The 288,358-nt window shown below is 37.1% G+C and overlaps 1 protein-coding gene and 1 long non-coding RNA gene across 6 annotated transcripts; both read right to left on the bottom strand.

Moving 5' to 3' along the window:
• Positions 1-2,915: 2,915 nt before the first annotated feature.
• On the bottom strand, positions 2,916-63,791 carry DMRTA1 (DMRT like family A1). Its single transcript, XM_061132340.1, has 3 exons — positions 63,149-63,791; positions 59,715-59,963; positions 2,916-2,958 (listed from the first exon to the last, which is right to left on the bottom strand). Exons 1-3 carry the CDS (start codon positions 63,789-63,791, stop codon positions 2,924-2,926), a joined length of 927 nt encoding a protein of 308 aa, XP_060988323.1. The 3' UTR covers positions 2,916-2,923.
• Positions 63,792-117,325: 53,534 nt separating this feature from the next.
• LOC133048719 (uncharacterized) lies at positions 117,326-225,994 on the bottom strand. Of its 5 annotated transcripts, none has more exons than XR_009691115.1 (5): positions 225,842-225,994; positions 205,731-205,819; positions 205,397-205,594; positions 184,064-184,171; positions 117,326-118,191 (listed from the first exon to the last, which is right to left on the bottom strand). It is a non-coding gene; the product is annotated as an uncharacterized LOC133048719 (long non-coding RNA). The 5 variants fall into 5 exon arrangements; XR_009691113.1 differs by lacking the exon at positions 117,326-118,191 and adding an exon at positions 148,134-151,029; XR_009691112.1 differs by lacking the exon at positions 184,064-184,171.
• Positions 225,995-288,358: the final 62,364 nt, after the last annotated feature.

Below are 288,358 nucleotides of genomic sequence, written 5' to 3' on the forward strand. Positions count from 1 at the left end.
CTTTCACCTAGGTAACTCCTGCTGATACTTCAAAACTCACTTTCAGAATTGCCTTCTCCAAGAAATTTTGCCCATACCTAGAGAATATATATATTTATATTCATTTGACCACAATATTTATCATCTGCCACTGTCCTTGTTGATTCACTTGAGTGAGAGTCTTTCAGTAGACTACAATTTCCTTAAAGGCAGGGATCCTCATTTATACAGTTTTGTTAACTCCTATAATTAACATAGTTCAAGAGACTTAATAGGTGCTCAATTCATATTGCTTGAAAAAATGTATAATTCCAAGAGTTAGAGCCAGAATGTAATCCTCTCAGTGGCTTTTGAGATAAGTACAATTAAGGTATTCTGAGAATGAAAGTATCATTTATGGAAATCTACAACCAAAGAACTCAGCTAGAGAAGCAACCAAACCACAGAACATCTGTGACTTTGAAAATTCCCTGACCCACTCAAATTCTGGATTCATTCTATACCTTTGACAGTCTGCTCCAAGTTTAATCCTATTTTTTTTTTTGTCTTTTAGATTTGGTTTGGTTGGTTTGGTTTATTCAAACAACAATGCATTTGCATTCTGAGAGTTATTTTTTAGGGATAATTCATTTGAAGTCTTCCCTTTTGACTTATGCAAAAAACTGCAGAAATCTCCAAGTTTCTACCGACAGTTCCACCAACTTAATACCAACCTTAGTGTGTGAGGGATAACATTAGATATAATGATATAACAATATCCACAGATTTAAAATTCTGTGGGCTTTCCCAAAGTCACTTGTATACTTGTATAGGAAAGCGTCTCAAAGACCTAGTTGTTTTCTTATTGGATAGTCAAGAATAATACAAACCCACTGGAAACCTAAGGCTGTTTGACTGTTTAATTATACAGTGCTTATCTTTGGTTGCATTATGGGACAAAACACAAGGGTAGCATGTACTAGGAACTCAAAAACTCTTTCTGCTGCATTATCTATACTTATAGCTTCCTAGTTGGCCAAAAGAACTTGATATCATTTATCAAGAGACCTCTTTTACCACAGGAGAATTTCAAAGAGAAATAAAAAGTCATGTCACTATTTTCTTAACCAAAATACTAATAATGTAACATGTGTGTAATATGTAAGAATTAATATTCTGAGGAATATCAGCCATACAAAGATCCAGATTCCAAACTTATTATACCAAATATTATCTATGTGATTGCTACCATTTGCCTTTTATAATTTCTTCATCTCTAAAATTTAAAAGTTGCAATAAATGACCTCTAAGACTTCCCACTATCAAAGATCTGCAATGCAATGACAAGTAATAGCCATAACCAATTACCATGGATTATAAATTGGAAATACATAGTATCATTGTGCTATACTTTATCAGCTAAAATTAGTTTGGCATCTTTGTGGCTCCAATTTTTGTCTCTCTTTTTTGTTAACTGGAAAAATATGACCATCCAGTAAGTATTTTTCATCAAATTCTTTTGATTATGAATTTATTTGTATCAATTAATTGGAAGTATCAAGGGTTCAGTGGAATATTTTATATCTGGCAACATAATGACAAATAGTCAATTAACTATATGCGATGTTAAGATTATATATACATGTCAAACACATATTTTAAGAATTCAAGCAATATCAAATGATACCCAGAAACTGCAAATAAACAAACAAAAGAGCAGAAAATCACCTTTATAAAGTCGAAATCCTTTTGGAGAATGACAGTCTAAAAAAGATTAGGCCAGAATAACAAATAAAGTACTTCTTTGGAAGAACTAGCATATTTATTTAAACAGAGACAATTTGACAGATTCTACAGGTTAGTCATGATAGAAATAATTCTCATGATTTAGCTGACAAGTCCTGTAATATTTTCATTGTAAATAAAGTGGAATGGAGAGATATATTACACTGCCTAGCATGCTCTCAGTCTGATTTTATTCTATAGCTTCAGTTTCCTCTCTAGTTTTTTTCCCTTCTCATTTGATTTTGTTCCCATTGGAAATGAACAATAAATCACCTGGTGTGCTTCCCAAAAGGCCAGGATAGGATTGAAGTAAGATTCATATTAATTTCCCTTGATCTGTGACTGAGAAAGCACTGAAGCTAGAGAGCACTCTGTCTTTATGCAAGATTCAAACAGATTCTACGATTTCTGTGGTGAGAGTCACACCAACAGCTCATGGAGTCATCTCTGTCACTAGCTATGTGACCTTAGGCAATATACTTAACTTCACTGAGCTTTATTATCCTAATGTGAGAACTGAGGATAAAAATTGTACTTTTCATAAATTTTTATTGAAACTTAAGAATGGTAAGCAAAAACTTACTTTTAACCTACTTAAAAAGACATGCCTAGAGGAAAAAGCTATGATGATGATGGGGTTTTTTCTAGATCTCTTTGTTAAAAGAGATTAGTTCTGGATTAGTTCTGATCTGAAAGCAAAAGCAGATTTGCTGTTCCATAATTAATATTTATTCATTTAACAGATTTTTAAAAGTATATCAAGCTATTAGAGAAACAAGCACAAGTTTAAATCTAGTAAGAGACAAAACTGGTGTGTAAGAATCAAAGTGTACAATAAATGCCACATTGATAACACAAAGTACTGAAGACAAAAGCTATATAATAGTGTATACTAAAAATAAGCCTTATGATAGCTTTAGTCTCTATGACTCTAATCTAAATTTGAAGCCTAGTACTGAACCTTCCCTCTCACACAATGTGACATCATAAATCAAATCAGTTCTTCCAAATGGAATTCCCAAAGAGCAAATAGAATGCCGCAGAACTGCCATTCTTGGAAGCTGCTGGTGTTCAGACATTTTATGACTTTCCTTTTTAAACTGATTGTGAAGCCTCCATTTCAGTGAATTTCTTTGGTTCTGCTCCTCTTTCTTTGTAACAAAAGGATAGTTATTTTGAGTCAATCCCTTGACGCCAAGTGAAAAGAGAACAATCCTGTAGAGGAGAATTAGACACATTTAGAAGCTAAATATGGCACCTCTGTTAAGCAGTCTTGGAAAATTTCAAGGCAAAGGGATTCATAAGGAAATTGCAGTTGAGAAGAGGATAACAAGCATCTGAAAATTAGAGAATAGGATAAGAGGAATAGTTATAAGTGCAAGTATAGAATTAGATAATTGAGGGAAAATGTGTACAGTGCCTTGAGCTCTTTAGAAGAAAGTACCACAACATAGAGAAGTATTATTAGCTAACGACGAACTTTCCCAGTATAATCAGCAGCTGAAGAAAAGTACAAGAGATCACAATGTAGAAAAAATCCATCTAAACTTCAGGGCATAAAATTGTTTAGAAAAAGCATTCAAAATAGTTTAGGTGAGAAATGGGTAGTTATACAAGCTACTTGCTCCCACTCACAAGTAAACTGTGACCACAGACAAGGCCATCTGAGAGCAGTTTGTTTCGCCTATACCCAAAGACATGACACCTATACTCCACTACAGGTAGAGTATACTCCACCTATGTACTCCACTAGTGTATAGGCACCACATTGGTGGAAAGGTACATCTCAAATCACAAGTAGCTAGAGAATATAAATTAAACCATATACAAATAGAATATATGACATTCCTCCATAACACATTTCTAAGTAATAAATTGAGAGTTAAAGTTCTATGAAGTACTTCCATAAATAAATCCATGTTAGCTGTGTCAGAGTCCATGCTATTCCTAAAGATACAATCCCATTTCTCATTCAAGGGCTTCCTTGGTGCCTCAAACAGTAAAGAAAGTGAAAGTGAAGTTGCTCAGTTGTGTCCAATTCTGCAACTCCATGGACTGTAGCCTACCAGGCTCCTCTGTCCATGGGATTTTCTAGGCAAGAGTACTGGAGTGGGTTGCCATTTCCTTCTCCAGGGAATCTTCCCGACCCAGGGATCAAACCCAGGTTTTGCACATTGTAGGCAGACGCTTTACTGACTGAGCCACCAGGGAAGTTCAAATAGTAAAGAATCTGCCTGCAATATGGGAGACCTGGATTCTCTACAAAACCATCCTATGCCCCTGTCCTATCTAAATTAATTAATAAATCCATATATTCTACTCTCTAAACATTTTAATGTGTCTATATCTGTAATGAAAATGAGAGTAAATACTTATATAGCATTTACTCTGTGACAAGCCCTGTCCTAAGAACTTTACATATATTAACTCATTTAATCCTGTCAGTAACCCAATGAGCAAGTACTGTTGTTACTACTCCTATTTTACTAGAGAAGACATGAAGGCAGAATGAAAGAAATTAGATAATTTGCCCAAGGTAGCCTAACTGATCTGGTAGAAACCAGGATTTGAAGCTAAATAATCTGGTTTCAGGTTCCAGGTGGAATATACATACTTAATATGTTGATTCTCAGAAGTATAATTGAAGACTCTTCCACAACAAGTATGTACTTTCAGTCTATCTATATTTTATCAGTTCAATAATATTACTCTTTTTAAAAAAAAATAACCTTAATAATTGATGTTACAATACCCCTTCTTTTTGTTTCCAACTCACTGACCTCAACTATGTTTCATTTTTAGGGATCCAAAATTTCATTATAATCTTTCACCCCCTCCAGACAAGTAGTTTTAGTCCTTTAAAATTGTAATGTCTTATTATTCCTTACTACATGTCATCTGAATTTTATCTTCTTCATGTGTCTTTCCCAACATACCTAATTAGAAGAATTTACCTTTTTTGTCAGTGTTACTGAACATTCTCACAAAAGAAAAGAAAAACCGGAATGCAAAATAATTTTATTTCTCTCTTTCCTTGATATTATAAACTAAGTAGTTTCAGGTTTGAGATATTAGCATAACACAGTGACGTAGAATGAAGAGGAACAATAAGAGACCACAAATGGGAGGGGAGAAAAAATTCCTATTTAGAATGGAATATGATCTTTTAAAGGGAGAATGACAATAGGATACAAAAAAGAAAAGTGTATAAACAGCTCTAAATACTGGCTCCATTTTTTGTTTCATGAATTCCACATCTCTGTTCAAAGGCCAACTCGAATATAACTTCTCTGAAATTACTAACATGACAGCATCTCAAGAATACCCTCTGCCTCATCTGCCTCCTAAAGCATTTTATGCACTTTGCACCTAACTTTTCATTACAGTATGTTACATTACATGCGATGATCACTTGCCTGATCCAACTGGACTTATCAGCTTCTTCTCCCCTAGTGCCCAGAGCAGTGTTGCAGAGTGCAAAGCATGTGGACTTTGAGAAAGAACTAAGATTAAATTACAGTTTAGTCACTGTAGAAGATGCAAGATCTTCTTTCAATAGCTTCAGCTGTACAGTGGAGGTTACAATAACCCTCAGGATTATAGGGGAAATTTGATGAGATAGCTTGTATAAAGTTTCTGATATATTGTAGACATTCTGTAAAAGGAAGCTATTCGTTTTTTCATTGAAGATATACTGTGGATTCTATCAAGAAGAGAAGGAAGGAAGGAAGAATTGAAGGTATGTTTCAGCTTCAGTCACTATTCAGTGTAGGGCTCCATTCTTTGATGAGGTTGAGCTCAGAGAAAAGATGGGTACTAGATAGGAAGAGGGACCAAGATGTAAACCTCATTCTGCATCATAAGTCCAAGACTTTACTGGGATAAGTGGGAGAAATGGAATACCGAAAATGAGGAGTCACTATCCAATGTTTGTTGGTGGTGAAAGAAATTGAGAAGAGTAAAACAGAAGCCTGGCTTGCAGACTGCCTTCGGTATTCAAAATAAATGAATTAATTCCAAGGTGGTGGGGTGTAGTAAAGCTATAAATATGTATATCCAGATAGGCTTGGAAACCAAGGTGTTTTCAAGCCTATATCTGGGAGCAGTGTAATGTAACTGCAACATGAATCTGGGGAAATCAGGCACAGGAGAAATAAGATCAAGACTTAGAGCTGAAGTATCTGTGCCAGAATCAAGCACTATAAATTCCAAGAATTCCTGAGATGGAATCAGAGTTTAGAAAAGAATTCCATTTTTATTCATTTTAGATAATGAAACCCTTTAAATGCTTTTGGTGACTTCTGAAACCTCGGAGAGTGCCAGAGATCTGACTTCCCAGCCTACAGACTGGGAATCCACTTAAATACCAAAGAGCTTTCTATGTTCACCATATCAAACTAGAATCCAACAGGGTTGCCATAAATGCCCCAAACTTTCCCAAATCAGCCTAAGATTAAACCAATAGACACTTCCATATAGTATACAGACCAGATTATAAGGAGCACTAAACCTCTCTGTGGCCCTAACAATTGCTGGCACAGCCTCAGGACAAGTTCTTGCTACTTCTCCCAAGAGAAGTTGAATAATTATGTTAAACATCACAAGTGGGAAGAACTTTGGAAGGGAAATGATAGCAAACAGTTGAAGGGAAAGTACTGATGAAATGGTTGAAAAGAGAAGAGATAAATAAAAGCAGTGAAAAGTAATTTCAAGATGAAATTGTAATTCTTATAAATTTTCTATGGCAATTGGCATAAAATATTTTAATATCTTTGAAGTAGAATACTTAATTTGAGGTCATGAAATGAAATTAACCAGCTACCCCAAAGTGAAATTGAATATGTGATCAACAGCTCATTTGCCCTGTGGCTGGAGGAAGGCAAATGAAAATGCCAAGGCATGATTAACCCAAACTGAATTGGGTAGGAAGAAGACACTTGCCCATTTAATTTGATTTGTGGGCTTAGCCACTGCATGGGGACCTTAGCACTGCTATTCTATTTTAAAGGAACTTCTAGAGAACAACTCTCACAGCTGTGTTGACGCTTTTTTTACTAAAGGGAAATATCGGAAGACTGTCTCTTTAGCACTATTTTAATTTTGCTCAGTTTGAAAGTACTGTACAAATGTGAATCTCATGATCATGATCTTAATTAGGATCATATTTAGATCAGACTTAAACTGGAGTAGATAATCATTTCCATTACCTTGTATCAAATATAAGGAATCAAGGTCTCAAGCACTATACAAATACAGGGTCTTATTAGTGTTTTGTTCTATCTCTGCCCGTTTTTTTCTCCTTTCTGAAACCCGTTATTATGAACGTTTAGGAAGCATCAAGAACACATATACCAGTAATTTTTTGTTTTTTGAGGGGTGGACAAGAGGAATAAAGACAACAGTTTCAAAACATATTTCTAGTTTGACTGTTCTCTAATGAAAGTTGCATTCTCTTTCACATGGTGGTTGCCACCAATGAGTTGCTCTGTTGCACAAGTCCTATTTGGCCCAGCATTCTATTGAAATCAGTCATAGGTTTCCTTGAAATATTGAAGTATTTTACATAATGAAATTTGATATGGCTAGAAAAATATAATCACTTCTGTCTTGATAAAATGTAAAGAATCATTCTGCCTGTAATAATCTACTCAAGAAAATATTTCTCGAGCTTAAAAAGTACATGTAACTTGTGAGTGGGATCTACCTCTGAGGGTTTTTATTGGTGTATTAATACATTGTTTTCCTTTTAAAGGTAATGAAGAATGAGTTCTAGGGGATTATTTTCTTGCTATAGAGAGGATTGATACAAAAGAGAAGTCCAGTAATGCCCCTCTGTGGCAAAAGCATAGCATAGCAAGTTCCTTTCACAGTGAGAAGAAGCAAAGCCATTTCAAGCTCACCGGGTCTCTCCATTTATGAATTAGATGTTTGGAAAAGGAATAGCTAAAATAGAAGCAATCTGCATTAAGCTCAGGGACATAAATGATTAATAAGAATATATTATGTTTAAATAAATCCAACCACTGCAAAAAACTTATGTATATATTCAGAAAATGCTAACAGCAGAATTTTAGAAACATTTCTTTTTAATATAACAGCAAAGTCAATTTAGAGAAATCAATGTTCTTGATCATGAAGAAGTCTTTAAAGGGTTACTGATAATGTATACAGTGAGAAATATAAATATATTCCTTCTTTATTTTTTAGAAACTTAAATATTAAATATGTAACCAAAAAAAGTTAACTCATTAATCCTTCTTTACAAATGTACTAGACTGTACATCTCTGTCAGTGGTAGTCCTGATTTAGCACTTTGACTGAGAGGAACAAATTATCTTCTGGAGGCTGCATCTTCTTGGTACAGCTCTTGTGAAAAAGTTCTTCCTTACATTGAGATGCTATCTTTCTGTCTGAGACCTCTTCTCATTGGTCTGACTCCCTCACCACACCTGTTCATGCCAAAATTTCTAAACAATAATAATTTAAATATTTTTAGATGATGCCGTTGGTACATCCTATTCTTGTCCCTAGGTCACACAGAATCTATTCCCTGAAGTTCAGGGTGTGAACTTTCTTCATTAAAGAGTTTCAAGTGTCTTTATATTCAGTCTTTTTTAATGTGTTTCAGTTCATCTAATTATCTCAAATCATTATCACTGCAAAAATCTAAGCATTCTTTAAAAAAGTAGGCCTATCCCCATCTTAATCCTACAATCTACTTATTCAATTAATGTATCCCTTAAGTCTATATTAGCTTCAGGGACATCTACATCATGTTGTTGATTTCTAGAAATATAATTGTCATCTAATACCTCTAAGCATTTTCACACATTCTACTCAGAAGCTGCAACTTCTCCATCCTCTGCAAATATAGCTATAGTTCTGGTTTCTGACCCAAGAACAGGACCTCACATTTACCCCTGTTAAATTTTATTATTTTTTCAGCTGACAATGTTTCAGCCTGTCAAGATCTTTTGGGATCCCAATTCGGCCATCCAACACATTCTTTATCCCTCCAAGCCCTGTCATCTACAAATTTGATGAGACTTCTCTCTACAGTTTCATCCAAGTCACTAACTCTAAAATGAGTGAATCCGACAAGACCATAGACACAGCCTGGAGGTGATCAACAGAAATTTCTCTCCAGATGGATGTTTATCTATAAATCAGGTCATTTTGTTAATATTATGTCAATTTTTAGTTCACCTAATTGTAAGGACATTCTCTTCATATGTCCTTCTGTCCATGAGAATATATGATATGATTTGATAAATGAATTATTGAAGTACAGTTTAGTAGCTCGGTTACAGAAAGAGGTGAAGTAAATCTGTTTCATTTATTTAGTGACCACATGGTGATCCATAGTGACTATTACTTGCTAGGATTCTAAAATTAAGGAATTCTTCCAGTTAAATTATTGTCTCATGAAAAAAGTATATGAGCTGAAAGGAGATAGGACAGTCAGTAATCTTAAATCTTTTTTAAAGATAAATCTTAATCTATTTTAAAACAGTGAAACCTATTCTTCAAGTAAAGATATATTTTCATACATGTATATGCATAAAAATATACATATACCCTTGTTTTATAAAGGGTAGAACTTTTCTGATTAAAACTGGTATTGGGGATAAAGTACCAAGAGCCTCATTGATTTGAAGCTCCAGACTCCTCCAGCTATTTATCAGGTTTCCCTGAAAAATCCCTAGAAAGTCTCAGAATACAGTTTTAAAAGCACTGCTTTAAGCCATTTTTAGCCACTTTATCAATATGAATTAATTTTAAAGTCAGCTTTCAGAAAAAACAGGTAGTTGTAAGAAGTATCTTAAAACAAAACTACATTTTGATGAAACAGAGGAAAGGGAATACAGGATAGAATCTAAAAACAGGGATCATGCCTAAACTATCCAGCTCTTAAGGATTGGTAAGGTAAGATTCCTCTGAATTCTCTCACCGACCACATAAAGTTACCAGTCTAGCATATCGCTTCACATTTTAGGCACAGACTTGATTCACAGATGAAGGGAAAGCATTTATAAAACTACAAGGCAAACATGTAATGCAAATCTTCGCATTTTCACTAAAACAGGAGCAGGAGCTTCTATTAAGACTATAAATGAATTGGAACCATTTGCCACTAACAGTATAGAATATTTAAAAATAATTATATACTTTTTGGAATTCAAAGACAATCTTTTGCAACATTCACATAACTCTCTCATTTAATAAACATTTATTGAGCATCTACTACATGTCAGGCATCTAATTAAGTACTTTTGAAAATTGTAGCATCATTCAGCATCACAGAAGCAGTGAGACATGTGAGGATACTGAGATTCCAAGTAGCTAAGTTTCTTGCCCAAATTCACAAATGAGTAAGAAGTGCTAGGATTTAAACCAAAAAAAGATCTTCTCCCAGCTCTCAAGAAGTTCCCTGTATAATCAAAGAGATGTTACATAAATAAATAATTACATAGATTATTGCATTTATAGATTCATACTGACAGCTCTCCTGTTTTTACAAGGGCTTTCTTCACCATGCTTGAGAGAAGCATGAAAACGGAAGACAGAGCAGGAAATCTGTTCCCACACTTAAGAGAGACAGATGTCAGTTGCTATCCTATAGAGAAAACAGAAAGTACACTTCCTTCACATTCTATGTGTTTAAAGGACTATCACCTAATAGTCAGCTGTACTGAAGTTCACTCACAACATATGCTTTTAAAATGGCTTGCCAGAGAACTACTTTCGAGATTCCACTCTTACACATCTCCAAGGCTTCTGCTAATTCTGTGGTTCTGAAAATGCTAAAGAGACTTTAAATCATGTGAATGTCGATGGCAGCTCTTAAGGCCTTGGTTAATTTTTTTTTCATGGCAGCAGAGAAAAAGAAACAGGACCTGCATTTGGCACCAATACATTCCTGGCTTCCTCACTGTGCCAAAAAGCCTGACTTGCAGCATTTGTAGTGGTTTTCAGCTGCTGCAGACCACTTCTCTGCAGCTTAGCAGATGGTTAGAGCAGTAGCTAAAGCAACAGAGGCCATTTTAAGCTCCAAGAAATGTAGCAGGTGCTGCAGGTTTAAAAGGAAAATTATTCCTCACTTTGTATTTCATCATTCTCTTTTATCTTCATGTGTGAGAGATTTTTTTTTTCCCTCTCCTGCTTCTGTTTACACCTAACATAGTAGTAGAGTATGAACTTAAGAAAAGGTGACAAATGTGCAAGAATAACTGCATATCAATGAAGGGTAATACTTCTGGGTATCTTAAGCAGAATGCTGCATGTTAAGATATTTTCTACTTGTGGCTTATGGTATTTCCTCCTATGAATGCATAATTTCACCTTAACATGTATCCAAAATTTGACGTGGGAGGAATCTCATAGTATTTGAGATCAGAAGTATTTTAATTAATAAGTACAGGATAATTTGGGAAAATAATTTTAAAGAAATTAGATATAGAATTAAGCTCATGTAACTAGTATTAGGACCCCTGAATTGCCACCTGTTTTGTGCCTTCTATTCTCAACTAAAAGAAACTGTCCTGGTACTACTCTCTCCTGGTTTTCCTCCTTCCTTTTAGGCCACTCCTCCCCTGGGTCCTCATTTTCCTGCCCCTCATCAATTTTAATTTTACACAGGGTTCCATCCTGGTGGCTCAAATGGTAAAGAATCTGCCTGCAATGCGGGAGACCAGGGTTTGATCCCTGGGTTGGGAACTTCTCCTGGAGAAGGGAATGGCAACCCACTCCAGTATTCTTGCCTGGAGAATCCCATGGACAGAGGAGCCTGGTGGGTTACAGTCCCTGGAGTCGCAGAGTCAGACACATCTGAGTGACTAACACACACACTTGGGTTTCAGTGCTTGGTGTTCTGTGAGTTTTCCATGGGTGACTTCATCTACATTCCTGGCTTCAACTATTACCCATATGCTGATGATGGCTGGGATAGTCTTTGTTTCAGATCTACATAATCAGCCCACTCAGATCAGTGAATCAGAAGCTTAACCAACGCTTTCTTCTCTCCCTGTGCCAAATCCGATTCCAGATCACTGTGTAAATGAGGTGCATCAGCTTCTACCTGGTCCTGCAAGCCAGAAACCTGGAAGTTAGACCATAGTTCTCCCTCCCTTCACTCCGAACCAAACACATCACCAAGGCTTGTCACTTCTACTACTGAACTATCCCAGGAAAAGTTTTTCTTGTACTTTTCATGTCTACTGCCTTTCCTCAGGCCCTTACCACTTGTTGATTGGATTATGCTACTAGCCTCTGAACATGACTCCCCTGTTAGCAATTTACTCACTTTATATTGTATCTAAAATCCTATCCAAACATGTTACTCTCCTATTTTCTTTCCCAGTTTCTCCTACCCGTCATGATTCAGGCCTAGTCAACCTTCCCTCCTTCCTTTTCTAACATTCATGATCTATATACTTAAGCTACACTGAACTGCTTATAGTTCCCTTAAATTCTATTTTAATATATACTCACACACTACTTCTCCTGTCTAGAACTAAGTATCTCTCTTCTAGGTAGCCTCACCACTAGGGAGTCCTTCCATGACAGTGGTTAACTGTACATACTGGTAGAACGCCGAATCACAAACTGGTAAGCCACATGGGTTCTGGGGACAGACAGATCCTAATTTAATATTAACTGTGCCTCATACTAGTTGTGTGATACTGGGCAAGTGTCCTCACCTTCTCCATGCCTTTGTATTTGTATTTCTCATAGTTTCTACAGTTTGGAGTTATTGTACAGCTGAAATGATATGACACATGTGAAATATCTGAAGCAAATCCTGCCATAGTCAAAGCTCACAGTAGGATTTCGGTGGTGGTCCAGTTATTAAGAATCCACCTGCAAATGCAGTCATCATGAGTTCAATCCTTGGTCCAGGAAGAGTCCACATGGTGCAGTGCAACTAAGCCTGTGTGCCATAACTACTGAAGCTCACTTACCCTGGAGCCCATGCTCTGCAACAAGAGAGGCCACTGCAATGAGAAGCCTGTGCACCTCAGCTAGAGAGTAGCCCCCACTCACTGCAACTAGAGAAAGCCTGAGTGTAGCAACAAAGACCCAGTGTAGCCAAAATAATTTTTTTTAAATTTTATATATAGTAAGCCATTGTTATTATAATGATTGGTTTACTTTTTGTGAGTTCCTTGAAGGACAGATGAATGATCTACACCTCCATATCACCATGCCAGATGCAGGGTGACTGCTCAACAGATGTTTCCATGAACGGGTTAAGATTGTTCTTCACTAAGTGTGAATCATCAAGGATACTCAAGCCTCTTTTATAAGAAATATTGTTAGCTTCTTCTGTTTACCACTAATTTTATGGTAGATCTAAAACATCTTGTTTTTATAATTTTTCAAAAAAGATGTTGTCTCAGTAAAATTGGATTGAAAAAAACTGTCTGGATATCTCTTGAGCCCTCATTAATTATTTTTACTCTGCCTAGCAACAACTTAACCCAAATTCCTAGAGTTGATATATTATGCCTCATTTCATCATTTAGCTCATAATTTATTTTTTAAGCATGTATCATGTATTCTGTTTACTAAATACCTCATTATGGAAAATATTCTTCCCTTCTAACCATAGTGTTTATGATATTATATAAATTAGATATTGCATAAGAGGATGTGGTGAAGAATGGTATTTGAGGGTGATAAACTCACTCTGAAAAGGAAGATGACCACACTCAGGTCCCAAAAACATAATGTGAGACTGCATAATATAAAAACATCAATGCCCTAATGATAATATACAGTAAAATAAAAAAAAACAATAAAAGTAATAGTAAGTGCCTTGCACACAATCAACTGTACAGCAGTATCTGTAAACAACTCAGATGCAGAACCCTTGCCATCTCAAGTGATTTGTGAAAAGTCTATATCCAAATCCATAGTAGTAATAGTGATCATACATTGCATGTACACCATTTTTCATTAAAGAGTTTATTTCAGTTGCTGAAATCCACTCAACCGAAGGTAGTCAACAGAACAACAATTTGTCTAATATTAGCCTTCATTGTATGTAATTAAGGTGTTGATGTTGAACTGCTGGTGTTTATCACATTAGCTGGAAAGGAAATAAACCTTTCCATTAGAATGTTAGATTGGATTAATCATTGATATAAGGAGCATCATAAACTAACACCCTGTTCAAAAGCAATCTATTGACTAAAACATTCATTTATTGAGCAAACGCAGAGGTTCTGTTATGCTCCATGCCAGTCTAATTAAATATAAACTATGTAAGCTAATTAAGATAGCTAAAAAATACATATTTCAGATTTAGTCAAAGAAAATTTTGACAATATTTTAATGGACATCTTAATATGAATTCCTCCTCTACACCTGACCAAGAAAATACTAATTTTCAGGATCATCAGTATCCTCATTTACTCACTATCTATGCAGAGCTTCATCCTCAAGAAAATAACCTTATAGCACTATAATTAGAATGATGATAGTGGTTCAGAACATTCAGAACAGTTGACCAATCATTTCATAGTTGCCACAGTTCTTCATATTTTAATGTCTCTATTGCCTTTTCCTGAAAGACCAACTGGAAAACTTCTAATCTTACTTCAGTGTTCAGTTCAACTCTCATCTCATGTGAAACTTCATTTGGGTAAAGCTAAGTTAGTATCTTTCCTTTTTTTCACTCTTTTTTCTTTATCTGAGTTAGAGACTGCTGAGGCATCTTGCTTCTATTTAAATTGTAGGATAGGACTTACATATTTTACTATTTGTGTCCAAATTAAACCATTTACTTATCTTTGTTTACCACATACGCAACAGAATGCCAAACACACAAAGGACATGAAATCAATAGTTTTGAATAAATAATCAATGATTATGCTTTCTGTTAATAACAAAGTTTATGTTTCAGTGTAGTCTTAGGTTCACAAAAAGTGGAAAGAACAGAGAGTGCCCGTGAACTCCATAGTCTAACACATATACAACCTCCCATGTTATCAACATTTTATACCACAGTGGTATGTATTACAATCAATGAACCTACATTAACACATCATTGGGCTTCCCTGTTGAGTGTGTGTTCAGTCACTTCAGTAGTGTTCGACTCAAAATCTGGCAAGAATACAGGAGTGGGTTGCTATGCCCTCCTCCAGGGGATCATCCCAACCCAGGAATTAAACCTGTCTCTTACATCTCCTGCATTGGCATGGGGATTCTTTGCCACTAGCGCCATCTGGGAAGCCTGGGCTTCCTTAGCGGCTCAGTGGTAAAAAAAAAAAAAAAAAAAAAAAAATCTGCCTGTCAAGCAGGAGACATACAATACACAGTCTTGTCCTTTTGGCTTCTTCTACTTAATAATACACATTTAAGATTTTTCCATGTCTTTCCATGCCCTGATAGAAATGAATAATAATCCATTGTTTGGAAGTACTGCAGTTTATTTATCAATTCAACTACTGAAGAATATCTTGGTTCTTTCAAGTTTTGACAATTATAAATAAAGCTTCTATAAACCGCCTTGTGCTGTTTTTGTGTGGATTTACGTTTTCAATTCATTTGAGTAAATACCAAGGAGTGTAGTTTCTTGATCATATAGTATGAATGTGTCTAGTTTTATAAGAAACAAACTGTTTTCCAAAATGACTGCATTCCCACCAGCAATAGATGAGAGTTCCTGTAACTCCACATACTTGCTGCCATTCGTGTCGCCAGTGTTTTGGATTTTGGCCATATTCTAACAGTTATGCAGCGGTATTATCTCATCTTAATTTGCAAGTACCTAATGACATAAAATGTGGAGCCATCTTTTTAAATACTTTTTGACATCTATATGACTTCTTTCGTGAGGTGTCTGGTTAGGTCTTTTGCCCATTTTTAATTGGGTTGTTCATTTTGTTATTGTTTAATTTCATGAGTTCTTTTATATTTTGGATAACAGTTCTTTATCAGATGTGTCTTTTACCAATATTTTCTCTCAGTCTGTGGTTTATCTACCCATTCTAAGCCACTAAGTTTTTATTTAATTCTATAGGACTTATTTTGCATATTTCCTGGAATATAGCCTCATAATTAAGGAGTCTGGGACTGTGCTATTCTAACGTTTCATGGATCTATCATCACATAATTATTCCATAACTAAATAGTTCTCAATAATTATAATTTGCATCTTTTATTAACTTCATAATTTGAAGAGTCATTTCATGTATATATAATCTTGCTCCCATCTAACCTATTGATCAAAAGAAATGGGGAAAAAAAAGAAAAATAGCCATAGGACTGCCCTGGTGGTCCAGTCATTAAGACCACATTTCAATGTAGGGGGTGCAGCTTTGATGCCTGGTTGAGGAACTACGATCCTACATGCCTCATAGCCAAAGAACTAAAGCATAAAACAAGCAATATTGTAACAAATTCAATAAAAAGATTTTCATAAATAAAACAAAATAAACAGCCACAACCTTAACTGGTTATGCAGCTAAGCATCAACAAGCCTACTAGGTTCCCTTCCATTCAGAAGTGGCCAGGTTTTAGCTTGTTAGTTATGTATTTGGCGATGCTATTCCTTCCTCTGATGATTTCTTTCTACTCAAATTAATCAAGCATAACAAATGGGATGTAATTAAAATGCATCTTTACTTTTTACTCCCACTGCCCCTTTAAAATTTATTTAGTAGAAAGTCTCTTTTTCCCTGACCCTAAATTAAAAATCTCTAGGCCCCATGACTTTCTACAGTTATACAAACAGTTTAAATCCAAAGTATAGTCTAAATTCAAAAATTAGAACACCCTGTCCCATATAATCAATACACTGAACTTAATTTAGAATAGAATTGTTTCCTGCAGCCAGAGCTGACAAGACTTGGAGAAGGGGAATAGTGGGTTTCTTCTCACTTTTTCTAATTCTTTTCCCACAGTGTGTTAACCTTGACAGTAGGCCTCTGTATTCTTGTAACACAGAGAGAAAGAAGGGAAAACAGGTTAAGAAAAGCTAGAACTGGCACTCTCACAACTGAGTCTTGTGGCATCTGGATCTGTGGGATGTTTAAAGCTGACTTCATCACGGGACATGTTTGTTTACTGAGAAATTCTACTTAATCTTCACAAGGAGATATGACAAAATCATTCATCATGAGGCATAGTTCTAGGAGTATCTAAGTAAAGCAAAGGATGATGAAATAATGCTGTAAAAGACCTGTATATGTCTAGTACCTCCTTTACTAAGACTTTCTTTGGCACATTTTTAATTCTATATGCTTATCTAAAGTATACTCTGCTCAGAAAAAAAATGATCTTTGATATGTGCAATTTATGAGATTTTTCAAAAAATAAAAGAGCCTCTGACCGAGTCATTTTGAATGACTGCAAATCTGAATTGTATGTGCAAAAAATTGTGTACTTTTTTTACACTAAATTATACTTCTATAGGAAAAAGTTTATTTCAAAACTCATCACAGTTTCAATTCAATTTTATTACAGGTTATTGCCATTAAAGGGAAAACAATTTTCCCAATCCAAATCAACAAATATAGACCTTGATTATTGGTCAAAAATGAGACAAATGATCCCTTCCCCCAAGGATACATTGGACAAAGATTCCTCAAAAAAACCTGGTTTAGTATTTTAATATAAAAATTCAGTGGCAAATGTCTGAAGGCATTAATTCCCATAATGCCTCACTGGATAAGAAAGGCACTCCAGTATCCCTAACCAAATAGTTACTGTGTAACACACACCAGATACTAAATTCAATTTTCTGCTTGGGTAAAATGGAATAATAGTTGGGCTCCTGTTTCTATGTATGGCTAAGACTACTGATGACACTCAAATAGAAATTTTAAAATTTCAAAACAGAGATATTATTGATAATAGAGTAAACATCATTTAAGAGATCCATAAATTTCAGATATCTTCAAGTAACTAGTCCTCAATCAAAAATCATAGCTGATAATGACTTTTGAATTCCAGGCATTCAAAAGCATTCTATAGCAGGCCAATTCAACCATCTCCCCCTCCTCTATTAGCTTTCAAAATGTTTAGGACTTTGCCTGTGAATTATAAACAAAGCAAAACATAATTTAAAAAAAACACCTATTATCCTGGTCAGAAGAAATGTATCAGTCATATGAATAAAACTCAGAAATCTGCATATGCCAGCTATAAAATCTCAGAGACATTGTGTTAATTATTGCTCAGGTCTGAAAGTGTTAATCGCTTAGTCCTGTCTGACTCTTTGCAACCCCATGGACTGTAGCCCACTAGGCTCCTCTGTATGAAATTTTCCTGGCAAGAATACTGGAGTGGGCTGCCATTTACTTCTCCAGGGGATCTTCCTGACCCATGGATCTAACCTGGGTCTCCTGCACTGCAGGAGGATTCTTTACCTTCTGAGCCACTAGGGAAGCCCCATTGCTCAGGTCTAGGTACATGCTGATTATATTCAAGTTTAATTTGGAGTTCAGGAAGTGATAGATACTGCTTCTTATAAACTTACTTTTTAAAAAATCAATATAGCACTTTTATTACTGGAGTATAAAAAAAGAGTACAAGAGTCATAGCTATCTTTGCCTCCATACACTCTAATCTTGTTATAGAGTTTGCCTATAGCCAAAATGCAGCTGTACAGCTAATTTCAGACCTACCAGCCTTGACAACATTCTCTTTCCTAAGCATCTGGTGATTAACCATTTGAAAAAGTGTGATTGAATTCCAGATGGAGTTGACTTCATATAGCTCCAGACTAGTCAGTTTAGGAGCAGATATCTTTAGTGCTACTGACTACTGAGTCACCTATTTATTTAAAATTATAAGGTGCTGGAGGTTTTCGGTTTTTTGTTTGTTTGCTTATTTATCTCTGGCTGCACTGGGTCTTCCTGAGGTACACAAGGCTCTTTGTTGCTACAGGTGGGCTTTTCCTAGCTGCAGTGAACAAGGATTTCGCTTTAGTTGCAGTGCGCAGTCTTCTCACTTCCGTGGCTCCATTGTTGTGGAGCATGGGCTCTAGGGCACATGGGCTTCAGTAGATGCAGCCTGAAGGATCTAGTTGAGGCATATGGGCTTAGTCTCCTAGAGGCAAATAGGATCTTCCCAGACAAGGGATCGAACCCATGTCCTCTGCATTGCCAGGTGGATTCTTAACCACTAGATCACCAGGGAAGTCCTGGAGGTTTTTAATGTGTTAAAAGAGAAAAGTAAAAAAATCTAGTCTATTGTTCTCTTCTGTAACTACAGTAGTAGTCTAGGAGTAGTTTAGGAGTAACTATAACAAAGACAATATAGTGTTGGGTAGCACTCTCCAGCACTGACTTTACGTAGTCGTATATTTACACACATGTTCAGAGAGAGAATTCCTAATAACATAATAAATGTTCCACTATTTTCTTACTATATTGAGAAGATGGGTTTACGACCAGAAAAATTTCAAAAGATGTCACTAATAAAATAAAAATTGTTGATTTGATCAAAATAATTAAATGCTTTTCCCTCTGGGGAACTAAGCATATACTGCTCAAGATGAATGCTTTCCTAAATAGTCTGTTTCTTCCAAACATTTGCAAAATGGCAAAGGCAATGAAATAGCAAAAGAAAAGTAAGGCATTAAAATAACTTTTTTCCTCCTAGAATAAAATAATCAACTTACTACACTTAAAACTGTTAGATTTGTAACCTTACAACTGGAGAGATCTTGTTCCTACTTTAGAACTTATGCAATATTTTCTGAATAAAATTTTACATTTCAAGTAAATCTCAAAAATACCCACAAAGTCACAGAATTCTGAATTTATAAAAATTTTTTGACTTATCTATGTTCATCATCTCTGATGTAAAGACTGTGCATATTTTAGAGTAAACAGAACACTTCAATTTCCAGCCATATCTTCATACTATAACACACACAATACCTATAAGAGAATGTTTTTTCACTATAATTTTTAATTTGAAATTAAAGTGATCTTAAAATTGAAGTGGATTTTCTTTAACTTTCGTCTTTTATTTAAGAAACCAGTACGAAAAACGTGTATTAAAATGAATCCACCATAGGTCAAAGCTCAAAAATTAAAGTCAAATGCACTTTATATAAAAGGTCGATACAATATATGTCATATTTCATTTCTTTATTAAATCTATCATGAAGAAGAACTAAACAGCCTCTTGATGAAAATGAAAGAGGAGAGTGAAAAAGTTGGCTTAAAGCTCAACATTCATAAAACTAAGGTCATGGCATCTGAACCCATCATTTCATGGCAAATAGATGGGGAAACAGTGGAAACAGTGGCTGACTTTACTTTTCTGGGCTCCAAAATCACTGTCGATGGTGATTGCAGCCATGATATTAAAAGATGCTTACTCCTTGGAAAGAAAGTTATGACCAACCTGCTGCTGCTGCTGCTAAGTCACATCAGTCATGTCCGACTCTGTGTGACCCCATAGATGGCAGCCCACCAGGCTCCCGTCCCTGGGATTCTCCAGGCAAGAATACTGGAGTGGGTTGCCATTTCCTTCTCCAGTGCATGAAAGTGAAAAGTGAAAGTGAAGTCGCTCAGTTGTGTCCGACTCTGCGCGACCCCATGGACTGTAGCCCACCTGGCTTCTCCGTCCATGGGATTTCCCAAGCAAGAGTACTGGAGTGGGTTGCCATTGCCTTCTCTGATGACCAACTTAGACAGCATATTAAAAAGCAGAGACATTACTATGCCAACAAAGGTCCATTTAGTCAAGGCTATGGTTTTTCCAGTGGTCATGTATGGATGTGAGAGTTGAACTATAAAGAAAGCTAAGCACTGAAGAATTGATGCTTTTGAACTGTGGTGTTGGAGAAGACTCTTGAGAGTCCCTTGGACTGCAAGGAGAGCCAACCAGGCCATCCTAAGGGAGATCAGTCCTGGGTGTTCATTGGTAGGACTGATGTTGAAGCTGCAACTCGAATACGTTGGCCACCTGATGCGAAGAGCTGACTCATTTGAAAAGACCCTGATGATTGAGGGCAGGAGGAGAAGGGGATGAGATGGTTGGATGGCATCACCAACTCAATGGACATGGGTTTGTGTGGACTCCGGGAGTTCGTGATGGTCAGGGAGGTCTGGCATACTGTGGTTCATGGGGTTGCAGAGAGTCGGACACGACTGAGAGACTGAACTGCACTGAACATGAGCAATAACTTTCTTTAAAGTACTTTTTTCTAGATTCTAAGTCTGTGTACTAAGTAGATAATATTCTCTTGCTACTTTACCATCTTATTTAGAATGTGGTTAGCAGACTTATCACACACAATCTGGTAAACACACTTGGTACAACTGACCTCCTATCATCCAAAATGCAACCATAAAGTACACATAGCTAAGAAAAAACAAAACATGCAATTCACATCAGCAAGGGTTTCAATGATTAGGGACTGAACTGCCTTTCAGATGGAAACAGAATCAGTCATTTTTCATACAACTAATTTACCACATGTAGAAATACTTAATAAAATCCATTTGTCATATATGAATAATTATGTGATCCTATCTTAGAAAGACACATGTAAATCAAACATTTCTAAATAACTGTGTGAGAAACCTACATGCAAAAAAAAAGAAAAAAGAAACCTACATGCAGGTCAGGAAGCAACAGTTAGAACTGGACATGGAACAACAGACTGGTTCCAAATAGGAAAAGGAGTACGTCAAGGCTGTATATTGTCACCCTGCTTATTTAACTTATATGCAGAGTACATCATGAAAAATGCTGAGCTGGAAGAAGCACAAGCTGGAATCAAGATTGCCGGGAGAAATGTCAATAACTTCAGACAAGCAGATGACACCACCCTTATGGCAGAAAGTGAAGAGGAACTAAAAAGCCTCTTGATGAAAGTGAAAGAGGAGAGTGAAAAAGTTGGCTTAAAGCTCAACATTCAGAAAACTAAGATCATGGCATCTGGTCCCATCACCTCATGGGAAATAGATGGGGAAATAATGGAAACAGTGGCTGACTTTATTTTTCTGGGCTCCCAAATCACTGCAGATGGTGACTGCAGCCATGAAATTAAAAGACACTTACTCCTTGGAAGGAAAGTTATGACCAACCTAGACAGCATATTAAAAAGCAGCGACATCACTTTGTCAACAAACGTCTGTCTAGTCAAGGCTATGGTTTTTCCAGTGGTCATGTATGGATATGAGAGTTAGACTATAAAGAAAGCTGAGCGCCAAAGAATTGATGCTTTTGAACTGTGGTGTTGAAGAAGACTCTTGAGAGTCCCTTGGACTGAAAGGAGATCCAACCAGTCCATCCTAAAGGAGATCAGTCCTGGGTGTTCATTGGTAGGACTGATGTTGAAGCTGTAACTCCAATACTTTGGAGACTCACTTAATAATTAGGGAAAAGACCCTGATGCTGGGAAAGATTAAAGGCAGAAGGGGAAGGGGACGACAGAGGATGAGATGGTTGTATGGCATCACCAACTCAATGGACATGGGTTTGTGTGGACTCCGGGAGTTGGTGATGGACAGGGAGGCCTGGTGTGCTGTGGTTCATGGGGTCACAAAGAGTCGGACATGACTGAGTGACTGAACTGAACTGATACACTGAAATAAACATTAACAACATACAATAAAATACAATAATGCCTCATTAAATCCTGACCCACAATAATATGAGACAATAAATATTACAATTAAGTCTCTCCAGTCATTAAATTAATTTATCCCCATATAAATAAAAAAGCACACAAAAGATTACATTGCTGATAGTCTAGGCTCCCTCACAAAGACAAAAATGACCTGAAGGAACCACTTTTAATAACACTCCTGGGAATCCAAAGTGCTCACTCTGTATCATTCTAACTACTACTTCTGTACTTTTCACCTCTTCATTCTCCCACCCTAAAATATCTCCTTCCAATGTCAACAAATCTTTTAAGCACCACGTCTTCTATGAAACTTTATTCATAGAGTTCAATTTCCAGCCAGAATTGAACTCATATTCAATTCCCAGAAAACAGGCACTGAAGAATTTGAATATGTTGAGATAATAATAATATTTAAATTTTATTGAACATTTTGTTTACAAGAACTCAAAAGCTTTATCTACGTAATTTTATTTTATTCTTATATCAGCCATATAAGTTACATGCTGTTAATATTCCCATCTTACACTCTAGGAAACTGAATCTTAGAGAAATTAAGAAACATGCAGCATCACATAACTAGTGATTGACAAAGTCAGAATACTAATAACCCAGACAATCATTTGATTTACACTATCTTAAACTGCAAACTGATAGTTTTTGTCTAACCATCATATCTGCTTAAAGCATTAACTTTGGACCTTTACATCCCTCACAGCATGCAGGACATTGATTATCCACACATTTTGTTGTTGTATAGTTGCTAAGTTGTGTCTGACTACTTTGCAATCCCATGGACTGTAGCCCACCAGGCTCCTCTGTCCATGGGATTCTTCAGGCAAGAATACTGGAGTGGGTTGCTATTTCCTTCTCCAGGGGATCTTCTCAACCCAGGCATTGAACCCATGTCTCCTGTATTGACAGGTGAATTCTTTACCATTGAACCACCAAATAAGTCGCTATTGACAAAAAGTATATAGTTAAGAAATACTTCTGGTGTCCTATTAAATTTAGGAAAGAAAGATGAAAAAATATGTTCTTACTTCTCTAAGCCCTAAAATGCCCTTCTCCTTGCTCATTCCAGCTGTAAACTTCTTAGCATTTCAAATTATCTTCCTTGTTCTATACCTTTTAATTTGATTATGAAGTAAAGTGAGTTAAAGTGCACTGTCAACTGAAACCATTTCATGCCCAAGAGAGAAACAGAAAGTATCTGTTTTTACAAGATATAAAATTGTCCTAAAATAAGTATAGTCTAATCTGTGCCTGGCTTTGGGTCAAGACTTTGGTACATACAAACAGGAAACAAGTTACCATAGAAGTTAAGAAAACATTCTCTGGTATCAAAGAGTCTGCTTTCAAATCCCAACTCTACACTAGGTAGTTATATAATCATGGAAAAATTATTTACCTCTCTAACCTGCAAAAATCAAAACAAAAATAGCTCCTGTTTTACATCTCAAGATTCAATTATTCCACATAAAAGTTATATCATACAGTATTTGTCTTTCTCTATCTGACTTATTTCACTAAGCATAATACTCTCTAGGTTTATCCACATTGCTGCAAAGAGGACAAGATTGAGACGCAAACTACTGAGAATAAAACAGATGGCAACAGGGATATATTGCACAGCACAGGAAATTACAACCTTTATCTTGTAATAACTTTTAGTGTAGTATAAAATGTAAAAATACTGAATCACTATGCCATACACTTGAAATTAATATAATATTGTAAATAAACTATACTTCAGTGAAAAATAAGGTTAACTGAAGCAAAAGAAAAGATTCAATGAGATGATTTATGTATAGCATCCATCACAAAGTAATCTCTCAATCACTATTACCATCAGTATTTTAGCACATGTATATAAAAATGTAGTAGAATATGGGCTTCCCTGGTAACTCAGTGGTAAAGAATCTGCCTTCCAATGCAGGAGACATGGATTTGATCCCTGGGTCAAGAAGATGCCCTAAAGAAGGAAATGGCAACCCACTCTAGTATTCTTGCCTGGGAAATCTCACAGTCAGAGGAGCCTGGCAGGCTACAGTACATGGGGTCACAGAAAGAATCAGACACAACTTAGTGACTAAACAACAACATAACGATGCTATTTGCTGAAATGAGCACCTTATGAATGAGCCACCTTGAATCCTCCAGTACCCAGCTGATCTGTCCCAACTGATACTAAATAGAACAAAAAAATTTGTTCTATTTCTACTGTATTTGTTTTATTTGTATTTGTATTTCAATTTATATGAATATACCACAATTTGTTTATACATTCTGTTTCTAATGGATATTTCAGTTCAGCCGCTCAGTCATGTCTGACTCTTTGCGACCCCATGGACTGCAGCACACCAGGCTTCCCTGTCCATCACCAACTCCCAAAGCTTGCTCAAACTCATGTCCATTGAATCGGTGATGCCATCCAACCATCTCATCCTCTGTCGTCCCCTCCTCCTCCTGCCGTCAATCTTTCCCAGCATCAGGGTATTTTCCAATGAGTCAATTCTTCGCATCAGATAGCCAAAGTATTGGAGCTTCAGCTTCAGCATCAGTCTTTCTGATGAATATCCAGGACTGATCTCCTTTAGATTGAACCTAGTTTGATCTCTTTGCAGTGCAAGGGACTCTGAAGAGTCTTCTCCAACACCACAGCTCAAAAGCATCAATTCTTTGGTACTCAGCTGTTGGACATAGCTCATGCTACTAATGGATATTTCAGTAGTTTCCAATTATTGAGTATTACAAATATTACTGTGGTGAACATTCATATACAAGTTCTTTGGTTAACACATGCTTCCATTTAGAGCTGGAATTTAGAGCTGTATCAATTTGATTACTTTTTCTTCCATTTTCCATTGTCTATGATACCAGTAGTTTTACCTTTTTTTTTTTTTTTTTTGCTTTTCAGTTTTATTGAAAGATAATTCATATTACATATCTATTTCTCAATCTTTTCTCAAAATTTTCCTTACTAAATTTCTAATTTCAAATGACATTTGAAATTATGCCATTCCTCCAATCCAATTTTTATAGTAATCTCTATAGTTTACAAGTAGACACAAATAAAAAAGGACTCTTTTAAAGTGATATTTTACTAACAACTTCAAAATATATATGCTCACTTTATTCACATAGGGCAAAGCTAGTGGTTTAGAGATACAGCTGGAAACTTAGCTTATCTATTATTTATTTTGGTCTCCTTATTTCATTTTGTCTTATTTTTATTTTTGTTTTGCAAAATAGCATTTAACTTCAATTTCTTTGACCATTTAATCACATGTATCCCCAAAAGAAAATATTCATACAAACTACTAAATAAATTTCATTTATAAGCTTTTGTACTTTTAATTATCAGTAGGCAAAAATAGCATGCTTTCAATGCTATAGATTTTGGCATATTTTTCCAGTGAACATATTAATGTTGCCTAATTTAGACAATATATTGAATTGGCCCACTCTAACTTAATAACTTTATTACCAGAGCTTATCACCATATATGGTCACATTCTGAGTACTGGTTGTTACTGCTTCAGCATGTGAGTTTTGTAGAGGAAAAAATTCAGCCTATAACACTCTGCATAGATATCCGATAGACATCTCTCCAAAGACACACAGATTGCCATGAAATAATGGCACATGAAATAATGCTCAACACCACTAATCATTAAGGAAATGCAAATCAAAACAATGAGATGCTAATTAATATCATTAGAATAATCATTAGAAAAACCAAAAACCAAAACAAAAATGACAAATGTTTATGAGGATGTGGAGGACAGGAATTCTAATGCACTGCTAGTGGGAATGTAAAGTGGTACAACCACTGTGGAAAATAGTATAACAGTTCCTCAAAAAATAAAAATAGAACTACCATATGAGCCATCAATTTCACTTCTGGGTATATACCCAAAAGAATTGAAATTAGAGAGTTGAAGAGCTATATCTACACCCATACTCACAGCAGCATTAGTCACAAAAGTCAAAAGGTGAAAGCAACCCAAGTGCTCACTGATAGACGAATGAATAAACAAAATGTGTGTGTATGTACACACACAATGGAATAATATTCAGGTTTTAAAGGAAGGCAAATATGGTCCATGTTACAACATGGATGACTCAAGACGTTATGCTAAATGAAATAAGCCAGGCACAAACGGACAAATACTATATGATTTCACTTACATGTATGCATGCTTAGTCACTCAGTCATGTTGACTCTTTGCAACCCTGTGGACTGTAACCCACTAGGTTCCTGTAACCTGCCAGGTCCATGGGATTTCCCAGGCAAGAATACTGGAGTGGGTTGCCATTGCCTTCTCCATCACTTATATGAGGTACCTAAAACAGTTAAATTCATAGAGATATAAACAAAATGGTAGTTGTCAGAGGCAATAAGTTGTTTAATGCATCAGCTTCAGTTTTGCATGAAAAGAGTTCTGAAGATAGATGGTGATGATGGTTGCATAACATTGTGAATGTATTTAACGCCACTGAACTTATGCATAAATTTTATGTTTATAAAATGTACAATTTTAAATTATGAAATGTATAATTTTATGTTTTTTACCATAGTTAAAAAACATTTAATCTATACAGCAAATATAAAAGCCACTCAGCAAATAAATATTCATACTTGGATTTTTCAATGTAACAGAAGTTCAACAAGGTAAAGTTGATATACTTAGCAAGTAAAAGAAGCAGGTTTCAAACGCGGGTTATATCTCACTCTAGAGACTTGCATGCTCAAATACACCACACTGACCATGTGTTCTCAACATGGATCAAATATTTGTTGGAGAAAGCACTGAAAAATAATGACACTTTGCAATATAAAGGAGTCAATTAAGAAAGTGCAATATATCAGTGTTTTACTGATCAAAAGTGTTCATTTGAGCTCTTTCTGTAATGACTTCTTCTGGACAGCAATAATACACCTAACCTGCACTAGACAGTTTATCATTTCATAGAACTAGCATAAAGTTTTATATGTCAGTATTATATTATATTTTATTATATTTTATATGCATTATATTTTATATGTCAGTATTAAGGAGAAAAATATACCCCACTGTTCCTAATTTTCCTTTAGAAATCAGTAAGAGAGGAGTCACTGAACTGCTTAAGAACCTGAATTGCAAAAGATCCCATGCTTTGCTCCAGTTTGTTGAAAAATTAGTGTTAATGCTTATATAAGGTATCTGGAATGTCAAGCTTTGTGCTTCATTTTCACACTAATAATCCAGACTTCTCTAAGGCTCCAAGGTTAGACTCCCAAGAGACATTGTTTCCTTAGCCAATTTCTGCTTGACATTATAGTTTATAAAACACCATCTGAGATACAAAGAAAATAAAATTAATAAAACACAGAGCTAGAGCCTCCTATCAGTGTGTTGAGGATTTATGCACATAAACTGCCAAGTACAGGTTTTGAAACAGACCCTATAGACTTCCAGTTGCCATAGTAACTGCACATTTTTATTTAATGTGAAAGTGTAAACAGATGAGCACAGCTCAGGTAAATCATCAGTGATGCCACTGTTGGCCTCTGAGTGGCAGAAATAAGAAGAAAATGCTGTCACTTTCTAAAATAAAATAATCATAATCATAATTTATACCCCTGATTTCTTGGTGTGTGAACATCCCCTTAGAAACTTCTTTCAGTACTGCTTGACTAATTACTCATGAAGAGAAAGTTCTAATGAATTATTAATAATTTTGTTATTGAAACATTGGAGAATTATACAACAAATCGGGTAAATATGGCAATTTTATCAAACATTTGCACTTTGCTACCTCATTTTCTTGATCCTAATCTGTTCTTTCATTTACCCACGAAAGAGTAAGGGTAGGACAGCAACTAAAACAACTTTTATAAACATAAACCTTCCTCTGAGATGGTTACAGGTTATTTTCAGGAAAAAAATAAAAAGAAAAGAAAAAGGCTTTCAATTGGAATAATTGAAGGAAATGATGAAGACAGATGCTAAAGCTATCATCATTAAAATACTTGAACACAAAACTGATGTCCCTACAGTGGTTCTTTCTTTTTTATTTTATTTTATCTGACAGTGCAGAGGGCATGGCATGAAGGATCTTAGTTCCCCAACCAAGGATCGAATCCACACACCCTGCAGTGGAAGCAAGACGTCCCAAGCACTGGACCACCATGGAAGTACTCTCAAATACTTATTCTTAATGGTATGAAGTTGTTAGAGAAGGCTATGTTTGTTTGATCATATAGCTGAGAATTAGAAATTTCCTAATTGTTCTGTTTCCTACATAAGCAGGAAAATATTGCTAAAATAGCAGTACATAGTTTATGAATGCATATGATAACAACAGAAATAGGCACTAGAATATACTAATTTTTTTTTACCAGGCCTACAAATGTTATGCAAAGACATTCTTTATGTTAACAAAACTGCTGTCACTTACTGAATACTTAATATGAGCTGAGCATTTTGTTAAATGCTCACATACTCTAAAGTTCACTGATTAAGAGTATAAATTCGGAAGTTGATGTTGGGTCTAAATTCTTATTCCACTGTTTGTGAGTTATATAATCTTAGGCAAATTACTTAACCTCCAAATCTTGGTTTCTTTGTTTCCAGAATGAAGATAATAATAGCCCTTACTTCTTCAGTGTTCTTCAGAGTGTTTTCATAAAGGACCAAATGAAAATACTCATGTAAAATATTTATTTACAGTATTAGCAGTGCACAAATGTTAGTAAGTTTATATTATTATCTCATTAAATATTCACAACAGCAAAAGGTAGATAGGATTATCTGTATTTCACAAATAAGAAAATTGAGGCTTAAAGGATTTAACTAACTTGGTCTTGTAAGTAGTAGATATAAAACATTGATATTCACCTTGTTCTTAAATCTATACATATTGAATCAATGTGGGAACTAATATTTTGAGATCTGGTTGCACTTCGTATCCTTTCTCTATCCTCTTGAAGATGTCCTTCGGTCAATCCATAAGTATTTATTAAGCGTCCACAATGTTCTAATGCTTTTCTACTCATCAAAGTGATACAAAAGAAAAACAATTCATGACATCATGGAGTTTACAATTTATCTGAGAAGAAAATGTGAAAAAATTTAATAAAGGATTAAACTGAACGATGTCATATCTAAGATTCAGGATTTAGTTGCAGAAAGCAGAGGTTTAGGTATATGGGCATCATCAGAGAAGAATTCATAGGATTAAACTGAGTTTTAGAAGATGAATATAGATAGATAGATAGATAGCTATTCTTAGAGAAAAAAGGAGGACATTTTGAATGTAAGAAATAGAATAAAGAAAGACATCAAAGTACTTATCGAAAAATAATTTGGAAATGGATTTTGAAGCCGTAAATTATGGAGCTGGAAACGAAATTAAACGATTAAATGCAAAGATATAATTGGGACTTCCCTGGCCATCCAGTGGTTAAGATTTTGTGCTTCCACTGTAGGGGGCATGGGTTTGATCCCTGGTCATGGAATTAAGATCCTGCATGTCATGCTACACAGCCCACTCCCTCAAAAAAAGATGTAATTAATAGGAAAAATATAAAGTTAGAAAAAGATTTGATAAAGAAGGTGAATAAAAGAAAATATACAAAAATTGGTTTGGAATAGTCTCACTTGGACCATGAGAAGAATTTCATGTACCAGAGAGAAGAGTAGAGAAACTAAAAATGAAAGCACTTCTACTGGGGGTTTTTCAGTTGGAAACTTATTGTATAAAGCTTCTTGAATATTGCTGACTTAATATGAAGATGGTTGTAAAATAAAGAGCAACAGCACAAGTGATGGCCAATACCTACAAAAAATGTAATTATATGCATACAATGATAATTAAAGACATAATATAGTTTCTGTTACTTTGCATAAAGATTAAATAATCTTGGGAAGATATACTGGGTTGGTAGAGATATTGAAAATAAGAGCAGTCAAAATCTAAGGTAAGCAAATCACAGGCAGATAAGAGGAAGATAAGAAAAGTACAGATTATAGAAGCCAAAGAAACGCTAGTAGGGTGTCAAGGATGATTTAGATAGAGATTTATCAAGACATTTCTCTTGTAATATCTGTATTCCCCATTTATGAATCTGAGAACAAATGCTTAGAATAACTTCATACACTTTGAGTACAAGGGTTCAGGTTTCAAAATTTATTGATAGTATTTCTGTTACTGTCTTCTGCAACCTTGGTTAAATCTACATCTCTGATACAGGAACAAATTTTATTCCTTCATTTGGAGATCAGAGAAAATCATACAGTCCTCTGATAATCATACAGTCCTCTGAAAAAGTCACAGCAAGCTACCTGGACAATAGTAGGTATTCAACAAATTGTAGTAGTATTCATTTCTGCTTTTATTTAAACAAAAAGAGTTGACTGAGGTGGTTATTCAGGGAATAGATACAAATAAGATATACACATCTGTTTCTGCCTAAAAGATTTTCAATTTTCTATGTCTAAATTTGGGCTGGTGAAATCTCAGCAGATATTTTATATACCAAAAACAATTCCCACTGCAACCTTAAAGGACATTTATATGTCACATAAAGTGCTAAAATATTATCTCATATGTATCCTTGATCATCCATATGCAGAATTAACTGTAATGCCCTTTCCATGTGTGTGCCCTCAAAAGTCCTCCTCATTCTTAAAGATTAATCTTTAACACTCCTGATAAGTCTTCCTAGAGAAGTCTTCCTAGCCAAGGTGGAGGTTCAACCATTTTGTCCATGAGAGCTTCTCACCCAATCTAAGCAGTATTCTTGTTCTCCGTTTTGGTATTGCTTAGCATAGACAGCAATTTTAGCCCTGACCTTATATTTAACATACAGTTAATTCACAGCATACATAATATCAACATGTGTGTGTGCATGTATAACAAGTTTCATAGAATAGTACATTCCCATAAACTTTATTTTCCATAAAAATGCTGAATTTACCAGATATTGTGAGGGTCAAGAAAATGTCCCTGTGAGGTACAAATTTCCACCAAACCCCTCTCTGTCACAGAACTGCTTCAGCTAGGCAAATAATAATTTTCTGTGTCATAAAAGGGTTTTAAGATATATACTCATTCAGTCCTCTAAAGATCAGAGTATGTCAGAACTATTTTCATCTAAGTATCTTATTGCTTGTGCAATGTACTTAGATTTCTGGTCAAACAGAACACTTGAGCTTTTCTCCTTAGAGTACATACTGAATTCTAAAACTGTGCTCCTCTTTATACCAATGACGTTCTGAATAGTTTTAATTATGAAAATAAGGATGCTTTTCTAAGTGGCCATAATTTATTTCACTTAGTAAGTAGCCTTATCATGACCAATTACAGTAGAACGATCAACTTTCACAAGACCATCCATTTAGCAACAAAATCAATACTCTTTATATAAATGATTTTTCATATCTTCTGTTTTTTTTAAATTCCAAAGAATAGCCTTCAGAAATTTGGGTATATTCCCTTTGACACTTGAGTTCAAGTTAATATATATGACTTGAGGCCAAATAAGGTCAATTAGAAGTATTAACATTTACTGACTTGATGGACTTGGGTTTGGGTAGACTCCGGGAGTTGGTGATGGACAGGGAGGCCTGGCAGGCTGCAATTCCTGGGGTTGCAAGGAGTCAGACATGACTGAGCAACTGAACTGAACTGAACTGAATATTTGGACATGTATGGTAGAACTTCTTAGCATAGCCCACTACATGTACCAGTGCTCAAAAAAATCTTTGAGAGAAGAGAAAGTGTTTTTCTTATATATGCAGATTAAAGTGTTATATAATAAATGATTTTAGAAATGAATCCTTTTGGAACATTGGTTTAATTTTTGGCTTTTATTATGTTTTCTTCATAAAATGTGCAAGTACCAAGATGTTAAATAGAATAGGTTTTACAGAAAAATTCACTTGAGTTATCTATACATATTCCCTCTCCCAAATAGACGAGATAGAATTTATGTATTTTGATTTCTGGGACTACTTTAAGACCAGTTAAAAGAGAAATAAAACAGTTCTAATTACCACTAAGGCTGAATCCCAATAGTTTGCAGATGAAGATTTTCTGAGCATTAAAGAATTGAATTCGGGTGCATATCTGTGCTTTCAAAGCCCCAGAGAGAATCAATTTAAGAGACAAATCTGAAGATAACATTCTCTCCTAGTTCTTAACATAGGGCTAGAAAATACATCAGTATGTATGTGTGTGTGTGTGTGTGCATATATACACAAATATATATGGGCGTCACTGGTGGCTCAGATGGTAAAGAATCTGCCTACAATGCAGGAAGGGATTCCCAGGTGGCTGTAGTGGTAAAGAACTCACCAGCCAAAGCAGAAGACATCAGAAACACCAGTTTGATCCCTGAGTCAGGAAGATCCCCTGGAGGAGGGAATGGTAACCCACTCCAGTATTCTTGCAGGAGAATCCCATGGACAGAGGAGCCTGGTGGGCTAGAGTCCATAGGGTCCTAAAGAGTAGGACATGACTGAGGAACTAACACTTTTACTTCATACATACATACATATGTATGTATGTATGTATATCAGTATGTATATATTCAATTTTATCAAAAATTTCTTAAAATTTAGAAAACTCTGATTCTTTTTTTTTTAGAATTTCTACAGTAAATTTTTTTTATTTTAATTGGAGGCTAATTACTTTACAATGTTTTAGTGGTTTTTGCCATTCATTGACATGAATCAGCCATGGGTGTATATGTGTCCCCCATCCTGAACCCCCTCCCACCTCCCCCCCCCATCTCATCCCTCACGGTCATCCCCAACCACACACCGGTTTTGAGTGCCCTGTTTCATGCATCAGACTTGAACTGGTGATCTATTTCACATATGGTAATATACATGTTTCAACGCTATTCTCTCAAATCATCCCACCCTCACCTTCTCCCACAGAGTCCAAAAGTCTGTTCTTTATATCTGTGTCTCTTTTGCTGTCTCACAGATAGGGTCATCATTACTATCTTTCTAAATTCCATATACATGCATTAATATACTGTATTGTTGAAAACTCTGATTCTTATTTTATTTCAAATGTCTCTTTAGCCCCCTTTTCTCCCATCTACATCCTAAGAAATGATAAAATTCTAGCCTTTCTCTAGAAAGGGAAGTATTTTGTCACCAAAAAGAAAGGTGATCAAATCTTGGAAATGTAATAAATTCTTGGATACAGAAATATTTGAAATTAAGAAGTAATGTAAAAAATTTAGCATAATGCCTTTTATATCATTTACAACATTTTCCTTCTCATCAGTCTTTTAAAGATATGTTACAATAAAACATGAAGCTAGAATTTTGTATCTGTGTGTAAGAGATAAGTTTTGAGGAAATCAGCAAAATGTTAAAACCTTCCAAAGATGTCTTAGAAAATGTAAATCATATTTTTGCATATCTCAAAGCATTTGCTAGAATCACTCTTTAACCTCTTAATGCCAAAAGAGCATTATTTTATTGGGAATAAGGAGAACAGATGAATGGGAAAAGATATCACTAACGGTACAACTGAGTACAAATGTGTAGACAGTGATTGCCATAATGAATATTTGCCTAAGACAATCAGAAAAACACCAGCAATCTACAAATATGTGCTCTTCTGTCTCTAAACTGTTGGATGGAGGCTTTCAAATTTCCTATTATCTTTAAAATCATATGTTTATTATGCAGTCTTTTCTGCATAGCACTTGACAGGTACCCACCTAACTCCCTCAAGCCAAAGAACATTGCCTGACAGCAGAGAATTCTGAAACTCTAGTGTATATTTAGAAAATAAATGCTTAACCCACCAGTATGGAAAGAAAACTATGGGAACAACTTCCTCTATTATACATTCACACAAGTTTGGAGATATGACTTTATATCACATGGTAACAAAAATCACTCTGTTCTTCCCAAAGTAAATACAGCTGGAATTCTTAATCAGCATCTTTGAAAGCCTAAGCCTAGCTTATATATTTAAAGATGCAGGCATCCTAAAGTTACCACAAGCTAAACTGAATAAGGCTTGTCCAGAGACTCTTTAGCTTTTGCTACATGCAGAACCAATAAGGGTCTGCTGATGCTGTTATCAAATGCAGTCCCATCAGCACTACACACTTGGCTGGGCATTTTGATAGTAATATCTTAAAGGAAGTAGAAAAGATGGGTTTCTCCTTTATATGGTAATGAATAATAAAGAAGCAGCTTCTCTTACTGGGTTAGGAACTGAGAAAACAGATGAAGTTTGTGACATTAGAAACGTAAGAGATGGCATCCATGATAAATTCTAACACTGGGAAATAAATACTCTAACTAGCTGTTTCTAAATTTGGGCTATAATTCCAGTTTGGAGGGCTTTTCATCCTATGACTAGTTCACTAGTGGTATTTACAGGCCCTGCAATGCTAATACAAAAAGACTCCCCAGCAGTACATCCTACTTAAAATTTAGCTTATTCCAAAAAAGAAATTGTAAGGAAGCCTTATTCACAACTCACAGAATAAAATGGCAAAATTTCCCTCCCTCCCTCCCTCTGTCAGAAAAGGAGCTCTATGCAGATATGGTGGTAGAAATGGAACTAAAGGAGGAAGAAAATTGTGGCTATCTCTTGGCCACAGCAAACTTGTCTTCACACACCAGCCTGCTTTTCTGCATTTCGGTTAGGCCTTTCACTGTGCATTTCTAGCTGATGACTTTTGTTGCTTCTTGTTCAAATTTGAAAAGGAGGAAAAAGTACTGTCCACTGCTTTTTAAATCTTGCTCTCACTAAGATGCTTTAAAAAAAAGAAGAAGAAGAAGAAGAAAAGAAGCTAATCATTCATCAAGAGTTGGCAGAAGGAATTTTCTGCTTTTGCAACTACTATATCTCCCAGCAGTTTGGTGACTAGGTGTCCCAATAAGCACCATAACAGATCAGGAAACAAGTCCAGAGAGGCTAAAAGATTTATCCAGGACACATGAAAAGCACAAGATAAAGGCATGTTTCCATTCACCTTTTCTGAAATCATTCTATATCACTTCTTTCAAAAGAATGGTACTATACAAACAAGAATAGTAGATGTGGTTTTTGTAGTAACCAAAATTTCTAAAGAAACCAAAATTAGCAAAGCCACCCATGATTATTTTATCTAAAGTATCTCCCTTTTGTCCCCACTCTTCTGTCTGAAGGCTTTAACTCTTTCCTTGCCACTTACCACAATGTATTGTCATTTTTCTGGTTATTTGTTTGTCTATCTTATACACTAGATCATAATCTCTCTGAGGGTGGGACAGTGTCTTGCTCATTGCACTCACTCTGTTTAGCTTCTAGCACAATGCCTAGGACATAGTGGGGTTGTAATAAATATTTGTTAAGAGTGTGAATAGTTAAAATTCTTCCTAATTTACACAGAAAAAACAAGTAGAATTCCTTATGTTCTTTATGGTATCACTTAGAATCAAACCCTCCAGGTGTAAGAATTATTCAATATGATTAAACATCATGGATTTTAGAATTATAAACAGCTTTAGAAGACTTAATTTAACTATTTTGTGTAACTGATGAAGCACTGGATTTCAAAGAGATTACTCAGCTTACCCAGTCATACCCTGAGCCAGAGCTGGGACTAGAACTGAGTGAGTGTTTATCACCTTTATTCATTTACATGTACCTAGTCCAGGGGGTCGCTAAGAGTCGGACACGACTGAGCGACTTTACTTTCACTCTTCACTTTCATGCACTGGAGAAGGAAATGGCAACCCACTCCAGTATTCTTGCCTGGAGAATCCCAGGGACGGGAGCCTGGTGAGCTGCCGTCTATGGGGTCGCACAGAGTCGGACACAACTGACGTGACTTAGCAGCAGCAGCAGCATTACTGAAAAAGTCTGGGGAAATTGACTAACAATGTCCCAAAAAAGCAGAAGTTAGTACCCTGAAACAAATTTCAATAACAATTTTCCTTGTACCTGGAAACATTTGATTCAGTATCCAAATAATAGTAATTTACATAAGAAAGTAAGGTACATTGCTGATGAAAACAGACATTTTGCCTCATAACTTACTCCACTGTGTTTCAAGATAAAAGACATATTTTAACATTATTTAGTTCCTTCCTCACAAAAAAAAAAAACAAACAAACAGCATTTCTGAAATAAAATTATTTGGAAAAGTAGGACAGTGTAGCAAATAAAGCTATAGATAGGGTCTCTATGTACAACTTTCCAATTTCCACATCAATTCAGAGAAAATACCCTCTAAAACAAATGAAAATAAATAAATACATTTTTTAAAGTGTTTTCTGACTAAACTTCTAAATATAACATCTTGGGTATTTACAAATAACATCTTCATCTTGCAGTGCAAGCTGTTTATAAATGTATACCAAGGATTATTAATACTATTTTGACTTTATACTACTATATAACAAAAGGGAAAGAAAAAATGTCCAGACTGAAATCATCTGTAATTCACACCACAGCAAGTAGTTATACAGCCCATATGGAGTGAAGATTACCCACTGCTGAAAGTTCCATGAGAATGTTACAAGGTGATATACTGAAGTTAAGCGCAGTATGCTGGGTGGCGGCTCATTTCATAGGGGCTCAGAACTCACTATATGCAAAGGATGTACAGAAGCCACCATACCAACAGAGGTGAAAACTGAAGAATCAAACAAATGTTGCAGATTCCAAGTTGCTCTCCTACAATAACAACCAGCACCAAATGAGTTGCCGTGGTGGAGAGCAAGCTGTGCTTGGAGACTAATTGCTGCACTTGTTAGAGTGTGCAAGAAGGTGTTTATTTGTTTTACATGTGTTTGGTGCCAAGACACCCTGGGGATCTGGAGCTGAAGTGGAAACAGAATGACAGTGTTTAGAAAACTAAACACAAAAACAAAAGGGAAAGAGAATTTTTTTCTGAAAGTGACTTTAGCGTTAAGCATATGAAAAGCTTGAGGCTCTTATCCTGGGTGATTAATTCTTGAGTCTCCTTCAGATCAACCTGTGAGAGCCCACACTGGAATGAAGCATATTAAGTCTGGGATGCTTTAATGTTGTTACTTTTATTTAGATGGTGAATTATTCAAAGCAGGGAATATCAGTCTAAGAACTACCAAATAAAAAGAAATGAACTCAGGAAAAGGAAGGGAAGTGAAGCACAAAATGTGGTGTTCAAACAGTTCCACCTGAATGGCAAAGTTTAGAATATGTACTACTGGGAATTTGCCACACTGTATCTTTCCAGCTTCAGAAATAATAACTAGATTTTGACTGACATTTTTAAAGGTTTAATGATGGAAATACTTCTACTGAACAACCTTGTTTTTCTTCTTTTATACTTCATAGGCCTCTGGAGTCTTCCTTTGGACAGAAATTTGCTACTCCAAATCTAAGTCCAAAATATTTATGGGATATGATTTAAAAGTATGTTAATTCCTCCAAGCAGTGAACATGGTAAACATTAAAAGCAATTATTGTTAATCATTATTTTTCTTTTGATGTAGAGATATTTGAGCACTAATAAACTCCCCAAGGGCAAATTTAATACACATATTTTTCATATGATTAGCATATTATGTGGATTATTTGTTATTTAAAATTGAAGAATATGAATAATATTCATTATGCATCATATATAATTTTTGAAACACCTGTTTTACATGAACTGTATTATTAAAAAAATCAAGGTAATTCAATTAAGTTCCTTTTATTACCTCAAAAACGTATACAAAAAATTTTTGTTTGGTTTGATTCTCTCTTTTTCTATGTATCTCTCTTTCTTCCTTCTTCCTTCTCAGGAATTTGAAAACATCTCAAAAGGAAGGAAGTGGTAACTTTCATTTCTCACACAAGTTCAATAATGCAAATCTATACCCACCATAGATAAAAAATTCATTTTAATGTCATTTACTTTCTATTTTTTACTGCTTCCTGCCACATATAGTGTGATTGGTTCATTAATGTGGAGTGGAAAACATATGTCAAACTGAGATTCATGCATATCATCAATCCTACACAAAAAGTGAATTTCATATCTATGAAAATCTTACAACATGTCCAAGATTAAATATATTTAACTTTTAAATTATACTCATTTAATCTTTGAAAAAGATTTTTACTCTCTCTAAAAAAAGTTAATTTCATGTTTTTATCCAGTTTTCTATATAAATAACAGAATATGTATACAAAAGAGCCTTATGGCAAAGAAACATCAGTTTATTTACTGAGGGAATGAGGATTCATTTCTGATTTAGTGAAAAATACATCAAGTAAGTCAGCCACATACTTTTAGCACAACTATTACAGTTACATGGGAGATAGTCTGCCTCACCAAAGTTCCTAAACAAAAAAAACACTAGAAAACCCAACAAATGAACCAGTTTATGTAGGGATGTGTATGTGTGTGCTTATGATGTTTATCCTGATATTTTATAATTCTAATCCAGTATCACAGGGTTTACCACTTGCTTTCTATATTCTCTATTTTCATCTCTATGCTATCTTCACTCCCTCCACTAAGCACTCAACTCAAAGAGCAGAGGAGTCACTTAGAGGAATGCTTGCCACTGTCCCCACTGCGAGCTCCAGAGCTCTGACTCAGAGATTTTGCCTGTGGGAAGAACAGACTGTAAAACAGATGGCTCCTAATCTCTCCTATAGGAACTGGCTTCATTTGCAACTGAGCATGGAGAGCTTTAAACCAAAGGATGCTCTCAAGAATAGCAGAGGTTGGAATGGGAGAATATATTTGCAAATTATATATCCAATAAAAGGTAATATCCAAAATATATAAAGAACTCATACAACTCAACAAAAAAGCAAACACCCTGATTTTTTTTAATGAGCTGAGAAACTAAATAGATATTTTTCCAAATGACATAGAGTTGGCAAACAGGCACATGAAAAGATGCTCAAGATCACTAATTATTAGGGAAATACAAACCAAAACCACAATGGAATATTATCTCACATACTTTAGAATAGCTATTACCAGAAAAGCAAAAAATAACAAATGTTGGAGAAGATGTAGGGTAAAGAGAAATCTCATACACAGTTGGTGGTAGTGTAAATTGGTATAGCCACTATGGAAAACAGTATAAAGATCCCTCAAAAATTAAAAATAGAATTACCATATGATCTATCCACTCCACTTGGAATTTATCCAAAGATTATAAAAAGACATTAATTTGAAAAGATATATGCACTCATATTCATTGCAGCATTACTTACAATGGCCAAGATATGAAAAAAACCTAAGAATCCCACAACAGATGAATAAAGATGTGATATACAAATATACTTAATGTATTATAATACTGTTGTTGGTGTCATTTAGTCGCTCAGCTGTATCCAACTCTTTGCAACCCCATGGACTATAGCCTGCCAGGCTCCTCTGTCCATGGGATTTTCCAGGCAAGAATACTGGAGTGGGTATTCTTTCTGCAGGGGATCTTCTCAACCCAAGGGTTGAAGCCACATCTCCTGCATTGGCAAGTGGATTTTTTACCATTGAGCCAGCAGGAAAGCCCAATGTACTACTACTCAGTCATAAAAACAAATAAAGTCTTGCCACTTGCAACAACATTGGTGAACTTTGGGGGTATCTAAATGAAATAAGTCAGATAAAGAAAGCCAAACATGTATCACTCGTATATGGAATATAAATAAATAAATAACCTAATCAAGACAAAATAAACACATAGATACAGAGATCAAAGCTGTGGGCACTATAGGGGAAGGAGGGTGAAATGGGTTAAGGGGTCAACTATATAGAGATGGGTGAAAACTAAACTTTTGCTGATGAGCACACTGCAGTGCTTACAAAAGTCAAAATATATTGTATATATGAAACTTACATCGTGTTATAATCAATGTTACCCCAATAAATTTAATTTAAAAGAAAATAATGGAGATTATGGTGAAAGGAGATTCAAAAGTGAGGAAATTCATGTATCTAATGAAGATATAGCCTAGACCATAAACTACCTAGTCATAGGAGATAGCTGGCAATAAGACAACTTAGAAGAATCCTGCTTGGGTCAGAACAAGTATCAAACACTGACCTCAGAAACTATTTCATCCATTGAAAGAGACATAATTTGATTTGATTAGTTAGTAGAGAAATGTATGCCTATGTTATTTTTGAAAATGAAGTAATCAACTGGAAATCAGTAAAGTTTTATAGCTAGGTGTTGTCAGAAAAAGAATGGAGAGAGTTCTACCAGTACTATCATTATCCCAGGGTAACTGTAGTCATATCCAAATCTGTACTTCCCTGAACAGCAACACTAGAAGGCTAAAATTGGGAGGCTGGAGAGAAAAGACATCACTAAAATAATCACACCAATTACTAAACAATAAGCAAATAACAATAACACCCTTAAAGTGAAGAGAAGAAAACCTATACTTGCTCCAATTTATTATAAAATATATAATTACTATAGATTTTTGTATGTATATAATATAAATTATATATACTTATAAAATATGGAAATATAGAAAATATATTATTACTTGTTACAATATATTATAAAATTCCAAAAACAAATTAGGAGATATGCAAAGAAACAAGAAAATATGACCCATGCACTGTGGTGGAGGGGAGAAATCAGGCAACAGAAACTGCCTGTGAGACTAATGAGATGTTTTTAACAGAAAAAGATTCCAAAATAGCCATTTTAAATATGCTTACAGAATTATACTCATAGAATCAAAAGAAAACATGATTAAAGAAATAAAAGAAGATATGTCAACAATGTTGCATCAAATAAAGAAAACCAATATAGATACTGAAATCATAAAAAATGAAATTACCCAAAGGAAGTAACAGAGTTAAAAGTACAATAACTAAAATTTTAAAAATTCACTAGAGGAACTCAACAACAGATTTATAATGACAAAAAGAATTTAAAAACTTGAAAATAGATTAATAGGCATTATGAAAGCTTAAATAGCCAGAAAAAAAAGATAAATGGAGACAGAGAAATGTGAAACAACATTGAGCATCAAGGTACACATAGTGAGAACACCAGGAGAAGAGAAAAGGTAATGAGAAGAAAAAATATTCAAGAAAGTGTGGCCAATACAGCAGAGTAGGAAGATCCCATGGTCACTTCCTCTGACAGGGATATCAAAATTAGAACTATTCACAGAGCAGCTGTCTATGAGAGAGACCTGAATGCTAGCAAAATAGATTTACCACAACTACAGATGCACAGGACAAAGCATAAAGAGATGGGTGAATAAAGCTATAGTTATCAAGCAATGTAGTTTGGGTACCAAAAAAAGACACATAGATAAATGGAAAAGGATAGAGAGTCAAGAAATACACTCATGCTTCCATGTCCTGGCTATTATAAACAGTGCTGCGATGAACATTGGGGTGCACGTGTCTCTTTCAGATCTAGTTTCCTCGGTGTGTATGCCCAGAAGTGGTATTGCTGGGTCATATGGCAGTTCTATTTCCAGTTTTTTAAGAAATCTCCACACTGTTCTCCATAGTGGCTGTACTAGTTTGCATTCCCACCAACAGTGTAAGAGGGTTCCCTTTTCTCCACACCTTCTCCAGCATTTATTGCTTGTAGACTTTTGGATAGCAGCCATCCTGACTGGCGTGTAATGGTACCTCATTGTGGTTTTGATTTGCATTTCTCTGATAATGAGTGATGTTGAGCATCTTTTCATGTGTTTGTTAGCCATCTGTATGTCTTCTTTGGATAAGTGCCTAGATGCCCATTAGCAGACGAATGGATAAGGAAGCTGTGGTACATATACACCATGGAATATTACTCAGCCGTTAAAAAGAATTCATTTGAATCAGTTCTAATGAGATGGATGAAACTGGAGCCCATTATACAGAGTGAAGTAAGCCAGAAAGATAAAGAACATTACAGTATACTAACACATATATATAGAATTTAGAAAGATGGTAACGATAACCCTATATGCAAAACAGAAAAAGAGACACAGATGTACAGAACAGACTTTTGGACTCTGTGGGAGAAGGCGAGGGTGGGATGTTTCGAGAAAACAGCATGAACATTATCTATAGTGAAACAGATCACCAGCCCAGACTGGATGCATGAGACAAGTACCCGGGCCTGGTGCACTGGGAAGACACAGAGGAATCGGGTGGAGAGGGAGGTGGGAGGGGGGATCGGGATGGGGAATACATGTAACTCCATGGCCGATTCATGTCAATGTATAACAAAACCCACTGCAATGTTGTGAAATGGTTGGCCTCCAACTAATAAAAATAAATGAAAAAAAAAAAAAAAAGAAAGAAACTCATGGTTATACAGCTAATCAATCTACAACAATGGAGGCAAGAATATACAATGTGGAAAAAGACAGCCTCTTCGATAAACATTAAGGTCCTTAATTCCCACAGAATTTCTTCTTTATGTCTTTGTAATCCTTATTTTAGAATAAAATACACTTTGAATGCAATGATGGAAACTTTTTCAATCATGGTGACAAAGTCATCTCTAGCACAATGGGTGCTGGAGTTATACTTCCTGGGAGCAAATCATACTTCCATTATTCTGCTAGCTGAACAGTCAGGAAAGTTGTCTCAACATAAAATGAATATGACTATAATAATAATATAGTATAAGAATGTAATAACTACAATAATTTCTCCTTCATTAAGTTATTGATAGGATAAAATTATTGGCACATATTAAATGCTCAATAAATAATAACAATTGACATTTTCTCTAAATTATCATTTTCACTGTTAACATTATCCCCATTAGCCAAGTAATTTAGATATTCAGAATTTCTCCATATTCAAACATATTTTGTTCAGAGATATAAAAATATAAACCAAGTAAAAATGTTAAAAAGTATTTGGACCACATTTCTCTAGCATAATTTAGTCCTTAGTCAAGACCTCCTATACAATCTATATAGGGACCTTGAAAATCATAAATCAAAGTGTCAAACACCTTCATGTAGCAATCACAAACTATGCACAGATATTCCAGGTCTCATATTTGCAGGTCAAAGTTCTCATGTTTGCAGGTCAAATTTAGGATTGTATTACATATTCCCCTGCTTTTAAGTTATAGTATCAATAATAATTTGCTTATGCCAATGAAATATGAGTCAAAAGTGATGCCAATTTCATCCAAGCAGATACATCTACAAGCCAGAACATGATCCACCATAGTTTTTGGTGTTTATTAATATTTGCTATTAATAACTACATATTAATTTTATTTGTATTCTCATCAACCTTTTATTTATATATTTTAGCTTAATATCATTAATAGTTTACTTATTAATAATTAAAATTAAAATATTAAAAAACCACTAAAATAAAATTTGGTACAATTATTTTATTATTTAAAGGGCAGGCACTGTAGGTAAGGCCCTTCTAACTGTACTCAAAGCTCAGAAGCCACTGAAGAAAAGATCAATGTATTTTATTATGTAAAAACCATAATTAAAAATAAACACTCTGCAGAACAACAACAACAACAAAAAACACCCTGAGTCAAAAGTCCAAAGAACACATAAATCCCCAAAATAAAATTCTAACCTCCCTAATATGGAAAGAGTTCCTAATTAAGTTTTTAAGAAAAAGAATAGCAAACCAACAGAAACATGAATATACCAAATGTACAGATGGATCACAGAAAAAGAAATGAGGAAATACAAATGTGTTTTAAGCATTTAAGAGATGTTTAACTATTACAAAAGAAATGAAGACTAAAACTATATCAATATGCTTTTTATCCAAAAAACCCAAATATTTTTAATCTATTAAAGACCAAAATATTTTTGACACACTGTATTAATGATATTCATAAATTGCTGCTAAGACTACAAATTAGCTTAACCTATTGAGAGCAATTTGGCAAGATCTTTCAAAATTATAAATTAATCTAAATTCAATTTTACATAATTTATCCTCTATAGGATATCCTCTATATTGTACACAAACAAAACAACAAATATTCAGTCATCCAATGAAACACTATTTGCAATCACGTAAAATTATCAACACACAGATGGCCTTGAATGGGAATCATAGACTGGAATACTATGCAATTAGTTTTTTAAAGTGGCAGGGTAAAATGTCTCTTAAAGTGGCAGGGTGAAAAGCAGCCTCTTTGGGTTTGATACAAAAAATCTCCAGTATACACTGTTAATTGAAAGAAGTGAGATGTTACCTTTTGGATCATATAAAAGAAGGATGGGGATGAGAATAAAATTTCATTATTTTCATAATAAAATTTCATAGTTTTCTTATATTTGCATATAGAAACTGTGTAAGTATACCAAAGAAACTAATAACGGAGACTAAGAGAGCTATATATTTCATTGAGCTAAAATGGTTGTCATTGCCAAAAAGTCTTTACACTCCAAGCAATGTTTTGTATATTTATCTTTTGTTACACCTTCTGCTTGCAGTTTTCATAGAACTATACAACTCTATGGGAATTAAATATCATAATTTTCCATTTTGGTCTCCAGATTTTTAAACCAGTGTTTCTATCCCAGAGCCCCAGCAGTGATCAATGCAATCAACCCTACATGTCCTTTGAAGTATGTCCCGGTCTCAGCCAGGAAGGTAATCTTAAATGGCTCTATATTTGCAGAAGGGACAGGCAAAGCATTTCAAAAAAGTCCAGGATATGGTTTTATGTTTTTGACATCAGCCAACCAGGTTTGCCTGTCAGGCCTAATGTGTGCAAAAATGTTTTATCTATATCTGACATTTCTCAAAGTATTTCATCAGTAGTGCCTCTGGAGGGTCAAATGAAAGCTTGTTCAACTAGAACTTGAGGCAAAGACAGTAGCAAGCCTCAGGCAATCCCAGATCTTGGAATGTTAAAGGTCAGTGTTAAAATTTATAACATACTGTTATCTAACATTAACACTTCCGCTGATGTATTCTCAAAGAAACTTACATTTTGATGTGCCTGAATCAAAGTTAGTTTCATGATCTGGTTTCTTAAATGTGTCCCTTCATAGCAAGCATGAACACAGCAGTCAATTCAATTGGAATATTTATGCAGAAACATCCACAGGTTGTGAACTGGTTGGTCCTTTGGTTCTGAGCACAGGTTACATGCCAGACTTTGAAGAAAAGTTTATTTTTGCTGTGACTCTCATTGTCACTGATTTGGTATTCTTTGCCCTACTTGCTCACATATGGCATTTTATAAATAAGTGTATCAGGTGAAGGAAGCACAATTTCACATAATAGTAGCACTGTTCAGTACTATTTTTTTTTAATTTAAACTAGAGGAGAAGCAGAGTACATACAAACTCTCAAACTCTTGCTTGTATCACACAGGTAAGCTGTCCTTAGGTCATGCACAGTTATGTTGCACACAACATGGAAAAGTTCCAGAGATGGAATCTGACTCCACTAACCTCTTTATAGAGAAAAAGGAAATAAAACAGTACTGCAGGGAATGCATAGGCTCCCAAAAACCAACCTGGCTTCCTGGTGAGGGAAGAGGTCCTATTAGAAATGACTGGGGTAAGGGAGGGGTTCAGCCTCTATTATCACAGTTTTGTTCTCTTGAACCACTTAGACCTGCTGAATCAGCTTCTTGATGAACTACCAAAAGATGGGAAGAAATGTGTTTCTGTGCATATCTAGGACCATGGCATCAACTGGGCTACCTAGAGGAAATTTTATATATTTGCATACAAGTGAAATAATAATGCATACTATCCCTTTTGCTTTTATTTATATTGTGAAAGAGTAACTTTATATAAATTAGTAGCTTAGTCTGCTCAGAGAATTGATCCCTTATAAATACAAATAGTAATATAGTCTTTACCTAACTCAATCTTACAAGAAATGGGGGCAAAAACCTGATTTATTAAATGGGCCAGGGTGCTTTCCATTTAGTTAAAACAGCTCTTGGTTACAACAAAAATGTCTTATTTCTAGACAGTAATTTGGTATTTTATTCTGACTTGCTAATCTGATAAAACAGTTGGGCATGCTATCTCTGTTTTAGCACATTTACTGCATTATTCAGTAAGAAAACAGAACTTCCTCTACAGGCAAACAATTATATCTGTGTATTTTCTTCATCAAGATATTTAATTTGGAATCTGTTTTAAAATATAATCTAAATATAATTTTTAAAATATGATCTAAATATAACACATATTTGCCCATTAACTGTAAAATTACATTTATATTCTGTACATATACACATATACTTACATACACACATATTCATATACACACACACACACACACACACATATATATATAACATATATACCTTAGAAAGGCAGAAAACATGGAAGAATGTAAATTAGTTTTGTGGTTACACTATCTAGGCTGAAGTTTGAGTTTTATACCACACACTAGTTAGCATAACTTGGGAGTATTACTTAAGCTTTTTCAGGTTGTTTGCTCACTTATAAAATTGGGATAAATATTCTTCTCAATGTTTGAGATGATTAATGCAATGTAATGAAATGTCTAATGTAAAGTACTCAGCACAGGTAAAGACAGCATCTGCCTGGGGTACTAATCAGTAAGGACAGCTGTCACTGGAACACACTGGGAACATGGTACATGTTAAGTCAAGTTCTGGAAAAAGACTCCTTGTGTAACTGGATGTCTGTGGTATTTCACTTCCCACAGTAGTCAGCGCCCTCAAGTGGAAACTTTAAAAACAAGTCCTTACAGAGTTGACTCGTTCTGAGGCAGGTGTAAAGGGCACAGTGCAAGTATGAGAACTCCATGGATTGGAGAGTCCTACAAATACCCATTCCTCCACCAATAATTTCTACATAGTTGTTGCCTAGACCTAACATCATACAATTCTTTTAATTTTTTAAAAAAGTAGACATATAGTTGCTGATAATATTTATTGACATATTTTAACTTATTTTCCCTTTTTTCCAACTACTGAACAACTGAAAATATTTTAGTTATTATTGCATAATTTTCTACTCCTAGAACTCCCACAAGACATATTTTAGAGCCTCTCAATCTATTTCCTATCACTATTTTAAATAACCATTTAGTTTTTTCATCTCTTTCTCTTGGTGCTAGGTTCCAGATGAATTTTTAGTATAATTTTCCAATAAATTATCTTCTCAATACTTTTTATTCCAAATATTTTTTATTGGTTTTTACCATATCCAACTGTTCCATAGAAATACATATCAATCTGAATTTGTTTCATGAATTAATTTCTTTTTAACTAATCTACCTTTACATCTTTGGGGCCTTTAAGTCTATAAAGTCATCTACAAATTTTTATCTAAATCTATAAAGTCATCTACAAATATTTACCTAAATCTGTAAAATCATCTACAAATCTTTATCTTTGGGCTTCCCTAGTGGCTGAGAGGTTAAAGCGTCTGCCTGGAATGCAGGAGACCCAGGTTTGATCCCTGAGTCGGGAAGATCCCCTGGAGAAGAAAATGGCAACCTACTTCAGTATTCTTGCTTGGAGAATCCCATGGAGAGAGGAGCCTGGTAGGCTATACAGTCTATGGGGTCACAAAGAGTCGGACACGACTGAGCAACTTCACTTTCACAAATCTTTTATCCAAATATATAGTCATCTATAAATCTTCCTATTACTTGAATTTCATAGATACATACTCATATCTCTATTGTTTCTTGAAATGGCTATCTGTCTTGGAAGTAGATTTCTTCATGTGCATTAGGATTTTAATTTGTATGCTTATATTTGGGGGTAGTTCATTTTTCTTTCTTTTTTATTCTCATTTTTCTCTGTCTAGCAGTTTTGTGCTTGCCTGCACTTGCATTCTAGGGTCTCCAGACAAGAATCATGCATTACACTGGCACCTCAAGGATCCTGTTTCACATTAGTATTGGAGTTATATCAAAGGCCATAACAGAGCATGATCCAGATCCTAGTTACATGATTATTTTCTCTTTTCTATCAGCCCAACCAAGGTACAATTCTAGGAAAGCACAGCAGCCTTTCTCAGCCTGTTTTACTTGGCAGAGAATATAAGCCACATTTCCTAAGTCTCATTCATCTTCTTTTTTTTTTCTTCTACTACCCATGAACAGAAGGTAATGCTGGGACATTAGTCCAAAGCATTCAAATTTCCATTTTTGTCTTTAACAATTTTGGTTCTTGAAGACCAAGATAAAGGTATCATTAGCCCTCTATTTATTGTCAGATCCTGCTCTATTTCTTATCTCTTGAGATACCTTATCTTGTTTTTGAGAAAGGCTATGTCTTTTTAATTTCTAAATAAATGTATTTTAAATCTACCACTGCTATGTATATTCAACAAGAAGGGTAAAATGGTTTAAACTGTGAATTCATAGCTGCTTTTTGACAAGATGTTAAGACATACCATTTTTAAATCAAAGTAACCTTACTGTAATAAGACTCCCAGTGTGTTCCACCCATGGAAATAATCATAGGTTTCTACATTTATCTATAAAGACTACAAGGACTAAAATTTATAAGACTTAATTTATCCTTATATTTTTGAAAGTATTAAGAGTATGTTAGAAAGCAAATTTTCAAATCAAAGAGTAAAATGATAATATATGATATATGAACCAAAGTATCTGCTTTGGTTCTGAAAACCTGAAAATGACAAAAACTCAGCATTTCATCAGTCACCAAATTATATTATTCCTGATTATTTCATTTACTAATAGTAATATTTTCTACATGGAAGTAAAATTATATGTGTGGTGTATGTATGTTTTGCTAAAACAGTAAGAGGAAAGAACACAATTATGGTTGGCAATTTAACACCCCACTCTCAGCAATTCATGTCACTATCAGAATAATAATAAAGGAAGAATAAAGAAGAGCTAGATAACACAACCAACCAACAGTATCTAATTGACATATATAGAACACTCCACTAAACAACACAGAACACACATTTTTTTCAGGCACCCATGGATGAGTATGAATAAAGTAAAGTCATACTTTATTTGTATAAGTGGGAAAGCACTAACTCTGATGAAACTAAGTCTTTCTTGAATCACCATAATGGACACTCATGGCTCTTCAACAAATTCCTAGTCTTGAACCTGTTACGGAAACCTAGGATGATCCCCTTGAGTACTCTACTGTCTTCTAATAACTTAAACTATAAATCTTCCTCCTAGCTTAATCCAAGAGGACCTGAGCCAATTTACCAGGTGACTATACCCTGCGAAAAGATAAATAATAATTTTTTCAGTGTTTATTGGATAATGGCTATTCCCTTTGAAGCTAAACTGCTACTATGATCCACCAGGCTAGATAAGGTTTAAGGAAGAGGAATGAAGTCTAATCATTATTGACATTTTGGTTCAAATCAGTCTTACAGTGGGTCCAATATGTACCCAATTACCCAGTGTTTATTTCCTCAACTCTAGAAAGCACAATTGGTCAAGACATACTTAGCAACTCGGAGAATCCCCAAATTGGATCCCTGACCTACAACAATTAGGCTTCCTGTGTATTGAGGATGATTAAATAGGAAATGTCAAATGGAGATGTTTAGAACTTATACTCCCACTGAAGTAGTGAAACAAACATAATGGCACATCCTGGAGAGATTGCCAAGGTTTGTATCCTCATTAGAAGTTGAAAGGATTCTAGCACATCCCCTTTCAATTCATCTATTTGGCCTATAGATAAGGCAGATGGATCTTGAGGAATGAGAGTACACTTTTAGAAAATTAGGTGATAACTACAACTGCAGCTATATTTCCAGATGTGTTTGCTTTGTTGGAGAAAATCAATACTGCCCCTTTTCTCCAGTTTGAGCTATTGATCTCAAAAATACTTTTTCTCTGGACTTGTTAAAGTCACCAGAAATAGTAGTAAACTTTAGTATCTCTCCTTAGGGCTCTACCAACCCTCCAGCCATTTTCTATAGTTTAGTCCACTAGGAACTTGTTTGCTTCTCTACTCTACAGGACATCAAGCAAGCCAACAACATAAATAATATCATGCTGATTTGACCTGATGAGCAAAAGGTAGTATACACACTAAATATCTTGTTAAGGTATATGCATGCCAGAGAATGGAAGAATAAACACCACAGAAAATCAGAGATACATTATATATGTGAAGTTTCAAGGAATTAGTGGTCTGGCGCCTGTCAAAATTTCTCTTATCAAATGGTGAATGTGTTTCTGCATCTGATACCTGCTATCTCTGAGAAGTAGATCTCTAAATTTTGGTTGCAAAAAATAAATGATTTGGGCATCTTACTTCAACCTGTTTACCAAATTACCCAATAGGCTGTCAATTTGGGGTCCAAATCGAAAGGAGGTTCTACAACAGAACCAAGCTTCTATTCAATCTGTCTTGCCACTTGGTTCACATGACTCAGCATATCCAGTAGTGCTTGAAGTGCCTATGACAGTTGGGGATCCTAAAGGAACCTTAAGCGAACCTTATAGATGAAACATAGTATATCTTTTTGGGATTTTGGAGAAAAGTTATACTTTCTCAGCAGATTATTCTCAACTGAGAAATAGCTTCTGCCTCATTACTGGGTCCTGCCTGAGTGTAAACACTTACTGCTGTTGCTGCTGCTAAATCGCTTCAGTCGTGTCTGACCCTGTGCGACCCCATAGACAGCAGCCCACCAGGCTCCCCCGTCCCTGGGATTCTCCAGGCAAGAACACTGGAGTGGGTTGCCATTTCCTTCTGCAATGCATGAAAGTGAAAAGGGAAAATGAAGTTGCTCAGTCGTGTCCGACTCTTAGCGACCCCATGGACTGCAGCCTACCAGGCTCTTCTGTCCATGGGATTTTCCAGGCAAGAGTACTGGAGTGGGGTGCCATTGCCTTCTCCAGCAAACACTTACTACTGGTCATTAAATAATGATATGCCCTGAAACACTCTTAATGAATAGGATGTTGACTGCCCCCAAAGCTCACTGTAGCAGTATTCCATCAAGTGGAAGTAATAGTTAGGCTTTTCTCCACAAGTTTTGAAGTCATAAATAAGTTGCACAAAAAGTTGCTCAAACATCCATGGTTCGTGTACTCCTGCCGTACTGTCTCCTCTCTCTCTGTAATGTGAAGTTGTCTATGAAAACAGAAGGAGAAAGCACAATTTGGTCTTTATTCACAGACAATTCCCCACACTATCCTGACAGTAGCTGAAGTGGACAGTTGCACTACACATGTGGCCCTGAAAGACCCTGAAAGTGGTAAAAAAAAATCTTTTCAATGGGAAAAACTTCAAGCTTTCATACTGCCTGAAAGTAGAGGTGAACAGAGGTATACATCTAGAATGAGTCAAGAGCAGTGACTAACAGTTTGGCTGGATGGCCAGCAACTTGGAAGAAACATGAAGAAATATGATCTACAGAAGACGTATGTGGAAAGACCTCTCCAAATGGGTATAGATAAGAGAACATTTTTGTCCCACACAAATGTTCACCAAACAGCAACCTTAAAGGAAGAGGCCTTAATAAACATATGCACAAGGTAACTCATTCTTCTCCCATTCTTTTACTCCCATAATTGATCAATTGGCTCATGAAGACAATAATTATATAGAAATATGGAGCTTATGTATGGGCTTAGCAAAATGGATTTCTACTCATCAAGGCCAATTTGTCTAAAGTCATTGCTAAGTATCCAACCTGCCAAGAGCAAAGATTAACACTGAGCCCCTAAAATGGCCATACCCTGGGGAACTAGCCAGACACCTGGTAGCAGGTTTGTTACACTGAATCACTCCCATCACTGAAGGAGTAGCTCTTTGTTCTCACTGGAAAAGACATGGTTTTGCCTTTCCTACCCTAGTGTTTCTGCTTAAATCACCATCTGTGGGCTTACAGAATGCCATATTCATCTTCACAGTATTCCATACAACATTGCTTCTGACCAAAAAAAAAAAAAAAAACAATTTTGTAGCAAGTGAAGTGCAACACTGGTCTCAGTCTCATGCACTTGTCCAGTATCATTATGTTCCCCTCATCCTGAAACAGCTGGCCTAATAAAATTAGGAATGGCCTTTGGAAGACTCAGTTACGGCACCAGCTGGTGACAGCACTTTATGGGGCTGAAATAATGTCATCCAGGATGTAAGAAATGCTTTGAATAAGCTATAAATATGTAGTGATGTTTTTCCTATACTCAGAATTTAGGAGTTTAGGAACCACAGGACAGATATGGAAACAGCTCCTCTCACATTAACAATAATGATGCAAAAACAACACTTTCATTTCCTTTCCCTATAACTTTTTGGGGGTTTAGAAGTTGTACTTCCAAAAGAAGAAATGATTCTACCAAAGAACACAGCATTGTACTGGAACCTAAGACTACCATTGGCTACTCTGGGCACCTCAGAACACTGACACAAGAAGAAAGGGTGAGGAAGATATTTCCAGAATGCAGGAGATCCTCCAGAGTATCGCTTAGTCTTCCCATATTTTGTGGTAAAACTTAATGGAAAGCTAGAACAACCCAATAAAGACAGGACTATAACAACAGACAGGAATGAAGATTTGGGTCATCGCAACAAATAAGTAAACACAACTGACTTACACACTAGCAGAGTAGAGAGAACACGAAATGGGGAATGGGAAGCGTTATAAATATTACTGATTCCATGACTAGTTGAAAACATGAGGGCACTGATAGGAGCATTTATTTCTTCCTTGCTTCTAAGTGTCCCTCATTTCCTTACTGTAACATAAGATTTACTAATAGTGGTTATAACGGTACCTCAAGATGACAGGATATTCAAGGGGGGTTCTGACTCAGTCAGAAGAGGAATGAGCATCCCTCAAACATGGGTAAGTCACTTTGTATCCTCTCTTATGAAGGGACATATATGTTTTCATTGTACAAAGAATCAATTTTAGGTGAAATAATGAATTACGTTTTACCTTTATTGGGAAGTAAATACGGTTAGTATAAGTGAGTATGAATGCCATATTGACAAGGGGCGCACTGGACTGCTGGGCTTGCTGATCAGCTGTAGTTGCAGGTCTATCACCTGGTACCTGCTTGCAGACCCACAGTATTAGAAGCTGTGCAGAGGCATTAACTTCCTTTATACCTCCTTCACAACACCTTTCTTTGGAACCATTTGAGTGACTTGACATGCTAGATCTCACAGATTTCCTGAAAATTTCTACTTCTCTTGAAAGGACCACTTGTCTACCCATACCAACACTTGGCAGATTAGTTAGTAACTCTCTGATTTGCCTATTTCCCTTTACCAAACTTTATCTTCCCAGCTCCTTATGTATGCATTCAGTCGAATTTCTAAAATATCTCCCTAATTTATAAAATAACTTTATATTTTATAATATAACTCCCTAATGGTACTCTTTTCCTGGTTGAATACTGACTGATAAATGTAGCATAACCATAAATCTCATTTGCTGCTCATTTACTCCATATACCCCTCAAAAGAATTAAAAAAAAAAAAAACCCATGTACAATAATATATTATGAAATTATGGCTCACCTATGAAATGAGCAATCAAACAGCAACAAACAAACTGGACCTAACATTGTTTATTTCTCTAGTGATATCTGCCTTTGCAGTTCCAGGTTCACTAGAAGTGGATTAAATGCAATTACAGTATTCTTCTTTATGTTCCTCTAAATTCTCTATGTAACTTTTGCCTTCTATTCACCTTAGAGTCATTTTTGTTATATGCTAGTTCTTTAAACATTTTCATTTCTCCTACTTTTAAAACTATTTCTCATAGAACCCTATATTGCCACCATAGTCATTTAGTGTCTTATGCCTCTTTGCTTATATCCCAAGTTTTAGAATCACTCTTGGTATATGGCACTCAGAACTGAACACACCACTTAAGCTAATATCTGAAGAACTGATATTTCAGAGTACATGGCACCATCATCTCCCTCCTTTTACATACATCTTTCCTATTAATGTAACCTAAATATCAATTGAACTTTCAGAACAGCCATGTTACATGGTAATCTCACAGTACATTTACCAATAAATAACATTACTTTTTTTCTCAAAAACTTGTTGCAAACTCAGGTCTCTCTTTCTTCTTATCTATGTGTATAAAGTTGATTTTTTTAACCCTAAAGTCTTGAATGTTATATCAACTCACTGCAATAGGAGTTACAGTCTAAGAATCAATCAGTTAAAATTTGATTCTGTCAGCCAAAAAATTAGTTGCCATTCACAGATGAGTGTGGTCCATGCATAAGATAACAATGAATTGTGTATCTTTATTTCTTCATCTGACAGAAGTTTTATAAAAGGTCAAGAACAGGATTCTAAAGCACTTGCTGCTTGACTCGGATTTTTCTAGTCAACATTCTTTGGCACACTTGCTCAACTCTTTATATTTCCTGCTAATTATCAATATCTAGTCCATTTTTTATTGAACTTGTTGCCAGGATGGATTTTAACATTGGATATTTTTTAAAAACATTTTGACATAGATGTTTTGAAAAGACCACATTTGTGTACCTATTTTAAAACTATTAATGTTCTCATGAGACTACGTCACATGGTCATTTTGACTTGAGGATACTATGACACAGTCTTAAAAAATTAAAATGTTGCAATGGTGAATGGTATTGTTTCCTTAATTTCTCTTTCTGTTTTTTCATTGTTAGTATATAGGAATGCAAGGGATTTCTGTGTGTTAATTTTATATCCTGCAACTTTACTATATTCATTGATTAGCTCTAGTAATTTTCTGGTAGAGTCTTTACGGTTTTCTATGTAGAGGATCATGTCATCTGCAAACAGTGAGAGTTTCACTTCTTCTTTTCCTATCTGGATTCCTTTTACTTCTTTTTCTGCTCTGATTGCTGTGGCCAAAACTTCCAACACTATGTTGAATAGCAGTGGTGAGAGTGGGCACCCTTGTCTTGTTCCTGATTTCAGGGGAAATGCTCGGGCCTGGTGCACTGGGAAGACCCAGAGGAATCGGGTGGAGAGGGAGGTGGGAGGGGGGATCGGGATGGGGAATACGTGTAAATCTATGGCTGATTCATATCAATGTATGACAAAACCCACTGAAATGCTGTGAAGTAATTAGCCTCCAACTAATTAAAAAAAAAAATTAAAATGTCATTTTTTAAACTACCAGTTAGGCAAAAATGAGAAATAAGATATCTTCATAGTTCTCATACTTATCATCCTATTTTCTCCTGAACCCCTGATCATTAGCATGGAGTTCAGAAAGGGGAAATGACAATGAATTTTTCTCATTTGAGTAATATTTAGTAAGGGTATTTTTTTACTATTTACTAAAAAATACCCAACAAAGGGTATTTTTTTAATGTTGGGCACAGTTTCTCTGAAGTGTTACATCAAAACAGCTTCAATTTTACAGGACATGATGCCAAATAATTAAAGGTATAGTTTTGCAGTGCAGACATCAATAATGAGATTATTTGGAGATGTGTGGGGATGGGAAGAATAAATCTGAGTGAGAACCTTTCCCTAAAGGATGAGCATCTATGCTTAAGAGTCAGGCTGCCCTGAGTAGACCTTTGACTTTATGAAGCTGATGATGCTTCATCTCCTCTTGTGCTTGCCAGAATAATTCTATTTACACTGGTATATAAGCTTCTCTTATATTCTGAAAACTTCTTAATTTCAAAGACAAATAAATATCTATGGAACATGCATTTTAAAAAAGAGTTGAATGGATAGGCCATTTTGTAAATAATTTTTTTAGTTCCAAGTTCACAGATAGGAATCTCTAGAGGGGAAGGTCTTAAAATCCCCAGCATCTTTTTGTTTCAGCAGAAGAAGGGGAAAATAGCAGATTTTACTCACATGCTCTTCAGTTGTTCCCCTAACTCTAACCCATTTTCACAGAATAGCTAGATGACAGCTTACACAATGAGGCCTATGCATTGAATCAGAGGAATTCCAAATGATTTAACCCCAGGAATAGGATTGGGCGATAACTCTGATCCATAACCATGAGGAAACAAGGATCCATAACCATGATCTCCACACAAGACTCCACTCAAGCAAACAAAAGGTTCCTCTTTGCCCACATTTTTCACCATAGATCTTGGAGTTGTTTACCTCTCAGACAAATGGAATGGACTTGCCTAAACATACGACATGGAAATAGGTATTCTCCTTCTTCCTTCCCATTCTTAATTAGTGGTTTAGGAGTTCATACCTCAAGCTGCATGGATGAGCATAAACCTCAAGATTACACAGAACTCACTGATGTACCAACACTGTCAAATACTGCCACCACTGGTTGATGGGTTGGTTTTGTATACATGGGTAACAGTCTGTGAGCAACTTAAGGGCAGGTCTCATATCTTATTCACCTCTTTATCCTCTGGTCTAGCACAATGCCTGGCACAAAGTAGGTGCTTAATAAATAGTTGTTGAATAAACTAGCATTTTTATCTTTCATTTAATTCAGTCAGTGGAAAACTTGAGCACCTATTTATGTACCAGATACTCTAGGAAGCTGTGAGTGGACAAACAGGCATGAATCCTTCCTTAGACTTTACAGTCTAATTTAAACTGGTAAAGTAACTTCCACTCCTAACAACTGACAATAGTATTTTAACATAGGGATGGACAATACTACTGCCAAACCTCAATCTCCTCACATTCAAGTTAGTGGTTGGACAAAATGTTCTGTAAGATTGTTTGCGTTCTAAACTTATTGTAAAGGGTATGAAATGTATAAAGTACTATGTAAATTAACTAAAGTTTTAAAATTATAAAAGTTTTAAAAATTTGAAAACTGTCCCAAATGGACTTTCTCCCCAGTTCAAAAGGCAAATGGATACATGCACATCATCATATAAACCACATAAAGAATCCAGCAACTCTAGCACTGTTATGTTGTTGTATCAGATCTCTATTGTATAATGTAACTTCTTTGAGAGCACATTTTACATTTGATATCCTCTATAGGACCTAGCACTCTTAAAATAACAGTCAACAAATGAATTAATGTAGTGGAAATACCTTAAAAATCACCAAGTATTCTAACCTGAATGGCACTTAGTAGATTCAAGAATCCCAAGAAATTGTATTCAAAACTATGTCTGTAAACCACTTTGCAGAGTTCTTTGGTTTTATCAGTCTCAAAGAGATCTACCATCCAAAATGGTTCCTTCATTTAGTATATATTAATTGAATATCAACTACTTGCCAAGCATTATACTACGATTTAGGCTTGGAATCTAAAACTTTGTAAATAAATAATGAATATTAACTGTATCAAATCTTTATAAGATCTGCTTTCTCACATTCACACCATTAAAAATAATGCATACTCTATTACACATTTACATCCTAAATCAGCATCAGATTCTATGCAGTTATTTAATACGATATTTGCTGGTAAAATATACTTTAGAAATATATTCTTATCTGGCTCAATGGAAAAGTCTAAATGATGATAGAACCAACAGAGCTTAAGTGTATAATATATAGACAGATAAGATAGATACACACGTATATATAAACACACACATACATACACACATACACATAATTTAAGAAATCTTTAGTAAATAATGCTGTCAAATTCTTTTAACCGTCTCTAATTCATCAACTATTTTACACCACAGCTGGATTTCCATTTATTCCTATCAACAGAATAGAGCTCCAATCCTTTAAAAGATAAATGATGACATATAAAGAAAATTTCCTAAAATTGTTTTGTTCTCAGGGACTTCCCACTGACTAAAATAAATAACTCAAATTCTCTAGATGGAGAACAAAAGTACTTTTAAAATCTGAAGAAAACCTTTAAAATTTACTGACAATTTTTCCCCTTGGAAATCTTTTATCTCCTCAATGCATTAAGCATTATCTATCTAGAGTCAATTAATATTCATATGAACAACTATTTAAGTTTTCTGAATAAAATGATTTTTACCTTTGAGAATGGCTGCCATAGTCTTGCCACAAATATATGGAAAAGGTTATTTCCCCAGATAAAAGCATAAGCCTACTGAAAGATTTAAATCCTCATCCTTATTAGATGTTCATTTTATAATATAAAAATTCAATATAGCATGATCCAAAATAAGCATTTCCAAGAAATGGTTATATCATACTATTAGGAACCATTTGTATCTAATTTCTACATGCTACCAGAACTTAGCTGCAATTAGTGATAGTGGCCAGGAGATGGAGCATTCTCATTTCCTAAGATTTACTTCACAGACCTTTGTTTAACTCACAAAAAGTTTCCTTTAAACAGAAATGCTTTATTAATGGCACTTATCACCAATGGCAGATACGAATGAAAAACAAGGCATTCAGAAAAAAATAAGGACTTAAATTTCTCAAAAGTTTTACTAACTACTAATCATTTATATGTGAATAAAATACTTTAAAATACTTTGAATACTTTTCATCTCTCTTGTGTACATGAAACAGAAGGAGGAAAAAAAGTTTAGAATAATATTTAGAATTACCTCAATTTTTCAATTCTTACTTCCGGCTCATTTTATATAATGCTAGACTGCTTCATAATGTATGTTATAATTATATGCTCCATTTTTTCAATGAACTAAAAACAAGTATAGTTTTAAATTAGGAATTTACAACTGATATCTTAGGGAGAAAATTCATTAAAGTAAAAATATTTCCTGAAATGGTTTTATTCAAGGCACACATGATGTTTAAATGTTTCTTTCACTTAATAAATGCTAAAGAAGAGTCTTTAGATCTCAAATCTATTATATCGCTTGTAAAAAAAAATAGCATTTTTAAAGACTGATAATCCACTCCCATACATAGTAAACACATTAATAGATGTGGGTATGTGAGTTGTAGTGCATGCTTCTAGAAATACTCCAGAAAGGGAGGTAGGCAGATGCATTACAGGTTACTCTGATTTGGCCTGGAATACAGTCTGCTACCAGTTACTGAGTCTTTGATGGGAAGGTAAGAAGAATCCCTAATCATTCCTGAAAAAGCATAATCCAAAGCTGGCCTACAAGGCAATGCTGGTACCAACCCAGGAGTCAGATAGGGAGACATGAAACCAGACAGCCCTCTCCCTGGAGAGGAATATGCCAGCCGAAATGGACTGATACCTAGTCTAGGATTTAAGCTGTAGAGACTTGAATCACTTCCGTAAGAAGGAGAAGTAGTGTGAAGGGGAGAGAAAGCTGATTTATTTCCTAGAGTTCCAAAACCAATTCCAGCTAAACTAAAATTCGAAACTCTCGGAAAAGCTGTGTTTTCCAATGGTCCTGAATTTGCTAGGTCCCTGGTGTCTGGTTTGTGTTCTTTTCCATTTAGGATCTCTTCAATAGCTTGGACCACATCCCCTTTGCAGAACTGCAGAATGCCTTCTAGCCTGCTGCGTCTGTAACTTGGGAAAATCTTGGTAAGGATATCAAGAGGGTCTCTTGGTCTAGAGGACACAGTGGGATGGCTGGCTGTAGAATCAGTGAAGTCTTTGGCCCACTCACTTTCATTTCCTGATTCCAAATCAGAGGATGACAGGGACCTGGGACTCTCTTCCCCTCCTGACTGCTCCCCAGGATGAAGAGACTGAATGCTATCATCCTTGTTTGGGTTTTCTGAAATAGATGACCTGATGTTTTGTTTTCCAGCGACATCATTAGACTTAGGAGATGATCTCAGGGTAAACTGATGGGATTTAGACCCCAGTTCTTCTTGTCCACTCTGGCATGAGTCACATTTACTCTCCTTTTGTCCTGGGGAAGAGGAAAAAAAGGAATGAAATAAAGGGAAAACTTCCAAGAACAAAGTACTGCCCACTTATAATTAATGCTGGATAAAATAACTTGTTTACTCATAGTATATTAAAAATACTTACTATTCACTGTAAAAGATGTTAATGAACAAAAATTTTAAAATATCATTTGAAAATGCAGGTGTTGCAATAGTGGGAAAATGCAATTTATCATGTCATTTCAGGATCACAAAGTTCTATAATACATAAATGCTGTAGTTATTTAGGAATCAGAAGGTGAAATCTATTGTTACCCTCCAACAGTTAACACCAATATTTTACATTATTTGCCCCATTTAGGGATTCAAAATTTTCATAAATGTTACCCAAGTTTTGTTGTTATCCACATGAGGGCTTTTTTCCCACACTGACAATATGCAAACAGCACTAAATAAAACAATTGTTTAGATAAGATATCAGAAAAAAAGAACAATCTTACTATTAAAATGAATATTGTATTTAATCACTAATGCTAAATTTCAAAAACTGGTTTTTTACTCACATTTCAGGTTCCAACTAAGGTACCTGAATAATGTGAAAAAATAGCAGAATTTTTCATTTCCTTTCAAATCTAAACCAATAATGACAACTGCTATACCAATCTCAAATCATATCAGAGATTTATATTTCATTTTATGTGAGACACAATAGAGAGTTGATATTTTTCATAATCCTCTGTAAAATATGGACTTTCTCATTAAATCTCTAGAGAATATCAGTAAATGAGTTTATAATCAAATTGTTTCTAAAAGAAAATAATTTACAGCACTCTTTTCACTACTGGAATCTGTTTATTTTTCAAAGTATCTTGTAAAAAATATTAGTCATTTACCTTAACTAACAACTCCCTTTCAATATTAAGGGAAATGTTCCGAAAACAGTTTCACAGAAAAATCTGATTTTCTATCTCAATATGTTAAGCATATGAATATTAATAAAACAAGACTATCTTTAAATACTTTTTGCAAGGCTAATGCCAGGAGAACAATAATAAATAATTTTTATTTTTATTTACATTTACTCTTAATCTATAGATGGATTTTCTCTATTTCCATTAGAAAGAGTAAACTGTCAATGAGGTACTAGGTTTTATTGCCAACTTTCTCTTCAAACAAGATTTATGAATGTAACAAAACACATATGACCTATAGCAATGATTTGCAATGCTCCTATGTTTTCTCAAAGAGCAGTCCCAAATTCTAAGCAAATATCTACAATTTGCTTTATAAAATTAAATGTGTACAATTTAACACATTGAGAATGAAAATGCTGTCATTATGTCAAACATGACAAAGAAAAAAAGTGTTGCTTCTGCAAAATCACAAAGACTCTAGAATTTTCACCTTTAAACAAAACAATAAAAGTCATCTAATGATATAGAGATAGATCAACCTTGGTCTGCCACTCCATTTATAAATACAATTCACTACATATGGCCCCTTTAACATGTAAGGTATCACAATTTCATCTCTATAGTAATTTTCATCTCTATAGTAGTTTATGCATAAAACACAATATAATGTAATGAAATACTGATGGCATCAGACTGTCTAGAAAATAAGCTGTCTTTAAAATACTGCAATATCATTATGTCATCTCTTTTCTCTCAACTCCTATAGCTGGTTTTTATCATTGTATGCTATGTATTATACTGTAGTTTTAGGACACATATAGTTTTCCTTCTTTAGAATATAATATTCTTTTGTGTAGGAAAATCTTATTCACCTCTGAACCACTGTTTGTCTAATGAATAAATACTACAGTTCATGGATATTGTATAGGAGAAGGCAGTCCATTTAGAAGTATCTTTTCAAAAAAAAAGAGGTCAACTGAGGCAAACAATAAAATAAAATAAATGATCCTATAAAACCTCACCCCCTCAAAAAAATCACATAAGTCAACGCCTAGCAGAAGGTTGACAATCAGATCTCACTGTCAATTTAGTTTGCAGACTTTTAATTTATACTTCTTTTTATAGCAGTTTTGCTTAACAACTTTATTCTTCAGCCCTCCTTGATTTTTGATGAGAAATGTTTAAACTACATTTTGTCCACTGACACAAACTAGAACATGGACAAAAAGTGACATAGGTGAAAACAAAATAATATATGTCTTATTTAAGCAGAGAAAGAGTCTTTTTCAAAAGTAAATGCTGTGATCTGTTAAGAGCTGCAATTTTCACAATTCATGGAAGTTTTCTAATTAATAACAATACATCATTATATTTTAACTTCATATAATTCAACCCATCTTGTATTTATACAAAAACACCAAAATGACATTTTTGTGCAAGTATGACCTACTGTAGAATTATGAAATTTGCTAAAATACAGTAAGATTTGTTAGCATGAAAGGTTAATTTGGGATAACCCTAGTCAAAAAAAGAAATCTTTTTACCTGACATAGAGGGTGAAGGCAATTTGCAGTCAATAAATGAGAGAAAAAAATTAAAACTTCTTGGATAAAGAAATCTCAAAGGTTAAGATCCCCAAAGATAAGAAATTCTTGGACTTTGAAATTCATATCAATGGTTTTACAAACCTAAATTTAGAAAACCTAAATTTCCTTTCTATAAGAGGTATAACTTGAAATGTTAGAGTTTTCTACACTGTTGGAGGCTAAAAAGCAGCTGAAGAAAAGAGGTGGGACGCTTAAAAATTTTTAGAGTAAAAATATTTTGGTAGATTTCAGTCTCTTCCCCACTTCTAGTTGGTCTGTCCCACAGGTGAAGACTGTACTCCCAACCATACGTGAGTTTTCCATGCAAGATCACATTAACTCTGGTTTTACAGCTAAAAAGAATACAGAGCAAGCTCAAAATGCAGTTTCTTTCACTAAGTTTTTCACTATCTTTGCTCTAAGTTCGTCTCCTCTCGCAGAGAAACTTGGGCACAAACTGCAATCCTAGAATGAGTTCCTCAACTGATCACTGGTACTTCATTTGTTCATTTATCCTGTCACTTAAGGGACAGAAAGCCCTACGGAAGTGAATGTGATAGGTCTCTAAGCAGTTTCCCAGGACTTAAATGCTTCTTTTAAGTTCTTTCTTGCCCTCCTCCATGCCATGGCTGCTTATTTCAAAGATTTTTTTTTTTTCCTCCTCCAAAACAACCATTTTTCTTTTGCAAAGAGCAAAGATCTACTCACCGTGTTTTTCCTCTATATCATCTGGCTGGAAAATTTCGAAAACAGGGGTCGCCAGACCACTAGCCTTTCTCGAGGCACTCAGTCCCAGGGCAGTCACCGTCGCAGGGCCGCTCGAGGCCGTCTGGGAAGTCTCCGTTCTGCTGCTGCCTCCGGATGACCGAGCCCCTGGTCCTAAGGGTCCAGGGTACAGAAGCCGTTGCAGCCCCCGAGCCTCGCTCTCCTCTTGGGCCTGCTGTCTGCGCAGCGCCACCTGTGCGGCCATGACACGCTGGCGCTCTGCGATCAGGGTGCACTTGGCACACGCGCAGTCCCGCCAGCGGCAGAAGCGCTTGTGGCCCTTGAGGGCTGACACCACTCCGTGGTTGCGACAACGGGCGCACTTGGGTGTCCGTGGGTAGCCACCGGCCACAGCGCCCACCCCCCTTTCCAGTTCGGCAGGCGGCGGGCAACCTCCGCTTCCGGCGGTGGAGGCTGCCCTCAGAAAGAGGCTGGACGGGCGCAGGAAAGTTGGAGGAACGGGTATCCCCGGGGGTACCGGTAACGCTGGAGACGGGGGCGGAGGGGCCGCTACCACCAGTCCCGGGGCTAGGTGGGGTGGGCCGCTGCGGCTGCGGTCTCTACTGCCACACTGTGACTGCTCCATTTCCGAGAAGTGTCTGGTGAGGGAGGAGTTGCAACAGAAGAGTGCGCTGTCCGCAGCTAACCCTGCTGGGATGCAGGGGCCGAGAGGGCCAACCTTGGTCCTTCTGCCTACCACCCCCACACCGACAAAGTCTGACACAGTTCCCGCGATGAACTGGGGACAGCCGCTTCCCAGAGCTGGAGACTCCTAAGAGGCGCAGAAGTCTACTGAGCCTCTTGGAGTCCCAGGGCGCTAAGTTAATGCCTTGTTTTCCGCGCGCCTTCGCCTTCGGAAGCCAGAGGCAAGACTTGCAGAGGCCACCCCGCCCACTGGATCTACCGGCCGAGGGCTGAGACCGGGAGGGAGGGCCGCGGCGGGACCTGACCGTCTGGGAGGAGGGGCGGTGGGAGACACGAGAGACTGCCCCTTCACACACTCGCACAAAAGCCCTTTTCTCCCACTTGCTTCTCCATGAATTCCTCAATGTATGTTTTTTTGTAAGATAATCTTCTCTCCCTCCCCATGCCTCTTTGTCCTCCGTAAATTAAGCAAGATTTGGAGTTCTTTCCCCAGTTCCTAGCTCCTCCTACGAGAGTGTGAAGATTTGAACGTGGAGTTCTCCGTTTCTTTCCTTTTCCCAGATGAAGTGTTTAAGATGGTGTGTTTGTGCTCAGTCGCTCAGTCGTGACTGTTCGCGACCCCATGGATTGTATAGCCTGCCAGGCTCCCCTGCCCATTGGATTTTCCAGGCAAGAATACTGGAGTGGGTTGTCATTTCCTTCTCCAGTTTAGAATGGTAGCACGGTCAATATTAATGAGAAAGCACAAACAAGCTGCAAATATTACCCACACCTGAAAGATACCTTATTTTAGGGCCTTAGGGCTGCGTCAAAACAGTGGATAAGTATTTAAGGGGCCTGATTCACGTTCAGAATCTTCTCATGCATCTGTTTATTTAGAGATATAAATTTGGATTCTATATACCATATTTTGAAATATTATCATCCAAAGAAACCCTAATGAATTTCTTATCTAGAACTACTTATAGGTAGCAATTATGTTAAAACTTTCAAAAATACTTCACATTTCTATTGTAAAGTGTTGGGGAGGGTCATCTAGACCATTCTTTAAACATGCTATTATTAATTGCATACTTAAAATATGCACTTAATGCCTTTAATTGTAAGAAAATATCATATTGCTTTTAAACCAAAAGGCAATTTAAAGCAGGAAAGTAAAAAAAATAAATAAAAAATAAAGCAGGAAAGTCATGAGTGTGTTCCTTAATGGAAAGGACAGTCAAGGTTCTATCAGTTTCTCGAGGTAACAGCCAACTGCTTTGACAGGCAATTCATATTCTAGTACTAAGATAGTAAGTAATAATGAAATTTTTACCATTCCACCTATTGACATCCAGGGAAGACACTGCTAATCAGTCTGGGCTTTCTCTTACCCTCCCACTTCACACCAACACCACCATTACCATCCTCCCATATAGGCATCCTGATAGTCTATCATAGAACTTCCCCATCCTTCTTAAGTATTAGAACTACCTATGGAACTTACATAAATACTCTAAACAAAGTATTCTGATTCTTTTTACTCTGAGTCTTTTAAACTCTCAAGATGAATATTATATATAACCAAGGTTTAGAACTGCCACTCTGGGAATTCCTAACCTCTGTGGAATCTATAATACCCAATTTTCTCAGACTTCTATATCTTTGCTCAAGCCACTCCTGCCTAAAAGCTATTTATTCCCCTATTGTGGAACTCACATCAAATGTATGACTAATGAGTTTTCAGTGCTATATGGATCATTAAAGCACAGTGAATTACCTAGTGAGTAAAAAAAATATTCCTTTTTTCTATTATTTTTCAATGATCTTGACTACATAATGGAAAATGCTCAGCTTGGTGTAAATATGACTATCATATGCTAAACCTTATCAATTATGCTTTAAAAAAATTAAAAGCACCTCAACAAGTAACCCTGTTTACCTGGAATTTGACACTATTTTTCTGTATTTATTTTATTTTCAGTTATCTTCCCACTATGGCAAGTGTATTGATTTTCATCCAAATAAGTGAAAAAAATTCTTAAAGTAAATATATTTAAATAAAATGTGTCTATTGAAATGGAAAATGACAAAATGTGTGAAAAACTAAAAACAAACCTTGTTGATAAAAAAAATAAAGGAAATTGAAATAAATTGAGAGAGAGACCATTTCCATGGCTCAGAAGATTCAACATTCTTAAGATGGTTCTACCTAAACTGATCTATAGATCAATTCAACCTCAATCAAAATTCCAGCAGACTTTTTTAGTAGAAATTGTCAAACCTGCTCCAAAATTCATTTTGAAATGCCAAGGAAAGAACTAGAATAGCCAAAACATCTTTGAAGAAAAAAGGATAAATAAAGTTTCAAGGCTAACAGTATCTTACTTCAAGAATTATTATGAAGTTATAATAATAAAAACAGTGCATTAGTGGTAAAAAGATAGAAAAATCAACCAATATGGCAGAATAGACAGTTTTAGAAATAGACTCACCCAAAAATAGACAACTAATTTTAGACAAAGGTGTAAAGACAATTCAGTGGAGAAAGGACAGTTTTTTCCCAACAAATTCTGCCAAAAAAATTGAACATGTGTATGCAAAAAAAAATGTTTATCTTTGACCCATACCTCATAGTTATATACTCAAAATGGATCACAGACCTAAATATAAGTCATAAAATCATGTAACACAGGAGAATACCTTTGTGATCCTGGTTATGCAAAGTTTTCTTATCTATACCACCAAAAATATGATTCATAAAAAGAACAAATTAATATATTTTACTTCATCAAAATTAAATACATTTCTTCTTCAAGAGGCACTATTAAGAAACTGAGAGAAAATAGTTGTAATACCTATATCTGTTAAAGGACATGTATACAGAATGTGTAAAGAAATTTCAAAACTCAATAAGAAAAAAAATATTTTAAGTGATTTGAACAAACAAACAAACGTCACCAGGGAAGATATATGGATGGCAAATAAGCACAACAAAAGATGTTGGACACCATTAGTCACTAAGAAAATGCATATTAAACTTACCATGTACCACTACACATCTATTAGAATGGCTAAAATTTGAAAGATTGACCATATCAAGTATTGATGAGAATGTGAATAACAAGAACTTTCAAAAACTGCTTATGGAAATGTAAAATAATATAATCACTTTGCAGACCAGTTGATAATTTCTTAAAAAGTTAAACATGCTCATATCATATAATCCAGTTATTATATTCCACTCCTAGGTATCAATTCAAGAGAAATTAAGCAAATGTTCATTTTAAAAAATTCACATTAGCTTTATTCATATAGACGCAAATTGGAAAAACCCTAATGTTTATCAGTAGTTGATATACTCATATAATGGAACAAACTAAAGTACATTGATACATGCTATGACATGAATGAATCTAAAAATAATTATTCTGAGAGAAAGACAAAAATGAGTATATACTATATGATGTGATTTATATAAAATCTTTGATATTTATAGTCACATTAAGCACATCAGCAGTTCCTGGAAATGGGTGGTGGAGGGGCAGTGAAAAGAAAGATGGGCATTAGGGATTACAAAGGATCAAAAGAAAACTTTTGGAGATGATAAATATGTTAATTATTTCAATTGTGGTAATGACTTTACTTGTGTAAACATACATCAAAACTCACCATTTGTATATAATAAATATGTACAGCTTATTGTATATCAATTATACTCTTATAAAGCTGTTATAAAAAATAAAACTCCTTGTTACTTCTGGAAGAAGAATGGAATAAAATAGCATTCTGAGCAAAGACAATCCTCATCTTATCACCCAAAGCTAGAGCAATGATTTTAAAAGCTGTATTTCTTCTCAAATACACTGGAAAGCCTGAATCTCTTCTCCTCTCATAATAGTACTTTGTACTCTCTCTTAAATTATATATACGTTCCCCTCCCCTGCTTTTTCCTGCATCTAACAGCAACTTAATACTGTAACTATTCTTATAAATCATTAAGAAGATGTTAACAGCTGCAATTTAACAGTGGCAACAGTCTTCCCAAGTGAAAAGGCGATGAGAAAAAAAAAAAACTTTATTTTTAATTAATCTGTATACAAGTATCACAGATATGTCATTTATAAATTTATTCTAAATAAAGTAAAAGAAAAATGACTAATAGGAAACATAGTGGCATATCAGAAGGAAGGGAAGCTAATAAACAGAATTTCTCCCAAGCTAAAAAACATTTATGCATCTCCTTTTTTAGCTACTATTGATTTTTATTCCAATTCCTCATTCACTCTAAACTTTTTTTTTTCACTTTACAATGTTGTATTGGTTTTGCCATACATTGACATGAATCCGCCATGGGTGTACATGTGTTCCCCATCCTGAACCCCCGTCCCACCTCCCTCCCCATCCCATCCCTCTGGGTCATCCCAGTGCACCAGCCCTGAGCACCCTGTATCATGCATTGTTGAAACATGTAAATTATATGTGCAATGAATCGCCAGTCCAGATTCGATGCATGACACTCTAAACTCTTATAGTCAAATGCCATTTCTTGTTGGTTCACTATACCAACCACTCAGCACAGAGGAATGGAAGTGTGAATCAGCAACTGTAAAGCAGACCTGGCTCTGGTAGTAACTAAGTTATAAGACCTTAGTCAAGACACTAACCCGGTGAGCTTCACTTTTCCCATTAACAACTGAAAACACTGTCATATACAAGGATATTTTCAAGTCTATGGGTCACTTCATCTGTCAATTCCAGTCAAGTTATTTTTCATTAATGTTCTTAATCTCTGAGGAACCTCATTACTACCCCCACTAAGGCCTCAGTCAAAGCATCTCTTGTCTTTATTAAGTATCTTGTGCTAACTGGCAATAAAGGAAAGTTAAGGAGGATATGCTTAGTTTGGCTAGAAGGTTCTGTCAAGAAGACTACGGAGTTGGAAGGAAAGGCTTTTAAATTGCTTATTCTTTTGTGCATAAACATTTCCAATCACTCCACACTTGCAGATACATGTGCACACACAGTATACAGCCCAACTACTTACCCCAAGGCTTCCCAGAGCTGTGTGTGCCATGTGCTCAGCTGTGTCCAACTCTTTGCAATCCCATGGACTATAGCTTGCCAGGTTGCTCTGTTCATGGAATTTTCCAGGCAAGAATACTAGAGTGTGTGGTGCCATTTCCTGCTCCAGGAGATCTTCCTGACTCAGGGATTGAACCCATGTCTTTTGTGTCTCCAGCATTGGCGGGCAGGTTCTTTACCATTAGCGCCACCTGGGAAGCCCTCTGAGAGCCATGAAAGAAACTGAAAGTGAAGTCGCTCAGTCGTGTCCGTCTCTTTGCAACCCAATAGACTGTATCCTACCGGGTTCCTCCGTTCATGGGATTTTCCAGGCAAGAACACTGGAGTGGGTTACTATTTCCTTCTCCAGGAGATCTTCCCAACCCAGGGATTGAACCCGGGTCTCCCGCATTGTAGGCAGCCACTTTACCGTCTAAACCACCAGGGAAGTCCATATTGGTATGCTAATGTCATTTTTTGTTGGTTTTGAGGGGAAGTTTGAACTGCACTTCTCTTTCTCTGGGGTTTCTCAAAAGTCAATTGAGTGTTATCATGAATGAGAGGCTACAGTTTGTTAGAGTGACAAATTCCAGCCCTTGGACTATGGCCCATCAAATGGGTAGACATTCCAAGTCTGGAAAGAAACAGGCCTCTTCTCCGACTCAGTCTTGCATGGAGTATTGGAGAAAAGATGAACATATTTGGTGATACACATAATAGGTCAAAAATTGTCACTCCCCCCAAAACCAATATCTACCAGTAAATGCTCCATTCTGAGAGTAACCTAGAGCTGGATAGAGATCATTCATTACCCTAGAGCTGTAACCCGCCACAGCATTGTACAGCTTAGGAAATAGGACTTCCTTGGAGGATGTCAATAACCTCAGATATGCAGAAGACACCACCCTTATGGCAGAAAGTGAAGACAAACTAAAAAGCCTCTTGAGGAAAGTGAAAGAGGAGAGTGAAAAAGTTGGCTTAAAGCTCAACATTCAGAAAACTAAGATCATGGCATCTGGTCCCATCACCTCATGGGAAATAGATGGGGAGACAGTGGAAACAGTGGCAGATTTTATTTTTTCTGGGCTCCAAAATCACTGCGGATGGTGACTGCAGCCATGAAATTAAAAGACGCTTACTCCTTGGAAGGAAAGTTATGACCAACCTAGATAGCATATTAAAAAGCAGAGACATTACTTTGCCAACAAAGGTCCGTCTGGACAAGGCTATGGTTTTTCCAGTGGTCATGTATGGATGTGAGAGTTGGACTGTGAAGAAACCTGAGCACCGAAAAATTGATGCTTTTGAACTGTGGTGTTGGAGAAGACTCTTGAGAGTCCCTTGGACTGCAAGGAGATCCAACCAGTCCATCCTGAAGGAGGTAAGTCCTGGGTGTTCATTGGAAGGACTGATGCTGAAGCTGAAACTCCAACACTTTGGCCACCTCATGCGAAGAGTTGACTCACTGGAAAAGACCCTGATGCAGGGAGGGATCGGGGGCAGGAGGAGAAGGGGACGTCAGAGGATGAGATGGCTGGATGGCATCACCGACTCGATGGGCATGAGTTTGAGTAAACTCCGGGAGTTGGTGATGGACAGGGAGGCCTGGCGTGCTGCGATTCACGGGGTTGCAAAGAGTCGGACACGACTGAGCGACTGAACTGAACTGAACTGAACTGAACTGAACTGGAGGATGTCATCTCTGATCCCTTGCTCTAAGATAGCAGGAATTCAGTTGAAGATCATACACATTGTTCCCTCACTACCAAATGGACAAGGACTATAAAAGTGAGTAGAACATATTTTCTCTTATTGCTTTATGACCCTTTTCATACCAGTTGAGGATGCTTACGTGGAATCAAGAAATCAAGAAACTAACAAAGGCAGGGAACAGAGAAGTATCTATTTTTTTTTTCTATATCCATTTCTAAATCCCCCCAGCATAGTAAACATTCAATACATCTTGGAAAATAAATAAAGATTGGATGCCACAAGACTTATTTGGCTGAACAAGAACTAATATTACATTACTTTTCCTTCATATTCTGAAATTTTTGAGAACTATTTCCAGTGCACTAAATAGTAATCTTTTCTGGTTTTAGCTCCATGGTGTTTATATAAACTGGAGTGTGATTTCAAGTATCATTTACAGTTTACTGTGTTTTCGGTACTTTTAATATTAAATACTTTATGACTTTTTTCTTAAAGAAAAAGTCTTATGAAACTCTATAGTTATACTTTCATGCCCACTGTAACTGTATTCCAGCATTTTTTAAAATGTTTAGATCTAAGAACACATAATTGCTTATGAATGTGATGAATTAACATCAATTATAAGCATTTGCTTATAATCTTTTTTTAGATTAAAAAAGGTTATGATAATATTTACTGTACATATAACACTTTTAATTTAATATTGTGATACAACTTCCATAGCTTTGTGAGCTCCAGTCATCATAATTTCCATTATTTAGTCATACAATAATAACAATTCTTCTAATAAAGGATATTTATAATTTTTCACTTCTGCCCTGTTTTAAATAAGAAAGGTATGAGAAAGTGAACTTTATTTTTTTATGTGAACTTTAAAATGTTTTTTATATTATAAATTATCTTTAGAATAAATTCCAATAAATAAAAGTACAGAATTAAAGGTTGTAGATATTTTTTAAACTTTTGACTTATACTTTTTTCCTGAAGAATGAATTTGAATTCTAACATGAAGTTTATCTTATTATTATCCCATATATATTTTTTTCTCTTAAAGGGAGTGTTTTTTCAAACTAGGTAATTGATGCCACTTTCTCCTGTAATAACAATGATAACCCAGAGTTCCATCAGGAAAATAATTCTACAAGGTTTCCGTTCATAGAAAGATAATCACCATTTTGCAGATCTCTTGTTGAGTATGACTGAGGGGAACTGAAGCAAAACATGGCAAAAGTTCCAATCATTATAACATACCCTGATGGTTCTTTAAATAAATTACACAGCCTTTTGTGAACTAGCTGATTTAAGCAATTCTTTATAAAGGAGTGCTATTGACTTAAAGACTCTAAGTAGAAATCTTGGTGCCATTGTGGTTAATTGCGTAAGCAGGTGTTCAAAACTATGTTCTTTATTTAGTTTATTCTAATCAATCTAAGTCTACTGTGTAAATAGGGCTCAGAATTTATGAAACTCTTGTTTTGCTTTTTAACTCACAGGATATGTAAAGGAAATTCATGCTCAGGCACTGAGATCAGCTTTGTGACTTGTGTTATACTGAATAGAATCCACCTTTATAAATTAATGTATTTGGAAACATTTCATCAGAATTCCGTCTTTTAAACAGTTTAAAGACTGTTTCACTCAGAAAGCACGTGAAAGCCCTTTACATGGCTGCTAAAGATCATAACAGAATGAATAGCATATATTAAATGGTAAAGCATTTTAATAAGACGTTGAATTAAAAATTGCATCCTAGGTAAATTAATTAAACCAAGTCAGTAATCAATAAAATTCTTCATAAAATGCTATTACCTTAAAGGATCTTCAGTATATTAAGAACCTCTCTGTCCTACTCTTTCAGAGCTGGTTATTTTGTGTCATGTACTATAATAAACATAGGCTTTATACATATTATACTTATTGAGAATTTAATTCTCAACTTATTGAGGTCAATTATATTATCCTGGTTTTACAAATGAAAAAAATTTTATAGTTTTAAAAAGTATATGTCCTCAAAATGCTCTAATATTCAGATTCCTTTACGTTCATGCTTCTCCCCAGAAGTTAGGCAAATTCCCACTGTAACAGAGACTCACAAAGCAATCTATTAAGTACAGTTTTTCATGATATAGTTACTCAGAAGAGGTGCTTATTGGCTAAGACATGAGCAATCTTGAAACTATACCTATTCTTTCAGTTAATAACAGTTCCAGTTTAAAAAGAGGGTATGAAATTAAAAACAGAGAGAAATTCAAAATTCCGTAGTTTACAAATCTTCTTTTAGCAAAGTTTGATGATGGAATTTTTATCACTCTCCACTTTCTTTCTCACATCTTACCATGTAAATAACAATAAGACAGAAATCAAGAAAAAAATCTTGCTATTTATTTATACCACTAGAAATTTGAAACATGTTTTCCTTTCATTCTCAAGCACCACTAAAGTCAGATTAGATACTAAATTTTACTCCTGTCAAGACCTGATATTCAATTCAAAGGTCTTTTCCCCTTAAGGTAACTACTGTGAGACCTTACCATTCACTATTAAGAAAAAAAATTAAATGTTTCATAAAACAAAAATTGACAAAGAGAAGTTGATATATGCCCTTTTGGAAAGAAAAATAGTTAAAAAAAAGATGCATTTTAACATATTAGTTTCTACTATATCCCACTGATTAAACACAAATAAGAAATGTAAGTCATTTCCTCAAATATCCTTTTCTTCATGAGGAATTGCCACAGGATCTAGAAAATAGTTTTTTGTTCATTACTGTTATAAAATACGATGAAATTAACTTTGAAAGGTGTTATACATGTTGGCTTTTTTTTTTCCTATCTTTGCGTGCCAGAGTCTGTCTTCTGGAGCTTTTATTAGAAGTGTCCCAATTAAAAAGCTGTGTGAGTAAGAAAATGGTTTCCATTCACAGTAAGGATTCTAAATAAGAGGTAAATTCAGTAAATCAGTTCCTCCTTGGCTCCTAGCCATCCACATCTTTTAGTTTTGAAATTCATTTCTTTGTGAGCATAAGGTGGTTGTTATGAGGTGTTATCAGGCCTAATGACAGGGCTATTGTACATGGTAGGAGGTGGCAGTTTTTGATCAATGTCTTCAAAGTCAAAGCTTGGAAAATAATAGCTGCACATCAAAACCCACTGCCATAATGCAGTTAACATTGGGCTCTTTCAGGTGGCCTGAGGGAATGACCTAATTCTCATGTTGAGCTCTACTTTAATTAGTCATCTATAATGGTGTATTAAGATTTACGTGAAGACTTATAACTTGAGATTCATTATCAAATGAGATTCAAGAAAATCATTGTAAGAATAAAAATAAAGAAACCTACCTATTTATTCATGTTATCCTCCCATTTTCCTGAATCCCCCACTGATTGCGGTTCTGTTCTTAAGACATTTTTATTGGCCCACTATCTTTAAAAGAATGCCCATGTTCAAATAGGACATTAGTGCAATTATTTCAGGATATCCTGCCTAGTTGATCAAGTTACTGATTTAAATCTTTTTGTTGTACTTTTTTCTGTATTTTTGTTGCTTTTACAAAAAGTCTTAAGCATTCACAATTGCTTTAAAATAAGGGGTTTTATGTTGTTTTTAGGTTTTTTCTTCTAGAACATACAGTTACTGACAACATTTGGAAAGAAAAAGCTATTTCATTCATAAACTTATTTGAATAGCACAACTGGAATGTTTATATAATCATATATATATATTACATACACATATATATACACACACATGATTTCTTAAAGAATCTACAGAGTCACAGGTGGAAAAATACACAATTAAAAAGTCAAATAAATCCATAGTTAAGAGTTAAATGTGCCATATGTTTCTTTAATACTGAGTCACAATGGGGTGCACTAAGAAACTCATTAAGTCAATGGAAATAGCAGCTGGGCCCTATCAAGATGTCTATTCACTTCGGAAATAGAAAAAGAGAGAAAGAATGGACACAGTCCACTTCTCAGGTTGTGCTGATAACATTTACTTGATGTTAGTACAATGCAAAATGCCTTCCCTCTCAACATCTAATTTGATAAACTTCATTTTAATAGCCTTTCTTTATTTTTTCCAGTAAGGCAAAGATATCTCCCTTTACTTTTTGAACTTTTCTCATTAAAAAAATTAAAACTCTGCCAAAGCACCTAAATAGTACAGTAGAGTCATGCAACAGACACACTGAGCCTGACAAATGACTTTAAAACATTAAAAAACAAAAAAAAAAAAGTCTTAATATGTCTGGTTTGAGTTTATGGACTTCAGAATGAAATGAACATCAAAATACAAATTGCTCCCACCAAAGTTTTGTGTGATTTAGGGAAAGGTCTTTGTTCCCAAGGCACTGATTTTTCTCCTTTATAAAATGTAGTTTTAGATGCTTTTTTCCCCTGCAGTTACTTTAAGAATCAGGCAAAATCTATGAGAATCTAAACATATGCACATGTAAACACAATTTTAGATAGCATTTCAAGCCCCCTTTTAGACTGATCACCATAAAGGATGACTAATCTCTTACAAGTTTAAAATTCTATGGTTTTTTGGTGATATCAGTATAAAACCTCCTGATTCATAAAGCAAATCTACAAAACTAAAACCAAGTCTCTGAAGTCTCTAGAGTCTACTATAGGAGGAAATGAATGCAGAACTATAGAATCTTAAGAGTTCAAAGTGACTTTGATTGGTTTTCTCTATTAATAGATTATAATTCATAGTATCTATATTCATATTTTAACAAAAACAGTGCTCTGTAACAGGATGAGAAAGTAAGGCCAAAAAAAGTAATACCTACAAGCCATTTTGATTCAATAATGATAATTCATATTCATGAAATAATTTTCTTCTTACAGAATCTTCAAAATTTTCACTGAATTGAGAAATGTTTAACAACTAAGTGCACGCGTGCATGCTAAGTTACTTCAGCCGTGCCCTACTCTTTGCAACCCTGTGGACTATAGCCCTCTGTGCATGGGGTTCTTCAGGCAAGAAAATTGGAGTGGGTTGCCATGCCCTCCTCCAGGGGATCTTTATCCAGGGATTTAACCCACATCTCTTATGTCTCCTGCGTTGGCAGAAGGTTCTTTACCACCAGCACCACCTGGGAAGACCACTAACAACTATGTGGGGACAATACAAATATGTTTCCACTGCTCAGTCATGTCTGACTCTTTGCAACCCCATGGACTGTAGTCGGCCAGGCTTCTCTGTCCATGGGATTCTCCAGGCAAGAATACTGGAATGGGTTGCCATTTCCTCCTCCACCTCTCGGCAATATTCAGCATAGTTACATGTACTTAAAATTCCCTTCTCTTGACTTCCATAAAACCATAACTTTCTACTTTTCTCCTACTTCACTATTTCTTCTCATCTTATTTGCTCATTCCTCCACTCTTCCTTTTTCACATACAAGCCTGTTATAGTTCACTTGTTTGATTATAATTATCTGATCCCACTTCCCAAAAGAATGGGAAACAGGGTAGTTTTGTTTCCCTCTGTTGGTCTCAGTGCCTTAATCACAGAATAGATAATCAGTAAACATGTTAGTAAACATATTAGAGAAATAGAAAAGGCCTAAAAGGGACCAAGGTATGACAAGTCTCATGGGCAAATGAGATCATTTTAGGGGACTATCTAAAACACTTTATTTCACTACAAAAGTGACCATGATGTATGACACCTGCAAACAGAGAAGGGGAAGGAAGATCATAGGAAAAGCCTTAGACTGTAGTGTAAGTCTGAGAATGTTTCTGTTAGGCCAGTAGGGATCCCCATAGAAAAGCCTGCTGGTTATAGGAATCTTTCAATCAGAAATGGTCTGATAATAGTCATTGATTGGGAGAGGCCTGGGCAGAGTCTGACATCAGTATAAACACTTTGGGGGAACCATTCCTTGCAGAAAGTTATCTCATAAGGGGAGAGCTGACTGGTGTACTCTCAAGGATACAACAGTCTGAAGATGTTTTGTAAGTCACATCTAAATGTGTTAAGTGGGAAAGCTTGTAACACTGGTCTATGTGCAAGAGGTATAGTCTTAGAATTGATCCCATTATTGTTTGTCAAAATAATTTATAAAATTTTTCCACAATTAACAAACATATAATAGCTATTTTTTATAATGCAGCTGTTTTTCCTTTCTAACCCCTAAGAGTTTATTCAAGGGTTTGTATAACATCAATGTGCCAAAATTTGGACTAAGACTGAGGGATATAGGCAGAAGCTTTGCCCTCCCTGAGACTAGTTCTCAAATTGCTCTTTTTATACTCTAGATTAAATCAAGCTTTTTATCCTATGAGTTTGGCAATGCGTATTTCAAGCACTGTTTTTAAAGTCAAAATGTTTGATATTGTCTTTCTCAAACTGTTTATTTCTTTACATGCTCTTTAACTCTTCACTCTGCTTAAGATGGCTGCCTTAATTTTATATAAATTTCCATTAATTTATTTAATTTTTATTTTTGTGCCAATAACCATGCTAGGTAGTTTGGTTATAGCATCTCATTTAATCCCAATAACATTCCTGTGAGATAGTTGTCATGCCTGCTATTTTGAAATAACAGAACAAATGTAGAAAGTTGGTATCTAAATCCAGATTTGCCTTATACCAAAGTTCCTTCTCTTTCTACTATACCTGCTTGTTCATTCATGGAAGGAAGGCAACTTAAGGTGGCCCATGTATCAACAAATATGTAGTGAAATCATACTGATGCTAAAAAGGCACACTTTCTAGTTCACAGCTTAGGACAAAGTCTAGGACAAGAAAAATGTTCCTATTTTGAGTCTCTAGACTCTCAACCATCAGATTATAAGTATCAAAAGAATCTCCCTAAGCAATCTTCTGAATAAGACTCCTCAGAACTCATGGAGATTTCAACAAAGTGTGATAGATATTATGATAACAGAATTATGCTGGCTGCCTAAATCTTTTGCTTTAAAACAGTTATATTTAATTCTCATAAATTCAATAGGAATAGTAGTAATACCAGAATAAAACTAACAGCAGTAGCCTCTTTTAACTTAAAGCTCAACATTCAGAAAACTAAGATCATGGCATCCAGTCCTATCACTTCATGGGAAATAGATGGGGAAATAGTGGAAACAGTGGCAGACTTTATTTTTCTGGGCTCCAAAATCACTGCAGATGGTGACTGCAGCCATGAAATTAAAAGATACTTACTCCTTGGAAGGAAAGTTATGACCAACCCAGACAGCATATTAAAAAGCAAAGACATTACTTTGCCAACAAAGGTCTGTCTAGTCAAGGCTAGGTTTTTCCAGTAGTCATGTATGGATGTAAGAGTTGGACTATAAAGAAAGCTGAGGGCCGAAGAATTGATGCTTTTGAACTGTGATGTTGGAGAAGACTCTTGAGAGTCCCTTGGACTGAAAGGAGATCCAACCAGTCCATCCTAAAGGAGATCAGTCCTGGGTGTTCACTGGAAGGACTGATGTTGAAGCTGAAACTCCAATACTTTGGCCACCTGATGTGAAGGGCTGACTCATTTGAAAAGACCCTGATGCTGGGAAAAATTGAAGGCAGAAGGGGAAGGGGATGACAGAGGATGAGATGGTTGGATGGCATCACCAACTCAATGGACATGAGTTTGGGTAAATGCCGGGAGTTGGTGATGGACAGGGAGGTCTGGCATGCTGCGGTTCACGGGGTCGCAAAGTCTGACATGACTGAGCGACTGAACTGAACTGACTAACTCTTAACTATTACTATTTTGTAGATTTACTGATTGATTTTTTTTTACAATTACAATCTGTCTAATTCAAAATTACTTATGTTTGGTCTGGAAAAGTGCATCTGTCTAATATAAACCTACATTTATATACTGCCTCATAATAAAAATATATTTATCAAAATTTTCTAATATCTATTAATTTAATACATTATATTTTTAAACTTTAATTGAAATTGGTATATAATTTCTGAAAGACTGAAGATTGCATTCTCTTTCCAACTTTTCTTCTCAGTTCTTGCTAGTCTCCTCAGACTAAAACTATCTTTAGTCTATAATCTCTAGAAATCCACACTAGATATACGGAACAGAAGGAATATCAATTTAAAACAAAAATATACTAACTTATCCTTCAGTAATTAAGGATAATAAATAGAGGCAGAGTAGGTAGATTAGTTAGGGATGAATGACTATAGAATAATATTGATAGTTGTGTCTCAAGGTGCTCATTAATATCATAATTTCATAATTTTAGAGAAATATCATTAATATCATAATTTTAAAGAAATAATGTTTATTACTTTTTTGTAGTCTTATAATTCCTTATTCTAAAAATCATGAAAAGATGTTTGAATTTTGTGACAATCTTTTTTTTCTTTTCAGTATACTTAAATGTTGTCAGGATAATCCTTTTACCTCTGGAAACTCAAAGAAAACTGTGACTATTTTAACAAACAAAGAAAAAAGAAAGACTACTCAGATGAGAAGGATGATTATTATTTGAGAATACCATAAGTCAAAAAGACCAAGTTCATACCTGAGTGTCATCCACCAATAGAAAACTTAATAAAAAACAATAGCACAACTTCCCTCAATGGATGTCCTTCTCATGTAAAAATGGAGAGTTACATAGATATTAAATGAGAAAATAGATATATCAAAATACCTAGAGTCATGCCTGATAAATATAGGCATTCAGAAAATATAAGTTGGCTTAATTACACAAGCAGTGCTAGTCACGCTATTCCCTCTATATGGAACACAGGGAATTCTTTGTCATATTCTCTAAAATGAGAAAAGTCTAGTAAAACTAGAAATATCAGCACCATAGAAGGGCATTAAGTGTGAATAATCTACATTTAATTATGTAAACTTTTGGATGCTTCTAGATTCCATTCTATTAAAGAGGTTGGAGGTCATCATTCCATCCTAACAGATAAAAAACTGACCAAACTAAAAATCCAACAACTTTTCTTTTCTTTTTTTTTTTCCCAACAACTTTTCTTAGGTTCATTAGAGAAATGAGATCATGAGGTAAACTGCTTCCCCTCAAACTGAAGAGATAGATAGGTGGAATCGGAGAATCACAACTTACTGGAACAGAAACCCATGAAACAGAACCTTCCCTGGAAGAAGTACAGGGTCTAAAACCCTGAATTGTAACTGACAAACTATAGAGGCTCAACATGGATAAGTATTAGAGTTAAAAACACCAGAAGGGCCCAACACTTTAGTGAGTTCTACTGCCAGGAGCTCCAACGGGTTCTCAACAGCAACTACCAGGGGAAAATTCCCTAATGCTGCCAGCAGCGGGAGGGGGAAGTAACCATATTGAAATACATCAGAGGATTCTATGCTTAACAAGGTCTGAACAGCAAGAGAAATTGTTTTAGCAGAACCTAAACTATTAGGGTAACATCAGAGTGTAACCTGATATGAGACCTGATAAGAGAATATCAACCTAGGATAAGAGAAATATGCACTCCAGCATCATTTAGCCATCCTGTCTCACCTAAGTAGGGCAGGGAGGAAAAACACCTGTGAAGATCACAACACAAAGACAGAGACCTAATTTTATAGGACTATAAAACCTTTCCATTCTTCCCGCACATTACCACCAAATTACCTAAGGCCTATTTACTATAATTCTTCTTTCTAATGCATTATGTCTGACTTTCAAAAACAACACAAAATGACAAAGCATAGTAAAAGGCAAAAACACAGTTTGAAGAAATAGAGCAAGTATCAGAACCAGATGCACATATGGCAGGAACATTGGGATTATCAGATTAGGAATTGAAATCTTAATTTTAATTTAAGTTAGCTATAATTAACTATAATTAATATGCTAAGGACTCTGTAAATAGACAGCATGCAAGAACAGATAGGAAATATAAGGAGAGAAATGGAAATTGAAAGAGTAAAAAAGAAATGCAAGAGGTCAAAACCACTGTAACAGAAATGAAAAGTGTTTCTGATAGGTTTATTAGTAGACTGGACATGACTGAGGAAAGACTCTCTGAGTTTGAAATAGGTCAACAGACACTATAAATCAAAGAGAGTAAAAAAGACCCAAAAAAGGAACTGAATATCCAAAACTGGAAAAACAACTAAGGGTATAACATGTGTAAGGGGAATGTCAGAAAAAAAAAAGAGAGAGAAAGAAGAGAAGAAATATTTGAAACAGCTATCACTGAGAATTCCCCTAAATTAACATCAGAGACTAAACCGCAGAGCCCAAAGGGTTAGAAAACACCAAAAAGGACAAAAGCCAAAACAGCAAAAACATCAAAAATCTCCCCAAAAGAGCAAAAACAAAAACAATCCTACACTTACACATCATATTCAAACTGCAAAAAATCAAAGATGAAGAAAACATCTTGAAAAAAGTCAAAGGAAACAGACACCTTACATACAGAAGAGCAAAGATAAGGATTATACCCAAATTCTCAGGAAGCATGCAAGCAAGCAAGAAGAAAGCAGAGCGAAATATTTATAGTGTTGAAATTAAAACAAAAAACCTAGAACTCTTTATCTTACAAAATTATCTCTCAAAAAAGAAAGAGAACGACTTTCTCAAATAAATATTGAGGGAATGTTTATAATTTTTTCATATTTAATTAATCTAACAGGTTTTTTCAACAGGTTTTATTTGTTCAAAATAATAATAGCAGCAATGTATCTGACTATTAGAGCCTATATATAACTGAAATGAATGACAGCAACAATTCAAGGTTAATAAGAAGGAGGAATTAGGAATATTGTGTTATTAGAAGGTATCTGAAATATCCTGAAGTGGTATACTGTTACTTGAAATTGACTTGGATTAATTATAAATGTATATTGCAAACTATGGAAACCATCTTTTAAAGTTCTTTAAAAAGTTAAATGAGTATGCTTAGGAAGGAAGGAAAATGGAATCATAAAATATTTAATTAAAACCACAAAAGGCCAAAACTAGTACAAGATAAAACAGGAACAAAAAACAAGAGTAATACATAGAAAACAGTAACAATTATGGCAGATATGAATCCAACTACATCTGTAAATCACTTTAATGTCAATGGTCTAAATACACCCCACAAAAAGACAGATTATTATACTGGATCAAAACACAAGAGCCAATCATATATTCTCTACAAGAAATCCACCTTAGGGACTTCCCTGGTAGTACAGTGGTTAAAGACTCTGCGTTTCCACTGGAGGGGGCATAGGTTCAAATCCTAGTCAGGGAACTAAGATTGGAAGGAAAGTTATGACCAACCTAGATAGCATATTAAAAAGCAGAGACATTACTTTGCCAACAAAGGTACATCTGGTCAAGGCTATGGTTTTTCCAGTGGTCATGTATGGTTGTGAGAGTTGGACTGTGCAGAAAGCTGAGTGCCAAAGAACTGATGCTTTTGAACTGTGATGTTGGAGAAGACTCTTGAGAGTCCCTTGGACTACAAGGAGATCCAACCAGTCCATCCTGAAGGAGGTAAGTCTTGGGTGTTCATTGGAAGGACTGATGCTGAAGCTGAAGCTCCAATACTTAGAGTTGACTCACTGGAAAAGACCCTGATGCTGGGAGGGATTGGGGGCAGGAGGAGAAGGGGACGTCAGAGGATGAGATGGCTGGATGGCATCACCGACTCGATGGGCATGAGTTTGAGTAATCTCCGGGAGTTGGTGATGGACAGGGAGGCCTGGCGTGCTGCGATTCATGGGGACACAAAGAGTTGGACACGACTGAGTGACTCAACTGAACTGAACTGATTACCCTGCCCATAAGTTCTAGTATCATTAGGTTGAAGAAAAGGAAGAGAGAATTAACCATTTGTTGGGAGGTTGTGGAAACATTATGTTAAGATATTGATAGATTAGGATCTTAGCAATATGGTGACATCACATCTTGAATGCACCAAGTTTCTATCAGGAATCCAGAAGCAGCTAAACAATTCTGATTCTATAGTCACATAATTCCATATATTAAATAGAAAAATATGTTCTCATTTACAGGTTATCTTCCTGTAATTGGGAGAAACTTTAAGCTCTTTCAAAGTTCTTCTCTATTTAATTTTTAAATTATTTGTGCCTTGAAACACAGGTCCTAATATACAGTATATGCACACTGAACGTCCATTGAGTACATGAATAAATATGTGAGTAAATAAGTATTAAAAATATTAACTATGGTTCTCTATGTTTTATTGCTTGAAGTCTTGTAGACATATTGCTGTTGTTCAGGCACTATGTCCAACTATTATTTTTAATTTTATATATTTTTAATTTTTTAGATTTTGAAGATGGAGTTAAATATATTTATTTCCATTTTTTTCATTTTTACTGATACAGACTTTTAAGACTATAAATAATTCCTCATAGATTCAGATATGTAGTGATTTTTTAAAATTAATTTATCTATTTTAATTGGAGGCTAATTACAATATTATAGTGGTTTCTGCCATACATTGACATGAACTAGCCATGGGTGTGCATGTGTCTCCCATCCTGAACCACCCTCCCACCTCCCTCCCGATCCCATCCCTCAGGGAGGTCCCAGTGCACCAGCTTTGACTGCCCTGTTTCATGCATTGAACTTGGACTGGTCCTCTGTTTCACATATGATAATATACATGTTTCAATGCTATTCTCTCAAATCATCCCACCCTTGCTTCTCCCACAGAGTCCAAAAGTCTGTTCTTTACATCTGTGTCTCCTTTGCTGTCTCTCATATAGGGTCATCATTACTATCTTTCTAAATTTCATATATATGTGTTAATATACTGTATTGGTGTTTTTCTTTCTGACTTACTTCACTCTGTGTAATAGGCTTCAGTTTCATTCACCTCATAGAACTGATTCAAATGTGTCCTTTTTAATAGTTGACTAATATTCCTTTGTGTATATGTACCACAGCTTTCTTATCCATTTGTCTGCCAATGGACATCTAGGTTGCTTCTATGCCCTAGCTATTGTAAACAGTGCTGCAATGAATATTTGGGTACACGTGTCTCTTTCAATTCCGGTTTCCTCAGTGTGTAAGCCCTGCAGTGGGATTGCTGGATCATATGGCAGTTACTTCCAGGTTTTTAAGGAGTCTTCACCGTGTTCTCCATAGTGGCTGTACTAGTTTGCATTCCCACCAACAGTGTAATTCCTTGTAAGAGTACATTTCCTCTTTCAGTGTAAGAGGCTTCTTTTTCTCCACACCCTCTCTAGCATTTATTGCTTATACACCTTTTGATAGCAGCCATTCTGACCGGACTGAGATGGTACCTCATTGTGGTTTTGATTTGCATTTCTCTGATAATGAGTGATGTTGAGCATCTTTTCATGTGTTTGTTAGCCATCTGTATGTCTTCTTTGGAGAGATGTCTGTTCGCTTCTTTGGCCCATTTTTTGAATGGGTCATTATTTTTCTGGTATTGAGCTGCAGGAGCTGCTTGTATATTTTTGAGATTAATTCTTTGTCAGTTTCTTCATTTGCTATTATTTTCTCCCATTCAGAAGGCTGTCTTTTCACCTTGCTTATAGTTTGTTCATTGTGCAAAAGCTTTTAAGTTCAATTAGGTCAAATTTGTTTATTCTTGCTTTTATTTCCATTACTCTGGGAGGTGGGTCATAGAGGATCCTGCTATGATTTATGTCAGAGGGTGTTTTGCCTATGTTTTCCTCTAGGAGTGTTATACTTTCTGGTCTTACATTTAGATCTTTAATCCATTTTGAGTTTATTTTTATGTATGGTGTTAGAAACTGTTCTAGTTTCATTCTTTTACAAGTGGTTGACCAGTTTTCCCAGCACCACTTGTTAGACTGTCTTTTCTCCATTGTATAGTCTTGCCTCCTTTGTCAAAGATAAGGTGTTCATAGGTGTGTGGATTTATCCTAGGCTTTCTATTTCGTTCCCTTGAGCTATATTTCTGTCTTTGTGCCAGTACCATACTGTCTTGATGACTGTAGCTTTGTAGTATAGCCTGAAATCAGGCAGGTTGATTTCTCCAGTTCCATTTTTCTTTCTCAAGATTGTGTTGTTTATTCAAGGTTTTTTGTATTTCCATACAAATTGTGAAATTATTTGTTCTAGTTCTGTGAAAAATACCGTTGGTAGCTTGATGGGGATTGCATTGAATCTATAGATTGCTTTTGGTAGTATACTCATTTTCACTATATTGATTCTTCTGATCCATGAACATGGTAAATTTCTTCATCTATTTGTGTCATCTTTGATTTCTTTCATCAGTGTTTTATAGTTTTCTGTATATATAGGTCTTTTATTTCTTTAGGGAGATTTATTCCTAAGTATTTTATTCTTTTCATTGCAGTGGTGAATGTAATTATTTCCTTAATTTCTCTTTCTGTTTTCTCATTGTTAGTGTAGAGGAATCCAAGGGATTACTCTGTGTTAATTTTATATCCTGCACTTACTATATTCATTGATTAGCTCTAGTAATTTTCTGGTGGAGTCTTTAGAGTTTTCTATGTAGAGGATCATGTCATCTGCAAACAGTGAGAGTTTTACTTCTTCTTTTCCAATCTGGATTCCTTTCATTTCTTTTTCTGCTCTGGTTGCTATGGTTAAAACTTACAAAACTATATTGAATAGTAGTGGTGAGAGTGGGCACCCTGGTCTTATTCCTGACTTTAGGAGAAATGGTTTCAATTTTTCACCATTGAGGATGTTTGCTGCGGGTTTTATTATGTGGAGGAATGTTCCTTCTATGCCTGCTTTCTGGAGGGTTTTTTGTTTGTTTGTTTTTTAATCATAAATGGATGTTGCATTTGTCAAAGGCTTTCTGTGCATCTATTGAGATAATCATATGGTTTTTATCTTTCAATTTGTTAATGTGGTTTATCACATTTATTGATTTGTAGATATTAAAAAATCCTTGCATCCCTGGGATAAAGCCCACTTAGTCATGATGTATGACCTTTTTAATATGTTGATGGATTCTGTTTGCTAGAATTTTCTTGAGGATTTTTGCGTCTATGTTCATCAGTGATATTGGCCTGTAGTTATCTTTTTGTGTGTGGCATCTTTGTCTAGTTTTGGTGTTAGGGTGATGGTGGCCTCATACAATGAATTTGGCAGTTTACCTTACTCTGCAATTTTCTGGAAGAGTCTGAGTAGGATGGGTGTCACTCTTCTCTAAATTTTTGGTAGAATTCAGCTGTGAAGTCATCTGGTCCTGGACTTTTGTTTGTTGGAATATTTTTTATTACAGTTTTGATTTCTGTGCTTGTGATGGGTCTGTTAAGATTTTCTTTCTGGTTCAGTTTTGGAAGATTATATTTTTCTAAGAATTCCATTTCTTCCAAGTTGTCCATTTCATTGTCATATAGTTGCTGTGAGTAGTCTCTCATAATCCTTTGTATTTCTATGTTATCTGTTTGATTTCTCCATTTTCATTTCTATTTGTCAATTTGATTCTTCTCCCTTTTTTTCTTGATGAGTTTGGCTAATGGCTTTTCTATTTTATTTATCTTCTCAGAGAACCAGCTTTTAGCTTTGTTGAATTTTGCTATAGTCTGCTTTGTTTCTTTTTCATTTATTTCTGCCCTAATTTTTATGATTTCTCTCCTTCTAATAACCCTGCGGTTCATCATTTCTTTCTTTTCTAGTTGCTTTTGGTGTAAAGTTAGATCATTTATTTGATTTTTCTCTTGTTTCTTGAGGTAAACTTGTATTGCTTGAACCTTCCCCTTAGCACTGCTTTTACTGAATCCCATAGGTTTTGGGTTGTCATGTTTTCATTTTCATTTGTTTCTATGCATATTTTTATTTCTTCTGTGATTTGTTGGTTATTCAGAAACATGTTGTTTAGCCTCCATATGTTTGTATTTTTAATAATTTTTTCATATAGTTGACATCTAATCTTACTGCACTGTGATTAGAAAAGATGTTTGAAATGATTTCAATTTTTTGAATTTACCAAGGCTAGACTTATGGCCCAGGATGTGATCTATCCTGGAGAATGTTCGGTGTGCACCTGACAGAAAGGTGAAATTCATTGTTTTGGGGTGAAATGTCCTATAGATATGAATTAGGTCTAAACAGTCCATTGTATCATTTAATGTTTGTGTTTCCTTGCTAATTTTCTGTTTGGTTGATCTATCCATAGTTGTAAGTGGGGTATTAAAGTCTCTCACTATTTTGTGTTACTGTTCATTTCTCCTTTCAGACTTGATAGCATTTGCCTTACATATTGCAGTGCTCCTTTGTTGGGTGCATATATATATGTAATTGTTATGTCCTCTTCTTGGCTTGACCTTTCATCATTATGTAGTGTCCTTCTTGTCCTTTTTCACGGCCTTTACTTTAAAGTCTATTTTATTTGATATGAGTATTTCTACTCCTGCTTTCTTTTGGTCTCCATTTGCATGAAATATCTTTTTCCAGCCCTTCACTTTCAGTCTATATGTGTCCCTTGATTTGAGATGGGTCTCTTGTAGACAGCATATATAGGGGTCTTATTTTTGTATCCATTCAGCCAGTCTTTGTCTTTTGGTTGGGGCATTCAACCCATTTACATTTATGGTAATTATTGATAAGTATGATCCCATTGCCATTTACTTTGTTGTTTTGGATTCAAGTTTATAAACCATTTTTGTGTTTCCTGTCTAGAGAAGATCCTTTAGCATTTGTTGAAGAGCTGGTTTGGTGGTGCTGAATTCTCTCAGCTTTTGCTTGTCTGTAAAGCTTTTGATTTCTCCTTCATATTTGAATGAGATCCCTGCTAGGTACAGTAATCTGCATTGCAGGTTTTTCTCTCTCATCACTTTAAGTATGTCCTGCCATTCCCTTGTGGCCTGAAGAATTTCTATTGAAAGATCAGCTGTTATCCTTATGAGGATCCCCTTGTGTGTTATTTGTTGCTTTTCTCTTGCTGTTTTTAATATTTGCTCTTTGTGTTTGATCTTTATTAATTTGATTAATATATGTCTTGGGGTGTTTCACCTTGGATTTATCCTGTTTGGGATTCTCTGGGTTTCTTGGACTTGGGTGGCTATTTCCTTCCCCATTTTAGGGAAGTTTTCAACTATTGACTCCTCAAGTATTTTCTCATGGCCTTTCTTTTTGTCTTCTTCTTCTGGGACTCCTATGATTCAAATGTTGGGGCATTTAACATTGTCCCAGAGGCCTCTGAGGTTGTCCTCATTTCTTTTCATTCGTTTTTCTTTTTTCCTCTCTGCTTCATTTATTTCCACCATTCTATCTTCCACCTCACTTATTCTATCTTCGGCCTCAGTTATTCTACTGTTGGTTCCCTCCAGAGTGCTTTTGATCTCAGTTATTGCTTTACTCATTATTGATTGACTCTTTTTTTTATTTCTTCTAGGTCCTTGTTAAACATTTCTTGCATCTTCTCAATCCTTGTCTCTAGTCTATTTATCTGTAACTCCATTTTGTTTTCACCATTTTGGATCATCTTTACTATCACTATTCTGGATTCTTTTTCACGTAGACCCCATCTCCTCCTCTTTTGTTTGGTTTGGTGGGCATTTATCATGTTCCTTTACCTGCTGAATATTTCTCTGCCTTTTCATCTTGTTTAGATTGCTGTGTTTGGGATAGTCTTTCGTAGGCTGGAAGTTTGTGGTTCTTCTTTACTGTGGAGATTCCTCTCTGTGGGTGGGGTTGTGTTCAACTCTTTGCAACTCCATGAACTGCAGCATGCCAGGAAAGCATTCCCTGTCCTTCACTATATCCCTTAGTTTTCTCAAACTCATGTCCACTGAGTCAGGGATGCCATCCAACCATCCCATCTTCTGTTGCCCCCTTCTCTTGTCCTCAGTCTTTCCCAGCATCAGGGTCTTTTCTAATGAGTCAACTTTTCACATCAGGTGGCCAAAGTACTGGAGCTTCAGCTTCAGAACCAGTCCTTTCAAGAATATTCAGGGTTTATTTCCTTTAAGAGTGACTGGTTTGATCTCCTTGCAGTCCAAAGGACTCTTAAGGGTCTTCTTCTGCACCACAATTCAAAAGCATCAGTTTCTGGTGTTCAGCCTTCTTTACGGTTCAGCTCTCAGCCATACATGACTTCTTGAAAAACCATAACTTTGACTATATGGACCTTTGCCAGCAAAGTGATCTCTCTGCTTTTTAATGCACTTCCTAGGTTTGTCATAACTTTTCTTCCAAGGAGCAAGTAAGTCTTTTAATTCTGTGGCTACAGTCACCATCTGCAGTGATTCTGGAGCCCAAGAAAATAAAGTCTGACACTGTTTCCACTTTTTCCCCATCTATTTACCATGAAGTGATGTGGACATATTATTTTCCTCATGTTTAACTATACTTAAAAACATTCTTCTGAATCAGCAGTTAGGTTTCACAAAAAATAAATCAGAAAAATGCCCATTTCCTTTGTAACATACCAATCATGAAATATAATAGTTTCTCCTTTTTTCTCTAATGAAGCAATATGATACTTCATTACTTTTTTATTTCATTATGTATATGACGCTGGCTTTTTGATGCCAGTCTCTCCCACAGACTTCAGAGTACATATCTCCCAGTAAAAAATGAAAGGTTACAATGACATGCCAAATTTACTGAAGCTTACCAGTACAAGTCTTCAAATGCATCTTACAAAATAATGATAGAGCTGCTTAAAATTAAACAATACTATGTTGAAATCCATGAAGGGAATTAAAAATAATATAGCATCCACATGGGAGGTGAGAATGATGGTAAACACAGGCAGAAAGGCACTGAAACATGAATGATTCCTGTTTTGGATGTCTTACTTCTTAGTCACGATTATTAGTGCAACAGTAATACTTTATTCATTAACTATATAATGTTTAGTAATGGCATTATCCATATTAATCATCAACAAAGCTATATTGTATCCTTTAGCAACTTATGTATTTGATATTTTACAGTCTCTTCCTCGTCAGTAGCATAATCAATTGACTGATTCCTGGCTTTATGATTTGTGGTCAGACTTCTGTCTGCCACAGAAGTTGCCTAATCTACCTAATTGTCAATTTCCTCATCATTAAAACTGAAATGAAAGAGTATTTTTATCATTGAGTGTTTGTGAAAATTAAACAAGATAATATATAACAGGTTTAAACATAATATATGTCCTCTAATACTATCTCAATGTAATTTTTTTTTCAATTTTCAAGTTTCAATACTCAGCAACTGAATTCTTAAAGAGATATTTTCTCCAAAATCATAATGTAAGAATTATTGCTTCTGATTCCTCAAAGTAATGAACTGGCAAACAATTTGCCTTGCAGGAACTTCTGTGAATCAGTCTTCATTTCATCAGTTCTCAAACTATCTTATGCCTAATTTTAGAGATCTCTTTATAAATTCCCATAATACTCTCCAGAGTCCTTTTCAGCCAGCTAGCTATCTTTTTATTCTATTTTCTCTGATATGACTCATCTTTATCAGTTTATCTCAGTACCTAAAAACTGATCATAATTCAATATAGAAATTTTAGAAGCAAAAGAGGAACCAAACAGGAAGAGAGCCTGAAAAAAATGTTAAATGGAAACAGTGGGGAATATTTCAAGTTGATATTTTACAACCATTTTACTGCTATTCATTTTCTGGTGGTGGTAATTCAAAGAATGAATAGATCCAACTGAAAGAGACCACCTGTCCCCCTAAATAGCAGATATTCAAAAGCTTTTAAGATCAGTCAGTTTTCTTTATCTTATCTTATTTGATACAATAGAACAGAAATTCTTAACTTTCTGATGATCAGAGAACTTTCTGAAAATAGAAACTATGAAAATTCAGCCCAGGAAAATGCACATAAAAAATTTCACATATAGTGTTCATGGGTTCCAAGGACCCTTTCAAGTCCATCTCCATCTATGGATTCTCTAGGGTTACCCTGTAAGCAGATTTTGAAGCCTTGATTTTGAATATTAACAATATACCTAAAAGTTGCCCTGTTACTTTATTTAAGATGTATATTCTCCCATAAGGAAGCAAGTAGTTTGCATGGAGCAAATACCTGCTCAAAGCCAGGTGTAGCTCCCTCCTTATGCACATTCAATTTATAAAACATTCATGTGCACACACACATGAGTCTGTATGTTAAGTCCTCACATAAAATGTGATTAAGCCCTCTAATAAAATGAACTGTGGAGGCTGTCCACCAAGTTGCTTAGATATCCCTAAATGCAAATATTCCTTAGTAGACACTCCAGTGGCACTGTAGTTACAATCTCTTAGTTCAAAGACATTGAGTTGAATCCATTTTCAGGCTTTCAGATATTCCTATTAAATTTTCTTGAAGAATTCTCCCTCTGGTGTCCCACAGTAATCACAAGATAGGTCATCAATAACAACCTCAACAACTACCAAGAGAAACCTCCATCAAAACTAATGACAGCTATATCTATCATGCACTTTACATACATAATTTCTAGTTCTTATAACAACTCTTCAAACCATTACTGTAATCATTTTAAAGATGAAGCAATCAGGCTTCAGAGAGACTGAATGATTTGCCCAGCACCAAACATAAAACACATACTTTCCATTACATCACAGCCAAACAGACAAACAAAAATAGCTCCTTAGGAAAATTATTCTCTTGATATGCACCACAAAAACTTATATATCCTGCCCAAATGCTCCTATTGCTCACAAAAATTATGCATGTGAGAGACAGGGAGTGAAAATTATGTTGCTTCTATCAATCATGGTTCACTAGCACTAACCTAGTCTTTCAAAATTAGCAAACTGCAGCTTCTCTCTCAGACCTGCAACAGTGTCTTAGGCTGCCACATTGCTATTTTAAGCCATTGCTTCTATGGCTCATAGACTCAGGTCTAGCAGGATTCTTTGCTTCCTCTCCCTCATCTGTTCCTTAACCCTCTCTCCAGTGCACTCCACCGCTTCACTAAATGACAGACTGACAGACATAGTATGTGTACCTTGTTTAAACATCTGCCTTATCACCATTGAGTGACTGTCCTAATGGGTAGCAGGATTTTTTTCTTATCTTTTGCTAAGGAATTCAGATGGTCTGATTAGAAAGCTGAACTGATTGAAGGACCCCGACAGATGTCCCTTATTTTCTTTTAAGACTACCTGCCAGTGCTTAAGCATTCCACTCAGACAATTTTCAGTAGTGGAACACTGCCTATTTAGGTACCTGACTATGTCAAACATGCATTTAGCTAAGGAATCCCACTTCCACACCCAGGGATTACTTTTCTCCTGAGAAATTATCAGATAAAGAACCATTTATTCTATAAATGCTATGAATATGTTAAGGATTGCTTATGATAACTGTATAATAGAATGACTGCTGAGAGGAGTAACTACTGTCAGAACTCAAGTAAAATCTGGAAAAACCTACAGACATAAAGAATAAAAACAACAAAAATACATAGAAGAGCATAAGTTTTATAAAATAGCCTATAGTTTTTTTAATGCTTATGTTAAAGCTCCCTTGTGAAAAAGTTTAAAACAGAATATTTTGTGTTCAAATATCAGAGGCAATTTTGGATTCAGGGATATAGATCAATACATGTAAAGACTTCCAAAAAAGACTGAAGAAATACACACTATTGTACTCTAGTTAGAATCTTTTAGGAAAGAAAAATATTACTCACTCTGAATTCATATGAAGTTGTTACATTCCACCAAAAAGAAGAAAAAAAGTTGTATAAGACATTCTAGAATACTATATGAAGAAAGTGAGGCTCAAAAGAAAGAGTAGTTGGAAGCATTGACAGGAAATGAGTAAGAATGAAGTAAGACAAAAAAGAGCATCAGTGGACACTACCGATTATTTGCCTCAGCTAAATGCTCCCTAGTAATCCTCAGTTTTTTTCTATCCTTCTACTGTATTAAGTTCATGGATTTTGATAGTGTCTGTTTCCTCCACCAGTGACACTTTTCCTCTAGATCTTCCCTTATGTGTATTTCCATATTGTTTCCTCACATTAACCTGCATCTTAAGCACTAATTTCACTTCTCAAAGAGGACTTCTCTAACTAAGCAATTTAAAGAGCTCCCCAGCCACTCTCTATCACATACCCCCTTTTATTTTCAATATTTTACAGTTTCTTCACTTTTTTCCTTTTTTAATCCTTTTTAGAAAACCTGTCTCATTCACCACTGCATTCTCACCATTTAGCACACAGTAGGTGCTCAATGAAAGTTTACTAATAAAGATAAAAGTAATGAAAAATCAAATAAAAATTATTTATTTTATTAATCATGGGGAAATTATTCCCAGTACACAAAGCCCCTTTCTAGAGCTATTAACAAGTTGGTGAATGCACCTTCTTTGGTGCATGCACTCTCACTTCTTAAATGGAAGAGAACAGGCTACAAAACAAGTATGATCTGACATACTTTTTCAGTTTCTGGAAGAGATTCAGGAGTATATAGTTACTTCCGGTACAGAGGACCCATATCTAGAAGATTTACAATGTGCTTGATTGAAGCACAAGTGCCTCTTCACCTGATGACAACTAGATCTAACAAAGCCAGAGATAAGGGATGAACCTGCTCCCACCCTATACTACCTTTGAATGGACTAATTCTACTATCCACTAGGATATGTCACCCAAAAGATACCAAGGTCTTTCCAATTTAACCAGAGCAAGTACTCATATTTCTAAGGGGGAAAAAAGATTAAATGAGTGGATAGATCATTTGAAAGTATTCATTCCAGTTCTTCCACCTGTGGAAATTGGATCAGAAATTACTTTCCCTCAGTAGTAATATGAGGACATGGAATAAGGCTCTCTTTTAATGAATACTGTCTGTTCCAGAAATAGTTAATGGTTATTTTTGTTGACAATATAAACAAAATTTAGAAAAGTTAAGGAATGGAATCAAAGTTGGAATGTAAGAAATGTCTCTATTCCCTCATCTGTAAAAACAAGAGAAGGCAAAGGGATAGAGGCAAAAACAAAAAAAAAAGAAAAGAAACTGTCACTTATATAATAATACCATACAAAGTGCATCAAAGTGTCTCACAATTTCCTTTCATGCATATTAATAACTGTTAGCTTCTTGAGGATATGACACCAAATCTTTCATCTTTTGAACCCTACCCTTTCATTCCTAATGTCTGGAACATCATTAAGGCTCAGTAAATAATTGTTGAATTGAGCAAATTATATTTGAAAGCAAGATGATAAAGACTTGCTTGGGACCTACTGAGTTTCTTCAGAGAGATTTAAAAAAATATAATAGATCATATATTCTATACCACCTTGGGCAACATTTGCAAAGTGGAAAATTCAACCTGGTATAGGGAAATATTTCCTAAAAATTCAGGCTAGTCACAAACACAGTTGCTTATGTATGTAATATTTATTTATTACACTCCACAGGGATATGTGGGCTTGCTTCCCTGGTGGTTCAGTGGTAAAGAATCCATCTGCCAATGCAGGAGATATGGGTTCAATCCCTGGATTGGAAAGATCCCCTGGAGAAGGAAATGGCAACTCACTCCAGTATTCTTGCCTGGGAAATCCCATGGACAGAGAGAGAAGCCTGACAGGCTAGAGTCCATGGAGTTGCAAAATTCCAAAATGACTGAAGCAACTTAGCATGCATGTGCACGTGAACCAAAACTAATAAAACAGCAAAGAGAAACAAACAAGTCCACAAACAGAATTAGAGATGTTTGTGCCCCTTTCTTCAAAATCACTAGGAGTATACAGAAAATCAGTGATAATATAGTGGACTTAAATGATGCTATCAACCAACATGAACACTATCTAATAATAGTGGAATTCACAATCGTTGCAAGTGAAACACATAGGGATTTATCAATTAGACCATACTCTGCACCATAAAATAAGTCTTAAAATTTAAAAGTATTCATGTCATACAACCTATGATCTCTGCCTACTGTGGAATTAAATTAGAAATCAATAATAGAAGCATATCTTGAAAATTTCCAAATATTTAGGAATAATTAACACACTTCTAAGTAACTCATTGATCAAAGAACACTTAAACAGTGCAATTTTAACCCAAATATAAACATAACATATCATAATTTGTCATGTCCTCAACATAGAACTTAGGAGGAAAATTTATAGTACTAAGTACCAATATTAGAAAATAAGAAATAAATTACTTCAGACACTCTCTTAAGAATCTACAAGATGAAGAGAAGAGTAAACTTAAATAAGCAGGAGAAAGGAAATAATAAAGATCAAAGGGGGAATCAATCAAATAAAAAGTAAAAACAATACAGAAAATTACTGAAATTAAAAGCTGATTTTTGAGATGACCAATAAACCCACAAGTAAAGGAAAAAAAGAGAAGATTCAAGTTAACATCAGGAAGATGTGACATCACTCCAGATTCTATACATATTAAAATGATAATAAGAGAACACCTGAACAGGAACAGATGGCAAAACAGTTAATTCACCAAATATTTAAGAAAAAGATGATCCTACACAAGCACTTCCAGAAACCAAAGAAAGAATTTTTATATGCATCCTATGAAATCAGCACTGTCCTAATATCCAAACTAGACAAAACATCACAATAAAAAAAGAAACTATAGACTAATAGCCCTCATGAATACAGATGCAAAAATTCTAAGTAAAAGTTTGGCAAATTAAAACCAAAATTATATAAAGAGGGTAAAAATACATTAAGGGATTTATCCTAGAAATTCAGTGGTGGTTTAACATTCCAAAATCATATACTAAGAAACTAAAAAAAAAAAAAAAAGATTGTCTCAACAGAGGCAGAAAAAAATATTTGGCAAATGTTAACATTTATTTCTAATCAAAACTATACAAGAAATTAGGAGTAAAAGAAAATTTCTCAAAATGATAAAGAACACCTATAGGTAAAAACAATGGTGAAACATTGAACATTTTCTCCCTGAGATAAAGAACAAGACACTATTAATCAGCAATGTACTAAGAATTTTAGCTATTAAAATCAAGCAAAAAAATGAGTTTGGGGAGGGGAGAAAGAAAGGGCCTCCAGATCTGAAAGGATGAAGCCAAACTGTTTTTATTCACAGACAGCAAGAGCAACTGTAGAGAAAATCCAATGGGATCTATAAAAAGGCTACTAGAATTAACAAGGAAGTATAACAAGGTTATAGAATAGAGAATCAATATGCAAAAATCAATTGTATTTCTATAAACTTCTAATAAATAAACAGATATTGAAATTTAATAAAATAATTTTAAAAGAATTAAAAACATTAACTAATTGAGGGGAAATCTGACAAAAATATGAAATATGTGTACACTTGAAAACTATGAAACTTTTGTTGTGAGAAATTAAAAAGTAGTGTCTGAAAAAGAAAGGTTCATAAGCCAGATTCATCACTTAAGACACTCAACATTATTAAAATGTCAATTCTCTCCAAAGTGATCTGTATACTCAACACAATCCAAGTATGCCTTCTTTTGAAATCACCAAATTAACTCAAAAGCTCATAAGAAACGCAAAAGAACTAGAGGAGCCAAGATAACTTTAAATAAAAAGAACAAAATTATGGTACTAGCTACATGATTTCAAGACAAATTATACTTCATCAAAATTAAAAAGGCCTACACTTCAAAAGACTTCTTTGAAAGACTGAAAAGACTCAACCACTGACTTGGAAAAAATACACAAAACATATATCAAAGGACTTGTATCCAGAACAAACAAAGAATATCAAAAACCTTAAGTCAAATAACCAAATAAAAATGGGCAAAAATTTGAACAGACAATTCATTAAATAAGATGTGTGAAAAGTTACTTGCTCAGTCATGTCCAACTCTTTGTGACCCCATGGATTGTAGCACACCAGCTCCTCTGTCCATGGAATTGTCCAGGCAAGAATATTGGAGTGCTTTGCCATTCCCTTCTCCAGGGGATCTTCCTGATCAGGGATCAAACATGAGTCTCCTACATTGCAGGCAGATTCTTTACCATCTGAGCCACCACGGGAGTCCCAAATAAGATGGCAATAAACACATGAATAGATGCTCAACATGCCATGAGGGGAATCCTAATTAAAACCTCAATGAGATATCACTAGATGTCTAAAAGAATGGGTAAAATTAAAAAGACTCATGATGCCAATTTAGCAATGATGTGGAAAGACTAGAATTTTTATATACTTCTGGTGAAAATCTAAAGTGACACAACTACCTTGCAAACCACTTTGTTTCTTAAAAAGTTTAAGATACTCATAACATATGATCCAACCATTCCCCTCCTAGGTATTTGATCAAAAGAAAACATACAGCCACACAGTCTTGTACCTGAACAGCTATAGAAATTCCATTAGTAATAGCCCCAAACTGAAAATAAACCAAATGCCAATTAACAACAGGTGAGTAAGTAAACAAACTGTGGTATATTTATATAATGGAATATTACTCAGCAGTAAAAAGGAATACATTATTAATATATATTACAGTATGAATTAATCTCAAAATATTATGCTTTGTGAAAGAATCTAGAAACTATCCACCCCCTCATACCCAAAGTCAGTACATGCTATATAATCCATCTCAACAAACTCTAGAAAACGAAAACTAATCTGTGATGACAGAAAACAGGTCAATTGCTTCCTGGAGATGAAAGAAGAGAGGGGATTAATAAAGACATTACAAAGATATAGGAGAAAACTGAGGTTGGGAGGATGTATATGTTTCCTATCTTGATTATGATTATGATTTCACAGGTTTGTTCATACACCAGAACTTCAAATTGTACTTTGAATTCTTGCAATCTTTTGTATGAGAATTTTGCCTGAATTTTATACACACACACACACCAACAAATGGAGTCTATATTTAGGAGTCTACATTTACATTCTCTAAAATAATACACTATAGTAACTATTGAAAATACTATCTTAAATAACTATATCCAAGGTTTTACAAGAAGACATTACAGGGCAAACTGTCTCAAATAGAAACTGTCATGTATAAAACTAAATGTTTATAGAAAGTAGCACCGGATATAGAATTATGAAAGTATTCTAGACTACCAATGCCTTACAAAAATAAACTCTTTGCCTTTAAAATAAAGCACATGTAAAGACATTTACGGCAAGAAAAAAAAATAATTTTATTCAGAATACTCAATAAATGAAATCAATGTCATACCTTTTAGACGAGGATATGGAAGACAAAAACATTGTGACTTCAGCAAATACTTGTTTTTCTCTTCTAGAATATGGGGAAAACTAAAACTAACTCATGGAATTGAAACTGTTAAACTGTTTATGTAATATGCCTGCTACAGTCTGGTAAAATAACCAGTGTTCAGTAAACACTAGTTTCTTCCTCTTTCTCATTAAGAAAATATAAAGTCATACTTACATAACCACAAAAAATATTTGTGGTAGCAAGAGAAAATTATGTAATATTGTAATATGTATTTTGTTAATCAAACTGCAATGTTTGAATTAAAGGAGCAAATTTTGCACAATATTCCAAATAAGACTGTGTTTCTCAAAGTTAAAGTAAACTTCCAGCAAAATCCCTTTTGAAGTTCATATAATCTCAGTTCACAGTAAGAGAGAATATTTGTAGTGGAAAGCTGAAAAGGACTATGGATAAAGTCCTAGTTCTCCAGGGCTTTTTAGGATCTACATCTAAGGATAGCACATCACATACCAGAGAGAGAAAAGAAAATTTTTTAAATAAAAAGAAGAAAGTTGTATTTGCATAACATTTTAAACAATTCAGCATGATATGAGCTTGGTGTAAGTTTGCAATATTTGGGGGAAAAAAAGAAGTAAGCTCATGACAAATTTTGTTAATAAGAGAACATAGCTCAGACCTAGATACTCAATGAGGGAAAAAATATTTAATAGGAAAATGAGCCCAAACTGCTTGGAATTTCCCGAGTAAAAAATATTTGAGATATTACTGAAAATTCTAAATTCAAGTATCTTAGAAAAGAAAAATAAATGTGTATGATAGGAACAGCATATGTAAATTCATTCTACTGAATATTCTTAAAAGCTTTAATTAGAGGTAGTTTATCAGCGTTGTATAACAAGCACTACTTACCTCATCTGTGCCCCCAAATCTTTACTGCAAATATAGGTTGTATCTATTTGAATTATCTCTTCTTTAACAAATAAAGAGATCAATTACTTGTGGCCCTATTAAAAAAAAGATACAAATTTTGGTTTACAAAAACCAAACTCAACAGTTTAAAAAGAGTAATCATCAACTAAAATTAATTATCACTCCATTTTCACTGGACTTTTTAAAAGATGAAACCCTTAGCCTGGAGTGACTAGGATGGTGTTTCTCAGTGAGGAATATAAATTCACACTATAAACATGTTTGCCTATGTACAGGTAGGACTCTTGTCCATTATATACCCTGATATTTCAGAAAGGATTTCTATGTGAAAATGTCTTATAATGAGTGAATTTAATCTATTTATTTTTTACTGTAATTACCATTATGTTGTATTTGTTTATACTATCATTTTTTGTTCTTAATTTACCAAACTTTTTCTTTGCTTTATTTTTGTCTCCTTTCCGCCTTCAGTTGCTGTGATTACATTTTCCATAATCATTTTTTTACTCTTTACTTATTTAAAAATGGTTTTAGTCCTTTCCTCACAATATTTAAATTTTAATCTGCATACTTCATTTAATAATATCTAACTGTAATCAATATTTTCTGCCTTCCTCCCAAATAAGAAACAGAACTTTCCACAAAACAAGATATTACACTTTTTCTAGTATTTATTTTTAGACACTTTCAATGTCTTTTTAAACTCCACAAAATTACTCATTACTATTATTATTTTTATCTATATATCCTTCTAGTGGCTCACATGCATCTGATATTTTGCTCCTTTTTCTCTATTTTTTCTGAACCAGATGTTTTATTAGTTATTTCAGTAAGAGACTGTTAGTGGCAAATCTCTCAGACTTTATCTGAAAATGTCTCTCTTTTTGCTTCATTCCTAGGTATGTTCTGCTGTGCACAGAATTTTAAACCTTTGAATATATTATTCAATTTTCTTTCAGCTTCTTTTGCTGTTTACTAGTATTCCAAACTGAGTATAATTGTTCTTTTGTAGGTAACCTGTCTCCACTCAGTTTAAGATGCTTATCATTCTGTGTGATGGATTATATACATATATAATTTATACATATTAGATATATAATATGCATATTATCTACAAAGTTCTGCTTGACACAGTGCACTTCTTCAACTTAATGACTTTCTTTTACATTGGAAAATTCATAGCCACTCTTTCAAAAATTTCCTTTCTGCTATTAATTCTCCTCAATCTATTATTGTGTCCTTTATATCTCAACCTAGCCTTTTTTAACTCTTTCTGTGCATTCTGCTAAGTTCCTCAAACTTATTTTCAGTTCTCTTCTTATCCTAGTCTTGTCTGATCTGCTATATAATTATTTTTGAGGGTATATCAACTTAAATTTCAAAAACTATGTCTAGAACTTCCATGTGATTCTTTATCAAATCTGAGAGTTCTTTATATAGATATATAGATCCTATTACCTCACTATAGTTTCCATCCTATCTTCTCCCTTGAATTTTATTTCCAAATCTTTTCCAATTATTACATTTCCTTATGTTCTTTGAGGTTAATCTTCCTGTTTTGTGTTTCTACTGAACTTCCTTTATGCTAAATTGCTTTCATGTGTGGCTTGTATATTTTGTTGTTATCTACTCATCTTAGTCCTAATTACCTTTTCTATAAGTCTTGTGACTTTGAAGGGGAAAATTCCCGTTTTGTCTCAGAAGTTTCACTAGTACAGGAAAGAATGCTAATTTCTCGGCCTGAAACTACAATGCTAGTAGTTTGAACTTGACCTTTATTTGTGGATAATGCTTGGGGTTTCGATTATTTATAGATTTTTCTCTTCATTCTAAACTCCAAACTCTTATTTCTCTATTCCACTAAGGAGTCTTTTTAGCGACCTTTTAAAAAGTTTGAAGCCCCTTATGGTTCCAGCTTTACATTAGGGTTTTAATTGCAACTCTCCAACTGCTATTAGCCAGGACCACATTTCTTAGTGTTAAATCCCTAGTCCCTGCACTTTATGTAGACCACAAGCACCATCTTGGTTTGTCACAGTACCAACTTGCACACTGGGCTTTCTGAGTTTATTTCTAGCTCATGTGAATTCCCCATTATTTCCCTTAAGCCTGACAACGAGTAGTGTAATGTGGAGAGACCGCTAAATATGTATTGGCTTAGTTTGTCATGTGACCGGAAAGTGTTCTGAAACAGCTTTTATAATCTCTTTTTCTTTATTTATATGGCTGCGCTGGGTCCGACTGCACCACGCAGGATCTTGACCTCTCTTGCTAATAGGCAAGATCCTTTTTTTCAGACCCGGCACGTTATCTCCAAGGTGCCCGACAAACCCGGACCTCTGCACTGGGAGTGGCTAAGAGAAGTCCTATAATCTTACTTCTTAATATCTTCGCTTTTCTTATTTCCATCCTATTTTATATTTACAACTCTTGGTCTTACCTAAATTTATAAGGTCATTCTTACCCCCCACCAATTTTATTACTCGTAATTAAGTACCTGAGGAGGATACCACAGCCAAGCCACAATGCGCACACTGCAGGCTCCACCGGTTCCCTGTTAGCTTCCCTGGAAAACTCAACACTCTACCCACTGGGTCCCACCTGGCCCCGGCTCTCGGGAGTATTTAAAAGAGAACATTTCCTCACAAGGACTTGGGTGAAGAGAACAGCTCCCCCGTCGCAGGCTGCCGGCCTTGGGCAGAATCAGAGAAAGCAATGCTCCGAGGATGCTCTTCAGAGAGCGACAGCCATGGTCTCTTGGGATGAATTCAAGCCCCCTCACGGCCGGCCGAAGGGAAAAACAGCAGGCCCCAAGGATAACAGTTTGAGTTGCGGTCGCCTTGGACCCGGCAGACATCGGCTTGGGCCCCAGCAGTTCCTCACCAAAAGTCCGCGGCGCGAATCAGGTTTGCGGCTCCAAAGGCTCCGTTCATTTCTAGATTCTGAGGAGTGACTCAAGCCTTTGGGCCAGAGCCGCCCCGCACTTGGCAGGGCCCCTCAGGCGAGGGGGATGGAGCGAGACGCTGCAGTTTGCTAGAGAGGTGACAAAAGCTAAACTGTTTAGGGACAAGAGTGGAAAGCGGAGCCTCTTGTCAACCACAGCACCCTGGTATTTCTCATTCCAAAACTCCAAAGTCGCCCTGTGAAACCCCCGAGTTCCCGCGAGATCCTTAGAGATCCCACGGGATTCTGTGAAATCCCACAAGATCCCGTGAGATTCCAGAAGATCCAGCTTCCACTGGGAGGTGTGTTTGCTTCCCCCTTTTTTGAGAGGGGCTAGGTAAATAATATATATAAAACATATATATTATTTCTGATTGAATATATGTATTCAGAATAATATACTCTACAGACACTGTTCAATTTGCCTTGTAAAAATATTTGCAAATGTTTCATGGCTGGAAACAACCGCACAGAGGAATGAAATGCCTGAACAAAGAGCTACCTTGAACCCTTGTAAAGAAGAGACTTTTTCAATACATATATGGGAGCCTGATAAGTTACTTCAGTCGTGTTGGACTCTTCCGGACCCTGTGGACTGTAACCCGCCGGGTTCCTCTGAATATGGGGTTCTCTAGGCAAGAATATTGGAGTGGGTTGTCATGCCCTCCTCCAGGGAATCTTCCCAACCCAGGGATCAAACCCACCTCTCTTATGTCTCTTGTATTGGCAAGCAGGTTCTTTACCATTTGTGCCACCTGGGAAGTCCTTTCAACACATACTGAAGTATATACAACATAATAGTGTGTGTGTGTAATAAATAACCAAAGCAAAGAAATATAAATTCAGTCTATTGCTTGGATCATGTGTACTCAGTATATTTGATGTTCGTTAATCCAGTCATGTATGCTCTTAACAAATGTTCTAAGTGAGGAACATGTGCCTAAACTTAACTGGGTGTTAGAAATAAAAACATTTCCAACATCAAGGACCTTGTCATTTCTGGAGAGACACAGACGAGTATACTAACAATTACCGAAAATAAAAAGATAATTTCTAAGATAGAAACGTCCTTGTGATTCTCTTGAGGACAGCTACAAACATTTTTCTCAATAAAAACCTACTGAGAAAGCAGGTTCTTTCTCAGTAATGCCCCAAATACAATGACAAAATTAGAATATCCTAGCTTTGAGTTCAAATACAAGTCCCAAAGGGACAACTAAACTTGTCCTCAAAATGTCTCAGAGAAGGCTTCATCAGGATTATATTCAGGAAAATTTCCTACCACCCCCAAAAAAGGATATAACAAATTGTAAAATTCTGGCCTTCATTGTTTACTGCCCCCAACCAGGTCTGAATTCTGTACTTTCATATATAAGGGGAAAAAAATCTTCAAAAGGGACTTTCTAGAAGTGTAACTGTGACCTTTTTTCTAGTGTTTTATTTTGTTTATGTTTATAGCAAAACATATATCCAAGTTTGGGTCTTTCTGGAAATCTTAATGCTATTAGCCCTTTTTGGTTTATGAGAAAAATAAACACAAGTCCAACTCATATTTGCAGACCACAACTATGGTAGCTAGCCTGAGATTTGGTGAACTCTTATACTGTACTTCTTTATTTCCACAGAACTGAGATCTGAAAAGTCATCCAGCGTTAACAGCTGGAAGGGATTGGAAATGGGTTGTGTATCTAATCGCAATTTTGGAGCTCACTTCACAACAAGGAAGATCCCAAATCTTTAAACCTAGCAGCTATGAATGTAGGCCTATTGAGATTTTTGCAGATAACTACAGGTAAGAACCCAGATAAAGCTTCAGGTGCAAAGGTAACAGGGCTGCCTTTCTGGGTATAATGGACTTCTTAGGTCTCTTTCCCACTGGTAACAGCAATATCTGAATCACATTTTGTCTTTTCAAGTAAATAAAGATTTCCTTAAGTAATCTGCCCTTTTTCTTAATTTTTTCCCCCTCTTGTTACATAATAGTGAGATAGTTTGAGGTTAAAAACTGATACACCACTTATCATCAAATCTTAATTTCAGTAAAAGGAAATGAGAACAAAGAGGTCTTTATGTAAAATACACCTATTTATTTATCTTTCATTGCCACTGGCATGTTTTCTAAAAAGATCTTATTGAAAGAATTACTCAATTTGCCTTTGTTCTAATGCTAGTAAATCCCAACTATACAACATAATAGTGTGTGTGTAATAAATAACCAGAGCAAAGAAATATAAATTCAGTCTATTGCTTGGATCATGTGTACTCAGTATATTTGATGTTTGCACTTGCTATTTCATTAATCCAGTCATGTATGCTCTTAACAAATGTTCTAAGTATGGAACATGTGCCTAAACTTAACTGGGTGTTAGAAATAAAAACATTTCCAACATCAAGGACCTTATCATTTCCAGAAAGACACAGACAAGTATACTAACAATTATCAAAAATAAAAAGATAATTTCTAAGATAGAAACATCCTTGTGATTCTCTTGAGGACAGCTACAAACATCTTTCTGATTCATCTTGAAGACAGAAGGAATATTGATAAGCTTTGAAGAAGAGGTGACACTTAAGAAGGATCTCAAAATTTGCAGCCCTGTATGGAGCATATCTCTCAATTCTGCCAGTGTCAGTCCTCTTGAAGAGATTAATATTTGCTTGGGGTTTCAATGTTTGTGCACAGTCCTACATATATTTGCTGGCAAAGGGTGAGTTATAATATTTTTTAATATTTGGACATTCTTATAGATAAATACCCAACCTTTAATCATCTGAATTCTAAACTCAACTCTATTTTATATATATGTAAACACAAAAATAATGTTTGCATAATCTATTTACTGAATTTTCCAAAATTAACATGACTGTGTAGAGGAAAGTTTGAGGGAAAATTTTGGAAATTCGTACAAGGATAGTCTATCATTCCATCAAAAACAGCACTACTCATGATATTGGTGAATCCAATATGATGCTCTATGTGTCTACATTTAAAGTTGTTTCATTCTAGTTGAATCTCTGTCTGTCTATATATGTATGTATGTATAATATCTTCAAAATGTGATGTAAAAAACACTTTTTATAATATTCAGTTCAAAATTAAAAATCCAAATTTATGTATTTATATTAGATCAAGCCTCTGATGATGTCATTACATCTTCAAATATCAATAATCCCTAGCATGAGTCCATGACTCAATGGACATGAATCTGAGCAAACTCCAGGAGATAGTGGAGGACAGAGGAGTCTGGCATGATACAGTCCCTGGGGTGGCGAAGAGTCAGACACAACTTGGCAACTGAGCAACAACTATATAATCCGTCCATTCAATACTCCACCAAATTATAGACGATTCCAATCAGTCTACTTACCTCATGCCTCTTTATTGTCAATCCCCTTCCTTTTCCACTCCCAAAAGTAACCAGTGTTCTAACATCTAATTTCATTGATTAGTTTTGCTGCTTTCAAATATCATACAAATGGAATCAGAAATAATGTATTCTTTTGTGCCCAAATTTACTCAACATGGTGCTTTTGAGATTCAGCTGCATTGTTTTATGTGTCCATAGTTTGCTCTTTTTTTAATTGCTGAACAGCATGTAATTTTATGAATTTTTGAGTTTTGTATGTAGGCTTATTTTATTATCTATATTTTTATTTCATAATAGTAAAGGGAGCCTTTCAAATATTTGTTATAAAAGAGGATGGGGTGGGGGTTGAGTGTGATATAGACTAAGAACCAATGGCATAGTGGTTAATAGCATAGAATTTATAAAAGAATCATCTAAGGATGGAATGCATTTCCTGATTCACTTGCTCTTTGACAGCGTTCTAAACTCTATAGACCTTGGTTTATCATCATATGAACTAATGATTTTCATAATTCCTACCTCACTAGGCTGATGAAAGGATTAAATTAAATATCTTAGGTAATATATATATATTCCTGACACACATTTAGCATTCAATTCTCTGAGCATGTGTTATAGTAGAAAATGGTTTTAAAAATAAGAGAATGGTTCATTAAGTATTTGGATGATTTTTAAGACTTAACTCTCTCTGGGTATATCCATTTCCAACTAAATATGCCCACTGACTAGATTTCCAAACTGCCACTAGAGGAGTTTGGTTTCTTTCCCAGAAAGAAGTTTATAAATGCTTCTACCTACCTCATACCAGCATCACTGGGTGCCTGCCGCTCAGATTACATTTTTGAAAGGAGATGCCTCTCCGATTGTGAGTCAGACTAGAAGACAAGGTGGAACTCAGAGCATAGGAGATAAGTTTAGGCTCAGTGGATAAAGAATCTGCCTGTAATGCAGAAGACACAGGAGATTCAGCTTCAATCCCTGGGTTGGGAAGATCCCTTGGAGAAAGAAATGGCAACCCACTCCAGTATTCTTCCTGAAAAATTCCATGAACAGAGGAGCCTGGCAGGCTATAGTCCAGTCGACCACAAAGAGTGGGACAGGACTGAGGAACTAAACACAACAACAGAAGTGACAAAGGGATCCCTGAAGTCACAGGTGACATAGCTCTAGCTCCTACAAGGCTTTGGAGTTGAGGACAAACTAGCCATAACTAATTCCTTTGCCTGGTGTAACCTCTGAAAAATTGATTAAGGGTCAAAGTCAGGACTGATTTTCTGGTATGAGAGTAGGGGCAAGAATAGTTTTGTGTCTCTTTAGATGAGTGGTTTTTGCATAAATATAAGACTCACAAAACATGTGCAAAAACAAGGTTGAAAGCTACTTGATAGGCTTTCCCTATCATTGAAAGGGAAACTAAAGTTGCTAGTCTTTTATTCACTTCAAGCTATGTACTATATACACAATCTGGAAGTGGGGTTGAGTTTTTCTCCAAGAGTTTTGAGCTTTCAGAAATATGGGTCCTTTCTCATCTGGCCTGAGGACAGTCAGAACTTCCAGCACAGGTCCAAGAAGATACAGCAGAAGTAGCACAAGTATATAACCCATTGCTTCAGAGTATCCGAGAAAGAGGCTGACGGGCCCTTTTTCCAAACAGAGCCACCTGAATCTAGCTTGACTCTTTTAGGAAGTGGTAGAATAGGCAGAGTTTAAACAGCCTAATTACACATAGATGGTAATCATTGTTTAGAGGCTGAGTTGACTGAGCTGACCAGGGAGTCAGAGTTGAGGCTCCCAGAGAAAAAGAATCTATACATTGATTTAAAACATGTGGCTGATGGCCAGTTGTTCATATGGACTGGCACTGAAACTTATGGCTGCTGCTGCTGCTAAGCCGCTTCAGTTGTGTCCGACTCTGTGCGACCCCATGGACAGCAGCCCACCAGGCGCCCCCGTCCCTGAGATTCTCCAGGCAAGAACACTGGAGTGGGTTGCCATTTCCTTCTCCAATGCATGAAAGTGAAAAGTGAAAGTGAAGTCGTTCAGTCGTGTCTGACTCTCAGCCACGAATTGTGGCTCAATTCAAACTGCTATAAGATGATTACATTACAGTTTTACACCAAAAGCTTAACAGCATTCTCTACTTTAGAGCAGGGTTTGTTAAACTTGAGCAAGCACTGGTGTCACCTAGATGACTTGTTAAAACATGGTTTGTTGAGTTCCATTCCCAGAGGTTATGATTAAGTAATATTTGGGCAAGGCCTGAGAATTTGCTTTTGTAACAATAAGCATAACAAGATTATGCTGATGCTCCTGGTCTGGGGAACCACACTGTGAGAGACACTGTTTAGAGGAATGTCTGGGGCCAAAGAAAGTCTTATTTAAATGTGACTTTTGCTTAGAGGAAGGAATGATCCTAGGGACTTCTTACCAATTCAGGACCTCATGGGGAAAATGCACTTTCAAATCCTAGATAAATTCTAAGGAGAAATAAAGTTTATTCTGTGCTTGAATTTTTGTGATACTAAGCATCTTGTCTCCTGACTTCATCTCGCCCAGGCCTCCTGTTTCAACTAAGTGCCGAGAGTTACCAAATTTTGTGCCTATCTCTCTGAGTTAGGTTACCAATCTGGCCCTGGGACTATAGAACTTAGTTGCCATCCCCGCCATTCCTGGGAACTCTTATTTAGGCCAAGGGCAGTCAGTCTACAGGAGCACTTTTCCATGAGTGCATTCACACGTGAATGCTCAGTCACGTCCAACTTTTTGTGACCCTGTGGACTGTAGCCCAACAGGCTCCTCTCTCTATGGATTCTCCAGGCAAGAATACTGGAGTCAGTTGCCATTTCCTCCTCCAAGGAATCTTCCTGACCCAAGAATAGAACCCACATCTCTTGTGTCTCCTCCAGGTGGATTCTTCACCACTGTACCACTTAGGAAGCCTTTCCATAAGGTTAGGTTGAATTAGCTTAACAGAAAGTCAGAACCATTCACAGTGTCAAGTCTTTACAATAGATGAGAAAAAGTAGGAAATATATACTGTGAAACATTTTTTTTCCCTGAACTAATTAACTTAGAAAATAATGTAAGATAGTAAAGATAGATTTTTTTCTCAGGATGATGTGAAAATGTCTCCTATTCTTAAAAAAATGTATCTATTTTATATAGAAAGCATAGCTCAAAATAGGAGCCTCCTTGGAACAAACAGACTGCATCCATAGTTTCTTTTTGAAGGCCACAAATAATCAAAGTTGTTATTACAGTAATTTTTTTCTTTTTATGCTAAGACTTCAGCATCTACAGCTACAATTGCTTGAATAAACGGTACCATCACCTATGCATGTGAGAATCTGCATTTAAGAACAAATTATATTAGCTTTGGGACAAAATGAAACAATCAGTAATTCTTAGAACTTACTCAGTCTTGTCTGCTCTTATCTTGAAAGACAGTTAAAGATAATGTTTAGTTTTCTTTTGTTATTACCTGGAACTTGTGTTCCACCTTTCAGGGTAGAAGCTACAGTTTGCCAAGATTAAAATTCACTTGATCTTTAGGCTCTTTGTAATGTTGGCAAAAAAGTAACTTCCTGTTTCCTGTCAGTAAAAGCCAACAAGGCTACTGAGGCAGATACATATGGGTTGAATTTCCTTTCAAAAATAAATATTGGTTTAAATCTTAAGGGGGAAGGGGTTGACCAATGCATCACATTAGACTTCTGCCATGTGTGATGAAACCGCCACCACTTCCCTGTTCCCCTGTCACTCCCCTGCTAACAATCACCCCTAAACAAAAGGAGATATGTTTGATTCTTTCACAAAGAATCTGGAATATGTCATGGGCCTTTTAATGGAGAATGAACTCTTTTATGGTCAAAAGAGGCCACTGAGTATACAATAGACAGGTTTAAATTTGATCCTTTTTACCAAGGCAGGACAAGTTCAACCAGAGAAGGAGTTGTTGATTTTGACATTTAAAATATGTTACAAATCCCTAGGCTTGTAATTCAAGGGACTGTATAAGCTAATCTTTAGTCTAACCACAGAGAAAATTTAAAATAAGAAATATCATTTTAGAGAAAATATCCAGAAAAAAAAGAAAATCAATTAAGTCACTAGAATAACTTGTTCTGCATTCTTTAGTGTCAGGTTTAGGATTTTAAAGTTGAAGTTATACTTTCTGTTACACTCCCCTTTCTCAAATGTCCTACAGATGTTTGGGGAAAGCTTCAAGGCCTGAAACAATAATTAATTCAGAAGAAACATTTTCTTTTTGAAAAACTTGTACCACCATTTCTACCCTTTAATTTTCTATTATGCATTCACTCCCCTAGCACAGTTTACATACAGGCATCATACAAAAAACCTTTTGATCCTTCTTTCATTGTGCCCCAGACAGTTTACCTTACCCTGCTGAGGTGCAGAGCAAAGAATGCAAGATTCAGAATTGAGAGGACCATATTCAGGTCCTGGCCCTGTTACTGACAAGCTAGGCAACCAGGCCCAAGTCACTCTGTTGGAAAGAACAAGTAAAATGTTGTCTCCATACTTTTCTCATGAATACAGAGTGCTATATGTTCATAGTATTATTGTTACCAACTTGAGTAAGACACTGTACCTCTGATGGAAGCCATGGCATAAAAGTTGCATCTGCAGCCTCTGGAGCCATGGTCAAGAAAGAATCAATCAATTATGGATGGAACATTTATTTTTACTGCTGAGGAAACTGAGGCATGGAGTGTAAACACTCACCAAGTTCACCAAGCTAGAACTAGAAGCTTTATATTTCCCCCTGCACTACATTACGGGACACTCACCTGGCTAACTGGCTTTGAGGAAGGAGAAAAAGGAGAAGAGGAAGAAATGTCTTTATAGGATAAGAAAAAACTAAGTGTGGAGAGAATAACAAAACAGCCTAGGGTTGTCAGTGCTCTAGAGACTGAAGAACACCTAGGTACCCATAGCCTAATGAAGGGAAAGGACATTTGAGCTGGAATATGGTGGGAGCAAAGTGGGATGCTTACCTTGGAATGTCAAGGGAGGACAAAGAAAAGGAGATGGAAAATCTATAATCTATGAGATGTGTGTCTGAAGGAAATCATTTTGGTAAAGAGGCAGAAATAACTGAGCCTGACTAATAATATCGAGAGCAAATATATATCGAATACACATACTATTAAATACATGCTTAAGAATCAAGCCATCAAAGTTGCAAATATTCTCTCCTCTGTACAGGCTAAAAGTCCACTAACCTTCTGAATCAAAAAATTGTTGTTATATTTGAAGAAATAACTTTCTTAAAGCAAATTTAGGTGAATCAAACAGAACTAATTCTCAGTAGTATTTAGACCCTTTGGGACTTAAACCCTTTTTTGCATACCTGCTCCAACACTTAACTCTAGAACCTTTGGCAAGTTATTTAACTTTTCTGAGCCTCTATTTTCCCATCTGCAATATGGGAATAATAGTAAGCCCTTGCAGAGTTTGTCCAAGTGTTTGATAAGATTGCACTGCCAAGCAAAGGGTCTGGTATATAAAAAAAATGCTGGGTGTGCTTCAGAAATTCTAGGTCCCTTTTTAAGTTCAAGAAAGAAATGATCCTAGAGAGAGAAAAAAAATCCAAGCTCAGATTCTTAGGCTATTAAGCCAAAACTATTCCAAGCTCTGTTTTAGTTTATTATAAGGGAATCAAAAAGGATATCAAATTTTTAATGTAATGTGTTGTCTATAAGACAACAGTCGTTGTATTAATCACCTTGAATATCATCTCCTTTAATCTTCACTACAAATCTGTGAGGTTGATATTATTATCCCTATTTTAGATGAAGAAACAGAGTCAGACAGGCTAAGTAATACTGACAGTAGGTTACCAGGAGTAAAGAAGTGATTCCAGCCCAGATCTGAAGAAAGAAAACCATATCAGTCTTTCTTGTCTTTACCATTTGTTGCATGTCCAACTGAATATAACATTACATGAAAGGTATGTAAATGTTTTCTTTTGACAGAACAGGATGTTAAAGTCTTAATTATATACCTTTACACAAACACAGTCTTCATTCAAAACCTAGTTTCACTTTTCTTCAGAGTTTTAACTGCTTGCATCAGACTGTGACAAGGGGAAGCCTGCAACTGAATACCAGCTTCTACTTTCAGCTAGATTTTCCTCCCAGGATTGATGTGAAATCAGTATGAGGCAATCAGTGCCAAAGATTTTTATCGGTTTTCCACTGCCTTGGCTTAAATAAACACTTAAGGTAAACGCGGGGCAGTGAGGAAAGGAAGAGAGACTCATGCACACTCACACAGATGCACTGTTGCACAGATGCACAACCTCATAAAGACACTTTGTCATGGTTCACTTGGAAAAATCCAAATGAAAAAGGAGGAGATGGATGAATAATAAAGCAAAGGAGAAAAGGGAACTAATTTAGGGATAATGAGTGAAAGACTGCCTCAATAAAGAAGAACAACCCTGTGTCATTAGGTGGCAAGCTTAGCCTTTGGGCAAAATTACACTTCGAAGCCCTGCTCCAATTACCTGTCTTTAAGTATAAGTGAAGGGGAAATATAAAGGAGAGGGGGGAATACTTTTTTTCCCTGAACTGTAGTAACATTCAGAGAGAATTAACTGTTGCTTTCACAAAGAGGCTCTTCTCATAATTGCAACTATGAAAGGTGAGAATCCTCCATCTCCGTGTGAAACATACGTTCGGCCAGCAGATGAACCCCATTCCTCCCAGTGGTTCAAAAAGGAACTGAGGAGCCATGAAAGTGTATCCCCATATTTCCATCTTGCCCTAACATCTGGGAATTTCAGAAGCCTTTGAATAAATCAGTAAGCTTCCATCTGAGGTGACCTGCTCGTAGCATGGGTCAGTTCATGAGAATGAGGTTCTTAGACAGGAGGACTAATGACAGGGCTGGAAAGCCTGCTGATGAGAAAGTCCTGAGCCTGGGACAATGCATACAAAAGCCTGGTTAAGGAGCTCTTCCAAAGTCATTCCTTCCTCTCCCCACAAGTAACCACTATGTATAAAGGTAGGGGTGGGGTAGAAGGATAAAGATGATCAAGGAAAGGGAACCATAATAAGAGGTTTATCTCTGAATGACTCAAATTTCCCCCTTCCCAGATATCAACTCTATTACAACTGATTGCCTTATCTAATCCCAACTCAATTTGGGGGTAATTGTTGGCTTTTAAAAAGGTAAGCAGGAGATATTCTTTTCACAATTGCCTGCTTTTCTCAAGTGTCCTGCTTCCTAAAATCCCCTTTAATAAGGATTACTTGCATGTGAGTCAGCTTCCTTTTCTGATGCCATAACAACAATGTTCCTTGTAATCTGGCCAAGTACAAGATATTTTTAAAACCATGTAGCTAACAGGTGTGTACTTCCTGCCTCCAGGTGAAATTGGCAGCTGCCCCCAGATTCCAAAATGTGTGTAAGCATTACCTCCAGGGTAGGTTAGGACTTATTTCCTTTCCTCACAATATTTCCAGAGGGAAAGCAACATTTGAAAAGGAAAGTCATCTAGGTGTACTCATCTTTGCCTTATGTAGAAGGGACAAGGTACTATCATCTTGGAAAGACTTCTCCATGTCAATGTCATTGTGAGCCTCAGATAATTGCATAAAACAGAAATATTTTTAACTTCAAATTTCAAATCAGCAGCAGATCCTTCCAAATTATCCATTTAGGATTTATTAATTTAGGGCCTTATAATTTCTTTTTTTAGAGTTATTACTTGGTGAAGAGATATTCATTTCAAAATATGATTTAGGCTGGTGCTTCTCAAACTTCGGAGCCCATCAGAGTGTTCTTGCATGCGTACATGCTAAGTTGCTTCAGTCATGTCCAACTCCTTGTGATCCCATGGACTGTAGCCCATCAGGCTCCCCTGTCCGTGGGATTCCCAGGCAAGAGTACTGGAGTGGGTTGCCCTGCCCTCCTCCAGGGGATCTTCCTGACCCAGGGGTTGAACCCATGTCTCCTGTGGTTCCTGCATTGCAGGTGGATTCTTTACTGCTGAGCCACCAGGGAAGCCCAAAGTCTTCTTGAGAACTCAGTAAAAACACAGAGGTCCAGGCCTACTATCCTGGTCTCTGAGTCTTTATTAGGTCCCCAGGTGATTCTAATATACACCAGCTAGTGAAATTCTGGCTTAGACAGATATCAAGTACTTACATTGACTCCTACCCTTATCTTCTAATGCCTCTTAGACTCCTGGCTCCCTCTGTCTTATTTAGAGCAGAAACTCCCATATGTTAAGTCAGTCTGCCTCTAGTTTCCCAAGCTCACAAATCATTCTTTGAATGGGGAAAATGGGCAAAAACAAGACTGCAAGTGCCTTTTGTCTATAGTGTACATGTCACTGATGCTCCCAGGCTTCTATCTCTGGTCCTCAATTCTTTCTCTGAAGATTAGATTCTATATATATCCACTCTACCTGGTTGAGATGGCATCACCAACTCAATGGACATGAGTTTGAGCAAGCTCCAGGAGATAGTGATGGACAGGGAGGCCTGGTGTGCTGTAGTCCATGGGGTCACAGAGTCGGACATAACTTAGTGACTGAACAACAACAAAAACACCTGGCTGTATGGCAGACTCATGAAAGAGCATGTGGAAGGCCAAGCTCTTCATCCCTCCCCTCAAAAGCCTGCTCCTCTATTCTGGGATGTAAAGAATTAATCATTATCCTTACAAAATCTTTTAGCCATAATAAGGTCATCATTTAAAAACTTATAAATCAGTATTAAATTCCAGGAGCCTATCATGGCATCCGGTCACATCACTTCATGGCAAATAGATGGGGAAACAGTGGAAACAGTGGCTGACTTTATTTTGGGGAGGCTTCAAAATCACTGCAGATGGTGACTGCAGCCATGAAATTAAAAGATGCTTACTCTTTGGAAGGAAAGCTATGACCAATCTAGACAGCATAAAATGCAGAGACATTACTTTGCCAACAAAGGTCCATCTCATCAAGGCTACAGTTTTTCCAGTAGTCATGTATGGATGTGAGAGTTGGACTATAAAGAAAGCTGAGCACCAAAGAATTGATGCTTTTGAACTGTGGTGTTGGAGAAGACTTTTGTTGAGTCCCTTGGACTGCAAGGAGATCCAACCAGTCCATCGTAAAGGAAATCAGTCCTGAATATTCATTGGAAGGATTGATGCTGAAGCTGAGGCCCCAGTACCACGGCCATCTGATGCAAAAAGCTGGCTCATTGGAAAAGACCCTGATGCTGGGAAAGATTGAAGGTGGGAGAAGGGGACAACAGAGGATGCGATGGTTGGATGGCATCACCGACTTGATGGACATGAGTTTGGGTAAACTCTGGGAGTTGGTGATGGATAGGGAGGCCTGGTGTGCTGAGGTCCATGGGGTCTCAAAGAGTTGGACACAACTGAGCAACTGAACTGAATTGAACTGAACTGAACTAACTTGGAAAGAGCTTATATTTACAGCTATTCAGAAAGAGTTTATAATTTTAACTCACTCACTAGATAAAAATGTGGGAGAGTTTCCAAAAGCTCTCTGGGCCCCCTTTTCCTCAGCTCTGAAACAAGACAATCAAATCTGTATCACCAAACCTTAAAGTAAGTAGTAAAGTGAGATATTCTTATAAAGTACAAAAGTGGACATAGAAGACTCGAGTCAAATGTTAAGACAGATGGGCTTGTTAATAAATTATTGATTCCAGCAAGATAGTTATGACTCAGAACATACAGGTAAAGGAAATCCACATCTCCATAGCCCACAAATGGAAGAGGAAATAGTATTTGCAGTGTTTTTACATTGAAGAAAAGAGGTCTTTCCTTCTTTCATTCAAGGTCATATCTAAACAAAAAATGAGAGAGTTTAGAATCATATGCCTTAACTAATAATTTTAAAATCAAAGTAGCAATGTCAGTACTTTGCTATATCCTATTACATGAAATAAACTAATGCAAATAAAGTAGGCCATGCTTCATCCATTTGAAAAAAAAAAAGATTCTTTTATTAAAAGACAAAAAGAATGAGAAAAAATCAATGGGCTACAATGATGAACATTTTTCACTCTAGGTATATTATTCTATAATACTATATTTAATCACTAATGCCATCTCTACATAATTACTATAAAAGTATAGCTTATTGTTTAATTTACAAGTGCTTTGTTTTATTACCAGTATCTTCCCTCCCAAACTATTAGAAAAACATTCAACTTAAATACTCTCAGTGGGGGAAAAAACTTCCCATGAATATATAGTACTATATTTTACAGCTCACAAAATTTTAAAAGCAAGTGGTGATAACAACTAATGATAGTCTTCTAAAAGAAAGGAAATGGTACACAATGTCCCATTCTCCAAGGAGCAAGATGATGGCTGTGGGCCTGCGAGACAAACCAAGATGATTAACTGAAAATGAATAGAGACTTAGATTTTGTGTCATGAGACATACTTGGATCCAGAAATCCTTTTGTAAACACAGGGATCAAGTCTGAATGCATTTTTAAATGTACGATCTGTTCTCCATGAAGCCTGAGTCACTCACTGGTAGTTTGTTGAGTACTTAATAAATCATATTTAGATCTTTTAAACATATAGACGCCCAACATATATGACACATCAAAAGAAGCAAAAAAGAAGCATGTACCAAATGTCAACTGTGTGTCATATGATTTGTTTACTAATCATAGGTCTTCACAACACCCCTGCCAGGGGAATGTTATTAATCCCAGCTTGATAGGTAGAGAAACTGAGCCTCAGTGAGGGCAAATAACCTTCTCAAAGCTGCACAGAGAGTTTGTGGCAAAGCTAAGGCTCAAATTCATGTTTGCCTGACCTCTAAATCTGTTCTATTCCTACAATACGACTTCAACTTATCAGAATTTTTTCTAATTTCCTGTTTTTCACATTTAACTTTATTTTCTTACCTCTTTCTATATATCTGTTCTGAAACATCTCACCCAAACATCACTTCCATTCAATTTATCGTTAACAAAAGTGTAGCAAGCAATTTATACTTCAATAGAGAGCAAAAAAAAATGATTAATACTACTTAATGCTACTAGAAAAATCTCGTGTTGCAAGATATTTTCACACAAACTAACATGTTTTTACTTCACTACAGAAAAACAGGCTAAGGGATGCAAAGTGTCCCTCCCAAAGAAGCAAAAAAAGAAGGGAATGAAATCAACTTGCCTGTCACTTTACAATGACCATATAAGTAGTAACCAGTATATCTGTTTTACAGATGAGGAATTGAAGCTCAGAGTGACATAAGTGATGAGTAATTTCAGTAACTGATTTGTCATTTTTCAGTACACTTATCTCTTGTCAAATTTCCTTGCCTTTAAGCCAGGTTTAGCCCAAAAGAGACACACAAAAGGAAAAAAAACAAAAACAAAAACATAGTGCTTTGAAAATATTTGGAGATTCTAATCTCAAAAGATGCCTCCTCTTTCAAAATATTTCTGATCCTCCCTCTTTGCCCCTCCTGTGTTAACTATTCTGTTGTGAACTTGCTATATGCTACAGGAGCCACAAAACTACATAGCACATTGTTCCTGCCCTCAAGGAATTTACAATCCAGGAGGGTGAGAAAAGATTACAGCGGAATTGTTTCAGAGCATACATCCAAATAAACTAAATGAATTAAAATATTAAATTTCAACCAAAAATATAAACTGGAAAAAAGATGACTGACCAATCCTGAAATGAGGAAAGCTTTTGTGAACTTAAAACACATAGAAGAACACACAGAGGGGGAAAAAAGTTTTAATGTCTTTTCTTCATGATATGTCGTTTATATTCTTTTGTGAAATTCCTCTCCATAATTTTTGCAAATTTTTCCTATTATTCTTTCCCCTGCTGATTTGTAAGAAATCTTGATATTTTAAATACAGTCACATTTTGTATGTCATGTATCTTGGAAATATTTTTTCCCGGATAACAATTTGCTTTTGACTTTTGATGATGAGTTTTTTTTTTTTAACTGGATTTTTAATGCCTGTGTTATGTTTAATCTTTTATTCTTTCTTCTTTGGCTTTCATTTTGGTTAGAAAGATCTTTTTTTTTTTTTTTTTTTTTTTTTACATTTAACATTTTAAATAACCTGAAAAGTATTTGGTGTATTTTAGAAGCTAAGATTCTGACAAATATTTTGAAACAATTACTCACAACTTTTGCATGGAATATAGCTCCCATTGATTTGACTTGCCATCAGTAGTATATGTTCAATTCTTAAATATAACAAAATTTTTTAGATTTCTATCTTGTTTCACTGGGAACTTCCTCCTCCTTTCTCTTCCACCTCCTTTCAGTCTCTTTCTCCTTTTTCTTTCTTGTAAGTACCTCACACCACTGAAAGTTTTTGAACTATAGAATGATACAATTATTCCCGATCTTTAGATTCATTTAGGGACAATATGTAGCTTGTACTGGTGACAGGAAAGACAGAAAACTAAGACCACTCTGGCTTAGGGTAGAAGCAATGAAATGGAAAGGAGACAAATGTGAGACACTCTGGAAAGGAAAGCTGCTTGATGGAGTCATCAATTAGAGGTGGGGACATAAGAGAAAGGAGACAGTTGAAACACCCCCACAGACTTCTAATGTGATTGGTCAGAATGAGTGATAGTATTCATATGAAAGTGGGGACCCAGAAGAAGAAAGCAGGTGGCAGGAAGAGAAAGAGAATAAGATTTGGAATGGACTGATCATTGACTCCCACTTGCAATCCTACATGAACAAACCCTAACCTAAGCTTGTGACTTTGAAGACTACTGCCATACCAACAGGTAAACCAGCACTCAAGATGAGAAGAAAACACTTGCTGTGCCTATGACATAACCGAACAACCATTAGGTTAGTAAGAAGAATATTCCACACACTCTGACCCAAGTTCAGTGTCATTTTACTTCCCTGCAGAAATGGGAAAAGATACAAAGAAACAAAATGCACGTTACAGATCATGATATTACAGTTTAGTCTTCGTTTTTCCTTCCCTCAGTGTTATACAAAATACTCTGAGACAACCACCCCAAAACTGTCACATCCTGTTTTGAACCCCACTGAGTTTGGGGAAATTAGTTGCTTCTGTTAGTTCGTGATAACCAACAGTCTCTACACAAATTATCTCTCTTATAAGGTTGCTGCAGCTACTGAGATAATCAGGACTCTGTATGGAGAAGGGGCATCTGGAGCACACTTTCAGCTTCAAAATAACTCGCTTCCACCAGCGTTCTCTACTTCCCAGGTAATTTACACGCCACTGAATCCAGTGCTCTTCAGTAAGATCTCTCCTTTATTGAACAGCTGCAAAGCAAGAAGAAAGGATAAAGTGGGATCAGTGGACAGCAGGGAGAGATAAAAGCTTGAGTAACTAAGGCTTTGGATGAAACTGTTATCTCTATTCGGTGAACCAGACGTTAACATTCCATCTCATTCATAGAGTTCTTTGATTGATTTGACAAAGGCTTGGAGGAATGTAATTCATTAGTATGAGGACTTTGTCATGGTTCAGTAACCACTAAGCTCTCTTCATTTTGTAATCCCGGGCATACCTATATAATGGTCCCTGATTTATTACAGTTACATTGTTTTCTGTTTAAAAGAGAATTCTTTTTTTCTTTGCCGGCCTGTGGATTAAAGTATCTTGTCATCAAGATATGATGACAAACAAGAAAACGATAATAAAGAAAAACTATAGCCAGGAGGCCTAGGCCCTGGGGCCAGCTCTCTTCCTAATTAAACATGTGACTTTAAACTAATGCTTTCATTTTTCTGGGAATATTAATTGAGGTGATGAGACTTGGTCCATGTCATCTCTAAACCTCTCTTTCTCTGATTCAAACAATACTGAGACATTACCAAGTCAAATATACCATAATTTTTCCTCACTTGCTGTGAATCAGCAACTGAATAACAGCTGCAACATTCAATATGATAATCAGTAGCAACATGTGGTAAAATAGATTTAAATTCAAGGTGCTTACAATAATATAATTTTAAAATTTAATACATCAGGCACAGTAACCACATTTCAAGTGCTTAAAAGCTACATGTGGCTAGTGATGGACAGAGCAGATATCACAGAAAATTTATACCATCTTAGAAAGTTCTCTGGACAGCACTGAGTTAAAACAACCTCATATGTATCTGAGCTTCCCTGGTAGCTCAGCTGGTAAACAATCCTACTGCTACACAGGAGACTCTGGTTCAATTCCTAGGTCAGGAAAATCCTCTGGAGAAGAGATAGGCTACCCACTCCAGTATTCTTGGGCTTCCTGGGTGGCTCAGATGATAAAGAATCTGCCCGCAATGCTGGAGACCTGGGTTCAATCCCTGTGTTGGGAAAGATCCCTTGGAGGAGGGCATGGCAACTCACTCCAGTATTCTTGCCTGGAGAATCCCCATGGACAGAGAAGCCTGGCAGGCTGCAGTCCATGAGGTCGCAAAGAGTCAGACACAATTGAGCTGCTAAGCACAGTATGTATTAAATACCGGGCAAGATCATACATAGAAATTATAACCACTGCCTTCAAAAAGATCGTAATTAAGAGAAAAAAAATACAAACATACTTGCAGTGTTTTACTATATATATTAAATATTGGTTATGGCTGCGTTAGAGAAGATATCAAAATATTAGATGTGGCCTGGTTTCTTATCAGAACTCCCTTGTCTTCATTCCCACATCTGTAAAATGAGGAGATAATACTAGAACATCTGTACATCCTTTTCTGGATTTAACTAAGATTTTGATTCTTCTGGGTTTATAAATTTATATGGTCATCTTTAGTCTAAAAAATTATTAAGGAAATGGTAGGATTTAACCTGGGCTTTGAAAGATATATGAGATTGGGAAAAGCAGACACATGAGGGGAAGGTAAATGTGGAGGATGTGAGTTGAAGACAAGCTGTACAAAATAGTTTTAAGTCAAACAAGTAGTTCTCCTAACACTGATGGTTTTGAGGAAGACTTAGGGGTCATAAGTTAGGAATGGGACTTCCCACTTGGACTGGGAAGTTTAACTCTACACTAAAACCCTATTCAACTCTGTAAGTATCTTAAATTATGAGAGTATAAGTTGAAGTATCAATATATTGGTAGAGTAAGAATTGAGAACATAGGAAGAAGGAGCAGAAGTTATTTCTTAGGTTGTGATACCTAAATCAATAAAAAGTTAGCTTGGAGTCTCATTCCCCAGCCAACATGGTGGGGCACAGAGGGACCACAGAGAAATGATGTTGGAACAATCTTAAGGGCGAGGAATATAAGAGAACCATTAGGGTCTCTCCATCCTATTGAGGAATATTGTATAAAGATAAAAACACAGTGCTTTGGCTATCTGAAAACCCTGCAACTTCCTGAAATGAATCTGAACTTCAATTTAGACTAGATTGGCTCAGAACCTCTTGAAGCAAAACTGTGGTCTCAAGGTTGGAAACATGATTAAGTCATTCCAGAGAGCAAAACAGTATACTTTCCCAAGAGTGAGGAATGTGTTCCCTGCCTACTTAGAAGGATGTTCTTTCAACATGTCTACTTTCCTGGTGGGAACAAGTTTCAGAAGTCTGTAATCTCATCAAAGGGAGCCAAGTGGCAGAGACTCTCTCCACAGGGGAAGCTAATCATCAAGGCTTCCTTTCTTTTCTCTCAGGCTTTATTCATTGTTTTCCTGGGGACTAGTTTCCAAGCTATTGAAATTTTCCTTGATCCCTCTCAACCTTCAATCAGATTGAGGAAGTGATGATTTCCCCTGGATTCTTTCTTTTCAGCTCACTCTTTTGAATTAAAGTGTTCATCAGGTCTTATCACAATACATGATTTGCCTAGCATTTGACATTTTGCTGTCTTAGACACAAGTCTGAAATGAGCCTGGCTGCAGAGGCCCCCAGAATAGTTACTTTCTTTAAGCAAAATTTCCTTCACATCTTGGCAAATAGTTCTAGATGTAAGGTAATCTGATGCCTTCAGAATGTACCATGACTACCCAAGACTGAGCCATATAGAGTAGGCTGGAAGTGAAGAAAGTGTTAGTTGCTCAGTTGTGTCCAACATGACCCCATGGCCTGTAGCCCAGCCAGCCAGGCTCCTCTGTCCATGGCGTTCTCCAGGCAAGAATACTAGAGTGGGTAGCCATTCCCTTCTCCAAGGGATCTTCCCAACCCAGGGATTAAATCTCCCACATTGCAGGCAGATTCTTTACCATCTAAGCCATCAGGGAAGCCCATAGATTAGGCTACACCTCAGCTAAATGATTCAAAGTCAAAACTCAATTTAAAAGAAAGAGGCACTTTAGCAACTTCAGGAGTTTAAGCAATTTTATCAGAGAGGTCATTGAGTCTCTACACTTTTATTCCCCAAATTCATAGGGATGTCCAAACAATTGTTTTTGTCCTTATACAACAAAATGTGGCAATCCTGACTTCTCCTGCCTTCTCTTTCCTTTACCAACTAACCAGAGGGTCATAGAAATGCTTTTCTTTCAAAGACTATAGGAGAGAAATGGCTTCTCAACACAGATGAGTGCTCGATAGGTAAGTCATAGTCCTGCTAACCCAGCACAGTGATAGCTAGTCAATGGCTTCTCAGTCATACACATGCTGGAGAACCAGACTGAATGTCCTCTTATGATCCCCAAGATAGACTGCTGGGAGTAGAGGTAAAGAAAAACAGGAACATCAGAGTATGCCTTTTGTTTTACAGAGGTCCATGGGCCAAATCTGGCCATTACCTGTTCTTGGGTAGATAAAGTTTTATTGGAACATATCCATGCCCACTTGTCTGTATAGTGTTTGACTGCTTTTTTTTTTCCTTTTTTTTTTTTTTTGGCCTTGCCATGGGGCATGTGCCGTGGGTCAGGATCCTAGTTCCCTGATCAGGGAACCTGCACTAAAATTGTAGAGTCTCAACCACTGGACTGCCAGGGAACTCCATAGAGTCTATCCTTTTGAATGAAAAGTCTCATCCTCTTAATATTATATTGGTAAACTGTGCTATAGCCATTTTGGTAGAGTGTTCAGGTCAACAGTTCATTCAGCCATCATCTTCTTTAGTCAGGGAGCCAGTGGTTCCCCAGAAGTATAGCAGTGTACATTCTGTTCCCTGGTATAAATGAGACAAGGAATTGTTTTGACATGAATTATCCTGCTCTCTGCTATAATGTCAGTTATATTACAACACAGTTCACCAAGACAGACCAGACATTGTGTGGCTTCAAAGGTCTTCTTATTTGGCTTTTCCAGCTCCCTCTTAGGGGAGGTAGTAGCTGAAACCTGAGAAAGAGAAATGCTTCTAAGTTGGTCAGAAGCCTGTGGGACCTGCCCGTTTAAACACCATCTTTATAACCAGCACTGAGAAAATGTAACACTATCCCAATCACACAATAAATGTTAGCAGTCGCCAAATGATAACATGTCCTTTCCTTCTTCTTACAGGTTCCCTCATACTAGAAAGACATTCTGTTTTGGGTAGGTACACTTTCCAAACAATGTGTTTAAGACATATTTAAATACTTTTATTTGCAAGCACCAGAGAACAGCTATTCAGCTCCAAACTGTAGATCTTGGAGGGTGCCAGGAAAATAAACAGAGAATCTTGTAATGATTCTCATAAGCAGTTGAATTTATCTCTTGGCAACTTTTCACAACCCCTTCAGCAAACAGGGCACCCATGCATGAAAGAGGAATAATTAAGGCACATGCCCTTAAGTGACTGCTTTTAGCATGTAACAAGAAAGGCAGTCTTTTCATTCTCCTTGCTCCCTGCTACCCATCAATCCCCCACTCCCAGTGCCATTCTAGAGATCAAATCCAGTGTACAGATTTAAACAAATCTCACTCCCTCTGGAAATTCTTCTTCGAACTTCAGGATGAATTTTCCACCTGGTGAATCCTCGGAAGATTCACTCGAAGGGCATTAGGGTCTTGTGGTACAGTAATGTGTCATTCTCTTGCTTCTTCAAACAAAAGATGTGGACTTCCAAGGGACCTTCCTAGCACTATATGGGAGAGGCCCATACTGCCTCCTGGATTTACAAATGTCAATAGGTACTGTGTATGGTGTGTGTTGTAGAGATTCAGAAGCCAGGCTAGGACCCTCTGAGCTGCAGATGGTGGTCTTGCTTCCTGGAAAACACAGTTTCAGACCAGACAAGCGGCTCACCAGTCACTCTAGTTTCTGAATCTAACAGAGAAAAGTTGTGAAGAATGGCAAGATATGCCATCCCAAAATATGACAGTAGGAGTTCAAGACATGCTGACTATACCGGGCCTCTGATTCTTTATTAGCTCTCCAGGTGATTCTAATATATACCAGTTTGAGAAGCTGATGCTTAGACAAATGTCAAGTACTCACACTGACTCTTACCTACATCTTCTAATGCCGTAGCTTCATAGACTCCTGGCTCCCTCTGTCTTATTTAGGGCGGAACCTCTCATATGTTAAGTCAGTCTGCCCTTAGTTTCCCAACCTCCCAATCTGTTCTGTGAATGGGGTAAATGGGTAAAAATGAGTCCAGATTGCAAGTGCCTTTTCTAACATAGAAACATTGTGAAAGATGGCAGAACATGCCAAAATATGACAGGAGTTCAGAACATGCCACTTCAACATATGCCGCTTTAATATGTTGATCATTTTGAGCCTTAGGCCCTTGAAAAACAGCAAATGCAGGGAAAGGCCTTCTCTGAACTCACCTTAGACAGATTCTGCCTAAAGACAGATTCTCCAAAAGAATTCAGTTGTCATAAATCCCCTCCGTGGAGATTCATCAACCAGGGAAAATTGACTCTTGTCACCAGTAAGGAGATTACAAGTTGACATCGCACCCAGACAAATTTTGTCACAAACCATCATACCTCCTATCTACTCTCCTGAGAGCCCGTTCATCTTTTCTACAAATCATTTACTCTCCCCTAAGAGGCCTACATCCCCCTCCCTTTTCTCTATTAAGATAATATTTAAGCCTGAATTCTAAGTTACCTCAGGGATTTACTCATTTTTCCCTATATATTAACGTATATACATATTAATAAACTTTGTTTTTTCTCTTCTCAATAGCCTTTTATCACAGGAGTCTCAGCTAAGAACTCAGAAAGGTGGAGGGAACATTCTTTTTCCTTCCCTACAGCTGACATACAATTTACGCGAGAAACTTCTCCACCTAGGTGGAACTTATCGTACTAGAAACTAGAAGAATGGCACCAAAATTCTATATAAGTGCAGGGCAAGAGGGTGTTCCATCACCAAAATTAGCACTGATTAGTGAAGGACAGGGTATAACAAAGGTGTAGAATGTGTGAATCTGAGCTTCAGCAGCCCTATGCTCACTGCGTTAGGAAGAAGAGTCAGATTCTACAGTATTTAGGATTTTCCTAGAAAATCTGTGAATTACCACACATGCACATTTGCCTCCAATAAAACCCTAGAACTAATTTTAACCACTCCAAAGAAATCATCTTATTGAACTCCATTGACATTTTAAGATTCTCTAGTCTAGGCTAATATGCTATAGTGACCGTCTTACTGATGAAATGGGCATCATCAAATGTTTGAGCCCTCTGTCACAACTTGGTTTGGGGAAATCTTTATATCTCAGCCAAGATACCATTTAGCTAAAAGTGGATTGTCTCTGAAACCATGCAAAACGTTTTGTCTTTCCCAATGAGGTAGGGATATTATCCAATTTTGTGGATAATATCCCAAAGCATATAAAGAAGTGATGCACTTAAGGTTGCATAAATATTAAGTATGACAGCTAGAGGTGCTCTCTCCATTTAGTACTATTTCCACTTCCTCAGAAAGGTATCAATATACTATACTTGACATGTGATAAATATATGATAAATAGCCAGTATAGTACAGTATATGGTTATACATAATGTTATATTTATTAAGTATATAAGTTATATATATTAAGCATATGCATATACTTAATGTTAATATTTCTTATTCTTTCTCTAGGATCCCATCACACTTATTTATCTGCTTTGATTCTTTTTAATGTAACTTACTCATTATATCAGCTTTTAGATGGTAAACAGGAAACTATTCTATATAAAAGTATTTACCTCATTATTTCTAATAAAACAGTGCTGACATTTATTAAGGCCTTAATAATTATGTCATTTTCATATAACTTATATTCCTCAAAACTACACTTACATGTGTATGAATGAGTTGAGAGTTTATATATCTTGCCCATAATGAGTGATGGAATATGAACTTAGGTCCACCAGAGGCGAGAGTGCTTAAGTAGCTTGTATGTACTTATACTTCACAAATTTATGTGACTAGGAAAAGTGAATCTATTACTTAAAATAATAAAATTAGGAAAGGACATCTTTTGAGAGGATAAAATTGTAAGTTTCATTTATGTAGGCTTATTGTAAGGTGAGGGCTTCCCCAGTGGCTCAGCAGTAAAGAATCTGCCTGCAAGGCTAGGAGACATAGGAGATGCGGGTTTGATCCCTGGGTTGGGAAGATCGCCTGGAGGAGTGCATGGACACCCACCCCAGTATCCTTGCCTGGAGAATCCCATGAGCAGAGAAGTCAGGCGGGCTACAGGCCAGAGCAGAGCTGGACATGACTGAAGCAACTAGCATACAGGCACTCGTTGTAAGGTAAAGGTTAGACAATCTAAAAGAAATGTCTAGTAGAGTATTCAGAAGACCTGGAGAGATTAACAGTACATCTTCAGGACACAGCCTGGATGAAGTTGAAACTTTAAGACATTATTTAGTTTTAATGAACAAAAATTATTGAAAATAAAGGAGGCTAGAAGAGACTTAGAGGATATCTAAAGTTATGGAAATGTTAGGAAAGGAAAATATCATTTTTTGAGTGTCGACCATCTGCCATACATGACCTCATATGCCCACTCCTGAATGGTTATCAAACAGAAATAATTCTGCTGTCCTCTCAAGGGACATTTTTCAATGTCTGGACACATTTTTATCATATCTAGGCTAGTGAAACCAGACTCCGAGCAGAGGCTAGGGATGCTGAAATTTTGCCTTGAGTTGTTAAAAAAAATTATCAAAATGGGAAACATTATCTGGCATTTTGGGGACAAGCTGTCACAATATGAAGGAACCTTTTGTGGGGAATGACTTCAGGGTAAGCAAGCAACATTTTCTACTACAGGATTACATTTTATGTTAAGAGTGTATTCAAGGCCTTCCCTAAGAAGTTATAAAGGGAAATGAAAAGTGTCAAATAAAAAGAATTTGCCTCGAAAGGACTAAAGTTTGATAGGTTTGGTAGGATAGCAGGTAACAGAGAAAGTAAAAACAGCAAATTTTTTTAAATGGCCTTTAAGTTACAGATTGAAGCTCATGGTGTGTCTCCTAATTCAACCCGCACTTATTAAACTCTGCAGCAGATAAAGCATATACTCACCAATGAGCTTGTTATGGGTTGAAATGTGCCATACCCCCTAAATTCAGATATTGAAATCCTAACCTTACCACGGTAGCTCAGGATTTGATCTTATTTGGAGAATAGGGTCTTTAGGGAAGTAATAAAGTTAAATAAAGTGAGGCCATTATGGTGGGCTGCAATAGCCTAAGATGAGTGTCCTTATAAAAAGAAGAAACTTGGACACAGCAATACGCATAAAGGATCGAGACATAAGGAGAAGACAGCCTAAGAGAATGGCTTGGAATAGATCTTTCCTTCACTGTCCTCAAAAGAAACCAATCTTATCAACCTCTGTGTTTCAAACCAGTCTCCAGAACTGTAAGATAATAAATTTCTGATGTTTAAGCCATCAGTTTGTGGTACTTTGTTACAGCAACACTAGCAAACTAATACACAGTTGTAGAACAGAGTTGCTTTTCACTTTGATGTTAAATCTTTCTGACAGAATATCTGAAGGTAACCAGTTTCTTTTGCACTAGACTTGGATAAAGCCATTAAGCATACAAGTTGAAAGGAGATAAACAAAGGTATGGCCCATATGTGGCCACTGTTTTATAAAGATTGTAAGAAAGAGTATAAAATTAGTAAGTTACCACTTAAACACTAAGGCAAATGAAAGAAGTTTTACAGTTTTTCCCCCAATAATCAGGATTTTAGCAATTTGTTAAATGCAAAGAGCCTGAGCATCCTAATTTAAATCCTGACAAATGAACTTGGAAATACTAGATAACTTCTCTGAGTTTCAACAGTTCCTATATCATAGAAATAGTAGCTGTAAAGTCCTTGGCCTAGTTCTTGACTCAAAGCACAACTATAAAAATAAGTATAATTATTATATTCAAAACCTAGCATAACATATGGGAGTATGTGTGGTTTGAGCCTAACAAATGTGTATTTGTCCTAATTAATTTCATATTTTTCATGTTTATTTTACTTATTTATTTGACTTTTCCAGGTCTCAGTTGAGACATGTAGGGATCCTTTTTTTTTTTTTTTTCAGTTGCAGCATCTGAATCTTCAGTTGTGGCATGCTGAATCTTTAGTTATGGAATGCGAATTCTTAGTTGAGTCATGTGTGATCTAGTTCCCTGACCAGGGATGGAACCCAGGCCCCCTGCTTTGGGAGCACAGAGTCTTAGCCACAGGACCACGAGGGAAGTCCCTGTTTTAAAAATCTATTGAGTACTTTTGTCAGACCTGTCTTAACACCTCCACATGTTGACATGATCTCACAGAATTACCATAAGCCCATGAGATGGAGTCTATGGCTATCACATTGTCCCCATTAAATGGGAGAAAAAATCAAGGTTTAGGAGGTTACATAATTCAGTCAAGATTGCTTCACTAATGAGGTTACAGATTCAGGCCAGGAAATCCAGTCTATCTGAACTCTAAGCCCATTAAGCATACAAGTTGAAAGGTATGGCCCAACTACTACTTGGGAGTCCCTCTAATTGTTTTCTTATGGAGAGAAGCTAAAGGGAGAGTAATGATTAGGTAACTGTGAACTGTAACAAGTGAAGGTATCAGGAACTGTGGTGCTTTCCAGAGTGAAGGCAGATTTTAACACTGGCTTGCCAAGCCCTACATGCTACATGCTAAAGTCTGATAAAGGTGACCTGGTATTTAAGTTTTGGGAGAAAAATTACATTTAGTTTTGGAAAAAGCTGGGGACTCTCCTAAAGACATTTCCCAAACAACCATGCTTGTACCATGTTGGGTTGGGGTGGGTGGGGGTAAGCACTGGAGCTGAGAGAGAAAGGTCTCCTCCTGCCACCCCTTCACCTTCTCCTGCAATAGCACAGCTGGTGTGTTGGCCTGTGTTCCAGACAATATGCTTTCGTGACCTTAAGCTTTGGCCCATATGGCATTGCCTCCCCATGTTGAAAAGGGAAAGCTGTTTTGTTTTTTGGAAAATTAGGTTCATATATACATAGTGTTGACTAAGGCATTGTGGGAGCATTTGCTTCTCCTCTAATGTATAAAAGGACCATTTGTTAACTTGTAACCTAGCGAGATGCCCCTTTGGAGAAGGGAGAGGGTTTCAAGGAGCCAGGAAAGCATCTGCTTGCTATTTGCTCAATACTAATCCCCCAAAATCCACTGCCTGAAACCAGACAAAAGACAAATTACATGGCTGTTGAGAAGTTTATTTTTCCAGATGGCCAACCTGAAGCTATAGTTCACTGGCAAATTAAGTCTCCTAATACAGAGAAATCCAGCCCAATCATGTGTTTTATAAAAAACACAAAAGTGTGCTTCTCAAACAAATTATTTGGAAACATGAAAGGTGCTAGAGAAAGTGTATAAAGGGGAGCCCTTGCACATACTGAGTTTCATCTTTCATGTTTGGTCAGTTGGTATGAAAACAAAGCTGTGAAAACTACTTTACAATTGTCCCAGTGACTCCTGTTTATATTGGTCTAATTCTTCAAAGACATTTACTTGCCTTAGTACCTTAAAAAGGTCAAGCTTCTGTTTCTGGATTCCCAATGATCTGATCTTCCTTCTCTAATACTTCTTTATGGCAAGTGATTATTTATATAATTATATGATATATAGGACATATAGGTTTGTAGAGTATATATACACATATATATCACCTATATATATACATATATATATCTTTTATATAATGTTTGATATGATATATAGGACATATAGGTTAGGTTGGAGATGTGTGTGTATACCATATATCATATGTAATCTATAGAGATATAGCTACAGATACAGATATACGCTAAGACTGATTGCATGGGGCAGAGAGTGAGTGAGTAAGCTAGAATAATAAAAGAAAAGAAGAATCAATCGATCCTACTGTTCAGCATGTTTAGTTAATAAAATCATCTGATTCAATCAATTTGCTTTTTAAAATCAGGGTTATATTGAGCAGCAGAGAGTACAGAAATGGAGTAAACTCATTAGGAATCAAGATTCCAGTTGTCTTCAAGATAGTAATACTGATAGTAATGGTGACAGTTCTAGTTTAATGAAATAAATGCTTATTGTGTGAGAGGGAGTGGGTTAAGCACTTTCCATGTATTTGTGCCACTTAAATTCACTTTGCATATATTTGTGCAGTTTAACTTACTATGATATTGGAATTTCTATTTAATCAGTGAATAAACAGGCTTAGAAGGTTATCATGCTAGAAATTGGTGGTGGGGTCAGAACACAAAATCTTTCAGTCCTTCTCCAAATATCTTATGTTAAACTACTCTGCTCTTATTTGTTTACCCATTCATTTATCCAACAAACATTTACTGAATATCTTCTCTATGCCCTATGCTATCTAAATATTGGGCATTCATAAAAAGACATTCTTCATTCTTTGAGCTCTCCGTCTACTGGGGGAGGCCTTCAAAAAAATAAGAGCAGTGTGGTGATGTATGTGCTAGAAAGGAGATGAGGAAGGGTGCCAATGCCCAAAAGAACGCAATCCGTAACTGACCCTTGGGAAGGGGAGATGGAGAGAGCTCAGAGGCAGGAAATTAACATCCAGAATATGGATCTTTATTCTGCCTCAAAACCAAGAGATATCCAAAACAGGATTTGTCTGCAAAAAGCACTTGTCTTAACACTTGGTTTTCCCTAAGATTTCATTTTTAAATCCCATAAAATAACCCTATTTAAGAGACAAGGAAATCTATCCTAGCTCCAAAATTTGCTTCTCTCTGTTCCAAGTTCACAGTATCTCTTTTAACTTGTAAGCCTTCATCCTCTATTTCAATACTTTCCTAATGGATTTCCTGTCCTTCAGGTTAGTCTCTGTGCTGTTCAACCTCCTTCCTGCTACCAAGGTGAAACCTTTCCATATGAAAACCGGATGATGCCATGTCCTTGCTAAATGTCGTTCAGTGATTCCCTGTGACCCTTAACTAGAATGTACAATTTGGTTCTAAAACTCTGATCCCCTCCGTGTTCCACCCATATTGTATTTTAACAGCTATTTATTCAGTGACTACTTCTTATAGCCCATGTCCAGCATTCACAGAAACCTTGGAACATAGGATATTTATCCTCATTTATAAATGAGGGAATAGAGTATCATAGCAATTGAGTGACCAGCTCAAGTTCATGCCAGTAATAAGTGCCAGAATAACAATCAATACCTGTTGTCTTCACCACGAGGCAGTTGACATCTTAAGACAAAAAAAAAAAAAAAAAACCCTGCATCTTTTTCATCTCTATATTTCCAACTGTTAGCATAATGCATGATAGTGAATGAGTGAATAAATTAATAAATGGAAATTGGAAACATGTATTCATCCAGTTTTGCTGCATATAAAGTTTGGTTCTCAATTCCACATTCCTTTCACCTTATGTTTAAAACAACACACTTCATAGACTTCCTCAAATGACTGCTGCTGCTGCTGCTAAGTCGCTTTAGTTGTGTCCGACTCTGTGCGACCCCAAGGACGGCAGCCCACCAGGCTCCCCCGTCCCTGGGATTCTCCAGACAAGAATACTGCAGTGGGTTGCCATTTCCTTCTCCAATGCATGAAAGTGAAAAGTGAAAGCGAAGTTGCTCAGTCGTGTCTGACTCCTAGCAACCCCATGGACTGCAGCCTGCCAGGCTCCTCCATCCATGGGATTTTCCAGGCAAGAGTACTGGAATGGGTTGCCATTGCCTTCTCTGCCTCAAATGACTATTACAAAGTAAAACCAGATTTTGGTTCCTTCTCTCACTGCCTTCCAAGTGGGACTCTCCAATCCACTTAGACTCCTCTTACCCACAGGTAACAACAAATATTATTTTTTCAATTTTACTGACGGATATAGAGGAGAAATTAATCCTGTTCCAAAATCATTGAATTCTAATAACTAGAAATCCATCTCCATGAGGCTTTTGACCACATGGTATAAAGAATGAAAGGGGTGTATTAATGGTACAAATAATGAAGATATCTCTCTCCTGTTGGCATGATGAAGAGTCCCCAAATGAGAACACTTGAATTCAACAGTCAGGACTTTCTTTTTTTTTTTTTATACCTTTACATCCATTCACTTCTTTTTTTTTTTTTTTTTTAATTAGTTGGAGGCTAATTACTTCACAACATTTCAGTGGGTTTTGTCATACATTGACATGAATCAGCCATGGAGTTACATGTATTCCCCATCCCGATCCCCCCTCCCACCTCCCTCTCCACCCGATTCCTCTGGGTCTTCCCAGTGCACCAGGCCCGAGCACTTGTCTCATACATTCAGCCTGGGCTGGTGATCTGTTTCACTATAGATAATATACATGCTGTTCTTTCGAAACGTCCCACCCTCACCTTCTCCCACAGAGTTCAAAAGTCTGTTCTGTACTTCTGTGTCTCTTTTTCTGTTTTGCATATAGGGTTATCATTACCATCTTTCTAAATTCCATATATATGTGTTAGTATGATGTAATGTTCTTTATCTTTCTGGCTTACTTCACTCTGTATAATGGGCTCCAGCTTCATCCATCTCATTAGAACTGATTCAAATGAATTCTTTTTAACGGCTGAGTAATATTCCATGGTGTATATGTACCACAGCTTCCTTATCCATTCGTCTGCTGATGGGCATCTAGGTTGCTTCCATGTACTGGCTATTATAAACAGTGCTGCCATGAACATTGGGGTGCACGTGTCTCTTTCAGATCTGGTTTCCTCAGTGTGTATGCCCAGAAGTGGGATTGCTGGGTCATATGGCAGTTCTATTTCCAGTTTTTTAAGAAACAGTCAGGTCTTTCTTATAGAGTTTTACCAATTGTATTTTCACTCTATTCATTGAGTTCAGGCCCTAAGGATCAAATGAATGAAAGAGTTGGGGGAAAATATTTTATAAGTGGTTTCCATTAATCAAAAAATAAATTATGAATATGAAGACTGAGTTCATTATATTTCAGTGTTCCTACCCTGACTAATGCTATTGGTGACACTAGTGGTAAAGAATCCACCTGCCAATGCAGGAGATGCAAGGGACACAGGTTTGATCCCTGAGTTGAGATGATCTGCTGGAAAAGGAAATGGCAACCCACTCCAGTATTCTTGCCTGGAAAATTCCATGGACAGAGGATTCTGGCAATCCATGGCATAGCAGAGTCAGGCAGGACTGAACACATGAGCACATGTTTATATACATTGACTTACTTTACCCCATTGACAGATGAGAAGGCTGAAAGACTACAGCTCAGTGTGAGTGAAAATAAGACTCAAACCTAGGACTGCCAGACTTGCAGACCTATGCCTTTTAACAGTTTTCTACTGAATATATAATTATAAAATATCTCAAAGCCCATTTTCTAGTGCAGAGAACTAAGCAGCATTATCTTTATATTTCTTTTTTTTAATATAAAGATTCTTTAAAGTGACAGACCTCTCCTTTCTTTGATGATAAGTCATATGCCATGTCCTGCTTAATCTAACCTGTAATAGTCAAGATGCAGTAAATTTTTCAGATGCCTACTATAAGGCTGCCAGTTTATGCTAACTCCTAAGCTAATAAGAATGTTCAAAGGAAAATCAGAAGGTCATTTGAAAGAAAGAATATGATGCAATATGACTTTGCCATTACATCATCAAAGACATTCTCTACACTGAGAAAAAGTGTCCACTATAAACAGAATGATATATGTGGTAAAATTTATAGAAGACTTAGATAATTTTTTTCACCCATTAATATATCCTGAAAATTAATTTTTTAACAATAATTATGGAGATGCAAGGTATTTCTTAATGATTAAGAGCCTTCCAAGAACTACAGATATACAAAAGAACATTCACCCCCACTTGCTCAGTAATCCTTTAGGAATAAATTCTCATTTCCAGAGTCATTTTGTACTCATAAATTATCCTTAGAGGATGAAAAAAGATAAAATCTCTAACAAAGAATACATGAAGATTCTTTTGATCTCTAGGTAAAAATGCAATATATGTCCAGAAAAGTCAATACATGGTGCTGCAAACTAAATTTAATTATCAGAAATTCATCATTTCAGAGTTTGAAGGTGCCTCTGAAGACAAATGATCAAATCTTCATCCCTTTCCTTCTACCCACTCTGCCCACCACTGATAAAATTTGTATCTGTCTTTCATATAACATTCTTTTTTTTTTAACTTCCCTGCTGGCTCAGATGGTTAAGGCGTCTGCTTGCAATGTGGGAGAACTGGGTTTGATTCTTTTTTTAAATTTTATATTAACATTCTTTTTTTAAATTGTGTATTAACACATATATGTGGAATCTAGAAAAATGGCACAGATGAACCCATCCACAAGCCAGGGTTAGAGATGCAGAATCAGAGAATGGACATGTGGACCCAAGAGTGGGACAAATCGGCAGATTAGGATTGATGTATATATGCTACCATGTGTAAACAGATAGCCAGTGGGAACCTGTTGTATAGCACAGGGAGCTCTGCTTGATGCTCTGTGATGATCCAGATATAGGTAGGATAGAGGGGTGAGACAGAGGTCCAAAAGGAAGGAGACATATGTACACAGGTAGCTGATTCACTTTGTTGTACAACAGAAGGTAGTACAACATTGTAAAGGAATGATACTCTCGAAAAGTGTCTGTACCATTTTGCCTTCCCTGTAACAATGAGCAAGAGTTCCCATTCCTCCACATCCTCAACAGCATTTGGTTTTGTCTGTGTTCTGGATTTAGATCATTCTAGGAGAAAGAAATGGCAACCCACCCTGGTGTTCTTTCCTGGAGAATCCCAGGGACTGGGGAGCCTGGTGGGCTGCCGTCTATGGGGTCGCACAGAGTCGGACACAACTGAAGTGACTTAGCAGCAGCAGCAGCAGTAGGTGTATAGTAGAATCTCATGAGTGTTTTAAATTGCAGTTCCCTGATGATACATGATGTTGAGCATCATCTCATGTGTATTTGCCATGTATATATATTTTTGGTGAGGTGTCTACTAATGTCCTTGACCCATTTTTAATTGGGTTATTTGTTATCTTATTGTTAAGTTTTTAGCTACTTATATATTTTGGATAATAGTCCTTTATCAGATATGTCTTCTGCAAATATTTTCAACCAGTTTGTGGCTTGTCTTCTCATTCTCTTGACAGTGTCCTTTGCAGAGCAGAATGTTAAAATTTCAACAAAGTCCAGCTTATCAATTACCTTCTTTCACAGACTGTGCTTTCAGTGTTGTTTCTAAAAAGTCATCACTAAACCCAAATTCACCTAAATTTTCTCTTATGTCAGTTTCTAGGAGTTTTACAGTTTTGCATTTAAAATTTAGCTCTCAGATCCATTTTGAGTTAATTTTTGTGAAGGATATAAGGTGAATATATAGATGCATTTTTTTGCTTGTGGATGTCCACGTATTACAGCACCATTTACTTAAGAGACGAACTTTTCTCCATTGTCTTGCATTTAGTCCTTTGCCAAAGATCATTGGCTATGTCAGTATATTTCTGGACTCTACGCTGTTCCATTTATCTATTTGTCTAGTTTTTTGCCAGCGTCATACCATCTTGGTTCAGTTCAGTCACAGTCATGTCAGACTCTTTGCAACCCCATGGACAGCAATACACCAGGCTTCCCTGTCCATCATCAGCTCCTGCAGCTTGCTCATACTCATGTCCATAGAGTCAGTGATGCCATCCAACCATCGCATCCTCTGTCATCCCCTTCTCTTCCTGCCTTCAATCTTTCCCAGCATCAGGGTCTTTGCCAATGAGTCAGTTCTTCGCATCAGGTGGCCAGAGTATTGGGGTTTCAGCTTCAGCATCAGTCCATCCAAAGAATATTCAGGACTGATTTCTTTTAGGATGGACTGGTTAGATCTCCTTGCAGTTGAAGGGACTCTCAAGAGTCTTCTCCAACACCACAGTTTAAAAGCATCAATTCTTTGGCACTCAGCTTTCTTTAGCTGAATCTCAGATCCATTTTTAGTTCATTTTTTGTGAAGGATGTAAGGTGAATATATAGATTCGATTTTTTTTTTTATTATCTTGATTACTAAGTCTTAAAGTCAGGTAATATCAGTCCTCAGACCCTTCAGTATTGAGTTGGCTATTCTGCATCTTTTGCTTATTCATATAAACTTTAGTGTCATGTAAACTTCCTGGGATTTTTTCCCCCTTCCTTTTGAACCTCTCTCACATCTCCCTCCCCATCCCACTCCTCTAGGTTGATACAAAGCCCCTGTTTGAGTTTCCTGGGCCATACAGCAAATTCACATTGGCTATCTATTTTGCACATGGTAATGTAAGTTTCCATATGATTCCTTCCATACATCTCACCCTCTCCTCCCCTCTCCCCATGTCGACAAGTCCACTTTCCACATCTATTTCTCTGCTTCTGCCCCACAAATAAATTCCTCAGCACCATTCCCCCAGACCCCATACACATGCACTAGAATACGATTTTTATCTTTTTCTTTCTGACTCATTTCACTCTATATAATAGGTTCTAGGTTCATTCACCTCATCAGAACTGACTCAAATATGTTCCATTTTATAGCTGAGTAATATTCCATTGTGTATGTGTACCACGACTTTATCCTTTCATCTGTCAATGGACATCTAGGTTGCTTCCATGTTCTAGCTATTGTAAATAGTGCTGCAATGGGATATATGTATCTTTTTCAATTTTGGTTTCCTCATGGTATATGCCTACGAGTGGAATTGCTGGGTCATGTGGTGGTTTTATCCCTAGTTTTTTTAAGAAATCTCCATATTGTCTTCCATACTGCCTGTATCAATTTGCATTCCCACCAACACTGCAAGAGTGTTCCCTTTTCTCCACACCCTCTCCAGCTTTAATTGTTTGTAGATGTTTTTATAATGGCCATTCTGACCAGTGTGAGGGATTATCTTATTGTGGTTTTGATTTTCATTTCTCTAATAATGAGCAATGTTGAGCATCTTTTCATGTGTGTTAGCCATCTGTATGTCTTCTTTGGAGAAATGTCTGTTTAGGTCTTTTTCCCACTTTTTGATTGGGTTGTTTGTTTATCTGGCATTGAGTTGTATGAGCTGCTTGTATATTTTGGAAATTAACTCTTTGTCAGTTGTTTCATTTGCTATTATTTTCTCCCATACTGAGGGTTGTCTTTTCACTTTGCTTACAGTTTCCTTTGCTGTGTGAAAGCTTTTAAGTTTAATTAGGCCCCACTTGTTTACTTTTGTTTTTATTTCCATTGCTCTAGGAAATGGGTCATAGAGAATCTTGCTTTGATTTATGTCATTGAGTGTTCTGCCTATGTTTTCCTCTAAGAGTTTTATAGTTTCTGGTCTTACATTCTTTAATCCATTTTGAGTTTATCTTTGTGTATGGTGTTAGGAAGTGTTCTAATTTCATTCTTTTACAGGAAGCTGTCCAGTTTTCCCAGCACCAATTATTGAAGAGGCTGTCTTTGCTCCACTGTATATTCTTGCCTCCTTTGTCAAAAATAAGGTACCCATAGGTGCATGGGTTTATTTCTGGGCTTTCTATCTTGTTCCATTGGTCTATATTTCTGTTTTTGTGCCAGTGCCATACTGTCTTGATGACTGTAGCTTTGTAGTATAATCTGAAATCAGGAAGGTTGATTCCTCCAAATCCATTCTTCTTTCTCAAGACTGCTTTCGCTATTTGGGGTATTTTGTGTTTCTATATGAACTGTGAAATTTTTTATTCTAGTTCTGTGAAAAATGCCATTGGTAATTTGATAGGGATTGCATTGAGTCTGTAGACTGCATTTGGTAGTATAGTCATTTTCACAATATTGATTCTTCCTACCCAGGAACATCAAATATCTCTCCATCTGTTTATGTCATCTTTGATTTCTTTCATCAGTGTCTTATAATTTTCTGTGTAGAGTTCTTTTGTCTCCTTAGGTAAATTTATTCCTAGATATTTAATTCTTTTTGTTGCAATGGTGAATGGGATTGATTCCTTAATTTCTTTCTGATTTTTCATTGTTAGTATATAGAAATGCAAGTGATTTCTGTGTATTGATTCTGTATCCTGCAACTTTGCTAAATTCACTGATTAGCTCTAGTAATTTTCTGATACTATCTTTAGGGTGTTCTATGTACAGTATCATGTCATCTGTTAACAGTGAGAGCGTTACTTCTTCTTTTCTGATCTGGATTCCTTTTATTTTATTTTTTCTTTTCTGATTGCTGTAGCTAGGACTTCCAGAACTATGTTGAATAACAGTGGTGAAAGTGGACACCCTTGTCTTGTTCATGATCTTGGGAATGCTTTCAGGTTTTCACCATTGAGAATGTTTGCTGTAGGCTTATCATATATGGCCTTTACTTGTTGAGGTAGCTTCCTTCTAGCTCGTTTTTTGAAGAGTTTTAATCATAAATGGGTGCTGAATTTTGTCAAAGGCTTTTTCTGCATCTATTGAGATGATCATGTGGTTTTATCTTTCAATTTGTTAATATGGTGTATCACATATATTGATTTGTGTATATCAAAGAATCCTTGCATTCCTGGAATAAACCCACCTTTATCATAGTGTATGAGCTTTTTCATGTGTTGCTGAATTCTGTTTGCTAAAACAGAATTTTTGCATCTATGCTCATCAGTGATATTTACCTGTAGTTTTCTTTTTTCGGTATTATCTTTGTCTGCTTTTGGTATCAGGGTGATGGTGGTCTCATAGAATGAGTTTGGAAGTGTTCCTTCCTCTGCAATTTTTTTGAAGAGTTTTAGAAGGGTAGGCATTAGCTCTTCTCTAAATGTTTGATAGTATTCTGTGAAGCCATCTGGTCAGGGCTTTTGCTTTTTCATAGATTTTTTATCTCAGCTTCAATTTCAGTGCTTATAATTTGGTTGTTCATAATTTCTATTTCTTCCTGGTTCAGTCTTGGAAGATTGAACTTTTCTAAGAATCTGTCCATTTTTTCCAGGTTATCCATTTTATTGCCATATAGTTATTCATAATAATCTCATAATCCTTTGTATTTCTGCATTGTCTGTTGTAACCTCTCCTTTTTCATTTCTAATTTTGTTGGTTTGATTCTTCTCTTTTTTTCTTGATGGGTCTGGCTAAAGGCTTGTCAATTTTGTTTATCTTCTCAAAGAATCAGCTTTTAGTTTTGTTCATCTTTACTGTTGTTTCTTTCATTTATTTTTCATTTATTTCTGCTCAGATCTTTATGATTTCTTTCCTTCTCCAATTTTGGGTTTTTTTGTTCTTCTTTTTCCAGTTGTTTTAGGTGTAAAGTTAGGTTGTCTATTTGATGATGTTCTTGCTTTTTGGGGTAGGATTGTATTGCTATAAATGTCCCTCTTAGGACTGCTTTTGCTGCATCCCATAGGTTTTGAGTTGTCATGTTTTCATTGTCATTTGTTTCTAGAAATTTTTTTATTTCCCTTTTGATTTCTTCAGTGTCCTGTTGGTTATTTAGAAATGTGTTGTTTAATCTCCATGTGTTTGTTTTTCTTACAGTTTTTTTTCTTTTCATTGATATCCAGTCTCATAGTGTTGTGGTCAGAGAAGATGCTTGATACGTTTCAATTTTCTTAAATTTACTGAAATTTGATTTGTCACCCAAGATGTGGTCTATCCTGGAGAAAGTTCCATGTGTACTTGAAAAGAAGGTATAGTCTTCTGCATTTAGATGGTATGTCCTGAAGATATCAATGAGATCCATCTTATCTAATGTATTATTTAAGACTTGTGTTTCCTTATTAATTTTCTGTTTTGATGATCTGTCCATTGGTGTGAGTGGGGTGTTAGAGTCTACAATTATTGTGTTACTGTCAATTTCTCCTTTTATGTATGTTAGTGTTTGTCTTATGTATTGAGGTGCTCCTATGCTGGCACATAGATATTTACAATTGTTTTGTCTTCCTCTTGGATTGATCCCTGGATCATTATGTAGTGTCCTAATTTATCTCTTGTAATCTTCTTTATTTTAAGGTCTATTTTGTCTCATATGAGGATTGCCACTCCACTTTCTTTTGCTTCCCATGTGCATATTTTTCCATCCTCTCACTTTCAGTCTATATGTATCTTTAGGTTTGAAGTGGGCTTCTTGTGGACAGCATATATATGGGTCTTGTTTTTGTATCCATTCAGCCAGACTGTGTCTTTTGTTTGAAGCATTTAATCCATTTACATTTAAAGTAATTACTGATATATATGTCCCTACTGCTATTTTCTTAATTGTTTGGGGTTGATTTTGTAGATCTTTTTTCTTCTCTTGTATTTCTTGACTATAAAAGTCCCTTTAATATTTGTAGTAAAGCTGGTTTGGTGGTACTGAATTCTCTTAACTTTTGCTCATCTGAAAGGCTTTTTATTTCTCCATCAATTTTGAATGAGGTCCTTGCCAGGTACAGTAATCTTGGTTGTAGATGTTTCCCTTTCAGTACTTTAAATATATCCTGCCATTCCACTCAGGCCTGCAGACTTACTGCTGAAAGATCAGCTGTTAAGCATATGTGGTTTCCCGTGTATGTTACTTGTTGCTTCTTCATTGCTGCTTTACTATCATTATTCTGAATTCTTTTTTAGATGGTTTGCCTATTTCCTCTTCATTTATTTGGACTTCTGTGTTTCTAGTTTGTTCCTTCATTTGTGTAGTATTTCTCTGACTTTTAATTATTTTCTTTAACTTATTGTGTTTGAGGTCTCCTTTTCCCAGGCTTCAAGGTCGAATTTTTTCTTCCTTTTGGAAGGTTGGTCCAGTGGTTTGTGTAAGCTTTGTATGGGTGAGATTTGTACTGACTGTTTGTTTGTTTGTTTGTTTTCCCTCTGATGGGAAAGGCTGAGTGAGGTGGTAATCCTGTCTGCTGATGATTTGGTTTGTATTTTTGTTTTGTTTCTTGTTTAGATGAGGTATCTTGCACAAGGTGCTACTGGTGGTTGGGTGATTCTGGGTCTTGTATTCTAATGGTTTCCTTTGTGTGATTTCTCACTATTTGATAGCCCCTAGAGTTAGTTGTCTGGTAGTCTAGGGTCTTGGAGTCAGTGCTCCCACTCCAAAGGCTCAGGGCTTGATCTCTCCTCCCACAGCGGCCGCTGCTTCTCTCCACACATGCCTCCCTCAGGATGACTTCCGGCCTCTTGAGCTCCACTTCTCTCATAGCCATCTGTCAAGTGTCAGGTGCAAGTCTTTCCCATCCCTTTTCAGCATGCATTTAACATTCTTTACAGACATTTTCCCCCTCAATAGTCCTACTGCATTAACCAACATTTGATACTCAAAGTCAGTAGGTAGGTAAGAACAGGTGTTTTATCTTGAGACTTCTGGATAAGAAATAGAAATTCAGGGACTTCTCTGGAAGTCCAATGGTTAGGACTCCATGCTCCTAGTGCAATGGACATCAGTTTTATCCCTGGTTGGCAAACTAGGATCCCACATGCCGCACAACACACATCAAAAAACAAAAGAAGTAGGAGTTCATACTGTACCCTAAGATATACCATTGAAAGCAGTGCTCATTCTTGTCATTTAATAGACAAACTAGTGTCCTCTCAAGTTGATGTTGTGCCTTTTCTTAGCTACATGTTTCTTATCTTCTCATCCTACCCTACCTATCAATCAGGGTTCTCTCTCCAAAAAGCCTTAATGATTATCCCAAACCCACTACATGCTTTCTTTGAATTTCTAGAATTTTTAAAGTCCAGTCTTCCACAAAATATATTATGTTTATTAGTTTAAAAATTACACCATGTTTAATAAAGTTTTTTTTTTCATTCTTCCCTGGTAACCCTCAGTTTGTAGTTAGCATCATACAGGATGAAGAGAGACTCTTCAATAAATACTTAAACATGGAAACTGTTATTTGTTGGAAAAAGACCCATTCAATAATCTTACTTAAAAGGCATCATAATACTCAAAATCCCCACACATAAACCATCTTTTTGGCATGTCCCATTAAAGGTATTTAAAATCACACATTGTTATGAGGAAATAAAGAAGCCCATATTAATCTCAGTCACTAAGACTTTAGTAGAGGTGCATTTGAGGATCCACTAGTCACTGATCAACAAGGTCCTAGATAACTAAAACTCATAAACAGTCATTATAGTAGCTAAAAAGTAACAAAAATACATTTGAAAACATGCCAGAAGTAATTTTGGTTGCTTCACATGCATTAATCATTTCTTTACCAAAATGCTATGAGCTGGATTCTATAATTAAAAATTTTATAGATGAGTAAAGTAAGGCACAAGGACATTAAATAACTTCAAAAGATTTACACAGTGTGTAAAATAAGGGAATCAGGATTTGGTGGTAGGCAGTCTGATCCAAAACCCATGCTTTTAACAGCTACATTTCACTATCAAATAAATTTTAGATAAAGAAAAATGAGAAAGTTTTGAACTCTAGAGTTCTCCACAAAGGAAAAGAGATTATATAATACCAAGAGTGTTTAGAAAGCAGCATAAAATACCTATGTGCTATTAAAAAGATCATACATCATGACCAAGTGGGCTTTATCCCAGGGATGCAAGGATTCTTTAGTATTCACAAATCAATCACTGTAAAACACCACATGTTTTCAATTTTAAAAAATTGAAAGAAAAAAAAACCATATGATTATCTCAATAGATGCAGAGAAAACCTTTGACAAAATTCAACATCCGTTTATGATAAAAACCCTCCAGAAAGTAGGCATGGAAGGAACACACCTCAACAGAATAAAAGCCATATATGATAAACCAACAGCAAACATTATCCTCAATGATGAAAACTGGAAAACTGGTACTGGCACAAAGACAGAAACAGAGATCGATGGAACAAAATAGAAAGCCCAGAGATAAGTCCATGCACCTATGGACACCTTATCTTTCACAAAGGAGGCAAGAATATATAATGGAGAAAAGACAATCTCTTTAACAAGTGGTGCTGGGAAAACTGGTCAACCACTTGTAAAAAATGAAACTAGAATACTTTCTAACACCATAAACAAAAATAAACTCAAAATGGATTAAAGATCTAAATATAAGACCAGAAACTATAAAACTCTTAGAGGAAAACATAGGCAAAACACTCTCTGATGTAAATCATGGCAGGATCCTCGATGACCCACTTCCCAGAGTAATGGAAATAAAAGCAAAAATAAACAAATGGGACCCAGTTAAACTTAAAAGCTTTTGCACAATGAAGGAAACTATAAGCAAGGTGAAAAGGCAGCCTTCAGAATGGGAGAAAATAATAGGAAATGAAGAAACTGACAAAGGATTAATCTCAAAAACATACAAGCAGCTCCTGCAGCTCAATTCCAGAAAAATAAATGACCCAATCAAAAAATGGGCCAAAGAACTAAACAGACATTTCTCCAGAGAAGACATACAGATGGCTAACAAACACATGAAAAGATGCTCAACATCACTCATTATCAGAGAAATGCAAATCAAAACCACAGTGAGGTACCATCTCAGGCCGGTCAGAATGGCTGCTATCAAAAAGTCTACAAACAATAAATACTGGAGAGGGTGCGAAGAAAAGGGAACCCTCTCACACTGTTGGTAGGAATGCAAACTAGTGCAGCCACTGTGGAGAACAATGTGGAGATTCATTAAAAAACTGGAAATAAAACTGCTATACAACCTAGCAATCCCACTGATGGGCATACACACCAAGGAAACCAGATCTGAAAGAGACACATGTACCCCATTGTTCATTGCAGCACTGTTTACAATAGCCAGGACATGGAAGCAACCTAGATGTCCATCAGCAGATGAATGGATAAGAAAGCTGTGGTCCATATACACAATGGAATATTACTCAGCTATTAAAAAGAATGCATTTGAATCAGTTCAAATGAGGTGGATGAAACTGGAGCCTATTATACAGAATGAAGCAAGTCAGAAAGAAAAACACCAATACAGTATACTAACACAAGTATATGGAATTTAGAAAGATGTTAACAATAGCCCTATATGCAAGACAGCAAAAGAGACACAGATGTAAAGAACAGACTTTTGGACTCTGTGGGAGAAGCAAGGGTGGGATGATTTGAGAGAATAGCATTGAAACATGTACATTATCAGATGTGAAATAGATCGCCAGTCCAGGTTTGATGCATGAGACAGCATGCTCAGGGCTGATGCACTGGGATGGCCCTGAGGGATGGAATGGGCAGGGTGATGGGAAGGAGGGTCAGGATGGGGAACACATGTACACCCATGGCTGATTCATGTGAATGTATGGCAAGAACCACCACGATATTGTAGAGTCATTAGCCTCCAATTAAAATAAATTTAAAAAGAAATCCCTATGTGCATAGCCAGGAGTGCAAGTCCTTCTGTTACTTTGTAACTTTGTCTAATGCTTAACAATTTTGATTGATTTCCATTCATCAGTCCATCCAACCAACAAATGCTTACTGAGGATTCATGTCGTGTTAAGCTTTATGCTATATAATGAGACATTTAAAAGCACAAAACCTAGGGGATTTCCCTGGTGGTCAAGTGGTTAAGACCCCAAGCTTCCAATGCACAGGTGCAGATTCAACCACTGGTCAGTGAGAACCAAGATCCCACATGTGGCACAATGTGGCCAAAAAAATCCAAACCCCCCATAAAACTTAGTCCTTTATCTCAAGTTGTTCATTCTTCAGTTCAGTTCAGTTGCTCAGTCATGTCCGACTCTTTGTGACCCCTGCAGCACGCCAGGCCTCCTTGTCCATCATCAACTCCTGGAGCCCACCCAAACCCATGTCCATTGAGTCGGTGATGCCATCCAACCATCTCATCCTCTGTCATCCCCTTCTCCTCCTGCCCTCAATCTTTCCCAGCATCAGGGTCTTTTCAAATGAGGCAGCTCTTCCCATCAGGTGGCCAAAGTACTGGAGTTTCAGCTTCAACATCAGTCCTTCCAATGAACACCCAGGACTGATCTCCTTTAGGATGTACTGGTTGGATCTCCTTGCAGTCCAAGGGACTCTCAAGAGTCTTCTCCAACACCATAGTTTAAAAGCACCAATTCTTCTGTGCTCAGCTTTCTTTATAATCCAACTCTCACATCCATTCTTATGGTGTAGCAAATATTTTTTAAGGATTAAGTTTAAAATAAAGGCATAGAAATAAATCCAGGAGACTAATTGATTGGTTCTTCTGTCAGAAGGAATCATAAAGACAGTCTATACGGAGTTAATGTTTTAAAGGGTTTTGAAGCATAAGTCTGAATCCTCTAAGTGAAGTAAAGAAGCATCAATCCAGGAAAAATAAAAGGCAAATCTGAAGCCTAAAGAGAAGAAATCATAAAGTGTGTTCAGAGAAATAAACTTAATTTGTAACATCTATGGAAGGGCACGGTGGATGCCAACCATGGGAAGGAAGGCTTGGGCGTGATTCAGGAGCTTAGTGTCCAATCAAGCTTGGATTTGATTGTGTGCACCATGGAAAGTCATCAAACAAGAACTAAAAACTTAATTCTGCATTTTAGAAAGGCTATTCTGGGAGTTGTGTTGACACTAAGATGAGTTTAATAGAGTCAAGATAGGGAAGCTGGTTAAAAGACCATTGAATTAAGGTGAGACACTGACCTAAGACAGTCAGAGTGGGAAACAGAAAAGAGCAGGAGTGATATAAAAAACATTTTGAGTTAAAATTAGAATAACTGAATGCAAACTTGGATAATCCAAACACTTCTTGGAAGATGAACATCAGTCATAATTATACAATGATATCTTTCTATGTTATTTTAGATGTAAATTCAAACTGCTGTCTCTATTTTTAAGAAAAAAATACCATTTGTTTAATTTTAGGCTTGCTAAATATGGCAATATCAAGATAATGTATTTTCAATTTTAAATATAATGATTTATTTTATGTTTATATTGCATTAAATTTTATTCAACAATTATTATTTATCTCCAGCTCCATTGAAGTATACTTGACAAATAAAAGTTTTATATATTTAAGGTATGCAATGTGATGTCTTGCTACATGTATTTATTGTAAAATGATTATAACAAGGAAGCTAATTAACATATCCATCACTTCACTTAGTTATGAATGTCCCTTGTGTGTGGTGAGACCACTTGTGTTCAACTCTCTTAGAGGAACACTTCCAAACTCGTTTTACAAGGCTAGCATTACCCTGATAAGAAAACCAGACTGGGAAGAAATTTTTGTTTTTTTGGATCATTTTAGTGATGATGTTAATATTCTGTCTCCATCATTCCTGGTGTTTTCTTAATGTTAAGATGCCAAATCATTATCATCAATGGTAGAGACAAACTGAATATTATGATCTTGTCAATAAATAAACCTGTAATAGGGAAGAACAAATCTGACACCATATTGTATCTGTTTCTTTAAACTTTATATCCTATCATTTCTGCTACAAGTTAATCACTAAAGGGATATTGCCTATATCTTAAATTATACATTATGGCCCATCTCCAAGAACCTTGCTTCCCATGCCAAGAATGTTAAGCTAAAATACCTTTACTTAAGCTCACAGGAATCATCCTAACCCTGCCCACCTGTGAATGGATGCAAGAAGAAATTAACACATCCTCTTTGAAGTCTGGCCAGAAACAGGAAATATTTGCAATACCATTTCACATTTTTTAATATACCTCCTCACCTTCCACTCTCTGTTCTATAAAATAAACTAGCATCCAAACCCAGGCAAGAGTGTTCTTTGGGACACTGGTCCACCATCCTCTAAGTCTGCTGGCCTTCTGAATAGTCACTCTTCCTTGTGCCAACAACTTGTTTCTCAATTTATTGGCCTGTCATCTGGTGAGCAATACAAACTCAGACTCAGTAACAAAGCAACCTTTTTTTGAGAATATTTCTACACTTCTCTTCCAAGAGCTATAAAATTTGTGGCAACATTATTCTCTTACTCATATGTACAAGAGTTGGCCCCACGAATCAGTGAAATTACCTAGTTGCATACTATTCTCTATAACACTTAAAAATGCATTGTCTAAAAAAATGAAACATAAAACATTTCCAAAAGTTCATAAATTTGCCTTTTACTGTCAGACAACTCTGATGAAATAAGTGATTGAAAAAGCACAAAAGACAGAAAGAAAGAGTAGACTTCACAGTGAAAAATAAAATAATCTTAAAAGGCAAGTTTATGCAAATGCTCATAATGCTTTTGTCTGGTTTCAAAGATGTAACACTTTTGGAAACTTCTTGGGATTTTCAATCTTCTTTTCTCTCACAGAACAGAAACAAACACAAACAAGGCGCCTATAATCTATGCTTTAATTTGGGGGGAAATTGAGAGAGTAGGATGAATCATTCTTCTACATAGATATTTCACTGTGAAAAACATTTTGATATATTGATTCAAATTTAGTGTGTTTTCTGAAAATAATATTACTATCTCCTGGTGTTAATATCTTATGATGCTTTTAATTGCGTGTAATTCAGCAACATTCACAATCGTTTGCCAGCCGGCCCACACAGGCACCTCATTTTTCGAAGAACAAAATGTGTTTGATAACCTTTATAATGAATTGTTCACCTGATAGAAAATGAAAGTATATGCCTGTATCTTTTTTTAAGCTTCCGGTTGCTACTTCTGTTCTGGAGTAACTGTCCTGAGTTAACCAATAAATTGGCAACCCCATTAGCTCAGAAATACTCCCCTGGGGTGATTTGCGTTAAATTAGCATTGCTGGTAACTGCTTTCAAGAACACTATTCAATTATAGCCAGATGAACACATTCTTCATACAATTTCAGGATTAATATTAGTCTCTTAACAACCTAGAAACCAAGATCATAATTACCGACTGCCATTTCCCCTCATTGTCCAGGTAACTGGTCCTCAATATAGGGCCAATTTGAAACCTGGGAATCTTGGGAGAAAGCATCAGGTCTGCTGTTGGGAAATTGAATTCAAGTGCAGCCCTGCTCCCTGAACACTCATATTCTTCTTTTCTCTTTGTGCTATTTGTTTGTCTCTATTGTGTGGAGCTATCGTTTGTGCACACATTCTGTGTTAGATTTTCTACCCGATTGAGCTTGAAAAACCAAAGCTTAAGTACTAAATGTTTCCCTAAGGCCTGAATGGACTTAAAAGGACATAGGTGCAAGAAGAAAAGAAAGGAAAATAGGGGGAGAAAACACGGCTTGTTAAGTTGTTGCAATAATCTCATGCTGAGAATAAAGACCTTCAGAGTTAAGAGAATGAAAAACACTCTTCTAAATAGATTGCTTGCTTTTGTTGCACAGGTGGCAAGGCCTGGAAATATAAGATACGGGGAACAGCAGGGCAGCCTGCTAGCATTTCATTAAGCTTAGAGAATAGCAGGATTGTGGAGTGGTTTCTTCCCACTTTACAAGAGACCTAGGCTTCTTGACTACTTGGACTTCAGAGTGTTGGTTTGCCAGTATAGAAATACGCTGAGGAAAGAGTATATCCTTACATCTTGTAGAGATTTACCCCTCTCCCTATCATTAAACCTGGAGGAGGGCATGGCAACCCACTCCAGTATTCTTGCCTGGAGAATCCCATGGACAGAGGAGCCTGGTGGACTATAGTCCATGGGGTCGCAAAGAGTCCAACATGACTGAGTGACTTAGCACACACGCCATCATTAGAACAAAGCCTTTTCAGATGGGGCATGGATATGCGATCATCATTGCTTTGGGCTTTCCATCATTTAGATACTGTCATGCCTTCAATATAAAGTCTGTATGATAGATAACAGAACTTTAAATAAAATGCTATCTCTGAACAGCGCTGCTTAAAATCATACAAGTGTAATGTGCCATGGCATTGGGCAATCCTTTGTATTCAGGAACTAAATCACTCCTCACAATAAGTGAACAGTAACTAAAAAGCTTCTTCACAACAACAACAAAAAAATCAGCCTAATGAATAAGCAGCCTTTGAAACAGGAGAACATATTTGTAAAAAATACATCTGGTGAGGAGTTTATTTCCAAGATATAAGGAACTCATACAATGCAATAGCAAAAAGAACAACAACAACAACAACAACAAACCAGAAAAACCCAATTTAAAGACCGGCAGAGAAACAGACATTTCTCCAAAAAAGACATATGAGTATAAAAGTTTAAATGAATACGTAAGTGTTGTCTGCTTTCATTGTCAACCAGTGTAAGAAAAGTTGCTCAACGTCATTAATTATCAGGAAATGCAAACCCAGATCACAATGAGACTGTGATCACCTAACACCTTTGAGTGGCTGTTATCAAAAAATAATAAAAAACAAGTGTTGAAAAGAATGTGGAAAATGTGAACCCTTGTACACTGTTGGTGGGAAATTAAAATGGTGCAGCTACCAAGGAAACAGAATGGAGATTCCTCAAAAAACTAAAAATAGAACTACCATCTGATCCAGTCAGCCTATTTCTGGGTATATACCCAAATGATTTGAAATCTGGTTCTCAAAGAGATATTTGCACTCCTCTTTATTACAACTTTATTTACAACAGTCAAGATATGAAAATAATCCAAGCATATGGGTCAATAGATAAAGAAAATATAGCATATGCACATGGTGGAATATTATTCTGCCTTAAAAAAATATGAAATCCTGCCATTTTCAACACCATGGATGAACCTGGAGGACATTATGCTAAGTGAAATAAGTCAGTCACAGAAGGACAAATACTACATGATTCTGCTTATATAAAGTATCTATCTAAAATATTCAAACTCATAGAAACAAATACAGTAGTGATTGCCATGAGCTGGAGGGCGAGGAAAATGGGCATTCTTGTGTAATGGATATAAAGTTTCAGGTAGGTAAGATGTTTAAGTTCTAGAGATCTGCTATACAAAATGGTGCCTATAATTAAAATACAGTATTGTGCCCTTCAAAAATTATCAAGCAGGTAGATTTCATGTTAAATGTTCTTAATACAAAAACAAGAACAAACGGACACAAGAAAACTTTGAGGTGTTGAATATGTCTAAGACCTTGATTATAGTGATGGTATCACAAATGTCCAAAGTCATCAAACTGACACTTTAAAGAATGGAGGGAAATTTTTAAAAATACATAAGTGTTGGCTGTTTTCATTGTCAGATTAAGTCACTGAGTGGATGTGACCACTGGTTGATCGCCTGGCTGGACATTCACAAAGGCTCCTCCCCCACCTCCCCTGGCCTGCCCTCAAAATGCAAGTTAAGTTCTGCCCACAGTTCACACAATGGGAATTATTTTTGAGGACACAGCCTTGAGAGAATAATGCGTTGTTGAGACCAGCTGGATGGTATTTGTGATATAGCTCAATTAAGGCCTCCATATAAATTTTTAAGATTCTAGCAGGCAGATGCAGAGATCTTCTCACCTTGTGGCCCAAGAAAAGCCTCAAGTGTAAGTTCCCTTGCTTATTAAAACTACCACCTACCAATCTGGAGTGGTTTTCCTTTTTCCTTTTCCTTACCCTCCATGTACCAGGGCCAGGGTGTGAAGCAACATCCATTTGTGTCAAGCACAATGTCAAAACTAATGCAAGTTGACCACAACTCATAAGTTAGATCTTTTAGCCTTAACTAAAAGACTTCTAGTAAGCTCCTCGGTATCAGGCACCACTGATTTTATTATGGTGGTTATTTCCAGTCTGATTAAATGTTTGGGTCCCAAAGTCACTTTATTCTCAATACAGCCATTTCCAGCTTTGGGAGTTCAGTCAAAAAATGGGAATCCAACTTGGGGAGATGAGGCAACAGCACCAACTAAGTGCACACAGAATGATTCAAACAGATTCAGGGATCTTATTGGAGGAAGTATCGACCCTTTCTAATAGTTCCCTGGATTTCCAGGAAGAGCAGATGGTGACTGGCCACATGGCTTGGGGGAAAAAGCCCAAATTCCAACTATACTCTTAAAAGTTTCATAAGAATATTAAAATTGGCCAAAGTCTCATTCCATGTATTTTATACTTGAGAAAGACAGTAGAGTAGATATGTTAAGCTTTTGTTGCTCTCAGTTCTCTATGCTCTGGATTAAAAGTGTGGTCCTGAAAGTACTGTCTCAAATATACAAGGAATAATATGCATTAATTAAGCTTTAATATTGTGTCCCCATATATACAAGGAAAATACAACCATTTGAATAAAATTGCACTTTTATAAAATCTTTATGCACTATCTTCTATGTGTTAGCTGTTAGCTCCTTGAGTACAGAGACATTGTCTTATTTGTCTATAAACCTCAGTACCTAGCACAGTACCTGATCATGTCATAGGCGCTCAATAAAAAAAGATAATTAATTAACTAGCTTGGGCCACTGAGTATATAAAGAGCAATAGCTTTACCTTCATTTTGATGTCAGTAAAAATGCTATACCTGTTGAGAAAATTGTGTATTTCTCTTTTCTGACAAATAGCACTACATTTCCAATGGTTTTCATTTTTTGTTTTAGCTGTGAGAAAATTTTGTGTTCTACCATAACTTTTTCAAAAATATCAAAAGCACAGAATTATGAGGAAATTATACTGCCTTCTTATTCATTCATCAAAGCATGCATAGGCAAGCATTCAGCCTACTTCTTCTTGCCAAATGTACTTGAATGCAATAAAATTGCATTTCACTTAAAATAATCCATACTTCTCAGTGGTGTTCTCCCCATTCCTTTTCCATACATTCAGTCTAGTGAGATTTTTTTCATAGGTTTGAAGGTGTTAGTTGCTCAGTCGTGTCCCCATGTCATGTCGTGACTCTTTGTGACTCCGTGGCCTATAGCCCCCAGGCTCCTCTGTCCATGGAATTCTCCAGGCAAGAATACTGGAGTGGGTAGCCATTGCCTTTTCCAGGGGATCTTCCCAACCCAGGGATCAAACCCGGGTCTCCTGAATTGCAGGCAGATTCTTTACCGTCCGGACCACCAGGGAAACCCTTAAAGTGAAAGTGAAAGTGAAAGTGTTAGTTTCATATGTATAGTCAAACTTAATCTGGCTTTAGGAATAGAGTCCAAACCAGAACTAAGAACTCTAAAAGTCAATGTGTTAAACACTATGGGGGAGAAAGTGCTAATTCAAAATGTCTCTTTCAAGGACTGGACGAAATATAGGGCCAAAATTGTACAACTTATCTGAGATCCACATTACAGGGACATGGAATGGGTTGTAACAGAGTGGGATTCCTAACACAGTTTAAAGACTTGACTTCAGTAGTTTCTTGTATAGTATTGAACTAACAAACTCTTTTTCCAAGGAGAAAGAACTCTTCCAACAGAAGCAAATAAGATTATGGTCTCTAAGAGGCAGACAGATGGTAGTGCTGGTCTTCCAAAACATTAGTCTCACAAAGCATAAGGCTAAAAATAATTCTGATGTTAGAGGCTGTATATAATTCAGTACTTGCTGTAGCTCACCGATAAGGAATGATAATCTCTTCTCCCTTATAAAAGGGATAAATCTAAGTTTGTTTGCACAGACTAAGGTTACTGAGAAGACCTGAAGTACAGAGGGCTCATAAGCCTATTTGGTTACAGATATGATCTTTAACTTTCCCTAGCCTGAGAAGCCAAAAATAAACATTTCATAACTTTTAATGTGTGGTTAGCAAATATAGCTGGCCATGGTCGTGTCCCCACAACCTGGAGTCCTAGACAGAGTCAACTTAGCTGGATGCCTCTGGCCGCCTGCTTACAGCCTTCCCCTGTAGTTTCAAAAGAACAGGCTCTTTTTTATCCGCTAAGCTCAGTTGCTATAAACACTTGCTGTATGTTAAATGACTTCTCAGGTCCATTCAATCCGATTTGCACATCATTAGTCTGTGCAGGATGAAATGTATGCCTTTGGATATTTAATTTTGTTAAATACTGAGACCTTTGTAAGTGAAAAGCCCTTCATATAAAATATTACATCAGAGTTGGCTAACATTCCTATTTCATGAATCACTGGTACCTCCAAGTCGTCCTTGAAATTTCAAATTCACTGCAGACGCTCCAGACACATAGAGTACTTCTCTTTTTTTGTTGTTTTATTTATTTATGTTGTGATATGGATGCCAACTAGGCTATGAAAAGATGTGCAAAATTTAGCATCAGAGCAGAACCCTTCCTCTACTTCAAAAAAGGAGAAGAAAAGTAGCATTATAGATCTGAGAGGAAAATGCAAGTCTAGACAGCAGAAAAATTCATCAGAGATCTGTGCTTTATCCTGACTTACCACACTATTCAGGGACCATCACTAACCTTTTCTATTCCTCAGTGGTAGTGGCCATATTCATACCTGATATAAGCTTCTACTTTAAAAAATTAATTTATTTATTTTAATTGGAGGCTAATTACTTTACAATATTGTAGTGGTTTTTGCCAAACATTGACATGAATCAGCCACGGGTACACATGTGTTGCGCATCCAGAACTCCCTCCCACCTCTGTCCCCATCCCATCCCTCAGGGTCATCCCAGTGCACCAGCCCTGAGCACCCTGTCTCACGCATCGAACCTGAACCAGCAACCCATTTCACACATGATAATATACACGTTTCAACACTACACTGTCAAATCATCCCACCCTAGCCTTCACCACAGAGTCTAGAAACTGTTCTTTACATCTGTGTCTCTTTTGCTGTCTTGCATATAGGGCTATTGTTAACATCTTTCTAAATTCCATATATTTGTGTTAGTATACTGTATTGGTGTTTTTCCTTCTGACTTGCTTCACTCTGTATAATAGGCTCCAGTTTCATCCACCTCATTCGAACTGATTCAAATGCATTCTTTTTAATAGCTGAGTAATATTCCATTGTGTATATGGACCACAGCTTTCTTATCCATTCATCTGCTGATGGACATCTAGGTTGCTTCCATGTCCTGGTTATTGTAAACCGTGCTGCAATGAACAATGGGGTACATGTATCTCTTTCAGATCTGGTTTCCTCAGTGTATATGCCCATCAGTGGGATTGCTAGGTTGTATAGCAGTTTTATTTCCAGTTTTTTAATGAATCTCCACATTGTTCTCCACAGTGGCTGCACTAGTTTGCATTCCTACCAACAGTGTGAGAGGGTTCCCTTTTCTCCGCACCCTCTCCAGTATTTATTGTTTATAGACTTTTGATAGCAGCCATTCTGACCGGCCTGAGATGGTACCTCACTGTGGTTTTGATTTGCATTTCTCTGATAATGAGTGATGTTGAGCATCTTTTCATGTGTTTGTTAGCCATCTGTATGTCTTCTCTGGAGAAATGTCTGTTTAGTTCTTTGGCCCATTTTTTGATTGGGTCATTTATTTTTCTGGAATTGAGCTGCAGGAGCTGCTTGTATGTTTTTGAGATTAATCCTTTGTCAGTTTCTTCATTTCCTATTATTTTCTCCCATTCTGAAGGCTGCCTTTTCACCTTGCTTATAGTTTCCTTCATTGTGCAAAAGCTTTTAAGTTTAACTGGGTCCCATTTGTTTATTTTTGCTTTTATTTCCATTACTCTGGGAGGTGGGTCATCGAGGATCCTGCCATGATTTACATCAGAGAGTGTTTTGCCTATGTTTTCCTCTAAGAGTTTTATAGTTTCTGGTCTTATATTTAGATCTTTAATCCATTTTGAGTTTATTTTTGTTTATGGTGTTAGAAAGTGTTCTAGTTTCATTTTTTACAAGTGGTTGACCAGTTTTCCCAGCACCACTTGTTAAAGAGATTCTCTTTTCTCCATTGTATACTCTTGCCTCCTTTGTGAAAGATAAGGTGTCCATAGGTGCATGGACTTATCTCTGGGCTTTCTATTTTGTTCCATTGATCTATATTTCCATCTCTGTGCCAGTGCCATACTGTCTTTGTGACTGTTGCTTTATAGTATAGTCTGAAGACAGGCAGGTTGATTCCTCCAGTTCCAGTCTTTTTCTCAAGACTGCTTTGGCTATTTAAGGGGTTTTTTTTTGTATTTCCATACAAATTGTGAAATTATTTGTTTTCGTTTTCTGGAAAATACCATTGGTAGTGTGATACGGCTTGCATTGAATCTATAGATTGCTTTTGGTAGTATACTCATTTTCACTATATTGATTCTCCTGATCCATGAAGATGGCATATTTCTTCATCTATTTGTGTCATCTTTGATTTCTTTCATCAGTATTTTGTAGTTTTCTATATATAAGTCTTTTGTTTCTTTCAGTTCAGTTCAGTTCAGTCACTTAGTCGTGTCCGACTCTGCAACCCCATGAATCACAGCATACCAGGCCTCCCTTTCCATCACCAGCTCCCGGAGTTTACCCAAACTCATGCCCATTGAGTCAGTGATGCCATCCAGCCATCTCATCCTCTGTCGTCCCCTTCTCCTCCTGCCCCCAATCCCTCCCAGCATCAGGGTCTTTTCCAGTGAGTCAACTCTTCGCATGAGGTGGCCAAAGTATTGGAGTTTCAGCTTCAGCATCAGTCCTTCCAATGAACTCCCAGGACTGATCTCCTTTAGGATGGACTGGTTGCATCTCCTTGCAGCCCAAGGGACAGTCAAGAGTCTTCTCCAACACCACCGTTCAAAAGCATCAATTTTTTGGCACTCAGCTTTCTTCACAGTCCAACTCTCACATCCATACATGACCACTGGAAAAACCATAACCTTGACCAGACGGATTTTGTTGGCAGAGTAATGTCTCTGCTTTTTAATATGCTATCTAGGTTGGTCATAACTTTCCTTCCAAGGAGCAAGCTTTGTTTAGGTAGATTATTTCTAAGTATTTTATTCTTTTCATTTCAATGGTGAATGGAATTGTTTCTTTAATTTCTCTTTCTGTTTTCTCATTGTTAGTGTAGAGGAATCCAAGGGATTACTCTGTGTTAATTTTATATCCTGCACTTTACTATATTCATTGATTAGCTCTAATAATTTTCTGGTGGGGTCTTCAGGGTTTTCTATGTAGAGGATCATTCCATCTGCAAACAGTGAGAGTTTTACTTCTTCTTTTCCAATCTGGATTCCTTTCATTTTTTTTTATGCTCTGATTGCTATGACTAAAACTTCCAAAACTATGTTGTATAGTAGTGGTGAGAGTGGGCACCATTGTCTTGTTCCTGACTTTAGGAGAAATGCTTTCCATTTTTCACCATTGAGGATAATGTTTGCTGTTGGTTTATCATATATGGCTTTTATTATGTTAAGGTATGTTCCTTCTATGCCTGCTTTCGGGAGAGTTTTTATCATAAATGGATGTTGAATTTTGTCAAAGGCTTTCTCTGCATCTATTGAGATAATCATATGGTTTTTATTTTTCAATTTGTTAATGTGGTTTATCACATTTATTGATTTGCAGATATTAAAAAATCCTTGCATCTCTGGGATAAAGCCCACTTGGTCATGATATATGATCTTTTTAATATGTTGTTGGACTCTCTTTGGTAGAATTTTGTTAAGGATTTTTGCGTCTAAATTCATCAGTGATATTGGCCTGTTGTTTTCTATTTTTGTGGCATCTTTGTCTAGTTTTGGTGTTAGGGTGATGGTGGCCTCATACAATGAATTTGGCAGTTTACCTTCCTCTGCAATTTTCTGGAAGAGTTTGAGTAGGATAAGTGTTAGCTCCTCTTTGAATTTTTGATAGAATTCAGCTGTGAAGCTGTCTGGTTCTGGGCTTTTGTTTGCTGGAAGATTTCTGATTACAGTTTTGATTTCCGTGCTTGTAATGGGTCTGTTAAGATTTTCTATTTCTTCCTCATTCAGTTTTGGAAAGTTATACTCTTCTAAGAATTTGTCCATTTCTTCCAAGTTGTACATTTTATTGGCATATAGTTGCTGATAGTAGTCTCTTATGATCCTTTGTATTTCTGTGTTGTCTGTTGTGATTTCTCTATTTTAATTTCTAATTTTGTTGATTTGATTTGATTTGTTGAGTTGATTCTTCTCCCTTTGTTTCTCAATGAGTCTGACTAATGGTTTGTCTATTTTATTTATCCTCTCAAAGAACCAGCTTTTAGCTTTGTTGAATTTTGCTCTGGTCTCCTTTTTTTTTTTTTTTTTTTTTCCCTTTCATTTATTTCTGCACTAATTTTTATGATTTCTTTCCTTCTACTAACCCTGGGGTTCTTCATTTCTTTCTTTTCAAGTTGCTTTAGGTGTAGAGGTAGGTTATTTATTTGACTTTTCTCTTGTTTCTTGCGGTAAGCTTGTATTGCTATGAGCCTTCCCCTTATCACTGCTTTTACTGAATCCCACAGGTTTTGGGTTGTTGTGTTTTCATTTTCATTCATTTCTATGCATATTTTGATTTATTTTTTGATTTCATCTGTGAGTTGTTGGTTATTCAGAAGTGTGTTGTTTAGCCTCCATATGTTTGTAGTTTTAATAGTTTCTTTCCTGTAGTTGACATCTAATCTTACTGCATTGTGATCAGAAAATATGCTTGGAATGATTTCAATTTTTTTGAATTTACCAAGGCTAGATTTATGTAAGCCTCTACTTTTTACACACATTCAGGTTTGAGTTAAAAACTGATGAAAAAGCAAAAGGCTATTTGTCCTTGTAAACTTTTCATTTTGACTTTTGACAGAGTTCACAAGATAACTGCTTATGATTACAAATAGGTCAGATGATTACTTTTTAAAACTAGATTTTAATCAGAACAATCAACCTCAGTGATTTAAAAGCTGCTGCTATAATATCACATTGAAGTGACTCTGAGGCCTCATGGCCTTTTCTATGATGGTGCTAAACTGCTGCTGCTCTGGACCCTACCTTCACTGAGAGGTCATTAGAGTAATGAATTGCTGCAACAGCGGCTATACAATAGTCAAGAAGTTTGACAGTACTAACAGTGTCACTGTCATTTCTTGAGAATATCCCAATGTCATCTTTCCCATGAAGTTTTCTTACTGCTGACAGATTATAGCTGTGGGGCCAAACACATCTAGAATACTGACCAAATTTCAGTTTTCCATCATTCTGCCTGCAGTGTTTCTAGTAGCAGATTTTACCAAGAAATTTCAGATGCTACAGATGCTTTCAAAAGATGACCAGTTTTGCCCCTTCCATGACCCTTCAGTCAGAATTTTTTTCATGAGGCTGAGCTTTTGTTAAGATTAAAGAAAAGTGACATTCTTTGATATATATCAAATGTATTTTATGGTAAGAGTTTAAGATAAATGTGTGATTCATTTAATCTCCAGAATAGCCTTGTAAAAGAGTTTCTCATCATCCCTGCTTTACAAATACAGAAACTGAATCTCATGGGGTGACTTGGTACTTGCTTTCTTCCAGAAAATGTTTTCAATAACTTACTGAAAGTGTGACAAGAAGGGTAACCACCATTTCACTGAATATTACCAAAACTGTGGAAGAATATTTTTTAATCCAAAACATTGTTAAAAAATGACAGATGGAATTCTTGAATGATAAAAAGTCAATGGGATTGTATTAGAAAATCAAAACCAGAGGAAAGCACAGTTTAAAACACACAGAGGTGAAAACTTCACAGAGCTAGAAGTTGTGGAGAAAGCAATAGATGAGTATTGGGAGAACTGCAGAAGACAGTCCATTTGCACCCCAGATAAAGTCAGCCCTGGTGGCTCAGATGGTAAAGAATACACCTGCATTGCAGGAGACCTGGGTTCTATCTCCTGGAGAAGGGAATGGTTAGCCAGTCCAGTATTCTTGCCTGGAGAATCCCATGGACAGAGGAGCCTGGCAGGCTACAGTCAATGGGTTTGCAAAGAATAGGACATCACTGAGCAAGTAAAACTTCCATTTTCATGAAAGCTGGAATTATGAGCACTGAGATGAAAGACACAGGACATTGTTCCAAGTAGCCTCACATCTGGAAGAAAACTAGTGACCAATGCAGGAGCATGTTTCACACCTTTCCCATGGTCTGTAAGCAATTTAAATAGAAATACTGTCCACAGACAGGTGAAAGGGGAATTCTAAGCATAAGGATTATTGCATAACTAAAAGCAATTAAGCTCAATATTGAAGAGGTAATTTTCCATAAAATAATTATTAAATTCAGTATTATCCCAATCAAATTCATAACAGGACTTCTATATAACTAGACAAGTCTATTTGACAGGGACAACTGAGATGACTTGCCATAACAAATATCAAAACATACTTTAAAACTCTGCAAATGCAAGGAGTATATTACCAATGGAACAAAGTAGAGTGCAGAGAAGTATGGGTGAGTGTACATGTGTGTATGTGTATTAATGTATGAGAGAAAATGGAAATTTAAATTAGTAGAGAAGTATTGCATTATTTAAAAAGTGAGGTTTTAGGAAGTATGGAGGCTCCCAAGGGGAAAGACAGGAGAGGAGGCCAGAGCTGTAGCTGCAAACTGCTGGACGCAGAGACCATGATTATTTATTGATTATTTTCACTAACATTACTTGGCTTCATCGGCAGGATTTCAGAAAAAGCCACTTAAGGTCACCTAGAATCAACTTTGGACTTACTTTTGGGACAAGAACAGTCCCTTTGAGCACTGTAGCTGCAAAGCACCCTTGCTCTGATGTGTGATTTATAATAAAATGAAACTAGAAGGAAGTGGGAAACTGTGCTTCTAACCTGCCAGCTCCCAGACAGGCAGCCACCCAATGGAACTCTACATTGGACTGGTTTCTACAATTGGTATGGAGTTAATACTTGCAAGTACTTATCTAACCCCAAAATGGCAAGATTTAACTTTTTGACATTTCCAAACTGATTTTTGCATTCATAATGAAAGAAAGTAGACTTACTGAAACATCTTTTTTTAAAAAAGTATGATTAGCCCTTTAAATTTAGGTTAATTGGAACACTACACAAAACAAATTATAGAATAATTAAAGTGGTAATGTAAATAAAACTATTTAAAAAATTAATAGAATGATGGCTTTTAATCTTAAAGGAATGAGAAGGTCTCCCACACAGGAAAGAAAATTATTAACAGATTAATTGCATAAAAATCTTAAAACTTCTTTGTGGCAAAGAGTATTATAAAAACAATATAGTAATAATAATAATAAAAGACAATAATGACAGAAAACATAATAATAATGAAAAAGAATACTGAGAGAAAATATTTGTAAAAAGTTTAAGAAACAAGTATAATAATTATTGTGTAAAGAGAGCACCCATGTTATTAAGAAGAGGCAATAATCTTGTAAGATGTTGTATATAAGATACTAGGAAAGAATTCACAGAAGAAGCTGTACCCTACAGAAGTGTATGAAATTACACTAAACCTTCATAGTTTTAAAGGAAATTGAAACTAAAACAATATCACTATGTAATTTTTATTCTTCAGGTTATATACACTTTTAAAATTTGATAATGCCCATTTGGGGAAGGGTATGAAGAAACAGTTACTTTCATAACCTATTTGTGGAAGTTTGAAGTCATAAACCATTTTTAGAGGGTGCTTTTGTCGATATCTATTAAAACTTAGCATTTCTAAGTATGTAAACCATATGTAAACCATATGCATGAATTTTATTTCTATATATTTATCCTCGATATTTCCCAGGTGGCTCGGCAATAAAGAATCTGCCTACAATGCAGGAATCACAGGAGACATGGGTTCAATCCCTGATTTATGAAGATCCCCTGGAGGAGGGCATGGCAACGCACTCCAGGATTCTTGCCTGGAGAATCCCATGGACAGAGGAGCCTGGCAGGCTACAGTTCATGGGGTCGCAAAGAGTCGGACACAACTGAAGCCAGTTAGCACAGCGCAGCATATGTTTGGTGTATGGAAATTCGTACTTGCCCTAAGATTCATGTATAAGCTCATTGTTGTACTTTTTTTTTTTCCATTTATTTTTATTAGTTGGAGGCTAACTACTTTACAGTATTGTAGTGGTTTTTGCCATACATTGACATGAATCAGCCATGGATTTACATGTGTTCCCCATCCCGATCCCCCCTCCCACCTCCCTCTCCACCCCATCCCTCTGGGTCTTCCCAGTGCACCAGCCCCAAGCACTTGTCTCATGCATCCCACCTGGGCTGGTGATCTGTTTCACCCTTGATGATATACATGTTTCGATGCTGTTCTCTCAAAACATCCCGCCCTCACCTTCTCCCACAGAGTCCAAAAGTCTGTTCTATACATCTGTGTCTCTTTTTCTGTTTTGCATATAGGGTTATCATTACCATCTTTCTAAATTCCATATATATGCGTTAGTATACGTATTGGTCTTTACCTTTCTGGCTTACTTCACTCTGTATAATGGGCTCCAGTTTCATCCATCTCATTAGAACTGATTCAAATGCATTCTTTTTAATGGCTGAGTAATATTCCATAGTGTATATGTACCACAGCTTTCTTATCCATTCATCTGCCAATGGACATCTAGGTTGCTTCCATGTCCTGGTTATTATAAACAGTGCTGCGATGAACATTGGGGTGCACGTGTCTCTTTCAGATCTGGTTTCCTCGGTGTGTATGCCCAGGAGTGATATTGCTGGGTCATATGGCAGTTCTATTTCCAGTTTTTTAAGAAATCTCCACACTGTTTTCCATAGCGGCTGTACTAGTTTGCATTCCCACCAACAGTGTAAGAGGGTACCCTTTTCTCCGCACCCTCTCCAGTATTTATTGTTTGTAGACTTTTGGATAGCAGCCACCCTGACTGGCGTGTAATGGTACCTCATTGTGGTTTTGATTTGCATTTCTCTGATAATGAGTGATGTTGAGCATCTTTTCGTGTGTTTGTTAGCCAACTGTATGTCTTCTTTGGAGAAATGTCTGTTTAGTTCTTTGGCCCATTTTTTGATTGGGTCATTTATTTTTCTGGAATTGAGCTGCAGGAGCTGCTTGTATATTTTTGAGATTAATCCTTTGTCTGTTGCTTCATTTGCTATTATTTTCTCCCAATCTGAGGGTTGTCTTTTCACCTTGCTTATAGTTTCCTTTGTTGTGCAAAAGTTTTTAAGTTTAATTAGGTCCCAGTTGTTTATTTTTGCTTTTATTTCCAATATTCTGGGAGTAGGTCAGAGAGGATCCTGCTGTGATTTATGTCAGAGAGTGTTTTGCCTTTGTTTGCTGCCATTGCTGTACTTTGTAAAGCAAATAAATCAAATCACTCTAATTTCTCTCAGACAGTAAATAAATAAATTGTTATAACAGTTCTATGAAATTCATTGTACTTAGTGAATAATTATATATAGACTGAGACTAGTAAATCACCAAGATAAACTCTTAAAATAATAATAATATCTCAAAATGTGTGTGGTAAGATCTCATTTATATTTTTTTAATGTCTGTATGTGAGTGTGTATATGTAAATGCAAGAAATAGTGGATTATTTTGACCTAAAGTTTTTGGCAGTAGAAAAGTAGTTGAATTTGAGTAGGGAAATATCTTTTATAAGACATATAGCAAATTGTTAAATATCATTTCTTTGTGTGCAATTACAAGCTAAGGTACATAAAGTTTATCCTGCAGACCAAAAGTAAGCCTCTGAATATCAGATAATAAAAATTCTCTAATTTTATAGGTTTTACTTAGCAAAAAATTTTTTCCTCCTTATACCTTGTGAAAATTTCATAAAAAGAAATCACAATCTTTTTATAACATCTAGATGAAATCCACATGATCAACAATTTTTTTAATAAATATCATTTGCAATTTTATGAGTAATTCAGTTACATGAGATCACTTTTCTTTTTTTGCTTTCAAAACTAAGAGAGTAAATATATTTAAATAAAAAGCAAAACATTAGTCTGGAGGTTAAAAAAAATAAGACTATAAAAACTTAGTCATGGAAATGTCTCCTTTTCAATTTTACCACAACTTTTTACTAGAGCTTAAATCATTTTAGCACTCCCTGGATGGGTAAAAATTTTACTTTTACTTCAGCTATTTGAGACCAAATGAACTTAAAGTATGAATAACAAATATAATTACTGTAAACTTTCTGTACTGGCTGTGAAAACCATCACATTCACACTTGGCAAGATTTCCCAATAGTCTAATATATGTCTAGCTGATGCATTTGATATTTTTATATAGAGAATTTACTTACCAGCATTATAAAATAATATTTTAAATGTGGTAGTTTTACAGTTTTCTTTTTAAAAAATTGAAGATGGAGTGGTTTCTTTATTTGTTGTAAGTCTTCAGAACTAAAAATAGTTTAAAATAAATTCTTGCATTATTTCAGTATCAGTATTCAATGTTAAATAATAACTGGGAACATAATAGAGAACACCGTTCTTTTCCATTATAAAATCTTTTCAAGAAAGATTTTCCTTCTTTAATTCTAATCAGAAGCCATAAAATCCTCTTTTTGTTTGTATGTATTCGCTCCACAATGCTCATATGATGTCTGGAATTAGGATACATGTGGGAGCTTAAATAGAATTTGTCAAATCATTTCTCTTCTTGCATTTAGATTTTTGAGCTCCTTATAAAGGATAAAATTCATTTCAATACTATTTACTGAATGTTGGTCTTTGGAAGCTTCAATGAATGGGCCAGAGGCAAGAACATGTTTGTTTATAGAAGGCAGAAGTGGGAGCATTTTGCATTTAAATCAAAGTTGTAGACCAGGCGTTTGGAATGAGGATAACTGATCTTTGAAAAGATATGGACAAAGTTCACTGCATTTGGACTATATAATCCAGGCTGATTGGTCTGAGATTTTAACGGTTATTTTGCAAGAGTGCATTTTAAATGTGACTTTTATAGTGGTCAAGTAATAGCACTTATTGATAATTAAGACTGGCATACACATATTGTTTTCCTTTACAGATCTCTTTCCCTTACTAGAATGAGTTCCATGAGGATGGGATAAGGTTTTGGAATTTTTTGAATCCTGGAGACCTAGTATAGTGACTGCTGGAGTAACTTCTAAATAAAGGGCTGGGTAAGTTAATATATTAATGCATCTATCAAGTAAGCAAGGCATTAGAAAGTGATTCAATATGCCCTTCCAAATTCTGAACAAAATATCATACAAAGTGGTAGATAAACCAGTACTTACTAAGGTATTAAGGGCCTACCATTTATTTAGTCACATGCTTTGCTATATATTGGAGAATATTTTTAACATGTGAATGATATTTCATATTCTCAAGAAACCACAATCCAGTCAAGTGAAAAGACAAACACTACGAAACATCAAAACTAGCCAGCATGTAGTTAAGTAAAAATGTATAAAGATCCAAAATAAGGAAGGCACATGGCATAGCTGCCTAATAGCCCATCACAGGTAGCCAACACACAGATGCATGTGCTAAGTAAATGCTACTGTTGTATGTCACTGAGGTTCAGGAAAACGTGTCATGCACCACTGGTTAATCTAAGCACCTCCAATATTTAAACCACCATAAAATTCTAGTTTACTTCCAAAATTCCCTTCCTGTTAAAGTCTAAGCCGCCTCTGTCTTCCACCTAAACTACTGCCACCACCTGGCTGTTGAGCCTCGCTAGGTCCATTTTTCTCTCTCATGCTTTGTCACACTGCACCCAAAATGATCTTTTAAAATGCAAATGTGAATATAATCCTGTCTGTTCTAAAATCTTTTGATAGCTCTCAATTGAACTTAGGATAAATCCAAGCATTTTTAAATGGACTACAGGGTCCAACATCATGTGTCCCCAGGTTTGGATTCAACCTCATCACCACTCCTTAGTCACAATTTTTATTTCTTTCAGCGCTAAGAATACACCACATGTTTTCCTTTTTCTGGACTTTTGCACAGATTTCCCCTTTCCCTGCAATACTCTTCTCCAAATCCGACTTCCTTACCTTGATTAACTCTTACTCATCTTTCAAATTTAGCTGAAATGTCACTTAACAAGCCTTCTCTGACCCTATAATCTATGATAAAACCCCCTATTATGTGCTCCTATAACATCCCACACTTTTCCTTCATATCACTTACAACAATTAATCATTATGTTTTTATTTGGATTTGGATTAATATTTATTTAGATTAATATCATCATTTCCAGACTGATGGTAGGGATCATGTGTCTCTTGCTGACTACTGTATGTTATGTATCTTTAGTATATTCTGTACCATAGTAGGTGCTCAATAAATATTAGGTTAATTAATTCTGACATCTAATGGATTTGTTAATTTTTTTCCATATCAGGAAGCCCAATAAAACTATTAATATCTGAAACATTAAAAAAAATTGCCTCCTCTCCTTATTGCTTTGAAATTGGAACAGATATCTTTTAAAGAAAAATATGTACTTATATTACAGAATTTTGCAGCACTTTTCTACCTACTTTCTATTTACAATCCACAAGAGAGTGTTGAATGAATTATGTCTATTTCCCTTTGATGAATACAGATTCATAAATATCTTGTTTTAACAAAATAAGTTTGGAGGTTAGATAGAAGCATAAAGAGAAGGATCGATAAAGTGATATATCAATAGACTGATTAATTTTAAAAAAAAACAGACAAACAGCTAGGTACACAGTGTATTTAGCTTGGCTCACTCATACATCTGTGGGTCCACTGGAAGTCAGTTAATCTGAGCTGAATCTGGTTGAGGAACATGAAAGTTCACCTAAGGTCTAAGCTAAAGTTGGTGTACTGTCATTTCCCTATTCTATTAGCCGAAGCAAGTCACATGGAGAAATCTAAAGTCAAGAGCCAGAGAAAAATGCACTTCCTCTTAAACGGGAAGAGACACAGTCATGTACAAGGAACATGTATATAGGGAAAGGTAAAGTTAATGTTTGGGACAAATATGTGATGTACCACAAGAGATAGGAAATGGAACTATCAAAGCATCTATCTATCAAAGCAGCTATCGAATTATCTATACATATATATAGAGAGAAACCAATTATATATAAAAACAGTCTAGCTAAGATAGACATTTTTCACAGCATTTGTAAAAAAGAATTTGCTCTCTATAGCATATTCTATTTTCTGTTGATCTCCAAATATCATGCATGACATTTTGTGCTGATTATCTTAACACTTATGTATTAAGAAATTTATACTGAGCATTCTTATTCTAGTGTTAAACTACAAACAAGATAACCATTTTTGTCCATTTGGGTTTTAAATTATAACCAACTCCAAACACTACTGCCTCTCAACTTCATGTTATATAATCTGCCCTAAATTATTATATATACATGAGCTTCCCTAGTGGCTCAGCAGTACAGCCTGCCAATGCAGGAGTCGCGAGTCTGATCCCTGAGTCAGGAAGAGACCCTGGAGAAGGAAATGGTGACCCACTCCAGTATTCTTGCCTGAATAATCACATAAACAGAGGAGTCTGGTGGGCTACAGCCCATGGGGTCGCAAGAGTTCGGCATGACTTAGTGACTATATAATAACAATATATACATAGTCTTGGGGAAAAAGTTTTTGTTCTGACAATTAAAGAGACTCAATATCCTAGACACTATGGGCTCTCTAACTTGAGGAAAGTTGAGAGTCACTGAACTCCATGACCTTACAGTCACCCGAAAGCTCTTTGGTTTATTTTTAATCCATATACTTAAATGATTTTAAAGTCAATAAATATGGTGTTGGCCAACTACACTATGTCTATGTAACTGGACTATGTAAAAATTGTCTTTCTTAACTGTTTTCAGTTTCAATAACCTTTTTGGGGAATTTATTTATTATGTTTCCAGCACAAATTATTATATGCTCAATAGAAAGCAAAGAACCTTTAGAAACCTGTATTAAATCACCTGCAGTAGGAAACAACCTAGATTGAGCCACAAAAATTTATCAAGTGGTCAATACACAGTATATTTAAAAGATAAGTGGAGAAGAAGCTGAGGAAGCAAGTGTATAGAATATTTAAGGATTTTAACCTGTGGGAATGTCAATTAAAGTTCAGAGAAAAGTAAATAGTTACAATTAATACCTGTTAACTGCTTTTGGCCTTCAGGCTCACCCTGCCAAATGATGCATAATAATTAGAAAACATTTCATTACCAGCTGGCATCAAAGGATTAAGTGTGTAAGAAAGAGCTTTGCAAATTATAAAGTTATGAAACAAGGTAGCTATTGTTTCAATTATTACTATCAGATGATACACCATGTGAACAGGTCTTTTGAAATCTCACCGATAAACATATAGTAATGTATAAACTTTAAATACCATGTACAAACCATAACTAAGGGAATATGTAGATGATTCTTCCCACTAGTTGTAAATACATGTCGTGCTTTAAGATTTTACTGAGAATTATCTTTCTAACTTGGAAAGATATTAATATTAATTGTGATATTAATGCCACAAATTTATTTTGAAGTATAAATTCATCACATAATTAATATGAAGACTGTATTTTCCTATATTCTTAATATGGGCTTCTCTGTTGGCTTAATGGTAAAAAATCAGCCTGCAAATGTAAGAGACGTGGGTTCAATCCCTGAGTCAGGAAGATCCCCTGGAGAAGGAAATGGCAACCCACTCCAGGAGTCTCGCCTGGGAAATCCCATGGATAGAGGAGCCTGGCGGGCTACAGTACATGGGGTCGCAAAGAGTCAGACACACCTTAGCCACTAAACAACAGCAACATTATTAATATAAGTTGAAGGGAAAGGAAGGTTTCAAATCAGTACCATATACCTATCGTGTGTATTTGTATTTACATATCTAACAACAAAATAAAACAATTAATGATCAAAGAGCTTCAAATATTGCCAGGCAACCAATAAATATTGGATGTGGGATTTGAATGAAAGGTGCATTGGATTCCTTAGTCCAACATACCTCTCTAACATAATTTTTTTTTTCAAAATTACTCTTCATTAAAATTAAAACCCCCCCCCCAAAAATTAAACTAAACTAAAACCCTACACAAATATGTTCTGTAAGAGCTCTGTAGCCTATGAACGATGTGGGAGAAATGGGAGGCTATCAGCTCCCTAAGTCTTTACATCTCCAGCAGTAGTCCATTAAATAGTAGATCAATAATTTGTTGCAGTAGTTGGGTTTGTTTATTGAGATGTTTTCCTGTGAACCTGATGACCAAAGTATATCATTCCATACTCAGTCCTTACACATGTTCTATTGACTTGCTTATCCAAAGTGCTTGTAATGGGTTTGATCCACTCAATCATTCTCCCATCCAGTCATTCAAGTACCTTCTATGGATCAGGCACTTTTCTAGGAGCTAGGGATTCAGGATTGAATAAATCGCATTATCTGCCTTCATGAAGTTTACACCTTAGTGGGAAGATGTCCGTATATGAGTAACAACTAAACAACAGAATGATTATAATAATGGAGAATAGATCTGCCTAGAAGAAGACAGAAAGACTTTGATCTGAAAACTGATGGATGGATACATTTTCAGGAGTGCCCCTGGTGTTTAAGGTAGAGATATGACTGTGTAATTGTTTAATGGAAAACAGAAGGTTGGTTCTACATGGCTGGAAAGTAAAGTACATGGATTATAGTATACAGAAAGTTGACAGATCATAGAGTCAGAAACCAGATGACTGTTTAACTTACTCAAATGTAAAAGGTAAAAACTAATTGGTCTATAGAAAATCCTGGGTACTTCTGAGTAATATGTTGAAATAGCAAAGGCATTTTGCTAGACCTCCACAGATAAATACAGAAGCCATAGGATTTAAAAATAAGCAATAAACTTTATCAGCTGTACAAAACTAGAATTTTATCTATCTGTCAGAAATATAAGGAATTTCTACTAGGTACAGTGTGGATAGAACAAGACAGAATAAGACATAGAGATCAATGGCGAGGAAATAGAGGAAACTTGAACTGAATCTCACTCTAAAACCTTGGACTATGAGGAGTCAGAAAATATCAGGTCAAGGCCAATAGGATGGAGTTTCCTTCAGAGTCAGTGGCCAGGAGGCAGTAGGGCCAGAATAGCAGATCAAATCATTTTGTCATAGCAAAATGAAAAAACAAGAGTAGGAAAAAGTCATAAAATGTATGAAGAACTGTACTCTAATCCAGGAGAATGATTTTAAGAGAGAAAGTTAGTGCGTATCAAGATACAAGAGAAAACTGCAAGGACAATTTGGATTAATATTCTCAATGACATTTAAGAAAACATCCCAGCTTTGGATATCTAGGTAAGCAGTCACAAAATCAGGTGGCTTCTGAGATCAGAGAAGATGATATGAAACTAAAAAACTCAACTGTAAATTTACCAAATACAATGAAGATAATTAACAACTTATACAAAAATTCAGGCAACCCACTCAAAGATTATAAGATTTTAAGATATCTGTGTGTACTGGAAACAACAGAGCAAAATAGATACTGAGCAATAGCTAAGAATAATGAATGAAGCAATGAATAAGGAATGAAGCAAGACAAGACTCTAGATAAAAAGGTTTTTACCAAGAGTACTTCTTACCTAGTAAAATATCAAATTTTGGATGCACACCAATAGGAACAAAATTGTTAATCTTCTATTTTTAAAATTCTTGTATTTTAAAAGGTCTACAATCATCACAGCAGAGAAAAGAAAGTACTGCCTAAATAGAGGCAAAAAAAGGGGGGAATCAGTTTGGAATGAGAATTCTCTTCTACAGCATAAAATACTAGGTATCAATGGCTTGAAGAGGAAATGATTCTGAAATAAAAATCCCAAGATGGTCAATCAGTCTTGCAAGTTCAAGAGCAACTAAAAGTTATTTTAGACAAGTAAGCAAGAGACTGTGACACCTATATTTTCTTCCTAGAAAATTGCTCAAAAACATACTCTAGCTAACTAAGTGGTGAATTCACACAAAGAAACAAACTATGGAAATGTCAGAATAAAAGCATTGATAGTGATAAAACAACCCAACCAAATACTCTTTGTATTTATAAGTATGGTTAATCTTTTAATTACAATAGAATATAATTACTAATAAGCCTTTAAACTTTAAAGCAAAATATCAAAATGGCATCTAGAAGTTAGTCTTGAAAGAAATAATACTAAATTGGACCTAAATCCCAGCTAACATAAAAAAAATTGGGAGGGTAAAGAAAGAAGGAATGAAATTATGAATGCCAAAGTTTTCATCATATTCAAGACAAATTATCACATAATATTTTATTCTTGGTATTTATAATGGGAGAAATAAATTTAATTATATGTTATATACTTTTAAAACTTTATCACAATGAAACGATGTTGTCTACAACATTAGAGAAATAAAAAATTACTGCAACTGTAAAGAAATTAAAAGAAAAACAGAAAAGCAAATAAATTCTCTTACACTTTTTATACTATCCTAGTAAGAACAATCGCCTATAACTGTTATATATGCTGATTTTCCTCTTTGCTTCCATATTTTTCAACACTACTTGAACAAACCTTAAAAAATTCAGAGCATCATGTGGCATTTGTCTGTTTTTCTTCTTCCTGTAACCTTTGCTATAAGCTATTCATAAGAGTAATTTCTGTACCAAAAATAAATAAAACATTCTGATCAAATTAAGCATTACTGGAATTTAAAGGACTGCTTTGAAGTTCTATTATGTATTTTTAAGGAAATAATGCTGTATCCAAAAAGAAAAAGATGTTAAAAAGCAAAGCTACAAAACCTTAAGAGAAGAGGTTGCAGTGTTTTGAACACATAGGGTAGTGAAATAAATGAGGAAGCATGGTAATGGAGTAGAACATTTATCCATGGTGGTGCATGCAACTCTACAGAATATATACCTTGAAATCCTAGATCTCAGTATGAAAACCAATTATACTTACTTAAAAAATGATACTTCTTGCTCTGGGAATTGAGAATCACTACCTACAGCAATGTTATTGCATGACTTATGACATCAGGCCTTAATGCATTCTGTATCATAACTCTTCCCATGGGTTCGTCTTTCATTTGTTTAGAATATTAAATACACTGTCATAACTGAATTGGTTGTCTACATTCATTCATCATAGACTCATTTGTCTGTCTAAAGCTCTCTTATTTTGTAAAGAAAGAAATTGCTGTTTAAAAAATATAAGCCGTAGCTACGAGGCTTAGTTTTCACCTCTGTAAAGTTAAGATGTTGGATTAAATGACCCCTGAGTCCCCCTGAGCTCCAAATCCTATAATTCTACCATCTGGTCACCTCAGCCTTACAGTGTTCAATGAAGTTCTTATCATGTAGACTAACTAAAAAATATTTGTGAATAGCTAAAGTAAAAGCAATTTAACATTTAGATTTTTAAATGTCATAAGCCTAATTTTTAAAACTAGCTATACCAGAGTTTCCAGTTCTTCTTCCTAAAAAAAAGGCATATCTCAAATTAAATAAACATACAGTCTGTTCAATAAACTTGTTTAAACTGTAGGTGGTGATTTGTCAGAATATCCAAATCTAAGTCATGAAGAAAGAACTTGAGTTTTTTACAGAAACTATAGAAAAAGAATTTCAAGTATAAAAACTATATCTAGATCTTCAGGTAATGAACTTGATTAGATCTCCTTTGTAATAAATAAGCCAAAACATGGCAACTCTCCATCAAATTATATTCTGCTCTATTATATTGGCATTAGGCATGTTTTCACTTAAATATCAGAAGCATATACACAGTAACTTATTTAAATTGCTGGACCTGAAGATTCTATTACATTCATGATCATCTACTGTGCTCAGAAAATGTGACTAATATTTTCCTTACAGTAACATGTCAAATGCCAGGAAAATTTGACTCTCCCTCACCTCCACCACCTCCCTGACACCTACATTAACTCAAGTAACGTAAGCACCATATGTTGTAATGCATGTGTTAATGAGATGTCAAGTTGTGCAGTTGAGACTTGTTACTTTGATGATCCCATGTTAGACTCCTAAAAGTGAAACTAATTAGAGCATATCCTGAGTGTGAATTTCACTAGGTATGGAGGGGAAAAGAAAATTGTATATATTGAGACAGAGTTAGACTTTATGTCCAGAGCTTTTGGAGCCTTTTCCCTCATTGTAAAAATTTAGAATGCTTCATCAAAAATGAGATTAAAAGCAAGAACAAGATTAGAAAGCTTGAAGCTCGAAATTCTTTGTATTCCAAGGACTGAGAATTAGTAGATACAAGGAAAGAAAGACTGTGATTACGGTTTCACAGGTGTATGTGTATCCAAAAAACCTATCAAATTATATACATAAAATATGTCCTTTTTTTGTATACCAGGGATATCTTGATAAAGCTGTTAGGAAAAAGAAACTCTGGGAGATAGGTTTAGTTTATGGTGCTCACTTTGGAAAATATGGAAATACTAAAAATAGACCAGAAATTTCTTTCTTCTTGTGTGTCTAGGATTCATCATGATTTTCTCCCTTGCTTTTGTAGGAAGAAAAAAGAATTTCAAGGAGCAAGAGAGAAAAGAAATTATCTTTCAAGATTCAATACAATTAACATTAAAAATTAATATTTATCTAGCCCTTTAACTTAAATTGAAGAAAGTAGGGAAAACCACTAGATCAATCAGGTATGACCTAAATCAAATCCCATATTGATTATATAATAGAAGTGAAAAATAGATTTAAGGGACTAGATCTAACAGACAGAGTGCCTGATGAACTATGGACAGAGGTTCCTGACATTGTACAGGAGACAGGGATCAAGATCATCCCCAAGAAAAAGAAATGCAAAAAAGCAAAATGGCTGTCTGAGGAGGCCTTACAAATAGCTGTGAAGAAAGAGAAGCAGAAAAATAGAGAAAAGGAAAGATATACACATTCAAATGGAGAGTTCCAAGGAATAGCAAGGAGAGATAAGAAAGCCTTCCTCAGAGATCAATGCAAAGAAAGAGAAAAACAATAGAAGGGGAAGGACTAGCTATCCCTTCAAGAAAATGAGAGATACCAAGGGAACACTGCATGCAAAGATGGGCTCAATAAAGGACAGAAATGGTATGGACCTAATAGAAGCAGAAGATATTAAGAAGAGGTGGCAAGAATACACAGAAGAACTGTACAAAAAAGATCTTCATGACCCAGATAACCACAATGGTGTGATCACTCACCTAGAGCCTGATATCGAAGAATGCAAAGTCAGCTGTGCCTTTGTGCAATATGAACAATGCTAGTGGAGGTGATGGAATTCCAATTGAACTATTTCAAATCCTAAAAGATGATGCTGTGAAAGTGTTGCACTCAATATGCCAGCAAATTTGGAAAATTCAGCAGTGGCCACAGGACTGGAAAAGTTCAGTTTTCATTCCAATCCCAAAGAAAGGCAATGCCAAAGAATGCTCAAACTACCACACAATTGCATTCATCTCACACACTAGTAAAGTAATGCTCAAAATTCTCCAAGCCAGGCTTCAACAATACATGAACCGTGAACTTTTAGAAAAGGCAGAGGAACCAGAGATCAAATTGCCAACATCTTCTGGATCATCAAAGAAGCAAGAGAGTTCCAGAAAAACATGTATTTTTGCTTTATTGACTATGCCAAAGCCTTTGACTGTGTGGATCACAATAAACTGTGGAAAATTCTGAAAGAGATGGGAATACCAGACCACCTGACCTGCCTCTTGTGAAATCTGTATGCAGGTCAGGAAGCAACAGTTTGAACTAGACATGGAACAACAGACTGGTTCCAAATAGGAAAAGGAGTACATCAAGGCTGTATATTGTCACCCTGCTTATTTAACTTATATTCAGAGTACATCATGAGAAATGGTGGGCTGGATGAAGCACAAGCTGGTATCAAAATTTTCAGGAGAAATATCAAGAACCTCAGATATGCACATGACACCATCCTTATGGCAGAATGTGAAGAAGAACTAAGGAGCCTCTTGATGAAAGTGAAAGTGGAGAGTGAAAAAGTGGGTTAAAACTCAACTCAGAAAACTAAGATCATGGCATCTGGTCCCATCACTTCATGGGAAATAGATGGGGAAACAGTGGAAACTGGCAGACTTTATTTGGGGGGGCTTCAAAATCACTGCAGATGGTGAGTGCAGCCATGAAATAAAATATGCTTACTCCTTGGAAGGAAAGTTATGACCAACCTAGACAGCATATTAAAAAGCAGAGACATTACTTTGACAACAAAGGTCCGTCTAGTCAAGGCTATGGTGTTTCCAGTGGTCATGTATGGATGTGAGAGTTGGACTGTAAAGAAAGTTGAGTGCTGAAGAATTGGTGGTTTTGAACTGTGGTGTTGGAGAAGACTCCTGAGAGTCCCTTAGACTGCAAGGAGATCCAACCATTCCATCCTAAAGGAGATCAGTCCTGGGTGTTCATTGGAAGGACTGATGTTGAAGCTGAAACCCCAATACTTTGGCCACCTGATGCAAAGAACTGACTCGGAAAAGACCGTGATGCTGGGAAAGATTGAAGGTACAAGGAGAAGGGGACGACACAGGATGAGATGGTTGGATGGCATCACTGACTCAATGGACATGAGTTTGGGTAGACTCCAGGAGTTGGTGATGGACAGGGAGGCCTGGCATGCTGCAGTCAATGGGGTCACAAAGAGTTGGACATGACTGAGCAACTGAACTGAACTGAACTGAGAACTTTACAGTTTAAAAACTATTTTTTGGAGGATAGCCACTATTAGGAATGAAACGGTCAAAAAAACATACTCTGAGCCATGGATGTTTAATAAACTTTTGCAAAATAGTATGGCATCCATTTTTTCTCCTGATGGGAGATAAATTATCAGGTTGGTCCATAAACAAGATGCTATTTTTCTTGCTGAAAGACATAAGCTATGTAGACTTTCCAACCACTGAAGTGGGACAGCCAACAAAAACAAAAAAAATTAAGGGAAAGAATGACATCCCCTGTTAAAAATCATAGTCAGTCAATACGCAGAACTTAATGGAAAAACCACACCTTCATCAAAACTAAAGATCTGAACTTCAGACTATAACATTCAGTTCAGTTCAGTTCAGGTCAGTCACTCAGTCGTGTCCGACTCTTTGCGACCCCATGAATTGCAGCACGCCAGGCCTTCCTGTCCATCACCAACTCCTGGAGTCCACTCAAACTCATGTCCATTGAGTCAGTGATGCCATCTAACCATCTCATCCTCTGTCGTCCCCTTCTCCTCCTGCTCCCAATCCCTCCCAGCATCAGGGTCTTTTCCAATGAGTCAACTCTTCACATGAGGTGGCCAAAGTACTGGAGTTTCAGCTTCAGCATCAGTCCTTCCAAGACTATAACATTAGCAGACTCTTAAAAATATCTGCAAAGAATATTCAATGAGGCAGAGCTATCATATTCAAATAAAATTAGAAAACAGAAAAGAATTACTAGCACCCAGGAAAATATGCATCTTAATGAAAGTGAAAGAAGAGATTGAAAAAGCTGGCTTAAAACTCAACATTCAAAAAACTAAGATCATGGCATCTGGTCTTATCACTTCATGGCAAATAGATGGGGAACAGTGAAAGCAGAGACAGACTTTATTTTGGGGGGCTCCAAAATCACTGCAGATAGTGACTGCAGCCATGAAATTAAAAGATGCTTGCTCCTTGAAAGAAAAACTAGGACCAACCTAGATAGCCTATTAAATAGTAGAGACATTACATTGTTGACAAAGGTCCATCTAGTCAAAGCTATGGTTTTTTCCAGTAGTCACATGGATGTGAGAGTTGGGCCATAAAGAAAAGCTGAGTGTTGAATATTGATGCTTTTGAACTGTGGTGTTGGAGAAGACTCTTGAGAGTCCCTTGGACTGCAAGGAGATCAAACCAGTCCATCCTATAGGAAATCAGTCCTGAATATTCATTGGAAGGACTGATGCTGAAGCTGAAGTGTCAATACTTTGACCATCTGATGCGAACAACTGACTCTTTGGAAAAGACCCTGATGCTGGGAAAGATTGAAGGCAGGAGGAGAAGGGGACGACAGAGGATGAGATAGTTGGATGCCATCATCGACTCAATAGACATGAGTTTGAGCAAGCTCCAAGAGTTGATGATGGACAGGGAAGCCTGGTCTGCTGCTGTCCATGGGGTTTAAAAAGTCAGACATGACTGAGGGAGTGAACCGGACTGAGGAAGAGGTAAACCCAAACCAAAAGAGAAACACTTCCTTAATCTCAATAACTGAAGTTTCTGTCCAGCTTTTTTGCTTTGTGAGTAAGAGCTAAAAAATGCCAAAACTCCACTTCACAGTAGGATAGCGTATCTATGTATAAGCTAATGGTGTCACACATGTAGTTCCCATTATACAGTATGGTTTTCTTTTTTGGTATTCTGAGACCAATTCCAATGTGTGTAGGATGTGGGGGGACAGGATAGTCACACCAACAACAAGCAATTTTCTGACACCAGCTAGGGATCCTACAATTCAACTCAATTTGGACACTGTCTATCCTGAGACAGTGTCAGATTCGAAAACTTAGGGTTCAGTCCTACAAGAATGCCCCCTGTTCAAAACTGCAGATGTCAATCACAAGCCCAGATTATTAACTGTGTTTCTGACTGACTGGCTATCAATCAGAGGTCCCCGTGACCTCCTCTTTGAGTTTGATGAATTTGTTAGAGTAGCTCATAGAACTCAGGAAACCCATTGACCCAGCATCATAAGTTTGTTGTAAAAGGATATATAATTCTGGAACAACCAGATGGGAGAGAGGCATAGGGCGAGTATAGAGAAGGGGCAAGGAGATTCCATGCCCTCTCCAAGCTCTCCAGTCTCACATAATCTCGCTGTGTTCACCAAGCAGGAAGATCTCCAAACCCCCTGCTTTTGGTTTTTTTAATAGAGGCTTGTGACTGATTAACCCATTGGTCATTGGTGATTGATTCAACCACCAGTCTTTCTGCCTCTCAGAGGTTTGGAGTGGGGCTGAAAGTTCCAATCATCTAATTGCATGGTTGGTTTTCCCATCCATCAGTCCCCACTCTTAGATGGAGTCCCAAAGTCACCTTACTAACACATAACAAAAGTCTCATTTATTGGTCCTCTCAGGAAATTCCAAGGATTTTAGGAGCTCTGTGTCAGAAAAGGGGATAAGATTCAAATCTATATTTCTTATTATAAATCACAATATCATACTTTTCTTAGCCAAATTGACCCTTTTGTTATCTTCAGAGGGTTTTTGAGTTAAAGAATTTCTTCAACTATTTTTACAGATGAATGTATACTTTGGGAGATTCCTGACAGTTAAGATTTGGTATCCTGAGTGGATAAAGAAACTTTAATGAAGTTTAATTCTCTCTGAATATCTTACATTATTACAAATAAAATCATACTTTATACTCACAAAATTCATGTGGAAATTATGGTACAGATATTATTAATTTTACTTTACAATAATGCTTTAAAGTAACTTATTCAAGCTCATATGGTTTATAAGCCTCATAACCTATTTGATACTAACTGTTATAAATCTAGAACTAATTCTTAATCTTAAACTCTCTGCTCTGAAACCTAAAAGTTTCTCAGGTAAAAGCACTTCAAAAGCTCTTTATTCTTCCATTTAATTTGTTGTTCCTATTGTTTTTATTGGGGTATAATTGCTTTACAATGTTCATGAGTTTCTGCTATACAAGGAAGTGAATCAGCTATATGTATACATATATCCCCTCTCTCCACTGTTCTCAAAGCTAAGCCAAATTTCAGTATTTTTATATTTTTGTTTTGAACTGCAACACTTAAATATTCTGATTTTTATTTAATTCCAGGTAATCATTTGCATAAAATAAAATAAACCCAGAGAATAATCAGTGGAATGTATACATTCATATGACAGAATTCACTGGCTTTCTCAGTTGACATATCAGAAAAGGCTTACATTAGCGAAATGATACCACACACCCACCAAAAGGGCTAAATTTTCAGCAAATGAAAATTTCACATGTTGATGAAAACATGGAGCACTTAGGCTGTTTAGAAAATCACTTTGGAAAAGTTGGCAGCATCTACCAAAGCTGAACAAAGTAATTTACTGCTTGCTGCATATCAAAGGGAATCACCTACATGCAAACACCAAAAGACACGTACAAGAAATTACACAGGTTCCTTCATGGTAACACCAACCTGAAAACAATCCAAATATTCAAGGGAGATCCACAGCCAAATCCAACCTGTCATTCATTTGGTACGTTATTGGAACATAGCCACGGCTATCATTTACACATTGTCTATGACTACTGTAATGATATAATATCAAAGATGAATAGTTGCAACAAAAGCCATACAGCCCACACAGCCTAAAATAATTAGTATCTTACTAATTACAGAAAAATTCTACTGACTCCTGATCTAGTATACTAGCCTAGAGATTTTTTTTTATATAGTCATACAGTAGAATACTATACAGCAATTAAAACAAATGAGCTAAAACTATATGCAACATTATCAATGAACCTAACACATAGTCTTAAGTCAAAGAAGACAGAAGAAAATAATTATTACTCTATGATTCCATTTATATAATTTTCAGAAAATAGCAAAACTTACCTTTGGTGACAATGGATACCTTTGGGGAAAAAGGGGTATTAGTGATTAGAGGGGTCATGGTAGGACTTCTGGATGATGGAAAAGTTCTGATATAAATGTTATTAGTAAGTCAATTAAGATATTATTTTATATTTTAGACAATTCATCATACGTTTCTAGACTGGAAATCCCATGAGGGACAGAGCTAGGCCTCATTCACCATCTGAACAGAGTCCAGAGAAAAGGATGTTGGCTCCCGGGATATTTAATATTTTTATGCCTTTGGAAAAACTATCCCTGCAATAGGGAATGGTGACAAACAGCTTACCTAAGGAAAAAAAACCCTCAAACTATTTTAAATCAGACTTTCTATGCTAATTTTACACAAATCAAGCTTCTAATTAAATGTGACTTCCCTTGGAGCTTTTCCTATTAGAAAATAATTCTCTGATCATGATGATTCCAATTGCAAGTTACATTTCCCATTGTTTTTTAATTCATGCATTAGTTAATCCTTGCAAAGTGGATTCACTTCAAAAGGGTTGCCCAAACTAGTTTCTGATTTTGCAGACAATGAATATGTCCCTATGTAGACCCTTTGGGAGATGGCCAGTTGACCTTTCCTGGTAACAGCTTGACCTCATTGCAGCTCATTCAATTTAAACTTTAATCCTGTGAATTGGTATTTTGTGGTTTGTTTCATTACTGATTTACTAATGGATAGTAAAATATTTTCTTGTTAATTATTGGTCAAAACAGTCATTATTTTCCTTTAACAAACATTTTAAAAGATTTACTGCCTTAGTAATGTTATTAGGTATTGGGTCAAAAAATGTATACAGCAAAATACATTTCTAATTTTATTATAAGATTGTAGTATAAAATTCCATTTCATGTATACCAATTCAGTTTACACAAAGCTTATGTGGAAAATAAGCATTCAATATAATGATTAATGCTTATAATACATTGACTGAATATATTATTGAGCCTACTTTTCCATTATAATGTAACATTTATAACAAGATATGGATGAGCCAAAAACTCATCTTTCATTGGCAGTGTTTCTTCACAAGCAGAGGGTTTAGTGCCTTTTAGATGTCTCTCCTTTGATCATGTTTTGTAACTCTGAGAAGTGTGCCACATCATAAAATGAAAAATACCAAAACTGAGGATGTGTCCATGCTGCCTTCCATCCCATCCCCTCATCACACACACACACACACACACACACACACACACACCCCATCCCCACCCCCCCACACACACATACACACACACACTCATTCATCCTTTCCCAGTCTATGACAGCCTTTATAAAAGTACTTAAGACAATCAACATTTGTTTAAATTTGTGGGCATAGACTCCTTTCTCCCTGAATATTTAACTGAAACAGGCTGTGATCACAAATGCCAAAACTATGATATTCCTGGTTGCCTCCCAATGCTGCCTGGGCTAAGTGGAATTGGACATCATTCCTGCTGGATCATCATCTCTCAGTGCTCTTTTGCAAGAAGAGAATATTTGGAATGGGTGTTAAGCCAGAGAAATTAATTTAAAATGGTAGTAGCAGTTCTTTCTCCTTTAAGGGAGACAGTTAAAAGAATTCTGGCCAGAATTTTCTCAATAGCTTTCAAACACAGTAAAGAAATTAAGTTTGCATCTCCCAATAATTTTTCTTGAAGGAGTTCATTCCTCATGATCATTTTCTCCATCACACCTCACCTCCCCAACAACTGCCTGTTTTGAATAAGATATTGGAAAGCTAACCAGCAGAGCCTCAGAAGTGCATGAGCTCCCTCTCGTGGGTCTTAGAAGTCACTTCTGAAACTAGAAGCTCCAGCCACTCAAATTGAATGTAGGTAAATTTGAAATTAAGTCATCTCTAAGAGAAGGTCTAATATCTTGTCTCATCTTCACCAAGTATCTCACCAAATGAACAATCCCCATTTCAACCTATGCTTAGTTGTTCTGGGAATTTATCTTGACTCTCCAAATCAATCCTAGAACCATCATTGAAAGTAAAAAATTAAGCTTTAGAAACTTAGTTGTAACAATGCATGCCTACTATTTGCTTTACTAAATTTATATTTTACAAAGGACACTCATATAACACTATTGCATTTGAACTACAGGGTGACTCTGAAAATGCAACATTACCATGCTCAGTTTCAGGTTTGGAGTCAGCAGAGATCAGACATAAACCTAAATCCTTTGGCACCCAATCCAACATTCTTCCCATCCCACCCAATCCTCACTCTTTCACATTTGCAATCTTGCCATTCCTCCTCTCAAAGCGAGATTCTTTCTCAAGTTTCAGAGTCTCAGATCACTGTCCCAATATCTCTTTCTTCAAAAATTTAATACCAGATATATGACTGAAAAATTAAAACAGAAAATCTAGATTGGAAGCCAGACGTTTCTAACTCTTAAAACATGCATCAGTTAATGCTAATACCTCTCTCCACAGTGACAATATCTTTGAACAAGAATTTAAGATAATTGTGGTATGTTTGGAAATGCATTTGAGGAGGATAGAGTATTTTGGAAACAGAGTCCCTCAAGAATTCAAAACTTGAAGTTTCTACTTCGACATCCTTTTTTTGTTTGATTATGTAGAAATAACTACTGAATTTGAGGGAGACTAAGTTGAAATATCATTTATTCAAGCAAAACCATTGACTGAATTGTAATCAAATGACAAATGATACCTGCTACTCACCATAAAATTCATTACAAGGCACAGTACAGTGAGATAAGTGACACTGTACTTACTCCTTGTTCCCTCAGTCCAGTTCATATCTGCTCACAACCAGAAAGCAGTGCTGAGTCTGACAACCAACTCATTCATTTACTAATTGTATCCTTAATCTCTCTGAGACTTAGTTTCCTCATTTGTAAAATTAAGGTAATAATAGAACTTACCTCATAGAACTGCAGGAAGAACTAAATAACACAATGCATTAAAGTACCTAACATTGCCTGGCACAGATTAAGTAGGCAATAAATGTAACTCTTACTAGTACAATTAATATTATTAATCCAAGAGCTCTGTAAATGCCTTAATTTTTTTTGCTTTGGTCCCATTTCTGATGTCCAAATAGCTTGCCTAGTCTTGATCTCTCTCTGAACACACCCATTTGCCCTGATCTATAACCCTTTTTTCTTGATCTCTGCTGCCTTTTATTATGTACTTTCACCTTAAGTAGTGATGGCTCAGGGGCACCCCACTGAACCTCCCTGCCAAGCTGGCTTCCATTGCCTTTATCACTGGCCCTGCAGCATCCTCTCTGCTATAGCTTGATCTCTGCTGCCTTTTATTATGTACTTTCACCTTAAGTAGTGATGGCTCAGGGGCACCCCACTGAACCTCCCTGCCAAGCTGGCTTCCATTGCCTTCATCACTGGCCCTGCAGCATCCTCTCTGCTATAGCTGAAACTCCTAATCCTCACTGCACATGGATAGCCTTATGCTGCTGCCATCAGGTCCTATATGAAATCAGAACAAGGATATGCACACCAACTTGAATTCTAAGTCTCCACTTAATGAACAGTCCTTTGCAGTACTGCTCAAACACAGACCAACAAATTTACAGTTCAACAGAAACCCAACAACACAAGATGTCATGGAGCCATTCACAGAATCATTCATTCATTCTCTGAGTACAGCTGAAGATCCAAAAACCTACTGCAAACAGACTGCTGATCACTCCTATTTTCTTCCTTCTTATCTCCACACTTGAGGCTCAAAGCAGCACACACAGGGAACTTCTCTGGTGGTCGGATGGTTAAGACTCCGCGCTTCCAATTCAGGGTGCACAGGTTTGATCCTTGGTTGGGGAACTAGGATCCCACATGCCAGGTGGCATGGCCAAAAAATAAATAAATAAATAAATAAAATGAATAAAAGAAACCCAGCACAAACAGATACTGGAGTGAATGCCTAGCCCTCAGATACACACAGGGAAAATTCAAAGATATAAGAGGATGCTGTGGACTTGTCCGATACAGAAGAAAAGATCAAACCCTAGGAAAAGGGGGAACACAAGACAGAAACTTCAGAAGCATTAAAATAATAGCTAAGATGCAAGAAAATGGGAGAGGGTGCCGAGAGAAATGAAGAGCCTGCATTTCTGCGTAACAAACATCCACATTAAGGATCATCCAAATCTTTGCAGTGAAGCCTTACATACTTTCTAATGAATAAGAAATAATTTGCTAGATCAAAGCAAGCAATAACTACTTTCTCATGTTAGTAGCTCCATTCCATCTGGTTTTGATTTAATCACCAGGAACACTGAATAAACAGCTGCTTGGACAGGATCTCCAAGAGATGTTTCTGCACCTACATTCATTGCAGAATTATTCAGAACAACCAACAGGTGGAAGTAACCCAAATGTCCATTGTCTTTACAGAGCCTCAACTGCAAATACTGACATTTTCTGACTCTCTGCTGGGACAATCTCCACATTTGGATTAATAACCTCATAGCACATGGCATCTTCATAAATTCTTCATAAATTGCAGCTAAGTAGCAGGAACTCTGCAAAGCACTTGACAAACAATAACTTTTTCATTTCTCAATGAAATATTGCTTCAGTAAACCTATGAGAAAGATATTATCATTATTAACCCTAATTTGTGAATGATGAAATTAAGATTTAGAGAGATTAAATAGCTTGCCAAAAGTTACACAGTAACTAGAACAAAGATTTCACACACTCCATGCTTACTCACTTACTTACTTTCCAAGCACCCAATATTCAAACCCCTGGGGAAACCCAGATTAACTCATTATTCATTTTACCAAAACAACATTATAATCTCCTCAGGATATTTAAAATGCCCTGAAGCCTTCATTCATTTTGTCATTCACTCATTCATTACTTTATTCATTCCATAAACATTATTCCAGAAACTGGGTATGCAGCTATTTACATATAAAGCCCTTACTTTCTTGGAATTTATGGTCTAGTCCATGTTCAAGGGGCTTTAAAATCTGCATGCAGTAAAAGGCTTCTCACAGAGATGGGCAGAATGTTCTCTGTCTCCACACTAGGGACAGAGATGCAGTGTAAGACAGAAAGTCCATATGCTTTACTGTGGAGAAAAGCAACCACTTCTTGTAAAGAACAACATTTCCACTACTTCTACTTGGATTAAGATTTACAGATCCAATTTACCTAAATTACATGAATTTTCACAAATATTCTCAAGTATGTCCTATGATATAGTTAGTTGTGTGTGTGTGTGAGAGAGAGAGAGAGAGAGAGAGAGTGTGTGTGTGTGTGTGTGTGTGTGGTTGTGTTAGGGGAAGCACACTGATTGAAACCACCCACCCTGGCCAGGCACCATAGTAGCCATTTGCATGAGTTGTTTTATGACAGGAGATCCTGATAAGGAATACGGAACTAATAAGCCACCACCAACCGGAAGAGTTTGGGAAAGGTCGAAAGGAGACGTTGCGTGTCCGTCCACTTCCCAGCATCCCTCTCGCTAGCATCCACCTTGACTGAGCGATGCGTGTGCCACCAGGAAAGACTTTGAATTAGAATGATTGGCCAAAGACCACCTGGAAACTAATCCCATCACCATAAAACCCAAGACTGCAAGCCACACGGCAGAGCAGTTCTCCTGGGTTCCCTTACCCTCCTGCTCTCCACCCGGGTGCCCTTTCCCAAGAAAATCTCTTGCTTTGTCAGCATATGTGTCTCCTCAGACAATTCATTTCCAAGTGTTAGACAAGAGCCCAGTTTCAGGCCCTGGAAGGGGTCCCCCTTCCTGCAACAGTTGTGCTCAGTGGCTCAGTCATATCTGACTCTTTGCGAACCTATGGACTGTAACCCCCCAGGCTCCTCTGTCCATGGAATTTTCCAGGCAAGAACACTGGAGCAGGTTGCCATTTCCTACTCCAGGGGGCCTTCCCAACCCAGGGACCGAACCCCTGTCTCTTGCCTCTCCTGCGTTGGCACGCAGATTCTTTACCACTGCATCACCTGGGATGCAACTGTGATTAAAACTTGAAAGATCACTATCCTAGGAGTATGGCCAGGGTTTTTTTCTCCTAAATGTTTATCTTTTCATTAACCCAGTCATAAGCTCAAAGGTCCTTTATACATAGCAAACCGACTTTCACAAAACATATCATTATTAGAAACAAAGCCAATGTCTTGACAAATGGAGATTTATTTTCTCCTCACAACAGACTTTTTTCTAAATTATAGTCTCCAAGTGGCAAAAACTGAAGCAGTACTGCTGGTAAGTTCACAAGACTTAAGACTATAGAATCCCCAACTGGGCAACTTTCATGCCCCATTTAATGTACAGATTCAAAAATCCTGGTATACCCTCATTTTACTTGATAAGGGCTGATTAGCTTTGCAATTAAGCTATATAGTTTTGGGGCATAGCTCTGAAAGAATACCCATCTACTTACTGCTACTTAAAAAGTCTTACTTTCAGTATAATAGCCTTTTCCGTTAGTTTCAATTGGATAGAGCAGGCAATATCTCATGGCACCATTTAACACAAATGCAGTATATGAGTACACCAAGGAACAAGCAACTCTCTCAGTTTGCAGTTAATGAATCAAAGTTTAGGACGACAAATTGGCTCGCTGAGGCAAAATAGTTAATTAACTTTTAGTCAGAAATATTCATCCTGCTTTCCTGGCATAAACAAGTCTCATAAACTCTGTTTACTTACTCAAGTGTTTTTCTTCTCTCCTCCATCCCTGGGCATCATTCAGAGCTCTTTAATATATCATGTCAGAGTAGCTTCATAATTTTAATCCAATTTTTTTATGCTTTCAGCCTCCAAGACAAAAAAAATTACATCACTTCATCATTAATGTAAGTTCTGTAAACACTGGACTATCAAATAGAAAAAGAAAGAAAGAAAAGCCTCCAACATTTAATTCTGTAGCCTCTATGATTTTGAATGCTAATTGAATCAGACTTTGTTTCTTAAAGTAAACACATTAATTCTAAATGTTCTCTTAGCTCAGACTGTTTAGCCTGTCAGGTAAGGCCGCAGATTAATGTGATAGCAGTAGCTGGTGTGTCCAATTAGCAAAGAGGTTTAATGGCAGCTACTCCAGACCCTCTTGCCTCTGGTATTTTACAGAGGCACCATTTCCTTAAAACAACATTTTACATATTAGCTAATAAGAGAACCATGTCAACAGCTTTGATGAATATACACCTGAACAGTCATTACATTATATACTCTCCAGACACTCTTCCAAAGTCACCTTTCGCTAATTTTCCCCCCAATTATTATGTTTCTTCTGGAGAGAAGGGTGTCTATTTGTTATCTTCTGTCATTGGCCTGTATTTTCTAAAGAAAGACTGTCTGCTACAGTGAATGCTTGCATTTAACAGCTACCAACACTAACTGCAGTTTGCATTTTGTTCTTTGCAATGTTGCCACAAAGTTTACTTCTTTTCTAGCTCTGCGCCAGATTTCTTAAACCTCAAGTCATCATCATTTTATGAGATGATTTTTCCAAAAGCAAATTACAGGTTGATGAATTAAGTAAGTGTTGGTCAAGAAACAGTGCTTATTTTTGGAAGTGACTCTTTTGTGTACAAAAAGTCAGGTTAATGTCTTTCTCTGTATGTTTAGGAACAGACATAGCATACTAGAGAAGGCAACCTTCAACTGGAAAACAAATTAGTTTCAAAAAGTTTACTCTAGGTTGACATGTTTTCCCATAGGTAAGTTAAACATATTTTAATTTATGTATGTATTTAGCTTAGGTAAGTTCAACTTATTTTTCCATGATACCAATCCTAAACAAGATTGATATTGTTTAATTCAGCAAACCTGTATTGGAACTCCTACAAGGCATCAGGTGAGGTTCTAAGGGCCAGGAGTAATAGGATGAATAAGATAGAGTGCTGTCCTCAAGGATTTGCAAGGTAACAAGACAGAATTTATTTTTATGGTAAATTCATTCAAAGCTTTTCCTTGAAAGGTCTAAACATGTATCACCTTTAACTCTACTCATGGACTCCTCATATCCCTCTGCCTACCACCTGGAGCAAAGACTCTCCCAAGTATAATTCCAAAGCAGTATAATAAGTGCATAGAGTGTTAGTGAAGGGAAAAGGGTACTAATCCAAGAAGGGGAAGGGTGATGAGGATATGAGTGAATAGGTAGGTTTCCTAAAGGAGATGACTGCTCAGTTGAGTTATAAAGGATATAAGGAGTTTATTAAGCCACTGATCCTCAAAAAGTGTAGACTTCATAGCAGCAGCATCAAGGTCATCTGAGAACTTGTTAGAATTATTCATTATTGGGCTCCACACCAGAGTGACTGACTCAGAATCTCTGAAGGTGGGAGTCAGCAATCTGAATCTTAAGAAGGTGAATCTGATGTAATAGGTAAGGTTTGAAAACTACTATATTAGAGCAACTTTTCAGGCAGTAACACAGGAGGAGGGGCTGCTGCTTTTTCATGGAGTGAATTGTGTAAGCAAACACTTGGAATGATTGTAGTAGATCTCCCAGCTGCTCTGAGGATGGGTTATTAAGAGCTCCCAGTTGCATTCTTCTGAGAATTGTTCTCAACCTATGGGAAAGAACTTGCCTGGAAATGCCTAAGTTACTCCCCTTTCCAAAAGTGGCCCACCACCAATAATACACTGATATGGCCAGTCCCCTTACCTCAGGGTAGGAAAGCTTTGTGGTATAATTCATGCTCCAAAAGCTCCCTATAGGACCAGCTGAACCCACATCTTGGCCTGGCCACCTTCCCTGCCCTATTGTGCTTCCCTTGTTCCATTCCAGGTTTCTCCTGAAAGCACTTCCTCAGTAAATACTGGCACAAGAATCCGCATCTCAGGCTGTTTCCAGGGAACCAAACCCAAGACAGTGGTATACAGCATAGGAATGCTTGGAGAACTTCAAAGGGTTGCATTGATGGAGCATAAAGTGTAAGTTCTGACTGGTAAGATTGGGAGGAGCCAGTTTATAGACTGGCCAACAAGGTTCTTTGGGCAACAATTCCCAAAAGCATCAAAATTCAAAGGAGCATTCATTGAACTTTAATACATACCAAGTACTGATGTGAATAGAGGGAGGGAAATCACTCAAATACCACCTTGAATGGCAAGGAAAGTATCTTCCCTGTTTACAATAAATAATAATTCACATCCCATCTCACACCAGTCACCAAAAATAAGGAGACTCCTAGATCCAAACCACAGAGGTCAGGGGCTCTGTGATCATTTGTAGAGACTTATTCTTGGTGATATGGAAGGGAGAGAGACAAAGTGAAGAGCTTTGTCTTCAAAGTGAAGACAAAGAGCTTTCACTTCCAAGTCAAAGTGAAGAGCTTAGGGTAACCCTCTAAGCAATGCAGAATTGTAAGGTATTAGACACTGGGTTGAGGATGGCAACCAAAGGAATTATATTCAAAATGGGCCAATCATGGGCTTCCTTTTTCCTTCTGTGTCTTCTTCAGATTCTTCTTTCCTTGACTCTGGGAGCTCCTGTTAGTGCAAACTACTAGGACCACATTTCCAAACTATCTAGGGGACATTAATAGTTCAACAGATTCTTTCCTTCTGAGGGCCTCTGCTTCCCCTTTTACTTCACCAGTGATTGCTCCTAACCAGGATATCTTTCCCATCTGTTCCAGTGCAGTCTGAGAATCAGGTCAACACTCCAAGCTTCTCCCCTTCTCCAGTCACTCAAATAACCACACATACCTTTAGAGCATGCTCTAAGGGTTTTTCCTTCCTGTCAGAACAGTAAAAAACAGGGCAGGAAGATGCACTAGATTATCATTTTGACATTTTGATTGTGTGTCTTCCCCAGCATCCATTTCCTCTTATTATAGTAACCATCCTCAGTTTCTTTTTAACAGTCCTCAATGCCTTCCCTCTCAATTCATTTATCCTGAAAGGGTCCACTACTATTTCCACCAAACATGGGGGCTCTATGCTGAAAACATGAAGGGATGGAGACTCGGTAGCTACCATGCCCCCATAAACAGAGACAATGAACTTGCAGAAACTATACAAGAACACGGAGCAGAATGGTAGCACTGCAGGTGAAGGAAAACTGCTCAGTCCCTGAATTCAGCCACGTCTGAAGCCACAGCTACCCTCAGGTTTTCAGCATTGTGAAATATTAAATTCTCTTTTTCTCTTTAACCTTCAAAACCATTTTCTTAGCCCTTTCAACAGAAAGTCCTAACTGATCTAAGATGTCTTCCATTTTTAAGATATGGCTATATATAAAGCTAATCTTCCTTTGGCTTCACTAACTGAAGGACCTTTAAATGTCTTCCTCTTCCTTCTTTCATTTATACACAATATCCCAAACATGTGTTCCAAGTATAATTGGATTGTTGCACCATACAAAATGTAAAAGGAATGAGATGCTCCATGGTCACATAAATGTGGAAATTCCTTCCTTCTGCAAAGTTAGATTCCTTTACTGAAGGACTTCTGAGAGTCTTTAGCCTATGACTTATGTGCTAAATCTGCAAATGTATGCATGTGTGCTAAGTCACTTTGCTGTGCTGTGTTCCAGCTCAGTCGTGTCCAACTCTTTGTGACCCCATGGACTGCAGCCCACCAGGCTTCTCTGTCCATGGAGATTCTCCAGGCAAGAATACTGGAATGGGTTGCCATGCCTTCCCCCAGGAGCTCTTCCCAACCCAGGGATTGAACCCATGTGTCTTATGTCTCCTGCACTGGCAGGCAGGTTCTTTACCACTAGCGCCACCTGGGAAGCCCCAAATCTCCAAGTGAGGGTCAAAATGTGTCTCATTCCCCTCATGTGAGTGACTGTAGAAATGCTATTTTCATGGAGTAACTATGCGGCAAGATTACATGAAATACATTTCAGAAAACGGGTAGCCAGTTGAAATTCTAGGCTTTTTTCTACTCCAAACTGCTTAACATTAAGGGATCCTTTCACTCCCACCTGGGCTTTTGATCATTCCATCTGGTGTGCTCCCAAAGGGCTCTACCCAAAAATAAGGTTGGAGGACTGGGTAAAAGGGAATTATAAGCAAAGGAGAGGGATAAATAAGGGTGCTCCATGCCACCCCAATGTGGAAGAAATTTTCATTACCCTTGGGCAGATCGTAGGTCTCCAATGTAATATGGTCATTTTTATCTTCACTGCTTCATGCAGTATACATTTGTTGAACTTAAGAATATATCCATGAAAACTTCTAAAACACACACACAAAAACAAAAAACAGAACCAAAATCCTCTGCCCAGAATACAAAAACTACTACAGCAGTTAATTACCTTGAATACATCTGAGCAGAACAGATTTTAGAAAGGCACTTATAAGATTTTGGCTGTACTTTCTAAAATGTTTTTGATGGGCTTTTCATGTTTTAAAAGTCTGACAGCTGCTCCTGAAAATGAAATACTGTTTGTCAGCAAGCTACAGTTAACTCATTTCAATAAATAGGTAATTTGTTCCCTTAGAAAACAGTTGAAAGCATTCAATGACATTTGAGTGGAAAGAAAAACTGAGTAATTTTCGGATGGGGGGAGGAACAAATCTTACATGCCATTTCACCCCAAGCTCTCTGAAAGTAAGAGAGGGATTGGACACATGAGGGCAGACTATTTTGGTATCTCCAGTAAAATGGATCAATATGTAAATGAGTTTCTTTTACAGCCTGACTTAGTGAAAAGAGACCACAATATGAAAACCTGATTCCTCTGTGTGGCCTTTTGCATTCTCTTTAAACAGGTATGTCATCTAAAGCATCTCTTTAAACCTTACACTTCCCTGCTTTAAGAGATATTCTAACTGTGGATAACGTGGAAATCAGACATTTTCTTCCAAGAGCTTCTCAGTCAAGATAATGCCTCCTCTAACACTCCTCTGATGCAGCCAGCAGTTTACTGGACCAGATCAGAGATCATTCTAGTTTCCTCCAGCCTTTGTTTGGTACTCCCAGTTGCGTGTGTATCCACTCCACAGTTAGACATACAAACACACACAATCTACATCTCGTCAGGAAAACAGAAACCACTGAGATATTTCAAAACACAAAGGACTTGGGAGTTCCCTGGTTGTCCAGTAGTTAGGACTCTGAGCTCTTACAATGGGGGCCCAGGTTCAATCCCTTATGGGAGAACTAATATCCCACAAGCCACACAGTGTGGGGGAAAAAAAAAATATATATATATATATATATATAACATATATATATATATATCTGTTGCTTTTTTGTTTTTTGTTGTTTGTCCAGTCCAGTCCACCCCTTTCCTCCTGAGATGGCCAAGCCACTTTCAGTGACACTGACTTTTCTAACCCACAGCTGAGAATGAGGGGATGTTACCTGTCCTGGGTCTCTCCCAGCCTCCAGGCTCTTCTCCCCATTACCAGCTTGTGGCTGGTCATAGCCAGGGCAGGGCTGTATGGCTGGCAGTCTCCATGTACCCAAGCAAGGACTAAAGCCATTCTTCCAGAGACAAGGTGGTTCAAAGAGACCCTTAAAATGGGGTGAGGTGGGGAGTGACACAAACAGGGAAAAAAAAAAAACACTTGTTTGATGGGAGAGTTTTCAGGCTTTTTTTTTTTTCTGTGTTTTCCATGTTTGTCATTAGTTCGTTCCTCAAGAGGTCTGGTCTCTCCATCTCTTCCACATGAGAGTTCGTGCTCTCTCTCTCTTGTTTTTTTTTTTTCTTTTTTTGGTTGTGTGTGTGTTTCAGTTTTTTTCAAAAGAACTTTGTGTTTGCCAGTGGTGGACAGCGCCAGTCTCGGAGGCTGGACCCCCATGTAGCAGGGTTGGGACAAGGGGCAGGCCCACGGCTGCTGAGAGGATCTCTGTGTTTAAAGCCTTTGAGAATAAGTTACTGCATTTCCCAGGGTGCAGGGTGGGGGTTGGCAGAGGGGTTCCTGGTGGCGGCTTTGCCTAGAGTCCAGGCCGCAGGGGCTCCCCTGTCAGGTGAGGAGAGGGTGAGGAGGGAGCGCTGTGAGGAGAGTAAGCTGTGAGGAGAGTAAGTCGGAGCATCTCTCCCTGCCCACCTCCAGTTTGGTTAGAGTTTCGTGGGCTCCCTGTCCATCCCAGGCTTCAGCCTTGGGAGCCAGCTGAGTATTTGGGAAGAGATTGTGAGCTGTATGGTACTCTAGCCAAGGAGGTAGAAAGAAGAAGGGGAAGTGGCAAAGTTTATTTTCCTTCCCCCTTCTTTGTCTTGGGTTTTCTTGTTTCCCTTTCTTCTTCCTTTATATATATATAAATACACACAAAGGGCTTAATATAGGAAATTGGTACCACAGGTGTTGGATGACTAAAATAGAAAGAAGGGAGCTGTGAGGTAGACTAGGCAAGAAGCAGTTACTACCCTAAGACTGAAAGAAGAAAAGGCAGAGAGGAGTTTACAAGAACCTATGAGCATGAACCAAGAGCCTTAGGAATTGGTGCTTAGACCTCTAAGGACAGGGCACATCACTGGCCATGGCTGGTACCCCAAGAGGGTATGAAGACACTGTTCTTAGGGTGCTAAAAGTAATTAGAGGGTGGAACCAACTTTTGCTGCTAGGGCCTCCTACTATGTTGTCACTGTTGTTGTTTAGTTGCTAAGTTATGTCTGACTCGTTTACGACACCATGGACTGTAGCCCACCAGGCTCCTCTGTCCATGGGATTTCCCAGGCAAGTATACTAGAGTGGGTTGCCATTTCCTTCTCCAAGGGAATCTTCCTGGATCAGGGATTGAACCTATCTCCTGCATTGGCAGGTGGATTTTTTTTTACCACTGAGCCACCAGGGAAGCCCACTTCACACTGTAAAAATAGGCAAAACGGGAGAGAAGTCCTCTCCCTCTTCTTTACTTTCCAGTCTCTCTCTAGTGCCCCTATTGGCAGACCCTAAAAGACAACAGGGACTTCCCTGGTGGCTCTGGTAAAGAATATGCCTGGCCAATACAGGAGACACAGGTTTGATCCTTAGCTTGGGAAGATCCCTTGGAGAAGGAAATGGCAACCCACTACAGTATTCTCGCCTGGAAAATCCCATATGGACACAGGAGTCTGGAAGGCTACAGTCCACAGGGTCACAAAAGAGTTAGACAGAATTTAACAACTAAGTAAAAAGAGAACATCCTTGGCAAAGAAGTCATAGGAGAGTTGACTTGGAGCTGAGGGAAAACAGGTAAATGACAAATTCTCCTAAGGGAAAGATAACTGACTTTGGGCAAGTTGCATAAACTCACTGGCATTAATTTCCTGTTCTGGAATAGTTACATCTACCTTGGATGGTAGTGTCATGTATACAAATAGATAATCTAAATAAAGGGCTTAGTATAGTGCCTGTCCCATAATAGATTCCCAATAAATAAAAATTGATTTCCTTCTTTTCCTCCCTTATTCCTCATCTTTCCTAGTGGAATAAAAGGCTTTCTACCTTGTGATTGGACTCTCAGGCATCAATCAACACCTGTAAGCTCATTGGCAGGGCAATATTTCCTCTAAGTTGGAAAGGTTTTATTAGCCTAGCAAGATTCTCAAGAGTTTCAAGGAAGAGATAAGCAAATTGCTTCCAATTCATTGCTTATAGAATAAAAATAATATAAAAAAAAAAAAGAAAAATTATAGAAAATATAAAAATCGAAAGCCCTGAATCTGTACTGAGTTAGAACTTAACATTTCTTGTAAATCACCTTCTTCACCCCCAAACAAGCTAAAATTCAATGTGTGCCAAATAGCTTCTTTTCTGGCAAAGCTTTTGATAGATAATGAGAAACAAGACAGGGCAATTCAATGATAAGAGCTTCTAACTATTGCCAGCAAGAAAATAACCCAAGGTGTTCCTTTTCTCAATTACTGCAAAGTTCCTTTACTTGTCGGATGGCCGCGTGCTCCTGAGCAAACCTTGGGGCTAGCTGTACACATCCTGGCTTATCCAGTGCACCCTAAGCCCAGAGGCAGCAGCTAGCAATTATATTTCACCAATTGATGTACAATTATAAATTTACAGGCTTGATGGTCCAATGAGGCCCCCTGCTTTGTGAAATAATGAATAGGAAATTGTCAGAATAATTAGTCAAGTCAGACCTTGCAAATCTACCTGTGTATTGAAAGTAAAGAAACAAATAAAAATGCCTGTCCTTTGACAGAGATTGAAAGGTGGGATGTGAAAAAGAAATGACAAGGTCAAAATATTACTTTTTGCCATTTTTGCTGAATTTAGCTCCCTACCTATACAGAATCTAGTGTGTACCTCTCAGATCCTCCTACAAAGATTTATTCCTATTATTCCAGCCACTGGAAATACTGCTATTTCTACAGAAAAATGCCCTTAGCTGGAGTCAGCTATTTTGGCCAAGGTCAGACTCTTACTAGGAAGGAAGTAGGGAAGTTCATACTAAATAAGTGGTCAGTTCCAGATTATAAAGGTCTAGTCTCTCTTGTCAGAATAAGACACAAATCAGAAGGGTCAACCCGATCTTCAAAGCTCCCTAAGGGGTTGGCTGAAGTCTTTGATATTACACTGAAGACCGACTTTTCTTTCTGCCCATTCCTAGCTATTTCCCTAAGAACACTCCCTATCAGAAGTTGGTACCAACTGCTATCTGAGTATGCTTTTCAGAAAATCCAACTTGCAGAATTGTCAAATCATATATCAGTGTCAGGATTATAACAAAGAAATGCCTTTAACAAGGAGTAATCTATTCAATTCAAGAAGTATTTTTGTATGCCTACTATGGACAAGGCAATTCTACACCAAAAGTAAGTTTTTTCTTAAGATTTTCCCTTGAGAGATTTTTTAACTCTTTTTTTTCCCTTGATTTGGTTTGGTGTAGTCAATCAAATATACATAAACACTAACTTCTGAGCTGACCCTTCTGAGTAAATTTACCTACTTCTGGATTTTCTCACAGTCTAAACTAAAAAAAAAAAAAAAACTTAAAAAATACACCAAAAGAGAAACTATTGGTAATGAAAATCAAGACTATTTCTGTTACATTTGAAGTACATAATTATGTGTACAACTTAACTATAAATTCAAATAGGTCAGGGAAGGGCATGAAAGGAATATATATATAAGGACTATATATATATACAAAGGTAATATTTGATATAAATATCATAATATATTGTCAGTACGATGAAGGACACCACAATCTCTATTAACTAGGAAGACCAAGAGAGGTGAATGGATTATATGAATTATATATGTTAAAGGATATAACAAGTGTTATATAGGTATAGTTCTAAATGCTGCAGGTGAATCCCACTTTGTGCAAATCTGATATTTGAAACCTAGACTAATATAAAAGATGGAGAGTGATTTTAAAATAAATGTGAGACTGATGGGATCAAGATAGTAGAATAGGAAGATTCTGAGCTCACCTTCCCTCACAAACATATCAAAACTACAAATAAATACAGAGCAACATTCTCTGAGAATGATCTGAAGACTAGTAGAATGGCTCTCCTATAGCCAAGGCTCCAAAGAAAGAACCACATTGAGTATAGTAGAAAGGGAAGAAGTGATCTAGTCACGCAGGCCCCACACCCCTAGCAGGTGACCCACAGAGGAAGAGGATATCACAGGCTTGGGGAGCTTCCCTTTGAAGTGAGGGGGTTCGAGCAACAAATTAGGCAACCGGTCTAACACCAGGAAGTCAAATCACCTTAACTGATTTGAATATCAGTGGGGCTTAACAGAGGGGTGTGAAAAACCAAGACTTCACTCTCAAAGAACGCATGCACAGGTTTGCTCACTCCCCATCTCAGCACAGAAGTGGCAGACTGAAAACTGCATCATGCTCTGGCCATCCTGCCAGGACAGCCCACAGGCCCCCCAGCACATCAGCATCCCGCTCCAGCCCCGCCTGCCTCCCCACGAAGGAGGAGGCTGCCACAGCCAATGTGTGGGCATGCATCAGAGGACGACGGGAACCAGCTTGGGCCCCAGCCCTGCCTCTAGCCAGGGCAGAAACTGCCATCGCGGGTGTGCATATACACAAAGGAAGGAGCAAAGCCAGCGCAGGAGGCCAGCTCCAAGCCCTTGAGCCCTGGCCACCCCCCCAACCACAGCAGAGATTATTACTGAGCCCAAGAGAAGCCCCAGCTCACACCTGGCTCTAGCTATAGCCTCTCCATCCCTAGCCACACCTTGCACCAAGACACCAGCTGCAACACAGCCAGGAGAAGACATGGCCTGTGTTCACTTTAGATCTAGCTCTTCCGCCTAAACCATCGGGAACACCCGGACTGCATAGGAACACTCTCACACAAGGACATGCCTTCGAGGCCAGGATAGGCAACTGTGTCAATTAATTTCATGGAAACAAAAATAGAATACTACTCAACCAGAAAAAAGAATGAAATTTTGCCTTTGCAACAGCATGGATGGACCTGGAATGTATTATGCTTAGAAATAAGTCATACAGAGGAAGACAAATACTATACTATCTCACTTATATATGGAATCTAAAAACTGAATCAAACAAATATAACAAAAACTGAAACAGACTCACAGATAAAGAGAATAAACTAGTCATTACCAGTGGGCAAGAGGAGTTGGGTGAAACAGATAGGGAAAGGGATTTGAGGTACCAACTACCAGGTATAAAATAAATAAGATTCAAGGATGTAATGTACAGCACACAGAATATAGTCAACATTTTATAATAACTTCATCTGGAGTATAACATCAAATCACTATGTTGTATGCCTAAAAATTTAAAAATTGCTAAAAGATTTTTAAAATATTTAATTGAAATATATCCCAAATTTTAAAATATATTTATAATCAAATTTTTATCAGCATATTTTATAGATCTTTCCTTTAATTTTTAAAATCTCCCTTTCTGCCCTAACTTCTGTATAAATACCATGACTGTTTTCATTTTTAACTGATATTGTGATTTATAATAAGAAATATATATTTGGTCTTTGTCCTCTTTTCTGGCACAGAGTTCAGAATTTTCTAAGTGATGGAAGCAATAAAGATGTCTTTTGTTATATTTAATAAAGGTGATTTTGGGACCCTCCCCCCTCAACCTAGGAATGGGGGCTAATTAACAGGAGAACTTAACATGTGCTTACAGGTTTGGAACTTTAGTCCCATCCCCTGACTTCTTAGAAGGGGAGAGGAGCTAGAAACTGAATCACCAATGGCCATTGATTGCATCCTTCATGCCTGTGTAATGAAGCCTCCGTAAAAATCCAAAAAGGATAGGGTTTGGAGAGCTTCCCGGTTAGAGAGCAATGGAGATTTGGGGAGAATGGCTCACTCTGAGAGGGCATGAAAACTCTGAGCCCGTTCCTATACCTTTCCCTCTGCATGTCTTCCATCTGGCTGTTCTTGAATTATATCCTTTTGTAATAAGCAGGTTACCTAGGAATCAAAATGTTTCCCTGAGTTGTGTGCTGCTGTAGCAAATTTTTCAAACCTGAGGAGGAGACTGTGGGAAGCTCTGATTCACAGCCAGTTGTCAGAAGTATAGGTAACTGCCTGTGCTTGCAACTGGTGTCTGAAATGGGGGCAGGAGGACAATCTTATAGGACTGATGGTGGAACCTGATGCTATATTTAGGTACAACAGATAGAGTCAGAATTGAACTGAATTGAGTGGGATTCTTAGACACCCTGCTGGTGTCCAAGAATTATTTAGTGGTTTGTGGGGCAACTCCCAGCCATGTGCGCGCGCGCGCACACACACACACACACACACACACACACACACACACACACACACATTGCAATTGAGTCCAAGAACTTGACCTATACATAACACCCATGCTCCTGCCTCTTACCAGTAGTGTGATCTTACAAGGGTATTTGTCCATCCAAGCCTCAGCTTCCTCTTCTGTAAAATGGATCTGGAAATGCTAGCCAAGAGCTAAGAAAAACTAAAAAGAAATGTATGAGAAGATGCCTCACAGTCCTCAATGGTTGCTACATATTCTCAATAATGCAAAATGTTTGATAAAATTTTCCACACAGATTTTAAGAAAGGAGTTCAATGATTTAGCACACACTCAAATCCCTTATAGCTTACATGACTGTATTTTAACACAAGGAGAGTATTTTTTTAAGATAAACTTTTAACTCTGTATTTATAAATAATGCCCTGATAAAGAACAACTCATTATCCCTCTTCAAAATGGCCTAAGATAAAAGAAACTGCTTTCAGGTTAAGATCTGCTTACTTAGTGGTTTATGGGGAAACTCCCAGCATCCTACCCCTGCGTGTGCACATGCCAAGTGATCTGAGCCTACTCTTCTCAAATACATAACATTCCTTTTATAATTTGGTGCTGAAAAAAAGTCCTCATGAGAAGAGGCAACAGGCTCACTAAGTTCTCAAGTGTTTTGTAATTTAAGGATCTAGCAAGTGTAATAGGCCTTAAATAATCTTTCCAGAAGAAACTTTGTACTGTGTTTAGTACTGTGTTTACCAGGATCATTTGCTTTAAAGTTGAATTTGCTGAAAAGCCTCAGGCACAATTTTTAACAGTGTCCGGAAGCACTGTAATTAGGCAATTAGTGCTTAATGACGTAGAAGAAGGATGTAGCTCTACTCTACATAAAATTGAAAGAAAGGTATCGCTTGAGCACTTCAGACCACAGAGGCATGCATTTTCCACTGTCAGCATTACAGGCATCTTGTTGCTATTTTTCAATGGGCAGCAACACACACATATTTACCTAAAAGCAATCGGTCAACATTTAGAAGCAAAGATGCACAAACAAGAAAAGAGAGTTTTGATTTTCCTGTTCTTTGAGAAGTCAAGGTGAGTGCATGGCATATTTATGTGTTTGGTGAGCTTGCTTTTGCTTTTTCCTAGTCCTGTTTCATGCACAATACTAGGATGAAGGATGTTTTAGAATCCTATAGTTTTAGTACTTTTAGAACTTTCCTCCTGTGTGGAGGCTAAGATTTCTGTAAAATTTAGAAACTTTGGGAAATGTTTTCTTAAATTCAAATGTTATTTCCACAAGACCAATGTGGTGACGTTTTGAAATATTCAATTAAGTAGACACCCGCCCAGTGCCATGCACACTGAGGCACCAAGAATGTAAAAATGACACAGGTATGAGCAGCAGGCTTTTCCTCTGGCATTCTTGATGATGGGTTTTTATTATAACTACAATCCTTTATACAATGAGTTCATACAGAATTAAGATTACTCTTTTGTAAAGCTGATGTGAAATGACCTTTCATGGATGAATTGTTTTTCCGAGGATGACATCAAACAGATGTAGTAATTCATGTAGAAACCTTTAAAAACAAAAGGACTGCTTTCTTCATGAGACAAACTGATTCAGAAGCAGAATTCAGACTAGTTCTGGCTTAAAATCCAACCAATCCATCCAAGGACTAATAGGATGGAAATGCAGCCAGAAATGGGCCCGAGGTAATATTTAGTCACAACAATAACTATGATTAAATAAATTCAATTAACCAACATATGAATAAAAGAAAAAATGGACTTTCAAGTACACTTAAGCACTTAAGCATTCACATAAAGGTCAGAGAGCCAGGGTGTAATCTCAGCTCTCATTTGCTGACAGTATGCCTGAAGTATTTGCAAACCTCAATTTCCTTACCCATAAGCTGGACATAGTAATGCCTGTCCTTCATTCAGAACATAGGTCATTAATATGAAAGCCTTTTATGAATTATATATACCTTACAAATGTGGGGAAGTTAATTGGCTACCATTAGGGGTGCCTTCTTATAACTACATGTATTTACTTTGAAATAGTAGGAAGCTCCCAGGTACATAAGTCATCTTAGGAATATACTTACCCTCAGCTCCACTGAAGCAAACTTCAGATGGTGCTGACTGTGCCCAATAAAGGAAAGAAATGTGCTGAATTTTAAAAATAAAATCAAGAAATTAAATGTCCAGACCTATTCTAAGGCAAAAAGTAGAAACTCAATTCCTGAATTAGAGAGCATGTGCTTAGAAACAGAAGATAGATGCAGAGAACAAACACAGTACTTCTCTGATCCAAACCCCTCCTGTTATTCTTCAGGTGAAGGGTTCAGGTTTTTCATTATCCAGCTGGGACCTAGAAGGACATTCATGCAAATATATTCCATGCCTGTCTGCTTCTTGAACTGCTTTCTAATGCCTATATCCAATTTCCTGGGGAGTCTTATTTTTTCATTAGGTTTTTTCAAACTAATTTTGAATTGAAAGACTGCTTTGTTTCCTCTGAATGATTAGGTAAAATAAGTATGAGTGGATATATCCCAGTATGAAAGCCAATGTATTGATCACATCATCCCTTGAAATTCAGACCTCTTTCAAACCAAACTATAACACAGCTTTATGTGACATCAGGGCTCAAACTCAAGATTAAAAGTTGAATTGCCCTTCTGATGACCGTTTCTGGGAACTGAACACCTAAACGAGCAGTTCATTACCTAAAATCTATGGACTTTAGGGGAGGAAGTATGTCAAGAATGCTTCAAAAGAGTGTGTAAAAATATTTGTAAATATGAGCATTTTTCTGGGGAGATGACCTATTTCTGTTCCTAGACCCTTGGGATGATCTAAGACACACAAACATGAATGAGGTTGTAGGCCTGTCAAAACTCCTGTAAAAACTGCATTTTTGTATGCCTTCTATCCTATAAAGGACAACTTGGCAAATGATCTGCATAAGCTGCTGCTCTTCTCTTATGTAAGTATTTTTTTTTAAACTTTGGCTTAGCTCTTTAATTTCAAGTGACAATAAAAAACTGTGCATTAAACTGAATCAGCCAGCAGTTCTTCAGCCAGTTCTGGGCTCTAACTCAAAACATTGCTCATCTCAGCCCTTGTTGGCACAAAGAAATGAGCGTGAAGGTTCTTTTCACCCTATTTTTAAGATTAAAAGATTTTGGAAATGATTTCTCTGATTGATACTTATTGACATTTTAATGAATGTTTTTAAAAAACATAGGCCACTTACTCCCCTAGCAAAGAAATCATGGTTGTAATGAAAGATTCCAATTAATAAAGCTGTCTCCATTGCTTCAGATTAACACTATTAAAGCATCAGTGAATTAAAGTTAAAATAAGATTCTCTGGAACTGCAGCAAATGAAGTCTTTTTGGATTAAGAAAAATATATATCTCCCTTTCAAAGGCATTTCCTTCTTTGCCTGTACGTGGAATTTCATAGAACCTGCAAATTATAATAACTTAAACCTATGAGTTTTAAAAATAAAATACTTTCAAATTAAATATAAAGAAAAGTAGCTCTACAATTTAATGTTTGTCTTCAGAATGACAGACTGCTGTGGTAATTACTAACATTGTTTAGGACTTTCCTATGGGAAAATCTTTTTCCAAAATTTTATCTCTACTCAGTGTTCACAATAACAATGTGATATTAATGCTATCCTTCATATCACAAAGGAGGGAATAGATTTCACCTGTGTTCTGATCCTACATCTTCAGAAGATTTTCTCATTTGAATGCTCCTGTCATCAATAGTTTATGAACTTATCTCAGAGTTATCCAAATAGCTAGGAAGATATGTCCTCTATTAACTCACTTCAGTCATTGCTTGAAGGCTGCTTGGGGTGGTGGAGTGGGAGTGACATGGAGTTGGACTCTATGGTCCTTGCCCCGCAGGTCCCCAGCCTCTGTAGAAAAACTTTAACTGAAGAATAAGGTTAATCAAAGAAGTGAGAAAATGCAGAAACAAAGGAAAACAGTCAAATGAGACCAAATAACGAGTTTAGTCATTAAATCAAGTAAAATCAAGACCTTTAGTTCCTTCTCAAAGGTGACAGATAATATTCTGAGCCATATTCTGTGAGCTGCCGTATAGATATTTCCACCAGGTGGAAGAAGTTAACTACAGGAGGACAAGACTGAAGCCATGACATAATATGCAACAATTCTGAGAACTTGTCTCTAAGAAATGGTAACAAACCAATCCTGGAATGAAAGATTTACCTATACTTAAACCAATCAAGATGATGCTAATCAGAACACTGCATGACTAATATCAAGATGACTGCCAGAGCTGACTGTGCTGTTTTGACATATTGCCCCCTCCCTCCATCTTCCCCACTGACTGTCAGTGGGGAAAGTTGGTCTTTAGACAGGAGGCCACCCTCCTCCACTTCCCCGCCAGGCTCCTAAATAAACCAAACTTTCCTTTCCACTAACTTGCCTGTTTATTTGCTTTTGAGTGGTAAGCAGTCATTCTACCACTTTCGGTAACAGGAAGAGGGTACATGGCTGATGGTAGAAAGAGACAAGAAAGCCCAAGGGCAGAGTCATAGTAAGCTGCTTTCTTTTGTAGTCTTTTGGGTCAGAGTACATGAGAACAATGAGTGCGGAAGGAATATAAGCAGGGCACGAATAGCATCTGCTACAGTGAAATAATCTATAGGACAACTGACCAACACAACCATGAAAAGGGGAGTGAAGAAAAGCTACTATTCCAGATTAAAGGAGACTTAAAAAGTCTTCAGTGAAATAAATTGGCAAGTGGTTTGTTTGCATCCTGGTTTAAACAAACCAAAGTTATTTTAAGTCATTCAGGAGAATTCTCAGATGTTTTGCAAGACATATTCAGGAAATGTTTTAAGTCTCACTTTGTGATGTAAAAAGTAAAGACTCAATGCTTAAAAGAATTGCAGAATTTTTGCAAGGGCTTAAGATGAATAATATGCACTTCCCTGGTAACTCAGTGGTAAAGAATCTGCCTGAGATGCAGGAGACTCAGGTTCGATCCCTGGGGTTGGGAAGAGCCCCTGGATGAGGGCTGGCAACCAACTCCAGTACTCTTGCCTGGAGAATCGCATGAACAGAGGAGCCTGGTGGACTACAGTCCATAGGCTCGCACAGAGTTGGACACAACTGAAGCGACTGAGCCACAGGAGCAGCAAGATGTACAACACAAGCAAGAACATTTCAGGATGAAATATCAACATAATAAAAGAGAAGAGGAACTACAGTTCTGTTGTGAAAAAAGAGAAAGCCTGCTACTTTCATTGTGACTATATTCCCCATGAGATGGTCATACACCACAGCCTGGAGAAACTTGAGTTTCATTATTGATTGATCTTTCATAACTGCACTTCAAAACACTAGGAAGTGGAGCGAGCACATTTGCTGCAAGTGACTAAAATTAAGGTTCATGTATTGGTTTTTAAATACGGCCCAGCACTAAGACTCTGAAGCAATTTTCAACTCTTATCTCAAATTAAAACAAAGGAAATCATCTCTTTAGGGAAAATGTCAATGGAGATAATGTATCATTTTGTAATCCTCTATAGCTACCAAGGCACCTGGGAGATCAAAGCTCTCTGACCAAATCCTTGATAGAAGCACAGTCTTAAAGGTTTTGCCATTTCTTGACTCTAAGCACTGAGATAAGCTAGGCCAACTGCCGTATTCAGCTAACTACCACAAATGACTTCACCCTGTGAAGGCCAGTTTTGCTGAACTTCAATGACAGAGTTACAAGGTTATTGAAAAACTCTTAAAAGGGGAGAAAAATAAAAGAAAAACTCTCACTAAGAATTCAAGGCTTTTTTTCCCCTACAACATGCCGTATCAAGGTTATAGGTTTATGTACATTGACTTCTAAGCAAAATTATAAGCAAGTAAATATTATAGATTATAGATAGCAACATGGTTATTAAGCACTCAATCAGAAATCATTGCCTTGAAACAGCCTGCCATCCGGAAGGTATTGTAAGGAGAATCTCATGCCTGGCTATGAATAGATAACATCTGGTCAGATTTCACTCTACCTTACAGTTCACAAAAATAATGTGCATTTAACCTCATCTCTCACCACACACACCTCTTCTCCAACAATGCATTTCATCCTTAGGCTTTGTGGAATTTCTATGAATTCTTTGAACATGGCTTGCTCCCTCTCATTATCCCTTAGGCTGTTCTACAGTCACCTCACCAAATGGGTAGCTCTGATTAACCCTTAAGATCTCAATTTTAATGTCACCTCCTCCATGAAAACTTCCATATATGCTCCACCCCAAGTTGGGTAACTCCTGTCAGCTCTCATCACTTCCTGTCTCATAGCACCCAGGATGCTCTTTGCTTGTCCCTATATAATTCTGAGGCCCACGGGGACAGCAACCACATATAACTCATTCAACACTGTATCTACAACATTTAGCATAGTGCCTAGAAAACAGTAGCCACTCAGTTACTATTCATATGGATGAATAAGTGAGTAATAAATTAATCTTAAAAACACAGACAAGAAAATAAAACAGAATTCTGACCAAAAAATAAAGTATGATCTGGAAATCCTTGTTTTGATTATTTAGAGCCTATGATTTCCTTATTTCTCAAAAAATCTTATATCTTGATGATGCAGGTGTTGGGGAGAGGGAAACGCATCACCTCTCTGTCACCACCTAAGCACCGCATCACTAGCGTTAATCATAAATCTCACATCATGGAAAGTTTTCCAGGCAGTGCCCCATGAGCACTGTGCTTTGTGAATTCATTCACCTGATCCTCCCAACAACCCCGTAACAGACATACTAATATTACCTTTTACAGATGAGGAAAATGAGGCACAGAGAGGTTAGTTAACTTGTAGAAAGGTACACAGCAGGGAGTCAGGATTTAAATTCAGACGTGGATTAGCTGACAATAGAAGCCATCTCAATTAAATATAAGAAAAAAGGTTTTAGCATCAGGGGAACGAGAAACATGGATAAATTTTATCATGGTTTAGTTTCAGAATTGCCTTCCTCCATCCTGTTTAGTGTAGAAATTGGATCTATCTGGCCCATTAATAGCAGTCAAGAATTTTGGAATGAAAATGAAAGAATGAAAATCTTCTTCAAAATAAAAGAAACTACAATTTCAAAATACCGTTTCCAGCTATAATTTCACCTTAATTTACTACTAAGTAAATAAATCCAAAGAGTATTTAAATTCTGAGTATTCTTTCTTGGTCCTGAGGTTAATATTGATACTGGCTATTATAGGAAGTTAAAATAAACACTTGCCTTGTATAAAATGTTAAGAACAAGAGAAAATAAAGTATCAGATGGAGATGGTATAAAAAGCCATCTATTAATTCCTATTAACATTGAAATTTGGGAAAGCTATTAGAACTTATTTTGTCCAACCTCCAACCCAGGGTAAATAATGATACTACGAAAAATTGGTTCAACTTTCCCGAGTAATAATTTTACTATGAAAGATTAAAAGTTCCAGAGTAGAATGCTTGTCTGCATGGAAATCATCACATATTTCACAGAAATAATCAGAGGTCACATCAACTGCCTCCCCAAACTAAATTATAAAGGGACAAACCTAGGGTGACAATATAATGAAATATGAATCTCTATTATTATATTCTTTTTATTGGGCTAAATAGGCTGAATAGCAACTTTTTTTCCTGTAAAGAACTTTTTCCAGGAAAGTACCAATAACTTGGAACAATGTAGAGGGCTCATTTCAGGTCTCTGGCAGTTCATAACTAATTAATATTTAATAAAACTCATAATTAGCCAACATCTAAGATAAGTCAAGACTACATGGTAGGCGAAGACATGGAGAACCAGTCAAGACCATAGCACAGAATTTAGCTGGCAAATTATGAAAAATTAAAATATAAATGGTCCTTCAGACAGAAACTCATTCCTGCCATTTTACAGATAAAAATAATAAGGCCCAAAGAGAATAGGTGACTTACCAAGATCACAAGGCAAGTCAAAGGCAGAGTCAAACTATCAGTTCAGTTCAGTCACTCAGTCATGTCCGACTCTTTGCGAACCCATGAATCACAGCATGCCAGGTCTCCCTGTCCATCACCAACTCCCGGAGTTCACTCAAACTCATGCCCATCGAGTCAGTGATGCCATCCAGCCATCTCATCCTCTGTCGTCCCTTTCTCCTCCTGCCCTCAATCCCTCCCAGCATCAGGGTCTTTTCCAATGAGTCAACTCTTTGCATGAGGTGGCCAAAGTACTGGAGTTTCAGCTTCAGCATCAGTCCTTCCAATGAACACCCAGGACTGATCTTCAGGATGGACTGGTTGGATCTCCTTGCAGTCCAAGGGACTCTCAAGAGTCTTCTCCAACACCACAGTTCAAAAGCATCAATTTTTTGGCGCTCAGCTTTCTTCACAGTCCAACTCTCACATCCATACATACCACTGGAAAAACCATAGCCTTGACCAGATGGACCTTTGTTGGCAAAGTAATGTCTCTGCTTTTTAATATGCTATCTAGGTTGGTCATAACTTTCCTTCCAAGGAGTAAGCGTCTTTTAATACCATGGCTGCAGTCACCATCTGCAGTGATTTTGGAGCCCAAAAAAATAAAGTCTGACAGTGTTTCCACTGTCTCCCCATCTATTTCCCATGAGATGATGGGACCAGATGCCATAATCTTAGTTTTCTGAACATTGAGCTTTAAGCCAACTTTTTCACTCTCCTCTTTCACTTTCATCAAGAGGCTTTTTAGTTCCTCTTCACTCTCTGCCATAAGGGTGGTGTCATCTGCATATCTGAGGTTATTGATATTTCTCCCGGCAATCTTGATTCCAGCTTGTGCTTCTTCCAGCCCAGCGTTTCTCATGATGTACTCTGCATATAAGTTAAATAAGCAGGGTGACAACATACAGCCTTGATGGACTCCTTTTCCTATTTGTAACCAGTCTGTTGTTCCATGTCCAGTTCTAACTGTTGCTTCCTGACCTGCATACAGGTTTCTCAAGAGGCTGGTCAGGAGTAAAACTATAGACTGAACCTATTGCAATTGCTGGTATTGTTTTTGACCTAGAAAAAGCTAGAAGAAGAAGGAGGGAGAGGAGGTGGGTAGAGAGAGAGAGGAGAAAAACAAAGAGAATCTCCCTACTGCTAGTCCAAGTTTTTGGGTTTTTTTGTGTTTTGTTTTGTTTTTTTTTTTTCACAATACACCAGGTCTCTGGTGTCTGCAAAACTGTTGCATTAGGGGTTGAGGCACAGAAAGATGTTGATGTTTGATCTCAATTACAAAAAACAGCTTTCATCTAAATAATTAGAAATTGACTCTGAGTGTTGGGAAAGTGGGAGTCTTTCCCAGTGACACAGTGGTAAAGAACCCACCTGTCAGTGCAGGAGACACGTGAGATGTAGGCTTAATCTCTAGGTCGGGAAGGTCCCCTGGAGAAGGAAATGGCAGCCCACTCCTGTATTCTTGCATGGGTAATTCCTTGGACAGAGGAGCCTGGTAGGCTACAATCCATGGGGTTGCAAGAGTCGGACACAACTGAGTGACTGAGCACACATGCATGCACTGGGAAACTGAAAGAAATAAAGTATAAGACCTTTCCATTTAAAGAATAAAATAACCGGGAAAGCAAAAAATAAATGGAGAATGAATGTCATTATATATGGGCTCAAATAATGCACCAGTTTACAAATCTTAAAAAATAATTACCTTTAAAACTATTTTGAGTACAGTCTGAGGGTTGGTAACAGTAGTTCACCATTTCATTTGAGCTTCTCTCCAAGGTTCCCTGGCTCCACCTAGTGCCAAGCAATTAAAAATTACAGGATAAACATGACTTGTAATTCAGAGCATACACTGCCACTTTCTTTTTTTCCTTAGAAAAGCAATCTGGGGAATTATTAGCCTCTTCTCCACAAATAGAAACTGTGAAGCATTTTAGCTCCTTGCAAACCTCAGTGTTTGTAGCAACCATAGACTGTTGTATATATCTACACACTCATATCCTGAAAGAAATTCAGCCCAATACACAATTCATTCTTTCATCCCACTGGCCTTATTGAATCCCAACTTCGTACCAGGCACTGTACAATGGGCTAGGGATGAAAAACAAGACCTAACAGTCTGGTAGAGAAGAGAAACAAGGAATCAAATACAATAGAGTGTAATCAGTATTTACAGCCTGAATTGAATTTTAAGAATGACTTTTAAGATGCCCGGGAATGCTCACAAGCAGACATTTGCCTTCATACTTCCAAATGAAGAATTAAGGAGAAAGGCAGGCAGAAACAACCGCCTTGTGATAGCCTGAAAGCACAGACTAGAAGGCCTTCAGGGAACTGATTATAGTAGGAGGCAGAGGCACAGTCATTAAGGAGTAGACTCTGAAGCCAGAACAGCCTGGTTTAATCTCAGTTCTTCTCCTTTACCCCTTGTGCCTTGATTGTCTCATTCATCAAACTGAGCCAGTAACCATGTCTCTCCCATAGGGTGATTGTGAAAATGAAAGGAGTTAACACAGAGAACGCACTTAGAAGTGCACCTGGCACACAGCAAATGCTCAACACTTACTGGCCGCAGCTATTTTGGGTGGAGTATAAACTCATAAGGACTGAAAAGGGAAGCAGTCATCAAGTGAGGTACAAATGGAGCTGAGACTCCATCTCCCTCCACACATGTTCTGTAGAGGAGTCAGCCCAGGGATACCCAGGAAAGCTCCCAGACAGACATTTGCCTCCATTCTCTAAGGACTCTGGGGGGGAGTCTAGGGAACCAGCTGCCTCAGAGGTGATCACTTTGACCTTTCAGTCCTAGTATGAAGGAAAATGCTGCCAGCACCTCCCTATATTCCTCAAAGTTACCAGAGGCTCAGTGGTTACATGAGACTAAGAGTCTCAAAGTAGAGACCTTTGTGGTCCCTGCAGTCTCCTTCACGTCAGGACAGAGGATGGTTGACAGGGTGGACAGAGAATGTGAGAGAAAGACCATGGCTTACTGGCGCTATCTCATTTTTGTCTGCCTTTTTCTTCTGATGTGTCTTGCCTCTCTTGGTACGCTCTCATCTCTCATCCACCAAGGGTCTAGGAGGAAAAGAAGAGGAGAAAACAGGAAAAAGAAGAAGGAGGAAGAAGAGGAGGACAGAGACTAATATTTTTTGATTATTTATGTCCTAAGCATCTCCTATGTACTAATCTCATTTAATTAGCACAATGTCTTATGAGACTTTTGATACTGTTATTATTGACATTTTACAATGGAGAAGACAAACTAAGACCCAGGGAGATTAAGTAGTTTACCCAAACTCACAGAGCTGGCATGTGGTGAGGTTGGGAATCTAATATGTCTAAACCACCACACTTAGAGTCTTCCATGTACCCTTATGCTTTCTGAAGGCCATCAGCATAATGGGCCAACTAGGTTTGCCTTCTTCATGAGAGATTCCATGCTCCAAAATTCTCTCTCCTCCTCCCCACCCAGAACACTGTCTAAATAGCTATTCTTTCAAAATACATAGGCAATTTAAAAAAAACAAACTATAATTTGTTGTTTTTGTTCAGTTGCTAAGTTGTGGTCCAACTTTTTGCTGTCTTTCGAACTGCAGCACGCCAGGCTCCCCTGTCCTTCACTATTTCACAGAGTTTGCTCAAACTCAAGTCCACTGAGCCGGTAATGCCATCCAACCATCTCATCCTCTGTCTCCCCCTTCTCCTGCCCTCAGTCTTTCCCAGCATCAGGGTCTTTTCCAATGAATCACTTTTGAATGGATTGTTAATTTGAATTTTTCCTAAATAAAAGCTAAAGAAATTTCATTTTTTCTTGAGAACCCATACCTTATTTAGTATTTATTGGCCATAAATATTCTTCTGGAGTATAAGTTCTTATCTTCATTATCCTCAACTAATACCCTTAAAATTAAAACCATCCTCTACTTCAAATATACATATTAGCCTTTTACAACTTCATATGCAATGAAGTTTTTGTGCTACTTCTCCTGGGAATCACCTCATAAGCCTCAACTTTACTACAGAATACAAAGTTGTCCCTCCCTCCCCCCACTATAAAAATTCAAGACATCTCTTAACATGCACAATCCTTTCCTAGAAGGACAAAAAGGTCAGACTTACAGGAGAGTTAAAGAATCCCATTTGGAAGAAAAGAAAATGATAGTTCAAAATTTAAGAGAAAGAAGAATTTTGTACTTGACCCTGAGAATCTCTATATATTACTTTTTCTGGTAATAAAATATAAATATAGTAAAAAAAAATAAATAAATAAATAATAAATAAAATTTTAAAAAATATAGTAAAAAATAAAAATATAGATTTGTGTTATAAGAGCATTTCTGATCTCTCCAAAGCTGAGCTACAAAAATAGAAAAAAGAAAATGGAAATAAGTATCAAGAATGATTACATGAAACCAATAGCCTCACAAAAATCATAGTAATGTAATCAATCCAAAACATTCATTTTGCAACAGGCAAGGTCACACTCTTGTGTCCACCCAGTACACATCAAGATAGCTTTGTTCTGCAGGTGCTGCTGCCTCTATCACGGAGAACCCAGGCAGGCAGTGACTAGGCAGGCTTTCCAAAATGGTTTCTTACTCTAAATTTAATTTGACTCATCAAGTGCATTATATACATGTTTGCTCATTTCTCACTTCTGTTCAAACAGCCTGAGTCACTATTTTGATTTAAAACTTGCAAAATAAATGCTGTCTGCAGACACCTAGCAACTTGTCATTGTTGTTTTTATAGGTCGAGTTTCTTAAATAGAAAAGAGTTCTGTAGATGCCCAACCACTTGAGTCAGAAATGTTTTTATAGCCCCACTTTCTTAGACAAAAGAAAGGGGTTTTCCCTTAATATTACACAAATATCTTTAAAGCCTTTGGTGCCCTTGGATCACCTCTGACATCGACCAAGTAGCAGGGGACAGCTCCGTGTAACCTCAGACTCAGCTCATCAAACCCCCTGTGCATCTTCTTTCTTTCTGTCTCAGAACCTTCACTGACTCTGTGCTGCACAACCCGGAAGTGCCCCTGAGCCCCTGGAGTCAATCCTCAAATAAGAAACGGTCATTTACCAGGTGATCTAGGAAGTCGGGGAGGGTAGAAAGGAATCACCCAAAGGGTTGCCTAGGGTGAAACTTGCAGATTCTCAAGAGTTTTCAGGGGAACCTAGGCCCCTATTGATCACAAAATAATTTCAATAATGTCCTCAACTGGATTTCCCTCCTTCCCTGTCTTAATCTTGAAATCACTCCACAAATAAGCTGCTGGCACAGAAATCTGTGTTTCAGAATCTGCTTTCTGGGAAGCCAAAATAAGACAAAATGATTCATATTTTAATTATAAAGATTTCAAGTCTTAAGGTCTGGTTAGTTTTTGAAAAATTATAATGCTGGATCTAAATATACTGCTCTTCATACTGTGCGTGTGTGCTAAGTGGCTTCAGTCGTGTCCGACTCTTTGTAACCCTGTAGACTGCAGCCCGCCAGGCTCCTCTGCCCATGGGATTTTCCAGGCAAGAACACTGGAGTGGGTTGCCGTTTCCTCCTTCAGGGGATCTTCCTGATCCAGGGATCGAACCTGCCTCTCTTAGTTCTCGTGCACTGGCAAGTGGGTTCTTTACCACTAGCCCCAGCTGGGAAGCCCCTGTAAGTTAGGTTTAGCCACATGTAAAGAAAAAGAACTATGGAATTCTGAACTATGGAACTGTGAACTCTGGAATCAATGACTGAAAAATAGACTTGGGATTTTTGGATTACTTCTCAACCCACAAACTCAGGGCATGAAAAAAATCTTTTCATTACACAAAGCTATCTGTTTTGGTGGGAATTTGTCCAAAAAGAATTTGTGCTATTGTAAGTTTAAACAAAAAGATATATAAGGAGCATTAATTGAATTGTCTATTTTAAGGGGGAAAAGTATCTTTTGAATGGTAAAAATATAGAGATTCTTCTTAGGAAACAATTTTTGTTCATTCAGACTATCAATAGCCAAAAATAACCTCTGAGACAAAGGGGAATCCCCAGAAGGCTGCTGAACAAAAATGCTTTGTGGATGGAAACGTAGGGCAGGTTAGTGTGTGGAAATGAAAATGGACTTTCCTCATTAATAGCGTTGGATTCATTCATTCAATAATGAGTGCTCTGCATGAGCCAATATCTTGCTAGGTAAATGAAATAAATAAAAATGCCACGTCCCTATTTTCACTGAATATCTGTTTCTAGTGGGAACACAGACAATAAACAAAATATAAACATAAAAACATAGCTAGAAATTGTGATAGGTGCTAAGAAGAGAAGTATAAGGAAGAGACTAAATTTAGATTACTGTCAGGAAAGAACTCTCCAGGGAAGCAACCTGTATGAATCCTCTAAGAAGAAGTTAGTCAGACAAAGAGTAGGAGAATGAGAGGTCTAGAAAGAACACTCATGTACTAATTTCACAAGGCAATAAAGAGCTCACTTGATTTATGGAAGTTTTTTTTTTTTTTAATTAATGAGTAGGAATGTAATAAGCAAGGCCAAGAGTGGCTCATGATGCAGCTTAAGAGGTAGGTAGAGACAGCTTTGTAGCTCCTTAAAGGCCATATCAAAATGCTTGGACTTCATACCAAATGCAGTGAGGATTGTAGAAACTATCCTGTCTAAATTTAAGCCAAAAAAAGCACGGGGTAGGGGATGAGAGGCTTCTTGGCAAAGAGCTAATCACATCATCTCTTCTTGACCATCAGGGAATTTACTGTTAAAACAGTCAGTTTTGATGCTGGATATCATAACTAACAGGAAACTCTGCCTATAGAGATTTAACTTTGTGTGATTTATCTCCATCTAACAGAATAGGGTTGTAAGATGGATCCAGTGCAAGTCAGTAGATCTGTATTGCAAGTGAGAATGAACGTGGTGAGATGTGTTAAGCTCCTGGGACTGAGATGGGGATCAATCAGGGTGCAGCAGTGAATAGCTGTCTTCTGTCGGGAAGACAATCAGAGCAAGGGCCATGCCCCAGGTCGGGAGTAAAGTCAGATGAGTAGAGAGGGAAGGATCTTAACAATTATTTAGTATCTACCAGATACTAGGTTCTATGCGAGTTATCGCAGGATTTCTTGTAATCTTCACACCCACCTTCTAACCTAAGCACGGCTCACCTCCATTTTAGAGATGAGGAAAAGGAAAGAGGGATGAAGTCATGGACTCTGTGAATACAGCTGAGAAGGAGCACTTCACCATCAGAAGTAAAGAGATTTAAAAAAAAAAAAACAAAAACCCATGCACCTAGATCTTTGTCTTATATTTCTAAACTCTTCAAAATGTCTGTCTAAAACAGACCGTCAGGATCTTTTCATTAGTTGGTGAATTGACCAGATTGCGGTCATCCTGTAGTCTTTAAAAAGAGGACATTGGTGGCAAATAAACAATGAGCTCATTAAAAACCACTTGTGAAACAATTAGGCAGGGGATTTTTGATCATTGTGAAAGCTGAGGGTGGGGATTTGGCTGCAGAAGGTGGCAAGGGCCAGCCTATCACCCAAGGGCCAGAGCAAGTTTGTCTTCCGTTTGAAGGTGTTAAGAAAAACAGGTTCCCTCCACACACACACAAAAAAAATAATAAAATTAAAAAAAAAAAAAAAAAACAGGCTCCCCTGTGGTTACTACATCCTGTAGCTTCTTTCAGTTCGCCTTTAAAGGACACAGGCAATGAACTGCCGCTAGGTGTCCTCAAAGTAAAAATAATCACGACTTCAAAAGTACTTTAGGACCTTTAAGAAGGAACGTGACTCAAGCCACCTGTTTTCCTTTGAATGACCCTTGCAATAAACCTTTCTCTGGGCTAAACTCAAAAAAAAAAAAAAAAAAAAAGAACATCATGCAGGTTCTTTGACTCCTCAGTGATAAGGGAGAGCAAGCATTTACTAGTTAACCAGGAACCTCTGACTGCTGCGAATGATATGGAGTCTGTAAAGAAAAGGACATTTCAGCTGCTGACTTTCATTTCCAATTAGATTTTGTATTACTCTGCTTCAGACAAGCAGACCACGGAGACTTTCAGTGAGAACACTGTTTTCGCCCAAACCTTACAGTCTTCTGGAGAGCTCTTCAGAATAGAAAACACCCAGGGGCCAGCTTATCCTTGGCTCTGAGCTCCTGAGCAATTTCAAGACTACAGAAACTGCTCTGGAAGATGTTTAAGGTCAAAACACCTTAAAACTTAAATTAGGTGAACTTCAACAATTGCCTTTGTTTTCTTTAGTTGTAGCATGGGCAAACAGAAGATTACTGTTTAGCAAAGTATGCCGTCATCAGTCCGTCCTTTAAAGGAACACAGACTTCGCTTCTCATCATTGGGCTCTGCAGGCTCCGAGTCCTCATCCTCCTCATTTTCCCTCCTCCCCTGCTCTTGCCCATCTCTACCTCTTGTCTCTCCTCTTTCATCTTCTCCCTCATTTAAGCATTTTTACATAAAAAATCAATTTCCTAATGATGGTCTGCTATACATGCAATATAAATAAGTGTCTGGTTTTAAAAGTCAGGAAAGGGGGAATAACAGAAGAGGAAAGGGGGAAAAGTAGAAAACAAACAGCATCTCAATCTGTACATGTCCAAAACTAAAGAAGGAAAATTAGGCTTCCAAGGGGTAGAGGTGGTGATAGAAGCCATAGAGAGCTCCCTCCTTCATCTTTCCCCTCAGATCTGGACTTCTATATCATGTTTTAGGAATTTCTAATCTGACCACAGCCAGGTGACTCATACACACTGACTGACTGTTTAGGCTTCTACAAAACACCTGGAGAGATAAAACTGACCAAGAAAACAATCTCTCATTCCACATTAGCCTTTCAAGGTGAGTAGGGGAATTTTCAGCATTTATTTGCATTTTGTTCACCAAAGACTCACAGGCTTTAATCTTGATTTCAGACATAGTTATGTCTGACAGTTGAAAACAATTTCCAAATTAAGTGATAAAGTGGCACAGACTAAAGCTTTCTTCTGCCTGGGGAGGGAAATTAAAATGAGTCAAAGATGACTTTATTTGGGGCCAGAAAGAACTGAGGTTTCTGTGGTGGGCATACCCTGTCTGCTGGCAGAAGTTTGCCCTTTGCCCCTCAGACCAACAATCCCCTCATACACCTCACTGGGCCCCGGTTGCATTTCAGGGACATGTCTTCTTCTCTGTCTCCCTCAAGGATAACTGAGATGATCTTTGTGATTAAAGTCTTTCTGAAAGCAAGCAATCAGGGAAAGAGAAAGTATGATCCACAGAGTCTAATCTCATAACCTAAGTGTTAACTAAACCCGTAGAAATGATCATATACCAGCACACCTCTTCTTTTTTTTTTTTATTTGCTTCAAATTTTTTTTCACTTATTTTTATTAGTTGGAGGCTAATTACTTTACAATATTGTAGCGGTTTTTGCCATACATTGACATGAATCAGCCATGGATTTACATGTGTTCCCCATCCTGATCCCCCCCTCCCACGTCCCTCCCCATCCCTTCCCTCTGGGTCTTCCCAGTGCACCAGCCCCGAGCACTTGTCTCATGCATCCAACCTGGACTGGTGATCTGTTTCACACTTAATAATATACATGTTTCAATGCTATTCTCTCAGATCATCCCACCCTCGCCTTTTCCCACAGAGTCCAAAAGTCTGTTCTATACATCTGTGTCTCTTTTTCTGTCTTGCATATAGGGTTATCATTACCATCTTTTTAAATTCCATATATATGCATTAGTATACTGTATTGGTGTTTATCTTTCTGGCTTACCTCACTCTGTATAATGGGCTCCAGTTTCATCCATCTCACTAGAACTGATTCAAATGTATTCTTTTTAATGGCTGAGTAATATTCCATTGTGTATATGTACCATAGCTTTCTTATCCATTCATCTGCTGATGGGCATCTAGGTTGCTTCCATGTCCTGGCTATTATAAACAGCAGCATGTCCCTTCTTTTTGTATGAGAATCAGAAGGGAAAAGGAACCAAGAAAATACTTTTCTGAAACTCAGGAGTCCTGAATTTAGAAACCCTAGAAGTAGAAGCAAACCATACACACAAAGAAATAACCACCTATTCAACTCTTGTGTCTAAGAGAACAGCTAACATTAATCAAGCACTTAAAATATCCCTGGCTTGGTGCTAGGACCTCTACAAACTTTAATTAATTTAATGATCTCAACAGACCTACAAGATATATATCAATTTTTAAATTGAGACATAGTTGACAACTTTGTGTAAATTTATGGTGTACAGTATATATAAATACACATTTATATATTGCAATGTGATTGCCATTGTGTATCATTATTATCTCCATTGACAAGAAAATTTTTGCTCAGAGAGATTTAAAAATTTTTTTTAAGTAGACAGCAATTTCTTCTGACAAAATTTGACTGAAGTCCTCACACTGTCTGAGAGCCTTGAAAACTTGGGAATTAGGAGACACTCAGTTAGCATTTAGATGGGAGATTAGACCATTCATTAATTTTTGAATCTTCAAAAATGGAAATGATATTTCTCAATATACGATAGAGGGAAACATACTCTCTCACCATCCCCTGTTTTTGTCTTTCTCTTTTTTAGAATTTTATCCTTATTTTTTCTCAGTAGACCCCACTTACCATTCAGTGGCACAGAGCTAGTGGATTTGAATCCAGGAAGATTCAGTTCAGCACCCGGACTCCTATTTCTTTTCTCAGCTGACTCAGCCTGTTGGCAGCTCACTGTGCCCCCCTCCATGCCACTACTACTGAGACCAAGTTGAAGGGTAGAGGACTGACACTTTTAGAAATGAGTCCTCTTGTGTGAATGAAGAGGAACAACTGTGAAATGACGAAAGAATGGAGTAAAATTACTCCCACAGACGACTTCCATTAGAAACTAACCTGTCTGTAGTACTATATCCCATTTGAAACACATTCCCTGAGTTTGGTATAACTCAGTGTGTGCCAAGGTTCTGAATGAGAAAAGAACAAAAATTTTATCATCCAACATCCACATCATCCACATCATCCAACCAAAAAATTCTATATTTTCAAAATTATCTGTCTGCCACTGATTGGAAATGGAAACAATTGGTCCTTCAAGACAAACAGTTTAAGAAACATTTATTTCATTAGGGTCTTTGTAGGTGTCTCCAGGTCTCCCTTATAAAGCCTATGAATCATTCAGCAAAACCTAAGTTTGTTGTCTGCCTCTCCACTAGAACCTAAGTTCCCCAAGGATGAGACTTTGTTTTATTCACTGCTCTACCCCTAATTCCTGATGTTCAATGAATCTTTGTTTAATGACTAAAATACACTCATTTCCCAGTAAGAAATGCCCAAAGTCTTGTTTAAGAGTTGCTCTGGATCACTTGGAGAATGGGTCACAGGACCCAAGTGATGGCAGTCTTCTGTCCCCAGCCTGCCTCCTCACCTTCCTGTCATCTATGTCTTGTCACTCAGCCCAGACCTTCACCTCCCCAGGAGGACAGGTAGGAGAAATTATTTCCATTTCTTTTCCCCAGATGAGCTTCAGAATCATTTGGGCATATTTTCCAAAGAGTTCCATTGAGATTTTGATTGACATTATGGCAACCCACTCCAGTGTTCTTGCCTGGAAAATCCCATGGACTGAGGAGCCTGGTAGGCTACAGTCCATGGGGTCGCAAAGAGTCGGACACGACCGAGCGACTTCACTCACTCACTCTTAATATACAGAGTAAAGATGAACATCTTTAGAACATTGAGTCTTCTCACTTGAGCATGATATGTCCCTTTTCTTGTCTTTTATAAATCACAGCAACATTTTATAGTTTTTGTATCATTTCTACATATTTATTGACAAGCTAATTTTAGGATGTTTTATTTTTATTGCTGCTATGGTATATGTGCATCTCCCCATAACCTTTTATTTCCTAATTATTGGTATAAAAGAAGAAATAAATCATTTTGTGAATATTTATTTTGTATTAATTCAGTTTAAACTTTTACTAATTCTAAGAACTTTTTATTTATTATCTTCAGCATAATATCAGTATCATGTTATCGGCAACTGATCATTTTATCTTCTTCAGCTTCTTTCCTCTAGTTGTATCTCTTTTTCAGCTCTTTTTTTTTTTTAATGCACTCAGCAGAGTGAATTCTTCTTAAATAAACCTTATAAAATAAAGGAAAAATAGAAAGCAACCTATTTTCACCTGGATAAAAATTCAGAAAGTGAGTCATATGTCACAGCAATTTTTTTGCCTTTGGTCATGCCGCACTGCATGACAGATCTTAGTTTCCTGAAAGTGAAAGTGAAAGTCACTCAGCTGAGTCCAACTCTTTGTGATCCCATGGACTATACAGCCCATGGAATTCTCCAGGCCAGAATACTGGAGTGGATAGCCTTTCCCTTCTCCAGGGGATCTTCGCAACCCAGGGATTGAGCCCAGGTCTCCCACATTGCAGGCAGATTCTTTGCCAGCTGAGCCACAAGGGAAGCCCAAGAATACTGGAGTGGGTGGCCTATCCCTTCTCCAGGGGTTCCAAATGGAACCAGGGTCTCCTGCATTGCAGGTGGCTTCTTTACTAACTGAGCTATCAGGGAAGCCCTGACCAGGGATCAAACCCATGCCCCCTGCAGTGGAAGCACAGAGTCCTAACCACTGGGCCACAGGGAATTTCCATGTCATAGCAGTTTAAATGGCATGGAAATGCTATATTAAGTCAAATCCCCCACTGTACACCTAAGGCAAATGAGGATCAGAGAGAGTAATTTTCCTTCCCAGGTTATTAAGTCTACTTAGGGGAAAGGACTCATTTCCTGTTTCCACTAATTTGTTGTTATACCATGTCTACATAGCATATCTTCCACATGATTCCTGCTTTTTCTCATCAAATCTCTCCCCCAAGTAGGCCCTGAAGAACCTGATCTGAGAGTGTAAATAACAATTATAGTAATTTACAGGAATTTCTTATTATGTACACCTCATTAAATTATGGCAAAATTGTGTATATCCCTAAACAATTCTCAGCCAAACACTGCTGTAAGTTGTATTTCATCACAAAATGATATTGCCCTTGTGTACTTATTCTTCATAATTTCTACCATTTTTATCTGCTTTCAAGGAAATATTGGTGCAAATATTTCTGAACTGCCTAACTAAATGGTGATTGTTGTCCATTCACTCAGTCATGTCTGACTGTTTGCAACCCCAAGAACTGCAGCACGTCAGGCTTCCCTGTCCTTCACCATCTCCCAAAGCTTGCTCAAACTCATGTCCACTGAGTCAGTGATGCCATCCAACCATCTCGTCTTCTGTTCCCCCCTTCTCCTCCTACCCTCAATCTTTCCCAGCATCAGGGTCTGTTCCAGTGAGTCACTCTTCACATCAGGTGGCCAGAGTATTGGAGTTTCAGCATCCGTCCTTCCAGTGAATATTTAGGCTTGATTTCCTTTAGGATTGACTGGTTTGATCTCCTTGCTTCTCCAGCACTCCAATTTGAAAGTATCAGTTCTTTGGCACTCAGCCTTCTTTGTGGTCCAGCTCTCACATTCATACATGAATACTGAAAAAACCACAGCTTTGACTATACGAACGTCTGTCGGCAAAGTGATGTCTTTATTTTAATACAGTATGTTTGTCATACTTTCCCTTCCAAGGAGCAGGTGTCTTTTAATTTCATGGCTGCAGTCACCATGTGCAGTGATTTTGGAGCCCAAGAAAATAAAATCTGCCACTGTTTCCACTTTCCCCCTTCTATTTGCCATTAAGTGATGGGACCAGATGCCATCAGCTTAGTCTTTTGAATGTTGAGCTTTAAGCCAACTTTCCCCCTCTCCTCTTTCACCCTCATCAAGAGGCTCTTTAGTTTCTCTTTGCTTTCTGCCATTAGAGTGGTATCATCTGCATATGTGAGGTTGTTGCTATTTCTCCTGGCAATCCCAGTTCCAGCTTGTGATTCATCAGCTCAGCATTTCACATGTTGTACCTATATGGTCAGAGGAGGAAATTGGATACCAGAACTAGGTAATGAGCATTTATCCTAACTGAGTGTGTCTAAAGTCCAAGGCATTGCATTGAATAATGTTTTTCCAAATTTTTTTCCAAAGGTTTGTAGTTACACTGTGAGATATGACATGCAACATACATTCAGCACTTCTCCAAAGCTCATATTCGAAGCCATCTGTCCTGTTCTCCTGCCCAGTTTAGAAGTGCCTCTGTGAACTTGCAGTTGGAATTCAGAAAGACTCTTTAGGAGTCCATTTGTTTATAGAAAAGAAACTTTCTAAGGAAGAGGAGAGGTACTGCCTTTCAAGAATCTGAGCCTTCATCATGTCAGAAAAATTCTTTTTGGACTGGGACAGTGATTTCATTGTCAAATTTTTTCACATTATTTTTTAAATATATCTTTTTCATAAGTTTTTAAAATCGATTTACATTCAAAAAAATCTAAATTTTAGAACTTTACTCTGAGAACTTTTAGCTGTCGCCAACTACCTATAGCTACCTGGGTAACTCAGTCGGTAAAGAATCTGCCTGCAATGCAGGAAACCCTGGTTTGATTCCTGGGTTGGGAAGTTCCCTTGGAGAAGGGATAGGCTACCTACTCCAGTGTTCTTGGGTTTCCCTGGTAGCTCAGATGGTAAAGAATCTGCCTGCAGTATGGGAGACCTGGGTTTGATCCCTGGGATGGGAAGATCCCCTGCAGGAGTGAGTGGCAACACACTCTTGCCTGGAGAATCTCCAAGGACAGAGGAGTCAGGAGGGCTTCGGTCCGTGGGGTCACACAGAGTCGGACACAACTGAGCAATTACACACAATTACCTATGACTAAAAGTCCCCATCTTTATTCTTTAAGAAATTAACATTTTCTGTCTGGGGACATTTTAGTATTTGCAGCCTGTAGCACAATAAAATACAAACTAAATCCATCACAGTGATGCATTTGAAATTATTTTACTGTATCTAACTAAACTCTGAAAAAGTTATGTCTGTATACTTTACTAATATCCACATTGATCATGAGTCAGCCTTAGTTGTTTTATGTTTAGTTAGAACTGTATGCTTTGAAAAATTTGTTTGAGATTTTTATTTCACCTATCAACAGCATTTAGTTGATTGTTTTAAATGTGTCTCTTTAATTCAAAATGAGTATTTAAAATAAAGTTGGCTCAATTTTCTAATGATAGACCTTATAGATAAAATGTGACTTGATTTTAAAATAATGAATTGATGTAGACTGCAAATTTAAAAAAAAAATAAATTAGCATTTCCCAACTACAGACTGACAGGAAGTAGCATTTGGTACCTGAATTTACTTCATTATTATAAGATCCTTATGCTCCCCAAATCAAATTATTTTTAATACATTTTAGTACATATATGATTACAACATAGTGAGAAGAAAAGAACTTTTAAATAGTTGTCTTCATAAGAGTAGAGGACTACATGATATGACTATGATAGCAATGTGGATTATAAGAATTTATTTCAACCTCTGATTTTAGTACAATCAACTAACTCTGGGGCTTCCCAGTGGCTCAGTGGTAAAGAATCTGCCTGCAAGGCAGGAGCCACAGGAGATGTGGGTTTGATCTCTGGGTTGGAAAGATTCCCCGGAGGAGGGCATGGCAACCCACTCCAGTTATCTTGCCTGGAGAATCCCATGGACAGAGGAGTCTGGTGGGCTACAGTCCATGGGGTTGCAAAGAGTCAGACCTGACTGAAGTGACTGACCATGCATGCACGCAACTAACTTTAGAGAAAAAAATCCTGCTCCTGCGAGTCACAGTCATTTTCCAGTTTTATGAATTGATTGACTCATCTTTCATTTACCCATTTCTTCATTTTCAAGCATATGTATTAAGCACTCATTGGGTAGGATGTAGGCCCACAACTAGGTACTAGAGAAAGACAGAAGTAAACAACATGAAGTCCTTCTCACACTACCCGTCCCCCACCATCCCATGGGGTTCACATTCTAACAGCAAAGAAAAACCGTAAATAGAAATGTGTAAGGTAGTTTCCAGTTTTATGAAGAAAATAACAGAGCTACAGTGGGGAGAGTGATACCTGTGTATAAGATGGCAGGGTAAGGTATCTTTAAGGTAGTGACTTTTGAAAGGAAGCCTGAAAGAACTGACCACACAAGCCAAAGCAATATCTGAGAGAAAGGCTTCAGACAGAAGGAATCAGTGCAAAGACCCTGAAACAGGAGTAATGAAGGATGAGTCCCACTTTTTTTTTAGGGGACTTAATCCTTTCTCTTTTTCGCAATATTTTTGTCATATAATCGTACATTTTTAACTCAGGATTGGTGCACACAGTCAAAAGATTGTCACCAAGCACCTACTATGCCAAAACCAGGCTGATTACTCTAAAGATGCAGACCCTGTTTGAAAGAACTTAAGAGCAGCCTCTGTAAATAGGACGACATAGAACTTGAGCTTCACCAGTCAGCCAGAACCTCTGAAACTGGAGGAAAATGTGCTCTTTTTTGCTTTGTGTTGTCTATGTTTAATTTTTTTTTTTTTTTTTTAAGGAACAGGGGGATATCACTTGCAAAATAGAAATTGAGGTTTATCTTTCACAGTCTAAAGTAGTCCAGTAGGCCATAAATCAACTGGTCATTTCTCCATTTAATGATTTACCACCTTACCAAAGGAATCTCCTTGTTAGCTTTTTATGAGGCTTATCATCTAGAGCCAGCCTCCAAAATTAGAGGCTAATAAATGATTAGTTACATGTCTAGATGTGCAACAGCTGATTGAGGAGTAATAAAAGATCCCTCCCCCATTACCTTTCAGCTGGGTGATTTATCTGTGTCCACTGGCACAATCCTGTAAAAATCTGAAAATTACTCTGCTACTGTGTTCAACATAGGCAACTACCGGCATAGGCCTCTTCAAAGTGGCTTTGGGGGAATCTCAGTAATCTCATTTGGCTGCTTATGCTAATCACATTTTGCAGTCTCAAATTTCTACCTCCCTCTGTTGTCATGTTGGTATTTTTATTTCTACTTATAATTTCCAAAGTCATGGGTTTTTCAAATGTGCTGTCAAATTTCACCCATCTTGATTAAGATTCCACTAATTTTGGAAGTCCAAGTAATGCTAACAATAGCTGCAAAAAGATCATCTTTTTAAATCCAATCTTTTCTTTCCTGGTAAATTCACAAGCAGATTATATAAAAATATTTGTAAGGGGCAAAAATGTTTTATATTCCATTAGAAAGTAAAAGTTTTCATATACTTCAGAAGTATCTTTTCTAGCCCAATCTAGATATGTAGATATGTCCTGCCTTGGAGGATGATGGATGGATGGATGGATGGATAGATAGATAGATAGATAGGTAACAGATGGAAGGAAAGGAGGGAAGGAGGGAGGGAGAGAAGGGAGGAAAGAAAAGGAATCTACACATCACTAGGCCCAGGGACCTACTGCTCTGGTTTGCAAATCTGGAAACTTGATATGCTTGATTTTCTTAGGATTGATGAGCCTTTTGGAAGCTGCTTCAGTCTAACAATTTCATACAAAAATTCTTATTTAAAAAATTTTATTGAAAATCATTTAAAAAAATTCCCTAGAAGAAATCTCCCTGACCAAGATCTAAGGCCAACTACCTGCCTTCTTATGGAAAGATGCAAAGGATGTATTCAACAGTAAAGTTTGGTTGGTAGAGAGAGAATCTGAACCTGAGTTGGTATTCTCTCGCAGAGGTCACTATTGTTATTATAGAAAGAACAGAAAATGGAACTGCCAGAGTAAGTGAGCTGATGGCTGAGGCAGAGGATGCAAATGACCCCTCCCTTTATAGGGTCATCACATGCAAGATTTGGTCCTCAGATCTCAGAAAGTGCCACACCTCAATGCAGATGACACAATCACAGAAGATCAAAGAAAGGATGACTCTTGTTAATGTAATTCACAATAGGTGGGTGTATATGCTGGTAATCAGCACTCCTCACAAAATACAGCACTCCTCACAAAATATTCCTGGCTCTCCACTTTTCTGATATGTGGTAGGACTGTTTCCCCACCCTACTGATGTTAGCCATGCTCAGTATTTTAGCTAAAAAAAAAAAAAATGAAGTGAAATGTGTCACTTTCAGGCTGAAGCTCTAAGAAACAGAGTGTGATTTGCCACTTCCTCAGCTTGGTTATTGTGGATGTACAGGTTTTGGTGACTTGCAATGACCATGCCCTAAAACAACCTTTGTTGAGTGCATATGTGTGAAAGAAAGAAAAAACGTAATTGCTGGATCAAGCCACTGAGATAGTAAGGTTGTTTATTACAGAAACATAACCCAACCTATCCTATCTGTTGTGGTACATAGCCCAGAATTTAAAATTATTTTAAATTAACCCTACTTGGATTCAGTGTATATTGACAACCCAACTAATATGCAGAAGTTGTCTTGGTGTTTCTATAATCAGAACAAAAGGAACTAGAGGGTGTTGTACGATGCCTGAAAAAGCACAATGAACTAGGACTGCATTGTAATAGAGCATACTCTTTGGTGATTGCATTAGACCTACCTGCAAAACACCACAGCTCATTCACTCATTCATTCATTCACCAAATATACAGTGCTTACTATTAATATATACCAGAACCTGTTCTGGACCTTGGGGATACAACCATGAAAAGATCGAGATAGTCCTATACCTTTCAGATGTACTTATTATCTTAGCCTTACTCTGATTCCAGATTCCATGAAGATCATGTACATTTCACCAACACATAGTCCTTTATCGTAATTGCCTAGGCTGCCACTTACTTGTTCTAAACATACCCTCTCATCAGTGCTTCTCAAACTATTGGGTTTCTTTTCTAATCCATTCCAGACTAATACTTTTGCAAAATACAGGGAAAATATAATTAAATGCAATAAAAATAAGTTACTAGAAAAATAGCTCATGAGGCTGGATGTCAATGTAATGTCAATAAGCTATAAAAGTTTCTAAATGATCACTTGCAATTTCTGTACTTATCTCCTCCAGGAGGACAAAAGGTTCTCAATCACTGATCTATGGACCACACTTTGAGGAGGACTACTCTGGACCAGCAGGGAGGACTTAAGCAAGCTATGTTTTCTGTGTTCATTTGTGAAACCATCTACCTCTTACCAAAGTTATAAAGTTTTGTATGTCGTGTAACCTCTTCAGGTCAATTACCCATTGCCCATTTAGCTCACCAATATGTATTATTACTTAGTTAATATTTTTAAAATCAACTCACTCTTTCATATGGATAAATTTTAAACTTCTCCATGTAGATGACAAAAACAATTTCACTTGCCATAATAAAATGTAACTGTATAAAGTGCTTGGAGTAAGTAGTTATTCAAGTCTAGGGAGATGCGGTTGCCTGCTCTGAGATTTCAAATCTCACCAATGTCAAAATGAAATCTCCTATTTGACATAATCAGAAAAGTAAGAGGAAATTAAAAAGAAGGCCTTACTCATTATGTGTTTCAGTGCTGCGTAATACACTACTTGTGTGCCATCTAAACCATTTTAAGGATCAAATGGTGGTCTCATAATCAAATGGGTAACTGTGATTGAGCATCGGTGTCAAATATCACCACTTCCTTTCCTGGTACCTGTCTTACAGACAACTAATGCTATGGACCATAGGCTCACTTCAACTTCTGAAAATAATATTTTCCCCAAATGTAAACAGTATCTCTGAGACTGGGGAGTTCTATTGCAGCATCTGGCATACCATAAGTATCAAACAAATTTGTATTTCCTTCCTTCTTCCATTAATAACCAGTTTCTTTTCCTGATTAAAAAAAAAATGTGTTTCTGCTATATTTAAAATGGATAACCAACAAGGATCTACAGCACATGGAACTCTGCTCAGTATTATGTGGCAGCCTGAACGGGAAGGCAGTTTGGGGGAGAATAGGTATATGTATAACTGAGTCCCTTTGCTCTTCACCTGAAACTATTGCAACATTGTTAGTTGGCTATACTCCAATACCCAACAAAAAAGTTTTTAAAAATAAAACAAATTTATCAAATTTTTAAAAAAAGAAAAAAAAAATATGGTTAATGATGGAAATTCCCCCTTGGGCTCCCTTGTAGCTACAAGGGAGAAAAACTAATTCTTTCCCACTTGTATTTTTTTTTTTTACTGTTGTAATTATTTAATCATAATCCACAACTATAACATTGGTGATATCAGCCAACAGACCAGAGATTTAGTTTGCTATCTGTTTTCACATGGCTACAATTCTCACCAACTCAGAGCGTTACTTTAGCACTAGGGAGCAGAGACTCCCCAGGACAGAAGAAGAGTCATTTAACCAGTTGTATGTCTCTATGTATTACTCCCAACTAAATGTGAGATCAGGGCTTCTGCATGCTCTAGGTTAAGCTGTGAATATGCACAGGCTAGAAAATATGATTTATGTTATATTCTCAGAGACATGGCTATAAGCTGAATCTTCATAACAAAACAGTCCTTCCACAAGCATTTCTTACCTAACACTGAACTTTTATCAAAGAATTTTTTTTCCAACTAGCTGTTTCGAATAAATGCTAACCATACAGTGTCTCTTCTCTCCCTTCAGGATATACAAACCACAGAATTCCGATGACTCACCCCAAAATAGCTTATGAATATGCCAAGGGCGGAAGGGCATGCTGTTTGGTTCTTTAAAACTTCCTGCCAAACTGAAGAAACTGAACATACACAGATATTTGGGGACTAACTATGAGTAATAATGAGAATTTAATCCCTTTCAGTCTTCTGGGTTAGCAACAGCTTGCCTAACATGTGCGGCAACATCCTGTTTGCTACATGTGACTTCTCAAAAAAATAATAATATAATATTAATAGCACAGTGTTTCATTGTTAAGACTGCTGTTATCTATGTCAGTGGTTCCCAAACATTTGCAACCATTTGTAGATTAAGGTCATATATTGGAAGAAATGTCACTAACGGCTTAATAGAACAAGCATGTTATCAGTTTAACTTTGAAATTTAAAACAAATAAAGGATTCAATGTATAGAATTTTAAGTCTGCATAAGCCCTTAAAACGGGTTTGAATCTCAGATATGCCACCTGTAGCAGTTACTTGAACCCTCCAAGTTCTAATTTCCCTATATGTAAAGTGAGGATGATAATGATGCTATTGTTAGACATGTATGTAAACAAAGAGTACTGCTAAGTGAATAAGTTATCTAGTACTAACAAGGAATCTGAAGACCACAACCATTAACTGACCTAAGAAGGGTCACACTCATCAGTCAAGTGCCAGGACAGAGCATTTTATAAAGCTGTGGTTAAATACAGTCTCCGGAGCCAGTCAGCCCAAGTTCAAGCCCCAGTTTTCCCATCTGCTAGCTGCATCACCTTCAGCAGGTCACTTTTCTGTGCTTCAATGTTCTTATCTATAATATTAAGATAATAATAGTTCTTTTATCACAGGGTTGTAACAGCTTAAAAAGAATACAGGTAGCAGTGCCTGGCACATAATAATTAATCAACAAATACTACCACCCCCAAATTGGAAAGCTCTGGTTCTTCAAAAAAAAAAATTATTTTTAACTAAAATAAATGTCAACAATGACAGACTTTTTTTTAACAGTGACAGTTTTTAAAAACTTGATCCAGAAAAGCAACCCAAACTTTAAACACACATACACACACACACACACACACACACCACTTAAGATAGTTTACAAAGTAATTAGAATATTTGCAGATGTCTTTACAGGTCAAGGTACTTGTGCTCTGCAGCCATGTTGATGTGTCATCCTTCCCTTTTCCTGTAGAGGAAGGATACAAAACAAAAATATTATACACAACAACCCCAATTACTAAAGAGTTACCTTGATTAGAGTTTGAGAAGAATGCCATCATCCAGCTGCACTTGACATTCGTGGAAGAAGCTTGGTGCAATGGGAGGAGCATCAGACTCCCCTTTTCAGTCCAGGCTCTGCCGCTTGACCAGCTATAGTAAGTTGCTCAGACTCTGAGTTGCCATCTGTAAAATGGGAACAGTAGACAGAGACCACCTTATTATAAATACTATAAATTCTTTTGATGCAAATTAGCACTAACTCCCCCGCCACAGTTCAGTTCAGTTCAGTCTCTCAGTCCTGTCCGACTCTTTGTGACCCCATGAACCGCAGCATGCCAGAAACTGCTTACCACATATTTGTTTAAATAATAAATAAGATACAAATTAAAGATTTTAGGATTTATTGTGTCCAGTCCCTAACTGACACCACTATATCCCTACTCCCACCCAAATAGTACCTAATTTGAAAATCACAGATGTAGGCCCCTCCATTGATGGCCTCCAAGTGTTAAATGACTATAGTCGCTAGCTCCTTAATAAAAAGCTTAAAATGATGACAGTGGTATAGATAAAGAACTTCTTCCCAACTCATCATTTGTTTTTCAAATAATAGACATTTGTACTGTCTTAAAAGTTTTGTGAGTGATTTTAACCCCAATTTGAAACCAAGTGGTCAAAGGACCTTGGAAACCATACTCCCTACCCTCAATAGACGTCATTTCCAAAAACAAGAGAAAAGAGGGAGGTGGGAGGGGGGATTGGGATGGGGAATACATGTAACTCCATGGCTGATTCATGTCAATGTATGATAAAACCCACTGAAATGTTGTGAAGTAATTAGCCTCCAACTAATTAAAAAAAAAAAAAAAGAAAGAAAAATATCCACATGGCCTTTGTACTCCATTTGTCTCTTGAAGCACTATAAGAAATAAATGGGAATGTTTTGTGATTTGGGAATAGGTTGTGGGTTTGGACAGGTATGGGCTCTTACAGCTCCTCACACCTTCAAGGAAAAAACTTGCTGAACAGAACTCTGCTTAAAAACTTTAGGGATCCCCACTGTGCAGACTACTTACTCTGATCATGTCACAAATGAAGATCAGATGGAGACCGCCCTTCAGGGTTGCACATGTTTGCTGGCACAGCATTCTCACTGCGTCAGAGCCTCACCTGACACTTACTCATTACTGGATGAAAAGCCAAGGCCTAGTAGTGTTGGTCATGTGTAACTTGCCAGGTCCAGCCAAGTATCCCAGGCCCTTTCAGAAATAGTCCACCAATTTGCTTCCCCACTATACCCTGAAATATTTCTATGCCTGTAGCCATCACAGACTCCTAAAATCTCTTGTCACTATGAGCTTACTCCTATCTCTTCTGACGGTTCTCTTCCTCCATTACAGCCAGCTTCTGTATCAGACCTAATGCAGACACTGGGAGACTCTTCTCTGTGGGCTTTCAATAAATATTTATTCAACTCTATTTTGTCATACTCAGAGATAATAGGAAGCAAGGATTACTGTATTTCCTAAATGCATCTTAAAACTCTTTGCCTAGGGTCAGGATGAAAGTGGGTTGTTTCCTTACAGAAAAACCAATTTTCTCAAATGCACTGCCTTCATCAGACTCAATGCAGATACTGTATATTATTCAAGGTTTATAAAAAAAAATTCAACATCTGCCATAACAGCTTAAGGTTCCAAGGCAGAAAATCTGAATCAGTAACAAAATTCTCCCCAAGTAAGACATGGTTCTTAAATATCAAATAAAGAGTCAAACCTGTCATGAAATATGTATTGGACAAAAACAGCATAGAACCAGCTCTTGTTTCTGGATATTTCAAACAGTATGTCCTCCCATTTTCCATCGTGGATTCCCTGTCATTACTTTGTACACACTCTGTGCTTGCAAAGTGCTGGGAGCATAGATACATATCTGGGGGCTTTTGTTACAGAAATAAAAAAGAATTAATATGGGCTTGCAAGAGAAGCAAGAAAGGAAGTGAAAACGGAAGCAAAAAAAAAAAAAAAAAACCCCAAACCTGTGACTAATCAGCAATCTGTTCCATGAATATAAACACTTCGGTATCGTTTTTTTGTGTATTAACATCTTAAATCTAAAACAAGCCTATGAAGCTCAATTCTGTGTCCAGCCTGGACAAAGATAAACTCTTATCTGTCCTCTGCACCTGTAACCGTTTTGACTTATACATAGTTTGCCCTTTTACTTTGCTTCAGGGTCAGCTAAGCAGCAGAAGGAATGCCTGGGATCACGTTGCTGTTGTGACTAATCTCTACAAAGAATAGTGCAGGAGACGAAAGGGAAACCACCTCCAGAGCCCTCAAAACCAGGAGCAGAGAGCCCAACAGCCTATCCGAAGACAGATAGTACAATATCTTAGTATAAGGTTTAAAACGCACTGTCCCAAATCAATCCCCTCATTAGAAAGTTACATAGCCTCAAAAATCATCATTATGAATTTTATATACTTAGTCACTCAATTACGTCCGATTCTTTGAGACCCTTTGGACTTTAGCCCTTCTCCAGGGGATCTTCCTGACCCAGGGATTGAACCTATAGCTCCTTCCATAATGGATCTAACATTCTAATATAATGCTATGTCAAGGCACAGGATAAAATCCAGGGCAGCAAAAAGGAAAGAACATGAATTTTGGTAGCCTGGCAGATACAGTTTTTAATCTCAGTTCTGCCACTGACTTGCTGAATTAATGTAGAAAGTTAGCCTGCTCATGCTGCTTCTCTTTTCTACATTTATAACAAAGGAGGACATAAGAGTTATCTCATTGTATTATCGTGAAGATTAAAGCCTGGATTTTTGGCAGTACTAGACCTGACGATACAGTGTTCTAGGTGTCAGTGTCCAAAGAAATCCTCTCTGTGTATGAATATGTCACAGACACAGACACAGTCACACATGTGCACCTGCACATAGGCTTATAATTTTTTTTTAACTAATGCATTTCTGCATTAGGTGGTGCTAGTGGTAAAGAACCTGACTGCCAATGCAGCAGGCTCAAGAGACGTCGGTTCAATCCCTGGGTCAGGAAGATCCCCTGGAGAAGGAAATGGCAACCCACTCCAGTATTCTTGCCTGGGAAATCCCACAAACAGAGGAGCCTGGCAGCTACAGTCCTTGGGGTTGCAAAGAGTGGTACACGACTGAGCTCACACACACAATGCATCTCTGAGTATGCAAAAAAGCCAGGGAAATCCTCAGAGGCCAGAAAAAATGAGAAAACACATATGCAAAGAGGGATGCAGGTGCTTGAGACAGCATTTGTTTGTGGGCATCTTCTTCTCTGATCCACGATCAGAGAACCAGCAAGGTGGGGGCAAAAACCTAAATCCAGGATTCTCAAAATCACCTTCAGAGGGGTATTAAGATAGTTCTTATCACCTTTAAATCTGAGTGATAAAATATGTATCTACCCAGAAGGTTACTAGCCATAATCCTGCACTCACAAAGGTTCACATTTGTTTGAAGCTTAAAAATAAAAATAAAACTGAATATTTAATTTATGAGATTTCTGGATTGGTGATACCTCTCCTTGATCCTCCCCATCCACTCACACCTGACAGAAGTAAAGATAAATTCTTTCTAGAGGAAAGTACTTTAAAGTCAGGCCTCAAAACATTCCCACAAATAAGATAGCAAGGCATATGGTGTTTGCACACAGTAAAATCAGGCATTACAAATAAAAGTCAGTAGAAACATTAAATTTTAATTTAACAAGTAGTCAAAATATGAATGTGTGATAAACACTTTAAAGAAATAAATAAGTACAAAAATACTCAAAAGGAAATGAGACTGTAATTACCAGGCAGATTTTTGAAAAATAAAATTCCTAGAAATGAAAAATACAATCATTTAAAAATTAGAAATGCACTGGGGGACATGAACAGGCAATACATGGCGACATGTTTAGCTTTAAGCTTGTATCATTGATCCATATTTTTTTAGAATTATTCTTTTCAACAGCTTTATTAAGATATAAACAATATACAAAAAACTGCACATGTTTAATGTTGTACAGTTTGAGGAGTTTGGAGATGGGCAACACCCATGACATCATCACCACAATCAAGGGACTAGATACATCCAACATCTCCTAAAATTTTCTTGTGTGCTTTTTTACTCTTCTTTTTCCTTTTTTTGTGGTAGGAACTCTTAACATGAGCTCTACCCTCTTAACTAGTTTTGAAGGGCATGATACTGTATTGTTAACTACAGTGACTATGTTATGGGGCTTCCCAGGTAGGGCTGTGGTAAAGAATCCAGCTACCATTGCAGGAGACACAAGAGAAAACTGGTTCCATCCCTGGGTCAGGAAGATCCCCTGGAGAAGGGAGTGGAAACCCATTCCCATATTCTTGCCTGGAAAACCCCATGGACAGAGGAACCTGATGGGCTGCAGTCCAAGGAGTTGTAAAGAGTCGGACATGACTGAGCACACACACTCTATGTTGTGCAGACGAGTTTTAGAACTTACATATCTTTCTTAACTGAAACTTGCTGCACATTGAACAGTAACTGCCCGTTTTCCCCATCCCAGCCCCTGCCCCTGGAAACTACTATTGTATTTTCTGTTTCTATGCATTTGACTTTTAGATTCCTCATGTAAGTGGAATCCTATAGTATTTGTCTTTCTGTGACTAGCTAATTTCAGTCAGCATAATTCCTCCAGATTTATCCATGTTATCATAGATGGCAGGATTTCTCCCTCTTTTTTATGACTAATATTTTAAGTATATAAAATATGTATATTTTTGTATATAAAATATATATTTATGTATGTATATCCATTCATCTGTTGATAGACATATTGTTTATTTCTATATATTGACTATTTTAAATAATACTGCAGTGAATGTGGAAGTGTGATCCATACTTTTTTCATTGAGAAATGAAATATAATGATTTTTTTAGAGCAAGGGTTCTTTTTCAACTTATTTATTTTTAATTGGAGGATAACTGCTTTATAATATTGTGTTGGTTTCTGCCATACATCAACATTAATCAGCCATAGGTATTTTAATACATGTGTTCCCTCCATCTTGAGCCTCTCTCTCACCTCCCACCCAACACCACCCCTCTAGGTTGGCTGGATGGCATCACCGACTCGATGGGCATAAGTTTGAGTAAACTCCAGGAGCTGGTGATGGACAGGGAGGCTTGGTGTGCTGCGATTCATGGGGTCTCAAAGAGTTGGACACAACTGAGCGACTGAACTGAACTGAACTGAACTGAGGTTGTCACAGAGCACCAAGTTTGAGCTCCCCGTGTCATACGGCAGATTCCCACTGGCTACCTGTTTTACATATGGTAACATATATGTTTCAGTGCTCTCAATTCATCCCACCCTCTCCTTCCCCTATTGTGTCCACAAGTCTGTTCTCTATGTCTGCGTCTCCATTGCTGCCCTGCAAAATGCTCTTTCTAGATTCCATTATATGTATTAATATACAATATTTGTTTTTCTCTTTCTGACTTGCTTCACTCTGTATAATGGACTTGGAGCAAGGGTTCTTAACGGGGGTCATAACTCAAAGAATTCAGGGAGGCTGCAAACTTGAATTAGAAAGAATTTACATATTTATTTTCATTAACTATGATTTAGCATGGCTTTCAGAGTGTAAACAACAAACCATAGTATCGAAAGTAATAACTTTGACTTTTTATCAATATAAATCTCAGATACTTTTATATCACACAATCACTATTTCATATATCACAAAATATTGTCTATTTTCATCTCATAGAATCACATTACTCATTGTGATAGTCCTATATATTTCCCTGTTTCTTAATGTATTAATTTTAAAATATGTATATTCAGTTCAGTTCAGCTCAGTCGCTCAGTCGTGTCCGACTCTTTGCAACCCCATGAATCGCAGCACGCCAGGCCTCCCTGTCCATCACCAACTCCCGGAGTTTACTCAAACTCATGTCCATCAAGTCGGTGATGCCATCCAGCCATCTCATCCTCTGTTGTCCCTTTCTCCTCCTGCCCCCAATCCCTCCCAGCATCAGGGTCTTTTCAAATGAGTCAGTTCTTTGCATCAGGTGGCCAAAGTATTGGAGTTTCAGCTTCAGCATCAGTCCTTCCAATGAACTCCCAGGACTGATCTCCTTTAGGATGGACTGGTTGGATCTCCTTGCAGTCCAAGGGACTCTCAAGAGTCTTCTCCAACACCACAGTTCAAAAGCATCAATTCTTTGGCGCTCAGCTTTCTTCACAGTCCAACTCTCATATCCGTACATGACCACTGGAAAAACCATAGCCTTGACTAGACGGACCTTTGTTGGTGAAGTAATGTCACTGCTTTTTAATATGCTATCTAGGTTGATCATAACTTTCCTTCCAAGGAGTATATTACTATGTCATAATTTTTATATTTTTGATAATTATATTTTAATATAATTGGATTCTTTTATAGTCTATTGTATATTATCCTACCTGTTTTTAAAAATCACTATTTAGAGAAGTCCTTAGGCTGCATGGGACAGACAAAGGTGTCAGTGGCATAAGCAAGGTTAGAATAATACCACATAAACAAACTCAGGAAAAAAAAAATTTATGACCATCTGCAAATTTAAATTAAAGTGAATTCCCTTTGTATTTTTTAACTCTAAAATTACCCCTTAAATATAGTCCTTGGACAAATTTTACTAAGTATATTTTTTGGGGGGCTTTCAAGTTTTAATATAAATGTTTGTCACAGTTTTAATAGTGAAAGAGGAAAGGAGTGAAGAAAGAAGAAGTGAAAGATTTGTTTTGCAATTTATCAAGCTATTTGCACTTACCTCCTATCTTACTAAAAAAGAAAAAAGAATATTTGAATATCTCTACGTTCTTTTAGTTGTTTTCAAGTCACTCATCTAAGAATTTATACCAGAAATAAAGCAAATTTTCAACCTCTTGAGGAAGTAAATCATTAGCATATACTATCTGACATTTAAACTATTAGTTTTCAGAGGTTTAAACATAAGAGTCTGAGTTTGGGTATCTTATAATTTGACAAGGTTGCTTTATCTCATTCCATCTTAGGTTCTTCATAAAATATAAAGTTCAAATATTTTCTCTTCACTCTGATATTTTACCCACCTCAGCTCACTCTCTGGACCTTTTCTATGGCATTCTATCATAGTCATTGGAGTTCTTCATATTTGTGTCTCAGGTTCATTAAACACCCCAACCAGAACTTCAAAAGAAGCTATGAACAGCAGCACTTGTTCTAACTGGAAGATCATCCTGAGTTGTCCCCTCACCCCCACTGTTTACTCTTGAAAGGTTTGGGCCTCCTTTCATCTCCAGTTCTCAGGTTCTGGCATAATAACCCAGCCCTGACGTCAGCATCTAACCCTCTGGATCCCAGGCCATTACCAAAATACTTATGCTTTGCCGTTCTGACTCTGCAGCTCTGCTCACTTAGCTAATCCTGTCTGGGATGAGCCTTCAAATTCCCAGAGCACAGGGCTTTGGGCTTCTCTGCCTCTTTTCCTATAATCCAACCAGATCTTGAAGGATCTATGCCATTAGCCACAGTTGAAACAGGGCTGTTAAATGACCCCCTGTATAATATCATTGATCCTCTCCTGAAACTCAAATAAAATTAACCTCTTGTTACACTTTCAAAGGTATTTTAGCAAAATGACATATCCAGTAAAACAGGAAAGTGACCTTTTCTGAAAATTTTCTTGGAGGATAGAGAAATAAAGTGAATTACACCTCACAGCTCCAGCTTCCTCATAGCTCAGTTGGCAAAGAATCCTCCTGCAATGCAGGAGACCCAGGTTCGATTCCTGGGTTGGGCAGATCACCTGGAGAAGGAACCCACTCGAGTATTCTTACCTGGAGAATCCCATGAACAGAGGAGCCTGGCGGGCTATAGTCCATGGGGTCGCAAAGAGTCAGGCATGACCTAGTGACTAAACCCCCACCACCACCACCACACCTCACAACCCAGAGAAAAACTTCCAAAAAATGTTTTCAATACATCTCTGTCTCCCATGTCTGTACACCATACAGCAGTAGCCCTGTCTCTCTCCTTTTCTCTCTCTCTCCCTCTCTATTTCTCTCTAAATCTCTGGCTCATTGCTACTCTCTAAAGTCCATGAAGCCATAAGAAAGATATCTGTGAACTCAAGTGAAGTAATATCCCAAAGATATTGTAAAGTGACTGACGATATAAAGCATAAAAGAATATATAGTATGCTACTTTTGCGTAACAAAAGACAAGGATGTAAGAAATGGTACATATGCCTGCATACTTCACAAAAAGAAATAGAAAGGAGAAACCTAAAAATAATGAAGTTGGTTACCTACAAGGGGTGAGGGAAACAGAGTAGAAGGGATATGCAAAGCAGTGACATTTCCCAATGAATTTCTGTTTTTCTTAGTTTTGACTTGAAATTACATTAATATTCTACATACTCAAAGAATGAACATATATATTTTTAAAAGGATAAGGAGAAAAAAACCAAAACAAGTGAACTCAATATTATTTCAAAAGAAAAACATAACATTGTAAGGATGAGATGGCAAGGAAAGAACTTTTAGTTATGATCACAGTATTTGGCATATTAGTATTTGACACTTGACATGATCACAGTCTTGGGCAAACTATAAAGCAAAGGGCAGAAGACAGTAGACACATTTTGAACTCTTTTTAAAAAAAAATTATTGGAGTATAGTTCCTGGGTTTTGGAATAACAGAAATGTCAATATGCTTACAGACACAGTATACTGTCTACATCTTTGTCACCAAGAAACTATTTAGGAAATTAACTTGTAAACTGAGTAATCTTAATGTGAGAGACATATCTATCTTTTTTTTCGAGAGACTTTTCCTAGATTCAGTTCAGTTCAGTTCAGTTCAGTTGCTCAGTCATGTTTGACTCTTTGCAACCCCATGAATCGCAGCACGCCAGGCCTCCCTGTCCATCACCAGTTCCCAGAGTTTACTCAAACTCATGCCCATCGAGTCAGTGATGCCATCCAGCCATCTCATCCTCTGTTGTCCCTTCTCCTCCTGCCCCCAATCCCTCCCAGCATCAGGGTCTTTTCCAGTGAGTCAACTCTTCCCATGAGGTGGCCAAAGTATTGGAGTTTCAGCTTCAGCATCAGTCCTTCCAATGAACACCCAGGACTGATCTCCTTTAGGATGGACTGGTTGGATCTCCTTGCAGTCCAAGGGACTCTCAAGAGTCTTCTCCAATACCACAGTTCAAAAAATTTCAATTCTTTGGCGCTCAGCTTTCTTCACAGTCCAACTCTCACATCCATACATGACCACTGGAAACACCATAGCCTTGACTAGACGGACCTTTGTGGGCAAAGTAATGTCTCTGCTTTTTAATATGCTATCTAGGTTGGTCATAACTTTCCTCCCAAGGAGTAAGCGTCTTTTAATTTCATGGCTGCAATCACCATCTGCAGTGATTTTGGAGCCCAAAAGAATAAAATCTGACACTGTTTCCACTGTTTCCCCATCTATTTCCCATGAAGTGATGGGACCAGATGCCATGATCTTAGTTTTCTGAATGTTGAGCTTTAAACCAACTTTTTCACTCTCCTCTTTCACTTTCATCAAGAGGCTTTTTAGTTCCTCTTTACTCTTCTGCCATAAGGGTGGTGTCATCTGCATATCTGAGGTTATTGACATTTCTCCTGGCAATCTTGATTCCAGCTTGTGCTTCTTCCAACCCAGCATTTCTCATGATGTACTCTGCATAGAAGTTAAATACGCAGAGTGACAATATACAGCCTTGATGTACTCCTTTCCCTATTTGGAACCAGTCTGTTGGTCCATGTCCAGTTCTAACTGTTGCTTCCTGACCGGCATACAGGTTTCTCAAGAGGCAGGTCAGGTGGTCTGGTATTCCCATCTCTTTCAGAATTTTCCACAGTTTATTGTGATCCACACAGTCAAAGGCTTTGGCATAGTCAATAAAGCAGAAATAGATGTTTTTCTGGAACTCTCTTGCTTTTTCGATGTTCCAGCGAATGTTGGCAATTTGATCTCGGGTTCATCTGCCTTTTCTAAAACCAGCTTGAACATCTGGAAGTTCACGGTTCACATATTGCTGAAGCCTGGCTTGGAGAATTTTGAACATTACTTTACTAGCATGTGAGATGAGTGCAATTGTGCGGTAGTTTGAGCATTCTTTGTGATTGCCTTTCTTTGGGATTGGAATGAAAACGGACCTTTTCCAGTCCTGTGGCCACTGCTGAGTTTTCCAAATTTGCTGGTTAAGTAGAAGTTATTCAAGAAGGTCTCAGATTTGTGGGTTAAATCAAAAGTTTGTCACTAATGCTTTTCCTGACCTCCTTAACAATACTAAGTGAACATTTGTTTTAGTCCAAGAAAGTTGACCCTATAAGAAGATTCCAGTTGTACACCTTTTGTTCACCCCAGGCAACCTCCTATTTTGCATCCTACCTCACTTGACTTAACTTTTTGGCACCAAACTTTTTCTTTCTCAAAGTTTTCTGTGTCAAAAATAGTTAGCGGCTTTAGTAGACCAATACATTTTGAAGAGTGGCTTCTTATAAATAAGTATAAGATCTTAGCCTGATTTTCTTGTAATGAAATCCTTGTAATGAGGTATGGCCATGGGTTCCTTCCTGGGACCTAGGTTCAGATGCTATCAGCAGCCAGCCTTGTGAAACACACACACACCCATCCCCCAACCTCCACCCCGCCCCCACCCCTAACCCATCAACAAATGACTCATCCTGCTTCCTACTGGTAAGGTCAATGAAGAATGGAGTGGCCAAAGCCCCAACAGGGGGAAAAAAAATCTGAAAGTGGCAGCCAAGGCACCATCCTAGGCTGTTAAACCTATATTCATTTGAGGATCTGACTATAATCAAGTTGACTATAATCAGCTTGCCAACAGTTCAGCAAGCATGGATGTCCTGAGAATTCAAAACAGGAAAGGGACTTGGATGTCATTCAGGTCCTAGCTCATTCTTCAGAGATCAAAAGTAAGGTTGCTCAAATGAATTGCTCAAGACAAAACAGTGGCACACCTAGATCTAAAACCCTTTGGTTTAGATTCTAAAATTTTCTCTGAAGCAGAAGTTGTGTGGTGATGATTTTGACATAAGCTGCTTTAAACAGCTAGTGGATATAAGGCACACAAGTTATTAAATTTATATGAAGAAATTACTGAAGTAAAATTCTCAACTTACGAAAATCATTACAGACGAAAAACCAATGTGTTGTAAAGAAAATGAAGAAAATTTAAAGTATAGCATGTTAGCTGTGAAAAAACAGTGGACGGTTATCTGCCTCAAAGATTTTACAAGGGGTTTTTTGCTGTTGGGTTTTTTGAGGCTAGTTTTCGGGGGAAAGGGAGAAGTGTTCTATTGTTATATTTTGGTTTAGATTGTTTTCAAACAGCGGCCCCAGAAGCACCTTTTCATTCCTAGGAACTCAACCGCATTTTGAAAACGCCCATCTATTTCAGTCTCCTTGTTTTACTAAAAGGAAACTGAAGACCAGACACCAGGGCTGCTCGGTAAGAAGCAAAGACGCTTCCTTAATGAAGTAACGAAACAAAAAGACTTTGTCAATCCATTCTTACGACGTTGCAGAGGGCAGCAGGGGAGGGGCGAGAATGGGGAAGAAGTCGGGGAAAGGGTCTATCTCCGAGCCTTGCGAGCGGTGCCCAGCCCTCCGCGGGGCGTTCAGCCCCGGACCAAGGCCGGCGAGCCTGCAGAGCTTAGCGAAGTCAGGCAGCCACCGAGCGTCAGAGCGACGCTGCGCGACTCCGCGGCCTCCAGGAGCCTGGGACGTGCCCGCAAGGCCCGATCCGCCCAGCGGCCCGGAGCCGAGGAGCGCAGCAAGGTGCGGGTTCATGCATGGAGCAAGCGGCAGTATTCGTCACTCAAGGCAATACCGCAGGAGGTTGCAAAAATGGAAGCTCTAGTCCCTATGAGGATGGAGTTTATAGTGGAGTTAAGATGTGTGTGTCCCCGGAAGCAAATTCTTAGGAGAATGTTGTTGAGATGTCCCAGAACTGGCTGGCATATGTGGAAATCCTGCTGGATTGTCAAAGTATAATGCAATCTTCAAAGGTGTTTAGTAAAAAAATGTCTGTAGGTTACTAGGGGTTTGAGAGATAACAACTCAGCTGCATCACAGTTGTTTCAGAAGAATGATGAATTCAAATGCCTTGAACCCACATATTAATCCTGATCCTAGGGACCATGAGAAACTGATGTTCTGACTAGGAAAGTGACTGAATTACTTAAGTTATAGGAAAGAATCATCAACTGGGGGATTTGTTAAAGAACCCTTCAGGTCCAATGCTCTTTTTTCCAAAAGTTAAATATTTAAACCAGTCAAAACAGACATTCATTTATCTTACAGTTAATACTTTTCCAGATATATTAATGACTCATTAATTGTTTATTTCATACAACAAATTTTATTGACTACCCCGCTCAAAGCAGTGTAAAAGATACAAAGGAATACTACAAAAGGGTCCTTTAACAGTCTGCTAGGGAAAAAATATGTAGACAACCCATTCACTTGTAAATCAATACACCATTATGAGCCACAGTGGACATAAAAGCTTAGTTAAAAAAAATCAGTAAGGAAAGGAAAAGTTACTTTTTACATGGTATGGAGATGAAATGATTGGAAGAAGTCCTGTCAGGGTCTTCCATTACACCATACTCCTAAAATTAATTCAGAAGAAATAACAAATTAAGCGTTTTTAAAAAATCATTATTTCAACATGAAGCAAATTTAAATATATATTACCTTAAGATGAGGAGGACTTTCTGAGTAAAACTTCTAAAGAAATAACAATAAAAAATACTGATAGGTTTTACTGTAAAAATGTAAAACTTCATTGGAAAAAACAAATGAAATTAGAAGAAAATACTTAACAACATAAGGTACACAAGAAGTTTACGTCTTTACTATAGACAAAGTTTTTACAAATCAGTAAGATGAGCCTTGAAATAGAAAGTTGGTTCAGAATCATGCCAGGCAAAGAATTAAAATTATAGATAGAAATATTTGAAAAAGAATTTAAAAAAAAAAACAAATTGAAAGATAATTCATTCTCACAAAAAGCTAAAGGAAAGATGCAATATTTCATATACCATTTTATTAAAAGTTACATGTTATATTTTATTTTTTTTTTTTTGAATATGGGTTGAAAGTTAAAATTGTTAATTTTGTAAATTGGGATAATGACATACTCTTTCAGCTAGCAATGCATAATGAAGTGAGTATGAGTGAAATGAAACAATGTCTGAAATTTGCTTAAATACTAGCCCCTCCCTCAAAAAAAGTAAGGGTTTAAATGAAACAAGATGAGAAAAATATTAATAATTCTTGAAGCTGGATAATAGGTTCATGAGAATTTATTATACTTATTCTCTTCTTTTCTGTATGCCTTAGATTTTTCACAATAAAAAGTTTTTTTAAATGTCAGTGGAATAGTTTTATCAGCTACCAGTAAAGATATATTACAGAGATAAAAACACTGTCCTAGAGAAATCATACAGAATGACACCTTCTAAGCAGTAGAACTTTTTTCTCAGTACTCTATTTTAACAAGTACATCTTGTTAAAATGTAAAACATCTCTGGCTTTTGAGTTATCTCCCTTCATTTGGACCTCTCACACATTATTTTCCTTTTTAATAATAGTTCATGTCACTGCATGAGTGCTAGAAGTGGGTCAAGAACCACAGTGGAAATCATTTTTTAAATCTCAGTATATCTTAATGCTGCTTATCATATTTTTGTATTTTTGTTTATAGTGTTGGCTCATAGAGATCGCGGAGAAGGCAATGGCACCCCACTCTAGTACTCTTGCCTGGAAAATCCCATGGACAGAGGAGCCTGGTAGGCTGCAGTCCATGGGGTCGCTAAGAGTCGGACACGACTGAGCGACTTCACTTTCACTTTTCACTTTTCATGCATTGGAGAAGGAAATGGCAACCCACTCCAGTGTTCTTGCCTGGAGAATCCCAGGGATGGGCGAGCCGGGTGGGCTGCTGTCTGTGGGGTCACAGAGAGTCAGACACGACTGAAGCCACTTAGCAGCAGCAGCAGCATAGAGATAGCAAGGGAATTTCAGAACAATCTACTTCTGCTTCATTGACTACGCTAAAGCCTTTGACTGTGTGGATCACAACAAGCTATGAAAAATTCTTAAACAGATAGGAATACCAGACCACCTTACCTGCTTCCTGAGAAACCTGTATTCAGGTAAAGAAGCAACAGTTAGAATTAGACGTGGAACAATCGACTGGTTCAAAATTGAGAAAGGAGTACTTCAAGGCTGTATATTATCATTTTATTTAGCACCTACGCAAAGTACATCACGTGAAATGCCAGGCTGGATGAATCACAACGTGAAATTAAGATTTCCAAGAGAAATATCAACAACCTCAGATATGCAGATGATACCACTCTAATGGCAGAAAGTAAAAAGGAGCTAAAGAGCCTCTTTATGAGGGTGAAAGAGGAGAGGGAAAAACCTAGTTTAAAACTCAACATTCAGAAAATGAAGATCATGGCATCTGGAATAGAAGGGGAAAGTGGAAGCAGTGACAGCTTTTATTTTCTTGGGCTCCAACATCACTGCAGAGGGTAATGACAGCTATGAATTTAAAAGACACTTACTCCTTGGAAAAAAAGCTATGACAAAGCTAGACAGTGTATTCAAAAGCAGAGACAACACATGCACCCCGATGTTCATCGCAGCACTGTTTATAATAGCCAGGACATGGAAGCAACCTAGATGCCCATCAGCAGATGAATGGATAAGGAAGCTGTGGTACATATACACCATGGAATATTACTCAGCCATTAAAAAGAATTCATCTGAATCAGTTCTAATGAGATGGATGAAACTGGAGCCCATATAGAGAGTGAAGTAAGCCAGAAATATAAAGAACATTACAGCATACTAACACATATATATGGAATTTAGAAAGATGGTAACGATAACCCTATATGCAAAACAGAAAAAGAGACACAAAAGTACAGAACAGACTTTTGAACTCTGTGGGAGAAGGTGAGGGTGGGATGTTTCGGAAGAACAGCATGTATATTATCTATGGTGAAACAGATCACCAGCCCAGGTGGGATGCATGAGACAAGTGCTCGAGCCTGGTACACTGGGAAGACCCAGAGGAATTGGGTGGAGAGGGAGGTGGGAGGGGAGATCGGGATGGGGAATATGTATAACTCTATGGCTGATTCATATCAATGTATGACAAAACCCACTGAAATGTTGTGAAGTAATTAGCCTCCAACTAATAAAAAATAAAAAATAAAAGCAGAGACATCACTTTGCTGACAAAGTCAAAGCCATGGTTTTTCCAGTAGTCATGTGCAGATGTGAGAGCTGGACCATAAAGAAGGCTGAGTTCCAAAATTGTGGTGCTAGAGAAGACTCTTGAGAGTTCCTTGAACTGCAAAGAGACTCAACCAGTCAATCCTAAAGGAAATCAAATCTAAATATTCATTGGAAGGACTGATGATGAAGCTAACACTCCAATACTTGGGCCACCTGATGTGAAGAGTGACTCACTGGAAAAGACCCTGATGCTGGGGACGGTTGAAGGTAAAAGGAGAAGGGGATGGCAGAGGATGAGATGGTTAGATAGCATCACCAACTCAATAAACATGAATCTGAGCAAACTCTGGGAGATAGTGAAGGACAGGGAAGGCTGGCATGCTGCAGTCCTGGCGTGCTGCTGTGACCATGGGGTCACAAAGAGTCGGACAAAACTTAGCAACTGAACAACAAATATAAATGTATGTACATATCTTATATTTTAAATATATAACATTTATGAAAAGTATATTTTATATAAGTATATTGTGTATTTATTAAATTGTTATAGATTTTTTAAAGCTATATGTTTTTAAATAAGGCAGTATTCCCATCAGTTACAAATAGAAGTAAAGATTCATTCACACAACTGTGGTCAATGTCAGTATGCAAAAAACTGCTCCTACCATGCTATATCCTGTAACATTTCTCATTGCCAGAGCTGAGGACAAAGTTTGAGAGACCATTAAGATAGGATGGAATGATATTTCTCCTGTGTTATTTCAATTTTGGTCTTCTACCACAGATTTGGGATATAAGGCAGATAGAAATATATCATTATAAAAGATGAAAAATCTTGCTCAAGAAAATCTCTCATCACTTCCAAAGTGGTATGAGATTTCTGCTTATGTATGGCAAGCCTTGTCTTTGTTAGTAGAGAGCCCTGTCCTGGAGTCTCTCTTAAACTAGTTAGTCTGTTTTAGTGGCAGATTTGCTATGCATGATCCGCAAATACAATGGAATTTGAGATCATCAAGCTCGCTTGATTCTTCCACATCCTTATGATCCTTACTCAGCTCCGAACTCTTGACTCTATGACCCAGCCTTGCCTGTACCTCCATAAAGTGAAAGTGAAGTCGCTCAGTTGTGTCCAACTCTTTGAGACCCTGTGGACTGTAGCCCACCAGGCTTCTCCGTCCATGGGATTCTCCAGGCAAGAATACTGGAGTGGGTTGCCATTTCCTTCTCCAGCAGATCTTCCCCACCCAGGGATCAAACCCAGGTCTTCCGCATTGCAGGCGGATGCTTTAACCTCTGAGCCACCAGGGAATCTCCGTGTACCTCCATAGGTCTTGACATTTGTAAGTTCCCTCCCTACTGTTTGTTCCTTCGACTTCTCTCAACACACCTTGTTTTATCATGCTTTCAGTTATTCCCCTCTGCCTTTGCCTTGCTCTAATAAATTGTACACCAACATTCCTAGTTTTTCTAGCCTCTCTGCTTTCAGGCCACTCTCCCAGCCACTCTGACTGCAACCCAGTAGAGAGGAACATGGGTATCTGGTGCTCCCAAGGCTACAGACTTACGAAGGCTCATCTACCAGCTCTAAACCAGTGATTCTCACAGCCATATCACTTTGACAAGAATTTATAAAATAAATTCTGATGAGATGTATTTTCTAGGGTGTTTTTACCATCACCTTGGCCAGGAGGAAAGGATGTGGGCTTCATTTACAGTTGTGGGGACAATGAAGCACCTTTAGAATTTGGTGCATTTCAAAGGTATGACTTCCGTCTCACCCACTAAGTTCAGATATTGCTTCCTGGTAATCAGGAAAATGAGTAAAACTTAAACCTGAAGCTAAAAACAAAAGTTTCATTTGAGTCAATGGTTTTTAACATTGCCATAATCAAATACTACACTAAAAAAGTTGACCAGATTTTTTTTTGTTTAATTAGAATTTTACTTCTTTTCCTCCAGTTTGCATTCAAACATTGTGTAACTTAAAATCCTTTCTTTTCAGCTATTCACTTTTCCATGAAACATATTCGCCTAATGACTCTGTTCAACTCAGCAAACATTTGGCAGGCATCAATTATTTTCAAAACATTATAAATGCAAAATGAGTCATAGTAAGTATAGCTAACAGTTCTTGACTGCTTACTCTGTTCAAGGTACAACAATTGCCATATATTATTTTACTTAATTCTCATAACAACACTATGAGACAGAGGGGATGCTATTTTCAGCTGCCAAACTAAAAATTACCTGTAAAATTATAAAACCTTAGACAATGAAATTTAGATATATCCTAAAGTATTGTCAAAATATATTTATCAAACTGATGAATGACATGTGAAACACAAATAGGCAAATATGTAATCTTAGAGGCAAATGTGCAGAAGACTACTGCCCATTTACTTAGACTTTGAATTCATGAACAGTCTCTGCCATTTATGTCCTACTATAGGCATTTCATTGTTTGTTAGCATTTCTTCCAGGAGTTGGAAAGGTGTGAGGATAGGGGAAAAAAATAAAAGGAGAAAATAGAATTCAGTACTTTTCCACAGCTACACTCTGGTGAGAAGTTTGTTAGGGATAATTGGAAATGACAGATTCAACTAAGATTTTGAATTCCCGTAGTCCTTGAGATTCAGATTTACATATTGAATTTGAAATTGAACTAGAAAGCACTCACATTTTTTGACCACTTGTAAAAGCTAAAGGCTTCCTGTGCATTATCCCATTTAGTAATTACAACTATATGACATAGTATTCATATACCAATTTTGTAGATAAAGAAACCAAGATTCACAAAGTTAAAGTAATATGTGCAAGTTATCAAACTTGTGATGACTTGGAGGAGGGTAGCAGAGAAGCCTCAATGAAATACTGAGATTTGAAGTCAGGTAGATATGGGTTCAAATTAGAGCTCTGATATATTTCTGCTGTGTCAACTTGGACCAGTTCCTTAACTTGCTTGAACTCTGCTTCTCTAAGTAACTATAATACTATTACATAGGCTTGCTGTAATAATGAACTCATGTCACATATGTTGCAGTCAACGGTGTGGCAAAGAGTCAGACACGACTTCGCGACTGAACAACAGATGCTCAATAAATGATAGCTCTTCAAATGCCCACCCATTGTGATTACTGTAATTAGGGAAAATGCAGGCCTGCCTCAGTTGAGCCCAGGATCTTCCTCAGATGGCAATCACTATGCCCTAAAGAAAGATGTAAAGAATGACAAAAAAGAGAGTAAAATTTATGTGAGGAGAGGATAAAGGTAGGAGAAAACTAAGGAGGGCCAGAAATAACTGTTCATATTAAATGATACCAAATCAGGAATTCTTTGGTTTTTAAACAGCATAAACCACATTTTTTAATGAGTTTATTGGCAAGATATGGGATGAAATAGCTCACAGAATCAAAGGAAAGTTGAATAACTAGCTTCTTGCACGACAGAGAAGGTAGGGAAGGCAAGACCTGTCATTTGGCTGGTTGGATAGTCTCTTCAGGACATGACCATAGGAATGAAGCCTCCAACTATTTCTTGCCTTAAGACACTCTCGAAGATTCAAAGTCCTAAGAGAGAGTGTGAGTTAGCCTACCTTGTGTCACATACTTCCCCCCTTGGTTAAAAGAGTCCAGTCACCTTGAATGATAGTTTCAAATGATAAGTTGTATTGGGAGGCAGGGTTTACCAGGGAAAGTGGGGGTCCTGTAAGAGAAGGAGTAAGGAAGTCTGAGTCAGCAAAAACCACAGGGTCCATGACACAGTATTTGTGGGTGATGCGAGAAATGGTACAGGAGAATACCCAATTCTGGGCAAATCTCTTTTATCCCATTGATCAGAATACTTTACAAGTGTTCCTTTATCTTTGACCCCCATGACATTATGAACTCCTTGCAGGCAGGGGGCTGCTTTGAATATTTGTCCTCAGTACTTGTCACATAGGGAGTTCTCCTGCAAGTCTTAGACTCACAAAAAGGTTTCCATTTCACCATGCAATAAAGTTTCAGTAGAACCATTATGGGTTAGGTCCCATAAACAAAGGAAGAATACTAATTTGTATGAATCCTGCATATAGATGATTAAATTCAGAATTAGATGATGCATCAAATTAGTTAAAAGTTCAGTTTTCAGTCTTTAGAATCTGTGAGTAATGTAGCAAACAAGAGTGATAAACTTTATTGTGTACTTTGACATGTGCAGCAATAGATTTATTCCTGGCTAGTTGGTTTTTAAAAAACTCAAAATATCATTTAAAAATTAAATAAGATACATAAAGATTCTGGCCCTTCACATCCATCCCTGACTGGGCAATGATGTAATTTATCTGATACCACACCCCAACAACCTACAATTCCGAATGGTTTTCTCACAGGAGCTTGTGTGTATATTGATTTAGCCAACCTCTTACCAGGTTCCCTTAGTGAGTAAGGATATATTTCAAAGGCTTAGAGATATAGTCTAAAACCTTGAGATGTAGTCTAAAATATGGCCCTTAAAACCCAAACTCATGTTTATTAGCATTGAACACTAGCAATTAATAACAGCCTTAGTGGTATTTGTTTTGATAAAACCTGAAATAAATTAAGTTTTAGGATCAGAGTTTAAAGAAAAGTTATGGAAGATTCTTAGAACTGTTATGACTATTTTTATTTCAAATAATTAATTGCAAGTGACCTTTAAATTTTATGTAACTAAGTAATGAGTCAATTTTTCTAAGAAACTAGAATTTTTTGGTCAACTGTAGATGATATGTAATGAGCTTGGGACTGTATCTTTGCTTCTCTGTTGTTGGTGTATTTCCACCATGACTCCAAGATGTACAGGGCAAGACTTTCAAAACTAGAAAATAGGAAGGAAGCTCTCCCTTTTATGTCACCAAGCAGGATTGTTAACAATCTTCCAGAACCCATCCAAGTATCATTTTTCATCTTTTGAAAACACAATCATTGATATTTTGTAAATATTTCCTCCTTAGAAGAAAACAGTTGTTCACTAGAAGTAGAGACATTCATTTTAACATGGAAAATTCCAATTAATTAAGGCTTTCCTGGTGGCTCAGATGGTAAAGCTTCTGTGCGCAATGCAGGAGACCTGGATTCGATCCAACTAATTAACAAAACATCAACTAGTAGGTTTCCACGATGTCAATGATGAAGCTAAAAGTCATTAGCCCTTATCATAAAGTTGTCAATAAAAGGATTGTGTGATATAGGACAAAAAGGGAAGTGTTCAAATAGCAGTATTATCACCTTGGATTCTAAGGGGGCTGTAAAATACTAGGGGGCTATCAAATACTCCTGTTACCTTATGCCTCCCCTTCCAAGTGTGAAGCAGATAACAAGAGTGGTCCTCTCTCTTAACTGATTGCAAGCCTGCAGCAAAATGGTCAATTGACTTACCTGGGCTAATAAAATCACTTGTAAACTAAGCGTAACATCATAAACCTTTACTATCAGCAATGGTTAATTTTATGTGTCAACCTGGCCCAGTTTTTTGGCCAAAGTGAAGTGAAGGTCGCTCAGTCATGTCCAACTCTTTGTGACCCCATGGACCCCATGGAATTCTCCAGGCCAGAATACTGAAGTGCGTAACCTTTTCCTTCTCCCAACCCAGGGATTGAACCCAGGTCTCCCGCATAGCAGGCCAATTCTTTACCAGCTGAGCCACCAGGTAAGGCCAAGAATACTGGAGTGGGTAGCCTATCCCTTCTCCAGCCGCTCTTCCCGACCCAGAAATCAAACCGGGGTCTCCCACATTGCAGGCGGATTCTTTACCAACTGAGCTATGAGGGAAACAGCATAATCAGTAGGCCTTGAGTAAAGCAGGTTACCCTCCTAATGTGAGTGAGTTTTACCCAATCAGCTGAGAGCCTTAAGAGCAAGGACTGAACAGAAGGACTTCTCTTCAAGACAGCAACATAGAAACCCTCCTGAATCTCCATACTGCTGCTTGGTGAAATTCAGACTCAAAGTTATAACATCAACTCTTATCTCAGTTTCCAGACTGCTGGCTTGCTCCTTACAATCACAAGAGCCAATCCAGTTATATATATATAAATGTAAATATTGTAAATATTTGTAAAAATATGTAAATACATATATGTAAATAAGTGAATGTATAAATTTTAGACATATATAATCTTACTGTGAAATATGTATTTTATATATATATATATATATCCTATTGGTCTGCTTCTCTGGAGAACCCTGACTAATACACTATCTTTGAGTGTTTCCAAAGTTTTCATGAATGGAAGTCAAGTGACTCTTAAATTTAAATAGCTAAAGTAGATGATTTTTTTCTGATTTCATATTTTATAAATCTATAAATAGCACCACATTTTCTCTCATTTCCTTATTTATAAAACCCACAAATGGCTTTCCAACCCCCAACATCTTTAGCGTGGCTCACAAGGCCCTGTGTTTTCTGCCCCCAGACAGAAGGTTCATCTCACAAGATAACCAGCATCAAGCATTTACCAAATCACTTCCTTCTCTTGGGCGTGAACAGTCAATGGAAAAAAGAATGCCCTAGTCTGTGCCCTTGTGAACACAGAACTAAAACAGCTGGGAATAGATGCTTTAAATAGTTTCAGAAAAGTGTCTAAATAGATTGTTCTAGCCCGTACTAGATATTTCTGCCCAGACAACTGGGGTCTACCCTCCATATCAGATTACTTTCTACTCTGAGGACTGCTGGCTGCCTAGTGAGAAGGTTTTAACCATTGGTGCTCGTATCTTCAAACTCACTTTCTATAACTCCAGCTGTTTTCACAGTACAACGTTTCCCTAGATGTGATGCAATACTTACTGTCCTGTTTTTCTAGGGTATACACCCTGGTCACTTTGATGCAATTTGAAAAACACTCTGGTGCCTATAAATAAATAGAGACGATGCCTTGCTCTCATTTGTTGTTGTTGTTTAGTTGCTCAGTGGTGTCTGATTCTTTTGCAGCCCCATGGACTGCAGCCCACCAGACTCCTCTGTCCATGGGATTTCCCAGGTAAGAATACTGGAGTGGATTACCATTTCCTTCTCCAGGGGATCTTCCCAACCCAGGGATTGAACCTGCGACTCCTATATTGGCAGGCAGATTCTTTACCACTGAGCCACCCAGGATGCCCCTTGGTCCCATTAGCAACACATTTAAAAATATCTCTTTGGTTACTGCCATAGAGGGTTTATCTACTTTGGCTCTATTATTTTTTTCAGTGTGAGTGGAAAACGTTTCCTGACACAGTCCCTACAATCTGAGAATAATGTTCCCATTTGGTATCTGAGGTTCCTGTGCACTACTTAAGCTGTCCTATTCCTGAGTAATCTGGCCATGTGATTTGTCCCTGTGTCTGAGTTATTCAGCATCCTAGTCCTAAACCTAGTAATCCTCTGTTGTCAACATGTTGGAAAGAACTTGGGATATTCCATTCCCACCCCTCACTAAGCATGGTACACTGTTTACCTTTTGAGACAGTAATAAAATGTCCCATAACAGAGGCAGAAATCTGTAGAAATTTTCCAACAAAAGATTAGTCATAAAATGAGTGTGTAGAAAGTTGGGCTGCATGAAAGTCCAACAGGGTGTTTATACCACTATACTTCAGGGTCACATGACGCTGCCCACCACCACCAAACCACCACAACAGCAGTGAGGAAAAGGAACAAGAAAAGGGGGATAAACCTCACATAATTCTAATCAATTATAATCACAGGATGAAACTTTGACCTGATTATGTGACTGTATTAAATATATCAACAGAAGGAAGAAGGTCTATATAAGACCTAGTAAAAGAGAAGTAAAAAGTAAGAAGTGGTCAGTGTATCTCACGCATCATCCAAAGGGGAAATGCCTTAAACTTTGGACTTGGAAATTTCATTCCTTTAGGCAGAAAATAAAGATAAAAATTTATACCATATAGTTCCTAGTCTGGGGCAGAAAACATTCTAAGCACTCTAACTAACTCATTTGATATGCATAGCAGGCTATAAATAGGAAGTATTATTACCCATATTTTCATATAAGGAAACTGAGGGACAAAACTTGCATTTATATCCCTTGCCCAAAGCCAAGAGTGGAGATGGACTTGAGTCTAGAGAGCCTGACCCCAGGATCTGCTCTCTAATATTAGAATATATTAAAAGGAGAAAAGACTGCTTCACTTTCTCTTTGAGAAGAGTAAACCAGCACTGTTGAGCACCTGCTTATTGCTGAGGACTGTGCCAAGAGTTTTACGTACATTGTGCTGGAAACAATCCTATGAGTCAAACCATCTAATCCCCATTTTACAGAAGTAGAAACTAGGCCTCAGGGAGGTCCCTGTAGAAACAAATACTTTCTAGGGGATCACTGAGAACTTGTCAAAATCAAAGACAGTGTGTCTGCTCCCTTTCACTCATCTTGAAACCAAGCAACAAACAAATTTTATGTTAAACAGGCCTTGATGAGAAATGCAATCCTGAGACTGCGGTCCATTTGTTAATCTAATACAAACCACTGAACCAGTTGATAAAACAGACATGCATACACACCACACACACACACCACACACACACACACACACACACACCACCACCACCACCACCACCATGTGCAAGAAACAAAACCAGGAAATTCAGTTTGGCCGTCTTCTGAATTGATCAAATTAAGTTGAGCATGACTCAACTTTAATAGACCTCTTTCTACTGATTATGTGAGTCAACAGAGAGTGTTATGTTTAACAGAAAAAGTAGTCTACAGAACTTAACACATTTAGAATCCCTACAATTGTTTGGTTAGCTCCGTAAAGACTCATTTAGATGTAGGAAGGAAGATCCAAAGTTAAGATAGAAGTCAAAGCCAGAACCTAGATCACCACCCATAATTTTCTTCAAGTATGACTTTCCCAGAGACCTCTCCTTTAAATAAATTCACATTTTCTTTTTTTAAGTCTGATTTTATATATATATATATACACACACAATATATATATATATAGGTCAGGGGCGGCAGCCTAGAGGAGCATCCCCACGTCCAAGGAGCGGCGGCTGCACAGGTGCAGGAGGGCCGAGAGGAGCTACTCCACATTCAAGGTCAGGAGGGGCAGCTGTGAGGAGATACCCCTTATCCAAAGTAAGAGAAACCTAAGTAAGATGGTAGGTGTTGCGAGAGGGCATCAGAGGGCAGACAGACTGAAACCATAATCACAGAAAACTAGCCAATCTGATCACACCGACCACAGTCGTGTCTAACTCAATGAAACTAAGCCATGCCGTGTGGGGCCACCCAAGACGGGTCATGGTGGAGAGATCTGACATAATGTGGTCCACTGGAGAAGGGAATGGCGAACCACTTCAGTATTCTTGCCTTGAGAACCCCATGAACAGTATGAGAAGGCAAAATGATATGATACTGAAAGAGGAACTCCCCAGATTGGTAGGTGCCCAATATGCTACTAGAGATCAGTGGAGAAATAACTCCAGAAAGAAGGAAGGGATGGAGCCAGAGCAAAAATAATACCCAGTTGTGGATGTGACTGGTGATAGAAGCAAGGTTTGATGCTGGAAAGAGTAATATTGCATATGAACCTGGAATGTTAGGTCCATGAATCAAGGCAAATTGGAAGTGGTCAAACAGGAGATCGCAAGAGTGAATGTTGACATTTTAGGAATCAGTGAACTAAAATGGACTGGAATGGGTAAATTTAACTCAGATGACCAGTATACCTACTACTGTGGGCAGGAATCCCTTAGAAGAAATGGAGTAGCCATCATAGTCAACAAAAGAGTCCGAAATGCATTACTTGGATGCAATCTCAAAAATGACAGAATGATCTCTTTGCTTCCAAGGCAAACCATTCAGTATCACAGTAATCCAAGTCTATGCCCCAACCAGTAACACTGAAGAAGCTGAAGTTGAATGGTTCTATGAAGACCTATAAGACCTTTTAGAACTAATCCCCAAAAAAGATGTCCTTTTCATTATGGGGGACTGGAATGCAAAAGTAGGATGTCAAGAAACACCTGGAGTAACAGGCAAATTTGGCCTTGGAGTATGGAATGAAGCAGGGCAAAGGCTAATAGACTCTTGCCAAGAGAATGCACTGGTCATAGCAAACACCCTCTTCCAGCAACACAAAAGAAGACTCTACACATGGACATCACCAGATGGCCAACACCGAAATCAGATTGATTATATTCTTTGCAGCCAAAGATGTAGAAGCTCTACGCAGTCAGCAAAAACAAGCTGACTGTGGCTCACATCATGAACTCCTTATTGCCAAATTCAGACTTAAACTGAAGAAAGTAGAGAAAACCACTAGACCATTCAGGTATGACCTAAATCAAATCCCTTATGATTATACAGTGTAAGTGAGAAATAGGTTTAAGGGGCTAGATATTATAGAGTGCCTGATGAACTTTGGACATTGGTTCGTGACATTGTACAGGAGAGAGGGATCAAGACCATCCCCGTGGAAAAGAAATGCAAAAAGGCAAAATGGTTGTCTGAGGAGGCCTTACAAATAGCTGTGAAAAGAAGAGAGGTGAAAAGCAAAGGAGAAAATGAAAGATATTCCCATTTGAATGCAGAGTTCCAAAGAATAGCCAGGAGAGATAAGAAAGCCTTCCTCAGTGATCAGTGCAAAGAAATAGAGGAAAACAACAGAATGGGAAAGACTAGAGATCTGTTCAAGAAAATGAGAGAAACCAAGGGAACATTTCATGCAAAGATGGGCTCGATAAAGGACAGAAATGGTAGGGACCTAACAGAAGCAAAAGATATTAAGAAGAGGTGGCAAGAATACACAGAAGAACTGTATGGAAAAGATCTTCATGACCCAGATAATCAAGATGGTGTGATCATTCACCTAGAGCCAGACATCCTGGAATGTGAAGTCAAGTGGGCCTTAGAAAGCATCACTACGAACAAAGCTAGTGGAGGTGATAAAATTCCAGTTGAGCTATTTAAAATCCTGAAAGATGATGCTGTGAAAGTGCTGCACTAAATATGCCAGCAAATCTGGAACACTCAGCAGTGGCCACAGGACTGGAAAAGGTCAGTTTTCATTCCAAGCCCAACAAAAGGCAATCCCAAAGAATGCTCAAACTACCACAAAATTGCACTCATCTCATACACTAGTAAAGTAATGCTCAAAATTCTCCAAGACAGGCTTCTGCAATACATGAACTGTGAACTTCCAGATGTTCAAGCTGGTTTTAGAAAAGGCAGAGGAACCAGAGATCAAATTGCCAACATCTGCTGGATCATCGAAAAAGCAAGAGAGTCCCAGAAAAACATCTATTTCTGCTTTATTGACCATGGCAAAGTCTTTGACTGTGTGGATCACAAGGAACTGTGGAAAATTCTGAAAGAGATGGGAATACCAGACAACCTGACCTGCCTCTTGAGAAACCTGTATGCCGGTCAGGAAGCAACAGTTAGAACTGGTCATGGACCAACAGACTGGTTCCAAATAGGAAAAGGAGTACATCAAGGCTGTATATTGTCACCCTGCTTATTTAACTTATATGCAGAGTACATCATGAGAAATGCTGGGCTGGAAGAAGCACAAGCTGGAATCAAGATTGCCGGGAGACATGTCAATAACCTCAGATATGCAGATGACACCACCCTTATGGCAGAAAATGAAGAGGAACTAAAAAGCCTCTTGATGAAAGTGAAAGAGGAGAGTGAAAAAGTTGGTTTAAAGCTCAACATTCAGAAAACTAAGATCATGGCATCTGGTGCCATCACTTCATGGGAAATAGACGGGGGAACAGTGGAAGCAGTGTCAGACTTTTGGGGCTCCAAAATCAAAACAGATGGTGATTGCAGATCGTGATTGCAGCCATGAAATTAAAAGATGCTTACTCCTTGGGAGGAAAGTTATGACCAAACTAGATAGCATATTAAAAAGCAGAGACATTACTTTGCCCACAAAGTTCCGTCTAGTCAAGGCTATGGTGTTTCCAGTGGTCATGTATGGATGGATGTGAGAGTTGGACTGTGAAGAAAGCTGAGTGCTGAAAAATTGATGCTTTTGAGCTGTGGTATTGGAGAAGACTCTTGAGAGTCCCTTGGACTGCAAGGAGATCCAACCAGTCCATCCTAAAGGAGATCAGTCCTGGGTGTTCATTGGATGAACTGATGCTGAAGCTAAAACTCCAGTACTTTGGCCACCTCATGGGAAGAGTTGACTCACTGGAAAAGACCCTGATGCTGGGAGGGATTGGGGGCAGGAGGAGAAGGGGACAACAGAGGATGAGATGGCTGGATGGCATCACTGACTCGATGGACATGAATTTGAGTAAACTCCGAGAGTTGGTGATGGACAGGGAGGCCTGGCATGTTGTAATTCATGGGATCACAAAGAGTCGGACATGACTGAGTGACTGAACTGAACTGAACTGATATATATATATATGTATATACACACATATATATATATATGTATCCATTCATAAACATATATCCATTCTCCTTCAAACTCCCCTACTATGATAAAAGTAATGTATTGCATAGGAAGTTCTATGGAAAATAAATATAGAAATTTTAAGACCCTAGAACTCACTATCCTATGGTCATCATGCTAATATCTGAGACTGAGATAGGACTTTGCAATGTATGTATTATAGATATTTGGATCATGCTACATGTATATTTCTATGTCCTTTTACACTTAATATTTCATCTGAAATATTTTTCTATATTATTAAACATTCTGTTACATTTAAAGATTGCAGTTTTATAGCACAAATATATCACGGGTTATCTTCTAGTGCTGGACATTTATATTGTTTCTAGATTGCACCATTATAAACCAAGGAATGGAAGTAGCAAGAGCATTAACACATTACTCTGAAAATTGATAAATAAAAGAAAGAATCAGGCATGTATCATACCTGTCCTGCATGAATTATTTTAGGGTAACCAAATTGTTGAAAAAGAGAGGTTTATCTCTGTAGAAAAGTTCTAGTTAATTAATGCAAAAGAATTGGCAGAATTAGAAAAATATCATTTTGTATTCTAAAGAACATTTGGGTGCATATATCTTAAGAAAATAAAATAGTTACCAAAGGGGAGAGGCAAATTAGTGGTATGGAATTAATATACAAACTACCATATATAAAATAGATAAACAACAAGGATATACTGTATACAGGGAATTAGGTCATTATCTTGTAATAACTTTTTTTAACCTTTTTATTTTGTAATAACTTTTAATGGAGTGTATTCTTTAAAATATTGAATCACTATGTTGCATACGTGAAACTAATATCGTAAAAAAAACTATACTTTGATAAAAAATCTAATGAAATTATGAATGTAGGCAATGATCATTAATGAAAGTTATAACTAGCAACTATGTAAAAAATCAATAAGGAAACTGATAAAAATAAAGGGAGTCCTCACCAGAACCTACAAATCATCAGTAAAAGTGTGGCAACCAGAAATTTTATGCATGCATGATACAGCAGGAAGTACAAAACACCACACATACAGTACTCTTGCCAAAAAATAAAAATAAAAATGAGCCTGTCTGTATCAGCCTCTCCCTAAGTACAACTTTACAGGAAATAAGTGGGCTAGAAAAAAAATGAATGAAACCATGAAGCAAACAACAGCTAAATCTAGAATGAGGGACATTCTACAGGACAGATAACCTATTTTATTTATCAAATAAATAAAGGGGAAAGAGGAAGGGGGCAACTGTTATACATTAGAAGAAACTTATGAGACATAATGTCAACATATGCATTGTGCAGACCTCTTTTGGATTCTAATGTGAAGGAAACAGGAGAATAACATTCTTGGGACAATGAAGAAATTTTAGCATAAAACCTGTTCAATTCTCTTAGACTTAATAACAACCTTTGAATAATTTTTAAAGATTTTATCATATTCAGGTATTTACAAAGAAAATAAGATTTCTTGGATTTGCTTTAAAATACTCCTGGAGAAAAAAAGAGAGGAAACCAGGGACAGAAATAGAGCAGAAATAGATGAAACAAGACTAGGAAAATATCACCAACTGTTGAAACTGGATAATGGGTACATAGAGATTTGTAATATTTTCTGTATCTTTATTTTGGTATAAAATTTTCCATAATAAAAAAAATTCTAGAATATGTATATAAAAATCTTTTTGTGTGTATAACTTTGAAATTTTTACTGAAACCACAGAATATATTCCTAGGAAGAAAACTATGGGGTCAATGGCATGAGCTTCTTTGAGGTTCTCAGAAAAAAAATTTTAAGTGCTCTCCAGAAAGTCTGCACCAGTTTATTAACTGCACTAATATGTATGTGTCCATCTCACCAGACCATCACCAAATTGAATATACATTTTAAAACATTCATCCTATTTTGATAGATAAGGGTATATTGTTTCAGTTAATGTTTTCTCAAGAAATGGGTTGAAATCTTTTAACTGTAATTAGTCATGTATTTCTTCTTCACCGAATTGTCTGGTTATATTCTTTGTCCATTTTTTATTTAAGTCTTAGTGACTTTTGTTCTTTGATTGTAAGGTGTTTTTAAATAACAGCTCTTCTTAATCTGATGACAAATATTTCTCCTTTATTTGATATTTATTTTATGGTTTGAATATTCAGAAATAAATTTTTATGTAATCAAATCTATAGACTTTGGTCTATGCTTTCTTTCATTATGTTCAAGCTTAAAAATTCTTGTCCTCCCTAAGATGAGGTAGATTCACTTTCTCATAAGTTTTTTTTAAATGACTTTACTTTTTTTAAATTTTTATCTAGATTTCACCTTGGTGGGCATGAGTTATAGGCTTACTTTATTGTTTCCCAAATAATAAGCCAATCATTTTTTTCTTTTTCATTTAAATTTTGTTTCTTTTAATATACCATCTGACACATAATAAGTCTCTCCGTAGAGTACTCTCATATGTTCCTGGTTCTCTTGGTAACATGGCTCCCTCTTACTGTTGAATTTTGTGCCTATACCATATTATTATGACTTTGTACCTAGTGAATATACTTGTTAAACTAACTAGATAAGAAATGAGAGAAGCAAGAAGAGGGTATATAATGTATACAGTAGATTTTTATCAGATAGAGTGTGTCTATATCTATATCATCCAGCATTTTGTTAGCATCTACACAAAGTCTGTGTACTATAGAAAAGAGAGCAAAGACTCTGGAGTCAGTATACAAAGATTCACAGTCTGGTTTTATTTATTTACTGGCTGTGTGTTCTTGGATGAAGCACTTAACTTCTCTGATTCTGTCTCCTCCATTGCAAAATGAACATAAAAACATCTACACCATGTGAGGCATCCTTATAAAACATAAAACACAGTGTATTTTTAAATTAAATGTTGACAATGCCCAGAATACTTTAAAAAAAGTAACAATGATTTCATTGGGAAGATGCTGAAGATACTTGACATGTTTTTTTCAGTAATTTCTGCAGTAAAGATGTCCACTTTTAATACAAATGGGTATTATTCAATCTGCCAGTTATGCTGAAGTGGGTTTAAAAAAAACACACAAAAGACTTTCTTTGGCTTTTTGAAATTCTACATCATTAATGGAATTAAACATTTTCAATTAATTTCAATCCGGTATGGTCAATTTGATTGACGTATGGGATAGACAAAAATCTAGCTTCATTACTTTGTGCCTCTTGGCAACTACCTACAGACTTGGCTTCACCTGTATATTGAGGCATTCTAAGTAGAAGAGGAAAAAATCCCCACCACAGCTGTAAACAAATAGGTCAGATACTGTGCTTAAAATATCTTTAAAGATACTTTCAACAAGCGAGCTCTGTATAAACTCTCCTTGGTATCGGAAGCTGTGGTCTGTGCCTTTAAAAACATGGAGAGACCCACAACCCTTGCCTCAGTTCAGGAAGGAGGGGTGAAAGGCAGCTGGGACTTGGGGAAGCGGCCAGGTTGCCAGCAGTACTTCGGAGTGCTTGCCCTCCCTCCTCCTGCGTTAACAACTTTGTGGCTACCTACCGCTGACAGCCCTGCTCTCATAATCATCAATCCCCAGTTTTACCCACGCTGGCTGTCTTCTCTTTCACCCAGCCGGGGGCTGATTCCTAGCTGGCTTCCCAAACTTCTGTCCTCACTTGATGTGCCTGGCTTCCTCCCTGTTGTCAACAAGTTCTAGCATGTAGAACGCGAGTAGGAGCAAGCTTTCAATAAATATACTTGGTGAGTAGAACTGAACTTCAAATGAATAGCATAAAAAGTGCTACTAGAAAGGTGGAAAATGCTAGTCTTTTTTTTTTTTTTTTGACCCAATTATTTTTATTAGTTGGAGGCTAACTACTTTACAATATTGTAGTGGTTTTTGCCATACATTGACATGAATCAGCCATGGATTTACATGTGTTCCCCATCCTGATCCCCCCCTCCCACGTCCCTCCCCATCCCATCCCTCTGGGTCATCCCAGTGCACCAGCCCCGAGCACTTGTCTCATGCATCCAACCTGGACTGGTGATCTGTTTCACATCTGATAATATACATGTTTCAATGCTATTCTCTCAGATCATCCCACCCTTGCCTTCTCCCATAGAGTCCAAAAGTCTGTTCTATACATCTGTGTCTCTTTTTCTGTCTTACATATAGGGTTATCATTACCATCTTTTTAAATTCCATATATATGCGCTAGTATACTGTATTGGTGTTTTTTCTTTCTGGCTTACTTCACTCTGTATAATGGGCTCCAGTTTCATCCACCTCATTAGAACTGATTCAAATGAATTCTTTTTAATGGCTGAGTAATATTCCATGGTGTATATGTACCAAGGCTTCCTTATCCATTCATCTGCTGATGGGCATCTAGGTTGCTTCCATGTCCTGGCTATTATAAACAGTGCTGCGATGAACATTGGGGTACACGTGTCTCTTTCAGATCTGATTTCCTCGGTGTGTATGCCCAGGAGTGGGATTGCTGGGTCTTATGGCAGTTCTATTTCCAGTCTTTTAAGGAATCTCCACACTGTTCTCCATAGTGGCTATACTAGTTTGCATTCCCACCAACAGTGTAAGAGGGTTCCCTTTTCTCCACACCCTCTCCAGCAGAAAATGCCAGTCTTAAAGTGAATAATACAGCCTCATACAGCTACCGCCAGTAAAATTTATGAGCATTGAATTCTAGTGGAACATAGATTTCTTGACTACTCATATTTACATATCTTTCAAATCAGAGAGAAGAGGTTTAAGGGAAAAGCATATCTACTTTACTATAGCAGTACAATTAAATTCTCAGCCTAGCTTGGCTTTTTTCACTTTTAGTAATGAAATCTCCCTAGGTATTTATTAATTTCAATATGAGCACAATTAAAAGGAGAGAAGATTGGTATAAAGTTTATATATCTTTAGGTGTGAACTATTATGGAAATCTATATACCATCCCATACTTAAATTTAATTCATTCAGTGTATACCTTGTTGATCCAACTATAGTAAATTTATACTTATATGCATAATATTTAGTTGAATATAAACAAAATAGCCGTGTATAGTCTACTCTACAATCACCAAGTGTAGACCAGAGCCCCAAATTGACTATAACTCAAGTAAATAAATCTTTTATTCTTATGCTTTAAGTCTTGAAATTAGAAGTCCTTTATATTTTCATCTAATTTCTCAAATTTCTATTAAATGCCTACCATGTGATAAGCATAGCTATGCCTTTACCCATACATTTCCTCATTCAAATCAGATAATAACCCTGGGAAATTGGTATTATCATGATTTAAAAGTTTTTATTTATTTACTTCTGGTTGTGCTGGGTCTTCATTGCTGTGCCAGCTTTTCTCTAGTTGTGGCAAGCAGGGGCAACTCTCTAGCTGTGGTGTGCAGACTTATTGTAGCGGCTTCTCTTGTTGCAGAACACGGGCTCTAGGGCACGCCTGCTTCTCTCTAGTTGTGGCATGTGGGCTCAGTAGTTGTAGCCCCCAGGTTCTAGAACACAGTCTCAATAGGTGTGGTACACAGCCTTAGTTTCTCTGAGGCATGTGGGATCTTCTCAGAACAGGGATTGAACCCGTGTCTCCTGCATTGGCAGGTGGATTCTTCACCACTGAACCACCAGGGAATCCCTGTATTATCACTTTAAATTCACCAAAGGACACAAAGCTGAGAGAGCTCAGGCAGTTATAAGGAATAGAACTGGAGTTTTAACTTAGGTCTTCTGATTCTCAGACTTTTTCATAGTTTATTGTTCCTTTCCTAAACTTCTTACTAAGCTCAATTGGTAACTGTGGTTGAAAGGTATCATCACCACTAAAAAATAACAACAAACATTCAAAGAGAAAGTGTCATTATAGAATACACTTTAAAATATAAGATATTTTGTCACCTCATATTTAAAAATAGATCATGGATTTTCAAATAGATTCCAAGTCCAAACACTCTCATCATGTGAAACCAGAGTAAAGAAAAAGCCCAGCAAAGGCAAAGCTCTAAACAGACACAACAAAATCTGACTGTGCCTTCATTCACTGTCTCTGTTTCTCTGGGTAAGTCACTTCACATCTCAGAACCTCAATTTCCTCATCTATCAAATGGAAAAAGTTATTTCTCCTGCAGAGTCTTGACTCAAGGATTAAATTAAATAGCATATAAATGACCCTGGTATATGCCCAGAAAACTGTAGTTAATATGGTTAACATTACATTTTCTAGGAGCAAGTTAGCTGATTTACAGAATAAAGATAGATCAAATTAAAAACACGTTCATATGCATAATATGTGTATGTGTGTCTGTGTAAATTAGAAGGCACATGATATTTGCAGCATATGATAATTGCTGCCCCTGGCACCAGTTGACATTGACCTACAACTCCAGCCTCACCAGTTGCAGCTTTATCTGTTCAGCCTCCATTTGAGTTCTTTCCCTTCCTTCAGTCTTGCTATTTCCCCCACCCACCCCACTGCATTCTCTCTTCCAATCCTGGTTACGATTACTTCTCTGTTTCATAATAGCAGCTACCTAACCTGCCCAGTTATACAGGTCAGCCATGGAAGTGATTAAGGTCCAAGTCCCCTCTGTACCAAACAATAGTTAATTTGCACCTGTAAGATACAGAGCTAGTATGATTACATTCACTGATTATTTGGGATTGTTTGTTACCTTCCAACACCTTACCCCATTCCAAGCCTCCATACACAAACACACTTTCATCTCAGTTAATTCATATTTGACTCATATATTTCTATACCAGCCCTTCCAAATGGCTTTTTGACTTAGGTCTCTAGACCCTAATAGCAGGGAAAGAATTTCTTCTTAAAGGTGTATCCTATTTTGATAACTCTGAAAATTTCCTGTCTCTTACTAAGCCAAACTCTCCTTTTGGATAAGATTAATCTGAGCTTTTCTTCCCTTTAATGATCCTTTAAAAAAAAACAAAAACTTCTCACCTAATCCTTTTTCCATGAAGTCAGCCCTTCAGATAAGATTCTGTATAAATCAGATTGTACCACAAAGGCATCATGCTAAATGAAAAATTTCAGTCTCAAAAGGTCACATACTGTATGATCCCATTTATATGACATTTTGAGAAAGGGCAAAACCACAGGGACATAAGACACATCCGTTGTAGCCAGGGGTTAGGATCTGGAGGAGAGAGGGGAGTGTCACTAGCATCTGACTAGAAGGAGGCAGCATAAGTGAATTCTTTGGGTATTGAAATTATTCTGCTCCTTGTTGTGTTGGTGATTATAATATGCATGTATTAAAAGTCATAGGACTGTGCACCAGAAAAAGGTGAATATGACTAAAAGTAAATTTTGAAGAATTACATGTATTGATCTCATGTGTCAAATGCTTATCATGATTTTTTCATTTTAATCTTCATAATAATCCTGCACAATAGGTCATTTTATTATCATCCCTGTTTTAATAATACAAATAAAACAGCAGCACAGAGAGGTTAATTAACTTGCCAAGGCCACAGAATTTGATAGAGGCAGAGCTTTGATTTTAACCCCAGCAGTCTGACTCTAGAACTGAATATTTCTACCGCTGTCCTACGCTGGCTCTGCAAAGAGAGAAAGTGGCTTCGTTTTTCCTCTATCAATGAAAAACACATGACCTCCTTGGCAAGGAAAATATCAGCTAGAACTATTGAGTGAGCCAAAAAGTTTGTTCGGGTTTTTCTGTATGATGCAATGTAAAGCAAACTTTTTGGCTAGCCGTATGTAAACGGATCAGATTGCGAATGGAGCAGAGCTTGTGCCACCAAGACCAGCGTGTTTCTAGGCCACAAAATGTCTTAATTGTTGTTTTAATAACTTGCATTTAAACTTTGCAATTTCCAATTATCTTTGAAATAAAATGCCTTTTTGTTAACTTCCAAAATCAACTCTAAAAACTTCCCAAATCAACTCTCTAATGCCTGTGGACACTGGTTTGAAAATCTTTAAGAGTCCCTTAAAAAATTCTGATTCTGATGTAAAGAAAATAGAATATATCAATAGGAAGCTCAAATAAATTGTTTAAAAAATTAAAAATCTTACTCCACTCCTTCTCCCTCCCTACTTCCCCAAAACTAAATCCTTCCGGATATTTTTTGGAACTAAAACCTCTTAGTAATGAGACAAACGGATAAATACACCCACGCCCGGTGCCTGGTGGTCATTCTTACACATTCATTTAGGTCTTTCAGTGCCTGCAGTCTACAACTTCATTCTATGCACTTTGCAGAAATAAAACTATCCACTGAAGAAGAGAAGTATGGCAAGCCTCATAATTCAGAAGCAGCAGCAGCTGGAAAGAGAAAACAAAGGGAAAAAATTATGATGGCTTTTAAAAACTAAGAGTCACAGAGAATGCCTAAATTTGGCGAGCACAATCTTGAGATAATAAATGTTGCTCAGTTATTGGTTAAAGAAAATCTGCTTCTGGATTTTTAATGTTTGGGACTTGTTCGTGGTGGATTTAATCACTTTAGAACTATGCCCAAGACAGATTATATGCACAGCCATGTACGTGTAGTCTATCTCCACATGAAAATGGTCTGAGTTCTATGTGACTTTTCTGCCTTAGATCCACCGTCTCTGAAATATTCAAGAGTTTGATGGATATATTCTCAGCCCACTACCATCATTTCCCAAACATCTTTAGCCCAAACCCCTTAATATACAGAGGCAGTTCTTCTAATAAATTCTACCATACCTTATGTAACCTACAATTAAAGTTCATCCAGAGTAACATCAAAAAAGGAACCAAAGAGAGATCAGGGCAACATAGGACACATTATTTGAATTCTCTGGTCATCTTCCATAAAATTGCTTTAGCTATATTTATCTTTCAGGGTAAGCATTAGAATCAAATAAAATGATACTGACCTAACAAAGTTCTTGCCATATAACTAGGCTCCCTATAAGTAGTGGTTATAATTATGATCAAGGAAAGAAATCCCGCAGATGGAACATTGTTCATCTATGGCCATTTGCAAATTTATTTCACAATATTTCCTTAGGCAAATTTCTCTACTCCTTGCCTCAATATCAGGTTTGATCTTGTTGTAAACTCATGGGGTTTGCAGTGTTAATTATCAGTTACCAGCACACCTCCTATGAAATACAATGGTTTTTGGTTTATGAAATTAGGCTTGCTAGAGAAATGTTGAAGAGATGTGAAATGACTTTGCAACTTGATGCAGCTACCCGGGAGATTGCACAATCTTAATTCACAGGCGCAAGCACACACACCCACACACCCAGGAAGTGCGGGGGGTCTTGTGGAAATCAGTAGCTTATCTATTATGTGCACTCCGGAGCTGTAAACAACACCATGTGAGGACTCAGCTAGAATGCTTCCTCTGAGTCAGTATTAAACAAACTTCCGAAATGTTAGAGAAGGAAATAAAGCCAGTGTACCCTGAAGACACCCAGGACAGAGAGCTGGGGATGTAGAAATTGTGTTCAACACTGTTAGAGACTGACATAATAAAGTAAGTTCTGTAATAAAAGCAAATGCTGCTGAATAATCAATAGCTAGTATGAATTAGGACAGGTTGTAATCTCCATCAGAATTTACATGACTTATATGTGGACTGGCAAAAAAAATTTTTAAACCTTTGATTTTATTCCATGAGAATGATAGAATGATTTTCTATTTGGTGATAATAACATTATGTAATGGTCTCAGTATAATTTGGTTCAGAATAAATCAGAGGGAAAGAGCTCATCAATGGTGAAAAAATAAAACCCCAGGAAAGCAAAGATTTTTCACAGACAGCATACAATGGAAAAGACACAGGCTTTGAAATCAGAAGTGTTCCAACTCTACATTTGCAAGTTTTGTGATCTTGGGCAAGTGACATCTCCCTATTGAGATTCCATCTTCTTATCTATAAGATCGTGACATTCATGAAGTTCTTATTACAATCAAATTAGATATTAACTGAGTAAGCCGTCTGACAAATATGAAGAGCTCTATGAATATGAGAAAACGGTTCACTGCTTTAAACTCTAAGTGTCCTCAGGTCAACAAAACAGAGTTGGAAAGAAATCAAGTTTAGAATACCCTGGAATTGTTTTTGCTTGAGGTATATAATGAGTTCTACAACTTACATTCCTTTTGACCTGCGGAACATTTTGGTTTTTAGGAAAGAAAAGAGGAATGTCACCTGTAACTAGAAATCTGCAGTTATAGCTGAATATAGAGAACATAAGTAAGAATATAGCTCTTACTTACATATAACTATATTTGAATCTTAGAAGGCGGAATATAGAAATCACAAAATAAGAGGAAATAGTTAAAGCACTTTAATCCTTACCAATGTCCACAAAGTAGGATGTTTCATTAAGTGCTGTCTGGGTGCTCAGACAGTAAAGGACATTACATTTCCGGCAACCCAAGGCTTGACCTCACACTTGGACTTCTGAAGGTAAACTTCCGGAGAGGAAATTAAATACAGAGAACCTCTTCCAGTTTGAAATACTAGTTCTGCCAAAATCACTAACAGAAACATGTAGACTAAGTTATATTTTTAAATTTTACACTAAAAATATTTAAGCCAACAGAAAGGCCGATGTTTTTTCAAAAAATTATTTAAAATAGGGAGTGAACTCAAAATCAAAACATCCAAAATGTTTTTTTTCTCCTTAACTATTCCCTATAAAAATAGGCTCTAAAGTAAGATAAGTTCTTCCTTCCCTCCCTCCAATATTTTTTCTTAAGCCCTAAACTCCAGGCCTTAAAAATTGAAATATCTAACTGACAGGAAAAGAAAGAACTGTAGCTATTGTAATTTACATATATGATATATATAAATCAAATTAAACATGAAATTTATTCACACTATTTTTATTTTCCAAGCTACCCAGGATAATTCAAGCTCACGTTCTTCTCTAAGGTGTGTGTACCTTCTGGGTTCAGTGGATACTCTGAAAGGTCAAACAGAGTCCATCCTTCAGGCAGATGAGATGCTGTTCTATTTTTAAAAAACCTCTAGAGAAGGAAATTCCACAAGCTTCCCCAGTTACACATTCCAGTGTCTATCAAATCTCACTGTCTGAAAATTTTTCCTTTTCTCTTATCTAAATCCCTCACACTGTAACCTAAGCCTATGCCTCTAACTTGGTCCCTTAATGAGATGGTCATCATCCTTCATAGATCAACCAACCTTCATAGATCAACCAACAAGGCTCTTTTCAGATTCTGTAAGCCAGAAACCACTTGATTTCTAACTCTCTTTATTATAGCTTTTTAGTTATTGTCATACTCTTCTATCATTTTTTTCCAAGTTTTCTTCCTCCAACCTTGTATTTATTTCACTATCCTTTGAAAATAATATTTTTAAAAAGCAAAAGAAATAAAAAATTATTCATTAACCTTACTGCACTAGAACAGCCTATTTTAACTTTTTGTTCTTGCTCCTAATTACATATACATACATCATTGTAACCATAATGTATAATTGTATTATGTTTATTCCAAGTTTTAAAATTACTCCCTTAGTGTCACTACCCAGAACGTGCCTAGAATGAGCTAGCTTATCATTATAACTTTGATGATGTTGGTATAAAGTTCATGATTTGAGGAATTTCCTTTGTCTAATAGAATTAAATGATTGATTACTAAGTCCTGAAGCACTCTGCTAGGTTCTAAAGAGTCAAAACTTTTAACATTCAGTCCTTACCCACAAGCAGATCATTACAAGACACATAACCTATTAGACTGAAAAAGATCTTGTGTAGATGATTCCTGCATCTACCTATACTGTATATATTGGGTTAGAAATCCAACATCTTAAGGAAAAACCCAAACAAATTTTTTGGGTCAACCCAATACCTATATAAATTTATAGGGTCAATTGAGAGAGCTAGACTTCAGGGGAGGGTTGACCCTGAAGAAGCCAGAATAGGGGAATCACCTAGCAGGTGATCTGGAGGAGCAGGAGCTGTGGGTAAATTGCCACAGCTTCTACCAGCTACCATCTTCCAGTATCTAGGCCAGAGCACCTAGGAGAGAGTACTTGGTACTATCCAGTGTTTCTGTGATTTCATCAAGAGACTCTTTAATTCTTCACTTTCTGACATAAGTGTGGTATGATCTGCATAGCTGAGGTTATTGATCTCTCTCCCAGAAATCTTAATTCCAGCTTGTGCTTCATCCATTCCAGAATTTCTCATGATGTACTCTGCATATAAGTTAAATAAACAAGGTGACAATATACAGCCTTGACGTACTCTTTTCCCGATTTGGAACCAGTCTGTTGTTCCATGTCCAGTTCTAACTGTTGCTTTTAGAGGAGAGTGAAAAAGCTGGCTTACAACTCAACATTGAGAAAACTATAGTCATGGCATCTGGTCCCATCACTTCATGGCTAATAGATGGGGAAACAGTGAAAACAGTGACAGACTTTATTTTGGGGGGCTCCAAAATCACTGCAGACGGTGACTGTGGCCATGAAATTAAAAGACACTTGCTCCTTGGAAGAAAAGTTATATCCAATCTAGATGGCATATTAAAAAGCAGAGACATTACTTTGCCAACAAAGGTTCATCTATTCAAAGCTGAGGTTTTTCCAGTAGTCATGTATGGATGTGAGAGTTGGACTAGAAAGAAAGCTGAGTACCAAAGAATTAATGCTTTTGAACTGTGGTGTTGGAGAAGACTCTTGAGAGTCCCTTGGACTGCAAGGAGATTCAACCAGTCCATCCTAAAGGAAATCAGTCCTGAATATTCATTGGAAGGACTGATGCTGAAGCTGAAACTCCAATACTTTGGCCACCTGATGCAAAGAACTGACTCATTTGAATAGACCCTGATGCTGGGAAAGATTGAAGGCAGGAGGAGAAGGGGACAACAGAAGATGAGATAGTTGGATGGCATCACTGACTCAATGGACATGAGTTTATGTAAACTCCAGGAGTTGGTGATGGACAGGGAAGCCTGGCACGCTGCAGTCCATGGGGTCACAAAGTGTTGGACACAGTTGAACAACTGAACTGATCCAATGTTTAGTTGGGCCTTTGCAGAAGGAATGTCGGTGAAAGGCTGAACTCAGTGGTAGCTGCTTCCCAAATCTTTTGTGAATTATAAGAGTTTTGGTTACCAGAATGAAATGACAAGTTTGTACAACTGACAAAAAAGATAGTTAATAAGGATCAGGTGACTCTGGGGTAAGTCTGACTTGAGGATTCACTTACTAATTGATGAAACAATCTAATATTATTAAGAGAGCAAAAACATGAAAGGAAAAACTGGTTGCAGTACCATAGTATTCTTGAACAATTACTCTTCAGATCTGATCCTCAGTTTCTTCACCTGTTGTTTATAGTATATTCCATGATTTAGATTCCAGGAAATAGCAAATATTAAAAATAATGCATTGCATTTCCCAAAACCAAACATACAGCTACTTCTTTAAAGTAAAAAATAATTGATGTCCATTTTCACTATTTCTTAGATCAAAAAAGGAAACACACAGGTTATGCTGTCCTGTCAAGATGTTTAGGTCTTCAAGAAGGGTGGAAAATAGATGATAGAGCCATATTGGGATTTAAGGACTTTTTTTTTTAGCCCGAGTTTTTCCAAAGGTAGTGCTTCAGGTAAAAACTTGTATATAGAGAGCAGGAGTGAGGAACAGTGCAAAAAGTAAACACAGATGCATTATTCAAATCACTATTGCAAGCAACTGGCACTCAAACCTGCATGGAATCGTCTAAAGAGGATGTAGAATATCTTTTGGAACTGTGTACCTGAGGATTGATGTCTTTTGTCTATAGCTCATTTTCCTCATTAATTGAGATCTACTTTGGGTTAAATAAATTTCTATATACTTCCAGACTCAGCATGCCTGATCGAACAGAAGGCTTCCCAGAGGCAACTGTAGCACTGGAAAAACCTGAAGGCAAAAGCACAAAACATCCAGTACTTGAAAGAAGATGTCAGCATGAGGTAAGCCAAACCAATGTGTGTTGACATCAGAGATAAGACTAAAACCAAGTGAGTTAGGAATTCAGAAGCAATCTGTATCCTCTGTACCACTCAGATACAGCTATGCCCTGTAAAAAGTCCCATCTGCCTCTCAGTCTTCAAGGTGATGGCCAGCCATAATCTTCACAAGTGACTTTATAGATAAAGATTAATGTAACAAGCTGTAGTCTTCACTGCTGAAACTGACCTTGAAGTTATAAGACCTATTTGTCTAGGTTTCTATCCCCATGGAATGATGCCTACCTTCATCCCCAAGCAGGTTGAGCCCTTGGCTATCTTCAGCCCTTGGCTAATTTCAGGCCATGGTTGCTGAAATTTCCATTCACCATTATCACTGGTCATGTGAGCACCAGAAAATGCTAATAATTGACCTACACCTTGCTGATGCTTTAGCTATATCAAATTGCCCAAAGCTTCAGTTTCTGACATCTTCTCATCCTAATTTACCTCCAGTGAGAATCTAATAATATATGTCTCAACTTTGATTCTACCAAAAATCAAAGCCTCTGTCCAGGAGATAATCCCACAGCACAAATGGGGAACCAGAGAGAATGAGGGAAGGAGGAAAAGTCTCAATAAAGGTGTACTTTTGATATCACAGCTTTGAGACCCTCTGGCTTAATTCTGGCCTCTAAGAAACACCAGCTCAAAATGTCTCAGAGCTGATTTCATCCCTCAGAAATTGAGGATTTCCCTCAGAGTTAACTTTCATAAATTTGGGGGCTCCATGAGTGAGCTCAAACAAGTAGAATCCCATTCCCAGCTATGGCACTGGAGAAGTCCTAGAGCAAAAAGTAAAAAACACATTGTGTCCATTTGAGATGAGATTCTGTTGAGATGAGTCAAAGCCAGAATGCCAATTTCATCCAGGCTGGAATCAGAGGTGAGGCTAAGATGTGAACTAGGGTTCCAAAGGCTATGGTACAGCCTTAAAAGCTTCTCAGGTAATTTGGACTGAATTTGGTAAAACATAGCAAATATCAAAGACTTTTAAGTAGAAGAGACATAATTATGTTTGTATTGCAGGAAAATTACACTGGAAATACTGGATGATGAAGGACAGGAGACAATTTTGGGGTCCTAACCTATAGCTAATTTTGCAGTGTTAGTGGGGATGGGAGAAGGCAAGAATTAATGAGTGATTTGAGATAATAAATTAAAGTTGAGAAAAACTTCACACTGATAATTTGATCAAAGATATTATAACAAAGTATCAGCTTTTAGTTGTTACAAGTCATTTAATGGTAATAGTTCATTGATGGAATCAATGTGGTTTCAAATTTAGGCTAGTGAATGGTTCATGAGGCCAGTCATGGTATATAGATAGAGAAAAAATAAACTCATGTGTTCACTGTGGTTATATCCAAGGAGGTGCGTAGAGGAGGAATTGATATGATTTTGCACTTTCATTTTCTAAATTATTATCTTTGTGTCATTTTTATATTTCAATATGAGATGATAGGAAATTTGAGGGAATGATTTTGAAATGTGCTATCTCAGAATCACATATATTCACATTTTCTTATTAACATTTTAAAATTTTTATTGAAATATAGTTAATTTATAATTTTATATTACTCTTATTAACATTTTTAATGTGAGGATTACTTCAGGAAAGCCAGACACTTCACTGATAATCAAACTGTTTGTTCATTGGAATTTTGTGGAGCATTTCATAATATGACTTAGCGTGAGATGTCTGTGATATTTGTTTTGATATTTGCATTACCTGATTTCTGATACTAAATCCCACATGTATCTTTACATTATAACATGTAATATAAGCAATAGACTTGGCAGAAAGTTAATGGTAGAGAGATTGCACTCATTTTGCTGATGACAACAAATTTAAAGGAAGAGAAATATTTTATTATGAAGCCTACAACTTCCAACCAACCTTACTTCTTGACTCATGTTGGTAGGATTCACTCTACATAAACATTTTTCATACCATTTGTTATCTGCAATCTAATATCAGCTGCAATTCATGGGGTCGCAAAGAGTTGGACACGGCTGAGCAACTGAACTGAACTGAAGGCTTTATTATAAATATGTCCACATACATACTTCATGACCTCAAGAAATTTGAAAATCTCTCACAGATACCACCTGTTCTCTTTACCATCATGTCAATTTCAAGACTAACAAGCAGGAACAGGAAGTAAGTCTTATTAGAAAATGCAGTAGAATAAGAATTAAAAGTTAGTGGACAGACCAAATAACTGGAATGAGTGGAATCTTTAAGACTTGACATGAAGGATATTGCACATATACACTCTATGCTACTTGATAAAGTTGTTTTCCACAAGGATCTTGGGTTAACAGTTCTGATACATGTATGGTGTAATTGGCAGATGATGGGAGCAAGGTTTCCCATTGTTGGAGTGGGAGCATACAGATTAACAAGAGGAAACTAAAACATACAAAGGGTAATGGATTAGAGTTAGAAATGTATGTATAAACTTACGTTTAGGTTACTTTTGATACCAGTGGGTTACATATAGAAATATTTATATATGTGTGTGTTATACAGCTTAGTAGATACACATGCATTACCTTGCCCTGTCAGCTGAGGGGTCCTAGAAGCAACTGAACCTAGTAGCAATAACCATGTCTAATGATCAGATCTTGCTTTCTAATAAAAGGAAACTAATTATAAGGAAATTGGAGCTCCTTGGAGAAATGGCTGATTCTATTGCTAAGGCAGCAAATATGCAAGATAGACTTGGAGCTTCTTGTTGTGCCAGAAATTAAGAAAGTTCTCTAAAAAACAGAACAAACAAGCAAAAAGCCCTATGTTGACAGAGGTATGTCAAAGAAATACAGGAGCCAACTGAAAGAGCTCCCAATAGCCAAATCTGAAACAATTTGAGCTACAAAATAAACAGAAATGTTAGATTATAACTCAAAGTGTAATAAATATTCATGAGTACATACTGTTATAAAGAAATGATTGAATAAATAAATAAATGCCGAAGTAGAAAAAAATATTCCACACAGGAAAATTCCAAATAATTTATGTAAGTACTCCATCCTCAAGGAAAAGGAAAATAACTCCATATTCCTTTTTATTTATTTTTTAATGTTTTGAGTTTTTTAATTTCATCTTTTTTGAGGTATAATTGACATCTTAAACTAAGATATTTAAAGTGTACATTATGGTGATTTTATATATATATGTATATATATATGTATGTATATATATACATAGAGAGAGAGAGAGAAAGGATTCACCCCCGCTGTAGTTAATTAATATATCCAACACCTCAGATATTTATCATTTTCTGATTTTGGTGAGAACATTTAAGTTCTACTCTGTTATCAAATTTCAGTTATACAATTTAATACTAACAACCATAGTCACAATGTTTTACATTAGTCTCAAATTTTACTCATCTCAAAACTGAAAGTTTATACCCTTTTATCCATCTCTATGTCCCCATCCTCCAACCCCTGACAACTGTTTTTTTACTTTTCTGTTTCTGTGAGTTTAACTTTTTCCACCCATTCCTTCAATGTGAACTGCACATAGAAACGTCTTTCTAAAGATACAATATGCAAAGGGGGAAAAAAGAGTAGCTTGACAATGAACGAACATGACAAGCACAACCCCAGCAGGTAGTCAGGGTCGATATCAACAAGGATATGTCATTTGATAGTATGTACACTTGACACGATGTGATGAAAATGCTCATTTACTTCCATGATCTTCCTCCCAAATTCCATAAACTCAGCCCAGCTCTGAAAAAAAAAAAAAACAGGCCAATTCTAATAGAGGGGCATCTGATAAAATATCCAATCAACGTTCCTTTAAAAAAACTGTCAAAGTCATAAAATCAAGGAAAGTCTGAGAACCTATTACAGCCAAGAAAAGCCAAAGAGACTTGACAACTAAATGTAATGCATCATTCTGGATGAGATCCTGAAACAAAAACAATATCAGATAAAAACTAGAGAAAGCAAATAAAATATAGACTTTAATGATAATGTACTGATATTGGTTCATTAATTGTAATAAACATACAATTCTAATGTAAGATATTAATAATCGAGAAACTGAGTGTGGGGTTTATGGGAACTCTTTGTACTATCATTGCAATTTTTCTGCAAGCCCAAAATTTTTCCTAAAAAATCTATTTATGAAAATAGATCTTAAAATAGATCTATAAAAATAGATTAAAAAATCTATTTCAGCACACACTGAAAAGACATTTGATAAATTTAAATATAAATCCTTTTCCATTAAAAAAAATTTTTTTTCATTAGGCTCATTTTATTGTGATGTGAAATCAGTATCATGTTGAAAATTATTTAAATAGATACCCAAATTTTATTTAAAAAAAGGTTTTTTATAACTATTGACAAAATCTCATTAAACTGACTTCAAGGAGATATTATAATTCTTTGAAGAAGAATTTCTTTATATATTGACTCATTGAAACAAGTGGAGTTATTATCTGAGACTTAGAATCCTTTTTCTTATATATGTATTTTTTCTGGTAGTGGAATTTTGTATATTATTAAATTCTCTTTTATTCATCTTTTCAGTTTGTGAAAAAATCTAGACTGTTTTAGGTAATTGCAACATGCCAACAATGTAGTATCAATTTAGGATTCCTTAGGCCTGCTGCTGCTGCTGCTGCTAAGTCACAGTCGTGTCCAACTCTGTTTGACCCCATCCCTGGGAGTGGGTTGCCATTTCCTTCTCCAATGCATAAAAGTGAAAAGTAAATGTGAAGTCGCTCAGTCGTGTCCGACTCGTTGTGACCCCATGGCCTGCAGCCCACCAGGCTCCTCCGTCCATGGAAATTTCCAGGCAAGAGTACTGGAGTGGGGTGCCATTGCCTTCTCCACCCTTAGGCCTATAGTCCATAATAAAATTTTGTTGCTTGCTTGTTGATGATGCCTGGATTAAAAAATAATTTTTATTAAAAAATAACAAGATACTTCCTAAACATGATATACTAGAGAAACTTAAAACTCAGAAGCTTTGAAATAATTCACAGAGCAAATTTTATATTGATTAAATAATTCAAAAGTTTCAAAATAGGTTCTCAAAGGGAAAAAAAGCAAAACCTAGAAAACATATTCAAAGTGAAAACAATAAATGAGTTGATATTCTAAATTGATATAGAGCCCTTGCAAATTTACTTTTGAAAGGATATCTCTCTTTCAAAATGGGCCATAGCCAAGAGAAAGCAATTGAGAGAGGAGGAAATGAAAGTGCTTAAAAAGCAATGGGAAATTATTTTCACTGCTACTCAAATAAATAAAAATTAAAGCATAAAAGAGATACAATACTATTGCCTATTAAATTCTAAAATTGCGTATATTTATATTTAATGTATATGTATAGCTGGTTACAGACAAACAGTAGTCTCATCAGACAAATGCTAGGAAAAGTGCCCATAGATACATAAACTTTTAGTTTATGTTTACAAGAGCCTTAAAATGTTGTTCACATGTGACTCTAATAGTTATCCTCAGGGTTGGTAAGCTGTTTTTGGAAAGAGCTGGCATGCAAATATTTTTGGCTTTGTGGGCCCCATAGGCTCTGTTGCAAATACTCAACTCTCCCTGAAGCATGACAGCAGCCATAGACAATTCTGGAAGTTAATGAGAGTGGCTGTGTTCCGTCAAAACAGACAGTGCACCAGATTTGGCCCATAATTTGCCAACCTGTGGTCTCTCCTAAGGAATAACATAGTGAAAGAAAATGCATGAAGCAAAATTACACGTACCTTATGAATTCCTCACAATTGCACTCAGCTCACATGGTAGCAAAGTAATGCTCAAATTTCTCCAAGCCAGGCTTCAACAGTACGTGAACCCTGAATTTCCAAATGCTCAAGCTGGGTTTAAAAAAGGCAGAGGAACTAGAGATCAAGTTGCCTACATCTGTTGGATCATCAAAAAAGCAAGAGTTCCAGAAAAACATCTACTTTTGCTTTATTGACTATGCCAAAGCCTTTGACTGTGTGGATCACAACAAACTGGAAAATTCTTCAAGAGATGGGAATACCAGACCACTTGACCTGCCACCTGAGAAATCTGTATGCAAGTCAAGAAGCAAAGTTAGAACTGGACGTGGAACAACAGACTGGTTTCAAATCAGAAAGGAGTACATCAAGGCTGTATATTGTCACCCTGCTTGTTTAACTTATGTGCAGAGTACATCATGAGAAAGCCGGGCTGGATGAAGCACAAGCTGGAGTCAAGATTTCTGGGAGAAATATCAATAACCTCAGTTACACAGATGACACCACCCTTATGGCAGAAAGTGAAGAAGAACTAACGAGCCTCTTGATGAAAGTGAAAGAGGAGAGTGAAAAAGCTGGCTTAAAAACTCAACATTCAGAAAACTATGATCATGGCATCTGGTCCCATCACGTCATGGCTAATAAATGGGGAAACACCAGAAATAGTGACAGACTTTATTTTGGGGGGGGGGGGGGCTCCAAAATCACTGCATATGGTAACTGCAGCCATGAAATTAAAAGACGTTTGCTCCTTGGAAGAAAAGTTATGACCAAGCTAGACAGCATATTAAAAAGCAGAGACATTAATTTGCCAACAAAGGTCCATCTAGTCAAAGCTATGGTTTTTCCAATAGTCATGTATGGATGTGAGAGTTGGACTAGAAAGAAAGCTAAGTGCTAAAGATTGATGCTTTTGAACTGTGGTGTTGGAGAAGACTCTTGAGAGTCCCTTGGACTGCAAGGAGATCCAACCAGTCCATCCTAAAGGAAATCAGTCCTGAATATTCATTGGAAGGGCTGATGCTGAAGCTGAAACTCCAATACTTTGGCCACCTGATGCAAAGAACTGAGTCACTGAAAAGACCCTGATGCTGGGAAAGATTGAAGGCAGGAGGAGAAGGGAACGACAGAAGATGAGATGGTTGGATGGCATCACCAATGCGATGGCCCTGAGTTTGAGTAGGCTCCAGGAGTTGGTGATGGACAGGGAGGCCTGGCATGCTGCGATTCACAGGTTCGCAAAGAGTCGGACACAACTGAGTGACTGAACTGAACTTATGAATTCAACTATGTAAAAAAGCATTTGTGATTAAAAAAAAAAAATGCTAGCAGAAACAGCATTAAAATATTAACCAGATTTTTTTCTTGAAAGGCGGAATAAGGACTTTTTCCCTTCCTCATTCCTACAACTCCACTGTTGCATGTATTAAAAATGAGAAAAATCCTAAAGCCATTTATTTGAGTTTGTATTTTATCAGTAAGCTAGAATTTCCCAGACCCGTTTAAGATTTGAAAGTATTCTTATTCGTGTTATTTATGTACATTCAAAAATTATTCTGGTTAATCTTCATCCAGTTCTCCATAATATGGGCTTCTTTGACATTCAGAAATTACATTTTAAAATATTACTTACTTTTAATCAATTCAGACTAGGATTCCAAATCCACTGTTAGTTACTCATGAAAATGCTTCACCTCTTCCAGAGCTTCTGATACTTTATAGGGATCGCCTAAAGCCATAATATTGGAAAATGTTGCCTATTTTTCTAAAGCTCTTTTAATGACTCATGTTCTAATAGCCTCTGTTTAAGTGACAAAAGAACCACTGTTGTTTGGAGGGATGTACAGTGTATTACACAAGTTTACCCTGGCAAGCCACCGGCCCTGATCTGCAATCCTGTGTCAGCACTTTTCAGTCCCACTAATATGGATACAGATGGGTGTGTGAGCTGCTCCAGGCTTCTCACGAGGCCAAGGAAAACATGGAAAACAAAGGCCTTTATGAGCTCCATGCTGACCACAGTCCCTGCAGTATTGCTAAAATCACATTTTTCTCTGGATTTGCCATATACAGAATACTTCTCACCTGAGAGAAATCAAATTTCATTCACAACCTAGGACCTAAGTTTGTTGTTCTAGCCAGAGTAAGTAATTGCTCCCTTTGGAAAAGGGAAAATGAAGCCTTTTTCAGCCTTTCTTTCTACAAACTTGCAAAACAGCTCAGTAGCTCTGAACACACAGAATGCAAACCATGGATAACTAGTTAGCCTAGTGCAAAGGCACACAGTTGGGCTAACACTACATACATTTAGAAAAATGAAAAAAATGAAACCATTATCTGAGACCGTTCAAGCGAGAGAAAGATGTGCTTGCTCAGCTCCACCGTCACCTCAAAGAGCCCCACCCTGGCCACCACCAAGGTCGTCATCTCCTGTCCTTCACCCCATCTATTATTCTCTCTCAGAAGGACATGTGTGCTATTATAAGAGTTTCACATTAGATTAGGTTTAAATTTACTTGTTTTTGTCCACTTCCTTCACTAGAAATAGTTTCTTTGCAAAGGCAGACACCATAGTCTGTCTGAATTTTGCTGCTGCTGTTGTTCTGTTTTCCGTATTAAATATATGATAAATATGTGGTGAATGCACAGACGAATAGCGGGCTAATTTAGTAGGAACACTAGATTGCTATGGATTACTGGATTAGAGACAAGGTGTGTTCTACTCTGGCTGGACCATCAACCTGTTATTAATGAGGTTCCCACTCTAATAGTGCTGGGTGACACCCACCACAAATCTCAGCGACCTACATTGGAAAGCATTTTACTTGCTCACAAGTCTGCAGGTTCTCTGGGGATCTCCAAGGCTTGCTAACAGTCAGATTTGGGTCAGGTTGGCTTCACACGCCTCTTCCTTCTGACACCAGCAGCTACTTTTAGAGCATGTTTTCCCAGTAAACGGCAGAAGCATGAAGAGCAGATTTTCTGTCCTTCCTTTGTCCCCCATTCATGTGCCTTTCAGGTTTAGCCACATAATGCTCTGCCTCACACCAGCCCACGCTGGGTGACTCACCATCCTGCCCTACTGTCTTTTGTAGAACAGTTTCATCATCCAAAGGAAAAAACCTCTGGCTTCCACCACCACTGTTTTGAATGGCAGTGTTTTGCCCTGAAGTTGATTTTTAACCCCAGGCTCTTCAGAAACTCACTTGAACACCACGATCCAGTACCAGCAGTCTGCCTCATATGTGCATCTCTACTTTTAGAAAGTTCCTTATTAAACTCTTCATAATGTATGGGCTTCTTAGGCGGAATATTCAGTCCCTCATGATCTATCTTTTAGTTTATAAAAATAGCATATTATCTCAAGTCAGTTCTTAAACTACTTGGCACATGCTTTATTCTAACAAAAAGCTTTTCTCTTCTAACTGTATAGGCTAGCTCTTGTCAACTTTTCTATCCCCCTATCTCACCTGCACTCACTATCTTCAAAACCCACCTCTTTTTTTTTTTTTTTTTTTTTAACCAAGACCTTTTTTAACCAGACCTCTTATTTTTTAACCTCCAGGACATTCCACTAGGTTCTTCTTCCAGTTCCTCAAAAGTCGGCTCATTCTCAAACTTCCCTCTCACTCTCCAGTATCACTTTTTGGAGATGTTTTCTCTGGCCATCCTATCTAAAACAACTTCCTTCCATTATCAAACTTATCAAGCCCTTTATTTCTTCTAGAGTCATTTGTCCATTTCTACATTTCCTGATTTATTGTGTGTCTCTTTTAAAAAGAGATAGTATGTCTGCCTAGTTCAGTAATAGTCTCTGCTGTGCATACAGTGCCTGATATGTAATAAGTATCTAATAAATATGAATCAAATGAAAAAAGAAAACTTTGGGCTCAGATCTTTCAAAATCTTCAGAAGTTTGGACTCTAAGCAGGAAATGTAGAAACAGTTGACTGTGTTGCCTATTAGTGCTGGTGTCCTAGGCCCGTGGTTCTGTGACCCAGATTTTTTTGGCCTGGATTTAGATCACTGACACAGTATTCTAAAATCTCTTATCTTGGGCATTTAACTTAGTTTCAAAGTTTTGTGTTCCAGACTCTGTTTTCAAGAAAAGGGACCTAGAGTATCAATTGGTCTTCTCACTTACTATTTCTGAATTTGACCTCTTCCGTGTTATTACAATAAATGCTGTTCTTACTGTTTCAGAGTACAAACACAGAATGACCCCAAAGCTGCCCAAATCCTCCTTAGACAAGGACTGATTTCCTGTCTTTCTCATCTGTTGTCTTTCCACTCTAAATCTTCCTTCTGTTTCTACCCTGATAGTGGCATGACGATAAAAATAAGCAAGGGGTTAATGTGACACATTTTTAAAAGCTAGTCATTCCAACTCACAGTACCCTCTCTATTAGAGGCTTGTGCAAACCCCCATGTACTCATCTCACTGGATACAATAAACCTCCACATCAGCAATTAGGATTTATGCACTTGCCAACTCTGATATAGATAGGAGCTAAATCTGTAACATTTTCAGCTTTGGGTGCTTTTAAACAACTTTTTGATACAGTTGAGACCATTTATAGCATTGACAGTGGGTATGCCTTGAAGACTGTCCTCTGTAAACTTAATTTTACTACTTTCCTTAAAATCCAGTGTCTACAAAGCATTTAAGAAAAGCTACTGTGAGTTGCCTGGATATTTTCCAAGCTCTGGATACCATAGTTAGTCACATGGAATGTGGAATAGGCTAGACATCTTGGAATTGTTCTTGTTAAACTGGTGTAAGCGATTGACCCAATAGCTTTAATAATCGTTATTTGTTTAACAAGTTCCTGTGAGGAAAGCTATGCAGTTGTCTTGTGAAGTAGCTTCTTAAAAGGCTTTTATTTTGTCTGGATATGATAAGGATCATTACATGGTATGTCTAACTGATGACTTAGTGCTCTTTCAGTGCATAGAAACTTCTATGGGAAAAAGAATTAGACAATAAGTACCAATGACTTAATACATGCCATGTTTCCAATTCAATTTGCTTTGATAAAAATCAAATAATCCCAAGGAACACAAATATTTATCTACAGTCATTGGACAGTCTGTTAAAATTGGCATTCTCAGTCCCTCCAAAACATTCATTTGTCCTTTATACGACCCCACACATTGTCAGGAGGTTAATAATGTTGAAAAATTCCTGTGGTGTTCTTAGTTTTTGTGCTATCTGGCAGAGAAACATCAGAATCCTTAATTTTCTTTTCAACATAGCATGTTCTTTATTCACAATCAATGCTCTTCTGTCTTAATCAACAAAATAGGAAACAGATTTTAGAATTCTAAAAGCACTATAAATTCATAGCATTTTTCCTTTGAAGTATAATGTTTTATTGGACTACAATGAAACATGAAAAGAATTCATATGATCAGAAGGCTCTACAATTAAAAGCATAATAATCTGTCCTCTGTGGCATAGTCCAAGATTTTAAGGGCAAGCAGCTATTATTAAAGAGTTTGGTAAAGTGATTTTTTAATGTGCTAGGCTTATATTATAGAATATATTTTAAAATATGATTCAACTCTAAATACAATTATATACCACATTTCCTACTTGCAAAGATTATTCTTTCCTACTTAGTTTTTTTTTTTTAAGTATTAACATTCTGCCTTAGTATCAATTACCCTAGCACCAAGGAAAAATGTACCTGAAACAAAAGATAAGTTATCTACTCTAATAAAACCGTAAGAGATAAACCCCTTTATTGAAGGTCAAGCACACGTTAAATGGTAAAATATCATAGGACTAACTATAGGGGACACCTTCGTACTTTCATGGTTATTATCTTTATACACATGCCTAATGTACTTTCAAACAAGACTTTAAAAAAAGGAAAATTTGTCACTTTTTAGAATGGCAGTGAATATTAGTCATCAAAGTCAAAATCATAGGCATGTTTCTTTCCTCAGTAAGTTTCAGGTGTTTAGAAGAAAAGTACAATAGGAAGAAAACTTCTCAGATCAGAACCTCAGGAAAGAAATTTAGATCCAGGACTCCCCTGGTGGTCCAGTGCAGGAGCATGGGTTCAATCTCTGGTCTGGGAAGATCCCGTCTAAGAGCAGCTAAGACCGTGCACCTCAACTACTGAGCCAGCTCTCTAGAGCCTGCAAGCCACTACTGAGCCCACGTGACACAACTACTGAAGCCCAGCACCCTAGAGTCCATGCTCCACTAGGTGACAAAAGAAGCCACCACAGTGAGAAGCCCACACACCGCAACGAAGAGTAGCCCCCGCTCATTGCAACTAGAGAAAGCCTGTGAGCAGCAGTGAGGACCTAGCATAGCCCAAAAGTAAATAATCTTTCAAAAAGAAAGAAAGAAAGTTAGAATCCAGTTCTAACCTATCACAGAGATGGAACATAAACAGTATATTATATAGATTATATGTATCATATAGCTTCTCATTAGTCTATATGGTAAGAATGTTGCTACTAAAAAGTAAAGCAATAGACCACTATTTCTCTTAAACTGACTAGTAGCCTAGAGATGTTTCCAGTTTCATCTCTTGTCCCCAACTTCTTTCTTAGACCGTGAAGGCCCTCCACCTTGATCTAACTTACCCCTGACTACCCTTCCTCTCCTCTCTACCACTAATTTCCCATGACCTTTACCTCCTTCGCTGATCTTGCACACTGAGCCCATTCTGATTAACCCCAATCAACCTTATTTATGTCTATGTCACATAAGCACTACAGCCTCACTCTCACATGCTGCTCCTCTACTCAAAGATATTTTGCCTTGGGTCTACATTCAGAGGCTTCCCAGGTTGCTCAGTGGTAAAGAATCCACCTGCTAATGCAGGAGTTGCAGGAGACTCAGGTTCGATTTCTGGGTCAGGAAGATCCCCTGGCGGAGGAAATGGCAACCCACTCCAGTATTCTTGCCTGAAAATTTCCTTGGACAGAGGAGCCTGGCGGGCTATAGTCCATGAGGTGGCAAAGAGTCAGACATGACTGAGTGATTAAGCATCCTACTTTCAGAAGTGGTTCTGTGGGTATGTGTAAGATTTGAGCTCTGGAGCTATTCTGCCTATACTCAAATTCCAGCTCTGCTCTAACTACTGGAAATCAAGTTAACTGATTCCATTAAGCCTCAGTGCCCCTACCTATAAAGTGAAGATTATAACAATTTATTAATACCTAATGGGGATACTGTGAAGACAAAATAAGGTAATGAAAGTAAAGCAAGCATTCAGTACAGTGCTGGTAGAGAACAAATCAATACTGGTTATTATTATTGTCTTTTCTATTATTTCACCAACACAAAGGCAATTCTTTTCAGTGCAAAGGCAAAGTAATTCATATAACTTTGTATCATCCTGTAAGTATGGTGACTGCACTACTTGAACTGAAATCTGAACAAATGCTCCCACCGATTGCATACACTTATTGGCAAAGGAATAGAAGCATTGAAATGAGAACAGTACCAGTTGACTCAGGGTGGGAAAATCACTGTATGTGTAAGTCTTGTGCTTTGCTTTTTTAATAGATTGAGTCCTCAGATAAAAGCATGCCAGGTCTACACAAGTGAAATACAGGACTGATTTGTTTGGGGTTTTTGAATTTACAGGCAAGTTTTTGAATTCAAGATTTTCTTAATTTACAGGCAAGTTAAGACAAGTTGTTTTCCTTCCAACTTGGGGTGCATAAATATAGACACCTATGCAATGTACTAGGCTATTGTTCTTGCTGCTGCTATTTAGTCACTAAGTTGTGCCCAACTCTTTGCTAGCCCATGGACTGTAGCCTGCTAGACTCCTCTGTCCATGGGGTTTCCCAGGTAAGAATACTGGAGCGATTGCCATTTCCTTCTTTAGGGGATATTCCTGAGGCAGGGATTGAACCCATGTCTCCTGCATTGGCAGGCAGATTCTTTACCACTGAGCCACCTGGAAAGCCCCAGGCTATTGTTCTTAGTGTGTTAGTCACTCAGTCATGTCTGACTCTTTGCAACCCCATGGACTATAGCCTGCCAGGCACCTCTGCCTATGGGATTCTCCAGGCAAGAATACTAGAGTGGGTTGCCATTCCCTTCACCAGAGGATTTTCATGATGCAGGGATCAAACCTAGATCCCCCACATTGCAGGCAGATTCTTTACCATCTGAGCCACCAGGGAAGCCAGCTAGGGTAAAATAAAAGGGTTCAAAGTAACTGAATGCTAAAATATTAGAAGTCATACAAATGATAGTTTACTTTCACAAAGTCTAGTGAGGAAATGGAGAAAATATTTCCAATTAAGTGACTGAAGCAATTTGTGTTTTTTCTTCTTAAAATTCTTTATCTGTCCTCTGTCATTGAAGAGGTGGATCTTCATGATTGTTTCAATTTATAGCCTGATTCTTGTAAAGTATAGCAGCAGGAATCCAAAAAGAGATGCATAACATTTCCTTGTTAGGGGCCACTTTTCTTACTAGGTAAACTGAACTGCATGCCTCCAAGGAGATGCCTAACACAGTTCCAGCTTGTTGCTGAACATCCTTAGCTCGATTAGCATCTTTGGAAAAGCTGTAACAGTGCACAATGGGAAGGAGTTCACTGCCACATGGCTGTCCATCTAAGAGTGCTTTGAAAGTGCTGAGAAACTCAATAGCCTTTGCTGGCAAATTCATGACAATGTGCACAGAGTGTTTTCTTTCTTTTGACAGTAGTCCCAGCTGCTGCATTAACTCTTCTCTGACTGGTCCTTGCAGGAAGTCTTTCCCATCCAAGTTAAAGACTTTTACCTTTTGGTTCACTTAATTTAATTTACAGTTGTGCACTAGCCATTCATGAGATTCAGGATTGAGATCATTAGCAAACACAGGGCAGTTTTCTTAGAGAAGACCTTATCTTCATTTACCAGAATTTGTTATGAGGGCATTATCAGGAGAAAAACCTTCTCAGTACCAGGGTGGAAGAGGTCAGCAGATGAAACAGGGGGGAAATAGACTTACTATCATGTGAGAACCAAATCTGGAGGGATACTGTTGATAAAACTGGAACCCCTGTGGACATAGAAAATGGTCCAGAAAGCTCATGGTGTCTAAAGTGTGTTAGTCGCTCAGTCATGTCCGACTGTTTGCGACCCCATGGACTGTAGCCCACCAGACTCCTTTGTCCATGAGATTCTCCAGGCCAGAATACTGAAGTGGGTTGCCATCCCCTAGTAATTGTTTGAAGACAGACTTGACTTGGAAAATCCAAGCTTAACTCTCCAAATCTCATCTATTTAGTTGCAACTTTGTTAATATTAATATTTGAAAGCTATGTCTATAAGACTCAGTTCAGTTCAGTTCAGTCACTCAGTCATGTCCGATTCTTTGCGACCCCATGAATCGCAGCACGCCAGGGCCCCCTGTCCATCACCAACTCCTGGAGTCCACTCAAACTCATGTCCATCGAGTCAGTGATGCCATCCAGCCATCTCATCCTCTGTCGTCCCCTTCTCCTCCTGCCCCCAATCCCTCCCAGCATCAGGGTCTCTTCCAATGAGTCAGCTCTTCGCATGAGGTGGCCAAAGTACTGGAGTTTCAGCTTCAGCATCAGTCCTTCCAATGAATACCCAGGACCAATATCCTTTAGGATGGACTGGTTGGATCTTCTTGCAGTCCAAGGGACTCTCAAGAGTCTTCTCCAACACCACAGTTCAAAAGCATCAATTTTTCGGCACTCAGCTTTCTTCACAGTCCAACTCTCACATCCATACATGACCACTGGAAAAACCATAGCCTTGAACAGACAGACCTTTGTTGGCAAAGTAATGTCTCTGCTTTTTAATATGCTATCTAGGTTGGTCATAACTTTGCTTCCAAAGAGTAAGCGTCTTTTAATTTCATGGCTGCAATCACCATCTGCAGTGATTTTGGAGCCCAAAAAAATGAAATCTAACACTGTTTCCACTGTCTCCCCTTCTCTTTCCCATGAGGTGATGGGACCAGATGCCATGATCTTAGTTTTCTGAATGTTAAGCTTTAAGCCAACTTTTTCACTCTCCTCTTTCACTTTCATCAAGAGGCTTTTTAGTTTGTCTTCACTCTCTGCCATAAGGGTGGTGTCATCTGCATATCTGAGGTTATTGATATTTCTCCCGGCAATCTTGATTCCAGCTTGTGCTTCCTCCAGCCCAGCGTTTCTCATGATGTACTCTGCATATAAGTTAAATAAGCAGGGTGACAACATACAGCCTTGATGGACTCCTTTTCCTATTTGAAACCAGTCTGTTGGTCCATGTCCAGTTCTAACTGTTGTTTCCTGACCTGCATATAGGTTTCTCAAGAGGCAGGTCAGGTGGTCTGGTATTCCCATCTCTTTCAGAATTTTCCACAGTTTATTATGATCCACACAGTCAAAGGCTTTGGTATGGTCAATAGAGCAGAAATAGATGTTTTTCTGGGACTCTCTTGCTTTTTCGATGATCCAGCAGATGTTGGCAATTTGATCTCTGGTTCCTCTGCCTTTTCTAAAACCAGCTTGAACATCTGGAAGTTCACAGTTCATGTATTGCTGAAGCCTGGCTTGGAGAATTTTGAGCATTACTTTATAAGACTAGGACCTTTTAAAACCCTGTCATTAAGGTAACACAAGAGTGACAGACAGAAATAGACAGAGAGAGTCAGAAAGAGACATGTAGCTAAAGGAAACAAGAAAACAGCTCCAACAGGCCCTAGTTGTAACAGAATGGTCTCCTGTTCTGTGAAGAGACTTGCCAGATAGACACACCCTTAGACAATTGTAAGTACAGCAGTACATTCCAAAGTCAAATACAAATGCTTTTTATTATCTTCTATCTTTCATAGTCCAATGTTCCCAAGCCTTTTGGTGGATAATTGAAAAATAATGTAACAAATTTCTTTCCTGAGTCTCTATTTCTCTTAGGGCAGATAAGATATAGTACCCAACGCAGACAGACACTCCATGTAACCAAAGATAATTATGTCTCTCAGGTAATCCAGTGGTCTTAACCTGATCATTGTGCCCTTTTACTGTCCTTCCTAACCTTCAATGAAACCAATATACATACACTCATGAGAACAGAACGGCTATAATGATCTTTTGTTTTCACATTCCTAATTTTCATTCTTTACACACTTCTCCTGACTTTGCTTTCTTTTCAAGGTGAAATATTTACTTCCCTACTGTATCTTATTCTGATAGCTGAGTTATTGTTATCTCACATATTGTGCTTTTTAAAATGTTGGTGCTAGTCACCATTAAGACTTGGTATTGAAAGGAAAAATATTCATCCTGTCCTGGGGTAAGAACCCAAGGCTAACCACCAGAGACAGACACACCATAATTTATGGCAGTATTATACAGAGCATAAAATCAGGGCAGATAATATTGGAGCCAGGTCGACGTACCCAGTTTTTTCACAATGCTATTTCCTCTACTTTAGTGTATGCTTGAAAATCTCTATCATATAAAACTTCAAAATTTTATAAGAGATCAGTGGGACAGTCTCAGAAAGGGGGGAAAAGTGATCTTAACTAGAGTCTCTGAGTTCAGATTACTCTAGGAAGCACTCAGGTTTAGCAGAGATCCTTAGTTCCTCTCTTCAAACTTGGAAAGCTCATGGGAGGAAGAAGGGTATTTATTTTTAGTGTGAGCTACTTCAGTGAGAGAGTACCCAATTGTTTTGTTGAGGTGATCCAGACATAAAAAGCTATATATTTAATTTTCAACCAAGATGGAGGCCAGGTAAAGAAAAGTGTGAAGACTTTGGTGGTAGACAGACTAGATTCAAATCCTCCTGTCCATATAATTTACAGGAAATGAGTAATTTCTCAGACTTTTTATCCCTTGTAAAGTGGAGTTAATATCAGCCTCACAAAGTCATTATATGTAAAGGACATTCTGATACATCCGGCAAATAATAGATTCTTCATGTTTATTTCCTTCCTGCCTGCCATAGTTTCAGTTGCTTACCACATAACATATTTGAGAAACACTGAAGACTTTCTGGATATAGCTTTGAAAATATTTTCAGTTCTCCAAAATACCAGCAAGAGCCAAGGATATCCAGTCACTGAACATTATTAATAGAAGGACTATTAATAGATGAGGAACCCATATCTTTAGACAGATTCTTCACCAGATTCTTTGGTGTTTTAGAAAGGACAATGAGCTCTCTGTTAAGGGCCTGAATTATCATCTCCACTCTCTCACTAAGAAGCTGTTGCCTTGGAAAGAAATACCTAATCAACCCTTATCCTTGGAGTAATTCTCAAAAGGATTTTTAAATTCTCCACTTTCTAAAGCTTGAAGAATAATGGGCGCAGAGACTGACTGAAATATGTGAAATTAAGAATTTGCTGTCATATATTAAATAAAGATCACTTTGGTTTTCCTCAGATATTAAAACTTTACTAATTTGAGTTTGACAAACACAATACAAATGTGAGGTTCTGACTCTGAATCAGTGACCTTGGCCAGAATCCACTGCAAATTGTCATGCTGTGTGTGTTGTGTGATTATTATTGCTTTTACTATAATGAAAACAACATCACAAATTTAATGCAATCACTGAACAGTTGCACACTAACTAAAGTCCAGCACAGAGACTAATTAAGAGTATGGGCTCTCAGGTGTCAGACATAGCAGGCCCCAAGACATATAGTCTTGGCAAGTTACTTCACATTTCAGAACCTAAGTTGTCTTGCCTCTAAGATAAGATATAACTATATTTAACCCATCAAAAGCATGGAAATTAAAACTGTAATCAAAAATCTTCCAACAAACAAAAGCCCAGGACCAGATGGCTTCACAGGTGAATTCTACCAAAAATGTAGAGAAGAGTTAACACCTATCCTACTCAAACTCTTCCAGAAAATTGCAGAGGAGGGTAAACTCCCAAACTCATTCTATGAGGCCAGTTCAGTTCACTTCAGTCATTCAGTTGTGTCTAACTCTTTGCAACCCCATGGACTGCAGCACGCCAGGCCTCCCTGTCCATCACCAACTCCCAGAGTTTACTCAGATTCATGTCCATTGAGTCAGTGATGCCATCCAACCTTCTCATCCTCTCTCATCCCCTTCTCCCACCTTCAATATTTCCCAGCATAAGGGTCTTTTCAGATGAGTCAGTTCTTCGCAGCAGGTGGCCAGAGTACTGGAGTCTCAGTTTCAACATCAGTCCTTTCAATGAATATTCAGGACTGTGAGGCCACCATCACCCTAATACCAAAACCAGACAAAGATGCCACAAAAAAATAAAACTACAGGCCAATATCACTGATGAACATAGACGCAAAACTCCTCAACAAAATTCTAGCAAACAGAATCCAAGAACATATTAAAAAGATCATGCATCATGACCAAGTGGGCTTTATCCCAGGGATGCAAGGATTCTTCAATATTCACAAATCAATCAATGTGATACACCACATTAACAAATTGAAAGATAAAAGCCATATGATTGTCTTGATAGATGCAAAGAAAGCCTTTGACAAAATTCAACACCTATTTATGATAAAAACTCTCCAGAAAGCAGGCATAGAAGGAACATACCTCAACATAATAAAAACCGTATATGATAAATGCACAGCAAACATTATCCTCAATGGTGAAAAATTGAAAGCATTTCCCCTAAAGTCAGGAACAAGACAAGGGTACCCACTTTCACCACTACCATTGAACATAGTTTTGGAAGTTTTAGCCACAACAATCAGAGAAGAAAAAGAAATAAAAGTAATCCAGATTGGAAAAGAAGAAGTAAAACTCTCACTATTTGCAGATGAAACGATCCTCTACATATAAAACCCTAAAGACACCACCAGAAAATTACTAGAGCTAATCAATGAATATAGTAAAGCTGCAAGATATAAAATTAATACACAGAAATCCCTTGCATTGCTATACACTAACAATGAGAAAACAGAAGAGAAATTAAGGAAACAATCCGATTCACCATTGTGATGAAAAGAATAAAATACTTAGGAATAAATCTACCTAAAGAAACAAAAGACCAATATATAGAAAACTATAAAACAATGATGAAAAAAATCAAAGATGACACAAATAAATGGAGAAATATACCATGTTCATGGGTCAGAAGAATCAATTTAGTGAAAATGAGTATACTACCCAAAGCACCATACCCATGAGCAGTATGAAAAGGCAAAAGATAGGACCCTGAAAGATGAACTCCCCAGGTCACTAGGTGCCCAATATGGTACTGGAGATCAGTGGAGAAATAACTTCAGAAAGAATGAAGAGAGGGACCGAAAGCAAAAACAACACCCAGTTGTTAATGGGACTGGTGATAGAAGCAAGGTCCAATGCTGTAAAGAGCAATATTGCATAGGAACCTGGAATGTTAGGTCCATGAATCAAGGTAAATTGGAAGTGGTCAAACAGGAGATGGCAAGAGGGAACCTTGACATTTTAGGAATCAGCAAGTTAAAATGAACTGGAATGGGTGGATTTAACTCAAATGAACAGTATATCTACTACTGCAGTCAGGAATGCCTTAGAACAAATGGAGTAGCCATCATAGTCAACAAAAGAGTCCGAAATGCATTACTTGGATGTAATCTCAAAAATGACAGAATGATCTCTGTTCATTTCCAAGGCAAACCATTCAATATCACAGTAATCCAAGTCTATGCCCCAACCAGTAACACTGAAGAAGCTGAAGTTGAATGGTTCTATGAAGACCTATAAGACCTTTTAAAACTAAGCCCCAAAAAAGATGTCCTTTTCATTATAGGGGACTGGAATGCAAAAGTAGGATGTCAAGAAACACCTGGAGTAACAGGCAAATTTGGCCTTGGAGTATGGAATGAAGCAGGGCAAAGGCTAAGACTCTTGCCAAGAGAACGCACTGGTTGTAGCAAACACCCTCTTTCAACAACACAAGAGAAGACTCTACACATGGACATCACCAGATGACCAACACTGAAATCAGATTGATTATATTCTTTGCAGCCAAAGATGGAGAAGCTCTATACAGTCAGCAAAAACAAGACCAGGAGCTGATTGTGGCTTAGATCATGAG

Source organism: Dama dama, chromosome 29 (assembly GCF_033118175.1).
Source record: "Dama dama isolate Ldn47 chromosome 29, ASM3311817v1, whole genome shotgun sequence".
Lineage (NCBI taxonomy): Eukaryota > Metazoa > Chordata > Mammalia > Artiodactyla > Cervidae > Dama > Dama dama.

What these genes read in the sequence shown, in the direction of transcription:
- DMRTA1 (XM_061132340.1), bottom strand. Translation starts at nt 63,791, where the DNA reads ATGGAGCAGTCACAGTGTGGCAGTAGAGACCGCAGCCGCAGCGGCCCA. An exon ending in TGATATAGAGGAAAAACACG is followed by an intron (nt 59,964 to 63,148) that starts GTGAGTAGATCT and finishes CCTCTTCCCCAG; the next exon opens with GACAAAAGGAGAGTAAATGT. An exon ending in TTTGGAATCAGGAAATGAAA is followed by an intron (nt 2,959 to 59,714) that starts GTGAGTGGGCCA and finishes TCTCCTCTACAG; the next exon opens with GATTGTTCTCTTTTCACTTG.